Raw genomic sequence first — 274,317 nt, forward strand, 5'->3', positions numbered from 1 at the left:
TATTTATACATAATTTCATGGATTTCTTAATACAAACACAAGATGTAACACCTTGTTGAGAACTAGATAGCATTGTTCTTCATTTAATATGGTTGATTGTACCTTCTTGATGAAAAATATATTTCTGTGGAAAAAGGTGAGGTTTTTGTAATAGAAAAGAGAAATATCAAAAACACATCTAAATTTTTATTTTATTTTTAGTTTCATACCTAAACTATTACTTATTAGTTTGAGAAATAGGATAGTTTAGATATGAAATTCAAAAAATAAATAGTTTAGATATGAAATTCAAAAAATAAATAGTTTAAATGTGTTTTCGACCCTCATATCAATAGAAAATGAGTTTGTCATAAAGCTAAATACAAAATGGTTGGAATAAATGATAGATAATGTGTTTTCTAGTTAGTCCTAGTCATTGCCTTGTCACACTGTCAATTCATTTATATCTTATTGTCCTTGTTTACAATTTACAAATTGTCATATTCTTGATATCAGAAAATTGAGGCTTCACTTTCTTCAACAATATCTTTTATCGAGATTTTGAGATTATTGTGTGATCGTAGAATTAAAAAACTATAAATAAAGTTGATGGATTACCATTTATTGAAGAAAAAAAAAGGGACTATGATCTTTATCTTTATATTCCTTTTTCTTTTTTTTATACTCACTCCGTCTGTCTTTATTAACTATTGTGTGATCATAGAATTCAAAAGACTATAAATGAATCATCACTTATTTATGTTTCTGTAGAATTGTGTCAAATGAAACAATCGACAAATAAAATAGATGGAAAAGGGAATTTTCAATGTCCTTAATTACGTTATTGATTCACGTACGTGTTTTGGTTGTATTCAATATTTTAATTTCCATCCGTATTTGAAAAACACTATTAGACTGCCCTAAATCATGGATTTCTTAATTAAATTGTTGCTTGAATAATAATATTACTAATTAATAAAGGGGCAGCTGGATGTAAAATTAATTTAATAGCCTATTTTATACTCTTGACTCTTGTTTGAGAAGCAACCAACCCCCCCCCCCCCCCCCCCAAAGCGTGTATTATTTTATAAGAATGAGATCTATTTCTTTTTAATTTTTTTAATTTTTATTTTATGTGTGTATGGGGAAGGGGGGAAGGGGGGAAGGGGGGTTGCATATTAAAATTGTTGCTCGAATAATACTCACTCCCATCCTTTTTTTTAATGGTTACGTTTCGCTTATTGAAAATTATATTAAGTCGACTAATTTTTAAAATTAAATTAAATTAGATCAATTCAACATTTTAAAATTATTTAGTTGTTTGAAAACTATACAAAATTCTTCTCACACTAATATGATGAAAATATATATCTTAAAATATTGATTAAAGTCTATATAGTTTGACATTTGAAAAGTAAAATATGACAAATAAAAATAAACGAAATAATATTAACAACTTTGACACAAGCGGAACGTCATTAATTTAGTAGTCACATCACACATGCATTCAATATTCCTTGTCACTCATTAACAAAAAAAATCAGGTGCTTAACCCAAACCACGCGTAACGATAGATACATAAATAAATAAAAACATTCAATCAAAATAATTTAAATTTTTAAATAAGACGATAGCAGATTTCTAACACGTAAAACAAAAGATGATGTGTGACCAACTTTATTTTATTTCTGAAACTATAAACATACCATGTGTGGCCAACTGTTTTTTTTTTTTTTTTCTGTTGTTTGGGTGTTGGAATTAGGATTAGGTTTGGATATTGGAATTAGGATTAGGTATTTTTTTTTCTCCTCTTCAATTTGTTTATCTCATTTAAACATGTTTATGAAAATAAAGAAAATTTTACGTGATATGTCGGTCGGATATATCACTTTACGCGACATATAAGTTAGATAAATCACCTTACGTGATGTATCGGGACGTTGGATGATGTATACGAAATCGAGACGCGAAGTATCAGGATATTGAGTGATGTATCCGAAATCGGGATGCGATGTATCATAACGTTTTGGAATGTGTCCGAATTCCACCAAATTTAAGGATTTTTTGTAATTTTAAAAAGAGAAGAAATATGACGTAATTAACTTTTAACACCATGAAATTTGTGTAAAATTCTCAAAAAATATCGTCTTTCTGTAATTAAAAAATAATTTAATTTAAAAAATGTCTTTAATCTTATTGAAATGATTTATAACTATACAAATAATTAAAAAAATATTTTATAAATCACAAATTTAAAAGTCTTCATTACTTAGATAGTGTCACGTAAAGTAGCACGAAGATTGAGGGTCAATTAGTGGTATTGTGACATTTGATTTGTAATGTGTCCCCATCGTTGCTTAGTCAATTAGCTCCATGAAATAGACTCCTCCTATAGTATACTATATATAAAACACCTTCCTTCCTTCCTCCTCTCAAATCAATTCTCAAAAAAACTAAATTTATCATCAACAAAATCACACACACAAAAATACAAGAGAAACACAAGCACTAAGAAGAAAAAAAATGGATGCCAACTCAGAGTGCAAGGTAAGAACTCTCCCTCTTAAAGAGTTATAAACATTTCTTCATTCTGCAAAATTTCTCTTTTCATTTTGCTCTCATCAGTTTTGCTGATAATTTTCAAATTTAATCGTGGTGTTCGAATCAACTGTTTTGTAATTTTCCTCAATTTTTGTGTAGAATGTTGAAGATTTTCCTCAATTTGTGTGTAGTATGTTGAAGTCTGTAACCATCTCATAGGGCCAAGTACGTTAATTTGGGTAGCAGTGAGATTTGATCCTAGCGTGACTATTTTATCTAATAAAAATGTGTTTTCTCTAACATCTCAGTTGGTCCATTATAATTTGTATATTCCATGTGTATATTTTAAAATTTGCTAAAGGATAAGATTTGTTTGGATATTTACTCAATGAGTCACATTATATTGTACTAGCATTGTGCATTTTTTTGTATTTTATTTTTCTCTGTGTATAGTAGTAGTATAAAAATAGGGACAACACAACACGTGTCCACTTTCTAGAACTGTTTTTGTGAGACACGTGATTCTCGTTTGTCTGAACCTTTAATATTTGGGCCTCAAAATATCCAAATAGCCCAATCACATCCCTTAAAATAATGGGCTGAATTATCCATAAAATTCCTTGGGCCACCTCCGCCACAGTTTATGTGATATAGTTTAGTGAAAATTACAAAAGTATATTACTTAAGACTTTAATTAACAATATATACACGTACTTATTTTTAATTACAAATGAAGTTTCTAAATTACAAACATAGCATATTTAATTAATTTTCGTTTTTAATTATTTATTTATTTTCAATTTTAGTATATCATTTTTTGGGGATTCTGTGCCTATTTTTGGGGGATGATTATCATGTACTAAATTTATCTCACCAATTAATGGTTATTACTTAGTTTTTCAAATATTTTTTTTATCTTTCCACCTCTTCAGTTTTCCAAGAAATTGTTACTTCCTATGCAGTTTTATTTTCTTGAAAAATTTAAAACTTCTCGCTTTTCTATGTTCTTCTTCATTCTACTTTGTTCTTCTTCTCTCTCTGAATTTTGTTCATCTGAATTTCACCATTGTTATCTTTTACCTTTAAAATTTTTAAACGTGAAAGTTGCTCAATAGATGTTGGAACAGTGCTAGATATAATATAGACTAAGAATCAAAAGGTTCACGTAAAAAAGATCAAGATACTTCAATGAATACAAATTGTAAATAAATTAAAATCTTTGATCTAGTTTCTTTCAATAGTATTGTAAGGATAGGAATACACATGGAGATTTAGATTCCGCAATTTTGATAGTATTGTAAGGATAGGATTACACACCAACCTTACAACGATAATCAAACCAATATCATATTATAGATAATATCTTTTGAATAATACACCAATATTAGAGAAATCATAGTTTATTATTATTAAAATTTACAATTATTTCATAACCATTTACACAAATAGATTTGTGCATAAAAAAGACAAGTTAATATCAAACTCACAAACATGAATGTTTATATCATTCAGTACACCAATAATATGATTCATCCTACCAACATAAAACTAAAAGTTTCAACTACATAATGTTTTAAGTAAAAATAAAATAAAAACAACACACTACTGTTAAGCTTGATCCGCAAATTTGGAGCAAGTCTTCTTGTTATACCTTGGTGTACCACATTTACTACAAGTAACTTTACTTTTCTTGCATTGTCCTTCATTGAATCCCTTCTTACGATCATTATTTGATGGTCTGCCTGGTTGCTTTCTTGCAATTGGTGGTAACACTACCGCTTCCTTCATTGGTTGCTTTCTTGCAATTGGTGTTTCCATCATACATCACTCCTTCAATATTGTAATCCACGTAATTTTCTGTAAAATTGCAAATTATTAATTAATTTCCAAAATTAGCAGAATGGTGTTCCTAAAGTAATTAAATTACACCAAATCATCTACACCATCTCAACTAACAACTACACATAATAATTTACCATCACAAATCAATAAGCTTTATAAACAATTTAATAATTCTTCAATTTTGTTAGCTATACCAAATCAGGCAACTTATGACACCAATAAATGTACCAAAATATTTACTGCTAATAATGCTGGTATTCAAAACGGCTGAAGAGACATAAATTAGTGGTCTAGACAAACATTTTCACCAAATCAACTACCAAAATATATATCATAATTTCGTTGTATAAACTTCAATGTAACATTTCTTCAATTTGTTATCTATACCAAGTCAGACAATAAAATATACCAATAGATGTACCAAAATAATAACTTGCAGTTGGTGTTTCTAAGAGGTCTACAAGATACTAATTACACCAAATCACATACCATAAGTAATTTTAGAATTATGGTATAAAATTTGTTATCTACAAATAATTTGAGAATTATGGTATAAAATTTGTTATCTATACCAACTCAGACAATTAAATACACCAATAGATGTACCGAAATTCTAACTTGAAGTTGTTCTTTGTATAATGTCTAAAAAAATACCAATAACAATATATCACACACCAAAATAAATTATTGATTTATGGTGTTTATATAAGAAATGCAACATACCAATAACATTTTGACAAAATCAGTTACCAAAAAACATACCATAATTTCTTGTATTTAAGCAACACAAAACAAATTTCATAATACAACAAAGTTGTGACCTATGGTGTTTATAAAAACACAATAAATAATATCTCTTACACCAAACTATCTACACTATCTACACTATCAATATCACATAATAATCTATCATCACTTGCACGGAAAAAAAGAAGATGATAATGGTGTTTCTAAAAACATACTACATAATACCAATAAACCACATCATATCCACCATGTTCACTATTAATTAAACATAATAACATACTAAAAAGGATTAATAATTGTTATTGTTTATTAAAGAAATAAATCCAGCCAATCGTTGCACCAGACTATTACCCAAAGCATATCAATTTTATACTAAACCAAAATAACATACAATTGAAACCAACGATTAAATACAGATTATGAGAAAAAAAAACAAATCAATCGTTAGTTGTTCAAATACCTGATGCGTCCCATCTCCCGTTGTGTTGTATTCGAGTTGAAAATTTATTGGTATCCATGTTTGAATAGTAAATCAGCGTAGAAAGTGAGTTTTATATTTGTTAAAGACCTTATTTCATGGGAGAAAATATATAACAAATTTGAGTAAATCAGGAAAGGTAAAATAATTGGAGAAAATCAAAATATGTGACAAGCGTGGCTGACTATTTCTACGTTTTAAAAAAATATATAAATTCTAGTTTTGAAAAAAAAACTATTGCTATATAAGTGGAAAAAGAAATTATTGCTATATAGTAGTAATTAAGGTACTTAAGTTGTATACTTAAGTTTTTTGCCTGTTTGTTTAACTGGATATGAAGTTTGAGAAATATATGATAATTTTGCTATGTTCTTAAATTATCCTTAAAATAAGTGAATTCTTAAATGAAAAGGTTATAGTGTCATTACCTTTCGAAGTTTGTATCAACTAGAGTTAGTTGGTTTAGTTAGAGTGCAATAAGGCTATTGCATTGAGGTCTTGTAATGGAGTTGTTACGAGAGGGAAGAGATTTAGAGGTTAATTCCTAGGATTACAAGAGTTTGTAATCAAATCATTGCTCGTGTTTTAGTAAAGTTGTTGGTGAATCCTCCTACTCTGGTAGGTTGTGATTTTACTCTTTTGAGCAAGGAGGTTTCCATGTAAACATCGTGTGTTCTTAACTTACTGGTTTTGTAGTTGTTAACCTTCCGTTCTAGTACTAGTACTAAATCAAGAACCTGGTCTCTTGGCTCGTGGTGGACTCACAGAAGTCATCACAATTAATCATGTGAAAAAACTATAACATGAAAACTACAATACAAGAAGAAAAAATGATGCATTTCAACCATGCCATTTCAATAGGAGCAAGGGCGAATTTAAGGGTAAAATATGGGGCACGTGAACCCGTGATATGTATATATTTACTTAGAAGGTAGGGAGTAGGGATCATTTCCCACGTTCTACAAATCGTAGAATCGCCTCTGAGTAGGAGTTAATCATATAGTCAACCTAATTGTGCTACTCACCATATCACCTTGAATTGATGTTAGTGTCATTATTTGTTAGGACAAGAAGAAAAGTGTAACACAATCAATGCTGCTCTGCTGCAAGCTGTACATATCCGAATCACGCAACAGAGAAGCACTTGAACCTATTGAGCGTGCTGCCAAACTTGATCCGGAAACAGTCATCATTAACAAATTTCCGGATCGGGATTACAACCGCGTAAACTATACTCTTGTATCATATGTTATTCATGACAGCACAGGCTGTCCCATTTATAGCCCCTTGCATCAAACTGTCGTAGCCATGGTTGCTGCAGCCTATGACGCGATAAACCTTGAGCAGCACTCTGGCACACATCCTCGCCTTGGCGTTGTGGATGACATTCTCATTCATCCATTGGCGCGAGCTTCACTGGATGAAGCTTCTTGGCTTGCTAAAAAGGTTGCAGCTGATATTGGAAACCGGTTTCAAGGTTAGTAAAAAGTTTGTAACTTTAAATGACTTCTTCTTTTCTATCATGTGATATGCTGTACTGACTTGAAAATGCAAAACGAACCGGTTTTAGAGCTCAAAGTAAGTGTATACATGAAATTGCACGCGTTCTTGACCCTCTGACTTTAAATTCTTGATTCGCCTTCTGAATACAGTACCTGTTTATTTATATGCTGCTGCTCACCCAATGGGGAAAGCACTGGACACCATAAGGAGGGAGCTAGGCTATTACCGGCCTAACTTCAGAGGCATCCAATGGGCAGGATGGGCTCAACCAGAGCAGGTACCAGTCAAACCTGATGAAGGTCCAGAGGTGGTGTCTCGTGCTAGAGGTATCGTGATGATTGGAGCTCATAAATGGGTAGCAATGTACAACATCCCAATTATGTCCACGGATCTCTCAGTTGCTAGACGTATTGCTCAGAGAGTGAGTGCTCGAGGTGGAGGCTTACCAACTGTGCAAACTCTAGGCCTGTTTCATGGTGAGGACTCAACTGAGATAGCTTGCATTCTTCTGGAACCGAATCAAATTGGAGCTGATCGCGTCCAGAACCATGTTGAGACACTGGCATCTCAAGAAAGCTTGGATGTAGAGAAAGGTTATTTTACTGATTTATCACCTGAAATGATAATTGAAAGATATATGAAACTAATTTCCAGTTCAAGCTGATTCACCAGTGTAACCTGTGTGTAAAGCTACTCAACTCTGCCTTTAAGCTTCTGTCAATAAGAGAATTCAACTCATCTGTATTTTCCATTCATGTCAAATGATGTTTGAATGGATCTGAAAATGCATTGACATTCCATTCTTTTTTAATGTAATAGAATGGTTACTTTCTAGTGGTTAATTTTCATATTTTATGATTGTATGGTTGTTTGTGATATTTGCATTTCATTTAAGCCTAGGGTTTATTAGAAATAGTCTATTTATCTCTGTAATGTCAGCATACACTCTACCCTTTTCTGACCAACTTGTGGGATTACACTAGGTATACCGAGTATGATGGTGTTGTTTGTGAGATTTGCACTACAAAGCAAGAGTCGTACATGTTTTTGGTGAACCGGTCTTTCATGTTATGTTAGGTTATATTATATATTCTCTATAATCATATTCCGTTGTGGCATTCAAAAAATATTGAGACAAACGATGATGCTATAGAGAAGTTTGACGGTAGATAATTCATATGGTGAACAGCTAATTTACATTGAGGCTTAATTGATTAATATAAATTCCCATGTCATGTTGACAATGGAGTAATAAGTACTAAAAATTATCCAATGATTCACACACTTATCCACAAGGAGAAATCAACAAAACCATTGCAATTCTTTTACATGCCCAGAATTACATTCCAAAAGTTTTTATATTGTTAATAAATATGCATGTGATAAGAGTAGGGATTAGTACTGAACTTGAAAGACCATTGCCAACTGAGAAAAGAAAAGAGCAAAATTTTACATTTGAAACTGTGATCTATCCATACAAATCATGTACAATTTGGGGTCATCTGAACTCTCACCTATGAGACAAAACTACATATCAAAAGGCTCAATCACTTGTGATTTTCTTTGATTAGTTATATAAAGAACATAATGAACATTGAGAAAACAACGTTAGTAATCTTTAACTCTTAGTTGAGCATTGTTTACTACGAAAATCTTCAGATAGCAGTTTGTTCATTAACTCTTGCAACCTGTTGGCGCCAGGACCAGGCCTAAACACCGAGTCGTCTCCTATCACAGAGCAGGGATCAGCTCCATCAGCTGAGGTTCCATTACACCATGCTCCTGGTGCAAAACGATGTGTACGACCAAGTAATTCTTTGTCAATCTTGTCTAAGACAGGATCATCCTTGCGGAATTTTCGAGCAAATGGTGCACTGCTATTAACCATTTTGTTGAAGTCCTTCACTGTCAGTGAAACAGGATGCTGCTTGGGAGGGGTGTCCCAAGCAATGTAGTGCAAATCATGGCCTATTGCAGTGCTACGGAACTCTTCCGTGTTGCAAATTACTGTGTGAAAGTAACCTTCTGGTGAAGAAACAAAATTTGCATAGTACATGAGCAGAGTTCTTGGAAAGTTATCCCATCCCCATATACAGTACTCCACAAAAGAGCGTGTCAAAACCACCCAAGCTGAGCCTAACCATCAAAAAGAAGAACTCTAGATATAAGAATGAGATGAATAAAAGTTTCAAAGTGCATCCTTCTCTAATAATTTCAAAAGGAGAGAAAAACACTGTGGCTAGAAGTCAAATCCTCTTAATATATCATCACTAGCAGGGCAGATCATGAACATGTAAGAGAAAAATATATGTACTAAATTTGGTCCGTGAGTCTCTGGTTATTAGTTTCTTGTATTTCAAAACTCAAGAAAAAAGCACAAACTGAACATAACAGGTAAAGACATAATCCATGTGCCATTAGTTGGGTCCACTTCCAACTGTTAAATAAACTTTACCTGTAAACAATGTAAAAGCTGTAGGTAGTGATCGCCGTTGAGAAGTTGTGGCCAGGTCAGATTTCTTGGACAAATAAAGACCAGGATCAATTATAATAGGTTTAGCTCTCTGGTTCCTATAACACAACAACAGCACCCAAATTAACATTTCAAGTATTTTATGTACAAATAGAAAAAATATCATGCTTGGGCACTTTAAAATTGAAAATTTTAACTCACTTACAGTTTCCACCCATGAAGCAGCATATTTTCAATAAAATTCAGGTTTCTGGACATATTAGAGAAGACATGGAGCAAATCTGCAACATTTAACAGACAAATGAACTTCATTTTCTGTGAAAGAAAGGAGTGATTGAAGGAGCGAAAAGTTAATAAATTACACAATGCCCTAGATTCTAGAACCTAACATGTTAAAAAGATTTATTATGAAAAAATAATAATTAAACAACAGATTTTTGGTTTCTTTCATATGCATTCGTGATAAAGTACCTTCTAACCAGTAACCAACTAGAAAAGTCCAATCAAAAGACATAAGCCGACAATTGGATCCCAGTATATGGAACAACCATTTGCATCACTTGCCAATGTATCATTTCTTCCTATCTCTTTCAATTTTATGCAGAAGGTTATAATGTCCACATGAGACAATCAATCCTCTTTTTAGCGAGTGCTATCTTATGGTAGGTGAAGCGCATCAGCTCCTCGCAAATTTGCATATACTCCACCATCTCATTCCCCCTTGGCATCCCAAACACCACCTAATGCCCGCAAGTTTCCATCTTTAAAAGCAAATGTAAGCGCCATAATGCTGATGATGCAGGCGTAACAGATTTGGTGAACTTACTAATGGGACAAAGGAATTGTGGACAGCAAGGACAAAAGGTTTTCAGGAATTTGTTGTTTCGAGTGGTAGAGGATGAAGGTTGTGGGATGATATATTGACGTTGAGGATAGGGAGGAACTTCAAAGCAAGACTCTAAGAAGGTTTCTCGTAATACTTAAACTACACAAGATAGGTGATTAATTTGGAGTGTAAAGTCTAGGAAGGTCTTGTTAGTTAACTCTAAATATACGTAGTTTCACGCTAGGATCCCCCTATATCTGCAAAGTTTCCATGCCTTCATATCCACAAGAATACTATTTATGGCACATGTTCCCTCTTCTACAGTTTAAACTTCTAAAACATGTTTGATTCGGTATTATCTCCACAACATTTGACATTTTAACTCTCTAAAACTGAACATTAAGATGGAGATAATCTCAATTCATGCTAAATGATCTGGAAGATTGGCGGAGAAACTTTCCCGTCCGTGGCAGCGAGCCGGCAAACTCCAGAATGCAGCATTTTCTTACATATTTTTTTAAACCAAAATGAAACAGGTTCCCTTATTTCCTGCTACTTACACCTTTCCTCCCTTATTACAAAGGCACTTTTTCTTCCTTGGCCCTATGTCTCTATTATCAGAGTGTCATATGAAGAAGTCTTTCCCTACTATTTTCTAAAGATGTCACCCAATAATAAAGTTTTCCTCACACTTCTCAGTATTTATTGTTTTCTCCACCAAATTGAAGGGCAGAATTGTTATGGTTACTGTTTCAATATGTGTGCCTTGCATAACTTGAACAGGATTGTTCTATGTTCTTGCGAGAAGAAAAAATGTAGGGGTCAGGAAATCACAGGGACAAAAACATTGATCCAAAAGGATTTAAGTGCTACTATTTATTTAGCTTTAGATGTTGTTATCAACTTCCAAATACTCTTCTTTTTCCAACTTCAATCATATATAGTCCAAACGCCTATGTCACACATTGGCCGGGAATTATTTTTTTATCTCCTTATATGGTATTGGGCAATCTTGAAATCATGGTTGAAGGAATGAGTTGCCGATGATCCCACACAAGTCGAGAAAATGAGTTCCCAAATGTCCACTTTTTAACATATGAGAGCTAAGCCATACTCATTCTTAGTTTTACCTAATACGGGTGCTCATGTTATTGTTCATGCTCCAAATATCCAATTCTGGGCATGTGGATGTAAAAATGTCCCACATTAATTGGGGTAACAGGTTGTCTCCTCAAATGGCCGTGGCAATCCTCATTTCATGAGCTAATTCTTTGAGTTACTTGGGGCCAATATACATTTTCTTAACAGGTACAATCAAAATATCTAATAATGTTTAATTGGTTAAGTGGGATGTTGAGGAGGATCTGCATTTGTTGGAATAGAGAAAATTCACCAGTAAGATCTATTGTGTGATCACTAAAAATGATATAGAAGAGAGAAATTGGTAATCAAATAGTAAATGAGAGATAGGAGAAGTAAATTACTTATTGCTATTTAATTGTTTTGGTAAACCAAATGCATATGCAAGACAGTGCTCCTGTAAGCACAAGCACCTCTTGACAACAGTTTTATGCATAGCCTCAAAAGTTCATGAGAGATGAATTGCACCTAAAGTTGTATTGCCCATCAGAAATATGATTACTTTTAACCATTTATATGTCTAAGAGTCCTTTTTTTTTTAATTCTGTAAGTAATTCCTTGAATTTGTCTCTTTACTTATTTTTACCACCTCCAACTTTGTTATTCCAGCCCAATTCTCTTTGTTCTTGATATTTTGATAACCTTCGGTATGTGCTTGATACCTCAATCAATTTCATTGAGAACGCAAAAGATTTGTAGGTCTTAACTAGTAAAAAGTCAAACTTGAATGGAGAATTCTACTTCCCTATTTTTTTGTTTTAATACGCATTTTGTTTTAATGCACATTCCTACCACCTCCCCCAAACATCAGCATAAGTTATCTTTCATATTTTGAGCCATGAGATCCAAGATTTTAATGCCCCAAACCCCTGCATTGAGATGAAGCCGTCATAATGATCTATTTGGTTCAACAAGCGGAAGACCTTTGCAATTGTCCTACATGACAAAACTATAACTAATTTCCATAAGAACAGTTCTTAAGCATGATAAGGAATGGACAACCAAACCAACCTTGTCATGCAAAGTTGATACTCACCAGCTATTTTCAGCATCATAGACAATAACAACATATAAGTCTTATATGATGTTATTGTCTATGATGCTGAAAATAGCTAGTGAGTATCAACCTTGCATGTCATGTCAATTTATAGTTTCGTTTACCAATCTAAGCGCAAAGCGGATTATAAGACTCTTATAGATCACCATGGATTGCCATAATAATCCGCTTTGCGCTTAGATTGGTAAACGAAACTATAAATTGAAATGACATGTTTTTTTTACCCACATTAAATGGCGCTTGACATATGTAATTGGATTTCAATTTCCATTATGTTCAGAAGTGGAACCAAGTGCATCCTTGTGGTCATAGGCTTGCAAACTAGAAACCACATTAGATCTTCACCCATTGTTGTTAATTATACTTTATTACTACCTCCCTCCAATATAAATGAACCTTCTTGACTAAAGCACAATGTGAGAGAAGAAAGTCTAAATGTGATTATTGCATTTGCTTTGTTGGAAATATTTTGAGTGATTGTTGAAATATTTGGGAAGAATGTAAAGATGGCATTCAAAACCCGTATCATAGGGTTGTAAGGTGCCTTGACAATTGGAGTATCACTAAATTTGGCATCAAGGAAGAACGATCTTTTTTTGGATTAAGCTAATCTGAAAAGTGGATCAACCATCAAAAAGCTATCTGATTTGTCAAACAAATAAATTTTATACATTGACTTAATCACCACTTCATCAACACAATTTGACTCTTCCCTGCTATCCTACCGAATATTACTAACCAAGTTCCTAAGAATGTCAACCACAGAAGGTAGGCACACCGCTTACCAGCAGGGACTATAAACTAGAAATAGAACCTATTGAACTACTTCTCAGCAAAAGGAACCTAATCAACAAAGCTCATTCATTCAATTTTCTTTTACACGTTTTTAGGCATTTTCCAAAAGAGAGCTTCAGCAATAGATAAAAAGCTTACTTGAAGGGACCCTAGAGAATAGGTACTTGCTCTGTAAGCTGGTTAAAAACCTGTAACTACATTTTCGTGTCTCGATCACTGTAACAATAATTCTACCGAATATGTCATGCTAAATCATCCTAAGCATGAAGTCTAAACATTGCAATAATTAGGATGTCTTAATCATGTAAATTAGCAGTGAATTTACCTAATGCGCTAATTGCACTAACGACTATCTACCAGTAGTAGACAAAATGTTCTGCAAGGGTGAATACTTTTTTTATTTTAGCTGTAACCTGCAAACTGTATTGAGAGGGAATATTTTAAGGGTGATATTGATAGTCAAGAGGAGGAAATAGTTTGCACACTAGGTTCTGGAATGATAGGTGGTTGAACAACACTATCCTGATAAATGATTACCCAGCCTCTATCAATTATCATATGAACCAAACTCCAGAACAGGGAGAATAACACATGGAGTCTTCTTTTGAGAAGGAACCTATAAGGCTATAATCTGTTATATAGGCTAGAAGGTTACAAAACAATATGTAGGCACCAGACAGGCTAAGATGTGGCAATGATAAGGAAGGAATATATTCAATGAAAGCTGCCAATAGAATATGTGCAATGTGACCTGATTGATAACTAGCCATGGAAGTTGATATGGAAGATCAAGCTGCCAACACTCAGCTAGAGTGTTGGACAGCCCTTTATGAAGCATGTTCAAACCAGGACAATCTCAGTAAAAGGAGCATTCACATTGTCAACAGATGTTATATGACCCAGCAGAATTTTGAGTCAAACAGCCACTTATTCCTTCACTGAATGTGGCTGCAGACATATGGAATGAGCTCTTCTCTGTCTTTGGGCTGAGCTAGGGAATACCAAAGAGTACTAAGGAGCATTTGAAGGATTGGTAAGGAGCATTTGAAGGATTGGTAAGTCCATCAAACAAGTATGAAAGATGATCGCTACAAGTATTTTTTGGTGTGTCTGGACAGAGAAGATGTTTTGATGGTTTATCAACTCCAATCCATTTCCTTAAGGCTTGACATTTAGTATATTTATAAGCTGGCATAATGCATCACCTTATAGCTTTTTGCCCACTGTTAGCTCTCTAGTCCTGACATAGTCTCTGATGTAAAGCAGCTAACAGAGTTTTTTTTTGCTTATTTAACTTTTGTATATGATGCATCTACTCTGATGCCAGTAATGAAATTTGTCATTACTCCACCAAAAAAATAATGTTGCAACTGGACCTTCAAAAGTTCTTACCAAGTAAAAAGAAGCTAATAAAGAGTATATAAAGAAATATATGATCACAACCTATAGCACATGGAAGTAGCACACTTACCATCTTGAGTCATCAGTGGATAATCTGAAGCACTAAGATTGATAAACCAGTCCCACTTTGCACTTTCCTTCAGCAGAATAGATATAGCTTGAAGGGTACAAGCAAACATCGTCGGGCCCTTATAAGTCACTAAATTTGATTGTGCCATTACTCGAACATTCTCTACTTTGCGGAACGTGGGATCATTCTTCACCGATATTGTTAAGTTCAACCTTTCTCTAGGTGGAGCCTCAAGATCCATATGTAAAATATACTGATTCCTTGGGTGATAAACCGCTTGCAAAGTCCTCATCATTCTGTGACTGTCACCTTTTGTGCCTGATATGAGATAAGCAAACCTAGGTGGTTCATTTTTGGCAAATCCATTTGATTGAAATGACTGGAAATCAGATTCCACAAAATATACATCCGACTCAGCAGGCCTAGCAAGAGAAACCATATCCAACTGCACTTGATCTCTTCCATAGGATGATGAATATAACCCAAAAATCGTTGTTGTGAACAGCGTAATCGACACAAGCAAGCTCACAAAGAATGGTATTTTCCAGTGTCTATCGCCATATACCCTTCCCGAGTAAGAATTACCATTTTTTTCACTAAACACTCTTCCTGAATAAGAATTGGCATATTTCCTCATGCTCAACAACCAGTAAACAAAAGAACCCAAATTTTACAAATGAATTGCAAGCAAAAAGCTTCCAAGACTCAAGCTTTTCACCTTGATCTCCTCGAAAGAACGAAAAGGATGGAACTTTACCATCAAAATGAAAAAAAGGATGATATGGGCTATCAGCAGAAATGGTTGTTTCTGTAGAAACAGCACTAAAAGCTCAAAAGCTTCCAAATTTCCACCGACGAAAAAGTAAAATTATTGTTGTTGGGTTTTTACTATGCAAAGCAACTAACCATTACAAGTAAACTAACCTATAAAGGCAATGCTGAAAATTTAAAATAAAATAAAATGTACGACTAAACTGTGGTGGAGTACAGAAAAGAGGAAAAAACATATGAAAATATCTAAACAAATTCAAACAAAGTAATCAGATTTCACACAAACAACAAATAGATTCCTCTGCTTAACCCCACTTTCCTAAACCTCAGATCTAATGACCCATTCAAACAATTTAGTTCAAGAAATTAACTTTAAGCCTATGGGTTTCAGGACCTCACAGAACTTATATCAAATAGTTGGTGATCTAAACAATAAAAGAAACTCAAAACCCATATGGGTTTTGATTCAAGAACTGGTCTTTTAGCATAAAAGTCCAAAAAAATTGCAGAAAAATGAATTGGGTAGGGGAAAAAAAGGCAGCAAAAGTTTAAAGAACCCCTTTTAGCTGAATTAATCAGAAAAAAAAACTGATTCTGCTGTGTTGCAAGATTAGAGAGAGCTGGGGTTTGAAAGCAGGAGAGGGAGAGGTGACCGTACAGATTGCTTAAAGTGTAGGTAATGACCTAATTTGTGTATGATTATACGCTTGATTAGTACAGTATTATATATATAATGGAACTGTTAATTTGGAGTTAAGAACAAGAAAGATAATGTTAATAGTACTAGTAAAATAAGCAAAAGGGATTAGTAATAAACTACTTGTTGGAGGTAACAAGAAAGTATAGAGGGGTCTTATAGGTTTCTTCACTTGTAAGTTCAATTGAATATATGCTCCGTCGAAAAATATGTTGTAGTGAATGAAACTGCACATTGTTTACATAATTTTTTTGATAGAAAATGTTTTCCCTCCAAAAAAAAAATTTATACAGTGCAAATTTAGATTAATCAAACTCCAATGCGATCTGCAGATTTTGAAAGCAAGATAAAAACCAACTTTATTTTTTGGATATATGCAGAAATTTGATGTTTTTCATTTTGAACGTTAGTTTTAACTTTTTACCTGGTGAGTTATGAAGTGTTGAACTCTTTCTTTCTTCTTTTTAGAAGTTAAAGTTTTTTTAATTTATACATTTAATTGTGGTGAGTTGTAGCGTGTTGAACTCTATCTTTTTAGAAGTCAAATATTTCTTTTAATTAAATATATGTAGTAACTTAATGTTTTTAATTTTGAATGTTTAAATAGTTTTTATTTTATAAGTTGTGGCGTGTTGAACTCTATTTCCCTAGAGGTTTGAAGGTTTCTTTACTTGTATATTCAATTAAACATATGCAGAAATTTAGAGTTTTTGGTTATGAATCTTAGTTTTTATATTGTGAGTTATGATATATTAAATACTTTCTTTGATTTTAACCCAAGTGATGGACTCTAATTTTAACATGATTGATAGTGTCAAAATTAAACATATGTTGAGGAGATGATTGTGGCTTTGTGAGTATCACTTACTATAAGGTAACCTAATTCCGTTGGAAGGATTGTTGCGCATTGTTTTATAATGTGTGATATTATATTGTATTGTGTTGAATTAATAATATCACACATTAATAATTTGAAAGATAAATTTACCGAAAAAGTAGAATATGTGATAGATATAGGATAAAATATAAAATGAGATTGTTAATAACAAATAAAGACAAAGTAGGGAGGAAAAATAAGATAACAACATAATCACACTGAATCAATTGCTACACAAAAAATAGGACTTTTTGTTGTTTCCTATAACATACCATACAATAAAATTAACTATTAAAATAAATAATATATTTAAACTAACAACACAATATCATAGTATCCACCATTCAAAGAAGTTACTAAACTACCGGTGTAACAAGAAAGTAGAGGTCCTAGATTTCTTCACTTGTACATTTAAAATAGGATATATGCAGGAATTTGGAGATTTTAGTTTTGAATGTTTGTTTTTTATATTTTTGACGTGTTGAACTCTATTTTTTCTTGATTTTAACCTAATAGATATGTTCAAAATTAAGCATATGTGAGTGAGAAGATGATTATAGTTTTTAACTTTATAATTTATGAGTGTCATTGAAATATGTGTCATTGTCAAATAAAAATGGTTTCGTATTCATGGAGATTTGAACCCGAAACCTTTAAATTAAAGATGAAATACTATTCAATCTACCACAATCTTTATTAGACCGTCCTCGAATACGAATCAAGTGATTTTAAAACAAATGCTTTTTTGAGGTAATGCGGCAAATTCAAAATTTATGTACTTTCATAGTAATGACAAAGAACTTTCACCTAACAAAATTTGATAATTCTTTGGGTCTAAAATAATTATTTTCTTTGTACAGAGAAGTTCACCAAACTACAATTTGACCAGATTATAAAATAGGCTTTGGGCATAATTATGTCGATAATTTTAACTATGGTGTAGACTAAAGTAAATATTTTAAAAAGTTATACACATGAAAGATTCACCTAACTCAACTCTTTTTTTGAAAAAAAAATCAAGTCTAGCTCAATTTATTTTATTTTTTATGACAAGGGAAACCCGCAGCCGCTATTCTTTGGGTGCGTACAGGGTAAAACCCCCGCTCCTATGCAATAGCTCGCAAACCAATTTTTTGATCTCATGACTTATAAATTATTTAAAATCATATAAGAAAACAAAAAAAAAATATCATCTCAATTGATATGATATTATATATATTGGAAGAAATTGTGTCATTCTTGGCTCGCTAATCAAGTTCTAGCGAGTACTTTAAAATTATTTATTGTTTAGTCCTTTTTTAGGGGTTTGAGTTTTATAAATTGTTCATGGAACAAAAAATCACACTTTGATAATGAAAGTTCGAATAATATGAATCATTCTTGAAGTTTTATCTCATAAAGGTTTGAACTCTATGAATCTTTCATCGAGCTTAAAACTCATACAAATTTTCACACTTAATTAATTGTGAAAGGTAAACTCTATAAATCGTTCATGGAATTTAAACTGATAAAGATTTAAACTCCGTAAATCGTTCATGAACTTTAAAACTCCAACAAATTATCACACACTTGGATGAAAGTTTAAATCCAACATTTTTTTGAACTTCATCACATTGCGTAGAAATTTGACTTACCAAAAGTTCGAACTTGAACATCATGTGACTAAGTTGTTTCACGTTTTAGCTGCGAATATTATCGTCCAAATATTATTTCCATCACAAAAGCAATTATTTTTCAACTACTTTTCAAATTATTATAACTAAATATATGTAATTGTTTTTCAACTACTTTTCAAATTATTAATCATACTACTATGGAATATATGTTACTGTTTCTGTTTTAATTTATGTGGTACATATGAAATTTGAAGTTAATCAATTTTTTAGTATGTTTTTATATATTTTAAGTTGCTAATTATTTTTATTTAGAGTATGTTTTACGTAAATATATTATAAAACACAATAATTAACAAGTTAATATAAAAAAAAACTTATAAAAATTCATTGACTTTTGAAATTTCATTTGTATCACATAAATCAGGACAAAGCGAATAATATATATGAAAATTACATAAAACGTACTATAACTCACAATAATTAGCAACTTAAAATATCTATATATCTATATTTCTCCCAAATTATGCGGTATAGATGAAATTTTGAAAGTTAACAAAAACTTTTTATATGTTTTGAAATATTTTAAGCTATTAATTATTATGATTTATAATACTTTTTACATAAAAAAAATTATTTATATAAAGTATAAAAGAAAAAATTTAGAAAAAAGGAAACATAAATGTCAGCAGGAGTCCAATCTATGTTAATATCTATGTTTTAATTATTGTAATACCGATTGAATTTGGAGAGCCAACTAAATTTTTTTAAAGGATTTTTTTTATAAATTTTAAGTTGCTAATTATTATAATTTATAATATTATTATTAATTTTAAACCAATATATGTTTTTCTCTGTCTCAATTACATGAGACATATGGAATTCGGAGAGTCAACTAAAATTTTAAAATATGTTAAGTTGTTAATTATTATACCTTATAGTACTATTACGTGATTTTCAAATAAAATATGTAATTTTTTTATTTCAATTTATATGTCATTGATATAATTACATATATTAAGTAATGAAGAATTAATGTGTAAATTATGTGACACCTATGAATTTTGGAGTGTAAATCAAATTAGTTATATGAGTTAAAAAAAATAAAGCAGTTAATTATTACAATTTATAATACTTTTTAAATGATATATATATATATATATATATATCTTTATGATATTGATATTAGTATTATAATAAATTAAATTTTACTATTTTAAATTTATGATCTCAATTGTCAGCCTATGTTACATTATAAAATGTTCCAAAGTAGATATCAGATTTACAAAAATGTCGATGCCAGCTAAAGTAATAAAATAACATCTAAGGGTATGAACCTATATATGTATATATAAAGCTGAACATTGACAATTTGATGTGGCATCTCTCTATGACCAGTATTTCTATTCATCTTTTTTTTCCTTTTTTTGACATTTTATCTTTGTTTTGTATTTTTTATTTGTATTTTAAAAAAAAAGTATTTATGTCATACCTGATTAATTATACCCTTTATAACATCCATTACACTAATATAGATTTAACTAAATGAAAATGGAAGATGAAAAGATAAAAACTATTAATTTTTTATAACTGTTTATAATTATTTAGCCTATAAAATAAAATAAAAAAATAGTTGAGCATTTGTAACAAATAAGAACAAATTTCTTCACTTTGGCTCTTCTTCTTCTGACGATAATGATCAATATATGGTATCAACTTCTGTCGCTAAGATGTCCATCAAATTTCTAGGTCATGTGACTTTTTTAACAAAAGAGAAAAAGAGAATATCTCATGATTCTTGTGAATACATTGATGTAAAGAAATAGATTATGTAACAAAAAATTCTTTTCAAAATAAAAAACTTTTTGAAAAAATGTTTATTCCTCCTACAAGGAGAGAAAATTCATTGTGGTTGAGAAATTTATAAGAAGGCTGATTAGTGTTTCAAAGGGTAAGAAAAATTATTTGGAGAAAAAATCATTCTATTTATGAAATTCGTATCAAATTAGGAGGAGAACAAGCAAAAATTTATTTTGTGATTTGAAAAGAGAGAAAATTAGATATTATTTCTTTCAACCTCATTATTCTTCTAATTTCTTTCTTCTTTTATTTTGTCTTGATTTTTTGTATCTTTAATTAAAGTTTTTTTTTCTTATTTATCTTTAATTAAAGTTTATATATATTTTCTTAAAAAATAATTTAAAAGGATGATCATATTTAGTTCCTTTCCTCACCAATGCTATTAATCTCATAATTAGTGTTATTTATATTATTTTCTTAATTACTATTTTTTCTTTCATTTAATTATTTATTTGAAGAAATTAGTTATTAAAACTTTATAAGAATTACATATGTATTTTTACATAATTGATTTGTTATTTTTAAAATTTTTGGATCATTCTTCATCTTAAAGTTTCTATCTATATTTAATAATAAAGCTAAAATAGAAAATGTGGGGTGACACCTTCTAAGCAATAGATACTTATTTATTCTTATCAATGTTTCTGATATTTTTTGTTATTTTTTCCTTAAAATAATTGTTGCCTCGATTTTTAGTTTTAGTTTTATTGTTTTAGCATTTTCTAATTTTAAAAGACTGAAAATTTTATATTGAAAATTTACAAAATATAAAAAATGATTTATTTAACTCCTATCATCATCACTATTATTATTAATTTGTTTTACTTCTTTTCTTAATCTTCATTTCATCATTAATGTAATTTATATCATTTTCTTAGATATATATGTGTGTGTGTGTGTGTGTGTGTGTGTGTGTGACATTTCTTAGAAGTTAGGATTACTATTTATTTAATTTTTAAAATTTTTTAATTCTTTTGTCATACTAAATACAACATGTTTTATTATAATTACATTTAATATATTAATCAATATGTTGTACGAATGAAAAGAAAATTATCATTTCACAAAAACAAAGGTTAAAATATAATTTATTATGATTAAGGAAAGATAAAATTATTATTCCAATATCCATAACCATATATAATACATTAAAAATTAATTGAAAAGCTATAAATGGAAAAGGAATCACCATTTAAGGAATCATTATTTTTAAATTTTTGGATCATTTCTTCTTCTAAAAGTTTCTATCCATACGTAACAATAAAGTTAAAATAGAAAATGTAGTGACACCATTCTTACTAATAGATAGTTATTTATTTTTATCAATTTTTTTTGACAATTTTGGTTATATTTTTCTTTAAAATAATTATTGCCTCGATTTTTTTTTAACATTTATTTTTAATTTTAAAAGATTGGAAATTTTATGTTAAAAATTTTAATAATAGAAAAAATGATTTATTTAACTTTTATCATCATCAATACTACTAATTTTTTGACCTTTTTTCTTAATCTTCATCTCATCATTAATGTTATTTATATAATTTTCTTAAATCACTTATTTTTTCTTTTTTAACTCTTTTATATATATAAAGTTGGATATGTAAATGATGATGTGACATTTCTTAGAAGCTAAGATTACTATTTATCTAATTTCTCCAATTTTTGAGTTCTTTTGTCATACTAAATACAATATGTTTTATTATAATTACATTCAATATAGTAAACAATATGTTCTAGGAATTAAAACAAAATTATCATTTCAGAAAAATAAATGTTAAATTATAATTTTATTATGATTAAGGAAAGATAAACATATTATTTCAATATCCCATAACCACATTCAATACATTAGAAATTAATTGGATATAACTGTAAATGGAAAATGAATCACGATTTAAGGAAAATAAATGTTTGCAATACCATAATAATTAAGGAGAGAGTAAGATATTATTTTAATATCCTAATTCGGAACTTTTAATCTACTACTCAATTAAAAATAAAATGCATTTAATAACATTAAAAAGTTATTAGTTTAATATTTTTTCTCATTGTACTAATTCAATTCAATGAAACTTAATTTTAAAGATAAAATAACAGCTTTATTTTCATTGTTCTCAATATATTTCAAAAAATTATCGTGAAAAGGCTTTTCTTGCACCTTATTTTAATTTTCATATACTATTATTATTTTTTCTGTCATTTTTCAATGATTTTTTATTTCGATTTAAAATTTAATGTTTATTCTTAAATCTCTGATGGTACAAATTAAGGTGGAGTAGAATGCAATAAATGATGATTCTACTAAATAAGAAGATATAACGAAATTGAAAGGGTTCAAGGTTTTTTTTTTTAAATGGATAGGAAATTCTATTAAGGTATCATTACGTCATTATTCAATATATTTTTATTATAAATTTCATTTGGTGATGCATTTGTTTAGTACTCCCTCTGTCCCTAATTACTTGTTCACTTTTCCTTTTATAGTTGTCTCTAATTACTTGTCCATTTTGACAAATCAAGAAAGAATATTTTTTTACCTATTATACCCTCAATTAAATGACTAATTACTTTGAAAATTGCAGAACTTTTCATCTACTTCATAATTAATAGGGGTAAAATGATAAACTCACTATGTCATTAATTGATTTCTTAATAAATGTGTCAATTTAAAAGTGGACAAGTAATTAGGGACAGAGGGAGTATTACAGTGTTATTTGACATTATGAGATATTTCATTTAAGGAGAATGGTAGACCGAAATATATATTATATATTAAAGGATGAACTTCATGCAATGGAAGAATTTGTTATTAGCAAATATATTTTAACTTATTTGATAAAAAATATATTCTTCCTCATTTAATAGATGTAAAATTTGTGAAGCTTTATTTTTTTTCACAATCTTCATATTATTAAAACAAATAATAATATTACGATTAAACAACATAGTAAATATAAAATTAATCAAAAATATTTAATTTAAATGATCGCGCGAAGTGCGTCCAAGTTCTCTAATTTAAAACAAAAAAGTAAAATTTAAATGGGTCTACTATAGAATTCCTAGAAATCCAACTTGAAAAATTATGTTAAAAATGGAAAATAAAAAGTGAAATAAATTTAATTGAGAGTTATCCTCTGTCTGTCCCATTTTATGTGAGACTTTTTATTTCTCGAGAATCAAATAGTTTAAGTTTGACCATAAATTTGCGTATGATATCTTCAATTTTTTTTTAAAATTTGGAGAAATTAGATAAATAGTAATCTTAGCTTCTAAGAAATGTCGCATCATCATTTACATATCCAACTTTTATATATATAAAAGAGTTAAAAAAGAAAAAATAAGTGATTTAAGAAAATTATATAAATAACATTAATGATGAGATGAAGATTAAGAAAAAACGTCAAATAAATTAGTAGTATTGATGATGATAAAAGTTAAATAAATCATTTTTTCTATTATTTAAATTTTTAACATAAAATTTTCAATCTTTTAAAATTAAAAATAAAAATAAAAATGGAGGCAATAATTATTTTATTAAAGAAAAATATGTGTAGAAAAAGTAGAAGTAGATGAAGTTACTTTAGTTCATCTTTTTGGTGGGCCTCAATGTACAATTTCTATAGCTTTTAGTCCAACTCTTTAGTGCAATGTTGGTCCTCCAAACTCTCATTTCTAAATAAGAGTAAAGTAATAATTATTATTAATGGATCTTGTCTGTTGGGCTTTTGAATATTGTACACTTTTTGTTTGATGGAGACCCTGCACATTGCAGACAAAAATGCAAATTTTTTTAAACTTGTACAGTTGTACTATCAATCTTTGTCCTAATTATTTTAGTAGTTTTTTTAATTTACTATTACTTCTTCCGTTTCAAAATAAATATTATCTCAATTTTAAGAAATTCAAAATACAGTGGTATCAAGAATTTTTAAACAATTTTATACTTCATCTTTTTAGTAGTGTTCAATTTTTACTAGACATTTATTAGATAGAAATAGTTTAGTAATTAGTTGCATTGATTTCTTAATAAACGTAATATTTGCTAAGATAACACTTATTTGGAGATAGACGAAGTATCTCTTTTATCTTTGGCAAAGTATCATTTTATATCTCGTCTTTAAGAAAAGAACTTGTAATAGTGTTTTGTATGGATGTGATTGTTTTCCGACCGAAGTGCATGAATATTCGATTTTGATATTGTCATTTAATTTGTTTTCGCTTATTGAAGTAAGTTTTGTACATATTCCCATTTCAAACAATGTTTGAAATTTAATATGAGTCAAGTTCAAACACACGTGATTGAAGTTCAGTCATTTTGCTTCCCTCAACCATATTTTACTTAAAACTTCAGTTATATATGTCTAAAGGTTAACCATTTTTGCCTTAACTTAGAGTAAAAATACATGAACTTTACTATTAAGCCTAATTTTAGACACCACATATTCAAATAGATATATACACAAAAATTTAAAAGATAAATTCATATAAAATAGCAGTGTCAAAAAAGGTGTCCAAAAAATGGATAACTCTTGTTATCCAATGAGTTGGGCTTCAACAAGGTATAGTAAGTTCCATGGTGGGCTTGGCCTATTATAATGGATAGATGAAAGAATACTTGGGTCTAAATTCCAATTGACAATAACCACTTTCATTTAGGAAAAACTATTTTATTAGACATATATTCATACCTAGATACATACAATTTTGCTATCAGATACATCAAAATAGAGAGGGACGAGTGAGATGGGTGAAATAATCATGTATTCCAGATACATAGGAGAGTGGCGAGCGAGATGAGAGAGAGACGAGCTAGATTTGTAATGTATCCTAGATACATGCGAATTCACTTGAATACAGTGTATCTAAAAATAATTACACTTGATTTTGGCCCTATGTATCTCAAGATACATGTATCTGGATATACTTTGAGCACACCAAAATATGATAAGATTCGTAATATAAAAAATCCATTTGTAGAAGTTTGAATTTAGTACATCATATTAAAATTCTATGATAGTGAATTTCGAATATCAACACATTATACATATATTTTTCGTGTTTTGACTAAGGATATTTTAATCTAAACTTTAATTTCACATTATATTATAAGCAAATATAAGTATGAATAGACAAATGGAAACGGCTCTATTTTAGTTTTTACTCCATATCGGTCAATAATTGTGACTGGAATTGGTAGGTATATATCCATTTACTTTTTTTGTTTGATTGAAAAAATATTTCCCATTTAATTGAAACTTTACAGATCATTTATTTGGCCTATTATCGTTATTATTCTAACTACATAAATTTTAGACTTTCTGAATAAGTAATATCACGATCACTCAACTAATAGTTATTATCTTAGAAATTCATCTTTTTCGTTGAAGAAAATTGAAATCAAGTAAAAAAAAATGACATTTATGAGATAATAATCGTTAGTTGTGTGATTATTGAGAAATTCAACCTATAAAATTATAAAATTATTTTGAAGTGACTCATTTTCGCTAGATGAATGAATCAAAATATCATCAATGAATACAATCACAAACGAATCTAAATAGGGTCAAAGCATCTCATTTATCAACTCAATAAATACCATCGGGACATTAGGCAACCCAAAGGACATTAAATAATTCAATTCAATTCTTAATTAAATTAAAGAAAGTAGGCTAAACTACTTGGCTAGGTAGAGTGAATATTTTCATGTGAAATCACATAGTAGGTAGCCGCTAAATTAATAAAAACGAATTTAATATACTAATTATTTCAAATTTTCATTCTAATCTGTAATTCTGACTAAAAACATTTAACCTTCCACTAATTGAAATTTGCACTTTTTAATCTCTCTACTTGTGAATCTTTACAAATTTACTAAATTATTATCTTCATACCATTATTTTACCTATCGTTATGTTAAATTAGTGATGTTACTCCGTATTAAAGAGTAATATCTTTTCTTAAGTAATCTAAGTACAATATTTTTCCTACATTAAAAAGATAAAATAAACATTTTTAAAATTTATTTCAAGTTAAAAGCTGCTTGAATCACATTTCACAACGATCAAAATCGGAAATTAGTAACAATTGAGGGATCGAAGAAACAGCTATATATATAAAACAAAATTTAACGAATATCTAAAGAGTGTTACACATTACCCTTATAATTCTTAAATACTCATGTTAAAAAACAAATCACTCTTTTTCATAAAATTGACTTGATGCCTCCTTATAAATCGAGTCCGGAATCTAAATAATGAATGAAAATATGTGTCAGAATAAAATCAACAAAAACTGTATACAACACACTAAATTAATACTTTGATTATTTTCTTATTTTGATCCATCATTTAGATTTTGAACTCTCATGATTCATGTAATATACTTTATGCAGTTAATTCTGAGTATAAAATTTATAACATTCTACACAATGTTGATATGCTACTAATAATTAATTATGTAGACACGCATTACAACAGACATCATATTATTAGCCAATTGACATTTATATCAATTCAACAAACATGTTTAGAGACTTGTCACTATCATTGGTCTATATATATAATAAAAAAATATTGGAGTTGTAAATTAAACATTACAAGCTGGCATCAACAAAATCAATAATATATACAGTTTATATATCAATGAAACAAACCTTAAATCCATTGAATTCTAAATTTCTAATTAAAGGAAAAAAGGTACTAGTAATAGTTAAGCTACTATATATTTTTTACTATAAGTTAGGGGACACATTATAAATATACGCAGTAAATTAGTGGTTTACATAATTTAAAAAGATTAAAAAGACTTTGTATTATATTAGAAGATTAGTGGTCATTTGTTCAAGTTTTTGAGAAGTTAAAAATATTTACTGTAAAAAAAAATGATTGACGTTTGACCAACTTTTTAGAAGAAAATAAGTATAAAGTGTAGTAAAAGTGATTTATCAGAAGCTAAAAGAAAATAATTTTTACCCAAAAACACTTATAAAAAACTATTTTTGAAAAAAATATTCTTATAATATAAGCACTTTTAAAAGTCCGACGGATTGTCTAGGAAATATAATTCCCAGAATAACTTTTAAAATTTATTGATCAACACAATTTTTACTTTTATTTTATTTTTAAAAGTTTGGTTAAATAGGGGATAGTCATTCAAATCCCCAAAAATATAAAAAAAGTAGGCCAACTATATCCAAGCTTGACTTTTTGGGTATTTATTCAATGTAATTATACTTTCATTTCAAACATTTAAAAGGAGGAATTAAAATTCTACCAACTGATAATTGAATTTTTTTACAATGGTACACTTGAATAGTGAATTCATTTTTTTTTTAACTTTTTTACTATTCTTCTTCCACTCACTCTTCTTTTCTTTCATTTTTTTAAATTCTTTTTACGCATGAGTCCTAATAAATATCTAACTCCCAACTATATAAGTAAACAATTGATATAATTAATAAAAATACTAATAAATATTTTTTGTCAAATGAAAACGTTCTCATGACTGAATATTAAAAATAATCTTAATTATTCAATATTGTTAATAGTGTAAAATTAACTAAAAAAAAATTCAGTTTCTTAATTATTAGTAGAATTTTTCAAAAATTATATTTATTCAAATTTATTATTTGATAGCTCTTTTTGTTTTGTCTCATATATGTGCAGTCATTATCTTAACATAGATTATCAGTTAATTTTTTAAAATTTTTTTAGTTACAATCTTTTAAAATACTTAATGGAAAAACGCTAAAGAAATAAATTTGTAAGTGAATGTGAAGACCTCTTGATATATAGAAAACGTATAATAATAATAATAATAATAATAATAATAATAATAATATATAATGAGTAGTTAATTTAAATGTTGTTGAAACCAATTGATTCTTGAAGAATGAATTAAGTATTTAAAGTTTTAATTCAAAAGACTTAACTTTCACTATGTAATTTGCTTTACCCTGCATAATTTTTTTAAATCGTTTATAAATTCAGTTTGATTGTTATTAAAAAATATTGAACAGTAAGTTTATTTTTAAAATTAATAGTTCTAAAAGTTTTTAAATAATTTAACAGAAAATATGTTCATCTATATTTTTTTATCAGATGTGATAATTATTTAATTATGCATTTAAAAAATAGATATTTATTAGGAGTAAAAAAAAGAAAAGTAAAGAAGAGAGGAGTGAGTGGAAGAGAAGTGGTGGATAACATGTAAAAAGTAAGAAAAGGGCCCACTATATATCCAAGTGTCGCAAGAAGAATGGAGCCTCACACAACTATTGTTGGTTGGACCTCTACCATTGTAAAAAATTTCTTAATAATTACACTTTCATCATAATTAGAAGTTTTAGGTTTAAGTTACTTTATTTTTCGACGCGAATTTAAATTTAATTGATATGAGCACAAATATTTTATTATTAATTCCATTAAACAAAATATTGCCTTCCATTAATCGTCAAGATAGTAATAATTGTGTGTGCATGTGGAAGACGTTGATATATCTAAGTCAACCCTTGGATTAGGTTATTGACTTTCAAGAAGTTACTAATATAAATAGTTAATTAAGTTGCAGAAATGTTGCTATTAGGTAGGTGGCTTTTTTTCTTTCTTACTCCGTATTCAATATCCACATTGAACTTCGATAAAATCTTGATTAACGTCAAAAAATATACTAAACATTTCCTATCAAAGGCGACTGCATATCCATAAACTCAAATTTGATATCTTTGATTAAGAAAAACCGAACGAACCCATCATCTCCGAGTTTCGAAGCTGTGGTTGAACCCAAAGGTTTTAAAACATTGAAGTTTAAGTTTTAGAAAATAGAATCTTGAAAATATATACGTAACTCCAAGCTGCAGCAAAGCTGTAAGAGATGGCCTGAAACTGGCTAAGAAAAGACAGGCCACAGAGTCATAAATTAAAACAAGAGTATCTTTTGAGAGTAGTACTATACAGTACTTCTACTGTTCAAATTTATATCGCATAGTATTATAAGCTATAATAATTATTAATTTAAAATATTTTACTCATATAATAATAATTGTTCATTATATTATTTTGAGATGTTTGACAATATGTGTTTACTTTATGAAATCAATGAATAATTTTACACTTAGTATCAAATTTACCTTTATCATTAATTATAATCATTTTCTTATTATATTTTTCAAGACATAGTTTATTACTCCTTCCGTTCACTTTTACTTGTCACATTTTGACTTGACACACCATTAATTTTTATTTTTATGATAACCAAGAAATCCGCATGTGACCCGCCTTTTGGACCAATCATAGCCTTATAAACTCAGTGGATAATGGGCCCGCCCCTCTACCTTCTCCACTTAAATACCAGACTTTGCTATATTAAAAAATAATTATTGGTATAAGTATTTTACCAAACTATCCCTATTAAATGATGTTTAATATTAAGTCGTGAAAAATGATTTGAAGAAAGAATATTTAATGAAATATAATTGTCTTTTCTTGATATACCCCTTAACTTTGTCATTTAGAGCTGATATACCCCTCGTTATAAAAGTGACACATATATACCCCTAATGTTATACAAATGGCTCACATATACCCTTTTCCTCTAACGGAAGTGAAAAAATTAATTTTAGTTTAATTTTATTAATTATTTTTTAAAAAATATAATCCCATATGGGTATATTTAATCCTCCTCAAACATATATTATTATTTTTTAATTTTTTTTTTGTTTCAATGACTAATTTAGATTTATTATTTTGATAGTCAAATTTATTTAAGTTTTGCTAATATTCTTGTAAAATTTCTTATAGATGACCCAATTTTTTTCTTCAAATACAAAAATTAAATTACAATATATCCGAAAAAATAGTTTTAAATTATAATATAGCCAAAAAAAAAATAGTTTTAAATTTTTTTCTTTACACTAAGGAATGAAAGAAAAAATAAAATAGGAAAAAGAAACTCAAATAATGATAATCAAAAAGTCAAAAAATAATTTATGTCCAAAAAAAAATGAAAATATACCTTGAAATTTTCTAGAAAAATCATATATACCCCTAAATTTTTTTTTAAAGAAATCAAAAGTAAAAAATATAAATTTAAAACTAATTTTTTCAAATTTCCATTAAATGAAGGGTATATGTAAGCTCATTTTGTAACGGTAGGGTATATGTGGGCTGTTTATATAACGGTAAGGGTATATATGAGCCACTTTCGTAACGAGGGACATATCAACTCCAAATGACAAAATTGAGGGGTATATCAAACCCCTTTCCCTTAATAATATACTAAGTTTAAAAATTATATGTTCAAACAAATTTTAACTTCAAATCAATCTGATTTTATATCGTATGTCCAAATGATCCGTAGTTGATGTGTTATACATATACTAGATGAGCACATTAAGGATAACAATTATTCAATTTTTTAGAATTAATTTTTCATTGTGTTTGAAAATGACAATTTCAAACCCGGTATGAAATTGTAAGTTATTTTTTTTTCAACTCTATTTTTCATTTTTTGAAATTGTAATTAAGTATATGTAAATATAGACGCTACTTCAAATACTCTTTATAAAAAAAATGTTATCAAACATAACTGCATTTTCGACTAGAACGTATAAATTTTAAATATTCTAAACACCTACTAAGCATCTCTAGTAAACATGAAGCATGATTCATCAAGTGGGGATTGGAATGGAATATATATATTTGCAGGGAAGAAATATTACCCCCCTGCCCCGGCCTTTTTGTCTTTAAAGTGAACTACGATATCGTGTTCAATTGAATTTAATAACTTTTGAAAAATTGAATTTAAAGGATATAAATTTTAAATTTTGACTTCGCCTCTGCTTTTAAGGATACTAGATGTACTAGACAATTTCCAACATGACAACTTGAGTCTCTAGAAGTTGTTATGATAGATTTTAAATACTCATTTTGTCTTGACTTACTTTCATTTTTAGTAAGTCTAAAAAAGAATGACACATTTATATATTAAGTAACAATTTAACTATAAAATATATATTTTACCGTTAATGAAATGATTACAGCCACACAAATTTTTATCATTAATTTTTGACCACAAGTTTTAAAAACCTTCATTTCTTTCTTAAACTCCGTACCTAGTCAAACTACCTCACATAAAAAGGGGACGAAGGGAGTACTATATGTGCAAGTGGGCTAATAGAGTTGTATGTTAGCTGCTAGGTAGTGTTAATGTTGGTAGTTCAAACACAGAAAGGATGCCCCTATAATGAAGAGTAGTAAGTTTCTGGTGAAAAGGAACATTCAATAAAGGGGAAATTAATAATCATTGTATAGTTCATTAACAAGTGTCTTGTCAAAGCTAAGTGGAGTCAGAGTTTAATATTTTTGGATTATGAATTTGAAAATATATTTTCTAATCAGTTTGTAAAATTGAGAGATGATAATTTTTTTAATTGTTAAGTAGTATAATTAGTTTTAATTTATTTCTCAACATATAATAATTAGGGGTGATATGATAAAGTTTATAATTTTATTTATTATTTTTAAGACATGTGTCAAGTTAAATATGAACAAATAAATATACATGAATGAAGACTGAAGAGCGTATTCTTATTATGATATTATAGCTAGACATATTTAATTCTTATTTCACCCTTATTATCTTGTTTACACTTTAGTTGACACACTTAGACGTGCGAGAGTGTTACATTGTCCCATATATTGATGTGTGGAACGATGACAATTTATTTATTTTATATGATCTTATGCAAGACTCTTCACTTTTTGAGTTTTTCATTTAATTAGTAGGAGGTTGTTATACGCCTTGTGGTACTTATACCACTCATCTATCGGAAGTTTGACTCTCATCACTCTGGCATATTATCCAAAGGCGAGTTGAGCCCTAACGAGCGCAAAATACACACTATAAATTATGCGCGATGGAAGTCCTAGCCTAAATTGAGCTCTCAAGTTAAGCTCGTCTTTATCTAAACACAAATTTGATAAACAATATCAATATTCACATATAAAAAATTTAACTTCGCATAAAATTCACATTAAATAAACTCAAAATAACTCATATTATATAACCATCAAGCCCCTTGCACAACTTTTTAGAATATGATTCCATGTAAGACAAGATCAAAGTCAATGAAGTGTATGTGTTTTAATGGTTTAAATTATGTAATGGTGCATTTTTCTTATCATTTTCTATTGCGTTGAAAATATGGTGTTTTATCTTTGGGTTATATTTTATAAAAGAAGGATGAAAATATTGTTTTATTTAATAATATGATAAAAAGTGGAAGAGAAATCACATAAAAACAAGAATATGAAATGATTCTCCAAAAATGAGAAGTTAATAGCACCTACTAGAAAAGGGCACCAATACACCAAAAGCCCTTTAAGAGCCAATGGATGATATATACCATCCACCTACTTGCCTATTTTGAATATTTTATTCGTTTCAAAATAAGTATTATCTTAATTTAATTGATGTGTAATAAAAAATACATATTACTCGTGTTTACCAAAAGTAGATTGATTGTTTTATTGTGCACTTTTCTTTAATGTATCTATGGTTATTTTATGTGTTTTTTCTTATTAAGAGAGCACTTATTTTAGGACGAATTAAATATTATTTTTTTCATTTTATATTACTTGTTCATTTTTTATTTACACATTTCATAAGAAATCATTAATAAAAATGATAATTTTATTAATTCACCCTTTTAACTCTTCCTAATACTCTCTATTTACGTGTCTTATTATCAATACCAAAATTAATAATGGAAGAACTTTCATGAAATTCTATACTAACATTTATACTTTTAAAAAAGAGAATTAATTTTAAGAATTAAATAATTTTTTAAAATTAATTTTATCTTAATTTTATAAATTAACATATAATTTGTGACAAATATTTTTTTAATAAATATGGATACGTCATAGACGGAGCCAACCTTGGACGAAGGATGGTTCAATACATATTTTTTAAATATTACTTATAACGTATATTTAATTTTGCTTAATTTTTTTACTTTGCGACTAAGACGTAATATGAGAGAGAGGGAGTAATATACACAGTTAGCGATGACTAGTAAATAAGTGAATTAAGTAATATGCAAATAGGCTAATCACTTTACCAATAAGAATTTGGTGGAGTGGTAATACTCCTTTATTCTTAATAAAAAATTTCGAATTCGAGTCTTTTTTAGTATAAAGTCATCTTTATTAGTAATCACTTTACCCCAATATGAAACTTTTTGATATGAATCTGAATTTAGTTGAACTTAAATATAGGTACCGAATAGAAAAAATAAAATAAAATAAAATAGGCTAACCACTTTACCTATGCAAATAAATGTATAATAGTTTGCTTCATTTCCGTTGGAAAAAGGGAAAAACAGAGTCACATGGGTCATTGAGGACCTTTTCCTATGCAATAATTAAAAACTTTTTTCATCTCTCATTTTTATCCAATTATATATATACACCCTCATTTGTGCTTCCACAAAAATTCTCTTTATAGCAACTTTACTACGTAAAGTAAATTAACAATCCAAATAAACTAGTAGTAGTAAAAATATGTATTCTATTAGGATATACTAGTATATAGTGTACATGTACTTTGCGTTTCAATAAAGCTAACAATTCTACCTTATGGACAATGCAATTAACAAATTTTCAAATGAACTCAGCAAACGATACAAATCACACGTAATAATATACATGTTAAATTCACTGTTAAGTAATAAAAGCGATGACTTAAAAACTTAAAAAGAGTCGTGAAGGAATCTCTTTTTTCCTTTGAAAAGAAACAAAACTAAAACTAAATTGGAGTTTGGTTTATATATAAACTCTTCAATTTTCGTCGTGAATGATAATTCCAAATAAACATACCCATAAGTCACTCCCACTACTAAGCATGCACCAAAAATATTCACACTACAATAATTAAACCTTTGATTAAAAACATCAACATACATTGCAAGTCGCTGTAGCAACCATCCATACTAGTAACAGAGACAGATTCAGAATACAAACTTATTGTTAATCCCCTCGATGAGAACAGTGCCTAGTAGTTAAAATATTGGCAAGAAGTATGATTATCGATTTTCAACCATCTGAAAATTCGCAATCGCTATTCTTCGAGTGTCCGAAGTTTAAGTTTGGCCAACTCAGCTATCTACCTTCTCACCCACCTAGTAAAGAGACTCATCTCTCTATAAAAAGCCCTAAAGCTCCTCCTTTTCAACGCTTTTTACACCAGATCTCTTGGACTGACTCCTTGGAGATGCGTGCTTGCTGAGGGAGGTCATTTTTACCATCTACTCTTTTCTGGGTCATTCTCTCTCTTACTTTCTCTCTCTATATCTGCAAATGCATTTGCAGTCATAATCTGTATATATATATATATGTATATATCTGTGCATCGACACATACAAAAGCAGACACGCATATATATGGCAAGTGGGTGATTTGATTCTTTTTTTGATTTGATTTTGATTTACGGTTTTTGTTTTGGTTTTGCGATAACAGAGAGAGAGTTAGAGAAGAAGAGATTTCATCATCAATGGAGAATGGTAGTAACGGCGTGGTGACGTTGTTGTTCACGGAAGAGGAGTTGCGTGAGATAAGTGGGGTCAAGAGATGCGATGATTACGTGGAGGTGATGTGTGGGTGTACAAGCCACCGATATGGTGATGCTGTTGCTAGACTTAGGATTTTCTCATCTGGTGAACTTGAAATCACCTGTGAATGTACTCCTGGATGCACTGAAGGTTCTTATTTTTTTAAAAACTTTAGATCAAAAGGGGGTTTGCGTCAAATGCATGTTGTTCGTGGGTTTTATTCTATCGTCCACTCTGTGTTCTTAGCCGGTTTGATTTATGTATAACATTTTATGTGTATGTAAATTTGTCTCAGAGAGCATAGTTTCTGCCTCTGTGGTAGTGTGTGTTGAAGGGTTTTGATGTTTATTTGACATTTTTGTGTGTCTAATAAGCATGTCAACCTTACATTCTATCCACTTGTGAGATTATACGGGATATGTTGTTGATAAGCATGTCCGCAAAGGTAGAAATACATTGTATGTTCGTTATGTGATAATGGTTGTTTAAGGGTCTGACCTTTGATGCAGAGTTAGAGTTCTGTTTGATTTTTCTTCAAAGCATTGTTCTTTCTGGTTGATGATAGTTTTCATTTTTGATGGTATCAACTTATGCTAAACAACTCATTGGTTCTACCATTTCTACAACTTGGCCATGACAACTTTCTGAAAACTATCAACTCTTAATTTATTAATGCTTATCGTGGGGCTTGTGCAGTGTTTTGGTTGAATATTTAGCTGTGATATCAAAAGAAATCTTATACTATCACTCACCAGATTCTCTCGACAGCATTTGTTGTCAGAGCATATTTCTCTTTTTAATCATTCACTATATGTATCTTCTTGGTTTCCTCCTTTCTTTATTTTTTACAATCATAAGCCACAAAGAATCGATTATGTACTTGATAAAATAACACCCCACAGAAGAATTATCTGATAAAGTAAATTAAGTCCTACCACTTGTACTTGTGCTACTTAACAAGAGTCTCTTTTTTCTCTGTCTGGAATGTAGATAGTCAGCTTCTTAGTTGTTAATACTTCTTGTATATGCTGTAAAAATGAGTGGAGAGTTAATTGAACGTGTTAAGTAGAACTTTATGCTATATTGTTCTCTCTTTTACATTATTTCATAGTCTTGTTGTGCATTGTGCTCCTATATATTAAGAGTTTTGTGTTTTGTGAACAGACAAGCTTACTCCGGCTGCATTTGAGAAGCATTCTGGGAGAGAAACTGCTAGGAAATGGAAAAATAATGTATGGATCATTGTCAATGGTGATAAAGTTCCTGTGGTAAAGACCCCATTGCTAAAATATTATAACAAGTCTTTAAAGCATGCTATTTCTCAAAATGGAAAAGCTTGTCATCGTGATGAGTTCCTAAGATGCACCGAGTGCAACAAAGACCGCAGGTTCCGTCTCCGTTCAAAGGAAGAGTGCAGAACTTACCATGATGCTTTGGCGAATGTGCATTGGAACTGCTCTTGTATTCCTTATGACAAGTATGTTCCTCTTATTCAAGTTTGTTATTTTGTTCTTCATTTTCTGGATTCACCACCCTCTTATACATACATGCTGCGGTTGATTTTTTCCTAAAAGAATATTTTATTTAATTGATCAAAGTAACAAAATTTGTATCTTGTTCACAGAATGGGTATTGTCAATGGTTGCAGTAGTCATGGAATGGGAAAATAGTTGCATCTTGTTAGTTTGTCTTGGAAGTCTTTAGTTAATTCATGAGTGCTCTTACCTTTGTAAAATCTCTATATGCTTTGTTTTCCCACTTCAATCATTAGATGTCTTTCAGTCCAGCATGAACGACCAGGCAATTTGTGTTTTATCGGTGGATCTTGTCCATTCTAATTTCTAGTTCTGCTCCACCTACTTCTGCCCCAAATAAAAAAAATAAAACTTTCATATGATAATGGTGAAATCCCGGCAAAAGGAGGAAAGTCATGAAAGATGAAACAGAAGTACAGGCAGGCAATTTTTGCATGCTGTGCAACTTGCATGTTTGGGAGAAGGATTCAAAGAAATATTTGATCTTCATCCTAGTGAACTGTCATTAGCAAAGTACTTTATGATCTGACTGAATTTGAACTATGACTAAGCATTCATGTATGACCGATAGCATACTAATACCGTGTAGGTAAAAGGTGAAAGAACCTTATTTTAGAAAGTACAGTTCAGAATTTGAGAGGAAAGCTCTTTGATCAGTTTATTTACCTTTATATGATGCTCTATTTTATTTTTCTCCATGTATGCTATAGAGATGGAAAGATATTTTAGGATATGTGGTTACATATTAGTTTTGAAGCAGATATTCACGTAATATCTTACACTCACACTCCCCCAAGCACAAACTGAAAAAGGAAAAAAAAAGTGCTTATTCTGGGGTGGGAAGGGAACTCATATGCCTTTTGCTCCCACATCCAAGTTAAATGGCACTTCAGATTTGATGATTTATGAAGAGTTAACAGATAAAGGGTGACTGGAAGTAAAGCTTAATTACAGCTATTACTGCATTGAAATAGCTACCAATTTCATTTCCAGAAGTAGTGTCTCTCAAAGAATTTTGTTTTCCGATCAAATGCTCATGGGATCTCTGCTTATGGTCAGAACTTACTTCTCTAGTTGAGAACACTTTTTTGCTTTGTTATATTTTGGAAGTCGACCACTTGTTCTTGAGATAAATAATTGTTTATTGTGAGCATTGGAATTTAAAATGCCATCCCTTGTAATTGCATCCACTCCCCTGCACATGCCATCTGCTTTCTTGGTTTGTATTAGTGAGTACCCTTTCACTCTGTTGGATCTGAAATATTGTAGTTTCAAGTGATGTAAGACAGCTTGTTGATGCATGTCCCACCGTATTAGTTGGTAGAATGCCAAGTGATATAAAGGAATTTGCTGATGCATGTCCATCTTATTAGGGGGTAAAAAGCTTTCTTTAACGATCTATCCTTTTGCAGTTGTTGACCTCACTTCTCAAAATTTGGGAATTTGTTTGTTAGAGTGTCAGCTTACTTTGTTCTTTCTCTTCTCTTGGAGGTGTCAAATATGAAGTGATGCTGACCTCCAAGATATCTTAGTCTTGTTGTTAATTTATGGACTTACTCGATTGCTGGCTTGTATGTAACAGATTTTCATGTGATGATGATGAAGAACGAGCAAGCCGTAGGGTGTACAGGGGATGTTCTCGTTCTCCGACATGTAAAGGTTGCACCACCTGTGTTTGTTTTGGATGCCAAATATGCCGATTTTCGGACTGCAGTTGCCAGACGTGCAGTGACTTCACTGAGAATGCAAAAGGCTGAATTATTCTATAATTTGTTTCCAAATTTGTATGGGGTATGTTTTCCCCATATCATTAATTCATCTGAATCCATGCTACTCATGTTTTTGCTGACTGACATATATTAAGACCCATTAATCCCAAAATTGCCGTTTTACATTCACAATCAAAGGTTTCTTCTGTCTATAATATATTGATGCATCATGCTCAAGTGCTTGACTACTGTTTCCCTTTTCATTTATTATTTTGATGCGGAATATAAATTTATGAGTAAAACTTCATGAAACGTCATGTCTGAACCCATTATATTTAATATAAAGTTCAAATTTTTGGTCCACCAATAAATGTACATGTGATCTTTACAGCATATTTTGACAAAGAATAAACCAGCTAAAAGTTATTAAAGTATTTCATATTTCCAAAAAGATGCCTCCACTATTCTGGTTTTCCTTTTTCGAAAGGGCACCCAAATAATTTTGTCATGCAAAATCAAATGTAGGATATATATATATATAACATCAATATGTACACTTTTTCGTGATGGGAAGAAAGAAAAATCATTTGTTGTAAACCTCTTTTATTAATGGAGGATGAATTTGCAAGACTGAATCAATCATTTTCATAGGTCTAACCCATCGGTAGCCCCCTAAAGTTGGTACCAATTTTTACTTAGACACTTTAGCTAAACTTTGTTCATTTTAGACACCTCATGTCATACTGCATTGTGTCATTTTAACACTTTTTTAACAATCAGTCAAATATATAAGATGTGTGTAACACACTCGTTGTGTCAAAGTGACAAATTAAATAAAAACATGTGGCATATTTATTAAAAATAATTTTTAAATAATAATATTTTAGTAGAATGAAGAAGTACCCAATGACTAAATGACATGTGGAATTTTTTACACACAAAATTAAAAAAAAAATAACCCAACCACACCAAGGTCATCTTCTCCGCCCCACCCACCCACCCACCTAGATCATCTTCTCCACCTCTGCCCACCCTAACCCCAATCCCTTCCCCACCCACATCATCTTTTTCAAGATTTTTCGCTGTCCTTCTTTGCAACAACATGAATCGTTGGCCCTCCTAATGGGTTGAAATTTGTTTTATTGTGAAATATCTTTGTGTTGAAATTCGTTTTTTTTGTCAGTAGCATCATCAAAACTATTTCTCCATGGAAGGGGTTCAAGTTTTGAGAGATGGTGGCTGAAAAATAAGGAAGAAAATGAAAAAAATAAAATAAAAATGATTAAATGAGCCTTTCACACACTGGTATTGAGTGTATTACACTCACTATGCCATGTCAGTAAAAAGTGTCAAAATGACACAACGAAACATGACATGAGATGTCTAAAATGAACAAAGCTTAGTTTAGGTGTTTAAGTGAAAATTTGTGCCAACGGACACCGATGGATTAGACCTTTCCCATAAAAGCACAAAGTCTTAATCTAGTCACTAAAAAAGCAAAAGGTTAAGGAGTCATTTAGTAAAAGGTATAATAATTCTAAGAAAAAATAAAGGACCATTTTATTCTGCGTTTAATTGGATATTATATAGTGTTGGAACTGTTTATCCATCATTTTGTCTTAGGGATGAGATAAGTTATTTCACCATGTATATGCGATAACTTATCCCAAAATAACTTAATTTGGATAATTGATCAAAAAGTTTGGCAAAAGAAGAACGTAGTACTTTAGTGAATAAGAAGCAAATATACATGTCGAAAGCCATGAGAGAGGTAAAGGACGTAAATAAATTGATCAATAAATTCTTAAATATATTTTTACTACTTCACCATATGTTTTCTTTATTTAGTTTGTCTTAAAGGATCAACTTATTTAATTTGGTGCAACCACCATATATGAATAGGAATATTATCCAACAAGTATTTAAGGGTGTGGCCTAGTGGCTGATTACGTGGGGTGAGCATCATGAAGTTTCAGGTTCAATTTCTAGCAAAGAAAAATATTAGGTAATTTCTTTTTAGTATTGGTGGACATAATTACGTGATACTTGTTGAGTACAAAAGATTAGTATGTAGTATGTACTATAAGTTTTAAACATTTTACATAAAAATAACCTCAATATACAGTCGCCTAGTCAGTTTTTGATTATTCTAGGAGCACTCCCTTCGTCTTAAATTAATAGTTATGTTTTGCTTCTCAAGAGTTAATGTGACTAATTTTCTAAGCTAAATCACCTCAATATTTCATAAATAAAATATAGATATTTAAAAACTATACGAAAAGTACGATTAGTTCCATATGAACCTCCCTTCACAATTGATTAAACATTAAAGTTCATATTAGTCAAAATATTATACGAAATTAGAAATAAACCATAATATCATCGAGAGAATAGTCGGTTTATTAAGTCTTATCACTTTAAACTCCTCCTTCATTAAACTTCGGACTTTTCATGAAATGATTTATAACGCCACAAATATCAATGACCTGTCATCTAAATAAAGAGGTCAACAATATTTGGACACGAAGAAAACCTAGAGAAGGTAAAAAAAAAAAAATGAAGAAAGAATCCAGGAAAACAAGTGGTTTGTTTCACAAGGAATCAGTACAAAGTCTGTTTATCACCAAAGGTTGTGGTGGGCGAGTGGGAAAATACCCCTCCGCCCTAATTAGAGGACTCCAATTCAAGTCTTGGAAATGAAGTCGCCTTTGGTAGAAAGTGTAACAGATTACTCACGGCTCAAGGAGTCAATATACATCATCAGCTATTTATATATGGTACAACTACACAAAGAGACATGATATTAGTACTGGACTAGGGAGTCCTAATAGAAAGTACTTTACTCTCCAAAGTGGGACCTCCTAGTACAAATCTGAATTAATCGAGCTCCAAAAAGAAAGTTACCAAATGCTTGGTGGAAAACCGAAAATGGAAGAATCCAAAGTCTGGTTCTTTGCATATGAGTACCTGATCCCATCACACTCTAAGATCATTCAAGGCAAAAACTGAGAGCAGATGTGTAAGGCCAATGCTTTTGTGTATCGTTGTGCATTTTCGAGCAAGGAGAGGACTGGTGGAAAACAAACATTTCGAATTTGGGACAAAATTCATTACATAAGGTGGATAGTCCTACACACACTTGACCCCCTAAAGGAGAAGGGAAAAGTAAAACAATAAAACTACTATACTACCTTTCTAATGGAAGTTACAAAGTAAAGGCTTCCACAACTTCAGTTACGTTGTGACCTACCTCTCCTACCACCAAAACGGCCACCACCCCTGTGATTTCCTCTCCGACCACCACCAGAATGAGCGCCTCGATTGAAGTTTGGAGAGACATTAATATTGTTCTGTCCTGATTTTGGACCATTCTCTGGTACCTGACCTCCCAAATTCATGGGTGAAGGAGTAAATTGGCCTGGTAAGCCCATTGGCGAAGGTGATTGTCCTTGATTGAAGTTTGGAGAGCCATTAAGATACCCAGGAACCACAGCATTTGGTTGTGAATTATTGTTCTGTCCTGATTGTGGTCCATTCGCTGGTACCTGACCTCCCAAATTCATGGTTGCAGGAGTAAATTGGCCTGGTAAGCCCATCGCCATAGGTGATTGATTAAAAACATTTTGTCCAAAGGCAGGCCAAGGTCCAAATGATGGCCCTGCACCAAAATTTGGTAGTCCACCTGGGAACATAAAGCTAGGCGGAAGAGTTGGATTTATTTGCTGCTCAAAAGGTAATGCATTTGGCAAAGGCATTTGAAACATTTGCTGTGGATGACCTTGTTGGGGCCACGACATACCCATATTCGGCAGTGTGTTAGGAAAGCCCATATTCTGGGGCTGTTGATATGGGAATCCATTAGGCCAAACTCCAGTTGACGGTGATGCTAAGCCAGGGGAATTTTGCATATGAGGGAATGGAGGAACTGATGGAGGCCTGATACTCTGTCCATGTCCTTGACGAGCGGCGCTTTGATGAATGCCTTGATCCACAGGAGCAGCAGCAGCTGGGATAAAGCGTGGACTTTGGTCAACTGATGGCTTACCATTTTCACGTTGCACATCTGTAGCCACACCTTGATCATGTTTCCAGTTCTGTGATCGATTTTTAAGATTCCTTTTGTCCTTCTTCTTGTTTCCTGGTTTCTGGTCATTTGTGATGCCCCTCTTTTTCAGTTTTAGTATTCTCCTGTGTTCAGCTTCCTTCTCATCATCTGAAAATTCATCCTCAGACGCCTCTTCATCATTTTCACCAGATGCATCATACCCTTTCTTGTAAAGACTGTTGTCATTTAAGATATGACTTGAAAATTCAGGGACGAAAGAGATCAAGGTGCCTGGGTGGATTCCAGGGGGAACTTCGTTGTCAGAATTGTATCTTACAATGTAGTACGGGTTCTTGACAGGCCCAAAAATCTCATCTACTATACCGAGTGGAGATCTGTTTTCTGTTATCCAGAGAATAGAACCATCACAAAGAGGAGTATGCTTCTCCACTCCTTCTACTACAACTTGGGCCCCAATAGTCTGTCACGCCATACATAGATGAAATAAGCCATTTAGATAACAAAGTTGAATTAAATATAATCAAGCACCATTTACATAATCTTTAACTTTTTTGTTTTCAGCGTTTTAGTCTTACCGATGTCACAACTCCTACAGGCTGCATCTGGTGATGTGGTTGCAAGGTTGCAGTCACTTCCGGAACTGGGGGTAGAACCTGCATTCAACAAGGATGATTGAATTTTTGCACGTTGACATAAAACATGAAAAGCAAATTCAAAACATCACTTTCACGTGCTAATCATCCATGCAGGGTGAACAAAACAAATACATGTTTCCAAAATCTTACTGTACTTCATTTCACTTAACACAAGTCAACCCTTTTAAGTTCTTCAGGTCAGCACCATAAAATTTCTGAAAAATGTACATCTGCTGGCTCCTACTCGTAAGACAAATAACTATGAGACCGAGAAAGTCACTATTTTCATGTCAAGAATATATTTAGTGCAGAAGTGCTTAGAATACAATACAAGCAAATGATTGTTATGGTGATACCAACTGTTGAAATTAAACTAAAACCATATGAGAAGAAGTGTGAAATCCAGATTACCTAATCCACCAAAAGATGCAATGTTCAGCAATGGACTAAAATGAACAGGAATAGCTGGTTGTCTGGTTCCAACTGATTTTGGAGTGACGCATAATTTCTTGATGGATTTATAGATAGTTCTTTGGTTAAAGTGCTTCTTAGAGATATAGAACACTCTACTCTTAGGTGTTAGTCTTAATATCATCACTATATAAATTTATTAGCAAATTACATATGAAATTAGCACTCTCCCCCCATAGATTAATACCAACTGACAATGATTGATCAAGATGTCCTTCAAAAGATAAGCAGACAGATATAAAATAGAGACAACACAATCTTTTTCTTCTTCAAAATTATGTTCTTCCATTCTCTGTTTAGTATGCATTCGCAAAGTCTACCAAAAGTGACATGATGCCCGTGAAGATAGAAGGTGAGGTAAAAACAGAAAAATCTAACATCACTCTTTATGTTTAGGTATGGCCAATAACTGGGACTTTGGATGCATAATCAGGGAGACAGATGAACTCCACTTCGCAAATACACACAGAATTCACTAAATACACAGAGAATTTCAAGCTGTCAATCGAATGCTAACAGATTTGCAAAGTTTTGTGTTTCAGAGTTGACTATACGTAGGCCAGTCATTCTTTACTCGAAAATTCTGTTCATGATTTACAGGGATCTATTAGAGTATCATCTCTTATAGAAGCCCTAAAAAGGGTGTCTTTTCTTGCTATTTAGCTGAAATTTAGACATTTTTCCATTGCATTCCATAAGGTGCAGAAGAATCAAGCACTTAGACTGAGTATATACTATATACAATTACCTACCAAATTATTTTGCACTTAACCTACTTCCTCAAGATAACAGTAACATCAGTAGTATTAGCATTCAGTGGCAGTATACAATGAGAATATATACTCACTCCATATACGCATCTAAAATGAATTAGTATATTTACCGTGGCACTATAATAATGTTCTCCAATTTAGCGAAGATATATTCATAATTCATAATTCAATTAGTATTATTGATTATTATGTTCATGCAGATACCTATTCATGAAATGTGAAGTAGTGCTCATGTTCTGTAATAAGACAACAATCTCCTAAATGTGTATAGGACACCAGTTCTTTCTTGCACTTTAATTTGACTCCGGGTTCCATTGGAAGATGCCTAATAAACTAGGTACAAATAAATTTTGTTACTTTATACATATGGTTGATTTCGAGCACCCATCCTATTCCTCAACCAGTTTCCATGATTGAAAACAAATGCAGATTCATAACTCGAAGCAGCACTGCCTCAAGTAAATGTCTTCTGTAATGGACCAAAATTTGATTAAGCAATAACTGAGGGATAATTAGCTTAAGTGGTATAATGACCGTGGACGCCTGATATTTCACTTTCATTAAAAGCTCAAACATAGCAATAATTAGTAATTCAAATGCACTACCATTTACATATAAAGTGATAGTAATTATTACCTGAACCTCATTCTTAGACCTGATAGGTCCCTTAACACCAGTGTCCTCGTCGTCGTCATCCCAACCAACCATCTCATCGACATCAGATGCTACAATCTCGCCTTCTTCCATATCCACCTCCTCTTCTACTTCATCATTTGAACTACTCTCGTCTTCATCGCTGTCACTACTAGAGGCCGAGGAAGAGGCTTCACTTTCACTTTCAGACTCCGTATCACTATTACTCACTGTACTTCCATTTCCATTAACACCCGTATCATTCACAATTCTTTCCTCAGCCTTACTACTGATGACAACTTTATTATCATTCTCCTCATTCTTGCTAATCACCGCCGCCGCCGCCACCACACTGCCACTAACATCAGCTTGATCAACCACTCTTTCATCCTCTGTCCCACTTATGCTAACTCTACCCATCTTCTCCTCAACTATACAATCAAAGTCCTCAACTTTCATCCCATTCTCAGAAACCCCAATTTGACTCTGTTCTTGATTCAAACAACTCAAAGGGTCCTCAGTTTGAATATCACATTTCTCAGAAACACACTTTTCTTGATTCAAACAACTCAAAGGGTCCTCAGTTTGAATATCACATTTCTCAGAAACACCAATTTGACTCTCTTCTTGATTCAAACAACTCAAAGGGTCCTCCATTTGAATTTCACTTTTCTCAGAAACTCCATCATTACTCCTGAACTCAACTTCTACAGAATCAAGCTCAAGGGATTCTTGATTTCTATCAGCCATAGGACTATCCGACATCAAATCACTGAGGGAATCAAAATCAAGAAGAGAATCAGCAAAAGACAAAGACAATTCGTCAAAATCAGGGATAGATAGTAGGCTTAAAGGGTCTGAAAAAGGTTGATTTTTTTTATCATCTTCAACCTCTTCAGCGGTTGAATTGTACAGAAAATCCACCATTATCAAGTGATAAAAATTGGGGTTTCAAGAAGTTTATCATAGTAACTTCAAAAATAGGAGAATACCTGACTTTATAAACGTATGAGAGAGTTTTGGTAAGCGATTTTTTTGGGGCGCTTAACTTCAGCAATCAATCTTCTTAAACCCTACTAGGGTTTAACAGAACAATTTACAGGGACAAAAATCCCCAGCAACTTTGGAAATAGAACAAAATGGTCCTTATTTTGTATTTTTGGTCTTCAAATGCACTTTAATTTATATTTATACAAAAATTATTTGATATTTGTTACGGTGGAAGAAGTATCACAATTTGGTTAAAAATCAAACCAACAATTGATTTTAATTTGATTTGCCTTACATTTTTAAAAGTGTAATTATTTGGAATAATTGCATAAATACATAACGTAAGGTGCCATCTCTAAAATATCCTATCATTTAAAAAAAATTATAAAATAAATAAATTATTTCTCTCTCTCCTAATATCGGATATATCCCTCTTATTATGAATCATGTGTATTTTAGTACCCGATACATACACCCACTGTTATTTATCTGAAAGGCTATGTATCTGAAGACTAATGTATCCGACAATAGAATAGAGACCAACGAATCCATAAAAAAAATCTTAATTAATGTGTTGTTTGCAATGTATCCAACAATAAAAGAATGTATTCATGAGTTATGAAAAATAAAAGATTATTGTAATTGGGGAAAACTTCTGAAAATATGGTATAATAAATTAGCACCCAAGTATATGGAATTTCTGTACTTTCCCCTAATTATGTAGAATGCAACTCATAAACTTTACTTACCATCTATTTAACCTGATTTATACGAATTAGGGAAAATGACCATTTGGCCAAATTATTTACCGAGAAAATGGCCAAATGCGACCTTTCTCCTCTTCTTCCTCTTGCTACTTCCTTCTTCTTTGTTGTTTCTTTTTTTTTTAAAAAAAAGTCGACCTATCGCAAACGTAAATAGTTTTGAGTGAATTATATATAAAAATACTCAAAATATTGAGAGAACTTCATATTTAAAATTTAGAACTGTTTAGAGGAGATTTCGAGTTTGTCGAAATTGAATAGTCAATGTATGCTTCATGTGTAGTCACTAAGTGTATACTTCATGTGTAGTTAAGCTATATTCAACTTTTTGGGTATATCATAATGTATAATTAGTGTATAACACATGCATAGGTAAGTTATATTCAATTTTTGAGTGTATCATAATGTATAGTTTATATATATTTTCCAACTTAAAAATCAGGAAAATAATTTTCCTAGTAAAAGTAGAAAAAACAAAGTTTTAAACCGGAATGAAATGGACTTTTTGTGCACTTCCTCGGCCCATTGTAATCTATGGAGCAGGCCCATTCGACAAGGAGATACAAGAACAGCCCAACTAGCCCAATACAATGTGTATACACCAGACATGATTGTAGGGAATTTTGCAATTTACTTTTTAAAATTCATATAATTATATGGTTGTTGAAAAGCATATGAAAATAATTTACATATGCTTTTTGAAAACAAAAAAAAATTGAAAAACATTTATCTTCTGAAAAATATTTAATTGGAGTATAGACTTAGAATGTTTATGTACATTGGTTTAATTATTTTTCAATTTTCATGCTTTCTAAAAGCCTTAGGAACATACAATTTGTGGCATATACAGTATTATAAACTATAAGGTAACAAATTTCTCAAACTAGAACATATATATTTCATCAATGTATATGTTAATCAATATGTACAATATGTTAGAAGGATCCAAAATCATACTAGCTATAACCTTTAGACACTAAACTTGTTTAGAATTAAAGACCATTTGAAATAAAGTACTCCCTTTGTCCCAATTTATGTGACACATTTCGGATTACGAGATTCAAGCAAGTGTATTTTTTACCGTAATTTTTTCCTATATCTTTTAAATATTTTGAATTATCAATTATTGAGACTTATAGTACTTTTTATGTAGTTTACAAATATATAAATTTCATTTTAAAAAATTTGAAAATTTCATGAGCAAATTCTCGGTCAAACTTAAACTGTTTGACTCTCGAAAAGTGAAATGTGTCACATAAATTGAGACAGAGGGAGTAAATGATATTGATGGTAAAGTCGACCACAGTGGTCTGAGAGTTTCGTATGAAATAGGACTTTTGCTCAACGAATTAAAGGTATATCCAGGAATAACAAGATGATTATAGTATTGAGAAGATTGATTTTATTATTATTTAAAAAAAAAGAAGAGTATTTTAGTAGTCCTTAATGGATACGTAACTAATACCAATGGCCTCATTAGATGTATCCCAACAATGCCATGTTCATGAGCATTTTCTAAATGTTAAAATTTGATATTGAAATGTCACCATTTTATAGACACATATTCCTATAGAAAAATATATCAAGATTGTATAAATTAATAATTTGAAAAGGACTTTTGTGATCAACTATAATGCACTAGTTATTATAGACTTATAAATGGAAAATATCTTAATTCGTTGAGCAAATACTCCCCACTTAAATTGTTTTTTTATTTTTTATTTTTAGAAGGATGAGATGTATTTAGACCCCATATGAGATAGTGATCTTAACTCTTAAATAATGAAGTCCATAAAATAGAATATAATCAACACCAAAAGGTAACTTCATGCATATTCTTTATCGAAAAATTATAGAATATACAGAAGTTAAATATATATTTAATTTGCACTCTCTTAATATAATTAAAGAAAAAAAATTGCATTCATCGCCAAATTTCTGATTCCACAACTGATCAACACTAGAACTTAGCTAGAGTCGTTGCGTGTTAGAATTGTCAAGTGTGATTTTTGTATAATCATATAGCCAATAGGTCTAAAAAGTCAAGTAATTAGAAGAGAGTTTGGCAACAATATAGGCTCAATCATATTGTCAACATATTCAGTTAGTTGGGGGTTGGGTTTTATCACTAGTGAATTTGGAAATATAGTTTTTTTTTGAAAAAAAAAAAGTATTTGGATGGAAAAGTACCTTGAAGTTGAGGCGATTTAATTTGAATCATATGATTTAATATCAACTTGGATTGAACAATAACTATCTAAATATTGATGTTCTATAGCTTCCGGCCTTTCAATTTAAATATCTTAGTTTGATCAGAAGAAATGATCTCTTATGATTACTTATAAGTTAAACAGAAAAACATAACATTTTCATATAGTAAAAAAGACATAGAACTAAAAACAAGTTTGATTATAATAAAGATAATTGAGGTTGAAGAAAGAATTTTGTAATTTAATACGAGGTAACGAGTAAAGCTAGATAAAGGTGAGCATACAATGACATGTTAGAAAGAAGCCAATTCATCACATAAAAAAACATTTTCAAACCAATACCATAATTTTTACTATAACTATTTACTCGCATGTTATCGCCATAACGTATAAAACTTTATTATTAATATATTATTGTTGTTGGGGATTGATTTGAGAGCGAATTTGTTGACTAAAAGCTTATTATTTTTAATCTCTTCTGGTCCACTAATTATGATATGAAACCTTTAAAGAGCCACCGTTATTTTATTTCATGTATTTATTACTCTAATATTCTTTGTTGACATTATACAATATCCATCATATTATATAGTCGACACATCAAATATATATATATTTTATTTATATAGTGACAAAGTCAAAACACTCTACACGTAATTGGTTGCATGTAATAATTAATATGGCAACCCATCACTCCATGATCACTCACAGGACTACACGTCTGCCCAAAAATAAAAATTAACTATAAAAAGAAAAAAATGCTTTTCAATTTTTTTAAAAATCAAATAATTTTTTTTTCTTTTTGATATATTTCAGGAATAAGACAATTTCAAATTAAATGAAGGAACTAGTCTGAAAAGAAAAAAGTTCTCCGTTCACATTGTTTTCAAAGTTAGAGGAGAAAATATAGGCAAAAGATATTACGAGCCCTCTGTCTTCCATATCTATCTAGAAGATGAATATCTGTAAACTTTTATATACTCTTTTAAAAAGAATTATTATAAGGATAAAATGCAACAATTAATTAATTATAATTTGACTTTATAAATTAATAAATAATTTAAAATAATTTGGACAATTAATATGTGACTAAGAAAGGAATTAATTAGGATTGCCCACTTATCTTTTTGAACGATAAGGTGTAATTTGTCCCCCACGTGAAAGTGATCTGAAATAATGGACTTCTTGATATAGAAAGTTTTCAACATTAATAATAATATTATTGTGTTAGTTTAGCAAGAGACTATATATCATTATTTATTATATTAAGTGAATTATTGGGCGGCACACCCGTTAAAAAAAATTAAGGACATAAATTATAGATTATTTTTACTATTAATTTTTTGATTATTTTTAAATTAATCTCTTAGAAAATGTAAAGTATAATTTAGAATCTTATTCCATGAAAGGGTAAATATGAAAAAGACTCAATAATTTTCTTGAAATTCAAGAGACATTTATTAAATAATAGTATTTCCATTGTCCATCTTTACTTGTCCTGCTAAAAATGATTGTTCAATAATACTTATCTAGTTTGAAAAATTAAAATATAATTTACCTTTATATATATATATCTATTTTGTCCTTGCTATTAAATATTATGCAATATTAATATATTTTTCAAAAACATTAATATATTTGAAGAATACCTAGTAATATTATTTTTATTTATTTCTTAAGATATATGTCAAATCAATACTGAACGATTATTGTTAGCCATGCGAAAGAGTAGCATTTTAGCGGTGACGGCAATTTGAACCAATCCTAGATTTAATTTAATTTAGTCATAGTCCATAGATTGAGGGAATACTTACAAATGCTCCTACTTTTTTTTAATTATATATATTTATTTTTATGAGGTCCAATTATGATGAAGTCATTAAATAGAAACCGTGTATCTTATTTTTCATAGTATAACTTTGTTCTGTGTTTTGACTTTTATTATATAATTTATATATATAACAAAGTCAAAATACTGTAACATGTAATATTGCAGAAATATGGCAACCCGTCACTCCATTTTAACAAAGTCAAAATACTGTCTTATCTAGATATGATGACATGCTAAAAAAAATTCGTTTTTCATTTAAGTAGTAAAGCCAACGTAGTTCAAAAACAATTTAAAGATATAGGTCTTTAATTGCTAAAATTTCTGATTCCGTCAAACGTTAGAGGCAAATGTATAGGTAGCGTCAGGAGCTTAGCTACGACATCCTTCGTCAGAAAATTACGTTATAACTTATATATATGTGTCAAATTCTACATTTAAATGATATATATTTAAAGTTAAACACCTTAACAAAAGTTATGTCTTTGGCGCAATGATAATGAATGTGAATTTAAATGAATGAATTTTGGATTTGAACCCCAAATAACACAATATTTTTTTATTTTGTTTTGACAGCCACACAGCTCCTCCACTGGACAAAGGCGTGTACAGATAAAACCATTATCTTCTAATAAAACTATATACTTATATTAATACACACACAAAGTGTGTACTTATTATTGCCTTAATGATCAATAATCCAACTATAGTATTTATGAAGCTAGCTATTTGCAAAATATTAGTATTTAATTTGAAACGACCAACAACAAGAATATTAATGAAAAATGCTTTGCTGGCAGTAATTATCTCTATCGTATGATGTTGCTATATGTTCAGTATTTTCATATTCTCAAATCTATTGTCTATGACCCATGGACTGGAGGCAAAATACAATTAAAAATAAACAAGTTGGATTTTTATGGGTATTTACCAACATATGCAAGTTCAAATTTAAAAATATTTGGTACTTTCATTTTCTATTGGTCTGAAACTCAAATCATGGTGAACAGAATTATCTGATGCTTATCCTAATTTATAATAGCGAATAATAAATATCACATGAAATAAATTGAGATGTATAAAATTAGCTCGTAATTCTTGAATACCATGATTATAAAATAAAATAATATATGGATGTTCAAATGTAAAAGTATTAGGTTAATTCTTTTTATTTTTTCAAGTCTCATATTTTGTTGGGATTTAAATATGAACTTCAAAATAAGGTATTTAATTGAAAAATGTGGAAAATAAAAAATGAAGGGAAATGAAATTCGAATAAAGTTCATTTCTCCCTCATTAGTTAGCAAGAGGAAATCTTGTGTCATATCTTTGGTAAGTCGAAGATATGTTATATCAAATAATTCAAAATATAAAAATATTTTTACTTTTCTATTTGGATGTAAAATTAATAATATTAGCTGATGAAAATACGAAAATTTTACATTTCAAAAAAGTTAACAAAACATCCTTCAAATAAAAGTATATACAACTTTATCTAAAAAAAATAAAGACCGAAAGCCTCTCATCAAAATTTGACTTTGCGCCATCGACTTTGTCAAGTAGGCTTTGATTCTACATAAATTTCATAATTACAATTTAAAGAAAATAGAATATAAGCAAACGTTACTCTCACCATCAAAACAACGAAAACAAAAAAACAGGAAAGAAAGAAAGGGATGTATGTATATACTAAAGTGCATTTATTATGATCACCAACAAAATACAGCTATATTTTCTTAAGTTGTAAGGCACTTGACATGTGATCTACCTGACTAATTAAACTAACATTTACCATATTCATTCTACTATTCTGACCTTATCTTTTTCTTCTTTATTATCACTACTACTATTTTTAGTTACACAGTACTGCCAATTTACCTGTCTTTATTTTTTTTTGGAGTTACTTTTTCCTATGTTGAACATTAAAAAAAACTTGGTTATGTTGGTTGTTGGATATTAAATTGTTGATTTAATTCATATACTTATTTTGGATTTTAGTACTCTGTAGTTTGTACCTTTTAATTTTATAGCAGTAAATTACCTAGCTGGAACTAGCTAACCAAAATATGTAAACTCACAGCTCATACTTGGCAGTTGAAAGTATTTATATCTTATTCAACAACAAAAAAAATAGTCTTGCTTTTCCATGAGTACTAAATGTTAATATTTATTCGCACCACAATATTTATATCAAATAAATGTAACCTATCGTGAAAATTTATATACAAACACCTGATAATAAGAATAAGTTTTTAATGATATAAGATTGAAACTTGAAAATCTGAAGTTGTGTTTAGACATGTATTTTACTCGAAAAAAAATTAAATGTTTTGAGTGGAAGTCCCAAAAATCCAAGCCAGTTAATCAAATGTTATGTTTAAACAAATACTTAAATATAAATTTAATCAAAATATATGATCAAACGCCAGCATATATCAATAATCATTTATTCATTCATCTATTTTCTTAAGAGAGATAAATTCAAGCATAGAATTACATCAAATAAAAGAGGGGAAAAATACATAGAATAAGAAACAATTATGTAAGGTAAACAGAGATCCAAATTCCAATATTAATTCTCAAATATATTTACTATAGCAGCTGTTAGTACATTAATAAAATAAAAATAGTCTAAATCATCATCTAAAATTTAATCAATCTCCCAAAAAAAAAAAAAAATCGATTAAAAAACGGAACACTAACTCAACCTCAAAAGATATACTAATAACTTATTTAATAAAATCATAATTAGAAGATTACGTTACGTCTCATTTCTTCGACCAATGTGAAATTCTAACGACGTATTTCATCGATAAGAGCGAAGAATTGCACCGCAAAATGTACACATAATAGCTCTCCAATTTTTCCAATAAAAGGGAACATAGCAAAACCGTGTAGCAGTCTTCATGTCTGCTACACTAGCTCCGCCGCCGCAACGCGAACATGTTCCGGCGGCGGGTTTGCTCTTGCACACCTGTTTTGTTTGATCTACTAAGAAACAAAAACAGACCATTTTTTTGTTTTTGTTGTTTTTTGCTTATAATGTTTGAAACAGAGAGAGAGAAAAAGTGGTACTTTGATAAAGTGGTGAGGTTTGATTTGATGAGTTATTAAAGGGTATTTATAGGCATGAAATTGGGAAAAAGGAAAAGTAAAAGTTGAAGCAGAGACAGTTGAGACATTACTGTGGCATGGGATGGCACATTGCTGACTTATAATTTGAATTTAAGGATAAATATTTTTTTAATCTATGGTCAACATCTATCTAATTAAATATATTTTTCTAATTAAATATATTTTTTCTGGTTTACTTTTCATATTCTAAAGTAATAGAATGAATAAAAAATAGAGAATTGATTTTGTAGGTTATTTATTGAATTTATAAGAGATTTGAAAAGACTGTTTTCATTAGTGGTCAAGAGATCTTAATTTCTTGTTAAGAAACAAAGGGGCAAAAATGCACTTAATGGATGGGATTTAGTTTATGATTGTTATCTGTTTAGCTCTCGTTTGGTTATGGATTTTAAGAGTAGATTTTTTCAAAAATATATTGAAAGATTGTTTGTTAATGAAATTCGGAACCAGTAAGTACTCTTTCATCTTAAACCAAGAGGTATCGGGTTCGAGTCTCCTTAAGTATGAAGTCGCCTTTATTAGGGAGCATTTTACCTTCGTGGGATTTGTTGACGTGAATTCAAATTTGGTCAGACTTCAATGTGGGTACCGGACACCGGGTGAAAAACAAAAACAAAAATTGGAGTTTTTAGATAAATTAAATCAAGTTTCAAAAACTAGTATCGCCCCGTTTTTGAGTGAAATTTCACTTTCATTCAAAAAAAAATTAAATCAAAAGGCATGTTCAAGCTCAAACTTCAAATTCCAAAAACTAATTTTAACACAATATAAAAAAAATAATCATTTTTTTCAAGTTTTAACTAGAACTATGGAGAAATCTTAATTTATTAGCTACTTTAAACCCTTAATAGCTTTCTTTTGACTTAAGAATTAAGATTGCCCCTAAAATTAATGATGTAGGCTTTAGGTAGCCAATTGATTGATGGAGACAATCATATTATAAAACAAATTCGATTAATTGATGGAGACAATCTCCATTAGTATTGTTTACTATATTACTTTGTTGCTCCAATTCTTAATTGCAATTTGGATTCAATGAGTATTATATATATATTAGTATTGTGTTGAGAAATTTTAGTTGTTACACTTAAACTTTCATCTTATTAGTTATGATTCGATTTTTTCCAACTCTTAATCCACAATCATAAACAAATTCGATATTTTAGGGGCACACATGTATTGTTCTTTTCCGTAGAATGAAGACCTTCTTCATTTTTCTCCTACTTTTGTTATTACTCGATCAATACAATTCTTTTTTTTCTTTTTTTTTATCATAATCACAATTCAATGCACTAAGTTTTCTCGCTATATGGTATATAATTTCTACAAGAATTTATTGTTACCATTTAAATTAGTGACATTAATCACACGACAATAAATTTTACTATAAAAACATAACTATTAACATTTACCTATATTCACCCACCCTGCCCAAATCCAACCCAACATATTTCACAGGGTCACTTTTCATATATACTGAAAAGTAACTAGGCAATTAATATATCATTTATAAAGTAGGTATGCTAATTTTTAATTCAGGCAAGTATTTTTCAATAATGCAAATTATCCAAACACCTACATTATTATAGACTAAGTATAGCATTTGTTCTTTTTATAGACTAATGTCATGACCCGCTACTTTGTCCTCCCACTTAGACATAAAATTAAAGCTACCGCACAAAGCGTTAATTGAAGTCTAAGTCCGTGACACTAAGCACCCTTCTTTACCATTCCAAAGAAGGAACAATAAAAAACATATTAAATCCCAATATATTTGACCAAGAATTTGTAAGTGAAAGTAATACAAGTTGATAATTGCATTTATGTTGGGGCCAATATGATAGTATATTGAACTGGATTTGGGTTGGCAATTTAGTGGATGAGGGTCCAATTTTTTGGAGTCTGTATCAACCAATTAATATACCCATGTTGAGTTTTCAATTTTTTCATGACATCCATAAGCACAATTCAATTTTTTTGTCTTCAAATAGTTCTATGGCCATACTTAACTAAGAGCATGAAAAGAAACATTCTGTCAAGTTGGGTTTTTTATATATCACATATTTTTAGTTTTTATATAGATTATGATTGATTCAACCGATCAGAAGTTTCAGGTTCAAGTGTTGAGTATGGAAAATATCTTGTTAGCAGAGGCGAATTGAGGATTTAAAGCTGACGGGGTGCTACTGATGACAGATGTGGGTTAGTCGAAGCACCGACACTTAATCGGAAAATATTATTAAACAAGTATAAAATCGAAGGTATATATAAATATAAATTAAACTAAATGTAACACAGTTCACTCTATGGTCTTGACTCTCCGTGTACAGTTTGAGGTTGCTAGTTCGAATCTTGCTTGAGGTTTTTAATGTTTTTTTTTAAAAAAAATGACAAAAAGAAAAACACAACAACCAGAATTGAATTCAAGACATTCTACTTGCAAGGAAGCACAATGAACAGTGTGGAACCAATGCACCAACTCAGCTTATGTATTTTAAGGTGCACATTTAATTATTTATTCCTTATTTAGATATATACATATATATACACGTAAATTTTTCTAAAATTAACGGATACACGTGCACCAACTCTGTCAAGAGTAGGTCCGCTCTGCTTGTTAGTCTTAGGGGCACGAATCCAGATTAATCGAAATTTCAATGCAAGTACCGAACATCAAGTGGAAAAAAGGAAAAGATATGAGGAATTTCACTAGTTTTTTTTTAACATTGTATAGATGATATATTCTTCATATTTTTGTAACAAATTATTATTAATTTCATTTTGACAGCTAGTGGCAAATGTGATAGAAAGGGGCAAACCATATGCCTTGACATTAAAGCAATGTTTCAACACCACCAAATAGTTAGGTAGGTGTCTAAGGGACCATGTTCCTCTTTTTGGTTATACAAGTACCACATTCTTTGGGTTAATTCAAATACAATACAAAAAATATAATTCGAATTTATTAGTCGAACATAAAAACACTCTAGGAAAACTATTAATTTTTTTTTCCGAAAATTACTTCTAACAACAAAAGTTTGGCCAAACATGCTATAAGACGGATGGGATACTTCTATTTCAAACTTATAGTTGTATTTTCGATCTCATGGAGCACAAAAGGGGAAGGTTATCCAGTTCCTTAATTTCTCAATTGAATGCATAGATTCAACATGATCCAGACAACATGAATCTTATCTTAGACCAGAACTAACAAAACTGCATGACCCTATCAAAATGTCGTCATAGTGTTACCATCATAGTCGATCTTGTAGCCTCTCTCTTCATCTCCGCAGCCTTTCCACTTCCCCGGAAATACATGTAGACTAGCTGCACAAGGTGGAGCAAATTTGAAAAAAATGTACACAACTTCTCAAGTAATATGACAAAGGAAAAAGAAGTTTTAAGATGTGAAGCGAATTTACAAGCAAAATGTCTGATGTGATGGGAAATGAATTACTCATCGAATTCTACTATGAGTGACAAGTCAAGAATTGATATACTCAAATGGCATGAATACGAACTCATATGAAATATACGACTCAGTAGTGCTTTCAAAGGTAAACTTTGAGACAAAAATATAAAAGCGTACACCAACCAAATCATGTTAGCCGAAAAGATCAATCACTGCTAAACAAGGAAATGAAACAAGAATGAATCATTTTTGTTAAACAAGGATAGATCAAATTATCAATGAAAACGTAAATTAGCTAAGAGAACTGATATAACTCTAGCTAAAACATGGTCCTCTTGAGCAAGAAGGTAATGCAATTGGTTGCATATCCAAGAAATGTCTTGTACCAACAACCATTTCCCATTCTAACATAAAAAATAAAACAACTTACGTCAAGAGTTTCCCCTTGAAGAAAATTGGAGGTGCCGCAGCAGCAACAGTGCAGAATCCAATGTGAAACTACAAGATGAAAAGTACACATAGTGCTCAATAAACAACTCAACAGTATAAAGAAAAGGTTTAAAAAGGAAATGTAGTGTTTAAACAACATAATATAAGTGGGAGACTACAGAACCATTATTTACCAAGGGTATAATAGTGGGGGACACATATCAAACTGGAGGCACTGCACGCCTGAAAACAAACTAAATTGCCTTAATTATCAAAAGATGCAAATGGATAACTCTTTTGACAAAATTAAACACAATATGATTACATGCGGTCAAAAACATAGACTAACCTCCGTCAATACTATCCACCAAGGACAATTGGCTCCATAAATTCCAATTTGAGCACCCTGTTACACATTCAAATATTATTGTACTTGATACACATGACATTCTTAAGAAGCTAAAACTGACAAAAATACTAAGTGCGCCTATTGCTTACATGTTCAATACCGAGAGCCCCTAATGCAGAACCAGTCTGCAAAATCTCTTCATAAGCTTCTTTGTAGGTTTTCCAGTTATAAGGACTCCACTATTTTAAAAAGGAAGATGGTGAGTAAATACAGAGAAATATTTTATACTCCACTAACACTAACGATGACAGAAATCCAGATAAGTAGACAACATTGTACTTCACCTTTCCACCCTTAAAATTACACCATCCCAACATTCTATTCCCTGGATATTTTTCAACAGCTGTTCGGTGGATCAAAAAAACAATTTTTTACCTTTTTCCTATCAATCCGCGTAAGGCGTAACTAAATTGAAAGCAAGGATAAACAACTATGCTTTACTAACATTGGATACAACAATATGGAGAAAGCAAACAAGAAAATCTAACAGAACTTGTCTTTTGTCCCTTTCTTTGTTGAAGACATGATTAAGTAAATAAAAGCATGTTCGACTCCGCAACAGCTTAAGCTTTAGAGGTCTATGGATTCAAGTTACACCACCATCCATCATAAAAAAATATAAAGAAGAATTTTCACCTTCTCATATGTTCACGCAATTCAACAGTTTTTATTACTTCTACTAATCCTAAAACACATTACCATCAGTTCAAAAGGTTGCTGAAGCTGAAGGGAATGGGGAATGTTACCTAAGGAGTCGCCAAGCTGTACACAAATCAGGATAAGCTGGAGTAAAACCAATTTTAGCTATTGGATGTTGATAAACAAGACCAATAGATGGCTGTCCATTTTTGCCTTCTTTTCTTTCTTCCACCTTCACACCAAACATGGTCATGCTCATTTTTCCAGTTCTTCTGACTCAACCCAAAAGGCTCAACTCGAATTATATAACAAACAAGGCTCATATAAGGGCACAAAATAGAAGCTAGTCAATTCAAATTACATAAGATATGTCAAGAATGCTACTGAGCACAAGGCCACACTTAGCCTTGATGGGCTTATCAACCTTCCGAATCTTCTCCTTTGCCACCTTCAGAAACTTCATCCACAACACCTTCAGATTCAGAGTCTGTAAGCTTCTTCACATCTAAATCGAGTTCCATTTCCTGACTAACCAAATCAGCAAGGTCATATCTGCCTGCATCACTATAGGCATCTATGATTGCGTTGTATAATGACTCATTGGGCTCGATGTGTCCATATTTTAACTGGCCATATATCCGCTTTATACCTTCAACCATGCCAGCTTTCCCATAGCAACCTACAAGATTAATAAATGTGACAATATCTGGTTCCAGTCCTTCATCTTGAATTCGCATAAATATTTTTAGTGCCTCATCAATTTGGGATGAAGCTCCATGCACATATATTGCAACATTGTAAGCAAAGAGATGGAGTCCCAGTCCTGGTTGTGTGATAACGCTGCAGGATTCAATTGCAAATGTGTGCAAGCCTACTGCAGAGTAAACAGCACTTATCACTGCCTGTCTGGCATAAGGTTTACCTTCTCGGTAAGACAACTCGAGCTGTCTAACTGCCTCTACCGAAAAACCTCCCTTTTTCAATATTGTGAATAAAACCTTAAATGTGCCCCCATCTGGCAGAAGTTTCCGGTTAATCATTTCATGCAGCAATTCCCCACATTCAACAAGCTGCCCATTTGTGGCATAACATGCCATTACCTTATTGAATGTCATACAATCTCTTAAAAGTCCAGACTGCTTCATCTCCTCTGCTATCTCAATGGCTTCATCAAGCATACCCATATTCTTGTATGCATAAATCAAGGTTGCAAAGGTAACACCATCAGCCTGACCTTTCTCCCTCAAATGATTAAATATCATTTTTGCTTCCGAGACCATTCCAAAGTCTGCATACAGATTGAGCATACTATTGGATGCAATGATATCAGGACCTCCATGCAAGTTTTTAATCTGCTCATACAGTTTTTTCGCTCCCTCTACTGATCCAAGCTTACTATAAGCCTTAATCATTGAAGTCAAGATTATCTGATTAGCTTGAATCCCAGAGTCATTCATGACATGGAAATAATGCATAGCTTCTTCAAATTTACCAGCTTCAGCAAACCCATCAATTAAAGTACCATAGACAACCTCATTTGGTTTTACACCTGCTCTGGACATTTCATCAAAGACATCAACAGCATCAGAAAGCCTATTCATGCGCACATAACTAGCAATTAGTGCAGAGAAGGTAGAACATGAAGGTTTAAATCTCAATCCTTGCATTTCGGCTAAGAGCTCTTTGGCTTGGTCAACTAAATCACCCCCAGAGAACATTTGGATTAGAGAGTTATAAGTGCACTCATCTGGCCATGTCCCTTGGCTTTTCATTCCCTTGAAGAGCGAGAAAGCTTTATCATATAGCTTTGCGATTCCATATGCCTTGATCATGACATTATATTCTGCAATTGCTTTCTTCTGAATAACCTTGTCTGTTCTACCAAAGAACACATCCTCTGCTTCTGCCCAAAGTCCCTTATTAGCATACGCATCGATGATGGCAGCATAAGCTGGCGATGAGAACCCACCGTTCAGTTGACACTTCTCAAAAATTGCCTTTGCACGATCAATCAACCCTGCATTGATGTACATTCTCATAATAACAGGAAGAGAGTGTTCATCTATATACATACCTAAACTTTCAATTTCACTAATCACATTTTCAACCTCCTGGACCATATTTTGCTTGCATAGTGTTCGAATAATAGCCCTACAAGTCACAGCATCAGGGAAAAGTCCCGTCCTCCTTATCTTTCTGTACCACTGAAGAGCCCTATCAATCTTACCTGCATTAGCATAAAGAGACAGGAAGATGTTGTACGTTTTAGTATCAGGAGATATTCCTCTTTCCTCCATCTTATTCAGCAATGCTTCCGCCTCTTCCAAGTAGCCATGACTTCCACAAATAAAGATCATAGTGTTAAATGTTACAGCGTCCAAAGCCACACCGGATTTCAACATCTCATTAAACACATTTGCAGCGTCCTTCAAGCGACCAGCCTTTCCATACAAATCAATCAGAGTATTGTAGGTGGCAGTCATTTGAGGTTTCCTACAAGTTTTCTCAATTTCTAAAACTCTAGACGGGTTCCTCCCTCCGGTCCTGAAAAGCTCAGTCAACAAAAACTGCTTCAAACTAAAAGGTTCAGAATCATCTATAGAATCCAAATCAAAATCATCCAATTCAATCTTCCCAGTACACCAATCCTTATAAAACCTATCTGCTCTATCATATTCCCCTGCATCCTTTAAAACTTTAACAACTGTATTCATCGTAACCTCATCCGGGAAAATTCCCCTCAACTTCATATGTTTAATCCATAAAAGAGCCTCCTTCACCAACCCTGCTTTCCCATACACATCAACAAGCATTCCATAAGTATTATTCGTCGGAAAAACACCATTCTTCGCCATTTCAATCCAACAAAGTCTCAACTCATCCCATTTCTTAGCTCTACCTAGTGCTCTAAGTATAACATTATAGTGAATTACATTCGGAACATAATCTTTCTGCGATTTCATCCACTCGAATACCCGAAGAGCCTTTTCCCAATTACTCTGCTCTTTAAGAATCACAGTTTGCTCTTTAGGACTAAGCTTCCCATAATACAAATTAAGGGTTTTCTCAACATCACTTTCTGTGCGTAAAGAACGCAAAATTGAAGGTAAAATACCTCCATATCCCTTCTTTTTACCATTAATAACCGTTCTTGAAGGTAAAGCTTCAGCCTTTGAATGACACTGTAGCTTAAACCCTATAAAAACCCTATCTTTATCATCTCCTTGAAGTTTTAGCTTGTGGGGTTGCAGATTCCTGATGTTTCTGTGTAATGGGTGGTCAGTTTTGGATGAAAGTTGAGATTTACAGATTTGTTTTTGGGTAAAACTGTGTAAGTTAAACCCTAGAAAAACCCTAAAATTGAAATGAGAATTAAGGTTTTGAGATGAAGTAATAGGTTGAGATTGAAGTGGAGCTTCATAAGCTGTTCCAATCACCATGGAAGTGTATGTTTGAAGCACCATTTTCGGCTTGTTTACAGATGAACAAGAAAATAAGCAAATTTTATTAACTCATTAACAATTGTAACAGCTGAAAAAAGGAAATAAGCTGCCGGCCAGAAATAAAGAGAGGGAAAGATATTCCTGGAGGAAAATAAGTGTTTAAATTAAGTTTATTTTTTGAAGATTTTTTTTTGTTGTTGAAAAAGAAAACAATTTGAAATAAAGAAGTTGCTACCTTGAAGATTTGTTATATTTCCCCTTTTATATTTGGAATAGTTGTATATGAGTCGAGGATTTTTTGAAAATAATAGTCGTTTTTCTATCTCTACGAGATAATAATAAAATCTACATATATTTTATTCTTCCTAAATTTTAGTTATGAGATTTTACTAGTATTTTATTGTTGTTGAAGATTTTTTTGAGTAAAGAGGGACTTATTGAAGAAAAAATCTTCTTCCACTGAAATAGACTCACAAATTTATTTATTTTTAAGAAAAGACAAAACTACGACATGTTTTAACGTGTTTTGCACCAAATTTTTTTCTCCAAAAAGGTTATTACTACAAAAACCTTTTCCAAATCTTTGTGCTATTTACCATTATTCATTTATCTTTTGGAAAAATACAGCAAGACAACTTTTAACCAACACATTTATGGGATAAGATGGAATATTCGATAATTAAGTATTTATATTTTATTTGATTGAATGTATAACTAATTCGAAGGTGAATTTATACCTAAAATTTGGTGTTAGTTTATCCCACTTTTTACTCTCAAGATAATTTTGTTTGCGAACTAAATGATTCTTAAAACATGACAGAGTTTTGTTAAGAATTTGGATGGACCAATTGGAGGATATATTTATATAGAGAATGAGAGATTGTGGAAAAGAAAATTTCCAACAATATTTGATTTATGAGAATTTATGCAATTTTAATTAAAAAAATAATTCTGTGGCTTGTAAATTGTAATAAGAAAAAAAAAAATGTATTGTTAGTTTTATAGTGATCAGATTATACAATGAACAAATAAGAAAACCAAATTGTCTCTTCTGCATTCTACTCTTCCTCTGCCTAATTATTCCACTTCTTGCAGAGGAAGAATTAACAGGATAAACATAAATTACTTGAAAATTATATGCAACTTATTTGCATAACATCTTGTATAGCCACAAATCTGTCAAGTAGCTAGTTTGACTCTCGAAATCCGAATACTGCCACATAAATTGAGAAAAATAGCACAATGAGCATCAGATTACTATGAATATCCACATAACAACAGACTGTCCAAAAGAAAGGGCAAGTGTTACTCATTGCTATCACTATGTACTCCAGAATTACATTTGCATCATTCAGGTATATCCAGTTAAGTTGTACTAATGGAAAGCAATCAAAGAATTTAACAAACCCGAAGACCAAAACTGCATATGCTCGAATGACCCTACAATAATGTCGTCATAGTGCAGCCATCATAGTCGATCTTGCAGCCTCTTTCTTCATCTCTGCAGCCTTTCCACTTCCCCGGAAATACATGTAGACTTGCTGCACAAGGCGGAGCAAAATTGAAAGATGCTTGGGGTGAGACAGAACCAACCAAAGTAGTATCACAAAGAGAGGCAGATGACTAAACCTGTATAACCCATATGCTCATCAGTGTTTCAAGACAGAAGAATCCAGCTCCAATGAAGTAGAATATCTGCAAATGAAAACCATGTTTAAGAAATGAAGCAAATTTACAAGCAAAATGTACTATTTCACGGGAAAAGAATTACTCATCAGATTCTTTTAAGACAAAGAAAAGCTAAGATTTGTTGATATAGCAAATAGCATGAATACGAACTCAGATGAAATATACGACTCAGTAGTGCTTTTAAAGGTAAACTTTGAGACAAAAATATAAAAGCTTACCCCAACCAAAACATGCCAGCCTAAAAGATCAATTGCAGGCAAGATACCACTGTTAAACAAGGAAATGAAAAAAGAATGAGCCATTATTATTTTAAGAAAGCATCATATTATCAACGAAAACATAGATTAGCTAAAGAACTCAATAGCCAAACATGGTCTGCATATCCAAGAAACATTCTTGTACCAGCAACCATTGCCCATTTTAACATAAAAAGGTAACTTACGTCAAAGATTTCCCCTTGAAGAAAATTGGAGGTGCCACAGCAGCAATGATGCAGAATCCAATGTGAAACTACAAGGTGGAAAAAGGTACTCAGAGTCCTCAATAAACAACTCAGCAGTTTAAAGAAAAACTAAAAAGGAAATGTAGTATTTACCACGTAACTTAAGAAAAACCACCCAAACTTCAGCGCACTATCAGTCCTGCAAACAAAATGGATATCAGAATATACTCTTTTGGAAGGGACAATCACGCTACAGAAACAAAAAGAAAAATAATATAATCAACGGAAAAGGGTCAAAATTGCCCCTAAACTATGCAAAATAGACCACTTATACCCTCCATTACATTTTGGGATTAAAAATACCCCGCAGTTATCCCAGGAGACCACAAATACCCTCAAGAGTTAACACCCCAATTTTTTAGTGACGTGGTAAATCACATGGGACTAATCCCTCCACCTAAGCATTGCCAACTAAGATTCACTACAAAAGAACTTGACTTTTTGTGGCGACAAAGTCGCCACAAAATCCCAAAATATTGCCACTAAAGGTTATGAGTGATTTTTAGTGGCGACTAAGGTTCCAACAACCATTCGCTAGTAAAACCTATTTTTTCAACAAAAAAATATGATAATTAATTTTTGATTGCGACCTAATTTTCTAAAATAAATAACTTGCAATATCCATATTAAAAACATCTAATATTATTACGAAAAATAATCAAAATTACTTCTCGATTCAAATCTCCTACTATATATATATAATGCATCATTGTACATTTTATACATTTACATATGACATAAAAATAAAACATATAGTGTCTTCAAACTCCTACTTAATCGATATCTTATTTGGTTTTTTAAAAACAATGAAGAAAAAAACACAAAATTAGAATTTAATGTTAAAAACTTTTAGTGACGATTTTCTGGGCTTTTGTGGCGACTGTTGTTGCCGCTAAAGGTCTAATTCTTTTGTAGTGAATCCTAGTTGGCAACGCTTAGGTGGAAGGATTAGTCCCACGTGGTTTGCCACGTCAACAAAAATTTGGGGTGTTAACTCTTGAGGGTATTTGTGGTCTCTTAGGATAACAACAAGCGCATTTTTGATCCCAAAATGTAACGAAGGATATAAATGATCTATTTCATATAGTTCGGGGGCAATTTTGACCCTTTTCCGTATAATCAATTCCCTCCCATAGGTGAGCACACAACTATTTCTCCACACTAAGGAAGCACAATATGTACCTCATTGCACGATAGAGAGGCCGATACCACAATACATAGGCTCCTGGGACACCTGATATTAAGTAGATAACAGCAAGCAACCAGATAGTTGGACCTACAACAACAAAATGTAAACCTTAGATGGTTAATTTTCACAAAAGATTAAGAGAGGTCAGTAAATGAAGTTCCAGCGCAACCAACCTTCTCCTCTGATCCAAGCTAAGGTGACAGCAACAAGGTTCCATACAAGACAGGCTGCCAGACCTGCAATTTACCATGTCCAATGTCACTCAACCATATGAGCATTAACTAAAGAAATCAGCTCCAAGAAAGTAGTCTGATTGAACAATAGAAGAAAGAAAATAACTGTCATGAATCATTCTAACAAAAACCATCTAGAAAATTTCCTTCATTCTCTTTTATCTCCATTTGAACTGGTAGTTTTGAGATGTACAGCTACAAGTGATATGAACTAGTATGACTTTCAAATCTTTGCCCCAAATTCCAAAGACAATAGCAGGCACTTAGAGGAAATCGTAGACCCTCTTAATCCATGTGTCACTAAAACCATTTGCACAAAAAGCTTGTCTAAAAGATTGAGTTTATGTTTTAAAGTCTTTGGGAGCATAAATGCTACTATTATGCAAATAGGTAGCTTGGAATACCATACAGAACACTTTTTTTTTGGAACATAGTCGACCAAGAAAGTAGTGAATAAGAATAATATGCATCCAAATCTTTTTTTTTTTGGAACATTGGTAAAGTAATACAACAACAACAACAACATACCCAGTGAAATCCCACTAGGTGGGGTATGGGGAGGGTAGAGTGTACGCAGACCTTGCCACTACCTCGTGGAGGTAGAGAGGCTGTTTCCGAGAGACCCTCAGCTCAAGAACATCAAATCCAAGAACAAGGAGAGGAAAACAAAGTATAAAACATAACATCCAATAAGAAAGAAAGTATATAATCAACAAAGGAGACAATAACATCAATAAAGAATGTGAGAAGTGAAACGCAGTAAACAACATAAGGCGATAGGTATCACAGACAAGAACTGCAAGTGCAAGGCTAGGACTACTACAAACGCTAACAACCCATACCCTCGCAAGGAAAGACAACACGCTAACCCTACTAACCTTCAACCTTAATACGCGACCTCCACTCCTTCCTATCTAGAGTCATGTCCTCGGTAATGTGAAGCTGAGCCAAGTCTTGTCTAATCACCTCTCCCCAATACTTCTTAGGCCTACCTCTACCCCTCCGCGTACCCTCTACAACCAGCCCCTCACACCTCCTCACTGGGGCGTCTGCGCACTGTCTCTTCACATGTCCAAACCATCTCAGTCTCTTCACATGTCCAAACATTGGTAAAGTAATATGCATCCAAATCTTTCAGGTCAGTTTAACCAATAAGGTTGAAGATTACTTATTGGAAAGGTCAAGATAGAGGCACTAATAGCATCCATAGAGAAGATATTTATAGGGAAGACATGCAGACATACCCAACAATGTAGTGAATGCAACATATTGCAACTTCTGTAGATGAATTGGAATTTCATTTGCGATATCGTGATGAATGATGGGGAAGAAAGGTGGCCAATTCTTGTCTTCAATCACTACACCAGCTGAAAAAGGAAAAAGAAAGATTGGAAATAAAGTCAATTAGCAGAGGAAAAAAAAGAAGCAAAAGCCCTGAATTAGTTCAAAAACTGTAAAGACAAGCGTGTATACAGTAGAAAACTACCTCTTGCTATTGCATCCTCCTTCCTTTTAAGTTCCTATATTAAACCAATAAAACTGACAATTAATAATGTACAAAATGCCTAAAAGGAAAAGACAGCCCGCAGCACCTTGAGCCAAATAAGAGATAATATCATCTAGAGCAAGACAACAATAATTATTTGGTAGTAGATAATCTTACACGTCTTCCATAATTAACAAGCAATAGAATAGAAAGAACTTGTGTTTTCTATTGTGGAAGATACGCAAGACATAAATGTAGAGTAACAACCCACCTGTTCTCTTTTCTTTAATTCAGCCTCTTTAGCTTGGAGTTCTTTCTCTTTCTTCTTCATGTCCTGATTAGTTATATGAGTAAAATACATGATCACTCAAACCTATACTCCAAATGAACACAGGTATAGTAGTCACAGGGAAGAAAAAAGTGCAAATTCAATTTATCAAATCATTCTTTTACCTTTGAACCATCAAGAGGAATATCAACGGTTGCGCCACGATCATAGCCGGCAGGTTCATGAGGAAGAGGATAAGGCCTCGAGTTTGTAGCAGCAGGAACACTTCCATTATTCTGCAGAATTTAGTAAGTACTAAGTGCCATAATATGCGCAAGTAAGGTACCCGTGTACCATTACTAGGACTAAAAAGAAGAACATGCAAATGGATATTCTCACTATTCAAGAATGAAGATGAAGTCTTGCATAATATGCACACAAGAAACAATTCATCAGCTTTTACGAGATTGAAAATTTCCCGCTCCAATTATTTTAGAATACAAATCAAACTAGATAGATAATCCCAATGTCAATGAAGTCCGCAAGTTACATTGTGGACAGAGGACAAGGTGTTAAATAAAACACAAATGCATAAACATCAGCCCTTAGTTGTACATTTCGCTAGTTGGGTGTGTAGACAAAATTGATTTTGAAATAGCTAAGGAGACAAACTACTTCCCCTCATTTTGCTGACCACACTAGTTGCAAATGCACTACCATTTTGTTAAATACATTGACAGGTTATCAGAATGCCTTAGAAGCTAGTAATAAGATACTTGGTTGGGGACCCTAGTATCAATAATAAAATCAAATCCTTCTCAAAAAAATAAAATAATAAAATCAAATCCCAATATCTCTATGGCAGTAAACTGCTACACTGGATAACTAGGATGATCCACACTCTGGTAGGAATTGCTTCCTTTATCCGAGAGATGAGGCTTGATTTTTATGAGAAAACTTTAGTGTATGATCCACCTTTTTCAGCAGCATTTGGGCCTTTCATGGGGTAAGAAGAATTTTGCACGTTTATTACATAAGATTATTTAGAATTCAAGAAAATGTAATAATATCTTTTTCCATATCTTCAGCAACTCGGTATTCAAATGAGAAAACTCCCAAGAATTTTGGAAGAAAATCTTATCGTGTTCATATAAAATGGACCACTTCTATTGAACCTTATGTAGAGGTCCTCGGTCCTAAAACAAGAAAAATATGAAGCACATAAAAAACTAAAAAACAAGAAAAGAAAAGGAAGCTCGATTCAAGTAATAATTTGTGGGAAAGAGCAAAATACAAATGGAAAAATGTAAGTTCTATCTGCCAAAGTTAAATCAGCACTGAGCACAATATCCATAAATACCAAGCAACAACCAATCATCCCAAAGATGTCATACTGAATACTATTATCCCAAAAAAAAAAATCTGAGACTGCAGTCACATTGTATTATTCTGACACTTGTGAAGCACAAAGGCAACAAAATTCCCACCCTTCTCCTCCTGCTCAAAAAAACTGATATTTTTTCTTCCAGGGTGTGTTCGGTATGAGGGAAAACATCCGATTTTCTCATGTTCGGTTGGTCAAAACTTTTGGAAAACTTTTTCTCTAGGAAAACAAGTTCCTTAAGAATGACTTCCCTAATGGAAGTAGGGAAAACAAGTAGCATTCCACATTGAGTGCCCTCTCCACCCTCCATCACACCTCATCTTCACCCCAAACCGCGTAGCCCCCATCCCCACCACACCACCTCTCATATTATTTGTCTAGATTATACACAAATGTTTTTAGAATAATTCTTTTTGCTTGTGTACCGGACACAAGAAAATAAGTAGAAATCCATTTATTTTCCTAGAAAACATTTCCCTTCATACTGAACACACCCTTAATCTTCCATCACTCTATAGAAAAAAAATCCCATTCTATTGCAGAAACTACTTTATTCACCTAATCTAACAATCCCACCCCAGACATTGTCATCTTGCATGATTCTCATAAGAAAATCAAGCCACAACTCAATTCTCCAATAGCTCAATTACTACAAGCTCGTTCACTGAAATTCAAATAGCTCCCAAATCCTACAGAAGCAGAAATATTTTAACCCATACTAAACATTTCAATTACATTCTCCCAAAAAAGAAGTTGAATAGGAAAACACGATCCACAATCTTAGTAACAGATCTGAAAATATGTACCAACAAAACAAAACTCCACACCCAGTATTCACTTTCTGCAAAAAAAACAAATCTTTAACACAAGAAATTTACCCCCACAAAACCCCATTTCGTTAAAACCCACAATTTTCAAAATGTCACACAAGATAGTACAAGTACCAAGTAGATAGTAAAGAAGAGTAGAAATGAATTTATGGGTATATACCGAAAATGGGTTCACTTCATCTTCTTCAGCAAAAGGATTGTCATTGTAACGCCCAGCCATCACCTATTCCACAGATCTGGATATGTGCAAACAAGCTCAAATCTGAATCTTGAACAACTTGGGTTTTAGATTTCCAATATGTATTCACTTTTTTTATGAAATACAGTGATATTTTACTACTTTTTCTTCCCTGAATTTGCTTCCGCTTAAATATTCTTCTTCTTTTTACCAGTAGAAATTGCACTGCACGTTACAATGTAGCTATTCATTCACGGGATGACAGCAGAGACAAAGGCTTTATACAGCTTATCACTCACTCTATTTATATGGAGATAACAATCTTAGTATATATCGCGAAATTATTTTATCCTGTATTTGATTAGGAATATTTATTTGATTTTATGGGATATTCTTATCTAATTATTTCGCGATAGGCGAATTATTGAGTCTTCATTAAATTTCTTTTTAACTTCGGCTAAATGAGTGAATTTTACCTTAATAAATATATATTTCTTTCGATTTCAAAATAATCAATGTTTAAGAAAGCAAAATATTCTTTATTACTAGTAAGTTTTTTTTCTTTCAAATTTATCATTTATTAATTAAGTGAGACGTTAAGAAAACATTTTTTTTTTTCTAAAAGGATGACAAAAACCTTAGAAATAAGTAATATGGATTGAAAATAATATTGCACATTCAATTCTCCACGGTGCAACCCTCCGCCTCATTTTTTCTAAAAGAAGAAGAAGAGAAAAGATAAAGACACCATTCAGCCACAAGGTGAGGAAAAGGTAAAAAGAGATGCGCCAAACAATGCCCAATTTTAGCTCACAATTTAAGGAAAAATATTCTAACTTTAATTACGGAAAAACAGTTTTTTCATAAAGAATTGGAAAAAACTTTACCCGTATACACCAAACTAATGTAATTTTCATTATTATGTAATTTAATGAAATAAAACATATGTTAATTAATTAAGGTTAATGAACTATAAATTTAAACACATGACATGCATGTATTGGATTGGTGTATACACCCGATACGGGTAAGTTTTACCCTAAAGAATTCTATACTCAATCTGGCCACTAATTGGTACTCTCATGTGCTTTTGGTAGTTTTAACCAACTAGAAAAAGTATATAAGAAAAATAAACATAATGTTTGGAGGAATTATAAAATTACAACCTTCAAGTGATTATTCAATATATCCATGATGATACTGAAGGCTGAAAAATGTGCTACAGAAAGTCCATGTTGAAAGTGTGAAGAATATTCTTGTACAAACAATTGAAAATGTACAGCAGAACAAATAAAGATTTACAACTTCAGATATACCAATTAACAACCATAAATAAGCTCTCAAAACAATGGGGTTAGTGCATTTTATGCATTGTGGTTTCTGTTTGGACTATAAATGAACATTAGAATGATTGCAAAAAATTGTACTAAGAATCAGGATAACCCGAGCTGTGTTGGTTGAAATCACGCAGTTTCTAGCCAGCCCTTTGTCTTGGAGGTATGAAGCTTTGCTGGCAGGGCACTGCATCTACAGCCTCAAAATCTTTGGTTCCAAGTATCTCAGTTCGAGTTAAGTTCTTTGCAAAAGTAAAAAAATCTTGGAAGTCTTGGTTACTCCATGCCTGAATCTGCTATAGCATGCATGTCTGGTTCAAATCATTCTTCATCGGATCTACTGGGAGATTCTCTTCTTATCATTTGTATGAGGTCTTGAACCACTTCTGACATTTGTGGCCTGTATTCAGGCTCAGGCTGCAAGGAAATATTAAAGATAGTTACAACAAAATGCGAAGGCAAATCCTATACAACAGCTAAATCTTAGTCATGCTAGGAAGAGATATGAGATGGGCTTCAGAAAACAGCCACACGAAAACTACTTCACTCTTCCTTGATTAACAGTAATATAGTACTCTGTACTAGTTGTCCTGCACACAATTGTGAGTGCGATCAATCTATAAGATAGCGGGAATAGGATATGGAAGGTGGAGCCAAATGGAAATAGTCCCTAAGAAATCATATGATGCATTTAATCTCTTCTCTGTCATTGCTAGAAGGGTAACTGAAAGATGATAATGGGGAGGACACTGTGAACAGGCTTCACATTGGAGTTACACCAACTACTTGGTTCCTTTTAACTTATCAGTATCAATTTCTGTTCATTGAAACATTGAAAATTTGACCATTATATAAATACAATGGATATATCAGTTGCAATCAAATATCCAATCAATAGAGTGTGCCTCATTCTTCTTCTCCCCCACATACACAAGCATTTGGTTGTACAAAAAATTGCATATTACCTAGTGAAAAATCCAACACCCACCGAATAAACAAAAAGACAGGAGAACAATAAGCAGAAGAAGGAAAGCAAATATAATATATCTGTTGCTTCTACAGCTTTGTGTCTGGATTCTGGCAGATCCGAATTGTGTATTTAAAAGGGTTGTAATAAGGGATCTCTTGGTACTGTTTTCTTATCTTTTATAGTGGAAAATTCTCTCCGCTTCTTCCCCGAGGAAATGGGTTTTGACAAACCTAGTAAATTCCTTGTGTTATTTTTATTATTTATTTGTTTGGTGTGTGATTGTGTGCTAGTTAACCACGCGTATTCTGCCACAAGATTTAATTTGGTGAATAGGGTATTATTGGTAAATTGTTCGTTGATCCAGACTTTCCTAGTGTTGTTTGCTTCAACTACAACATACACACACTCTTCAACGAGTCATGAAAAGGCATTCAGACACCTGAGCAGAAAACGATATCGGAACATCGACATGGGATGTTTCCGCTCCCTGTAACTTTTAACTATGCCTATAAACCTGGTACATCTCATACTACAGATTCACAGATGTCCTTAAACTGGTAAATAATTCATAATCTAGTGGCTATGAAAAACAAAAGACACCATGTGTAGAGTTCCTATTTTGACACAGTACAGCTCCTTCCTTTTACTTACTTTTTATTTTAATTTCTGTGACAAGAAATAAATCATTTTCCATGTTACCTTTTTCCTCATTTGTACCCAAAGTTTGATGAAGGATTGAAGAAAATGGAGATTTGGACAAATTACTCGCTTGTAATAAAAGAAAGGATTAAAAAACTCACCAAAACGCAGCGGGAAATTATGTCAGCAAAATGTGATAATGACTTAAGTGGGTACTTTCCTTTGAGAGAAGGATCAACCATTCTTGTCAAGGCATCAATGTCATGTAGCTGAGGGATTGCCCATCTGACCAAGAATTGCTCTCCTCGACTTCGAGTTCTGAATATGATATATAGGTAATGATAAAGCTGGGAGAAAACATGACAACAAAATTTAATCAATGAGATGCAAATGGCTTTACCGGTCATATGACATTCTGCCCGTTAAGAGTTCCAGCATCACCACGCCAAAACTGTAAACATCACTCTGAGAAGTGTAAATCCCTGACTCAAATTCTGGGGCACCATAGCCATAGGTTGTAAGAAGTTGTCCTGACAACTGAAAATCGAGTACAACTTCACTTATTCAATTTCAAATTCTTCAGCACAGTGCATAAGAAAAACAAAAAAGGTAAGGTTTCAGCAAAGATTGATGATCCACATGCTCCTAGAGTAGCAGATCTATAATCATACAAAGTACAAGTGAAAAAAACAGTCATATCCGCGATGTCTTGTTTAGTTCAATCTTGTGTTTTACTGTTTCTTATTAATGAGAGGAGACAATGTGGATAGAATTTAAGTTTCTGAAACCCATCTAACAAAAGCACCTGTAGAGTGTGTTTATGTATGACTAGGTCAAACTAACATAGTGAAACTGTTCTTCCCACATCTTTAGAAGTCAAAATTCTCCAACAGGGAAAAAAATACAGGAGCTTGTCACCATCATACTAAATGTGCAGCGGCAAAACTACTTCTGAAGAATGTTGGGAACAGTTTCAAGGATCACTAAATTTCATCTCTTTGTCAAGGGGTGAAGATGAGAAAGCAAGTCCAGCATATGTTGGAAAGGATCTACTCTCCTGCTTACAAATTCCACTAGTGTCTATTAGATCTCGTGAAGCATTGAAATGTTATAAAAGCCTAAAACATGACAAATACTTCAGACTAGCTGGGCAACCAGGTAGTCTCAGACTAGCTAGATTTGTTTCCTGATTTCCAGATTTACAGGGAAAAAGACTTAACCCTTCTGAAATTGACCGTATAACTTCTGGCACTACTACAAAATCAACTATTTCTAAACAATAAGTTATCCATTTACGAGAAACTGCATTTGTAGTTAATTACTGCTCTACTCCGGTGTGTTACTTGGAAGCATTTTGATCATCATTACACTCCTTTCTTAACAACTACTACTTAGTTCACATTTTCACTTCCATTATAAACCTGGAACTTGCTTTTCTTTCAACTGGAAATGCAAGCAGAAAATGACCATCCCACCCCAAGAGGTAAATGTTAGCTTGTTCCACACTTCTAATCCAGAATATTTGGATGGTAAGTTACCTGGCTCACGGCACCTGATGATATCAGTGGAGCTAAACCACAGTCAGAGATATGCACAGCCAACTCTTCATCAAGGAGAAGATTGACAGATTTGAAGTTTCTGTGGATAATAGGTGGCTCGCAGACCTCATGGAGATACCTTCATTGCATAAAAGAACAAATAATTAATACATGAGATTTAAAATTTGCTTTAACTCGCTTGTCATGCAAATCTAAGAATTAGATCACCTAGCAATCCCACTAATAATAATTCACGGGTGGGATGACTATGAGGATATTTTCTTTCAACAATCGTGTTCAGCATCCCTTGTATGAACTCATGTGGAGGAGGAATGGAAAGTAGTATAAACCGAAATACAGCACCAAATATAATGTTAACATATACTTATAAAGACCATCTCCCAACAGTATTTTATCATTTTATGTCATGTAGTATGTACATAGCATGAAAGTTCAGGACTAGTTTGTGATTTGAGTTTGTTGCTACCTTCCAGTATTAAATTATTATTAGTACTGCTTACAGAAATTTCTTATAGATCACTGCCAAATAACTCTTCAACATCAGATTTTCCATAGCTCATATGTATATACTCGTATATTTGCAAGTGGTTTCTATGTATATGTGACTGGTTATTTTACTTACTCCAAGCCTCTTGCAGCTCCAAGAGCCATCCGGATCCGTGTATCCCATGAAAGTTGTTGCTTGAATTCATCATCAGAGTGCAGCGCATCTTGTAGTGTCCCACTACTGCAATACTCATAAACCAGAAGCCTTTGACCATGCTCTGCACAATAGCCCATCAACTCAACAACGTTGGCATGACGAATTCTGTCAATATTGTTTACTAGGTCAAGAAACTCATCATCCTTCTGTTGATTGGAAACTCTTCTGTCCAGCTTCTTGACAGCAAGTAACTGCATAAGCATTCAAAGGGTCAAGTGTCAGAAGTAACACAATGTGACCACCAAATGATTCAAATAATGTTAGCAATGGGATGAGAGTTAAGATTGCATGCCAGATAAATAAATGTACACTGAAAATAAAACAGGGACATTGTATATTCTGATTATAAAATAGTTTCTCATTAGAAAAGATGCATCAGTATTTGGCAGATCCTGCTATACAGCAAATGACAAAACTAAGGTACAAATCAGAATGATAAGCTCATGCAACTTGAATGTTGATTGTTCTATGACAACAGTTGATCAATGGTGTTGGCTATTTGGAAGAAAATGCCACTTAAAGATTATATAGGATAAGAACCAAAAAACATCCTAAAGAAAATTTAAGTTGCAAGAAATATCTTATGAAGCAATTGGAAGTCATTTTGCTTTTATCTGTATTTATGAAATACAGTGTACCCTAATATATATGACTTTGGATTTCCACCAACAAAACCATATTTACATACGATTCGATCAGTCCGTGAATCATTCTTAAGCAATTAAGCATAGAAATGCAAGAGTAAGATACGTAATGCAACAACAGATAAGAGGCATCTTTAGTGCTCACAGAACACCGTAAAGACCCCAAAAAAGGAAATTATAAGAAGAGAAAAGCTGACAATCTAGGTTCAAGAGAATACAGCAGGGTAGGAAAACACAGTTGGTAATTTCGAGTATCAAATTACAGTACATTATTTATCATTCATAACTTATACCTTCCCTTTTGGAAGCTCTGCCCTGTACACAGTTCCCAGCATTCCTGATCCTATCAGATTATCTTGAGAAAAGCTGTTGGTGTATTGCTGAAGAGATGCGATTGTGTAAGATTTCACAGAAGTTAGTGGAAGTGGCCTGTGGGGAAACTTCATTGAAGTATTGTCGGCAGGTGGAATTGGCTTCACAATAACTCTCTCTTGAGAAAAGGGTGGTGGCGGTGGCGGAGGTGGTGGTGGGGGTGGAGGTGGTGGCAACATCGAATCAATATCAATTCTGCTTAGGTTTATCTCACTAGTATCCTTCTTTGGTACAGCCCTCAGGTTTTGCACATTTAACTCCTGCTCCTGCTGTGGCATGGGAGTGCGGGCCGGTCTCCTTGGTTGTTGCTCTTCCTTTGGCCTCACCAGAGGAGGAGCTGTTCAAAACATATGAAGTCCACTTATCATCAAAGAGTAGAAGAGGTTAAGAGTCATAGCTTTTTAGTTCTGAATGTTGCAAAAACAGATATCAAATTCACGAATCTTTTGTAGGGCATTTATGATTGTAATAGAGAATTTGACAATACTGTAGCGGCCATTGTCATTAAGGGGTGTCAATGGTTGTAGTCATTAAGCAATGTCTTAACCACTAGACTGAACCTTTAACTTGTGTCAAGAGGTGTCAATACTTGTATATATTTTATTAAATCAAAATTTGACCTCTATATACCATGTAATTTTCTGACGAAGGCCTTGGGTAAGGGTGGGTCCGCCCCTGGGCACATGGATAACCACTATATATTTAGCTGCATACTTAGATGTCAAGACTGCAGATTCAAATAGAGCCTAAATTAAAGAGTACTAGTTTTCCCTGTAAGAACTAAGGAAAAAAGCCAGACTAACAAATACTAGCAACAATACACACGATATAAAAGTTGAGAGGTTTAATAATTTGCAGTACCTTTCTCTACATCATGTCCAGGTAGGACCAATAAACCATTATCCCTACGATTCTCCCTGGAGCCCACATCAGGAGCTATTTCGTGCCGTCTGGACCAATTAGTCTCTTGCCTTTCCCTAAAGCATCTTGGCAGAAAGAGCAGGATTGCTATTACCAATATTATAAATGACAAAACTGATGCAATGGATATCCAGACTACCCTCTTAACAGACTTTTTGCTTCCTTTTGAACTAGATTCTGCAGTTGCTGATGGTCCATCAGCTTTTTGTCCAGGTTTTCTGTCTGAAGTCGGCGGTGTCTGTGTTGAAGTTGGAGGCTTAAAAAAGGGTGGTCCTGGTGGTGCTGGAGGGGGTCTCGTAAATGAAGTAGGTGGAGACAAAGGGGCGATACTACTGTTGGGTGGAGACAAAGGAGAGACACTGTTGAAAGGATTTCCAGTGTTTCTGCACGTCAAGAACAAAATTAGTAAGTACATGAAAGCATTAGCCATCAATTCTCATAATTAAAGTCAATCAAGAGTCAAAACCTATATAAGACACTTGAAAAAAGTAATGAAACAACTGATGCATCTTCCTAGCATGGATCAATATGTACCCTCACCAATATTGTTCAATAAATCAAACTTCCCGGCAAACAAATCTTATAGAACAATATGATATGAAAATCACGCCTGTGTTCAAAACTTAAATAAATGTTAGCCCGCTAGTGAACTTAAATATGACCAAAATGCAGTCCATGATCCAGCTTGGCAGTCCATGGTCCAGCGTGACATATACATCATATATCGGTGTCATATGGTTTTTGTGCTACTATAATCCTTTAGCTGGTATACGTCACATTTTTTCCAATTTATTGTGTAGGCTAGATGTTTTTTTATCCAATTGTTAAATTGAGCAGCATAGTGTTAGGATTATTCTTTTTTTAGGTAATTGTGCTGATGATATCAAAATTTGGCTACTTTACCTAATGTAATTTGAAATTATTCTAACATTTAGGACTCAAACTGTTGATATGCAGTGTGCCCACTAGCAATTCTAATCTAAGTCAGTGCCATAAACCTGTAAGCATAATCTGGTTTTGCAACATAAATATACTCCTCAACATATCAGATCTCCGATAGTATAAAAAAGACTTTGGGCCTAACTCAACCCCAAAAGTTAGCTCAAGAGATGAAGATTGCCCAAGACCATATAAAGGAGTCAACTTCCTCATGCTACACGATGTGGGACTCAACAATTTTCTAAAATACTATTGTTAAAGATGGTGCAGCTAACATACAGACTAGCACGACACACATTTCATAATATTTTTCCTGCTTATGACAAAGAGTAATGTAGTTCAGATCAAGGTTTTTTCTAGCTTATAGGAATTTAACGAGGTCTTGCATTCACAAACTTACATAAAGACAGACACACACACACACACTCACACACAAATTTCTACGCACATAAAATGTTTAAACATATAGGTTCAGAAAATTGAGAAGTTTGCCAATAGCAATTGCATTTTTTTGCCAACCAACAAACTTGGGTGTAATAAAGAAGCCACTCTGAACTCTTCCGCTGATCTATACTTAATGAGATGATGAAGCCTATTCAAGTCTTGTCATTTTGCACAGAAACTCTCCCCTTTAGTGAAGTTTGATATTCACCAGTATGTTAACTAAAAGTTTAGTATGGTCTGAAGTGGGTAGGGAATATGAAGCTGAGTACAGATGATACATGTGCTGCAGCTTTAGGAGTGTGGAGTACAATTGTTGTTTATGTTAACGATTGTAGCCCTTCAGATCTTATCTGCCTTAATTGTCCATGAATAACAAGCTGATCAAGGTTGTCACTCAGATTTAAGAAAGAGGGTATTAAGTATTAACAAAAAGTACAGAGCAGTTTGGCATGTAATAATCGAACTTCAACAAGGAATCTGTCTCCATAGTTTCTGAATATCTGTCTAGCAGATTGTGTCGAACAAAGAGGCACAACTGCACAAGAATGTAATAGGCAGCCAAGAATATATTGTAGATTACATGCTGGAAGATAAACAACAATATTAGAAGCAGAAAGTGAAATGTACTTACTTGAAATTGGGAATAGATAACAACTTCTGAGGTATGGGCCCAGAAAACAGGTTATTTTCCACATTCCTGGAGGGACACGAAAGATGGGAGATATTAGTACGATATTATATCATTCTATGGACCTGGAATTAATATTTGAGTTAAAAATGGTGATGAAGAGTACAAATCTGCGAGGGGAAGATCTTGTAAAACATCAAGAGTTCCAGAAAGCTGGTTATTCTGCACATGTCTGGAGATAAAGAAATAAGCTGCTTTTCTATTGGTCATAAATTACAAACCAATTCAACAATATGTAGAATCACTCACAGAGTGGTCAGGGAGGACAAGTTTCCTACTGATGACGGCAAAGCTCCGCTGAAACTGTTACTTGACAAATCACTGCAAGAATACAAATAATCCACCAGTTATGGACAATTAAAAACCTCTATGGAAATATTGAAATGCTTTTGTTTTGGTGTCATACAGATTAACCAATGCTGTAAGGCCTTGAAAGGAATCAGGAAGTTCTCCAGTCAGTTGGTTTCCATTGAGAGACCTGAAACAAAAGAGAAGTATAGCTGACTGGAACCATGATTACGGTAACGGGAAATCTCCAATCTAAAATATAAGCTGAAACTCACATTGCTGACAGTTGACTTAGGGAAGATAAAGAACTGGGGATACTTCCGGCTAAATCATTATCTGAAAGAAAACTGCCAAAAGGTAAAGACTATCAAATGGTTTGCTCAAAAGGTAAGCTGTGATAGTTCAAGCTTCATTCTCTGTTTCCCCTTCTAGGATAATGATAATACATACATATTCTGCAATGTAACTGGCAGACTGGATGGGAAGGTTCCGCCGATGTGATTGTTACTCAGATCTCTGCCACAAGAAGTTTCCACAATTATTGTTCACATGTCACACAATAAAAGAAACCTCTAGAAAAGGAAGCATCCACATAATATATGCAGCACATGCACAGAAAACACAACCAAATATATGTCAAAGGAGATATATCTGTGGGGTACACGTACATCGTTTTGAGAGAAGAAAATGATGCTAAGTTATCCCCTAGTTCACCTGCCAAGTTAGCAGCATTTAATTGACTGCAAAGAAGATGATTAGAAGGATTAACATTACGACTTCCAAATATCCATGAAATGCTGCAACGAATAAGATGTAGTTACATGGATATTATATTTGTCTCCTGGCATACGACCCCTTGCCATTGTCCATCACATGGGTCTGCACTGACACCCCAGCCAGGAAGGGGAGGTGATCCCAGGGAAGCATGTAAGGCATTAATTGCAGCAACTAGACCAGCAGAAAGGAAAATGCCAGAGTTAGAAATTTCAAACCATATAAGAATATTGTTGATATTGATCATGAATGAACTAGAAAATTTGATTCCAAACATTTAAAGCATGCTAACTTCAAACCAAGCAAAGTTTATACGATCAAGATGGCAATTTAGTAGATATTTAGGACAATAATATGTGTTGAATTCACACATCACTTGACGAGGCCATAGCCCCCTACACTTGACTAGCAACCTAGGAGTCAGTACTTCATTTCCTCTTCTCCCCCCTTCAATTTCCTGGGACTGTCTCTTTTTCTTTTTTTTTTCTGAAATAATGACAGCTTGTCCACTGTTAGTAGAATTGGTAACTACGGCATGCAAGTTTTTTGAGAATGTAATTGAAACGATTAGGTTATTTTTAAGGTTTTTTGTTTGTGTATGATGGAGTTGTTTGTAAATTACTTCAAACAACAATAACATACTCAATGTAATCCCACAAGTGGGGTCTGGGGAGGGTAGAGTACGCAGACCTTACCCCTAGCATAAGAGGTAGAGAGGTTGTTTCTAATAGACCCTCAGCTCAAGAAAAGGCATATCGAAAAAAGAAATAACAGAAGTGAAGAAATAGTGGCGAAATACTGTAGAAAGCATGACAAAGCATTCTGAGAAGAAAAAAACAAGCAACGGTAACCGCAACAAAACAGTGCAATAATAGTAACACAAATCCAAGGACAAGAAACTACCAAGGGAAATACTACGACTACCAGCATCAAAGGATAAGCAAGACAACACTCCATTACCTACTAATCTTCTACCTAATCCATTTCCTACGCAACCTCATATCTAACGTCATGCCCTAACTTAATTCCGGAAATGGATAAAGACTGTTCATTTAACCGACCAATTTCGATAACTCCAGCTCCCCCCCGACTTGAAAACGTTTACCCAAAATAAAGTTCAAGTTAACAACTACCTCAGCTCATAATTCAGTCCCTCATAACCAGCATTGCCCAAAACATGAAAATTAGCATTCCTCTCCTTCAACGCAAAACAACTCGAAAGATAATACTAATATTTGTTGTTCCTTACCATCTCCGGGGTCAGTTTCATCTGAAAGCTGAACAGCAAAAATTAACAAAATCGCCACCAAGATCTCCAAATTCGAGCACCCTAACACAGATCTCTTCCAACCCATTGATCCAAACTGTAACCCTTTTCTTCAATCTACTCTTTCTTTGGAAACACACTCTGCATAACCAATACATAAACCTCCAATCTGAAAGAGCCCAAAAATAAAAATCAGTACTTCAATCAAACCCAAAATTCATCATAACACAACCAAAAAGAAGCAAATCAATGACACCCAACTGATAACAAAATGGGTATTCAAAATTGAGAAAAGGATAGAACAAATCTAGAAACCAAAAAAAAAAAAAACTAACTCTGGACAGTTGAAGAAGGAGAAGTAAAAAATTGAAGTACAGTAACAAGAAGGAAAAACCCACCAAATATGAAGTGAATTATGAAGAAATAATGAGGAAGAAGCTGAGAAAAAACATCATGATTTCATATAATTGAGCTGAAAAACAAAAGAACAAAAACTAAAAATGCAAGCAAAGCATTGTTTTAACAGAGTAATAATAGTTGTAAATCTGGAGAGAGAGGGAGAGAGGGGGGGCTTTACTTTTGGAAAGAGCTGGAAAAAAATGGAAAATCTTAACGTGGAAAGTTGCAGAAATTAACAACACTATGAAGAAGACTTCTTCGTCTTTCTTTTTCTTTTTTTTTCTCTATCTACTTTCTCTCTCTAAAATAAATAAACATAATATATACACTAATTATGTTTTTTTTAAAACTTATATTTCACATGATATTTATCATCTTCAATTTTGAATATGCATAAATAACACTTAAATTGGAAGATATAAATTAAAAATCAAGCTAAACGGCACATTTATGTCTAAATAGTATTTTTCTCTGTCTCAATTTATGTGACACATTTCAGATTTCGAGATTCAAATAAATTTATTTTTGATTATAAATTTTTCATATATCTTTTAAATATTTTGATTTATCAATCATCATGACATATGATACCTTTTATATAATTTATAAATATATAAATTTCATTTTTAAAAACTAAAAAAGATCATGAGAAAATTTTTATCACACTAATGAAATGTGTCGAATAAATTGTAATGTGGGCGACTCAAACATGCATGTGTTTTTAGTCCACTTAGAGGAAGTGAATTTCTAATCCCACTCGCGAATGCTACGCGTGGTTTTCTTCGCTTCTTAATACTGACAGGTGGAGTGAAATCATTGGTTTATTATCCATTAACGGTCAATTAAACCTTTGTGTCGTTTAATGGCGCGTGTGATAATATGGGTTGTTCTTTTTCTGTTTTTTTAATTAAGTGTTAATTAAAACTAAAAATTGGATTATTATTTTTTACTACGAATTAAGAGTAATAAATTATAGCCGCCATATTTGGAAAGTGGACACAGAAAAACAAAATGGAAATTGTTATAGGCTGTAGCCTATATTATTTTCTGTGCTTGCAGACTTCCTTATTTTTTTAAATTGGGAAAATAAATTGCTTTTTTTCTCTGTTTTATTTAGACCAGAAATATAGGACCCAAACTTTCATGCTTTCATTATTTAACAATTGATCAAGAGTATAATTATTTATCATATTTTTTCATTTAGAAGGGAATAGTAATGATAGAATGATTCTCTTATAAGTTCATACATATAAGTAGAGCTCTCAAAAAGGATCGGCTCAGCTCCATCCGATTCAAGCTTTGTGGATCGAAAAAATTGAAAGGCTAAAACGGAACGACCCTTCATAAAGGCCTGAAAATGTTCAATCCAACCCAACCCTTGAAGGGTCGAGGGTTGGGGTGCTAGTCTTTTTTTTTTCTTTGTTTATTTTTTTCTTTTCAAACTTATAATTCTATAACATCAAAAAAATAAAAAGATTTTCAAATCAAATATCGCAAACAATGGTGTTGTTTCAATAACACTAGCAAAATATCTAGTGTAATTAACATGTATCTCACATACCAGATACACGAGCGAGATAAGAGAGTGACAAGCAAGATGGGAGGGAAGTGAGGACGCGAGATTTGTCTATGTATCCTAGATACATGTGAATCTACTTGGATAGAGTGTATATAGAACAAATTAACCTAATTTTGAGTCTATATATTCTGAGAAACATGTATTTGAACGTACCAAAATCTAGTAAGATTCATAATATTACAACATAGTGTGTATTTAAGTAATTAGACTATATATTAGTGAGATTATTGTAAGTTATCCTTAAATAAAAAGTTTTGACCCATGAGCCGATTCCAGCCCGGCCCAGATCAAGCATCAAGGGTCAAGGGCTTATATGTGTCAGGCTTGTAAGCCATTGACACATATAAGCCCTAGTTTTAAATGGGTTTAAAAAATTCTATCCCAACCTTGTCTCAATAAAAAGGTCGGGTCAGGTCGGCTCCATGGGCAAAGCCCGTTTTGACAGCTCTACCATATAAGGAGTAGAATATGCAAATATCTCAATGAGAAGGTGCGAGAGATTAGCAATGATATATTTAAAAAGATATATATATACACTTTATTTTTTTTTAGATTTCACTTACGAAATTACGTTGATTTGATATCGTAAACTTTGTTTGGTAGGTGCAAGTGGTGATAACTTAGTGCAATATGTTAAATGTATCATTTGTACTATGTTTTATTTAGTTTAGATATAAGTAGGAATATGTTGAATGTTAAAAAGGTATGTCGGTAGAACGTTAAAAACATCACATGGCTGCCAGTGCCTGCCACCATATATAGTTTAGGCAACTATATTTTGACATTTTACAATTTGAAATAATGACTACTCCAAAAAAAAAAATAGAATTATTATATTTATAAGAGATACCATTAATAGAGTTCTTAATTATCTTATTAGTTAATTAAAGGTCTTCATTCTCTCTCTAATATATATGGCCTATAGTATGTTACTTATGTTTAGAGTATCTTGTTAACTAAAAAATATATATCATTTAATTATGATTAATTAGTGAATAGTGATAAAGAAATGAAATAAGAATCCACTTCACTTTATATTAATTAACTTTTAGACCCAAGAATAATCCTTTTTTCCATCTAAGCTCGCTAGCTAATTCAACTGTGAATTGAAAATATCAATTTATATATAGCGTAATTATTATCTTTTATTTTCCAAACAAACATTATTTTTCTTGTCTTTGTTGAGATTTTAATCTAGATTTTCGATAAATTTCTATATCCCCGTATAAGGAATATAATTCCCTTCACTAGTGTCCAAACACAAACAAAAATATGGTTTATTACAATATAATTAATCTCCTCAAACTTGTTTATTTTAAGTTTATTTAATTAATATTTACAGGATAATCTCAAAATGACAAGGTTTGGCATCATAACGTAAAGACTCTGTATTACTTGTGGCACTTGAATTCTTTGACTCATGCAATTAGATATTTTTGTTGAATACTCTAGATTATTAGAAAGACTGAATAAACAAATTAAAGTTAAAGATAAGTCTTTTATTTATTTATTTAAAAAATAAAAAATAATGAAGTACTGAAATTTGCTGACTAAACTACAGTACCAACAATATTAAACAAAATTTGAGTAATTAAAAATAAACTCGCCACTACCCTTTCTCTAATCGAGCTCAATACACGGATTTATCTAGTATGATTCATAATTTTTATATAATTTGCGAAATTTATCAGAATGTATTCAAAGAACAGCGACTACGAATTTTATTGTTAGAACTTGTTATAGTCTTTCTATATAATTTCTTTTTTTCAATCTACTTAGTGATCAATCTTTTTTGACTAAAAGGAATATAATTAATGATACTAAGTTAGTTAAGTATATCTATGTCTGAACAGAATTAAATTAATCAACCACCTTCCCTCATTTTTCCTTTTTCCCTTTTATTTGTGGAATTAAAGTAAGTGTAGTAAAGAGATTCTTTTTCTCCTAAAAGTATGCAAAAAAAATAATATTAAGTTAAAAAGGATCTTAGCCTTTAAGTTATTAGTCAACATGACTCACATTCTAACGAAAAATGAAAAGGTTAAAGGAGAAGAAAAAAAAGAGATATGAAGGGTGTGTTCGGTAATAAAGGGAGAAAATATTTTTCTAACAAAAAGTAAATTTTAAAATCTATTTATAATTATTAAGTAAAAAATATATTATTTTAAATATATTTATATATAATTTAGATAAACACTATATTAGTGGAGAGGAAAGTCTAAGTGGGTGGTAGCAGGGGCATAGCTACCCTATAATGAGGGTGTCCAATTGGAGCAGGGATGTAGCTATCCTATAGTGAGACCCTTCTTCAGAAAATAGTATCGTATATATAAGTAAAATGATACACAAAGTGATTAATAACATATTTGGGACACTCTTGACAAAATAGGATGTTGTAGTCTAGTAGTTTTAGATGTCTTGAAAGACCCTAAGTGCTCATGTGTTCAAATCTCACTAATAAAATTTTTTTTTATTATTTTTCTAGACACCCTTTGTGAAATTTCTGGCTCCATCACTGGTGGATAGGTCATGATTGAGTTAGAATTCGATTAAAAAATATCAAAATTTAGAAGTAGAATGACTTAGAAACCATCAACTTTATACATACAAAAATTTACTTACTATATAGTTTTTTTTTTCGACGAATTACCTACGGAGATGGGGAAAAGTAGGCGGGTAGGACAGGATTGAACTTATTTTTTTCTACTTCTATTAGAAAAGTCGTTCTTCTGATTTTAAAAAATTATTTTTGGGGACAATGGGCATATTCTACAATTTCTAATTGAACCTATTTTATATATTTTTGTAAAAGGTGAAAGAAAAAATGTCTTTTTACACTTTTTTTCGAAAAGCATCTTAGAATTTGATTTCCTAATTAGACACACGAATATAATCCTTTAGCGGATTACATTGACAAAAAATTAAATTTATCAATAAATTTTATTATGATATATGATAAATTGTTTCAGTTAAGATACTTACGATTTCAAAAAAAATAAAAAATTATGCATATTTTCAAACACATATTAGATACCTAAGTTAAATACATAAAATATGTTATCTTTGTGAAATATGCATATCAATCTTAATTGAAATATGCTTGAGGACTTGCAACTTATTGAGATTAATGCATAAAATTAATAAAGGTAATTAATATGCATACTTTAATTAAGTGATTAGCTTATTTATATAATGAGAACTTTATAACACACGATTTTTTTTAAAGCATTTAATATAGAAATTTTATCATATAACTGCATGTGTTCAATGGAAACAAATCACAATTCATACTATACTATCTAATATAAAATTTACTAATTAACTACACTGGAAGTGAATAAACAATTGGGACACTCAATTTATTCCCCAAGCACATATTAGTAGGGACATGGCATAAACAATTACTTTAGGCTATTTAAGTCATGATTTTAAATGGAAAATTAATTATCTTGTACCTTTTTGTCAAATTAATTACTTATTAGCGAATTCAACATTTCTATTCAAATACGTAACAACTTAGATATTAAGCAATTAACTTGGGTACCTAAAAGTGTTTTTAAACACTTGATGCTTGATTATCACTTATCAGTTACTTTTAAATAGCGCGCTACCACAAATAAGTTTTAGTTCAAAAGAAAAGAGTGTATATACCAATCAGAAAATAGATAATTAAACAAATTAAATAAAATTAAATAATGCCACTGAAAATAAGTGAACATATATTTAATGATAATGATGCTAGTAACTAAAGTCACAATCAATCCAAATGAAGCATGGTTAATGGTTTAAGTATTATTTTTTTCCAACCAATAAGGAAATCTTAAAATACTTTATATGCTTTGCATTAAATTTGTATCTTTTTTTTTTCATTCAATATCACATCATCTCAATGAAATACATTAAATCTGAATTAACGTCTGAAAATCTCACATTAAAAAAAATAAAACGCTTTTTGATAAAAATAATTTCTTATTCAGTATATGACTCAAACTCGATAATTCTTATCAAAAGATAAAGGAAGGTTTTTTTCATTGTTGTGATCATATAGAAAAGTTTTTTTTTCTTTTTTCTTTTGCCACTTGTTAGATAAGACCATTGGCAGTTCAAATAAAAAGGCTTGTCAATTTCGTTTAGTTTTCTTTTTTCCCTATTTGGTTTTTGTCATTTAATAAAATATCATCATTTCATTCCAATTTGTTTCAAACTTTTAGTCCAATTATAGTCATTTTGATTACGAAATCTACCAATATCTACTACTCCATCCTAGAGACGGAGCTAGGTGGGGATTCATGGGTTCGGACGAACCCATTAGCTTTTTCGTAGATTCTATATATGTATTAGAAAATTAAATAAATATATGTATTAACATGTGAACCCGCAAACAAAATTGATTTAGAACCTCAAAACTCTTAACCTTGGCTCCGCCTCTGCTCCCTCCATTTCAAATTAATTGAATTGTTAGATACATTTTTCATTTTTCAAATTAGATTAATTGTTCAGTTTTCAAGACTACTTTTAAAGTATTCTTCCAATTTTATCCTTCATTAGTTAGTATTGAAATTAGTGATTAATTAATATTTAGTTATTTTAATTATAAATTTTATAATAATTAATGAGGGTAAAAATGGAAAGTTATGCCTAATTTATGTCTTAATCTTCTTTTTTTAAAAGGTATAAAACACCCAAACAATTCAATTAATTTGAAATGAAGTGAATACTACAGAAACAAAGCTAAATCCAATTAATGTGCCAAAATATTTATATACACATTATTCTCATTTATTTTTTCTTATAATATAGGAGCAATAGGGATAACTCTTCTTGGAAGAGGGGGGCGGGGGACGTGGCACCTTTTCATTTTGTTTTGACTCAACGCAATGAATAAATTATATATTATTTTTCGTTGCTATATATTGGACAACGCAATGAATAATAGTATGATCACACTAAATTAATCGTCACAACATGAAAAAAATCTTTTATTAATTAGGTAATTAAAAAAATATTTATTTCATATTATTAAGAAAATAATAAATATAAAATACAATTTATTAAATTATTTTGTTTACTAAATATCTTTTTGAGAACTGAACAATATTATAAATAATTACTTTTTTTATATTAAAAAATAATTATTAATTTTAATCTTGAATTTCTGACGTGACAATTAGTTCATTATACTTTTGAATTTCTTAATATTATTATTATGAGTAGGTGACAGTGACTAGATATGAAAGAAGACAAATGAAGAGGTCAAATGAGAACTGAATCATATCATTCTACGATTTTTAGTTTTTTTAATCTATATCAATGTATGACATTAAAAAAAAGGTTTCATATATGTAGTGTGAATTTTTATATGGATGAAAATATACATTAAGTTTTTTAGGAAGAGAAATTATTGATTGGATCATTTTCTCCCTTTTGAGTATATATTGATTGGGAATTTTTCAATCACATAGTTTGAATTGTCGATTTCTAGAGCAAAAATCAAATATCGAATGAAAATAAAAAATAAAAATAATAGAGTATACTTATGAGTTCGGAAATATTGTTTTACTATTTTAGTGCTTCTTTTATCTAGATCTTGATATCAATGTATTGTTTTTAATTGTTGATTGAAAAAAAAAATTTAGTCATCTCCTAAAAAAAGTTAATTTTCTATTTGATCTCATTTAACTAAACATGTCATCACAAAAATATACCTTTTTAGTTAAATTTATTTGATATTCAAAATTCACGAATTAAATTAAATTATTGTCTTTATATTTATTTGATATTCAAAATTCACGGATTTAATTAAATTAAATTGGTGTTGATAAGCTCGATAAGAAGGATAAACCTCCCTATTAAAAGATTCATTGTGATGATCTTATCTTACTAGAAGAGAGACATTTTATCTTACTAAACATGATAATAAGAGTTATAATTATATAAAGTACAACTTATTAAGTTATATAGTACAAATTGTGCAACTAATTATTACTTTAATTACTATATAGAAGTGATAATAAGAGTTATATATAATTAATATACAGTACACTAGTTAAGTTAGTTATTACAAATTGTGCAACTAAATATTACTTTAATACTATATAAAAGTGATAATAAGTGTTATAATTATATACAGTACAACTAATTATTAAGTTAGATATTACAAATTAATTGTGCAACTAATTATTACTTTACTGCTATATATAAAAGTGACGATAAGAGCTATAATTACATACATCACAACTAAGTTAGATATTACAAGTTGTGCAATTAATTATTACTCCATTATTATATGAAAAAGTCGAGGAAGCAGGTCTTCGTCAACATGTTTGCTTTCTAGAAAAGGGTACTTTGATCATTTATAGAAGCGGCTAGTAATTTTGTGTTTTTTTTTGGTTCTAAGTTCTTTATCTTACTTTTTTTTAGTCTTGTTATCTATTTGAAAATTACATAAACAATATTATAAATTATAATAATTATCAATTTAAGTTATTTAAAAGACATAAAAGATTTGGTTGAGTTTTGAGTTCTATCGATGACACATAAAATGAGACAAAAGAAGTACCATATATTGTTTGAAAATGACGTAAAAAGTACTACAGGTCACAATAATTAACAATTGAAAGTATTTAAATTAAAAAAATTCATTGAGTCTTGAAATTCTACAAGTGCCACATAAATTACAATAATTAACAACTTAAAAATATCTTTAAAATATATATTAAAAAATTGTTTCATTTTTTAAATTCTATTTATGTGTCACATAAATTGGAACAGATGAAGTAATATTTATTATTTAAAAAATACGTAAAAATATAGATTACAACAATCAACAATTTAATTATTTAAAAATGGGAAAATTGTATATAATAACAAACTATTAATTCAAATTAAATGTCATAACCAAAGTTTGATTTAATTGTACCCCCATAGCAAACTGTTGTTATTTCGCCTCTTTCCCTGGTGAATCTCGCTCGCCACTCTCGGCAGTCTCTCCCTCGCCTCTCTCGCTTTTATACAAACGCAAATGTATAAAATGTGTTTGTGTTTGTATAAAGCGAGAGAAAATTGTATATATACATATATTTTCGTTCTCCTCTCCCAAATCTCACTCGCGCTCCCAAATCTCACTCGCGCTCCCAAATCTCACTCGTGCTCCCAAATCTCACTCGTGCTCCCAAATCTCGCTCACCAGTCTCTCCCTCGCTTTATACAAACAAAAATGTATAAATTGCGTTTCTGTTTGTATAAAGCGAGAGAAAATTGTATATACACATGCAAATACATACATCTTCGTCCTATACACTTATAATTATACAATACAAATATTCTCCTGCCCAATTCTCTTTTGCCTTTCTCACTTTCTCGCTTTATACAAACACATATTATACAATACCAAAACAGATTATACAATTGCTTCTTTTGTATATATGTAAAGCGAAATAGTCAGCTTCTTTTGTATATATGTATAGCGAAAAAGCCATAGCAACCATAAAGTGGAGCACAATTATACAAACTATATAGCTATAACATACAAATATGATTTTTGTGTTTGCTATATGTGAAAATTACTCTTTAAAAATCATATAAATTTAAATGACCCTCCAAATTAAATCTATGTACATAAATTGAGATAAAGAGAGTAACGGGTCCTTGGGTCCGTGCTCACACAGACTCTTATATCTAGTCTCTCTAATAATAATAAGAGGAACTTTCACAAATAGCCACTATAATAAACTTAATTATGCTCCATAGCTATAGTTTGCATATTTATGGGCTGTAGCTACAATTTAAGCTATCTCGTTTGTATAATTCGTAGATTTGTATAAATTCGCAGGTTTGTATATTTCGTGGGTACATTTGTATAATTCAATTATTTTTGTATAAACTCAAAATAAAGAATTTATACAATTACAAACATCAAAAGTGTAAACAGTTATACAAAATATATTATACAAATTATGAATTATACAAAAGTTATACAAATTATATTATACAAAATCCGAATTATACAAACGTGCGAATTATACAAAACTAAAAAGCTGAGCTGCGTAATTATAACTAAAAGTAGGCTGCGAATTGTAATTAAGGCAAACTATAGCTAAGTTAAGTAATTAACTATTATATGTTTGCTTATATACGTAATTTTTCCTAATAATAATAATCTCTCCCAACTTATTTGGGCTTCTCTAAGCGGACCATCAGTTCAACCCATATGATAATAGAAGGCAAATTATTTGGGCTTCTTGCTTCAGCCTCCCTCTATTGAACCTAATATCTCTTTGAATTATATAAGGAAAGTTATGTATATATAGTTTGGCCAACGAGTTTATCGACATGACTGAAATATATGTTATATAAATATTCTATCAATGTATGTTGTGTATGTATCTGTGTATTATATGAATAATATATGTATGCTATTTTGTATATCTAGTATAAATATACACATTCTATACATTTTGCAAATTAATTGGCCAAAGACCGAAGAGTTTAAAATCGTAATTTTCCATGTTACTATATATTGTTGAATCTATAAGTCGTGCGCTCTTATTAAGATGGATTATTTGGATGAGTACATAAGTTGGTTAAAATAACTTTTAAGCATTATTTAATTTATATTGATATTTGGCAATTTTAAAAAAAGTGCTTTTATAAAATTGTAGAAACTTTGGTTTTTGTAATTCATGTTTTCATATTTGAAAGGGTTGAAATCACATTTTAATTTCAAATTTTAGGATGTTGTACCGTATAGTTTAATTGTTATATTTCTAACTCCAAGTTACAAAAAAAGATGAATAATAAAAGAAGTAGCCACAATGACCAAATTGATGTAATTTTCTCTGTGATTTGGTGACCAAAATGAATCAATGTTCTTAAAATTGTGTCTTTAATAGGGTACCGAACACTTAATGTGAAATAAAATAAAAATAAAAATTAAATATCAGGATACAATATTTTAAAGGCTCATTTGATCAAAGAACATGTTATTTCAAAATTATGTTGAGAATAGTTATATTAAGATTGTTATCACACCTTCAACGTGGTATAAAATAATAACATTACTATTTTGAGATAACTAATCTTTCTTAGAATAAGTTATCCCCTAATTTTCTCCTAATTAAACATGAGTTAAACTCATCCAAAAATTATTCTCGAAATTAGTTATTCCTTAATCCTCACTTAGAGTGGGATAAACATAATACTACAATCTTGAAATAATTAATCAAGATATATATTATCGTAATTTTATTTCAACCAAATATGAATAACGCATCTGAAAATTAATCTCGAAATTAGTTATCCCTTCCGCCTCCTACCAAATTAGTTAGCCCCACCCATCCTTGGCCCCACACCTTTTTCAACCACCCAATGTCAACCAGCCAAACTGGAAACTGAGTAAAGAGGGGAAAAGTGAGCCAATTTTCCTTCTCCCTCCGGCGTCGATAGAGCATCCAAATCCGCCGGAAAAATGAATTCCCGTTTCACATCTCTCGTTTCCCGATCACTCAAATCCAATCGCCACCACTATCTCTTACCTCAATTATTCTCTTCTTCCACCGCCACACCAGCATCTCCACCACAATACCCTCAAACCCTAGAGGGATTACGCCACCGGTTAGCGGCGGAGTCACTGACGCTATCCGATTTCACTAGACTCCAATCGGATAAAGAGTATTCAGTTGAGGTAGGGACGAAGAAGAAGCCGCTTCCTAAACCGAAATGGATGAAGGAAGCTATACCTGGAGGAGAGAAATACACACAGATCAAGAAGAAATTGAGGGAATTGAAGCTTCATACTGTTTGTGAAGAGGCGAAATGCCCTAATTTGGGAGAGTGCTGGTCCGGTGGTGAAACTGGTACAGCTACCGCTACCATCATGATTCTAGGTGATACTTGTACCAGAGGTTGCAGGTGATGCAATTTCTTGAATTCTGTCTATACATTATGATTTATTGCTGATTCAAATTAGTTTGGGATTGAGTTTTAGTTGATTGATTGATGTTAAATTGAAATTTTGTTGTACATGAGTTTCTAAGGAGAAAGATTGTATTTTTCCTTATTGTAGAAAAGAAAGATTCTTTTTTCCTTTTCTGGCAGTTGATAGTTAGAGCTAAGGGAAGTTTTTTTTTTGTTTGGGGGAGATGAGGTGAGGGGAAAGGAAGGAAATGTTAAATGACGATGTGTAAGCACAATTGCGTTTATCTCTTTGTTATGTTTCTGTGTGAGAAAGGAACTGAACTGGATATATTTGTTCAACAAAATAGATAACATGGTGACACTTTCCTACTATCCTAGACACTTCTGTCAATATGACGGATGCAAAATAAGCTGAATGATGGAAATGAATTGACATGCCAAAAGTATTATGGTAGTAGATTGTAGTTAGGAACTGAAGGTATAACAATAATAACAGTGAAAGTTAATTTGGATTTTCATGGTCATAGTGGATTCTGTTAGATAGGGATGAGAAACAAGAATTTTAATTTCTTGGCTCATCTCTTTTTCTCTCTCTCAGCCAACCTGTTTTTAGTGTATGTGCACTGTGGTTATTGAGGAAGGGTAGAAGAGATCTTTTAAAGTAGATTGAATTTAGATTTGCTTCAGGCATGGATAAACAAGACTTATGATCCATGTGATAATCATTTACTAAATCTGGCCTTTGAAATTTCAGATTCTGCAATGTGAAGACTTCACGCACTCCACCTCCTCCTGACCCAAATGAACCTGCCAATGTGGCTGAGGCCATTGCTTCATGGGGATTAGATTACATTGTGATCACTAGTGTTGACCGTGATGATTTACCTGATCAAGGAAGTGGTCATTTCACTGAGACAGTGCAGAAGTTGAAGGCATTGAAGCCACATATACTCATAGAAGCACTGAGTAAGCGCTCCTTTTTTAAATACCTTGTTAACTTTCTTCCTAGACCAGAACCCCAAAAAGCTGTGAACATTTATATGGCTTCAGACTTTGTTTACTCTATTACCTTTGTGCTTGATCTGATATATAAGATAGTCTACAAAAGTTCAATAAAGTTACTGCAATTAGACTGATAAATGGCAACAGTCTGCCTTGTGCAAATAAGTGGTGTTCCTTATTTTATTGTTACATCACTGAACAATCATTGCACATCTAGCGTCATAATAAGAAGTCCAACTTCTTGTCATCCATACACATGCTTCTGTTTTTGTACTTCATCCTCTTTGGCTCTTTCTCCTTCTCCCCCTGCGCCATCAGTTTGATGTGCTGTAATTTGATTTGATTATCTTCGGGTTGTTAGTGGACCTTGGCTGTATGAGTGCCTGAATCTCATCCAGTAACGTCTATCCTTTTCTCGTAGCCATGACAAATTAATGCCAACAGAGCTCATGACATAACGACACTTTCTGGAGTATGAAATTCACATATTTATTTTGGTCTGATTCTTTTGAGAATCTAGATATTCTGTTTGTAAGACATATGATTAAAGGTATTACTTCCTAGTTTTTGACCTTTAAATACAGTTACAAAAGTAGTCTATACCTTGTTTTAGCTTTCTGGATATTAAGCGATCTAACGTTCATTTGGGTATCGCAGAAGTTATTATAAAATGAGTTTACTGGGAAAATGTCATTTAAGTTGAATTTTTTTTTTTCTTTTTTGAAATGAGAGGAGCAGGAGCTGGTCACAAGATTTTGTCAAAGTCCTATAGACAAAGGATCTTGTTTATAGATACCATTTATGCTTTTCCTTCCATTATATAACTAATTAAACACATACAAATTATAGAAGTTTAACTTTTGTCCCTTTATTTTCCTTTTATCCATCAGTTAAGAATACGTAAATAGGTGGTTTGGAGCCTTTGTTTAGTTGGCACTCTAGTTGCTCAAACAGGGATTTTGGCAAGTGTAATGGTTCCCTTTGTCCAAGTGCTATTCTCAGTCATATTTACCTTCTTTTTAAAAGTTTAATCAAAGAAAAGAAATAGTGAATGACATATTGACATTGGAATTTGTATAACGCCAGCCTATTTGTGTATCTGTTTGTCCGATCACATAGTCAAAGTCAAACAAAAAGGTTGTGATATTATCTGATTTCATGCTGCAGCTCCAGATTTTCGAGGTGATCCTGGGTGTGTAGAGAAAGTTGCGAAATCTGGATTAGATGTTTTTGCTCATAACATTGAAACTGTTGAAGAGCTTCAGAGTGTAGTACGAGATCATCGTGCTAACTTCAAGCAGTCCATGGACGTTCTGAAGATGGCCAAGGAGTATGCCCCTGCTGGGACATTGACAAAGACTTCAATAATGTTGGGCTGTGGGGAAACCCCCGAACAAGTTGTTAGAACAATGGAAAAAGTGCGTGCAGCGGGTGTTGATGTAATGACATTTGGCCAGTACATGAGACCATCAAAGCGTCACATGCCTGTTACTGAATACATAACCCCCGACGCCTTTGAGAATTATCAAGTTCTCGGCACACAAATGGTTTGTTACCTCCTCCTCCCTTTTTATTTTTTAATATGTCTTCCTGCATATCATGTTCCTGAGTGGGTATTGGGTAATATAGTATGTAGCTTGTGATGGAGATACTATATCACGTCTAAAGAAAATATATATCTCAATGTCTAATCTGTTTTAAGGTTTGGAGATTGTAAGTTTGCTACAATGGAGAAGGTTGAAATTAATTAGGTGAAGGCCAAAGGTGCATCATTGTATTAATTTGTCAGTCCATTGCCCATTTGGCACAATATTGAGTAGTGGCAAATCCTTGGAGTCCTTGCTTTTTTTCTTTACATCTGTTTTTTTCAATGTTTGAGATTACGCAAAGGGAGCAATCTGGAGTTATTGTGGTTTTCTTTCATGAAGGGCAGGGTTTTGTAGTTAATCATAGAAAGTAAAGAAACGAAGGGGGGTGCTATAAGCAAATAGATTTACTTTTGAGAACCTCTTTCAATCTAGAGCCCTCATACTGGTTGAAGCAACAATGACGCCTTTTCTTCAAACAGCTTCACATGAGATGTTTCTGTACTTCTCCCTTTAATTCTCCAATATCCATAAAGAAGTTGAGCATATTTGTTCTTTTTACCTTTAGATGTTCAGATCCAAGCCCCCAATTATGCTTAGTTGTCATCTTCCAAGTTACGGAAAGGGATATTCTGGTTTTCTTGATTATTAAATTATCAGAAGGGAAGGGGTGTATTTGAAAGTTCTCTTTATGTTAAAATATTTGATGGATTAGTTGGTCTTCTACAAGTGTGCATGTAAGGCAAAACCACATGTCTGCTGATAGACATCATAGTTTCCGTGGAGCTGGGATGCAAAGGAAGGAAGAATGAGCAGTTTATGCCTTTTAAGACTAGACAATTGGGATTGGGTGGACTAATATGAGTTGTGAAAAATCTGGGGATCATGCTGTGATTTCGCCCTCCTCTTAAGAGGTACATTATGGTAACTCACTACTTGCACCAGTGAGGGGTCAATGGCTTTGTTGTGAATGGAATTCTCTATTCATTGAGTGAGGAATTAAGTTTGCCTCCGACATTGGAAAATTTTTATTAGTCAAAAGGTCTGATCTTGCCAGATTATTTCCCATTTTTTAATGTGTGAAGTCCTAATTGTTTTAGCTAGTAGGATGAGACAAAACCAATGTGATTATATTAACTCAAGTAGAGCCCACGGATCAGACCCCACTTGTGGGATTACATTGGTACGCTGTTGCTGAATAGCGCCCATGGTGAACTGTATGGTTATGTTAGGTTCTTCTTTTGTTTTCTAGTTTTATTTTTCTGATAAACATTGTAACTCTTTGTGTTTCTATGAGAACATTATCCCACTAAAACCCCCTGGCAATCAGGGTTGAAGGAAAATTTCTAGGGATTTGTTTAGAAGATAATTTTAATTTTGGGTAGATCCTATGTTATTTTGCGATTCTACGGTGGCTGCTTTGGTGTAGTTCTGCTTTCTGGAAAGATTCTTCATTTTTCATGTTTTTGGAGGATAGTTACTTATTTGTATGGACTTGGTGCAAATGTATGTTGGTAAGTGTTTGTTCCTCACAAGGACGAATGGTGGATGTAGTAGTGCTTGTGAGGAACAGGGAACCTTGATATTCAGGACAAGGTAGGAGTGGCCTCCGTGGTGGACAAGATGGTTCGGGTATGTGAGGAGGAGATGCACTGATGCCCCAGTGACCTGCAATCTGGAACAACTCAAAATTATGTTGACTTTACATTCTGTTGCAGTTCATCTTTTGTTTTGGTGCAAGTACGAATTTTAATATCTCGTTTTGATTTTTTAAAATTATGACTGTATGTATTTTCGAAGAAAAATTAGAAAGAACTTTGAGTGTTCAAATCTCTGATTTATAACAAGTCAATTCCGAGTTTCAAGTATTTAAACTAGTCGTACAGGTAATGGATAAATCTGAGAATTACGTCTCTGGCCTTCTTGCTCAAAATATAGCATGGATTGGTTATTTTTCTTATTTCTGCATTTTATTTTGCCTAACTTCACTCAGCATCATCTAGCAATGTTTAATTGGAACTACTTTATTGTTGCATCGACATGGTTGAACTCGAAGCTTGAAATGTTGCTTCATTACTATATTTTGATATCAAATGCCACCTAGTTATTTGGGTACTGTTAATAAACTACTTGGTTTTTCTGCAGGGATTTCGATATGTGGCTTCTGGCCCCATGGTTAGGTCGTCATACAAGGCAGGGGAATTCTATATTAAATCCATGATAGAATCTGATCGTGCAGCATCCTCGTCTTAGCTTCTGGCTTTGAGATGATACATTGCATTTTGTACCACAAACATGATGTCCACACAACATTTTTTGAGATTGAAAAGCTTAGTTAGCCATCTGACTCTTGTTTTCTGTTGGCCATGTTTCCTCTAAGAGAAAAGAGCTCCAAAAAAAAGGTGTAGATATTCAAAAGTCTGATGGGCTATAATATTTGCCTTATGTAAGCTGTTGCTATATCTAATAATCTCATGCAGTTGTACATTAACTTAATGTAATTATCCTTTCAATATTGATTTTACTTTGCCATACATAAGCATCAGAAAGCTTGATTTTGTGCAATTTTATAGTTCAACTTGGTTGAAATTTGTCGATGTTGCCCAATTTTTTCATGCAAGGGGATTTCTAAGGCCTTGTATGGTGTATGGATGTCATTTGGTATCTTGTGTCTACATTACTGTCTTGTCATTCCGTAAGGAACTTTATTTCCGTGTTATGGGCGTTTTAGCAACAAGGCTACCGTCAGCATCCGGTTTGTTTATTTGGTTTCTCACTCGGTGTATTATCCTCTTATAGGGGTTTGACGATGGACTGAATCTGAATTCGTCCATTACACAACCCATTTTTGGGGGAAATAGTTGATGTGAAAATTTGTAATTGCTAGTAACATGTAAGTTTGGGCATTCCACACTCTTCTTTCTTTTCTTAATTTGGCCAATTCAACCTTTCTTGGCGTTTCTATGAAACAGTTTTACATTATCATTTTTGTGGTTGTCAATTTGTCAATGGAAATCCATTTAAATCGAGGAGTTGTCAAATGGAATGTTGGAATGGTCATTTAAAAAAAACAAAATTGTAACAATGTCTCTTGGTCATTTCTACAAAAGCATTCTACAAAAGGATTTAAAGGGACATATTATTTAAGTAGAAAAGATAAAGCTCCAACACAAAAGCTTATAAAATGACACTGTTTATAAAATGCATTTCATGATCATAAATACAAATTATGTATGTCAAATTCCTGACTAGTGCAGTGGAAGTAATCTCCACTTCACATGTGCACTCGTTGAAGAAACGAAAGTCAAGGATTCAACTTCATACATTTCTGGAATGATGAGAAATGACTTACTGAAGGTGAAGGAACAAGTTACCTTGTAGAGCTTGTTTTCCGTAGAAAAGTCATTTTAAAGTAACTTGTTTTCCGCTTTCTAAAATATTTTGACCAATCTAACATGAGAAAATTGAAAAATGTTTTCCTTCCTAGCAAAGACATTTAACTTCTTCTCTTGTAAGGCCATCAAAAGGTATCTTATATCTAACTTGTAAGTAAATATACAACCGTTTAGCTTGGTAACGAAAAGTATTCAATTGATACTTGAGGAACTATTTTAAACCATCAACCAAAAAGAAGTTTTTTCTCATTTTCTCCCAAATGTACACAAACAGTAACTTCATCAGTTTTTCTCAATAGAGGATCATGCAAAGTAACTCCAAAAAAAACTAGTTAGTTGCACAAAAAGAAACCGAACAAATTCAAAATGACTTGTACAAAAGCATTCTTTCAAAAAAGTGGTCCAACAACATAGAGAGTGACCAAATCATGGAACAATTGTTTGGCTGCACAACTTCTCCAATCTCTTTTCTGATAATATGGAGTTCAAAATAACTTCTTATTTCTAAGAATGGATACTCTCTTATAAGGTTTTGGATTGTGCACTACTTCTGTTGAGAGCAAATAATCCTCTGTACGAATTAAGAACGTATACTTCTGCTATGAGCTCACCATCCTCTGTACGAAACTTGATAAGTGCTAACGCTTCTAGATGTTTTGATGATCTCCTCACAAGTGCAGGGACCAGGTCCTCTGCAGAGTATGCTCGTCCAGTGTCAATATGCTGTACAACTGTAAAAGCTGTCTGCGTCAGGAAGTTGGTGGAGTTGCAGAGTACTCCACCAATCAGAAGCGACGAGGGTGTTTGTACATTGGATAATAATTCTTCTTGTCCAATATATTCAACTTACAAACAACAAAAAAGATAATTCATTCAAACAGAGACATTTCAAGCTTCAAAAAACAGCAGGGACCTGATAGAGTGCTTCATTTGCTTTCTGTACCAGCTGTTACTTTGTTTGCTTGTAATCGTGCTTATATTGTAGGATTCGTTTCACTTATGAAAGAAACATTTCAATCTTGTGTGAATCATTGTAAGAACTAGGTTAAGGGTAACTTAATTTCTTACTCTAAAGTCTATATTAATCGGTTAGGATTAGTATAATGGGCAGTGTTGTATCTGCTCTGGCTTAGCTAAGTGATAGGAGGTATTGCTTAGTGTGGAGATTAGCAGACTAATCTCATTTTGTAAACGGACTTTTACTTTTGCTTGGAGAAGATTAGTGGAAGGAGCTTGAAAAGTCATGTTGAGAACATGTCGTGGCTTTACTCCCTTGAGCAAGAAGGTTTCCACGTAAAGTTGATTGTCAATCTTTACTTTCAGTATTTGTTCTTTACTGCTTATTACTGTAACTGTATTGAGGACCTGGTCCCATCTAAAATCCAGAGGTAAGGAGTTATTGATTGTGCAGGTATATGTAGATGACATCATACTTGAAGCCACCTCAGACTCACTTTGCAAAAAGTTTGCTGAGTTGATGAGTAGTGAATTTTTAATGAGCATGATAGGGGAGCTTACTTTCTTTCTAGGTTTGCAAATCAGACAGTCGTCTTAAGGCACCTCAATATGTCAAGAGAAGTATATCAAAGAATTGCTCAAGAAATTGAATTTACTTGAGGCAAAGGTTCTGGACACTCCTAAGAGCACAAGTGTGAAACTTGACTAAGATGAAGATGGTGTAGAGGTAAATCAGACCATGTACAGGGGAATTATCGGGTCACTCTTATACCTCACTGCAAGCAACCAGACATAGTCTTCAGTTTAGGGATGTGTGCAAGGTTTCAAGCAGCACCAAATGAGTCACATCTGAAGGCAGCCAAACGAATTCTGAGATATCTGAAGGGAATGCAGGACCTGGTCCTTACCTTCCCAACAGGTGATTCATTTGATCTAATTGGCTATGATGATGCTGACTATGAGGACTTCTTGTGGATCGAAAGAGTACATCAGGCATGACACACTTTCTAGGATCATCACTGATCTCTTTGGGGACAAAGAAGCAGAATTAAGTTGTACTGTCTACAACATAAACAAAATATATGGCTGCTGGATCTTGTTGTGCTCAACTTTTGTGGATCAAGCAACAACTGGAGGATTTTGATGTTCTCACAAACACAATTCCTCTAATATGTGACAACACCAGTGCAAAGAATATGGCCAAAAATTTTGTGCAACACAAGAGGACAAAACACATAGATGTGAGACACCATTTCCTGTGGGACATTGTTGAGAAGCAAAATGTGGTGATGAAATTCTGCAAGACTGAAGATCAATTGGTTGTCATCTTTACAAAGCCCTTGAGTAAAAAATGTTTCATTAAAAACATGATGAGGCTGGGGATGCACAAAATCACCTGATCTCCTGACAATTTGCATAAAGCTCCTTCTTGCTGACTATGTTAAGAAGAGCATATATCTATACTTGTTTTAATGTTGGTCATAAAAGAATTCACTTTTGGTACCTTAATGCAGGTATACATTCATGGTGTGTCTAGCTGAAGGGACGATTTAATCACACTAGGCTGGGTTGCAGATTGAAACGAGGACATGGTCCTCATAAAGTTAGTAGCACTTATATCACACTGTCTGCCTATCAACATCACTGCCACGCGTCCATCGCCCATTCATCGCGTCAATTTCAAGTGTCTTTTCACTTTAAAACCAAAGGTCGCTACTATTGGGGACCCGATACCCTTTCAACTCTATCTAAAACTAAGTATTTAAAGAATCAAATTCTTCAAATCTCTTCAGTTATTTCCTTCTGATTCTCTAATTGTTTTTCAAGTATCTTTTTTCCTCTCCCAAAATGTCTAACTCTGTCTCTTCTTCCCAGACTCTTATCTCCTAAGAAGTTGAAAACCCTAGTTCCTTCAACTTTTCCATACCCCCTTCAGATGAAACTCCTTCGACTCCAGTTTGTGGAGTTGGTGAAACGAGTGCCATAACAGCAAGCCAAGTTCAAACGGAAAGGGTCAGGAAAAGGAGGAGGGAATGTATTGAACCTGAAAAGCCTACCTCTACACCTCTCCCTATCAGATCTAGTGATACTAAGTCAGAGGATGTTGCTGCTTATATGACTAACAAAAGAAAAGAAAGTGAGAAAGAAAGAGTTAAATCAAAAGGAAGTCAGAAGAGTGCAAAGAAATCCCCAGTGAAAAGGGAGAAAGTTAGAAAATAGGTGACTGAAAAATCAAAACCCATAAAGGGATCAGGTCCTAGGGTGCAAAAACAAAGTGAAGAAAAGGAAATGACAAGGGAGGAACGGATAACGACAATGGAGAACTAAAAGATTTTAAATGGCAGAGTCTTTGACCCTGACATTTTAACCAAATTTGGCATGTCAAATCTTTTGATGTTGTCTCCATTCAAGGATGGAACCATTTCTTTGGAACACCAGTTCTGTACTTGCACGAACCTGAGGTGCGAGAATTTTTCTACAAAATGGAACTTCTGAAAGGTGGTGGAATCACGACTACTGTTAGGGATGTCGAAATGTGTCTGGATGAAGAAATTTTAAGGATCATTTTAGGGGTTCTTGTGAAAGGAATTCAAACAATTGAAGGTTGTAAACCATCCAGTGACTTCATAAAACTTTCCACAAAATGTGGAGATGTCAAGAATGCAGGGTTACCGAAAAAGTTTCTCAAAAGGGAATATCAGTTGCTTTATGAGTTCATCAACAAGGTGTTAGTGCCCATAACTGAAAAAAGAACAGTGGCATATGTTGGTGATCTTTTTCTTATGGAGAAACTTGATGAACTTGAAGAGACAAACCTTCCTATCATTATGCTAGAACACATGCACATGGTAATGACTTGGAAAAAGGCAAACCATGGGATTCCATATGGTTACTTGCTGAATTTTGTATTCATCCACTTCGAAGTGCCTTTAGGAAGAGGGGTACCTGGTACCACCAAGCAGATGTTTACTGCTGCTACCCTGCTGAAATGTGAGTGTGTTGAAGGAAAAGCTAGGGGCATATCTCAAGTGGCAGATGTTCTAGAGCAGTAGGTTGCTCTTAAACGGGAAGTGACTGATCTCACTGGGATTTTGAATGACAAGGAGGTTGAAATCGCTAAACTAAGTCTGAATTATAGAAGGTGGTTTCGAGGGGACCTGGTACCAGTGATGGAAATGAGCAGGCGTTGCAAAAGTTGAGGGATGAGAATACAATGTTGCTGAAGACAAATGCCTTACTCAGTGAGGAAGTTAAGGCTCTCAACAAGCAATTTATCAAGGCTCATGAAAATGCAAATGAGTGTTTGTCTATGCTTATGCGCACCCTCAATCCCCTTCCCCCTCCGTTCTAAACGTGTCATGTTTCCCTAGTTTTTCTTTTCTCTTTAACCCATGATTCAAAACTCTTGTGGCTTTGTGTTGTTTTGACTGACTACAATGGTCAATATTTGTGATCTAATGCTATTTATATTTCTGCCCTGTTCATGTATGGTTTAATATTCTCTTTATGCTTACATACACATGTTCTGTGTGGCCCAAGGCCCTGAATTCTTTATTGCCATGCATTTAGCTTGAATATGTTTACTGCTTCACCTTTTCAATGATGTCAAAAGGGGGAAGTTTGTTGTAAAGGTCGGCTGTGGAATTAGGGTCATTGAACTAAGGGGGAACATTGCTGCACTGAACAATGGTGGAATTTGTTGTGTATTTGAATGAATGTTTTTACACTCACGTGAGGCTCTGTATAAGTTGTTTGTCATTATCAAAAAGGGAAAAAATGATAAGTGCAAATGCTCCTAGATGTTTTGATGATCTCCACACAAGTGCAGGGACCTGGTCCTCTGCATAGTATGCTCGTCCAATGTCAATATGTTGTACAACTGTAAAAGTTGTCTGCATCAGAAAGTTGGTGGAGTTGCAGAGTACTCCACCAATCAGAAGTGGCGAGGGTGTTTATACATTGGATAATAATTCTTCTTGTCTTATATATCATTCATTCAAAGAGAGATATTTCAAGCTTCAAAAAACAGCAGGGACCTGATAGAGTGCTTCATTTACTTCTTGTACCAGTTGTTACTTTGTTTGCTTGTAATCGTGCTTATATTGTAGGATTCGTTTCACTTGTGAAAGAAATGTTTCAATCTTGTGTGAATCATTGTAAGAACTAGGTTAATGGTAACTTAGTTTTCTTACTCTAAAGTCTATATTAATAGGTTATGATTAGTATAGTGGGCAGTGTTGTATCTGCTCTGGCTCAGCTAAGTGATAGGAGGTATTGCTTAGTGTAGAGATTACCAAGCTAATCTCATTTTGTAAACTGACTTTTACTTTTGCTTGAAGAAGATTAGTGGAAGCAGTTTGAAGAGTCCTGTTGAGAACATGTCGTGGTTTTACTCCCTTGAGCAAGGAGGTTTCCACGTAAAGTTGATTGTCAATCTTTACTTTCAGTATTTGTTCTTTGCTGTTTATTACTGTAACTGTGTTGAGGACATGGTCCCATCTACATAGGTGGATGCATACATTCCAACAAATTTGCATTTGCAATAATAAAATATGATGTTTGTCAAGCACAATCACATAAACAGAGAAATAAAAACACACGAAAAGTACTTCTAACCTAACAAGACTAAAACAGTTGAATCCGTGAATCCTCACTCATATCCTAAATTTTTATCCTTAGCCAATCTGTAATCTCTCCTTAGTGAGTCGTGTAGTGCAATTCGTTTGGAAAGTCTCCAAATCTGGAAGAATCAAAATGAAGTCTTCTAAAAACTCTTTAGTACTAGAATGACATGACATAATTTCTAACTCCGGATGCTTGATATTATTTACTGGCAATATATCAGTTCCCACCTCAAGAAAGATGATAACCTGACAACCATCAAAAGAAACTCAGAATGCAACATTATATTCCTATCAAAAGAAACTCAGAATGTAACGCTATGTTCCTATTACACTTCTCAAATCAAAGATTTCACCATTTTTCATCCAATCAACCTATTTTTGATGTGCTACCAATAATAAAATTTGCACGCACTTTCTTTGTGTTTGATTCAATAAATATACTCTAGCAATGATTAGAAATTTGGAGATGTGCATCAAGACAAAGTTTTGTCATGCAATAAAGGAACATTAAAGATGATTAGCACATATGTATTCTATGAGCTTTAAGTGGTTAACTTGTACAAACACGCAAATCAAATTCAAATGCTTGGGATAAGCAAACGACTCCAACATTTCTTACCCAAACGTAGTGTTATGGCTTCCATATCTGTTTTATTTATGAATCCAGGTCTCTTCTGGCCTTTTAACCCAAAAAAAGCCATCAAACAGTAGATTTTTTCTAATAAGGCCATCCAAAGGTTAGCTTATAAGTAAGCTAATATGCAACACTTTCTTCCTATTACCCTTATCAACTTCAAAGGTCTCATAATTTTCATATAGCAAAACTATGTTGATATGTAAGCAATAATTTCATTTGCAAGGGTTCAAGAGTTGGGCGTGGGCATCAAGAAAATGCAGTATGGCATACAATTAAAGAACATCGTAAGCATATGGAGGAAAGAAAAAGGGTTACCTCTTTAGTATCACAAATCAAACTTAAATGTTTGGAACAAGCACACAACTCCAAAATATCTCTAAACCAACTGGTACCATCACTAAGACTTACATGATCTACATATAACAGAACGAATTCTAATTCTTGCAAAGCTTTTGGCAATGTCAACTCTCTTATGGTTTTCGTGGAAGTAATCTCTACTTCACACAAGTCCATGATGAATGAAATGAATTCAATCGAATCAAGATTTGCAGACTCTATACATATTTTACCATCAGAATAAAGAGAAAAAAGTTTGAAACCTCACCCTATGACTTGTTTTCATTGTTCTACAACCCTTTCTTCTCCATTTCATGTTTTTGTCTATCTATATTTGCTCTGTGCAGGATTCTTCTTTCACATTTAGGAATCAGATCATCCCCATCAAAGTTGTTTTCTTGGGATTCCTCCCACTTTATCAACTAGTAAATTGCAAGGCCAACAGAACAGACCATTGTACCAGCCGCTAGATTGCTAAATTTTTCAGCCATTTTATCTGTATCTACATCGAATCTCTTCTGCATTGGTTGATTATGAATTCAAGAAGAACAAAAAATAAAAGGAAAAAGAAAGCTTTTCATCTCATTCATTCTACATAAGAGCTTCTTCAATGGTGGAGTTATCACCTTCTCAATGCATTTCCATTGCGCGAATTTGGCCATCATGTTGAATGAATGTAATTGAAATTTCTAGAGCCCTTTTTTTTTTCAGTTTTCTATGTACTTATCTGTGCTCTGTACAATATTGTCACACGTTTTGGAATCAAAATCCCATCAACTGTGTTTTCTTGGCTTCCTTCCATTCTACCCACTTATAAAGCGCAAGACCAGTTGAACAAACAACAATTTCAGCCATAAGATTGCTGCATTTTTCGCCATATCATCAATATCAAGATTGAATTGCTTCTTCATCGGTAATGGGATACTCTCGTCAGTCTTGTACACCCTACAGGCTTCTTCTGTTCATATTAAAAAAAAGGTATTAGATTATTAATTCATAACACTTGAACAAAAATTGAAAGAAGAAAAAGTATTTACCAATGGAATACTATCTAGGAGAATCTTGCAACCATATTGAATGAAGTATAAGGAACTATATATATATATATATATAAGGAACCCGCTCCGCCCCATAGACCCACCCCTCATAAATTTTTTAAATGTTATTCTTTTCTAGTTAAGTTTGATACTAAAAAATTAAATTCGTAAAAGTAAATTCATTTTTTCACTAAGTTGTGTTAATTTTATAGATAATGACTTAAAAATTTATTTTTTATTGATCAAACTGGAAGCATGTAAGAAATCTTATTAGTTTTGATTGAATTATTTTCATTTATTATCTTGAATATCTTAATAGATAATGTTATATTACTCTTATAAGATGTTAGTCATTTATTTCCAATACAACTAGTTGGATGATTTTGTATAAATTTTATTTACTAATAAAAAGATGTGAGTAGTTTTATTCAAAATTCCAAAATATTATCTAATATACAGAGTAGCAAGTTTTTTCCTATGGTTTTATTTAAACCTAAATTGAAATTCACAACTGAATAAATAATTTTATTGTTACATCAGTGAACAATTATTGCACATCTAGAGTCATCCATACATGTTACTGAATACATAACCCCCGAAGCCTTTGAGAATTATCAAGTTCTGGGCACACAAATGGTTTGTTTACTCCTCCTGATCCCTTTTTATTACTACTATTTAATATGTCTTCCTTTATATTGCTTGTGATGGAGATACTATATCTAATATCACGTCTAAAGAAAATATATATCTCAATGAAAACTTGATGTTCACACAACATTTTTTGAGATTGAAAAGCTTAGGTAGCCATCTGACTCTTGCTTCCTCCAAGAGAAGAGAGGTGAAAAAAGAAGAAGATGTAAGTATTCAAAAGTCTGATGGGCTATTTGCCTTGTGTAAGCTGTTGTTATAGCTAATAATCTCATGCAGTTGTACATTAACTTAATGTAATTATTCTTTCAATATTGATTTTACTTTGCCATACATAAGCATCACAACTTGATTCTACTTGGTTGAAATTTGTTGATGTTGCCCATTTTTTTCATGCAAGGAGGATTTCTTAGGTTACTTTTTGCATTCAGTTTGTTTTTTTGGTTTCTCGCTCGGTATATATGATACTCATTTAGGGGTCTGTCAACTGATTAAATTTAAATTTGTGCATTTCACGACCCATTTTTGGGGGAAGTTTTGGTATTCCACACTCTTGTTTCTTTTCTTAATTTGGCCAATTCAATCTCTTGGCGCTTCTATGAAACGGTTTTACAATATCATTTTTGTGGTTGTCAATTTGTCAATGGAAATCCATTTGAATTGAGTAGTAGTTGTCAAATGGAATGTTGGAATTGTCATTTAAAAAAGTAAAGTTGCTTTTGGGGGTAAACTAGTGGAGGATTGTGGACCCTTGTAATAGTAGTAAATACATCCCAAAAGAGGAACAAAAAATCCTCCTGAAATAATGCTTGGAAAATAACTTTTTAGTTTAATTGTTTCAATTTATGCGATTCATTTTTTCATGTAGTCAATTTCAAAAAATAATAACATATATAATTTAGTTTTGAAATTCTCATTTTATCAATGAAATAATTTATAGTCATAGAAATATCTACCATTCATTTTAAATTAGAAATTTTTTTGTATTAAGTCAAACTACGTCGGGACTCGGGAGTAATGGTTTTGAAGTCATGAAATTGTATGTTTACAGTATCTGTGAACCACCGCTATATTTGGCTCTAAATTAGCATCATTAAAAAAAAGTTATACTATATACAATTAGGGGACCCCTCAAAATCTAGCAATCAATTCAAATCAGTCCAAAAGTTTAATTATTTAATTGTCTTAAAAAACAATGTTTCTCTTAATACGCCTTAATGGAACTTTGTTTCTCATATTTCCCTACAATGATTACCTACTTTTCCATCTTTTTAATTAAACCACCTTTTTAATTAAGCCTTAATAGACTTTTTAACCTTTGTTGCTTTATCTAGCATTTAATGAATGAAAGCTGGAAAACATAGGGTAGGTAGTAGGTAAATAGCTTCACGAATATCACAAGAGATCTTTTACTAGACAAGAATCCAATGGTGATAACTTTTTAATTTTAAGTTTAGACGCTGTCAAACTGATTTGTATCGTTTGATTAAAATCGAACTTCTTATATACTTTTTGTGTTGTAGACTTTTATCGTAGCAATCACTAAAAGATAATCCTTACTAAATATAATTTAGTGTGTTCAAACACTTTTTGAGGCTAAATTTACTAAAACATATAGACTATTATGCAACAAAATCTTTTGTCCCCATTTAGAACAATGTCAGAGCCAACATTTTTATTAAAGAGATTCAAAATATGAAGAAGTAAAAACAGAAAAAAATTGAATACATAAAATATCATTTAAATCATGTAAGAACAAAATAATTTTCTATCGAAGGGATTCAATGAACACCTCGATCGTACCTGAATCCGCCATCTGATTTAGAACACAACAAACATCTCCTGCCCATTCAAAAAGTCTTTCATTCAAACCAAGCCCCACATACATAACATCAAAATAAAGAACAAAGCATGAGCCAAAAGTATAACCAGGCCCCTGCCTGCCTCCACAAAATTGAAGGGGTCAAAAGTATAATATTTTTCTTTATAATTCAATTATTTTTAATTTTTAATTTTTAATCATAAGATAAAAGTGAAGTGTTATTTCATTTAGCAATATTAAGACACTTAAATCAGGACATAGGGATCATTAATCAACCTTCTAATATGAATGAAGTCCCTCTAAAAAAATGTCACTTCATTAAAAAAGGATTTAAAAGCATTTTTTACATTATCTTTTTATTTGTTTAATAAATATTCAACGTGCTTATAAATTAAATCAGTCAAAAATTATAAATTGGTCACCTCTAATATATAATTTTTAAGTTTATAAACATTTTTAGTTTAACAAAAGTTTTTACTATTTTATCATTAATATTTTTAAAATATATTTCCCAAAATAAAACATCTTTTTCATTCCATATCTGTTGTTTCTCCTTCTCTTTACAAAAGATACTACTCCATTAAATTTGTTTGTTTTTTTGGTAAAATTTTAAAGAATATTTTAAATAAGAAGTACCTTATCATAACTTTTTACCAAACAATTTTATTACTTATTATCAATTTCAACATTCTATTCAAACTATTAACTGTTTATTTATTAAAAAATCTATTTCCACACTTGAAACTTATAACTTATAGCTATTTACAATCAACTAATCTAAACCGGTTCTTAGTCAACTTCTTTTTGTCCTAAACTATTTTCATTTAATTTAATAATAATAATAATAATAATAATAATATACTGCTACACAACTTTTGCTAATTTCAACAATTTATTAAAAAAAATAAAAAAGTTAAAAACTGAAAAAAGTAAAGTAATAGGACCATTTTTTTTTTGCCTCTATATTTGGCCTTTCTTGTCTACTGTCGACTATACCTTCATTCAATTTCTTTCGCAAAAGTTTCCATTTTTCCAAAATGGGCTGCTGTTTCAGCTCCACCAGAAAACGCCACCGCTTGTCGCCGCCGTGTTCCGCCGTGAAAGGCCGAGATCCACCGCCATTGGAGGAAGAAACTGTCAAAGAAGTTCTTTCTGAAACACCCATTCCCAAACCCCCCCACCCCTCACCACCAAAAGTCCTAATCGACGACAAAGTAGCTGACTTTCCTCCAGTCAAAATTGAATCAACGGCTGTCGTTAAACCCAGAGAAGAAATCAAGTTTGAATCAGCGGTTGTTGTTAAACCCAGAGATGAAATGAAGTTTGAATCGACGGCTGTGATGAAACCTGAAGTGTCTGAAGAGCCTTCGGAGATGTGTAGCTTTACTGAAAGCTATTCCACGACGGCGACGGTGACGGAGAAGAGAGAGGAAGATGGGGAAGTAACTCAGAGGTCACCGATTAGAGTACATAGGAAGAGGCAAAACACTGGAGATCTCAACGGAGTTAGAGAGAGAAGCTTTCGGTCTCAGACGGGAAGATCGGCGCCATCTCCGGAGAAAAGAAGGTCGCCGGCTACGTCAAGGGGAGTACAGGGGAGGGGAATGCCGCAACAGAGGCGAAATGTGGGACCCCCAAATGGGACCCGACGAGCTCCCACCGACAATGGGGTTCGACGGTCGAATTCTCCGGCGACACGTGGAACGGTGGATGCACGTCGGAATGTGAGAAACAGAAGTCCGGCGGCGCGTGAAACAGAAAAACCTGGTAATCTATCGCCGGCGAGAAACGCCGAGAACGAGGTAAGTAGTAGTAAAACTGAAAAATCCAAAGAAGAAGTTCCGCCGGAAACCGGCGAGTCACTTGAAAATCCTCTGGTTTCTATGGAATGCTTCATTTTTCTGTAGGCGAAAGGAAGAAGAAAACAAAAACGTCGTCGTTTAAGCTGTTAAATCTTGAAGGAGGAGTATGTCACTATTTTGGTAAACTATGGGGTGAAAAATTCACATTTTGTAAATATAAGGTAGTATAATGTAATAGTACTAACTTGATTTTACTCTCAAATGTGACATATTTAATTTTGTTCAAATCATTATTTGTCATGATTTTTACTTGTTTCATAAGTCTTTCATGTCATGATAATTGATATAACTTGAAGACAAAATAAGGACAAAAAATTTATGTTAATTTGGGATGTTATAATATGTTGTTCAATTGAACTTATTTAAAATAAATATTTATAAAACTTTTACTTATTTTTTTCATCATATATCTATGAAAATATTGAGTTTGATGGAATTTGTATATGCGCTAATACTACCAAATAGTCGTTTGGTACATGAGCTAAGATGGGATATTCAAGAATTAAACTTGAGATTAATGTTGTATTTGGTTGACGGTCAATACAAATTTAATCCTAACTCATCCAATTCCATTGAATTTGAAATTATATATTTTATTTCAAGTTCTAGGTGGGTTAAATAACCCAAGAAGAGTTATGATCACATAATAATTTAATCTACATATCAAACGATCCTTAAAATAGCAACAAAGTTAGAAGGATAAGTATGGATTCAGCAAAACCTAGCAAGTTTAATTTAAACTATGCTTGTATTAAGAAATTTACTATGTATATATAAATATTAAATTTAAAATTCAATTACGAAATATGATATAGCTATGGCCTATGTTAAAATTTAAAATCTATAAAATTAACATTTTAGCTCCGCCCCTTACCAGGCTAAAGGCATGTGGATGTGAAAAAGCAAAAAAAAGTGATTTTTGGTGTTAGTGAAAGGTTATTGAGATTGTCATCCAAATGGAGATTTGTGAATGTGCAGCTTCTGTTCCCTCCTTGGGATGAATTTTTTTCTTTTTTTCTATGAACATGCCTGTTGTATTTTATTGTTGTATATTGTTAATTAAATTGCATTTCTAATTTATAGGGTTTTAATATAAATGTTTTAAAGATTGCAATTTTGCATGCTCATGCACAAATCTTGTGAGATATGTCATTGGGAAGATAACTTTAACTTGTGTTGCAAAAATGACAAGAAAATGATAGGTCAACACTCAACACTAGATTGTCCTCATTTGATCCAATTATTTTGTTTTGTCATCCTGGCTAGGGTATCGTAATAGGGTCCGACTAATTCAAATTCAAATCGTGTCAAGTCCATTACAGAAGAAAACACTCTTTATATATTCAAAAGTTCAAACTCGAAATTTTTGATTTAAACCTAATGAACCCTATTCATTTCATCATAGTTTTTAGACATAATACACAAATATGTCATTTAACTTGACGTCATTTTATATTTATACCTTTAACTTTAAAAGTGTAAACAAGTAGATACTTAAATTTGTAAAAAGTTGAACAAATAGACACATAGAATCTATGTGACATTATACATGTAGGACACCATGCAAGTCAAAAAATTCCATCTAAAATGCCACATATAATGTGTTTGTCTATTTATTCAATTTTATACAAATTTAGCTGTCTATTTATGCATATCTAAAATTGGAGAACATATATATAAGCTGAAGCCAAATTAAAAGATAAATTTATATATTATGCCTTATTTTTTTAGGTCTCATTTGATCCAATTGTTGTTTAGTGGAAAAAGGACATAGTTATTGTTTACTGTCTTTGTCCACATGAATGAAGTTGTAGGCCACTTCAATAAATGGGGCTTCCCATTGGGTCCTCTTAGATTCTTGCTTTAGAAAATAAAATTTATAAATTTAAAATTTTAATTCCGTCTCTCATATTCTACGGAAAAAAATGAATAAATTTCGTCATATGAAAAGTATCAAAGACTTCTCTAGATCGAAATAAAAAAAAACATACTATAGTACTCCACACTCATAAAAAAATGATAGAATTAAAGGGAACAGTTCCTTCCACTTACTAGAAATCCACACGCTTCACAAAACCCAATGAAATAGTACTCCTCCATGAAATTTGAAATGGACAAGAGGGAAGAAAAAGAAATAAATTCCGCCGTTTACTTTTACTTGTCAACACACCTAAATTAAATGTACATTTTATCATAACATTCATATTAATTCATGTGTAATATTTAATAATAGGAATAAAACATGAAAAATAAATTATATTCTCTTGATACACTAAAGTAGACAAGTAGAAACAATTTTTTCAAGTATAATAGACGAGTAAAAATAAACGATAAAGAGTGTATGATGTAAGCATTGTTGGTAGAGGGTATTCTCTGATATTTATAATTCAACACGAAGGTCCTTTTACAGATACATTGACGAACATCAAATGAAAGAGACTAATATCATCAACATGAATAAATGTCTTCACCTTTCTACTCACAAGGGATAAGCTATTATTGTTCATTGTTTTAAAATAAGTATCATTCGAATAAAATTCATATTCATGTATACAAAAAAATTAATAAATATAATGGTTAGTTTATTAAAGTATCTATATTTAATAAATTTCTCTTAAAAATTGAACACTTTTAAGAAAATAAAGTATAAGTATATACTTGGAAAAAACATACTACTAATTTTTACCCCTAAGGTGATACTTTATTTTGGAATAATGACATATGTCGACATGCTTTCATCTGCTTACTAAGATTATCACAAATTATTAATGCGTGCATTTTATTATTGTGAAGATATTCCCCCACGGCACATCTAAAATATGGGGCCAAAAATTGTGGAGGAGCAAGATTTGAAGCGGTGATTGCTAAAAGAATAGAATATTCCCAACTTTCGCTTCTGAAAGATTTTGAAATAATTGTGCCACAATTGAGCGTTTCTACTTATACAAATATTACTTTAGGAAAAATTAAATTGATTATTCAAACGTATACTCGTTTTTTGTTTTATACTTATATTTTATTCATACAGTCCTGACATTTTGTCCACTAACAAAATTCGATCGATGATCCACTATACGTATTGCGATTCATTAATTTTACAGACATAAACAATATATATCAAGATCTACAATCAAATTTATCGAAACAATATATATATATACCAATCGTTAATTTCTTTATATTTGACTCGAATAAGTTCTTATTCTATTTATATGTAACTATATTTTCTTCAAATTCTCCTCCAAAAAAAGTGAATTAATCAATTCTAAGAACACAGCAATGAGTACAAAGTTCCTTCTCTCCTTCTTCCTCTATTGGTTCAAAAGCTCTCCAACCATTACCAATTGCTGATGTGTTGAACACGTGGACTTCAGTCCTCGTCATCGATATCTCGCCAGCTGGCATCCTGTATCCAGCTAAGAAGTATAGCTGAGTCCCTATAGGTGCCATTGTACAAAATATTCTTTGCATAGGTGGCGGCTTTGCCACCGTGGCATCTGACGTGGATATTGGTGAATTTGAACCATCCACTACATTCCATATATTTAAATTTTCATCATAGGCTTCAATATGTCCTTTCCATGCCTTTAAACAATCACCTGAACTGAATAATTTTCCATCAACATTTACTATTTGATTAGGTGGAACATCTAGGTCCCACATTCTTGCCACGTACTCCCAATTTTGCTGATGTGGATCGTACAGCTCAGCAGAACTTCTTTCCATGATATATGGTCCTTGGCTGTCACTATTTCCTCTTTTAGCGAATCCTCCCACCACATAAATTTTACCTAATAAGAAAAATAGAAAGACAGTGAGTCGTGGTTTATCGGAAATTGTCTTCCTATCTCACACAAAGTAAGAATAACTAAGATATGTATATATATACTCCATTTTTTCAAACCCCATCTATGAGATCACACTAGTATATTTGATTGTGTAAATATTTCTTGGTATAATACATAAATATGCCCCCTTAACTTGGTTTCAGCTAACACCTACGCCCTCCAATTTTAGGAAGTAGCCACTTAAACTTGTATAAAATTGAACAAGTAAATACATGCGTCATACGTGGAATAATACATGTAAGATGACACATAGGACACAAAATTGTCATATAGGACGCCATGTTGGACGAATATGTCTATTTATTCAATTTTATACGAGTTTAAAAATTTATTTGCATGCATAAATGTCAATAACGGCCAAGTTAAATGATACGTTTATGTATTATGTCATATTTCTTATATCGTAAGTTTGTATAAGTAAGTCCTGGGTATGAAGAATTCTGCGGTGCGCGATCTAGATATAGTCTAGACTCCAATGCGGGTTTCGAACACTGGATAAATAATAAAAAAAAGACTTGCGTTAGAAAACTAGTCAACATTACCTTGCCATGCCACAGCAACAGACTTGTACCTCAAAGTACTCATATTTGGTAATGATTCCCATTCATCTTTTACAGGATCATAAATCTCAGCAGAAGAGGTACCTTCAGCACTATCCAACGTTGTTTGTCCACCTGCAACATAAATTTTACCATCTTTACAAGTACACGCAAAATTATACCTAGGCATAATTAAACGTGCACAAGTTGACCAAGTATCCACACGCGTATCATATTTAAGCACCGAAGAACGTACACCTCCTAGCCTCATTTCTTGAATATAATTATCGTCAGGTCCATCACCAAAAGCTTTATAATAATGTCGTCCTCCTATTACATAAATTGTTTCGCCAATTGAAACCATGGCGAAACTTTTTATCACTTGGTTCTCTAGAAGGCCTGGAATTGTAGTGAGTCGATGCCAGGAATTTGTTGAAGGGCGGTAACATGATATCCAATTCGACATGTTTATGTTAGGTGTATAGTCTTTTCCACAAAAAGAAGCGTAAATTCGATAATATTGATCATTATTTTCTTGAGATAATCGAGTAGGGTTTCGTGAAGGAGATGAAATCGAACCCATGTTAATTAATAATAAATGTATATTTGCTTATTTTTCTTGGAAGAAAGGGAGCCTTTTTAAGTGTGACATTGGGTGAAATATATAAGAAAAATTATTGCCTTGTTGGAGTTTATTCCTATGGACTTCTTGTTGCTATGGATGGTAATTAACGTATTATATATATATATATATATATATATATATATATATATATATATATATATGCATTGCAATTCATCTCCATTGGAAAGTTAAAAGCCTTAGATTAGTTCAAGGTTTTTTAGTTTGTGCTAGACCTTGATATTTTCACTTGCACAAGGAGCGTTTATACTAATTTTATTTATGTTTTTATATCCTCGAGAGTTGGTACATGAAATATGGATAATAATCTCAGGGATACATTTTGGAATTAACTTTTATTTCATGTTTGCTTTGGATATTAGTTAATTTTGGGATAAACTTTTATACTAAAACGGTGCAATTAGCTATATGTTCCATTTAGAAAATGGGATATATATATCTAATCCAATAAAATACCTATCATTGTAATTTGTACCAAACGATGAGTTAATAGATTAGGTAAATCTTCTTGTTTATTTAATTATACATTAGTTTTCTTTACTTTTTAAGTCTTTGGTTTAGGGAATTGTCATTTGCTCAAACAAATGAAGTGAGACCTCAAGGAATATGATTTATGGTGACACAATAAATCTATAACTTATTATTTACAAATTTTAAAAGCTCTCATTTTAAACATCTTTACATAAATTAGAATGAACGAACTAGCAAGGCACAAAACTACTCTCTAGAAACAAATTAAAATTACAAAACTACACTCGGCTTGTCTCTCTCTGTGAAATAACATTACCGCAAGATAATTTATACGAAACCCAAAAATATGTATATTAGTTAAATCATTTTGGAAATAAGAAGTTGCAAGATTAATTTCTGACCTTTTCATGGGGTATAATGTAATTAGTTAGTGGAGTATGAATGTAAATATGTATATGTTTATAATTATTTTGTTTTTATGGGGTATTTGCTTAGTTTCCTCTTTTTTATTTGGCCCGTGGCCCGGCCCAACTCACATCGCTCAAGCCCTACATGCTACTGGGCTTTCCCGGGCTTGGCTAACAATCTCTATTTTTAAATGGGCCTTAAAAATCTTAGACCAACTCTATCAAATCACAGGTTAGGTCAGGCTGGCCCAACAACTTAATCCCTATTGACGACTCTACATTTTACTTGTTCAATTTAGAAAGCATGAACATTATATTATTATTCCCCCCTTTCTATCCTTAGTATCATTATTGTTATTATTATTTAATTAAACATATTACGCGGTTAAGCAAACTTATACTACTTAATTACTTATCATAGTTATAGTTTGCTATAATTGTCACTCCCAATTAACATTAACCATTAATTACGTGGGCTGACTTCGAGGTTGTATAATTAGGCACGTTTGTATATGTATAATTCACCACATTGTATAATTCGCAATTAACAATTCTTTGTTTGATTTGTATTTGTATACAATGGTTTGTATTTATATATAACGATGATTTTCTTTGGTTTTTTCAGTTTTGTCATCATATACATTCAATCTTTTTGTGTATAACTTTTTAAAGTTTGTATAAATGTGTAGTTTTTGGATTTTGTATAATATAATTTATATAATGTAATTTGTATAATATATTTTGTATAATTATTTAAAGTTCATATGTTTGTGTTTGTATCAATTCGTTATTTCGAGTTTTATTATATTTGTATAATTTCAGACTTTATATTACTCAATTATACAAAAACATGCGAATTATACAAATGTACCTGCGAATTATACAAATTATTGTCCTCTCTCGGTCGCCTCTCTCCTCCCTCCCCCAATCTGGCTAGCTTCTCTCCTCCCTTCTCCGAATCTCTCTCGCCAGAATATACAAATACAGATGTATAATAAACAATTATCTAACCGATATACATATACAATTCACCTCTCTCCCCTCTTTGCCCTCTCTCGCTCGTCTCTCTCCTCCCTCTCCAGTCTCGCTCGCCACTCTCCTCCCTATAACATGTAGCTACGAATTATAATTAACAAATTATAGCTATAGAGCATAATTAGGCTATTTTTGAATAACTATATGCAAAATTTCCAAAAAAGTAAAATCTGTACACAAATAGGTTCAGCGCATACAATCAAGACCCAAATTAAACAAAACAAAACAAAACAACACAAGAAATCAAATTAGAAAAGTTGAAAATGACGGACAATCCTAGAGAGAGGAAACCAAAGAGGTAACTGAAGCATCTGTCGAAGTTCATGTACAGAGGTTCCTCTTCATCGATGATGGTGAAATTCAATATCAGATGAACTCAGAGCTATGAATCCACAGTTGAATACCTCATCGCCATCGATTTAAAGCTTTTCATCCTAAAAGCTCTATTAGGTGACTTTTGACATCTTAAATTAGTTTTCTTTTCTTAGATCTATCATTCAATGGGTTAGATCCTACAACTGAGATTGATATCACCATCAAATTTTAAATCCTTAAAAGATTAACTAATTTTTTTGCGGTTTCTACATAAAATAGGAATTACGTAAGCTTCCTGTACAGTTAGTCTAACTGATTGTCGATGCATCGAGCCTTTCTTCTTCAGTAGCCAAAAGAGGTAACTTTGAAACCTTTACTTAGTAGTATTAAATAACTATGTTAAATAGTATTAGTCAAATTTAAAATTTTAAAGTATCATAAATGGCGATTTAGGGCAATTTTCAGCCTTTATTAATCAAGAATCTTTAGTAAAGATAAGTAAATTACTCCCTAACTTGGTATTTTGATTTTTAGGCCTTAGGGGGAAAAATCTGGGTTAATAAGGATTTCTGGATGTAAGACCTTGTGCTATTCTTCAGAATGATTAGTTTTGATTTATTTACCATAATTCACTAGGTAACTATGAGATTGGTAGTTCTAAGTGAATTAAAGGTGGAAAATTCCTTGATTAATTAGGTGAGAAAATCACGACTTTGACATGTGCTTTGGTATTATGATATAATCTGGGAATATATAAGCCATTTGTGATTATATTGTTTTGTATTTTGTTATTATTTCAGATCGAGAACAAGATAAACTTCACAATAGGAGGCGAAGTTCGCGATCAGACTTGGGGCCCAGGTAAGCTAGGCTAAACTGAGTAGTTAGAATTTTCTTCTATTTCATAATATTTTTGTAGATTGACGGTAGGTTTCATGCCTGGACCTTTGGGCACAGAGTCTAGATGGTTGGAAACGTGTTAGTTATTGCTGTTTTTAGGACAAAAAATATATTGGGTAGGTAATGATTATTCTCAGAAATAAAGAAGGAATTCTCAGAAATGAATGTGTACTCATAATGGGGTCCAACATCGACCTTTTGTTGTAATGATTGATGTATAGTGTAATCTTAAGTATTAAGAAATAATTTGGGGGAATTAGTAAACTATTGTTAAGGCTAAAACATGAAAAATATAAATTTTTCTCTTTGATATACTAAAAAAATGACAATTAAAAATAAAAAAATAAAAGTGGATGAAGGAAGTAATTAATTTATTTTATCTTTTTTATTTTTTAATTTATTACGAAACCCAAATCAATTATATGAGCCATATACTCCCTCCGTCCATAATTGTTTGTCAGGATAAGGTCATGCACACCTCTCAAGGAAAATTTAATAGAAGATGTAATTTGACTAATATAACCCTACTATACCAAGAATACCAAAGGTCTACATAACTTTTCAATTGAACTACACTATCATTAAGGGCAGAATTGGAAAAAGGTGATTAATTGTTCTTGATTGTTTAAATTGACAATTAATCTTGGACATCTATTTTTAGTATACCTGTCAAATAATTGTGGACGGAGGGAGTATTAAGTAATTTTAATGGAAAGGGGCCTAAAGTGTCGTTAAACTATGGGAGGTGGTATATATTTACCAGCCATCAATCTTATGAGTGTGGATCGTTAGAAATAAAAGTATTTTTGAGCCAAAAGGTTGACACCATGAATATTTGGACGCCGAAAGATGGATGAAGAATGAATTTATTCTAATTCAGATAGTTAGGGGGCATTTTAGGCCCTTCTCCGTTAATAAAAAGGGATAATCTTTCTTGGTAAATGGGTTATTTCCTCAAAATTCTATTTTGTTGTACTCTCCAAGAAATGGCCACCATTTGCATCTTCAATTTCTTATTCAAATTGAAAGAAGACAAGATGCTGTTGAAGTTTTTAATCGTTAAAGAGTAGTAAAGTAAAGATTAAAGCCTATAATCAATTTAAGCAAATAGATTACTCATATTATAATCAAATCAATGCTAGAAAACTATATGTGCATTGAAAGCCAATTAGTCTCTAAATTTTTTTCTTTTCTTTTTTGAAAAAGAAAGAAATACAGGAAAAAACAATTTTTTTGAGCCGAGAGTCTATCGAAAACAATTTCTCAATCCCAAAATCAATTGAGACTTTACCATGGATATATATGATATGTTATGTTGTTGTTTTTGGGTATTGAACATCCAACTAGCTAGGCCACTTAATACAATAGGTTGAGAATCTTCGTTTGGATTAACTTACAAAAAGTAGCTTTTAAGTAAAAAAAATAAAAAAAATCAAATTTAAATGACTTTTAAGTCAAAAAATAAAAAGTAAGGGGAGACATACTTTTGATTTTTAACTTTTTAAAGTCATTTTAAACTTAAAATAAGTTATTTTTAACCTTGTAAAACCCTTTAAAAAACTAAAAATGACTTCAAAGTATGTTTGATTAACTTTTACACCAATCCAAACATACTCTAAAAAGCAATAAAATCGGATCCTTTAGGAATGAATATTACTAAGAGTTTGTTTGGACTGATCAACTTAAAAGTTAGTCAAATATATTTTTTAGTCATTTTTAACTTTTGACAGTGTTTGACAAAGTTAAAAGTAACTTTAAAAAAGTTGAAAGTTAAAAGTAGGTATACTCTCCTATTTTTAATTTTTTAACTTAAAAGTTACTAAAGTTTGACTTTTTAAAAACTATTTTTAAAAAACTATTTTTTTAAAGTTAACCAAACGGGCTCTAATCATAAATGTGTAATATTTTACTAGGGTTATTAAACAAAGGAAAAAACATGAAGAGATATATTAAAGTCTTTATATACATAAATTCATTATTTGAAAGAACCATATTAAAATTAAAATATTATCCTGAATCTAATTAATATGTTATATATATAACAATACATAGGTGCTGTAGGATGACTTTATAGCCACTTAATTACTTTGGATATGCTAGAAAAATTGTTTTGTTTAAACCAAATTGGACACCTAAATTTAGAAGGAAAGTGAATAAAAAAAATACTACATTTAGCTCCTAGTGATGTAACAGTTGTGTTAACATTATAAGCTTTAACATGCTTAATCTATAAAATTATATCTAATCACGTACAATTTTATATAGCAATGTAGTAAAAGAAATACTATATTTAACTCGTTTCTACTATGTCTCGTGGATATCCAACGTTAATGTGAATCACGTGATACATAAATATTGAAAGTGTCTAAATGATCATTTTGTAAGTTTGTTAGAGTGTTCAATTGAAACAATAGAAATGAGTAAAAGTTAGAGTGTTTAGTTGTCAATTGAAACCAAGATGTTGACGGCGACTAATAAGGTTAATTATTCAATATTTTAAAGTTTAAGTTATTTTTGAATGAACTAAAAATAAAAATATATCACATAAATTAAGATGTCACGAATCGTGAATACATATCAACTGAATAATCACCACATTATTCTAATTTATCACCCATAAGCTGTGCTATAAAACCTCTTAATGGTACAAACATTAAGGATTTTTAGTAACGCTTTGTTGCTAGTGCATCTAGGAGTTTTGAACTGACTCAATGCAGCCCCATTTCCTATGTAATATTCCAATATTTTCTTGAAAGTGCCTTTCTCTACAATGCATAGCTCTAATGGACCAATTGATTTTGTTCTTCTTGACACAACATAACCATGATCTACAAACGAAGCATCCATATCTCTACAACACTCATCGAGTACCTTTTCATCGATTTCCCCTTTGATTTCCCAATAAATCACATAGTGACCGGGTTGCTTTGTCACATTTGCATGGCTCGTGAAATCTACTAGCTCGGCTCGGCTTGTGCCCTTGCTTAGTATCTGTGAGCCTCTCTCCACTACTAACTGGAGGTCTTTTTCAGTGTTCTTATCGATGTTTACTGTTAATATCAGGTTTCTCCTGCATATGAAGTTGAGTTTAGGGGTTTTATTGTAAAAACCATCCACTTCTACCACATCCCCTAATCTATATCTATAAAGACCTGCAAGTAGCGGTTCAAATAGTTAAAAGAGAATTCAATGAAGTATACAAAGTAGAAATGATGATAATATAAAATAGGAATTAGTTATTTATAAAACTAGTTGTTAATATGTCGTTGAATAGAATTAGTCTCAATTTTGTGTTGTTCAACGACATAAGTGGAAGGCGGACTCATGATTTGAAAGAGTAATTGAAGCACCAGTACTGGTCTATGGCTAAAAATAAAGTCGTGTTTAATATTTGTGCACACTAAAGGACCATTTGTGCACCATATGCCAACATAACCAATTATTCAATCTTTGTGAATGAGGGTGTTGGTCAAAATATATACCTCATATTTAATATATATTATTATTATGTTTTTTTTGACGGGGCACGTGAGTCATGCGACCCCTTACCCTAAGGGTAGGTCCGCTTCTGTATGTAATTAAGTACTAAAATTTCATAAATATTTAATTTTGAACTATAATTTCATAAGTACACAAAAATCTTAAATGTTGGACTCATAAATTTTAATTATGAATCTGATATGTGATATTTATATGCATGTAGTAACAAAGTTGACAAAATAAATAGAGTATATTTTACGTACCTGTAAAAGTTGTTAGGACGATTTCATATTGCTGTCCACTCTTGACTTGACACAAGGGCATAGGATTACCTTCTATGTAATCATCATTTGTTGAAGTAATATTTCCATTTTGGTAATTATAATTTAACTTGTGCCTAAAAAGGGGTATAAACTCAAAGTAAGAAAAAGTTGGTACAACTGCAAAAGTAACTTTTTCTGGTGGATTAGATGGATCCACATTAACTCCAATCCAACTTTCAGTGGATCCATAATCAGCACTCACTAGAGGTAATTCCCCTGCATAATGTCTTAATTTTGTTAAATATGGCAGCATTGATCCTGTCATTATCGAGTAAACATACTTAGCATTTGGCCATAATTTTGGGATTATGCTAAACCAATCTGCCCTTTCTAGCTCCACACAAATTGATTCAATTCTTGAAGCCAACTCTGGATTAGGCTGAGTGATATCTGTTGAACACATAATGAAATAATTAAAAATGTATTATTTTTGTAATAGTTTAAACTTTTAAAATGAGATAATAACATACTTCAGTATTCATATAGCATAACTGTTTAAGTTTCAAAGTCGCTCATTATTAAAAAAAAATAATTCACTTGCTAGACCAAAGAAGAAAGAGTGAGACACGTAAGGGGCGAGTTGAAGACATAATGAAGTAATTAAAAATGTATTTTTTTTCATAACAATTTAAGCTTAGTAACATGTATACTTCAACGTTGATATCAGAGTAGACTAATAGTTTTCTGTTCAAGTCTCACTGCCACTCATTATTAAAAAGAATGTTTACGTACTAAGCCAAAGAAGAAAGAGTGCGGCACGTGAAGAGGTGTGTTGAAGACATATATAATGAAGTAATTAAAAATGTACTTTCTTCAACAAGTTCAAGCTTTTAGATAAGATGTCAAACATACTATAACATTGCAAACTAATTAATGATCTTATGTTCAACTCTCAATGTCACTCATTATATTTTAAAAAGAATTTTTATGTGTTAGGCCAAAGAAGAAAGAGTGGGGCATGTGAGGGTCGGGGGTGTACATGTACAACACATAACAAAGTAATTAAAAATGCACCCTCTTTAACTGTTTAAACTTTTAGATGAGATAATAACGATACCTGACACGGATTTTCGGACTTTATCTATGTTGATTCTTGAGCTAAGACTACCTTCCCTTATGTCATGGCACAATTCCTTCCACATTTCTTCAAATGATCTAAATGCTTCAACTATGCTATAAGCAAAAGTTGATGTAACAAATTCAACTTCATGTGAAAAATATAAGCCAAGAAGGAGGTGACAATATGTTGATTGTTTATAATCTCCACATGAAATAACTTCTTCAGGGCTACAAGTAAATGACTTTGTTTGTTGTTGTTTAATCTTGAATTCATCACTAGCATAATAGTGTGTTGTGGCTGTTCCTGCTGTTATTCCTCCTTTTGTTTTACATTGTTTGCTACTGTATATAAATTCAAGAATTCTTCCTCCTCTTCTTATTGGATATATCCTGTGACACCCCACCATGCAAAAATAAGACAAAAATCAGTAAAATTTAAGAATAATTAACTCATGATCGAAAAGATTTTGTTTGGTCAAAATTTCAAAATCTGCTTTGCAGAAAAAAAATAATACTATATTAGGGAATAATATTTTAAATATAGCAATTATTTTGAAAAACACATCTGCGATATGATTAATAACAATTTATGTCTGACCAAGATATCAAAAGTGTTATGGAAATAAGCTATTATTTTTGCGCTCCGAAAAGCAGTGTCTGCTATTACTTAAAAAAATTATGTTTTAAACTAAAAGCTTGATCAAATAATTCAACAATAATCCAAGATATCAAAAGTGTTTATGGAGATAAGCTATTATTTTCACGCTATGAAAAACAGTATCGCTATTACTCAAATTTTTTATGTTTTTACGTAAAAGCTTGCTCAAATAATTCAACAACAATTTATGTCTGACCATGATATCAAAAGTGTAATGGAGATAAGCTATTATTTTCACGATCTAAAAAATAGCGTCTGCTATTACTCAAAATAGTTATGTTTTTACTTTAAAGCTTGATCAAATAATTCAACAACAATTTATGTCTTGATCAAGATATCAAAAGTGTTTTCGGAGAAAAGTTATTCTTTTCACGCTCTGAAAAATAGTTTATGCTATTACTCAAAAAACTTATGTTTTGCCTAAAAGCTTAATCAAATAATTCAACAACCATTTATGTCTGACCATGATATCAAAAGTGTAATGGAGATAAGCTATTATTTTCACGATCTAAAAAATAGCGTCTGCTATTACTCAAAATAGTTATGTTTTTACTTTAAAGCTTGATCAAATAATTCAACAACAATTTATGTCTTGATCAAGATATCAAAAGTGTTTTCGGAGAAAAGTTATTCTTTTCACGCTCTGAAAAATAGTTTATGCTATTACTCAAAAAACTTATGTTTTGCCTAAAAGCTTAATCAAATAATTCAACAACCATTTATGTCTGACCATGATATCAAAAGTGTAATGGAGATAAGCTATTATTTTCACGATCTAAAAAATAGCGTCTGCTATTACTCAAAATACTTATGTTTTTACTTTAAAGGTTGATCAAATAATTCAACAACAATTTATGTCTTGATCAAGATATCAAAAGTGTTTTCGGAGAAAAGTTATTCTTTTCACGCTCTGAAAAATAGTTTATGCTATTACTCAAAAAACTTATGTTTTGCCTAAAAGCTTAATCAAATAATTCAACAACCATTTATGTCTGACCAAGATATCATAAGTGTTTTCCGAGAAAAGTTATTCTTTTCATGCTTTGAAAAATAGTTTCTGCTATTACTCAAAATACTTATGTTTTTCCTAAAAGCTTGACCAAACAACTTAATTCTCTAAAACAAACACTTATACCAATATTAGAACAACAATTTATGCTTAACCAAAGTTCCAAAAATATTTCTTTTTCAGCTTCCAAAAACACTTATTTTTAATTTCACTAAAAACTAATTGATCAAACACTTAAAAATCTCCAAAACTTGTATATTCATCATACCTTGATCTATATGCTGCAGCCAACTTGAAAATCTGAAGAGTAGTTTGAGAGCTATGTTGTGTAAAGGGCACAAATTTTTGTCTTCCCTCTGTGGTTCCAGAACTAAACATAGTTTCCACAACCAATAAAATATCATTAAAGGCATATAGGTTAAAACAAACTTCAACTTTTATTTAGAAAAAATAATAATTGCTGGGGTCTCTCATTTTATTGCATTATTACTTAGTCCCTATTACTTAATTATTAGTGAAAGAAACAAAGTAATTTGATTGCCAAATTAAGGCCCAAAAGTATGCTCCACAATTAAAGTAAACATGTATAAACTAAGGAGAACAAAAATACTATAAAATAAATAAATTTATTAGCTACATTGCTCTTTGCCTAACAGTTTTGTCATGATAATCCGTCGTTGAATAAGATTAGTGACGATTTTTGTTGTTTAGCTACAAAGATTTCCGTCGCTAATTCATGTTACTTCTTTTTTCTTTTGAGGGGTAGAGGGGGATTTGGTGTTATTGGAAGCTCCACCAATAAGGTGAAGGTGTGGACAACTCTTCAACTGAGCTACGTAAACGCTCCATTATAGAAAGAAGGTGTGGATAACTCTCCAACTGAGCTACACGCCCCACTATAGAAAGCGTGATTTCAAAGGAAAGGTGGACAAATTAAAAAAAACCTCACCTTAAGGATAGATTAGTAATGGGTTGTTGAGTGAGTAGAGGAGTTGTATCTCCATCAGCAATTCTCTTTGTAAAAGGCTCAATATCTGCATGGGAAGCAAGAGGGACTAAAGAAGCATAAATTGACTCCAATACATTTTCATCAATTTCTTCAATTTTAATATCTCCAATCCATTTCTTGAGATACTCCACCCCATGGTTTAGTTCGAGAATTCGCCGAAGCGTCCGCCGTTGTACAGCGGCGGAATCCTCAGCGACTTCATCGAACCATCCTATGATGTCTGTTTCTATTTTATTCTTACAATTAATATTCATCATATTTTGTTAGGCCAAGGGGGCATGCAGCCAGCAGGAAGGAATAATATGTAATGTTGTTGAAAAAATAATAAAACTATATAGTATAATATAATGTTGTTGTTGGGAAAGGATTTGCATTATTTGTTTGCTTTTAAAAAAAAATTGACTACACATGACTAGACAACTGTTTATATTGGAATTATTTAGAAGCTAGCTAGCTAGCTGTCAACACAAAAAAATTAAAGTCTCACTTATATTGGAATTAATTACTTCATCTATAAAAATGATATTCCTTAGGTTTCACTTTTTTTAAGTTATAGTTTTGATTGGACACTAAATTCAAAAAAAGTTGAAGATTTGTTTTATAGTAATGAAATATATCATAAGAATATGTTATTCCTTTCTAAATGAACTAATAACAAAATGGGGGGAGGGAGGAAGGATGTTTCTTTCTAACGAGATTAGGGCATGACAGAGCTCCTCATTATGAAAAGTATTTCAAAGTATATATAGTTGATATTGAATTTTCTTGACTATAACTTATGTTTACTTTTTTATTCTAAATCATCTTAGTTGAAAATCTTGATTCTGCTTCTGACATATGCCTACAAGTTTGTCAGTCAGCACCCAATAACTTTGATTCTAATCTTATTTATGTATGTATTAATAAATAATTAATTCAAACTCCAATAATCTACCTTTTCTAAAATTCAAAATTACTCATAGTTAGTCGTCAATCAATAAGTAGAGCAAATCGAGTCAATATTTTGAGTTAATGAACTCTCAATTATTTATACACATTAAAAAAAATAGAATACAAACATATAGATTTAGCTCCCCTCCATTACACTTTCTCTCCATTTCGTCAAGTACACTTTTAGATGAGAGACATGTGTCCTATTCAATTTTTAAAGGTCAAGATTATAGTATATTAATTAGCATTATAACCATAGTTAAGTTAACAAATTTTGGTAAACTATTCTCCAAATTTGGTAAGAACAAAATATTCCACATAAATTTTTATATCCATTAATATCATTATTTTCATCTTATATCTTTTTTATTTAAATATTAAACTATGCGATATTTAAGATGAGAATCGACCAAAAAAAAATTTGTGCCAATAAAATTTATTTTTGAAATATTATGTTGAGAAACAAAAAAGAAGGTGAAAAATTATCAATGTTGACAAAAATTATAAAATAAAAGAACGGGAAATAAAAATAATAATAAAAAAGTTGAGATGTATCAAGATTATAAATGTGAAATATCAAAATTCTAAAGTTTAGGAGAAAGTGTTGCTGCTGTGTTTGAAGAAGAAAAAAAAAGAAATATATATGTTTTTAAAAAATATTCTTTTATCTTCTTCGTTATTTTTTGGGAATTTTGAAAACATATTTAAAGCCAAAATATTTTTGAATATTGTTATTTATCACGCTAAATAAAAATATTGTTAGATTCATGTTCTACTTTTTAATTTTTGAATATAAAAATATAAGATGAAATTAATGATATTAATAAATATTAAATTTGCGGGGAATATTTTTTTTTATCAAATTTGGAGAATAATTTTCCAAAAGAATTGTTGACTTAACAATGTTTATGATACTTATTAATATACTATAATCTTAAACTTTAAAAATTAAATCAAACACATGTCTTTCAAGTCTCATCTAGAAGTGTACTTGACGAAATGGAGGAAAAGTGTAATAGGGTATCAAGTTTCTAGATTATGCAGCCACATGCATTATGAAATATCACTGTCTCCAAAAATAGAGCAACCCCCCAAATCTCTTAAAAAAGAAATGTGTACGAATTCTTTATGAACGTAGAATTTTTCTTTCATCAGATTTCTTTTAGGAATTGGATGGAGATAAGAGTATCTATAGTATAGATATGGACCAAGAACCATAAATTTGACAGTTGTATATGTTATTTTTCTCGTTTCAATTTGTTCATCCTACTTTTTCTTTTAATCTATTTTTTAAAAAAAATGCCTCTTTCCCTTTTTAGGAACTCTTTCATTCTAACTTTACACATGATGACATGTTTGATTAAGATTACAAGATTCAAAAATCTTCTTTATTTCTTATACTTCGTATCAATGCAAGTCAAAATAGGACATATATATATATATGGGTAACCCTTATTTAGCAAGTCTTCCAATCTTTGGTATAATTGAAAACTTCCTATTTTTGTCTACCAATAATCGTAAAATGGTGAACTTAAAGAAAATTAAAGAAGTGGCCAAAACCTCCCCTTGTATGAGAGCTAGGATTAGCTGTGCCATGTTTGTAGGTATCAAATTTACAAGATTGTAGGGGATAAGCCCATACCATCGGTCCGTGGAGGCGAATTCATGATTTAAATTTTATAAGCTCAATATTTTACGAATTTGTGACACCCATGTAATTGACAGGAGGACAAGCTTTTGAAGAAGAGATACACATTACACCTTAGGCAAAATCTCATATTGAAATGGGAAAAATCCAAGAGTAAAATCTTCCTGTAGGTCTAGTTCCAGAGTAAACGACACCTTAACAATTGGACAAATTTTTAGTATTCAACCTGTCTGTTGTATTTTTTTAAATAAATAGATTTTTATACATAAATTTATTTTCCTCGTAAAAAAAAAATCAAATGAACCTGGTACACATGCATATTATCTTTGTATGAGTAGGCTCGTGATTTAGCATAGTCGATAACGTTTAAGGTAAAGACTAAAACGTGGTTGTCCATAGAGGGGACCAATTATTATTTATTATTTTACTCCTAATAAGTAAAATGGATATTTTTCAAAGTAGTGATGGACAAATATTGAAATTCATTTACCAGGTTGGTCCTACCTAGCTTTTAACCATCATCAATAAGGGTTGTGGAGGAGTGACGGGTAAATATTCATTCATTTTTAATAAGAGATTTCTGGTTTGAGTCTTTTTGAATATGGAGTCCTCTTTATTAGGGAGTGCTTTAATCCTAATATGAAACTTCCTAGTGCGAATTTGAACTTAATAAGGCTCCAACATAATACCCAACAGTGAATAAAAAAAAATAAAAAATAACAGGAAGGCCATATTCATTTATTTCTTCAAGAAATTAAAGTTGCATTAACATCTTGATTATGTGTACTACCAAAGACTTTGAGGGCCCAAAATTAATGCACTCGCTCATAATTAACATAACTATTTTACTACAGTACCAATGATTTGAGAAATAAGAAATAGTGCTACAAATAAAATACGGAAAAAAATAATATATTTATTTATATGTTAAAAAGTGAAGAGTAAATATAAAAATCTGCATTTGAAATATTACACGACTAAAAGTGAAAGAGAGAGTAATTGAGAACTTCTAAAGAAGTAGTTCCTCCGTTCCTATTTATGTGTCGTCCTTACTAAAAATAGATGTTTCTTAATACTTGTCATTTCTCAAAATTAATGCATAAATGACACTATTTATTTTTACCTTTGAGAGTTATTAGCCTTGAAATTATGCATTTAACCAATATATATAGGAAAACAAAATAATTAATTCATGTTCATTGGTCAAATTAATTAATCAAAATAAATTAATTCATATTTATTTATCAAAAAATTTGATTTCAAGAGAACACTAAATAAAACTACGATTATAATCTTGCCTAATTTCTTAAAGAACATAAAACCTAAGACTATGACAACTAAATAGAAACGAGGGAGTATACTCTTCTAGCACATATTCAGTCTTCATGTAAACTTGGTTTTCCTTGGCAAGATATTTTTCAAAATATTTTGACAATATGATTTATTTATTTATTTTTAAAAAAAAAGTCATGAAAGAGAAAAAGAAAATGCAGAAGCTACTACAACTTCGAGGGAAGAATTGTGTAAAAACTTGAACCAAGTTAACGTATAGACAGTAGAATTTGTTATTGCTAAAGGATGTCAAAGAAAATAGAATTAACGTTCAAAAACACGTTAAATTATTGTTTTTTTTGCTATAGGCATACCTCAATTATCAAATGTTAAATTTATCTATCTAAACTAACATTTTCTTTTTATTAAAACACACATCTATATTGAGTTAGCCAAATATTTGTTCCCAATCGACAACAATGTCAACTCACCATCGAAATGTATTTTAATACAAAAGAGAGTGATAGTTAAAATAAAAAATTCACAAAAAGATCACAGTTTAAATAGATAAAGTAAAATAAAAGATAGTTAAGGAGTATAAAATTTGCGAAAAAATTATAATTCTTTTTCCGTTTACTCTTAAAAAGAAATATGACTAAGAACATATGGTCTAATTAAATAGCATCATCAATAATTTTTTTTGTTTTATATATATATAAAGGTTTAGAAATGCTATGAAAAGTACTACATATATTCAACCTTTAATTAATGAAGGAAAAAGGTGGCAACAATTGAAGATAAAAAGATGTTATTTCCAATAGATAAAAACAAAACTCAAAAGTTTTGAAAACGATACGATGGAACATCGGGAAGCATGATAGGATAGGGTGATGGAGATCCAAATTTGACTTTATAACTAGTTATGGACGGAGCTAGAGATTAAGGCTCGAATTAGACTGAACACAATAATTTTAGTACATACATATACGTTTTGAGAATTTTTTTGATATACATAAATTATTATGTTAGAAGTCAATAACTTAATTAGAATTTTTAATCCATAAACTTCAATTTTTGGTCTGCTTTCGATTTTTTTTTGTTACAGAGATGATGGATATTTATGATGAACAGAAGAAATCCCCACATGGTATTTATTAACGTAGAAAATTATATGAAAGCGTACCAAGAGAAGTCACGATTCAATAAATGATTCAAAGGAAATGAATTTACAGCTATCATCAAATATATAAATCTCATGAAAAGTGTTGGTGAAAAATTACAAAATAACAGAAATAAATTGAAAATAAAAATGAAGAAATAAATCTCTTCAGGCTGAGGCGCGGATATCTCGCTCTCTTTAAGGAGATTCAAGCCCACTGCAGCAAATGTTTTCACTGGTCCAGCAGTAGTCCTTCTTGACTTGTCCCCTCCAGGATACAACAACCTAATCACAATATATAACTCAACAACTCTAGACAAGAGTTGAGTCCAAAGCTCCACAAAAAGAACACCTCCCTTCAACTAATAAGAACTCTCTTTTTTGACTAACTTTTATGCACTCTATATTTTCTTGTGTGTTGTGTGTTCCAAACCAAATGAAGACCACCACTATTTATACTAGAAGAATTCTTCCTAGCAATGAATAGGACGATAATAGGATAGTAAATAGTGAAAATAATGATCTTAAAAGTTACATAGGTTAAAGGTATAATGGAGGAATAAAGAATGAAAATAAAGAGAGTGTAACAAATGCCTCCAACGACAAATGAACATGTTGCCCAATTCCAATGTTCACTGGAACGTTTCTGCCAGCATTTTATGACCACTAAGTCAATGACCCAATTCATGAGCAATTAGGCAATATTAAGACACCAAAATAATGAGCAAATTTAATAAGAAAAATAATATTAAAATGCTCAATCACTAACAAAAAGTATAAAAGAAGACAGAGAAAAGTTTTTCAATAATTAGGTTTCATTTGGTAACCGGTTAAAGTTACGTAAGTATTAGTAATTTTGCAATTAGTTAGAGTGAATTTATATATTATTTTATGTAAGTAATAGCTGTGCAGGGACTAATCATTCATGTATTAGTTATTTTTTTTATTTTTTTTCGTTCAAAGCTATTTCACAATAATACATATATAGATTCCCTTATAACCTATACATGTATTAGTTATGAGGACTTTTAAATTATCAATCAAACGATATATTAGTTTTATACATGAATAACATATTTCATATCTACCTATCAAACATCATATAAGATACAAAAATTAATACATAAATTAGTTATTTCTTATTGAGCTACCAACGAGGTGTACACCAAGGAACTTCCTTTGAGTTCGTACTAATCATTTACTCAATTTATGGATCAATTGGACTTGTTATTTTACAAAGAGTAAATATTGTGTTGATTGACAAAATTAAGGTGTGAGTCAACAAAATTATAGAACTATATTATAATATTATAGCATTCATGACAGCAGGACCAAGGATTTGATTGACAATTTTTGAAGGGACCAAAACTTTAAATCATAACCTGAATTTACTGTTGTATTTAATATACAAGTTGTGCATTTTATTTGGAGATTTGGCCTAGCTATTATGTTGCAGAAAACAGATCATATCTAGCAGAAAACAGATCATATCTAGCCTCATAGCAAATAAAAAACAACATCTAGCATTGATAATGAAATGTATCCACAACAACAACGTATTCGGTATTGATTCACAAATAAAGTATGGTACGAAATGAAATGGCCAATAGAGCTCCTCTAGAGTTCACATACATAGCATTCAAAATGTCTAACGTGTAAGAACCATTGGATCATGTGAGATATCTAGATTTGTACGGAAGGACAAACACTCACACAGAACCTTGCAATCTTCAGACCTTATGAAAGATATTCCGAACATTCTAGGGAATTCAGGATTTGAAGTTTTGAGACTCAATCGAAAAAATACAAAAAGAAACAACACTAATAACAACAATATATTTAGTATAATCACACGTGTGGGGTATGCAGAGGATAAGGTATACAAAGACCTTTTGTGTCTATGTTTGATGAGAAGTTGTTTTTGATAGACGTTCGGCTCAAAAGAAAAGTTATTCAAAGTAGGGTTGTAAGAGAAATCTGACGAGAAAATATCAAAATACAAAGCAAATAAAACAACATATATGTGGTAAAACACATTGAATTAATTAAAAAATTAAGTGATTACTGAATATTATATACTACAAATAAGAAGGAGAGGAGATGGGGTTAGCCCTTGCCTTTTGCAATAAGTCATAACACTCGATTACCTACGTACTAACTTTATAATTCTCGACCTATATATCTAAGGTTACAATGTAAATACAAGGAGTAACAACACAACACTAGAATTGGATACCTGACAACCACGTTGTACTATGTCAGAATCTTTATATACAGAGTAAAATTGCATCATTATCACAGAAGGCCAGCAAAAGAACAGAAAAGTGGTTACAAAATAACAGGTTCTGCACTGACAGAAATTCTATCTACATGATATTTGCTATCTCCGAATCCAGAATTTTTATAAAAGAGTGTCAATAATTATAGTAAAAAAAAGTAATTATAATATGAGCTCATAAATGGTGTCAATGGTTATAGTAAAAAAAAGTAATTATAATATGAAAATTTTTGCAATCCCTTACCCACTAGACTAAACCTTTTACTTATATTAAGAGGTGTCAATACTTATATATATATTTATTAAACCAAAATTTGACCTCTAGATACAATATAATAATTTTCCGGCGTGGAGGTGGGTCCGCCCCTGCTCCCATCAACGCATGTACCAAGTAAGTATATCCACCAAAACATAGATAAATAATAAGAAATCATAAGCTCTACTGAAATAAATTTCGTTAAAACCAGCTATATCCAAGCTTGATTGGCCTTTCACCCCAAGCTACGTTTTCCACATACTTGGTTTCAGTCCTTTAAGGCTGCTAGCGCTCTCCTCAACCTGCTCACGGAGGCATCGATCGGTTTCGATTAACAAACTTTTGTGTTTAAAATCCTCAAAGACATGCCTAACTCTTTACAATTGACAAAATGAAGAGCATGAGTAGCATTGGATTAATCAGTATATATCCAATTTGGTGCTCAATTGGGGTAATTTTGTTAATTCTGAGAACTTGGGGACCGATACCGAAGTTTGAAAACTTCGGGGTACGTATTTTTAATATATAAATATAATGACAGAGAAATTATAACACAGAGGTTCTATGGTCTAGCGGTTAGGACATTGGACTCTGAATCCAATAGCCCGAGTTCAATTCTCGGTAGAACCTTTTTTTAATTCTTTTTATAATTTTCGATTCGGTTATACCAAATCTTCCTCCTTTTCTTATAGCAAATTTCACATTTTAATAAATCAAAACGATAATTAGTATATACGAATCATAATAGTTATATCAGGTTTGATAATATATGTACATTTAACAGTTTATAGAATATATTTTGTTAGTAAGTTTAAAACTTCTATCTCTACTTGATCACGTTTAATACATACAAAAATCAGCAGCATAAGAAATTTAAACAATATCGTTTTCATAATCAAGATAAATTGTGTCAGGCTTGTGCTACAATCATACCGGTCAATAGCTTGTCCAAATTCCATCTTAGATTGTGAGCAAAAAACTTTATCCTTATAAACTAAAATCTACTATATAAGTAAATGGATACATAACTCTTTGTTTGGATGGTTATTACCTATTGTATTGTATTATTTTTTTTAAGTACAATCAATGCTTGTTTTGATAGTTACTTAATTTTTATTGTATCGTCTAAATCCATTGTTAGGTAAGAACGAAAAATATCAATTTTATGCAACGCCCGATTTGATATGATCGTGTTGTAACCTTAATATTTTATTCACATTTTATCTTTACTTATTATTTAATAACCCTATCTTATCATTTACCTTACCTTTTCATAGTAATTGTACCCCATACCCTAGGTTTCTTATTGGTTTATCTTTCAAATTATAAATATGTGATATTATGTAATGATTCAGAACGATTCAATCTATCCAACTATTATAGTTATTTAAACAATAGAATACAGAACATACAATAATAATATATTATGAATTAATATGTCACAACCATTCAAACAAAATGTTGTATTTTAAAAAAAATTAAAATTGAATAAATAATTATTCTACTCCTCTATCTGTTTAGATGGGCCGTTAAAGTTGGGCCGTTGGGGAAGCCCACAAACCGTATTTGTTGCGGTAGATTTAACAAAGTTAGAAGAAAAAGCTCCTTTGTTCTACGGTGTAAGTTTACTCGAATCAAATTCAAAATTTGAAAGTTTTAATTAGTCACTTGTTAGTTATAGTTACTAATTTTTGCGAGAAATACTCTGATTGTTATATGGAATCAAAATTTAAAATTTGATCATAAAGTGTGAAGGTAGAGGTCGCAACTTTGCGTCTTAGTTACACAGGCTTTTTGTTATTCTTGGCTACTGTTTTTTCCAAACTACTTTTGCTCAAACTTCTACTTCAACTCAAATCATCTCCTCTCAATCTTCTTTAGGTCTTTCAAATCCTCCAACTATTTCAAACATTAAAGGTTTTGTACTCGTTGAGCTGACATACTTAATTATCTTGGAAGAAAGTTTTTCTATGTCCCTAATTTACTACCAAAAATATTTGCCTATTTGGAGGTGTTACAACCATTGGTATGATTGAAAATACTCCCTTTGTCCAACAATAGTTATCCACTATTGACTTGGTACACCCCTTAAGAAAATATAAATGGAAGGGTAATTTTACTATATCATCCTTTGGATATAATAAATATAATGTCTTGAAAAATGTAATAGGGAAATGACTACAATTAATGATAAGGGTAAATTAGAACCAAGTGTAAAATTATTCATGAATTTCATAAAGTGGACAAATATCGTTGGACATCTTTTTTTAGCATAATGAACAATAATTGTTTCATTTAGTTAATTGAATTTGATTTTTTTTGTTAATGACAAGAAGACCAAGCAAATAATAATTTCAATAATCGTCTTACCTTCCTATCAAACACAACCTTAATGTAATTGAGTTGTACAGAAATAGGCAGACTATACAGAATACAGTTTTACAGACAAACCCAAAAGACTTGCCTTCTTGACTTACTTGATGAAGTTGTTAGAAATCCGTGAGAGGCCCTCTGAATACAATTGTGATGTTGACGAACTCTTTCTTCGAATGACAGTTAAAGATTCTCCAACAAAAAAGCTGGTAACCAAATGGGTTTCTTTTGCCTTGGTTTAAAGACGATTTATCATAATCATTACTACCTGCATGGTATTGCATTTTGCGCTACCACATTAGTTTATTTGACTATATCGGATTGTGAGATAACTAATTGTTCATTTGAGCTTCCTGCTCTTAAGTTTCTCTTTCTATTCGTTGTTCACATTGAAGATGATGATTTCAAGGATCTGATTGCTGGTTGTCCTCAAATTCAAAAGTTGCACAATATTGTAGTTTCAAATCATGAACTGAATTTTTTTGGAGTGAATCTTGATTGTTTTGATGGTAAAATACGTATAGAGTCTGCAAATCTTGAATCACTTGAATTTATTTCATTCAACATGGACTTTTGTGAAGTAGAGACTACTTCCACGACAACCGTAAGAGAGTTGACATTGCGAAAAACTTATGGCCAAGAGACATTGATGAATTTTATAGACAAATTCCCTCTACTTGAAAAACTCATCATAGATGATTGCGGTAAGTTGCAAAACCTTCATCACTTATGAATTCATAATCTAATTTAAAAAAAAAAAATAAGAACAGAAGCCTGCATGGGTGTACAAGACTGACGAGAGTACAAAGTTTATCTCCCATTACCGTTACGAACCAATGAAGGCAGTATATATTTATACCAAAAATCTTTTAATCTTGTGGTGTTAAACATGTAATGTGGAAAACTATATTAAAAATTGATAAAAAAGAAAGAAACATTCTTTAATGTTCCACATAATAAACATTCACTATAACACAAATATGTTTATAATATTTTTCTTTATTTCGTAATCGAAAATTCATTCTATTGATGATAATTATATTAGAAAGTCATTTTTCTTTGTTATATTTCATGGATATTTAAAAATGTTGATTGTGTTTTTTCAATAAAGAAAATATCACGTTGATTTTAGATCCTATTTTAAACATATCAGTACATTGAATGTGTAAGTATGTAAATAAAATTGAATAAATAAATAACTGAACTGATAAGGCTGAAAGAATACTCACCTCAACTCAACTCAATACAAAGCGGATGCATATAAAAATACAACAAAGCTTTAGGACCAACTTTTTATTTGGTGTAGACATATTCTAGTCAAGTCAACCCTCTATAAATGAAAGTAAACATACATGACGATTATGGAGACATTATATTGATCGAATCTTTTTATTGATTTTTCTAAATTTTAAAATGATGACTTTAAGTTTAGTAATTGGTTCTAAATTTAATATTTGTATATATTTAGTAAATTTCTTATTATAAATACACTATTTGACCAACGGAAAATGTTAATTATTCATCAAGAAAATGACTTTAGTCTTTAGCTAAAAGGAAATCAATTAAATCAACTTATAATTTATAAGTTGATTTAACATAATAATTAATGAAACATGAAAATTAATTGAGATTTTGAATACAATATGTGCTTTGTTTTCTCTTTCAGAAATTTTCCGAGCCAAATGAAAATTAATTGAGATTTTGAATAAAATATGTACTTTGTTTTCTCTTTCAGATAATTTCCGAGCCAAACATCCTCTTTAGCTGTCTTAGAGGCAGCTACATATTCTGCCTCCATGGTAGAATCATCAACACATGATTGCTTGATGTGCTTAGTTTGATCTCATTCGATGACGAATATTCCCAAGGAGGAGATATTGTAACACCTCGGTTTTCGAAAAGAGCTAAAGAGAGATTAGTACAAGTCATCAGTCAGTTTTAAGTTTTGGGCCAACTTCAAAGGATCATATCTCTTAGCTCATAAAGAATTGGGTGGCTCATGACCTATCAAATTAAAGGTCTTTGAGTCCTCTTTCCAACGCTTCCAAGTTTGCGTAATTTCGAGCTTGGAGTAAAAGGTTTTCTTTCAAACTTCTTTTTTAAATGGTTTTCTTAATTTTCCTAAAATTAAGTGGCGACTCCTAAATTATTATTTTTTCTAAAATTAATAAGCAGGCTAAGTTATGAAAAGGTTTTGAAACTTAGTTTTCGAAATCAGGTCGTAACAAGTGACTAACGTAAAGCTGTGAAAATTTCCCTCGAAGTTGCGCACACATAAATAAAGTAGACACTTAAACTTGTATAAAGTTGAACAAGTAGACACATGAGTCATATGTGACATAATACACGTAGGCCAACACATTGGATGCAAATTGTCATGTCTCTTGCATTGTATACCGCCTTTGGATCATGATATTTGTATTGTATTTCTCATCCAAGTATAGTTGAGGTATTATGTTAATAATATGATATGATGTCTTCGCTTTCAAGCTTCGATACCTTATTCATTTTAGGCAGACGTTTCTATCTTTGGAGTTCACTTAATTAATATTACTCGTCTTCCTATGATTAATTTTACCTCACCTTATGAAAAGTTATATTGTAAATCATCTGATTATAATTTGATTAAGGTTTTTGAGTGTTTATGTTATCCTTATGTTGCACATTTTTTTGCTCACAAGTCTATTACACAATCTAAACCTTGCTTATTTCTTGGTGTATCTCTCCAACAATACAAAGGATTCAAATGTTTGGATCCATCCACTAATCGAAAAATATTTTTTAGAAAATATATTATTTATTTTCTCATGTTTGATAAGTTTAAATGTTTTGAGAAGTGTTTATTAGAATGAACTTATTTTAGAGTTAGTATCTTAAAAGGTCATTAAACTATGTGAATTTATCTTGTGAAGTCATTAAATTTTATTTTGTTTCAATAAAATCACTCAACTTAAGATATTTATCTTCAAAAATCAGATACATTTGAGAATAAAACAAATTTTGACATGATAGAATACATTACTTTTTTTAATTTCATATATACATACTTCACAAATAAACAAAATTTTGAATAAACTCGTGCCATATAAAATAATTTGTATATTAAAAGGCATAATACATAAATATGCCCTTTAACTTGGCATCAAATCATATTTATGCCCTTAAACTTTGGATGTGTACAAGTAGACACTTAAACTTGTATAAAATTGAACAAATAGACACACATGTCCTACATGGCATCCTATATGTCATTTTTTGTCCTACATGGTGTCCTACGTGTATTGTGTCATGTAGGACTCATGTGTTTACTTGTTCAATTTTATACAAATTTAAGTGTCTACTTGTGCATATCCAAAGTTGGAAGACATAAACGTAAAATGAAGCCAAGTTAAATGACACATTTATGTATTATGCCTTTGCATAACAAGTGCTCAACTTTGATAGTGCTGTTTTTTAACTTGGTAGTTGGTAGTAGTAGTGTTATTTTTTTATCTTTCTGAAAAAAAAGGGAATTTTTTTTTTATCTGACGATAGAAAATATAGAGAAACTAAGGCTTACAAGCTCGACCCATATAAGACCTTGACCCTTGAGGCTTGATTGGGATCGGGCTGGGATCAGCTCATGGGCCAAAACTATTTATTTAAGGGTAACTTATAGTAATCTCACTAGTGTATGAGCTAATTACTTAAATGCATGTTATGTTGTAATATTACGAATCTTATCAGATTTTGGTATGTTTGATATATGTATCTCAGATACATGGACTCAAAATTAGGTTAATTTATTCTAAACAGTGGCGAACGCATGATTTTCATTAAGGGGGGTGCCAATGGTTAAAGTAAAAAAATAAAATATAATAAGGTTAGTAATACATGACCTCATGGAGTTTTCGCAACCCCTTAACAAATAGACTAAACCTTCAACTTGTTTCAAGAGGTGCCAATTTATGTATTTATATTTATTAAATTAAAACATGACCTTTATATACAACATAATTTTCCGACGAAGGGGTGTCGTTCGACACCCCTAGACCAAGGGTAGGTCTTCCCTTGGTTCTAGATACACTCTATTCAAATGGATTCACATGTATATAGGATACATAGACAAATCTAGAGCCCTCGCCTCCCTCCCGTCTCGCTCGCCACTCTCTTATCTAGCGTATCTGGGATCCATCACACCAGATACATGTATCTCGCGTATCTCATATACTAGATACATGCTAATCACATTAGATTTTTTTCTAGTGTTATTGAAACAACACCATTGTTTGTCATATTTGCTTGTTTACAAAAACACCCTCCATCTTTTTTTTTTGGTTACATTTTCTTTGCAAGCTTTAGTTATTCATTCTTAAAAATAATTTTTTCATCTTATTTTGTTTAAATCTTTTTGTGTGTGCATTTCTATGATTGTGCCGTGTGTTTTTAAAATTAAACTTGGCACTTTCATCTTATTTAACTTAAAAATAAAACTTTCATCTTTTGATTTTTTTGGTGAAATATATAGATTTGGTACTAATATGATGGAAATGGTAGTACATGGTTTCATAATGCTCTTCATTGAAGAAGAAACTATTGAATGACATGTATAATTTTATTCGAAATCAGACATGACATTTGATGTAGCAGTGAAATGACATTGATTGGTTCAAGTGCGACACACCTTCCATTGTGGGAGTTGTATTGTACGTCTCATAGGGTAAATAAATTCACTTTTTATTATTTCCCCATATTATATCTAAATAATCTCGAGCCAATAGTTTCTTCTTACTCACCAATCATTAGATCAAACACAACCTTAATGTAAATAGAGAATGTAATTGAGTTGTATAGAAATAGTTATCATTACTTTGCTATTTAGTCCCTTTCTATTTTCTGTTTTGCATTTTAATCCTTCTTCTTTGATACTCAAAATATATCTCTCTGTAACAAAATGAACTCATTAGTTTCCTATTTTCTCACTGTAATCAGTAGCCAAGAACACTTTTCATCTTCCTAAACCTAGAAGTGTAGTATTTTACCTCTAATCTGTTTCACATCCGTCTCGAAATGTGGAAGCAATGAAGGTTTCAGGGAGATAGAGACAAAATTTCCAATTTGCCAGTCGAAATCATCCGTGACATTCACTTTTGCCTTCCATTGAAAGATGCAGCCAAAACTAGTATTTTGTCCAAAATATGGCGAAGCATTTGGGCTTCTCATCCTAGAACTATTTTGGACGAAATGGATTTTGGGGCAGACTATACAAAATACAGTGTTACAGACAAACCCAAAAGAGTTGCCTTCTTGACTTACTTGAATATTTTTTTAGAAAGCCATGAGAGGCCCTCTGAATACGATTGTGATGTTGACGAACTCTTTCTTCGAATGACACTTGAAGACTCTCCTACTAAAAAGCTGGTAAAGAAGTGGATTTGTTTTGCCTTCGAAAAAAAGGTTAAACGTTATCTCTTGGTTTAATGACGATTTATCGTGATCATTACTACCTGCATGGTATTGCATTTTGCGCTACTTCATTAGTTGATTTAACTATATCGGATTGTCAATAACGAATTGTTCATTTCAGCTTCCTCTTCTTAAGTTTCTCTCTCTATTCAATATTTGCATTGAGGATGTTGATTTCAAGGATCTGGTTGTTGGTTGTCCTCGAATTGAAAAGTTACGTATTCTGGATACTCAAAATTTGCATACTATTGTAGTTTCAAATCCTAGACTGAAATTTTTTGCAATGCATCTTCCTTATTCTGATGCTAAAATGCGTATAGAGTCTGCAAATCTTGATTCAATTGAATTGATTTCATTCATTGAGGACTTGTGTGAAGTAGAGATTACTTCCACGACAACTGTAAAAGAGTTGACATTGCGAAGAGCTTATGACCGAAAGATACTGATACATTTTACAAACAAATTCCCTCTACTTGAGAAACTCAAGATAGATGATTGCAATATCTTAAGTGAAGCTGAGATTAATACCAAGCCAACAATACGGAATTTGATATCGTGTAATATCTATGAAGAAGATACGACATGGATGAATTTTATAGACAAATTACCTCTACTTGAGAAACTCAACCGAAATTGGCTAGCTTGATGCTGAAGGATTGCAGGGTAGAAGACGAGGTACGAATAGATTCAACCAAGTTAAAATCGTTGGAGTTTATGGGTGACCGCACAATATTTGAGGGCATAAAAGATTTGAAAAAATTGGAATTTGTTCAGTTATATTTAGATCCTATAGTGATGACTGGTACAATTGGTTTAGAGGTATTTTGGAGTCGTGTGCTCGTTCCAAGCATTTGAGTTTGATTTGCGATACTGAAGAGGTAACCCTTTTACTTTCCTTCATATGATTACGATGTTCTTTAATTGTATGCCATACTGCATTTTCTTGATGCCCACGCCCAACTCTCGAACCCTTGCAAATGAAATTATTGCTTACATATCAACGTAGTTTTGCTGGATGAAAATTATGAAACCTTTGAAGTTGATAAGGGTAATAGGAAGAAAGTGTTGCATATTAGCTTACTTATAAGCTAACCTTTGGATGGCCTTATTAGAAAAAATCTACAGTTTGATAGCTTTTTTTGGGTTAAAAGGCCTGAAGAGGCCTAGATTCATAAATAAAATAGATACGGAAGCCATAACACTTGCTTGTACGTTTGGGTAAGAAATGTTGGAGTCGTTTGCTCATCCCAAGCATTTGAATTTGATTTGCGTGTTTGTACATGTTAACCACTTAAAGCTCATAGAATACATATGTGCCAATCATCTTTAATGTTCCTTTATTGCATGACAAAACTTTGTCTTGATGCACATCTCCAACTTCCTAATCATTACTAGAGTATATATCGAGTCAAACACGAAGAAAGTGCCTGCAAATTTTATCATTGGTAGCACATCAAAATAGGTTGATTGGATGAAATATGGCGAAAGCTTTGATTTGAGAAGTGTAAAATAGGAACATAGCGTTGCATACTAGATTACTTTTCTTTTGCTAATTTTTATTTGTTTCAACTATTTGGTTTCCAAGACATATATAAGCTGCTTTTTGGTTATTGTTATTTGTAACTGTGACTTGATAGGCTCATACACTATTTACAAATGTTAATATATTGCAAATTAATGTTTGTTTACAATTTTGTTGATTATTCGACTTCAACTTGAAATAGAGAATTTGAAAGTTGAACAACTTGTTTGTGGAGCATCTCAAGGGCAATAACGATTTTGTCTCTTTAAACTTCTGGCATTTATTTTCTAGTGAAATTCATATCCAATTACGATCTTTCAAGTACTCTTTTTCAACTTCAACGTCATATAGTATTGTGGCAACATAAACTAAATGTGTCCAAATGGGACACCAGAACGAGTTGCTTTCGACCATACAATTGTTTGGTTGCCAATCATTCTGAGTTGCTTTTGATGGTTGTCAGGTTATCATATTTCATGATGTGGGAACTGATATATTGCCAGTAAATAATATCAAGCATCCAGAGTTAGAAATTTTGTCACGTCATTCTAGTACTAAAGAGTTTTTAGAAGACTTCCTTTGGATTCTTCCAGATTTGGAGACTTTGTCATTGACTTTGGGTTCCACCATAGAATTCATTAAGGTAATCTACAACTCCAATTGGCTTTTTCACAACTCAAATTTGTATCATTGTGGTTATATTTGTTTGGTCATTTTATGCACATTAAACTTTCAAAATGAATTGCACTGGATGACTCACTAAGGAGAGATTATAGATTGGCTAAGGATAAAACTTTAGGATATGAGTGAGGATTCAGGGATTCGACTGTTTTAGTCTTGTTAGGTTGGAAGTACTTTTCGTGTGTTTTTATTTCTCTGTTTATGTGATTGTGCTTGACAAACATCATATTCTGTTATTGCAAATGCAGTTTCATACAGAGGATGGTGAGCTTTTTTTTTTTTTTTTTTTTCCGCAAATTTACCACTAGATAGTGTCTAGTGGCCTTTTATTAAACATAAAAAATATCAATAGGGATAAGTGCAAGCAAGGGGGGCTAGGCCTTACCTTACTAATCCTAATGAAGTGTCTACTACCTAACAAGCATGAAAAAAATAAGAGCTAGAGAGAACTAAGTATTTTCTGATCACCATAGAGTTTGTAATACACTCCATGATGATATTACAAATGAGGATGCTTAAATAATGTAAAAATATGCCAATCAAGAAGAAAGTTGAGTTATCAGCCTCAAACTTTCTATTGCAAACGCATGAATTAAAAAAGATTGATTGCCCATCAAAAGTAACTTGAAGTATTTTCTCCTGTCTTCTTCTTCAAACCTATCCAACAATACTTGATAATTCATACTTTCTTTATGGATTTATTGGACCTTGTTGAACCTATTGATACTGTCAAATGGTTCTGCTTTGCCTGTCGCATCGGTAGGTGCCTTGGAACAAACTCCTCAGTCATTTTACCGTCCCAACTATGTTGCCTTCCATGTGTCTTCTTTTTGCTTTTGTTGCTTCTACTTCTTTGTTGCCTAGGTGATACATCTCCTTTCCTAGCCACTCTATCAAAGCACATGTCCAGCATATCTTCCTCATCTTCATCAAGAGAATCCTCGCCAAAATCAAGCATATTGTCTTTCTCATTTTCATCAAGAAAATCCTCGCCCAAATCAATTGTATTTGACACTAAGACCCTTGACTCATTTTTCTTTGCAATCACACATTTAGACACAAATACGGGAGCTTCTGGACTTAATTTGCTATTCAAAGTAGGTGGTGAGACCTGCTTTTCTTTGATCAAATCGTTGTCATTCTCTGTTAACTTTACTTGTTGTCCAGTAGTCTTCGATAAAGCATCAAAGCTATTCGAACATAATAGGTCTCTTGAGGCATTACTAATATCTTGCCTCTTCTCACTATCATAAAAATTTCCAGTCGCACCCTTTTCACTACATGGAGAATTATTTTGACTAGTCGGGGAGGCTCCGATTACTAGTTGAATTTTTGTGTGCAACCAGTGTCCAATTTTTAGTTGCATTCTTGGTTTCAACTTGCAAAACATGCTGCCCAGAATTTTCAGCATCTTCAACATCAGATGTATCCATTAGTTTGTGTCCTGAATCCATTATTTTTTTGCCTGAACCAACTCGCGGCGCATCAACCCCAACTCTTGGCGTTCCCCTTTTGTTTTCAGTCGTTGTTTGAACACCAATATTACTTGTAACAACATCCATTGAGTGTGCACGATTTTGCTCAGAAGGGACATCAACCAACTGCCGATCTAACAAAGTAGCTTTACTTTGATTGATATCTACAACCTTTCTTTTTTCATTTAGTATTTCTCTCGCATCACCTTGATACTTTTCACTAGCAATAGTACCTTTTGTAGCAACTTCAATGGTATCATCAATTTGTTTGTTATTTTGATTTCTTTTTTAGATCAAACGACAACTATCTTCATCATGACCTTGGTGCTTACAATAATTGCAATACAAAGGTAGATTATCATATACAATCTCCTGAAAAACCTCGATCAACTTACCAGATTTTCCATCCACAAACTGCAACCTTATACGATTTGGAAGCTTTTCCATTAGATCAAGTATAACCTTGACCCTAGCTGTGCTAGGTCTTGACTTGATTTGAGTAGCTTTATCTATAGCTATTGGTTTCCCAACTGCCGATGCTATAGACAACAAAAACTTCTTTGCAAACAAATCTGGAGATAAGTTTGGTAAAGAAATCCAAACCACAGCTAACGTCGTTTCCTCCTTAGGATTATATCCAATGGACCATGGAAAAACCCTACATTGGTGCTCCTCTCCATTGTAGAGAAGATAATTAACTGAGCGAGATAATGCTAGTACATAATCTTCATATTGATCAAATCTCAACAAAATTTGTCTTGGAGCAAGTAAGCCAATTAAACAGTTGCCCTTGGTACCAAGATGTTTCGGTAAAATTGACCTTAATACCTTCAAATCTGGCGCACCATGGGATAATTTAAACACCACTGCTTGATGCAATCCCTCTTCAATCATAAAGTCTTGCCTTTCCTCCATTGAAAACGTGATAGTAGGTTCTCTATGAATTATTTCGATTGGTTTTGCGATTGTTTTTGAGTTAATTAGGGCAGATTGTTTAGGATTTATAGTATTGGAATTGAAAAGAGTGGCGTATGTGGTGGTTTTGGGTGGTGGGGCGGGCTGGACAGCCTCGAAAGGAGGCCGTCCAGTGGTCGTAGCAGCCATGAGAGCTGCGCAGCTGCTGGCTTAAAACCCTAGGTCAGCCGTCCCATACAAAGATGAGCCAAAACCCTCTCAAGTGATATTTCTTATGAACGATTTCTTTTACCCTCTGAGGATGGTGAGCTCATAGCTGAAGTATACGTTTTTAATTCGTACAAAGGATACTTTGTTCTCAGCAGAAGTAGAGCACAATCCAAAACCTGATAAGAGAGTATCCATTCTTAGAAATAAGAAGTTATTTTGAACTCCATATTATCAACAAAGAGATTGGAGAAGTTGTGCAACTGTCATCGCCAAACAATTGTTCCATGAAAGAATGCTTTTGTACAAGCCATTTGGATGAAAAGTTAATGTGACGGAAAGTTCTGTTTCTTTTTGTGCAACTAGTTTTATTGCATGATCCTCTATTGAGAAAAACTGATGAAGTTACTGTTTGTGTATATTTGGTAGAAAATGAGAAAAATGATCCTTTTTTGTTGATGGTTTAAAGTAGTTCCTCAAGTTTCAATTGAATACTTTTGGTTACCAAGCTAAACGGTTGCATATTTACTTACAAGTTAGATACTCCATAAGATACATTTTGATGGCCTTACAAGAAAAGAAGTTAAATGTCTTTGCTAGGAAGGAAAACATTCTTCAATTTTCTCATGTTAGATTGGTCAAAATGTTTTGGAAAGCTGAAAACTAGTTACTTTAAAATAAAAAAATTATTACTTTGTTTGAAATTTTTGAAGTTGGAGTTGTATTTGGCTATACTTTTTACAGAGTATATTTTGTCTGAATATGATTTAAACCCTCAATTTATAAAAAATAGAAAAATCACCCAACTTGATTAGCTTAACCATGTGTACATATATATTCATTCAAGTTGACATATTTTTTTGTTGGCGGCGTGAGTTTCTTAAAAATATAGACAGAAGATGAATCTTGCAACTATTTGGATAGTGCAAGGATGATTTTAGTTCACTTATATAACTCAAGGATTTACTTTAGATTTGAGTCATACTTTAGGGATGATTTTAGCCAAAAACTCTATCAACCACACCCTTATGTAAATAGAGAATATAAACATTTTTTCATCTTCCTAAACCTAATAGTTTTATCATTTTACCATTGCTTACCTCCGTCTGAAAATGCCGAAGAGAAGAAGGTATAACGGACGTAGAAAACAACAAAAAAATTCGATGGACAAAATTTCCAATTTGCCAATCGAAATCATCCATCAAATTCACTCATGCCTTCCACGAATCGATGCAGTCAAAACTAGTATTTTGTCCAAAAAATGGCAAAGCATTTGGGCTTCTCACCTTAGAATTTTGTTGGATGAAATTGATTTTGGTGCCGACTATTCACGATACACTGTTACAGATAAACCCAAAAGAGATGCCTTCTTAACTTACTTGATCAAGTCCTTAGAAAGCCGTGAGAGGCCCTCTGAATACAATTGTGATGTCGACAAACTCTTTCTTCGAATGACGGTTGAAAATTCTTCTGTTGAACTGCTGGTAAACAAGTGGATTTCTTTTGCCTTGGAAAATAACATTAAAAGGTTATGTCTCAGTTTAAAAACGATTTATCGTGATCATTACTATCTGCGGGTGTTGCATTTTGCGCTGATGCATTAGTGTATTTAATTATATCGAATTGTGAGATTACGAATTGTTCGTTTAAGCTTCATGGTCTTAAGTTACTCTTTCACTTGTTGTTTGTATTGAGGATCATGATTTCAAGAATGTCATTGCTGGATGCCCTCAAATTGAACAGTTACACATTCAGGAGACTGAAAAGTTGTGTACTATTGTAGTTTCAAATCCTAATATGGACTTTTTCGGAGTGCAACTTCTTTGTTCTGATGGTAAAATATGTATAGAGTCTACTAATCTTCATTCACTTGAATTTATTTCACTCAGCATGAACTTGTGTGAAGTAGAGATTACTTCCACGACAATTGTAAGAGAGTTGACATTGCGAAAAGCTTATGACCAAGAGACGTTGATGCATTTTATAAATAAATTTCCTCTACTTGAGAAACTTGTGATAGATAGTTACAGTAACTTATGTGAAGTTGAGATTACTTCCAAGCCAACAGTGCGGAGTTTGACATTGTGTAATATTAATGACAAAGATTCGACATTGTTCGATATGGATGACAAAGATATATCAATGACATGGATGAATTTCATAGATAAATTACCTCTACTTGAGGAACTCATCATAGATGATTGCAGTAGGTTGTAAAAACTTCATATTTCTCAACCAAATTTGGTTACCTTGGTGCTGAAGGATAGCATTGTGCGATGAGAGGTAAGAATAGATTCACCTAAGTTAAAATCGTCGGAGTATAAGGGTGGCCTCACATATTTTAAGGGCATATAAGATTTACAGGAATTGGAATTCTTTCTGTTATATTTAGATCCCTTTAAGCTTTGTGATTACTGGTACAGTTGGTTTAGAGATATTTTGGAGTCGTGTGCTCTCTCCAAGCGTTTAAGTTTGATCTGTGATATTGAAGAGGTAACCCTTTTTTCCCTTTTTTTGGGACTCTCCAGTCCTCCATATGCTTACGAAGTTTCTTAATTGCATGTCATACTGCATTTTCTTGATGCCCAACTCTCGAACCCTTGCCAGAGGATCATATATTGACTGCACTAGAACTTAACTGCAAATGAAATTATTGATCACACATCAACATAGGTCAGTTGGATGAAAATTATGAAACCATTGAAGTTGATAAAGGTAATAGGAAGAAATGGTTGCATATTAGCTTACTTTTCCTTTTACTTATAAGCTATCTTTGGATGGCCTTATAGGAAAAAACCTATTGTTTGATGGTTTTTTTTTGTTTTTGTTACTATAATATGGTGGCCTAAGTCTTTTCCTAGAATAAAAGCTTCTCATGAGTTGGAATTTGTTCAATTTTATCTATCACCAGAAAGCCATAAGGTTTGTTTTGTTTGAATGGCCGGAAGAGGCCTGGATTCATAAATAAAAATAGGTATGAAAGCCATAATGCTTGCTTGTACATTTGGTTAAGAAATATTTGAGTCTTTTGCTCATCCCAAGCATTTGAATTTGATTTGCGTGTTTGTATAGGTTAACCATGTAAATCTCATTGAATACTTCTATGTCAATCATCTTTAATGTTCCTTTATTGCATGATAGAACTTTTTCTTAATGCACATCTCCAACTTCTAAATCCATACTAGAGGATATATTGAGACAAACACGAAGAAAGTGCTTGCAAATTATATTATTGGTAACACATCCAAAATAGGTTAATTGGAAGAAATGTGACGAACGCTTTGATTTGAAAAGTATAATAGGAACATAGAGTTGCATATTAGCTTACTTTGCCTTTGCCAACTTTTTTTTTTTTGATAAAGGTGAAGTTGTATGTGCTAGCTACCTCCAAAAAGTTACAAGCTATATCCATAATTACATAGATCCTTGGAAATCTACCAACTGTTCTCCTTCTTCTATACCATCTTTACACAAAAAAAACATGTGAATGCAATTTTCTTTAACTTTCTGAGTAGTGTTAGTAATATTCTCAAGACACCTGAGGTTTCTTTCTCTCCAAATACCCCACCAGACACAAATAGGTACTATAGACCACCATCTTTTTTGGGTCTTGCTCCCTCCCCCCTCCTCATCCAACAACTCAAAAGATCAGCAGTGTGTTTTGGCATCACCTAGGGCTCTTGAGAAATGCTCAGAACCAAGTGCCACACCTGAATAAGTGGTTGTTAGTTTCTTCCTTCTCATGACAAAAAAACATCTGGAAGCCTCTTTTCTTGAGTTTTTCCTGTGTGAGCTCAATATTCCCTTCTGGAGACCAACCAGGTGAAACATTTTACCTTGGTTGGGGTGTTTCCCTTCCATATTTGTTTCCATGGACCAAGAATTCCCCCTGAGTGAGTGATAATCTCTCTCTTATATAGTCTACTCACAGATAACTTGTCATCAGAGTCGTGTTTCCATCTTGTACCATTTGCTTCTGTAGTAAGGCCTGTGAATTCACCCAATCTGAGTAGAAGTTCAGCAATTCTATCCACGTCCTAATCATTTAGATTTCTCCTGAAGGTGAAGGTAAGGTTCCATTCCTGAGGGGACCAAATCTTAACAATTTCAGCATCATGATTGGTACAAAATGTAAAGAGATCTGGGAAGACCGAGTTTAGACACTCTTGTCCAATCCACTTGTCCTTCCAAAAAAATATGTTGTTACCCTCTCCCACTTTGAACACCAAATTCTCCTTCAGACTAGACCGTAAATTTCTGATTGATCTCCAAACTGATACCCCATACATGCTATCTATTACATTAGACACCCACTCCTCATTCTGCCCACACTAGTTGAGAATTACTCTTTTCCATAATGCTTGATCTTCAACCACAAATCTCCAAAGCCATTTAGAAAGTAGACTTTTGTTCTGGACCCTCAATTTTTTTATACCAAGACCTCCTGTCTTCTAAGGCTGTCTGCCATTTAACAAAGTGTATTTTCTTCCCTTCTTTATTCCCCGACCATAGAAAATCACGTCTCAAATTATCTAACCTCTCTTCTACCTTTGTTGGTAAAGGGAAAAGTGACATAACATATGTAAGCAACGTTTTCAGGACCAAATTGATCAGAGTGACTTTGTTTCTAGTATTTGGTTTCCAAGACTTATGTAAGCTGCTTTTCTGTTATTGTTATTTGTAATTGTGACTTGATAGGCATCTTGACATACACTATTTACAAATGTTAATGTATTGCAAATTAATGTTTGTTTACAATTTTGTCGATCATTTCGGTTTCAACTTGAAATAGAGAATTTGAAGTTAAACAACTTGTTGGAGTAGCATCTCAAGGGATATAATGGTTTTCACTCTCTTAACTTCTGCCATTCTTTTTCTGGTGAAATTTGTTTCCAGTCACAATCTTCCGAGTACTCTTTTTTATCTTCAACGTCATATAGTCTTTTTGTCAACATCAACTAAATGTTTTCCAAATGGGACACCAGAACGAGTTGCTTTTGACTATACGATTGTTTGGTTACTAATCATTCTGAGTTGCTTTTGATGGTTGTCAGGTTGTCCTCATTCCTGTTGAGGTAACATATATATTACCAGTAAATGATATCAAGAATCTGGAGTTAGAAATTATTTCACGTCATGGTACTTTTCAAGAGGTTATAGATTACTTCACTTGGATTCTTCCAGATTTGAAGACTTTGTCATTGACTTTGGGTTCCACCACAAAGTTCTTTGAGGTAATCTACAACTCCAATTAGCTTTTTCACAGTTCTAAATTCTATCATTGTGGTTAATTTTTGTCTTGTCATTTTATGCACATTCTATCATTAGGTTGGAAGTGTTTTTCCTATGTTTTTTATAACTGTCTCTGTGATTGTACTTGACGAACTTCATATTTATTATATTGCAAATGCAGTTTTAGTAGAGAGGAATGATGTTAAGGTGCTCTTAGCAGAAGTAATACACAATCCAAAATCTGATCAAAGAGTATGCTTTCTTAGAATTAAGAACTTTTTTTGAACTCCATATTATCGGAGGTTGAAGCTTAGAGATTGGCAATTGTTATTGCCGAACAATTGTTCTATGACTTGGTCAGTCACTATGGTGTTGTACCACTTTTTTTAAAGAATGCTTTTGTTGAAGTCATTTAGAAGAAAAGTTAATATGTAAGGATATGTGTAATTTGTTCTGTTTTTTTTTTTTTTGAGAAGTGCCTCTCTAACTCTTCTGTGGATGTGCATGCTCTCTTGAGAACTCTGTTAGTATCAATATTACTACGCTTATTAAGGGCAGATACAGTTCAGAATTTACATGTTCATTCGAATATAGTATCTTTAGCCAAGGTATACATTAAAAGTTTCGCGTCCCCACATAGGATCCTTTCAATGCTGGTTCTTCTTTTCCAACAAATAAAACCAAGTAGTCTCAAAATACTGATTGAAGCTACCTATTGTTTTCACCTCTGCCGAATCATTTGTCATTGTTCCAATTCCAAATATGCCAAGAAAAAGAAAAAGCAGCCAAAGGAGGAGAACTCCAAAAATTGAAATGGCATAGACCACATGAGGAGGAGGAGGAGGAGTAGGAAGAAGAGGAGGAGGAGGCATATATATTATTGATTGTGTTGATCGAATGTCCAATTTACCCTATCGACATTATCCGTTGAATTCACTTCTGCCTTGCTCGAAGAGATGCAATCAGAACCAGCAACATTGAAAGGATCCTATGTGCAGAACTTTATTTCAATTGCATTTAATTTATTCCCGTGCAAAAAAGACAGCTATAATGGTAGGTTTCATAAATTTTTATTTCTTCACTTTCGAAACGACTTGGGCTGATGATGGATTGTCTAGAATAAAACTTTAGGATATGAGTAATGATTACGTATTTGACTGTAGTGCAAACATGTTGGTCTTTGCTAGCTTGTGAGCAGTGGCGGAGCCAGGATTTTCGTGGAGAGGGTTCAACATATAAAGAAGTAAATAAAAAAAATGGAGCAAAACGGATCGGGGAAGAAAAAAATTATCCTTAATCCGTTAAATTTAACTTGCCTTATCATGCCACGTAGAATGCTTTCATAGAAGTCATTTTGGTTAAAAGTAGTTCCTCAAGTTTCAATTGAATACTTTTGGTTACCAAGATAAACGGTTGCATATTTACTTATAAGTTGGATATTAGATACCTTTTGATGGCCTTACTTGAAAAAAAGTTACTCTCTCAATTCCTATTTACTTGTCGTCCTTATTAAAAATAGATGTTTCTTAATATCTGTCATTTTACAAAATCAATGCATAAATGAAATTACTTTTTATTTTACCCTATGAAAATTATTAGCCTTGAAAGTATACATATGATCAACATAGAAAAACCAAGTAAATAATTCATGTTCATTGGTCAAATTAGTTAATCAGTATAAATTAATTCATGTTCATTTATTTAAAATTTGATTTCAAGTGAACAGTAAATAAGATACAATGGTAAACATACCTATTTTTTAAGGGGGATGAAACCTAAAATAGTGATAACTAAATCAGAACGGAGAGAGTCAATGTCTTCACTAGGAAGGAAAACATTTTACAATTTTCTCCTGTTAGATTGGTCAAAATGTTTTGGAAAGCGGAAAACTAGTTACTTTAAAATGAAGAAATGTGACTTTTCTACGGAAAACAAGCTCTATAAGTTACATTGCAAGTTAATTGCCTCCTCCTCCTACCCCCAATATTTTGTTCCTTCACCTTCAGTAAGTCATTTCTCATCATTCCAGAAATTGATGAACTTGGAATGATAGCAGGGGAAGGACAAGATAGAATTTCCAATTTGCCTATCGAAATTATCCGCCAAATCCCCTGAATATGATTTTTGAAGTTGACACACTCGTTCTTCGCGTAACAATTGATGATTCTTTTGCTGAATCCATGGTCGAAAAATGAATTGATTTTGCCTTGAACAATAAGGTTAAAAAAGCCACATCTTAGGGTGTGTTTGGTATGAAGGAAAACATATGTTTTCCAATTTTCTCATGTTTGGTTGGGGTAAATGTTTTGGAAAATGTTTTCCATTCAACTCATTTTTCTCAAATTTAAGGAAAATAACTTCCATTCAAAATTTAAGGAAAACATTTTCCAAAACTCTCTTCCAAAAAAATTTAAAGCTTATTTTTAAAAAATGTTTTTAACTTCAATTTTTTTTTATCCCACCCTCACCCCTACCCCCAGCCTCCTACCACCCCCCAAAAAAATATTAAAAGTTGTTTTTAAAAGATATTTCTAATTTCATTTTTTTTATTCTTTTATCGCCCCCCCCCTACCAACCCCCCCTTCAAAAAGAAATTTAAGTTTGTTTTTAAAAAATATTTTCAATTTCAAATTTTTTATTTTTTCACCCCTCGAACCCACCCACCCCCCACCCCGCGCCAGCCCCGCTACCTGCCCCCCCAAAAAAAATTAAGTTTGTTCTTTTTAAAAATATTTTCTACTCTAGTAAAAATAAAAGATATTTCTCAAAAAAAAATTTATTCATAAATCAAACACTAAAAATCTTTTCCTGAACATATTTTCTACTCATCAACCAAACATGAGAAAATAAGTCAAAAATCTACTTGTTTTCCAAGAAAACATTTGCTAGGAAAATATTTTCCTTCATACCAAACACACCCTTAGTTTAAAAATGACTCATGAGCGTTTTGACTTGCGCGATATTGCTTTTGTAGTTGCTTCATTTGTTGATTTAAAGATTTGGTGTTGTGAGATTTCAAATTGTTCTTTTTATGCTCCCTACTTGAAGATGCTGCATGGAGGAAAATGATTTTAGGGATCACATTGCTGGGTGCCCGCGAATGGAAGAGCTAAGCATTGAGGATACTGCATTTTCCTTGGTTTTTATTTTCTCGTGTTAGATTGGTCAAAATGTTTTGGAAACTATTTTTCAAAAGAACTTATTTTCCTCTAATTTTTTTTAAAAAAATGACTTATGTACATAAAATACTCTTTCAATCTCACGAACCCAAACTTGGGATCTGACTAGAGACCGATGGCGACTCAGGTCGTAACCCCGACTCTAATCTTGAATTGAGATCAGAGACCTAACCTTGAGCCTGAATCTGATCTTGAGGGGTCAGATTTCAATCTTTAGGTCAGGTCTCTTGGGTTGAGGATCAAGTTAATGTTAGGGTCAGGGATCATGTCTCAAATCGGGGTGGTGGACAAGGTTAGGGTCGTGTCTCGAGTCGAGGTGGGGGACAAGGTTAGGGTCGTGTCTTGGGGTCGTTGGTAGGGTCATGTCGGTCTGAAGTTTGAATTTGTGTTAAATAGAGGGATTCACGGTTCGGTATCATAGTATTTCCCTAGAATATATCTAAATTATCTTTTTATTAACCAATCATAAGAAAATAAGTAAGAAAATTATTTATTTACATACGAGACACACCCTAAGGGCCTGTTTGGAAAACCACTATAATAATTGGATTTTGTGTAATTACTAGGCAGCTTCAATTAACTGGATTTCCAAACAGACCCTAATAGAGAATTCTCATGTATGTAACCCAAAACATTTTTCATCTTCCTAAACCTAATAGTTTAGCATTTTATCACCGCTTACTATGTGGAGCAGCTTCTTCTGGTTCATTAAATTTGAATCTCCTCCGTCTGAAAATGCCGAAGAGAAGAAGGTATCACGGGCGTAAAAAACCCCCAAAACAACCTAAAAATTCGGTGGACAGAATTTCCAACTTGCCAATCGAAATCATCCGTGAAATTCACTCTCGCCTTCCATGGAAATATGCAGTCAAAACTAGTATTTTGTCCAAAAAATGGCAAAGCATTTGGACTTCTCACCCTAGAATTTTGTTGGACGAAATTGATTTCGGTGCCGACTATTCAGAATACAGTGTTACAGACAAAGCCAAAAGAGATGCCTTCTTAACTTACTTGATCAAGTCCTTAGAAATCCGTGAGAGGCCCTCTGAATACAATTGTGCAGTTGAAAATCTCCTTCTTCGAATGACAGTTGAAAATTCTTCTGCTGAACTGCTGGTAAACAAGTGGATTTCTGTTAAATATAGCATTCTTGGTCTCTGTTAAATATTTACAAAACTCTGCTTGTTATCTTTAATTGAAATTGTGATGTTTTTCTAACTGGAAACACACAAAAAAATTGTCAAAAATCACAAAACCAAAAGCTACATTAAAGACGAGAAATAACAAAAATTGCATCAGACTCTGAAATATTCCAAAAATAACACCAACTACAAAATCTGTACTTCATCAACTCTGAAACATTCATGGTAATGGAAAAAATTACTTACTGATAATTCACATATTATTTCCAATTTAGGAGATGTCCGAAGGAACCCCATCAACTCCTTCCTTATCTTCAAGCATCGTCTTTCATCAACATTCTCAGAAGGGAAAGTATTTGACTTTCCTCCTCGAAATTAAAAAAAAAAACGGAATGAGAACCTTCAAGTTGTTAAGGCATGTGCAGAGCCTCTCTGCTTCAGTACCGAAAGCAAAAGACGTTTGGTAGTAACTATCCAGAATAAGATGACTAACTTTAGGCCAGCTATTGAGTAGATAGGTCAAGTTCATCACTTCATCTTGTTGGTGTTGTTTTCAGTTTGGGACAGTTTATGAAATGTAACAACTTAAAGAGCTGCAATGTCGTCTAATTCTAAGGGTAATTCAAGTAGTATAGGCCTTTTGAGCTAGTGGAAACCCCTGAAACTGCTCGGTAACCTGATAATGCATCTACAGACAATGGCGGAGCCACCTTATTGTCAAGGGTTCATCCAAATCCCTCGGCGGAAAATTATACTATTTATACATGATTAAAATATTTTTTTAGGTATATATATATAGAGTAGATGCCAAACCCCTTCAGCTACTTCGTGTATTTATTTCTTTAGATTTTGAACCCCTTATTGAAAATCGTGACTCCATCACCGTCTATAGGAAGACAATTTATAAAGATAATTGGAGATGCCCTTAGAAGGGGCAAAGTATTTGATTGTTTATGAATTGATCCAACTTAAAAGTCGTATACCCATTCATAAGGTTTGACATCACAACTAAAAAGGTGCAATGTCGTCTAAAGATTTAGAAGGCAGGGTGGCCTAATAATGCAATTGGACAGATATCATGAGACCCTGAAGCATGGCTTTAGGTCCCAGAAAAATAATTATCTACTTATAACTAGTTAGTATTCATTGAAATTTTCTTAATAGTGGTATTATATAAATATAAAATAGTTATGTATTTATCATTAGTATTAATTGAAATTTTCTTAAGAGTTTGTTGTCCATCTTTTATCAATTATTTATGTACATATTTTCAAAGTTTTATCACTTTTTAAAATACGATTGATGTAATTATAATTAAAAATTATAGGCAATTAAATATGCTGAATCAATCGTGTTTTACATTGGCTTTGTAAGATATTTCCAGCTCAAATTAATTAGATTATCAAATAATTAAACTTTAAAAAGTCATTATCTTAACTTTGAACATCTCCTAATTAAGCATAACAATCCCTATAATATCTTAATTCTATTTTAAAACACTTTTAAATAATTTTGATAGTTTGTGTAACAATTGACTTAATTGAATTTTTTTTGAAACATTAATCAATAAGTATTTATCCAAAATATAAACATGTGTAATGTTATGTAACGTACAATAATTTATATATACATATTTGTCTCTTACCACAAGAAATACTCCTATTATATTGCCAATTGAAAAAAAATAATTTATTTTTAAATTATTATTAACTATCATATATTTTAAGAATTTCCAAGAATAAAATATATATATAAAAACTTATTACGTAAACATAAGATATCTTTTTTTAAATTTGGCTTAGGACTCTCATTCTATTGAGTGTTATTGTCAGCGATGTTATTTGTGTGGTTATCTATTTTGCAAGTGCAATTATTTCAAGCTATAGACATTTCGGCACTCTCATTCTCATTCTATGTGTTGTTATCTATTTTGTAAGTTCAATTATTTCCATCACCAGACAATTCAGATTGAATGTTGTTATATGTTTACAAATTCAATTATTTCTAACTTCATAGAGTTTATAAACTGGCCCAACTCAAACATAGATAAGATTTCTTTCAAACAGTTTATGAACTAATCCAACTCAAACATAGATAAATTTTGAAGAAAAAGTTTTCTTCTCTACCAAACACACCAATCTCTTGTTTCAATTGAATAACTCATTTTTATATGTTACCACACTTTTATTTTTGTGTGTGTGTTCCGATTCGTCCACTAAATAGTTAAATGAATCATATAAAAATATGTCTTTTTATTTATTTATACACATTAATCTCAATAAGCCATAAAACTCTAAAATATTTGTTTAACTATATGATAAACAAATAAAAACATAACATAAGTTTTTTCTTCTTCAAAATTTGAATAAAAAATACGTATTCAATTGACACATAAGTTAATTCAAATATTTAAAATGAAATATGTTGATAAGTTCAAAGATCACTAAATAAAAGATGCTAAATATTACTTCCTTTGTCCCAATATTATGTGACACTTTTCGTTTTTCAAGAGTCAAATAGTTTAAGTTTGATCGAAAATTTGTGCATGAAATCTTTAATTTTTTTGAAATAAAATTTATATATTTGTAAATTACGTAAAAAGTACTATAAGTCACGATAATTAATAATTCAGAATATTTAAAGATCTATGAAAAACTTACGATCAAAGATAGACTTGTTTAAATCTCAAAATTCAAAAAGTATCACATAAAATGAGATGGAGAGAATAATATTAGTAACAATAACAATTAAGAAATAGTCCACGCTGATTGCGGGCCAATCTGACCCGGAATGCATACTGGGCCTTCACCTTAAAGAGTCACAAATTAAGCTATGCGGGCTAATCTGACCCGGAATGCGTACTGGGCCTTCACCTCACAGAGGCACAAATTAGGGTTTCAGAGGCGCTCCTTTCCCTATAAAACTCAAAAAACTCCAGGCTTTATCATCAGTTATTCTTAACCCAGCATTTTCTTTGCTTCAATGGTGTTCCCCGTTTCTCTGTTCACATTGGAGTAATTGTTTTACTTTCTGTTCTTTTCTGTTTTATTTGCACGTAGCCTCCCGGGCTCATCTGAGTTTATATAGTGAAGTTAGAAGCCCCAAAGCTCGTGCTAAATTTAATCGCCGCTAGTGTTGCAGTTTAGCCCTTTGTACCTTCTATTCATGGCTAATTTGTGTCAAATCAACGGCAACATCCCCAATTTTGTAAGAAATTTCTGTAATTTCTTAGAATTTGGCGATGATTAAAACGGATTTATCCGCGCTTCTGAGAGAAATCGATGAAGCATAACATAAATTGGTTGAATTTCTTGATATGAGCCAGATTTATCTTCTGTTGTCACAAATTATTTTGGCAGTGATGATTTTCTAATACAGCTTTAATGCCAGTTCTGCTTCTGATTTTCTGTGATTGATAGAGCTGTTTATATTACTGAGCCTCATAATCTTATACTACTTAATCCTTTTTATTTGCTTATAATTAAATCTATGACGAGATCTGAAATTGCTGGATAGTATTTGAGATTGCAATTAGCATTCATCATGAAATTATTTAATTTCTCTGAGATTCAGAAATTTTTATTCCCAATTTTTTATTTATTTATTAGCAGCCGATGATGATCCAATCCAACGGTGAGGTGTAGTGGATCTAAGGTCCCTGCTTTTGCAGGGGGAACCTCCTTATTTTCACTGCATCAATCATGATCACACCGGATTTTACTGAGGCTATTCATAGTTTTGTTCTTAATTTTTTTTTCTTAAGTATGTGTTTAACTTTGAGTTTTAACTATACTCTTGCTCTAGAATATATTAGTGGGGTTAGGGTCTGAAAAAACTCAGAAAGTTAGTGCTGTTTATCAGCTTCTTCTCTTGAATAATTCAACGAGATGGAGTTAAATCATGGCACTAAATCAGTTTATAAATTTTGTATGTTGCATTGAGTTTTACTCAAATTGTATTATGCTCACTTTGTGGTGAGTGTAAATGAGAACTCATAAATTGTGTGCAGTCCATCACCTCCTATCTTGCATTTTTTTCACTAAGATTGGAGTTAAATATCAGCACTACATGTTTGTAAAATATTACTCTTATATTTTTCTATGGTGTTAATTTTTTTGTAAAATTGTTGAGACTATTAAATGTTGAACAAATTTATTTTTATATTTTTTAACTTGGTCCACAGCATTGTATAAATGTGGGTGGCAAAAGAGAATTATAACTTATGAAATAGAATTATAAATTATGTTATATATGATAATGACTGTCCAAGCAAAGCCCAAAATCACAAACTTTAAGTTTGCATTTTGCATTTGTTTCTTAAGAATGTGTTAATACCAGAAAGTATATTGAGAGTATCAGAATGAGTTTTAGGCGTATTTGTTTTGAAACTCTACCCGGTGGCTGTTAACGAGGATGATTGAAATTCTAAAGAATGAGTTTTATGAGACCATATTTCAAGGATGATTCATATTCTAAAGAATGAGTTCCATGTTATCTTTTTTTTTTATAACAAATTTATCCATTGATCAACAAATATAGTTGTGAAAATGAGAGGTATTAACGAAATATTCAGGTGAGATGTCTTAATGCCTTTTGTGTATTTGTTTTGCAGAGAATTGTCTTGTTCTAGCAAAATTGCTTTAATTTCTAACAATTTTGCTAGAGCAAGCCAAATATTAATGTAATTCTGTTGCAAGATGAATACAAGAAGATGAGACATTAAAATATTTCACTTTAATATTTCATTAATACTTTTATTTTCATAACTATGTTGTTGATCGATGAATAATATTGTTGTCGAGAAATGGTTTCATGGAACCCATTCTATAGAATATGAACAATCATACTTATAAATGGCCTTCCTTCCTACATGTGCTGTGTAGGATTACAAAAGTTATACCGGTCTCACCGACTAGTTTCAGGGGTTTCTTCAAGCTCAAAAGACTAATGGCCCGTTTGGCCATGCAATATGGTATTATGATATAGTATTATGATATGAAATCATGAGATGAAATTGAAATTTTGTTTAGACATGCGATACGAATTTTTTGTGTTGTATATTTTCTCATAAACATAAAAATCTCATAAGTTGTAAAATTATTAAAATAGCCCAATTGATTATTTAATCTTATCAAATAAACAAAAATTTATAAAATCGTATAATAAATTATTATAAAGTTATTTGTTCTCCACTTAAGTAGTTGTTTTATCTAACTTTAATTTAATAAAAAAAATTAAACATAAATTGTATTGTACTAATCTTTAATATAATCCTTCCACATAATACGAATAATTTCTTCACGTTGAACTTGCATTTCTCTATCATGTGACTGAGAAGATGAACTAACATTGTTATTTTTGAGCCATTTGTTGATCAATATTATTTGCAATTAGATTTTTATGCTCATAGGCCATAAATATTTCATCACTTTAACAATCGGTTGGTGTGAGTTAAAGTGATTATATGTTGGTGAGAATAATAATTTTTAAAAAGTAATGTTGTGATTATAAATTTTATTTACATATGAAATAAATGGTCAGTAGATATAAATGTGAGGTTGTTTTAATAAAATATAAATTTGTGGATCAATTTTTGTATTAAAATATCTCAAATCATGATATGGAATTCCCATATAATTTTATATCATGGTTTTTGGAGAATATGAAATCACATCTCATGATATGGAATCATGAGATGGAATCAGCGTAAAATCGCATGTCCAAATGATGATTCCATCTCATGATACGCATGGCCAAACGCCTACTAAAATCCTCTCCATTTCACAAATGTCAAATGTACAAAATTGCATTTAATCTTGTGGCCTTAAATATGTCACATGGAAAATTGAAATTAAAATATTACCAAAAAAAGAAAGAGATCATTCTTTTTTAAACAAATTAAAAAAGGAAAGAAGGTTATTCTTTTTGAAACGGAGGGAATATTAATAAGTGGCTAAAAGCAATACTTTCGAAATTTCCCTAAACCCGAAACACTAAACCCTAAACAATCAGAAATAAAAGATGAAAGAAAAGAAAAGAACTATTTGAGGCCACAACACCGATTGTGTGCCCTTAAGGAATTTAAGAAGTAGCAGTACCTCAAACTTCGAGAACTTCAACAAATGCAAAACACAACAACGAATCACACAAACTATTTTGTTTTGTAAGAAAATATATGCAAAAGAATGAAAAATTGGAGGTAAAATGTCACAACTCTTCGGAAAAGGCACAATTGAAAGCAAATTAGTTTGGCAACGTATGAAAACTCCTATACACTCTGCAGTGGCAACTGGAGGTATGATTAATCCAAATAATGCACAAGAGAGAAGTAAAAACAATGTACTTCATTTAAATCAAAGTAAATATATGGAGATTGCAAATGAATTTGGATCAGTATCTTCAAGTAAAACCAATTGCAAGATCGGCTAGTTTGTTCTCCAACCAAATATTGTAAGCTTGAAAATTTATCTGCATCATATTGAGATCTAATTTGATAAATGCAGATACAAGGAAATCGTTCACAAGCCAGCAACATGAGAAATCTGTAGGGCGTGGAATGTATGATCATCGCGAAAAAGCACAACAGAAGTACGAAACTATATTTTGGTGAGCCTTTGTACCTATACATTAAATTGAATGTGTCATTTTTTTTCTTCTTTAAATTGCTTTGTATCTCAATATATTCATACTCATGCATTCTAATCTTGCATTCTTCTTGATGCATACTTCACAACTCGTCATAATCTGCAGAATTTACCAGTTGAGTTTGTCCGAAAGTATATGCCAAAGACTTCAGAACTAATTGAACTTCAAGATACTGATGGAAATAAGTGGAATGTCTGTTGTATTAGGAGGAAACATCGGGTGCTTTTAAGCAAATGATGGTTGAACTTTGTTACGGATAGCAGTTTACTGGTAGGAGATGTTTGCGTCTTTGAGTTGATCAAAGACGTTCATGCTGATGAACTAATGCTGAAAGTGCACATGTTTCGCAATAGGGTGGAAGAAATTTTGAAAAATTTACACACTGAACGACCCACCCTTTGATCTATGTCGTGTTTAACCAGGTCTGATTAGAAGTTCCAAAATGAGATAACGCACTAGAGACTCAGAGAGAGATCAGAAGCAAAACTCGACAAGGCAAAGGCGGAACCCAGATGCTACACTAAACTAGGCGTTACCTAGGGCCGCACGACGTAGCCTATCTGTACCAACCCTGTCTACCGGTAAAAATTGTATACTTTAGTTCGAGGAAAGTAAGCATACATAGAGTTCAGATGCATTCGAACCATTATCTTCAGATAGAACCAATCACAAGACTGGTTAGTTTGTGAAAGAGTTGGTTTGTTTTTTTGTGGAATCAAATTCAATGGAAGATGAATTAATATGAAGATTTGATAGGAATATAATTCTTTATTAGTACAAAATAAAAGTCAAGATAGTATTTTGGTAGGTGAAATTTATGTAAATCATAAAATGGTTTCACATGTTTAACCTTGACATTTTGACACATAGTGATGTCATGGACGACATCAATAGGAAGAATTCATTTCTATAAATAGGTAGCTCTTAGTTCATTTTCAAGACATCCTCACTTGCCTTCTCACCTTCTAAGACATTTGATCTTCTCTCTCTTGTAGTATTTCATTTGTACTATTTTGGAGTGAAATAAATATTGGTGCAATTGTTCTCTAGTGGACGTAAGATCATTATGATCCAACCACGTTAAATATTGTTGTTCTTCCTTGTTCTTTAATTTTACGTTTTCACTAACAATTGATATCAGAGCCAAGGTTTTGTCTGAGTATGCTCTGTGGTTGCAACATAGTCTGAACTTCACATCAGAAAAGAATTACTTCGATTTTCTGTATTTCCAAATACATTGTAGTATAAGAGGAAGAACAAGTAAAGATGAGTTCCATGAAGTTTGAAATTGATAGATTTAGTGGGCGCAACAACTTCAATATCTGGAAGATACATATGATGGCGTTATTGTGGAGGGAAGGTTCAATCCATGTTATTGACGAAAAGTACCCCGATTTCTGACAAGGAGAAGATTGAAAGAGATGCATTGAGTGTAATCCAACTGTCCCTTGCACCTAACGTACTCTGTGAAGTGAGTTATGAAAAATGCTGGAATGGCTTTACAAGGACCGGTCAGTGACAACAATGTTGTTGTTACAACGTCGTCTTCATACATTTAAGATGGATTTAGGTACTTTGTTGCAGGACCATCTAGATACGTTCAATAAACTTGTGATGGACTTAGAGACTGCTGGAATTAAAAAGGATGATGAGACACTTGCATGTGCTTTGCTATTTTCATTGACTTCAAAATATCATGATATTGAGAATTCAATGATGTATAGCAAGAAGTCTATCACTCTTGAGCAAGTGTGGCAAACACTTAACTCTTGTGATGTGCGGATGCATTTTGAAGGAGACAAAGGTGATGAAACTAGTGGGCTCTTTGTGAGAGGTCGTACTAGCCAACATGGAAGGAGTAAAATCGAAGTACAGATCAAAGTCTCGTGTGAACAAGAAGAATGAGGAGTGTTGGAGCTTTCACAAGAAGAGGCACTTTGAACGAGATTGCCCTATGTTGAAGTCCAATAAAAAGGCGAGTGCATCCATTGTTGAGCAAGTACATGATTCTGATGATGATTATGTACTAATAACATCATGCAATAGTGGAGTTTATGACAACAAATGGGTCTTAGACTCTGGTTGTACTCTGTATATGACATTCCGAAGAGATTGGTTCAGTAGCTATGAAACAAGTGGAGGAACCATATTAATGGGCAATAATGCAACTTGTAAAATAGTTGGCATTGGTTCTGTTCGTGTTCGCTGCCATGATGGAATCGTGAGGACTATTACAGAAGTCCATCATGTTCTTGATCTAAAGAAAAATTTGATCTCCCTGGGTACTTTGGATAAACAAGGCTACAAGTACATGAGTGAAGGAGGAACTATGAAAGTGACTAAAAGGTCTTTAGTCATGTTGATGGCCAAGCTGGAGGATGGCCTCTACACACTTGCGAGAAACACCTTTATTGGCTCCGTAAATGAATCTATAGTGCAGTTATCTAATGATGACAAGACAAAATTATGGCACATGAGACTAGGTCATATAAGCGTATGAGGATTGGATATGTTGAGCAACCACAACTTTTTGAATGGTGAGAAGATTAGCACACTTGAATTTTGTGAGCACTGCGTCTTAGGGAAGCAGAAAAAGGTCAGCTTCAACATTGGCAAGCACAATATGAGAGGGGTGCTAGACTACATCCATTCAGATTTATGGGGTCCCTCTAAGCTTCCATCGAAGGGAGGAAAGATGTATCTCCTCACATTCATTGATGATTTTTCACGAAAGGTTTGGGTGCGTTTCTTGAAGGCAAAAGGTGATGATTTTGAAACATTTAAAGAGTGTTAGATTTTGGTTGAAAATCAAATGGAGAGAAAAATAAAGTATCTTCGCACAGACAATGGCTTGGAGAAAAATCATTTGTACTCTTTTGGAGTGAAATAAATATTGGTGCAGTTGTTCTCTAGTGGACGTAGGATCATTCTGATCCGAACCACATTAAATATTGTTGTTCTTCCTTGTTCTTTAATTTTACATTTCCACTAACAGTTTGTTTAACCAACAGAAAATCTGAAGCTCGAAAAACTTATCTGCATCATACTGAGAGCTAATTTGATGAATTGCAGATACAGAGAATTCATCCGGACAGCAACAGGAGAAATCCGTAGTGCATGGAAGCTCTGGTAATTGTCGTAAAAGAGGACGACCAAGGGATGCAGAAGCAAACAGGGCAACTACTGCTGCCAAAATGTTTACTCCAGAAAATCCTTACGATAACTCTTGAAGAATATAACGTGGTGCGGAACTATATTCTGGTGAACCTTTCTACCTATACAATAAACTAAAGGTGTCTGATTTTTTTAAATTTTTATTTTTTGGCTGAAACTGCTTTGTATCTTAATATGTTCTTTACTCATGTAAACTAATTTAACATTCTTATTGAATCTTGACACATACTTCGCAATTTGTCCTAATCTGCAGAATATACCACCTAAATTTGTCCGAGGTTATATGCCAAAGACTTCAGAACCAATTAAACTTCAAAATTCTGATGGCAATAAGGGGACTGCACATTGCCTTAGGAGGAAAACGTGTATGTTTCTAAGCAAAGGATGGGTACATTTTGTTAGGGATAATAATTCAGGCTGACGAACTTATGCTGAAGGTGCATATATTCCGCAATAAGGTGGAACAAAATTCCATAATTTGACGCACTTGTAGTGATCTGAATAAATATTGTCTATCGGTAAATGAGGGAGGTGATATTTTTTGGATGATCTTCTTTGCCTTTTTTTTTCTTTCCAATTGGAGCCTTGTAAGTTGTAACTCTAGCTGTTGATATGTCCATATTAGCAATGCAGAGGCTATTTTCTTGATATTCCTTTGCCCTTTTTTGTTTGTGCATTTTTTTCTCACATGCTTTCCATTGGTCAACAATCAGCCAAAGTTCTCTAACAGAGACTTGATGGAGTTAAGCTGAATTGAGGGGGAGTCATTTTGTCACAATTGTGATTTCTTCATAAAATTCTGAATAAATGCAAAGTACTTTCTTTAATTCATTGATGGACGTTAAGGGGGTGTCAAATGAGGGTTGAATTAATAAGTAGTTGGGGTCATTATTTTGTTGTTTTATCGACGATAATGACTTCATTATTATTTTTACTTCTTTATTTCTTTTACGAGAGTGTTTCCTTAACAACCGCGGCTACTAACAACACACTATTACTACTTACTAGCATCAACTTTTGCATGGTACTCCGAATTTTTTTAAGTAGAATGCCAAAATTGCTATTTTTAAGTAGTTGAACTTTTGTTCAAGTGTGTTATGCAGCAAAGATTGGATCACTTCATATGGAGTGGTGCTTTATTTTTCCTCACAAGTTTTATAGACAAGAGCATATTAATGAGTGAGACTTTGGTGGATAATGGCCAAAGAAGAATATTGACTGAATTATTGAAGTATATAAATAGAGAAAAATGGTTAATTTTACTACATGAGAAAAGGAAAAGGGCAAATGCCCTATGAGGATCTTAAGATTTTTGTAATTTATTTTCCTTTTACATTTTCCCCTTCAACATAAAGAAGCACATAGGGTTAAGGATGCGCCGCGAGTTCATCTATTCTCTTAAAATTTGGCAGCAAAAGAGGTTATGGAAAAGGGCTTTTTCAAGGTTTTTATCCCTCAAATAGTGCAAATCGACTGGTAAATACACTTCCCTCTCGTGGTATTTGATTTCTCGAGACTTTTTTTTCTTGAATTTATTTATTCTTTAGGAGATGCGACAATGGATTAAAGAAAGTACTTAGCATTTATTCACGTTTGGAATTCAGAATTTTATGAAGAAATCACAATTGTGACAAAATGACTTCCCCCTCAATTCAGCTTAACTCCATCAAGTCTCTGTTAGAGAACTTTAGCTGATTATTGACCAACGGAAAGCATGGGAGAAAAAAATGCACAAACGAAAAAAGGCAAAAGAATATCAAGAAAATAGCCTCTGCATTTCTAATATGGACATGTCAACAGCTAGAGTTACAAGGCTCCAATTGGAAAGAAAAAAAAAGGCGAAGAAGACCATCCAAAAATATCACCTCCCTCATTTACCGATAGACAATATTTATTCAGATCACTACAAGTGCGTCAAATTATTGAATTTTGTTCCACCTTATTGCGGAATATATGCACCTTCAGCATAAGTTCATCAGCCTGAATGCCCTTGATCAACTCAAAGACACAAGCATCTCCTAACACTAAACTATTATCCCTAACAAAATGTACCCATCCTTTGCTTAAAAACATATAAGTTTTCCTCCTAAGGCAATGTGCAGTCCACTTATTGCCATCAGAATTTTGAAGTTTAATTGGTTCTGAAGTCTTTGGCATATAATCTCGGACAAATTCAGGTGGTATATTCTGCAGATTAGGACAAATTGCGAAGTATGTGTCAAGATTCAATAAGAATGTTAAATTAGTTTACATGAGTAAAGAACATATTAAGATACAAAGCAGTTTCAGCCAAAAAAAAATTAAAAAAATCAGACACCTTTAGTTTATTGTATAGGTAGAAAGGCTCACCAGAATATAGTTCCGAACCACGTGATATTCTCCAAGAGTTATCATGAAGTAAGGATTTTCTGGCGTAAACATTTTGGCAGCAGTAGTTGCCCTGTTTGCTTCTGCATCCCTTGGTCGTCCTCTTTTACGACGATTACCAGAGCTTCCATACACTACGGATTTCTCCTGTTGCTGTCCGGATGAATTCTCTGTATCTGCAATTCGTCAAATTAGCTCTCAGTAATGCAGATAAGTTTTTCGAGATTCAGATTTTCTGTTGGTTAAACAAACTAACCAGTGTTTGCTTCTGCATCCCTTGGTCGTCCTCTTTTACGACGATTACCAGAGCTTCCATGCACTACGGATTTCTCCTGTTGCTGTCCGGATGAATTCTCTGTATCTGCAATTCATCAAATTAGCTCTCAGTGATGCAGATAAGTTTTTCAAGCTTCGGATTTTCTGTTGGTTAAACAAACTAACCAGTCTTGTGATTGGTTCTATCTGAAGATAATGGTTCGAATGCATCTGAACTCTCTGTATGCTTACTTTCATCGAACTGAAGTATACAGTTTTTACCGGTAGACAGGGTTGGTTCAGATAGGCTACCAGTGTGTAAATTTTTCGAATTTTCTTCCACCCTATTGCAAAACATGTGCACCTTCAGCATTAGTTCATCAGCCTGAGCGTCCTTGATCAACTCAAAGACGCAAACATCTCCTACCAGTAAACTGTTATCTGTAACAAAGTTCAACCATCCTTTGCTTAAAAGCACCCGATGTTTCCTCCTAATGCAACGGACATTCCACTTATTTCCATCAGTATCTTGAAGTTCAATTAGTTCTGAAGTCTTTGGCATATACTTTCGGACAAACTCAACTGGTAAATTCTGCAGATTATGACGAGTTGTGAAGTATGCATCAAGAAGAATGTAAGATTAATATGCATGAGTATGAATTTATTGAGATACAAAGCAGTTTAAAGAAGAAAAAAATGACACATTCAGTTTAATGTATAGGTACAAAGGCTCACCAGAATATAGTTCCGTACTATGTTGTATTTTTCAAGAATCTGCAAGAAGTAAGGATTTTCTGGAATGAACATTTTGGCAGTTTGAATGGCCCTGCTCATTTCTGATGCTTTCTGTTGTGCTCTTTCGCGACGATCATACCTTCCAAGCCCTACAGATTTCTCCCGTTGCTTACTCGTGAACGATTTCCTTGTATCTGCATTTATCAAATTAGATCTCAATATGATGCAGATAAATTTTCAAGCTTACAATATTTGGTTGGAAAACAAACTAGCTGGTCTTGCAATTGGTTTTATTTGAAGATACTGATACAAATTCATCTGGAATCTCCATATATTTACTTTCATTGAAATGAAGTACATTGTTTTTACTTCTCTCTTGTTCATTATTTGGATTAGTCATACCTCCAGTTGCCACTGCAGAGTGTATAGGAGTTTTCATACTTCGCCGAACTAATTTTCCACCTACTGGCTTAGTTAAACTGCCATTGCCCGATATGTTCAAATTCTTTGCATTTAATAGCTGTCCGTTATCATGTAATTTGTTTGTTCTGCTTCTTGTTTCATAGCAGCGCGAAATCTTAATCTTTCCAGATGCAATTTTACGTCTTTTGGCTCTATGTGAAAGTTCAGATGACTTAGCTGAACTCTCTGGTCCCTGCTCAGTTTCCAAAAGATCCACAATTTCAACGGAGCTCGTGACACCCTTATCACCAACAATTTTATCCTTTCCGTGAGAAAGATCCTGAGCAACGTCACGTGATTTAGCATTACCATGACTCCTAAGTTGATAATCAATCTCAGTTGCGGCTAGGTCAAATATGTGGACATTGAAACATGAGGTCTGTCCATATTTGAACAGTAAAAAGTACCAACAGTTGACAGAATGATGTTCCATAAACTCTTGCCAACCATCATGAAGCCAAATCATTTTACCAGCCTTCTTCACGCCCACAGACCAGAAATCATCAGTGGGAACAATAATCTTGACGGTATCAAGGAGTTCATCTCCATGTTCCTGGACAAATTTGTCTGGCAACCGCTGCACACAGAAACAACAAACATAGATTTTTAAAATTAAGATCAGACATAAATTATAACCATTTAAGACAAAATTGTAGTGCAGAATTATGAAACTAATTAGAACGATGCAACACAAAAGTTTTACCAACTTCAAATGGAGCGCTCATGTACCAGCAAGCAGAAAAACAATCTTAACAAATAAACAGGGGCCACGAGACTAGAAGAATATGGCTGACAATCTCAAGAATTCGACCAGTACCAACAGTGTAATTTAAAGCCAAAAAATAGCCAATTTGCCATAGATTATGAGGAATCAATATCTGAAATTACACTACAAGTATTAACTACCCTAATTTCTTTTTTGTTATCAACCATAGATTATTCATTCTTTGCTTTGTTATAAAAAGAGAAGTAGACAATTCTACGTAACTTAAGGAAGGGTTACACAACTCCTTGAAGAAGCTGGGACATTGGACAATGTCACTTGCTGCATTGAATTCTGTTTCTCACTAGAATGACATTGAGTACATCAAGGAACATCTCTATCATGGGGAGGCAACTAAAATCTTAAAACTTCAGACATAAAACCTCCATCCGCACCTGATCTTTTACCTTCATTTGCACTATTGAATCGAGCAAAAAGGGATGACCAACTGAACATCATCAGTTTCCACTTAGGTTCAGAGCATCAATACAAGAACCAGGAGATGCAAGTAATTTATGTACAAATTAAGCTCTCTTATATAACATTCTTGAAGAAAATGCCACCTTAGTCCTCCTAGTACTCCATATCACGTTATTGAGTTCAAAAGGTACACTATAATAGCTATGAAACACTAAGATAAGCAGCAGTACAAATATCACGCAGCGATGAATTTCCTTACGGAATCATTGTTTAACTTATGTGCCCAAATTGAAAATGTTCTGCTACTTCTAATTATGTAGAATTACAGGTTCAGCAAAAACCAGTAACTTTAGCTCAAACTCTACATTCATCCAATATGGATAAATATTCTATCAAAAACCCAGTAAGAGAAAATATGGTGGTGGAGTACAGTAGTTTCAAACCACCTAAAAATTGTACTGAACCTTCATATGAGAAAACCTAAACTAGACATCAAAATTCTAAGCTAACTATATTTTCTGGTTCATATATTACAGTTTATGAGTTCTAAATTCTACATATACTACTAGGTCACCTAAAAGATAATTAGGTAAACTGTTCAAAATAAGTCTGAAAGTACCAACCCGTAAAATAAAGGTAATAGTAAATAAATGATACTCCTCGAACTTAGCCTCACCTAACAATTACACACTCCAACTTTGAGAGAGTACATAACTTGCAACTAAACATTCTAACTCGTCCCCATGATGCTAATACCTCTAGATGATCGTTTTGTAAATTGGAGTGTTGATGAGTTGGTCCTCTAGATTTGCATACTCAAAATTGGAGCTTTATCAAGTTTGAATATTTCTATTATGCATAAAACAAAGCATTCAATCAAATTGATACAACCAATTAAATTAGTAGAATGTGCATATAAGTTATAACCTAAATCATCTGTACTATTTTAGTAATAACAACTTACAAGTTGACGATCGTCCACTACAGAGGGCTCAACAATGACGTAGAAACTTCCGGCCGAGTAGGAGTTGGAGCACGATTCCATCATCACGCCGCATGCACTGAGCGATTTCCCGGTTGGCCAGTTTTTTTTTACTCTTTTGGCTAAAATCAAGGGTACAATATGTTCTTACCCGTTTATTATGTAATAAGTGGATCATCGACTAGCTTACCACTCGGCCCTTTACGTGTGGTAGCAGATTTTTCGGCTTTGTAAAATTGAAGGATATATATTCCCATAAATAACAAAATATATTATTAATTATAGGTAATTTAAAATAAATTTCTTTGCCTAAATATTTTATTTTCTCTGTTTTAATGTAGGGATAATTGTACAGAATGACAAACTTATAATCTAAAATAAATGGAGTAGCTACTGTTTGATTTAATTGCGTCCCGTAACAAACGTTTGTCAGTCGCCTCTCTCCCTCCAAATTCTCGCTCACCACTCTCCCTTTCTCGCTCGCCTCTCTCACTTTATACAACATAATTGTATAAATTGCATTTTTGTTTGTATAAAGCGAGAGAAAATTGTATATACACATGCAAATACATATATATTCGTCCTATACACTTATAATTATACAATAAAAATATTCTCCTGCTCAGTTCTCTTTTGCCTTTCTCTCTTTCTCGTTTTATACAAACACATATTATACAATATAATGTAAAATTTATGTTTGTATAATGTATAATTTATGTTTGTATAAAGCGAAAGAAAATTGTATATACACATGCAAATACATATATATTCGTCTTATACACTTATAATTATACAATACAAATATTCCCCTGCCCAGTTCTCTTTTGCCTTTCTCTCTTTCTCGTTTTATACAAATACAGATTATACAAATATAATGTATAATTTATGTTTGTATAATGTATAATTTATGTTTGTATAAAACGAAAGAGAGAGCGATTTTTTATATACAAATATTTTTGCCAACGATTTATACAAACGAGAGGCTAACAACAATTTATACAAATGGCCTGCCAGCGAAATTATACAAATCTGAAGAGGAGCCAACAAATTATACAATTGCTTCTTTTTGTATATATGTATAGCGAAATAGACATATATAGCTTTCAATTGTATATGTATAACGAATAATACATATATATGTTTGCTATGGAGCGCAATTAGGCAAACTTTGTTATAGCATACAAATATGATTTTTTTGTTTGCTATATGTGAAAGTTACTCTTTAATATATTAGTGTGGGTCTGATTTGATATGTAGCTTTAAAAGAAAAAAAATTGTTATCTTATAATTTTAAATTAATGATATGTATATAAAATGTATCGCATTTTAATCTTATAATCTTAAACATAAAGTTAAAATTAAAAAGTTATATAAAAAAATATTTCTAGATCAAACTATTTAACAGTTGTGATTTATAATACTCCTATGTATATTCTATATCAATTAAGGAATTGATATGTATACTAGCACCAAAAATGAAATTGATGATGATCATTTATAACTTCTTTCTCAACTTTGAACTATAGAGGTTCTTCTTCGTCAGATTTCAAACATTGCAACAAGTGTATTGAAATATTAAAAAATAATTTAATTATTATGTGATCAACAATAGCAAGAAACTTTTTTTTCAACCTAAAGCCAATCAATTATGATTTCAAGTTGATTATGGAGTAATTTTTACAGGATACGCAACATACTTCCATCAGAATCTTTAGTAAGATATAGTTAATATTTAATATTAACACTACATTTATAAACCATTTTGAATTAAAATAGTTAGCACTCAGCTTGACCTGATCATATATAAAAATATCTTGGTTACAGACTACGTACCACTATTTAATTAAACTTTTAGAGAGATTAAGTCATACGTAGTTCTTTTACATATCAAATAAAACACATATTCACGGAATAAGAATAAAATCTTTAAGTTACACCAAATGCATATAGTAAAAAACTGAAACGAAAAATAATTTTTTTGAAAAGATTACGTAGATTCAAAAATGGTCAAACACACCACGTGACAAAGAGCAAATTAGGAGAACTCAATGCCTTAATTTGTGGGTCTATTTTTGAAACAACAATATAATCTTTCAAATATGCAAAATTGGTAAATAATAATAATAATAATTACTCTTAATTATGAGAAAACTCTTTAAAATGTATTTAATGATTGCTATTGAACTCTTTAAAAGGTATTTTAAATTTCAATTATTAAATTTTTTATCCTAATTTTTAACCGTTTTCCACCATGTCATTTTAAAATTTTCGATGAGATGGATGCCAAGTACCAATTTTCCCCTTTAAGTTATACAGCATATATTCACTATAATCACTGAATAAAATCTTTACGTTACATATAAATGTATATAGTATGGTTACAAATCAAAACATCCAAAGAATACAAAAAAAATTTAAACCCAAAAAACTGAAAAGGAAAATTCTTTTGTCAATGGGGTGAAATATTCTTAAAAGTAAAATTTGTATAGATTCAAAAATGGTCAAAGAGCAAATTAGGAGAACTCAATCCCTTAATTTATGGGTTGGGTATTTTTTTTTAAAAAAACAACAATATAATCTTCCAAATATAACATTCCTTTGAAGCCCTATATAAGAGTTGTACATGAGTAGCAATTATCATAAACAATTCATACTTTGAAATATTATACAAAAAGTGAAGAGTTAAAAAATGATGAAGAGTTACATTGTGTTTTCTTTCCTCTCCTTCGCAATATTTCTCACCTTTTTTCAACCTGCCTTAGGTAAGTACTGATTTTATAATGTATATGCAAGTTACATTGGCATTTTTAATTTACTTTCATAATTTTGATTAATGTGTATGTATATATTTTTTTTCATGTTTCAGTGTCAGGTGAAATTCAATTTTGTCCGGGAACATTCAAAGCTGATGAGACCTGTGATAAAATAAGATGCGGATATCTAGCTTTATTTAAATGGCCAGCGAGTAAGATGCCTCAGAATTGCAAATGTGCTCCTGCTGGAAAAAATCATAGCACTTGCACATGTATGATAGTTTGTGATGCAAAATTATAATAGCAAGGAATAACAATGCATATTGTATGGTTTTGATGTGGATGACATTAAATATGTGTTGTCTGATTATGAATAAACGTTAATAAAAGTTCTCTTTTTTATGTTCAATCTTAATATTTTTGTATTTAATCGAGCTTATATTTTCATCTTCTTATACTGTAGTTTATGCATAAGGATTTGAAAAATAAAAATCTAATGCTTGAGATTTGAATTTCAATTTGAAACTTCAAGATAAGTTTTGATCTCCCTCAGTCATTACGTCAATATCTAATCTTATGTTCAAGAGATTCAAGATCTATATATATACATAAAAAAATAATCTTAAATGTACAATGTAATTATTTTTTATCAAAAGGATTTGGGTGAACCTCTCTTGGTCGAGGTCACAATATTACAGTAGTGTAACGTTTGTCTTAACAATGAGTCGAAGGATAATACACAGTTTCTCATATATTGGGACAATTAGGGAGAATTTATCTTATGGTCATCCTCCAACGATTTATAACGTAAACGTTCCATTTTTTTATGTCATGTAATAGTCATCTAATTAAGATTTAGTAACTAAAATATAATGTAAACAAATTAACACATTTTTGACAAAAATATTCTTACACTTATGACAAGAAACACTTCTAAAGTAAAGATAAAAATTGATTATTAGGTAACAAGCAAAAACAAAAGGTAAAGAAATGAGCACACTAAATTTGTTACACAAAATGAAATTTTTCGTTATAACAAAATAATACATTAGGTAACAACCAGGGGCGGAGCCATCTTATAGTCAAGGGTTCAACCCCTTTGGTGGAAATTATATTATTTATATATGGTTAAATAATGTTTTTATATATATATACAGTAGATGTCGAACTCCCTTGTACTACTTCATGCCTCTATTTCTTCAAATTTTGAACCTCTTATTGAAAATACTGGCTTCGCCACCGGTAACAACCATCCAAACAAGGGTGGCCGTTTTCAATATTATTCCCCTTCAAAATTACTCTTTTATTGATCAAAAAATAAAATGTTGAATTAATGAATTATTGATTATTAATTTTTGTGTTTGGAGAGGAGAAGTTACAAGTGTCATTAAACTTAATTAACGCTTTTAAGATCTGTAGACTCGGGTTAGAAGCTGCCACGTTCAACAATTTACGCTCTCTTTCTATGTCAAATCAATTCACTTTCTTCCATATACTAAACTAATTAAGCAGATTATGTAACACAATTACAAAAAAAAGTGTTAATTTTTTGAACATTTTGAGAAGAAGATGAGGGGTTTCTCATATTTGAAAAAAGCTCTTCATATCCGTTCTTCTTGTTCCAGGCTTTTGGTTGTTTCTTGTATCAGGTATATGTTCTGTTTGATCTCTTAAAATGTTTGCAGATTTATATAGTTTCTCATTTTCTTCTGTAGTTCTGTTTAATGTGTTCGTTTCATCTAAAAACTTAAATTGTTAGAGAGACATATATTTTTTTTATTTAGTAAATTATGTTTTCAACACGTCCTCTCATGTACGAGCTCGAATTTCATCGATTATCATTTACCTCCTTTATTTGCTATGAAGTTTTTGCACGGATTGCCTCTGTTGCGGGTGGTCTTTAGTTTTTCCCCACAAATATGATGCTCTTTAATTTTTGGTCGGGTCCTCATTAAAGAAAATTTGTAGGCTATAGTATCCTTATTTATGACAAAGTTTCGCAAACATAAAGTTTAGAGGACTTTTTGCTTTGTCAAGCATAAATTTTGTAGGAGTTATCGGGTATAAATTGTGTTGTAGATGATTGCTCGCATAAGTTTAGAGAACTTATTAAGAATTACACAGATGGTGAGAACTCAACCATGGCTGAAACCATGGAAGCCATAACTGGCAACTGAGAGAAGACAATAACAGAGAAGAAAAATGTGATTTGGTAAAATGAGAACTCACACCATTCATTGATCACCAATGAAATACTCATATACATGTGTGAATATGCATCAACTAATCTGGAGAAAGAGAAAATATCTAACTAAGTAATTAGCTCTCTAACCGACCATGACATCACTAACTAACTGAAAAATGGAATCTAACTAACTGAATGTCATAATTAATACACACTTTAATCATGATCGTTAATACCCCTCCTCAAGTTGGAGGTGATGATTTCACGGCCAACTTGTGTAAAATGGCTGAATGTTTGACACCAGTGAGAGCCTTGGTAAGAATGTCAGCAAGTTGGTCAGAGGTGGACACATGGTGCAGAGAAATGAGCCCCTCCTGAAGCTTATTGCGCACAAAGTGACAATTCACTTCAATGTGTTTAGTTCTCTCATGGAACACATGATTACGAGCAATGTATATAGCAGATTGACTGTCACAGTAAACAACAATAAGAGAAGAGATAGGAAAAGTCAATTCAGTAAGCAACCTGTGAAGCCAAGTCAACTCTCCTACAACCTTTCTGAGTGATCTATACTCTGCTTCAGCTAACGATAAGGAGACAGTCTCTTGTTTCTTGGACTTCCAGCTGATGGGGCTGTTCCTAAGTAGTACTAAATAGCCACTGACTGATCTCCTTGAGCCTGGACAGCATGCCCAATCTGAGTCACAAAATGCTTGAATTGTGCAGTCGGGGTCCTTAGATAAGTGTACTCCCAAAGTAGGATCCTTTTTTAGGTATCTAAGAAGGTGATAAGTTGCTTGTAGATGGGGAGCTCTAGGATCTTGCATGAACTGACTCAGTTGTTTAACACTGAAGGCTATGTCTAGTATGGTATTAGTGAGGAAGTTCAACTTGTCTATCAACTTCCTATAGAAAGTGGGATCAGGTATAGGAGTACCTTCCTTGGCTCTTAGTTTGACAGTAGGGTCTAGTGGTGAAGACAGAGGTGCATAATTAAAGCAATCATATTCTCTGAGCAAGTCCAAAACAAACTTTCTTTGTGAAATAAGAACCCCTTCTATTGTGTCAAGTATCTCTAAGCCCAGAAAGTAATGGAGTCTGCCAAGATCCTTGATCTTGAAAGTGTTGTCCAGATACACTTTTAGTTGTGCAATCGCAGTTGTGTCTGTGCCTGTCAAAATAACATCATCTACATATACTGCAACAAACACTACCAAGGGTCCTGCTTTCCTGTAAAACAATGAGTGATCATAATGTGAGTGTGTGTAACCCCTGAGTGATAATGCCTCAGTCAGCTTGGCATACCACTGCCTACTTGCCTGTTTGAGACCATAGAGTGACTTATTTAGCTTACAAACCAGCCCTGGATTAGGTATCTCAAGACCTGGAGGCACTTTCATATACACCTCTTCATGGAGATCTCCATAAAGGAATACATTATTAACATGCCCCAGCCTTTCTTCACAGCATATGCTACTAAGGTTCTTACCGTAGTCATTTTAACCACAGGTGAGTAGGTCTCAGTATAGTCTATTCCAGCCTGTTGTGTATATCCTTTAACTACTAGTCTTGCCTTGAACCTTTCTATGCTTCCATCTGCTCTATGTTTAACTTTGTACACCCATCTACATCCAATTGCCTGCTTGTCTGCTGGTAGGCTTACAAGATCCCAAGTGTTGTTGGCATACAATGCCTCAAATTCTTGTGTCATGGCTTTCTGCCATGCAGGGCTCAGTGATGCTTCCTCATATGATGATGGCTCACTATCATGACAAACATTCTCAACAAGAGCTTGACTGTTAGATGCAATGACATCAGGAGACACATGGTGGTGTTTGGTAAATAAGGCAGTAAGAGAAAGGTTGTTGGGATAATGTTGTGTGTTTTGTGTGTTGATGTTAACAGGTTTTAGGTTAGGAATGTTGAAAATGTAATCTTTCAAATGTTGTGGAATTTTATTTTCTCTTTGGGATTTTCTTTGCATTACTGTGGAAGGAACATGTTGTGGTAGTGTTGGAGATGTAATGGCAAGGGCAGGAGGTGGTTGTGCAATGGGATCCTTAATGGTGTGGTCAGGTAAATGAATGGGAATTGTATCAGTTACATTGTTATAGTCAATTACACATTATCACATGAGTCTAATTCAGTATAATCAGGAGAAGGAATAGACCTCAAAACAGAAGGAAAAGAATTTCTTTCAGCTGACAGAGTAAAAGGAAAGACATGTTCATGAAAGATCACATCCCTGGAGACATGTATCTTCTTTGTAGCCAGATTCATTACCTTGTAACCTTTTGTTCCAAAAAGATATCCCAGGAAAATATGTGGGGTGGTTCTTGGTTCAAGTTTATCTCTAAGTACTTTTGGCACAGTGGGGTAACAAAGGCAACCAAAGGATCTAAGTTAGCTATAGTTTGGTTTTCTTTTATATAGCAGTTCATAGGGGCACTTATTTTTGAGATGGCTTGAGGGAAGCCTATTGATGAGATGGGTAGCTGTCAGAACACATTCTCCCCAATACCTTATAGGTAGTTTAGATTGAAACAAAAGGGCTCTGGCTGTTTCCAACAAATATTTATGTTTTCTTTCCACCACACTGTTTTGTTGTGGTGTGTACGGGCAAGTTTTCTGATGAATGATCCCTTTGGATAAAAGAAATTGGTGTGCTTCATTGCTGGTAAATTCCAGCCCATTGTCTGTCCTAATGTTTTTGACTGTGGTGTTAAATTGGTTTTCCACCATACTTATGAAATTTTTCAGAACTTGTAAGGCATTGCTTTTGGTACTTAAAAGATGTGTCCAAGTTGACCTGATGTAGTCATCTACTAATGTAATGAAATACTTGTAGTTATCATATGTGGACACATGATATGGTCCCCATAAGTCAATGTGGAGTAGTTCAAAAATGGATTTGGTTTGGCTGGTACTGTGACTAAAAGGTAATCTCTCTTGTCTTGCCATTGGACAAATGTTGCAGGAAAAAGGTTGTTTGGGAGAAAAAGTGGCTGGTAATGCAGTGATACTTTTTATTTTAACAAAAGGTACATGGCCAAGTCTATTGTGCCACAACAAGTCTACATTATCTCCAGAATTGTTACAAGAATTATGATCAAACAAGACAACAATATTATTGGAAGTAGAAGTACACACACGAGGAACAGAGTTGTGAACACTATGAGATTTATCTGCATTAGAAGTAGATATTTTACATTGATTTGTAAGACAAGGTTTGACAGAAGAAGAATTGCATGTTTTGTTTTTACTAGAACCAGAAAAAAGACTATTATTAGGAAAACAACAACATATTTGACTTGTATTGACTCTATTAGAAGTCTTCAGGCATCTTGAGCACAAGAAGTAGAGTCCATCTCTGCTATTACCAATCACTTGAGGCCTCTTCACTGAAGGGGCCTGCAACAGACACAGTGCATTAGTGAACAAGACTGTGCATTTCATAGAAGTTGTTAAGGAATGGACTGAAACTAGATTATACTTAAAAGAAGGCACATATAATACTTGATGTAAAGTGATATTAGATGTGACTGGTACATCCCCAAATTCTGTTACCTTAACTTTGTTTCCATTTGGAAGTGAAACTAGTATAGGAAAAGGCAGGGTTCTAATGTTGATTAGGGAAGTTCTGTTAAAGGTTATATGATTTGATGCCCCTGAGTCTATGATCCACAAATTAACACTTGATTCAAAACATTTGCATGAAGGATTGTCAAAATCAGTATAGGAAGAACATACCACAATACCTGCAAAGTTCATGGATCCAGCAACAACACTGGAGGTATTATTAGCACCAGTATCTTCTCCCACATTCTCATTCTAGAAATGTTGCAGCAGCAGGTTCATAATCTGTCCATATTGTTCTTTTGTGAAGCTAACATTTAGATGATTGTTACCTTGTGGTTGTTCCTCTCCATGAGTATTCATCATGTCATTTGCAGCACCATATACATTTATCACCACTCTTTTCCCTTTGAAGTTTGGGCTTTGTTGTTTGAAACTTTGACCACTATTGTAACTCCCTGACCTGTAGTTTTGATTATTGTTGCCTTGGGGATACCCATGCAACTTGTAACACTTGTCCCTAGTGTGTCCAATCCTCTTACTATAGTCACACACTATAGCATTTCTACCACTGCTACTGCCTGAGTAATAGTTTCCTCCTGAACTGCTACTACCACCTACATAATTGTTCCCTCCTAAACTATAGTTACCACCATCATAATTGCTATTACCACCTGCATAACTGTTTCCTTGATAATTTGTCCTGAAAGTCCTTCCTCCATGACTCTTGTTATCAAGAGAATTTGCATTCAAAGAGATTGAATCTGTGGGCATTCGACCAATAGGCTTAAACTCTCTTTGTTAACAGTGAGAAAGCCTGTCCCAAGGAAGGGAGTGGATTCATCATGAGGATATTTCCCCTCACTACTGTGTACACTTCATTTAGTCCCATAAGGAACTGAATCAAACGTCTATCTTGTTCTGCCTTGTGCATACCATCATTTGCACCACACACACATACACAACTACATTGATTTTTCACACTCAAAGTGTTCAACTCCTCCCACAATTTCTTTATCCTCGTATAGTAGACAGTGATGTCTAAGATTTCTTGAGTGAGATCATTGATTTCCTTTTGTATCTGGTATAGTTTTGCCCCATTGGTTTGGTCGTATCTATCCTCTAATTCCTTCCAAAGTTCAGCAGAATTATTCACATACTCCACACTATCTGAGATTTCCTTGATCAATGAATTCAAAACCCAAGATGTTACCATATCATCACACCTCTGCTATTGGCGCAATTGAGGTGAATTGACATTTGGTTTCTCACAACTTCCATCAATAAAACCCAATTTGTTTTTCACTGACAGAGCTCGCATAACTCCTCTTCTCCAGGATCGATATCCTGTTCCATCAAATTGAGCAGGGACAAGCATCATCCCTGGGCTATCTGAGGGATGCACATACAAAGCACTACTAGTGTCGTTTCCAGATGTGTTAGTTCCCTCAGATGTGGATACATTGTCGTCGACAACCATGTATATACACAACAAAACTTATCGTGAATTACTTGACAAGAGAAAGAAAAGAAAACTGTGATCGAAACTCAGAAAAGAAAGTTGTGATCGAACTCAGATCTGAACCAACACAGAAACTTCGAAAATTTGTATCAATTGAAGATAACAATTCAAACAGCAATACAACTAATCAGAAGACGAAGAACAGATCGATTGACCTTGCTCTGATACCATATTAAGAATTACACAGATGGTGAGAACTCAACCATGGCTAAAACCATGGAAGCCATAACTGGCAACTGAGAGAAGACAATAACAAAGAAGAAAAATGTGATTTGGTAAAATGAGAACTCACACCATTCATTGATCACCAATGAAGTACTTATATACATGTGTTAATATGCATCAACTAATCTGGAGAAAGAGAAAATATCTAACTAATTAGCTCTCTAACCGACTATGACATCACTAACTAACTGCACTAACTAACTGAAAAATGGAATCTAACTAACTGAATGTCATAATTAATACACACTTTAATCATGATCGTTAATAGAACTTGTATTGTTCAATGTAAGTTCTGTAGGAATAAGTTATGTTTCTTACGACATAACTTTGTGGGTTCTGAAACTGAACTTTGTTATGCCTCTATTGACATAAATTCTGTAGGAAGTAAGTTATGCCAACTTATGGGTTCTGAACTGAATATATGCCTCTAACAGCATAAGTTCTTAGACAATGGGATTTTCTCTTATTTTGATTCACCATGGATTTGTGACTTGTTTTTTTTTTTTGGTGTTATAGTAGCGGGGGTCTCTTGGTATATGCAGAAAATGTGGACAACAATGAAAAAGCTGTTGAAAGGAGTCGATTAGATTCAAAAAAGAGGAAGAAAATAGTGGTACTTGGAACAGGATGGGCTGGCACCAGCTTCCTAAAGGATATGGATATTTCTTCCTATGATGTCGAAGTGGTGTCTCCGCGTAACTACTTTGCATTTACTCCTTTGTTACCTAGTGTCACTTGTGGAACTGTTGAGGCACGAAGCGTTGTAGAGCCAGTCAGAAACATAATAAAGAAGGTAAGATGAGTTCTTGTTACAACTTGTTTCAGGTGTTCATAAGTTACTCACATCGAATGTTTGCAATAAGCAAATAAATACATAACTATCTTTAACATATAGTTTCATCAGTTAATCTTGGTTAATAATAATCTAGTGTTGTCTAGTTTCCCTATCATTATTAGTATTACTCTCCTAATAACCCTTTTTTAATTATTATTATTACCCGTTGTCTACTTTGTTTCAGTTATCATATTACTTCTTGTTGATACTGTTCTTGTCTCCACCATTTTGGGCAATCTGACATTCATTACTGTATTTCCTTTTCAAGCCTGCTTTTTTGTTATGCTTTACTTGAGCTGAGGTCTATCGGAAACAATCTCTCTACCTTCACAAGGTAGGGGTAAGGTCTGCGTACATACCTCCCTCTCAAGACTCCACTTGTGGGATTACACTGGGTATGTTGTTGTTGTTATTGTTGCAAATCAATTTATCACTGAATTATGGTAAATCAATGTAGTTTGGTGTAAATACGCGTATATAACTGGACCATCCAGTTTTCTTCTCACGGGATTTCTAATCGTGTTGCTCTTGATTGATTTTTTTTTGGTACATGTTGCTCTTGATTGATACCTATGTATTTTTCTGAATTCTTGTTTATTTCCTACAGAGAAATGGAGAAATTCAATTTTGGGAAGCAGAATGTCTCAAGATTGATCCTGAAAACCATCAAGTTATTTGCCGTTCTACTATCGAAAATTTGGTTGGCGAGAACGATTTTTCGCTAGAATATGACCATTTGGTTGTAGCAGTAGGAGCTCAAGTGAACACTTTTAACACTCCCGGTGTTGTGGAACATTGTCACTTTCTGAAGGTTAACTTCTCTGTCTCTATATATGCTCTTTCGTGATTAATTCAGATAGCGGATTCATTACACATTTTCTATACACTATGCAACTACATGTATTTTTAGACGTCATAAATAAAATAGTTTTTGATTCATTAGTCAGATTGATGGTTTCTTTTATTGATGAGTGGTTTTGTGTGTGAAATGGCAAAAACAGAATTTTTGATTTCTCAAAAGAGTGAATCATGTGTTATACAGGAAGTTGAAGACGCTCAGAAGATACGGAGGACTGTAATAGATTGTTTTGAAAAAGCTGTCCTCCCGGGCTTAAGTGATGAAGAGCGAAGGACCAATCTCCATTTCGTTATAGTTGGAGGGGGTCCAACCGGAGTGGAATTTGCAGCTGAGCTACATGACTTTGTTCATGAAGATTTGGTAAAATTATACCCTTCAGTTAAGGATCTAGTGAAGATAACCGTCATCCAATCTGGAGATCATATCCTGAACACGTAATAATTCACGAACTTACGTGTCACCTTAAAAAAATGAGATTCCAATATTGGACAACTTATTAGAGATCATAATGTATTGGCTATGTGCAGGTTTGATGAAAGAATTAGCTGTTTTGCTGAAACTAAGTTTCAAAGAGATGGAATTGAGGTTTTGACAGGTTGCCGTGTTGTTAGGGTTTCTGAACATTCAGTTAACATGAAAGTAAAATCTACCGGAGAATATGTCGTTGTACCACATGGGATGGTTGTGTGGTCGACTGGAGTCGGTACTCGCCCATTTGTGAAGGATTTCATGGAAGAAATTGGCCAGGTATGTTGGCACTATGATCCCCCTTTGTGTTTGTCTATTGTGTTATTAATTACCAATAATGCCCCTGATGAGTTGTGGCTGCCTCGTGTGGGCTCTGTGTGTTCAACTGAACTCATTGCTTTCGACTTAAACTATACATACATATGCACCACAAATTAGGAACATCTAATAAGGACAAACTCATTCGTCTCTGGTGGTAGTCCTTTCCTTTATGCTATATTCAGTTATCATGACAATGTGATTTTTTATTTGGCAGGGGAAGAGATGGATCCTAGCAACTGATGAATGGTTACAAGTAAAGGGTTGTCCCGATGTGTATGCTATTGGTGATTGTACCACTGTCGATCAACGTAAAATTATGGTATGCAAGCCTTTGGCCAAGTAGCTACATTACAGGATATCTATTCCCAACTCTGTTTATTCTTCTTTTTATGATAAATAACTTTCATGAATAAGCAAACAAAATACAGTCCTAAATTTCAATGTAGTTTAGTCCCCCAACAAATCGTAATCAGTGAAGTACAACGCCAGCATGCACTAGATTCAAAATATTGACACACTTTCATATTTTTCACCTTCAATTTGCATTTTCGTGTGTCGCTTCAGGAAGATATTTCAACCATTTTTGAAGCTGCGGATACGGATCGTTCTGGAACCTTAACTATCGAAGAATTCCAAGATGTTCTGGAAGACATAATCATCCGATATCCTCAAGTGGAGTTGTACCTGAAGAGCAACCATTTGTTTCAAGTAACAGAGTTATTCAAGGATTCACAAGGAAATGAGAGAGAGGAGGTAGATATTGAAGGATTTAAGTTAGCCCTTTCTCATGTCGATTCCCAAATGAAGAGTCTACCTGCTACTGCTCAGGTATATATATTCCCTTGTGACTGTACTGATGATATCTTAGTGTACATAATCCCATAGTCAAAGGGATCGCACACGACCTATTGTTTTACTTCATTTTTTATAGCAGTTTCTTTTCTTTTCACATTGGTAGGTTGCTGCTCAACAAGGTTCATATCTTGCTGGCTGCTTTAACCGTTGGGAACAGTGCAACGCTAACCCTGAAGGTCCTCGCCTATTTGGAAGTGCCGGGCGTCATGCATTTCGACCCTTCACGTATGGCTTCCTCTTATAGAGTGAATTATTTTCTTATTTTACTGTTGCATGTATGAGAATACATGAAAAACTTGATTGTGCTATTTGTTTCTACATTTCCTCAGTCACACAGAATGTTATATATGTATGATGGTGTCATCTGTTTCTGCTTCCCCAAATGAAAGTACATCTTGTCCTCCGTTATACACACGCGATAGCTAACAATAGTAAATTTGAGATTCCAGATTTTCTGTATGGGTGGAGCTAGGGGAGCACAAGGGTGTTTATTTGAATCCTCTTTGCTGGAAATTAACTGTGTATGTAGAGTCAATATTTTCAAAAAGTATGTATAGTAGATGTTGAATTTCCTTACTTCTCCGTGTATTTACTTCCTTATATTTATCACATATGTAGACCATAAGTTTCATGAGAAGTTTTTAAAGCCACACAAATGTTATGATATGTTTAAGACATAGGTTTCAAGATATTGTTCGTGCAATGATTCTCTGCACTTGCTTAAAATTTTAGATCCGTCTCTCCTTAATTCTCGAATGTTGTGATGCAGGTATCGGCATTTAGGGCAATTTGCACCATTAGGTGGGAGCAAAGCAGCAGCAGAGCTTCCTGGAGACTGGGTATCAATGGGTCGTAGCACACAATGGCTTTGGTATTCTGTGTATGCAAGGTGATTAATTAAATGTATTAATTCATCAATAATCACATAATTATGTATGTTTTTTTTTAAGAAGATTTAGTCTAATTAATATATAATATTTATCATTATTTCAGCAAGCAAGTTAGCTGGCGTACAAGGATCTTAGTTGTATGGGATTGGACAAGAAGATACATTTTTGGAAGAGATTCAAGTCGAATATGATGCTTAATTTTGACATTGTCTCTTTGCTACTTTTTGGTGACCAAATGCAATAATTTTATATTTGTATAAACTTTTAATGTACATCGATTAGTAATTAATAATTGCAAAGTGTTCAAATTTATCTCTGAACTATGTAGAATGGTTTATTTTTATCCTCTGTTAATAGTTGAGGTTAAAAAAAAAAAATTCTATTTTGATTCAAGTTGGGGAATTAATATTTAAAGGGTTTGATTGCGCAGATAGTCACTCAATTTTTTAAATATTGCCATTAAAATCATTTTTTTTTATGAGCAAAAGACACCTAAATGAAGGAGAAGTCCATGAAAATTTAAAGTAATTATATATATACGTACATGGAACTAAATAAACTAATAACAAATACATAAATATAGAAGGTAGTTACCACTTACCATTTACTTCTCAAATTTCACATAAAAAACATTCATTTAGTGCTAATCAAAACAACATTCAAACATACGAAATGTTGTAAACCAATGAATGAAATGTGAAGACGATAGTGAGCAAAAATACGAGTGCTTAGGCATTTTTTTTAGGAATAAAAAGGGATGAGGTGAGTCAGGTGTTGAGTTGATCTTGGGTTGGGTTGGTTTTAAATTGATTCAGATTCGAAATAGTGTGGTAACTGCACATCACAACTATCACCATCATCATTACGAGTCACTAGCACCAATCATCACCAGTCAATTACCCTTATTATAAATTGTAGTCATTTCCCAATATACATCTCAAAACATTTAATTTTTTATATTCTATAATAAATTATTTTATTTATTTTTTATTAAAGAATGTGTCAAGTCAATTTTGAACAAGTAAAAACAGTCGGAGGAGGAAGTAAATATAATAAAATTAGGTGATAAGCTTTTTCCTTCACTTTGTACCAAAGTTGTTGAATCACACAACATTGGTATGAAAAACTTTCTGCATGTACCAAAGTTGTTGAATCACACAAAACTATCCCCAATTAGACCAGAAAAAGTAATATTACACCTATAAAACGAAACTGTCCACATGACTCGATGCACTCCATTTTCTTTTTACTACTTACTTGTCTCTAGCTAGTTTTCAAAGGAAAGAAAAACGATGAAATTATTTGTTGTAGCATTCTTATTGTTACTGCAACTTCATCAAACCACAACCAAACATGATCACCAGACCAAAAGTAATGGTTTAATGATAAAAAATGATTCACCGTGACTCAAGGAAATCTCCGTTCTACAACCCAAAACTTACACTGGAAGATCGTGTGAGAAGAATGAATATGCATGAGATCAGTATCTCGCATTTCACAGCTTTTGATTGACAATAATCTAGAAAAAAATGTTGATGCGTTTCAAATTATCCCATTTGATGGGTACGAGTTTCTTGTTCCATTAAAGATTGGCACACCTCCTGTGTGCCACAAATTCTTGTCATGGACACTGGTAGTTATTACTTTGGGTTCATTGTGATTGTGGCTACACCGATCGAGGGTGGTGAACGCTCACCATATCCACTATACGTCTATTCACAATCTTCATCATATATTGAAGATGTGTTTTGTGAAACACCTATGTGTGAGTTGACAATGCTTAAAGGAAAATGTGGACGTGGCTCGAAGAGATCTATGTGAGTATACATATATATAGATATATAACAGGTATGACTCGGGGAAATCTTGCTTCTGAAGTTTTTACATTTCAGTCACCAAATGGAACTGATGTGACTATGAGCAAGCGTCTTATGTTTGGATGTTCCTCAATACGTTCTAAAGGTGTAGATCGTGTTAGTGGAGTTCTTGGACTTGGGCAACGAGCTATTTCTTTGATTTCTCAACTAAATCATACTGGATTTTCCTATTGTATCGGTAATATAAATGATGAACACTATGATTCAAACACATTGGTTTTAGGAGGAGAGCCTATAATTATGGAAGAGTACTCCACTCCCATGTTTATGGTTAGAGGTGTCAAATGGGCGGATTGGGTTGAAATTAGAGACATCAAAATGGTGAAATAGAAATCGGGTTGGATCTTGACCCGCCCAAGTTTACTTTGGGCTCAAATGGGCTAAAAATGGGTTGGGTCTTGACCTGTCCAATTTGACCAGATTAATCTCAATAATTTTAACATAGTGATATTTAACTTTTATAATCACAATTCGAATTTCAGCTCAATTTTTTTTTTTAAAAGTAACAAATGGATAGATAAATCCTAAAAGATGTTAAATAAATAATAATTCATACATTTAATATAGGAACATATCTTAGTAAACAGTTTTAAAACGGAGATTGAATTGGGCTCAATTGAGGATTCTCTTAAAATGGGTTAAGCTTGAATGAGTTGAGATTTTTTTTTTTTTTTCCAGAAATGACAAAATAAAATTTAATATAAGACCATGAGTTTGTTACATAAAAATATTTCAATCAATACATAACTAAATATTAAAAAAGTGATTTTGGAGAGATTAAACTCTCCGTGAAAGTAGTTAATTCATAAAAAAATGAATGAAACCAATCAAACCATAATTGAATTGGTCCTTTGGATGTCCTGAGTGACCTACAAACCCCTCCTTCATCTGAAGTGTAGACATCAAATAGTACATCACCATCCGGAAACCTATAAATCGATTTGGCTGAATCAAGTCCGGTAAAGTTAATTTTAAATAATTGAATCCAAGATTCTTTGATGCCATAATCTTTCATTGCCCACAACATAAAAGTAGTATCCACCCCACCAATCCTTCTCCAAGAGGAAGAAACACAAAGCATTCCTTCCAATACTGAAAGGCTACATTGTTTGATGCCAAGGTTGGGAGGCCGCCGATTGCACATTTGATCTGGAAATGGTATCTCTATAAGTGTCTGATTTGAAATACTTAATGAAACCACAAGAAAATCGCAAGGAAGCCAATGAAATGCTCCATGTACAAATACCATACATGTACCAAAGCTATCCCTACACGGGCAAAACAACTCAGGTGTTTTGATACAGACTTTTCTCCAAGAAGCACTTTTTAGGGCAAGAATTCCACAGTGTGGGTCTACAGGGGTTAGTTTCATGTCATCGTGAATTGTAAGTACCACGTAGTCATTAGTAGTTTGATCGTATCCCAATGCAAAATAAGAATTTAATATTCCAAATTCGGGAGGGGGAAGTAGTATTGATTCTCTTGTAGAGGGGTTCCACAATAGAAGCTGACTAGCAACCCTGATAAGAAACAAGCCGTGACAAGAACCAAAAAGTATGTGACTCTTTGGAGGGAGATCATCAAGTTTTTGTACATCATCAGGGGAGGATAAAGAAGAAGTAGAATAGAAGTTATCATCCCTATTGAGGTTGCAATGGACAAGAAGAAATTTTGTGGAATTGGCATGATGGCGTTGATGCTTCATCTGAAAGTAAGGATCCGATGTTATATCCCAAGATTTTGCAACACATTTGAATCGCAAAAGAGATCGCACAGGTAACCGACTGAGGATCTCCCACATCAAGTCTTGTTGAGAAAAAATTGAACCCTGAGAATGAGAAACAATATCCATCTCTGCAACGCCCTTCTCTTGGCAAGTATGAACTGATTTCTTGTTCTTCTTCTTCTGTTGTTGGCATCTGGAAACATCGAACTTTTTGATATCGCTAATCCGAGTGGTATTTGCAATGGATTTCTTCTTTTTCTTTTGTTGGCATCTGGAAAGATTGAACTTTTTGCTATCGCTAATCTGATTCCCCTTTGTAGTATTTGAATTGGATATCTTCATCATCGCTGCCTTTGGTGTAGCAGCTTGTCGATTTGCTAATGTCCCTCTCACCGACTTCATCTTCTTTTGTGTCATCTTGGAATACTGGGGTTTCTCTATGGAAATGAAAAGATCCCTCTTTTTGGATCTGGAAATGCTAGAGTCTTGGCTGGTGAGACGAACAGAAAGAAAGACCTACAGGGAAGGCTCAAGACGAAAACAACGGCGGCGGCGGAGTAGGGTTTTCAGAGAGTGAGGGTGAGAGTGGAAGTTTGAATGGGTTGAGATTGAACCCAATTCAAATTATTTTGAATCCAACCCTTAAAATTCTGGACGGGTTATTTATGTTTGGATTCATTTTTGACACCCCTATTTATGGTTATAGGCAAATACTATATAACCTTAGAAAAAATCAGTGTGGGAGACAAGTTTCTTGACAAGGTGGAATGCTTGTTGATAGCGGAACCACTTCAACTTATTTGCCTGATATTACATTCAATAAATTGAAGGAGAAATAAGATATAGCGGAACCACTTCAACTTATTTGCCTGATATTACATTCAATAAATTGAAGGAGAAATAAGATATGTGATTGGTACAACATTAAAAGAGCATATAAGCTCAAGACAAGGTGAACTATGTTACCGTGGAACTATCAGTCAAGATCTTAAAAATTTTCCGACCATAGCATTTCATTTTGTTGAAGAAAATGCTATACTGAAGTTTGATGCTCAAAATTTATTTCGACAAGATGAAACTGACTATTTCTGCTTGTCCGTAGTACAAAGTACGGATAGTGACCGGCTCTCTCAGAAACATATTAGGTATTTGGACACAACAATTTTATTATATCGCCTTTGATATTTATTAATATGATGAGGATGTCCTTCACTAAGATAGATTGTGACATCCTGTATGATTGATCATTATGCTAATTCAATGATAATAATCTTTCAATGTAATATTATGAAATCAGTTGTTAATTTAAGGAAAGAAGCAAGAACAACAATAAGGATGAAGACAAATCCAAAATCTGCTAAACATCATGACTAACAAATTAATGTTGATTAACTATAAGCGAATATATATAAATAAATAAATACATGGTTAAGAAGTGCAATAAGGACAATATTGATGGATAATCATAGTTGGATCTAAAGCTAAGCATAATTCTCCTAGCGTCTCTTCAGGTGGAAATAATCTAAAAAGCCTTCTGATATGGGAAACACTGTCCTCAACTTTGTTTGGAAAAGCTAAATAACAAATATGTTGTGTTAGCGCTGTTTCATTATTCTTGAAAAACGCAACTTGCTTTAAGGCCTCATAGAATTCTAATATTGGCCATCTACCTGTGCATTCATAATTATCATCAATTGTTATATGGAAATCATGGCTACATTTTTTAATAATCCAATAACGTTCTTCAAACTTTTCCTTCGACCATGGAGTAAACGAAAGGTCTACGCAATTTTCCATGTTTATAGTGAAACTTTTGTCTGGTTTTGGATCATCAATATCTTCGTTCCATCTATTTCCATATCTAATGTTGTTGCATTGAATAGTGGGTGAGATGAATATACCTAGAAGAATTATGAAGGTGATAAGACTCCATCTTTGAGATACCATGGCTATGAAATTGGACAATGATTTAATATTTTGGTTTTCATCAATTTTATACATACAAAACATAGCAATTCAAATTTATGTTGGACTACAATTCGTATTATTACTTCAACGTGAAAACGTGGTATGAATTATATTAGGAAAAGGATAACTTTTTTTAATAAGGCAAATCAGTTCTTCCAAGCTTATTAAAAAAATATTTTGTTCTCAGAAAATAAATTATTCTAAATCAAATTTATAATCAAATACTACTGTTGTCCACTTTTAATTGTCACGTTGCGCTTTTCGAAAGTCAATTTAATTAATTTTTAAAGCTAAATTAGATTACATTAATTTGATATTTTAAACAAAAAATTTAGATATTCAAAAAACTATACGAAAAGTACTATAAACTGCATATCAATATGAAAAGAAAAAAACATTATAAAAAATGTTAGTCAAAATTTTTATAGTTCGACTCTAAAAAGAAACTATGACAATTAAAAGTAGACGAAGGGAATAAATGTCTAAGACGAATCTTATTAATTACTTGTCTACTTTTACATTTTTAGTTGTCCCTAATTACTTGTCCATTTTAACAAATCAAGGACATTTTTTTTTACCTATTATACCCTCAATTAATTACTTTGAAAAAGGTAGAACTTTTTGAAAATCTGAAATTTTTAATTCATCTACTTCATAATTAATAAGGGTAAAATGATAAACTCACTATGTCAATAATTATTTTCTTAATAGGTGTGTCATTTCAAAAGTAGACAAGTAATTTGGGACAGAGGAAATATATCACAAATGTCGAGTGTTTTAAATCGGTTCATACTATAGCCTGACAGGTACAATTATACTTGCCGAGTCCTAATAAGATGGACATTAAAAAAAATGACTTGTTCGCTAGTTTTTAGGTATTTGACAAGTCAAACAGCGTTAAAATTGGCTATTACTTGTATTTACTTCCTTATATTTTGAATTCCCTTTTGTGAAATGGTGACTCTACACTATTTCACCTTAGGCAAGCATAGTTTAAGCCAGATCGTAGTGTTACTTATTCATCTCAACTCGACAAGCACGTCCCTTTGTTTCTTAATCCTAATTTTTCAATTTTTATTGTACCTACAATATAAACTTCTTTGTTTTCTTATTCTTCTAAAGAACATCATTCTTTTGTGTTTCAAGTTGCATATAATAGCATGGATAGCACAAGTAGGATTAGAGTTCCTCTTAGTTTGATTAACTCCTTCAACCTAGAATATGTATTTTATACTCCCTGAGTTTCGATACTATTTCCTTATTATTCCGTTAAAAAAAAAAAGACATAATTTTATATCTAGAAACATATATAGCCATGAACTTCTCATCTTCATTAATGAGAAGTTTTAATAGCCTCGCAAATGATATGACATATGTAGATCATAAGTTTCCGAAGTCTTATATATATAATTAAATACATGATTAAGAAGTGCAATAAGGACAATATTGATGGATAATCATAGTTGGATCTAAAGCTAAGCATAATTCTACTAGTGTCTCTCCAGGTGGAAATAATCTAAAAAACCTTCTGATATGGGAAACACCGTCCTTAACTTTGCTTGGAAAAGCTAAATAACAAATATATTGTGTTAACGAAGTATCATTATTCTTGAAAATCTCAACTTGCTTTAAGGCCTCATAGAATTCTAATATTGGCCATCTACCTGTGTATTCATAATTATCATAAATTTTTTCATAGAAATAATCGCCACATTGTTTAATATTCCAATAACGTTCTTCTACCTCTTCCTTAGACCATGGAGTAAACGAAAGGTCTACGCAATTTTCCATGTTTATAGTGAAACTTTTGTCTGGTTTTGGATCATCAATATCTTCCTTCCATATGTAGGTGGTGGATTGAATAGTGGGTGAGATGAATATACTTAGAAGAATTATAATGGTGATAACACTCCATCTTTGAGATACCATGGCTAAGAAATTGGACAATGATTTAATATTTTGGTCTTCACCAATTTTATATATACAAAACATAGCAATTCAAATTTAAGTTGGACTAGAATTCTTATTAACAGATTACTTCAATGTAAAAACATGGTAATATAATGTTGAGTTATATTAGGAAAAGGATAATTTTTTTAATAAGGCAAATCACTTCTTCCAAGCTTATTAAAAATATATTTTGTAATTAAAAAATAAATAAGCTTATTAAAAAATATTTGTATTTAAAAAATAAATTATTCTAAATCAAATTTATAATCAAATACTACTCCTGTCCACTTTTCGAAAGTCAATTTGACTATTTTTTAAAGTTAAATTAGATTACATTAAATCGATATTCTAACTAAAAAAATTAGATATTCAAAAACTATACGAAAAGTATTATAAATTGCATACCAATATGATGAAAAAAAATCGTAAAATCTTAGTCAAATTTTTTATAGTTCGACTCTAAAAGGAATCTATAAGTCTATGACAATTAAAAATGAACGGAGGGAAGAAATGTCAGAGATGGGTCTTATATATATCACAAGTACAAAGTTTTTTAAATCGATTTAATTTTTTTAACCATAACCATGAACCGCCAGGTATGATTGTACTTGCAGAGTCCTAATAAGATGGAGATCAAACAATGACACGTTCCCTAGTTTTTAGGTATTTGACAAGTCAAATAGCGTTAAAATTGGCTATTACTTGACAGTTACTCCACTAGTAGTCCCTTAAAAAAGCAAAACAGACAAACAAACAATAAAAAGTGGCTATGCTGTAACTACGTTCATGTATGGAAAGTTTGAAAATTTTGACAAATTTCTCCCTAGTTTCCTTCTTTATCATATAAATTGAAAGAGTGAATTCATTAGGGTTGCAACATAATAATAATGAGTGGGTATAGTTTTTTTCAAAGGGCCTCTAGGGCTTTCAATGACTACCCTCATCTTCCTAAACTTCTTGTGCTTTTCACTGTTAGGTATGTCAACTATATTTCCAATTTTGTGTGTTTGTTTAGTGTCATAATCTATAGTTTCTTTCTCATTTTAGCATTTGCTTGTTTAACATTTTTATTTGTCTTGTTTGTTGTGGGATTCGAAAAATAAATGTAATAGCACTATAGTACATGAGATTCAAAACTTGGATCTATAACAGTTTTTGAACCGGTGACTTACTTTCTCGTGTACGAAGGAGATTCAACATCTTATATATAAAACAAAGCATAAAAACATTTTTGGCACCATTTTTGGGTACAAGTCCGGAATTGTACAACAATAGTGTTAATTTATTGGGTTCGAAAACTGTTACTATTTTGGAATGATTGGTCTGAGCATTTTGCCATAATATAAAAATATGAAAAAATAATAATTATCATTTCGATTTGTTATTGAATTGTGTGCGCAATGTTGAAACCATAAAAAGAGTTCCGTTTTAAAGATATGTTGAAAGTGACAAATGGACAAGTAAAAGTGAACGGAGAGAGAGTAAGATAGCTTGAAATTGAATGTGCATTTTTATACTTGCTCATCATATTCACTAGTGCCATTTTAAAGTCAACAATTTGGGTAGGTAACAGTAACACTCTGCATCTTTGGATGTGAAAACTAAATTCTGAATTCAAATTTTGTTTTTCTAAAGAAAAACTTACATTCATAATAGACACAAAGATGATGAATTTGAATCTCTGCAAATGAAACTTACACTGTTTATACATTGTTAAAATTATATATATATATATTGAGTAGATGTTGAACCTACTTTGGCTTCCACCACGTCGGTTACTTTTTCATATTTTGAACCCCTTAGTGAAAATTCTTGCTCCCGCCACTGATTTCAGCAAATCCAGACACTTGTGGTTATTTGCTTCTTCAATTACCTGTCATATTTTGCAAATAATTGTTTGAAGGTGTGACCGCAGTTCTCATTTCTGTTTAATCTTTGTGCTGAATATAAATTTGCCTGGAATTTTCTCTAATGGAAACCTGAATATAGTGGAATACATAGATGATTCATATCGCAGGCACTAATTTATTTATGATCGACTGATTTGCTTTGGAATTTGCAGTGGCGGAGGGCTAGCTACTGTATGTCACACTGCATTTGCTGATGCAGGTCAAGATGATATTATTAAGAAGAAGAAAATTGTAGTGCTTGGAACAGGCTGGGCAGGAACAAGTTTTCTTAAGAATTTGAAAGACCCTTCTTATTCTGTCCAGGTCGTGTCTCCTCGCAACTATTTTGCCTTTACTCCTCTGTTACCTAGTGTTACTTGTGGCACAGTTGAAGCAAGGAGCATCGTAGAACCAATTCGTAATATTGTCAAAAAGGTTATACACATCACTGATCTAATGTTTGTTGTTTTTCATCTTCACCCTTACTGATGCCTTGTCGCGTATTTATGTGTAACAGAAAAACTTTGATGCTGATTTCAAGGAAGCTGAGTGTTTCAAGATTGACACAGTAAACAAGAAAGTTCACTGTAAAACAACCCAACCAAATCATTTGGGTGGTGGAATAGAAGAGTTTACCGTAGATTATGACTACTTGGTGATTGCTATGGGCGCTCGAGCAAATACTTTCAACACCCCTGGTGTTGTGGAGAATGCACACTTTCTAAAGGTAACTATATTGAATTGAAGTATAGTCTCTGAAGGTACATTTGAGTCTTGTGACTCGATCTTGCATAAACTAAAATTCGTAGGACTGTGGTAGATTGTTTCGAGAAGGCAAGCCTTCCAAGCATAAACTAAACCAATACTTATATAGTTTCTATAAATATAGATACACCTTATATAGTTTTTTGAAGAGCAAGCAATGATATTTCAATGCAGGAAGTCGAAGATGCACAGAAAATTCGTAGGACTGTGATAGATTGTTTCGAGAAGGCAAGCCTTCCAAGCATAAGTGAAGCCGAGAGGAAGAGAATTCTTCACTTTGTGGTTGTTGGAGGTGGTCCAGCAGGTGTGGAGTTTGCTGCAGAACTTCACGATTTTGTGAAAGAGGATCTCGCCAAGTTGTATCCTGCACTTAAAGAATACGTCAGTATAACACTACTTGAGGCCGGAGATAATATACTGAACATGTAAGTAACATTCTCTCCACATACTACATTATAGCTTTTGGATTTTGAACCTATGTTGCTCGGATTTGGATCAGACAGTCCAAGCACATAGTTTTTGACAGCAAGATTGAAATATGCTTTTCGATCAATTGGTGCAATTCATACAATATTAAAGCTCGTAACTTGTTTGCTTGCTCATCTATTTGTGAGGATCTGCAATAAGCTGTTCAAAATTTCACCATTTCAGGTTTGACAAAAGAATTACTGCTTTTGCTGAGGAAAAATTTGCTAGGGACGGTATTGAGCTGAAAACTGGATCAATGGTGGTGAAAGTAAGTGATCGTGAAATATCAACCAAAGAGAGAAGCACTGGCCAAACTGTTACCATACCATATGGAATGTGTGTCTGGGCTACTGGCATTGGATCTCGCCCTGTCGTTATGGATTTCATGAAGCAAATTGGTCAGGTATGTTCAATTTTAGTATCACTGCATTTCTTGTTAACCTTTACTTGTTTCAGCACCAACTCACGTTCGTACCAATCTGTTTTCGTTGATGGTTTGCAGACAAACAGACGAATCTTAGCAACGGATGAATGGCTCAGAGTTGAAGGGTGCAAAGAGATTTATGCTCTAGGTGATTGCGCCACAGTAAACCAACGCAGTGTCATGGTAAAGTTATACTCGATCCTTAGCTTTTGATTTCTTATACTGAATTTCAACAATTTAGCAGCATTTCTTGGAACCTGAAGAAGTCTCAACTTGTAACAACTCTCATTTCCTAATCCTAAATGTACTAAAGGGAACTTAACTTCACTTACCTGTTCCACCCTCACTCTCCCTCATATTGGTACGACGTTTTAAATCAAGATCAGGAATTGATACTATTATGCTCACACTTGTGGTATTTTGATTCGTTTGTTTCTGTTCTGAGCTTTTCCGTTCATTTATATAGTGTTGAAATATACATTTCAGGAAGATATTTCAATCATATTTAGCAAGGCAGACAAGAACAATTCAGGTACTCTAAGAGTGGAAGATTTTAAAGAAGTGATCCAAGACATATGTGAGAGGTACCCTCAAGTGGAGCTTTATCTGAAGAAAAAGCAGTTGAAAAACTTTAATGCTTTACTAAAGAATTCAGAAGAAGTTGCTGAAATTAACATCGAAAAGTTTAAGAAATTACTTGCTGAAGTAGACTCACAGATGAAAAATCTTCCTGCTACAGCACAGGTGAATGAATATATATAGAGATTGTTTTTCTCTTGTTTATATGCTTCTATTCCTTATCTTATGCTTCTGTCATTACTGTTTAACACTCTAGGTTGCGGCTCAACAAGGTAGCTACCTCGCTGACTGTTTCAATCGCTTGCAAATATGTGAAGCAAATCCAGAAGGTCCACTAAGATTTAGAGGAACAGGGCGCCATCGCTTCCATCCTTTTAGGTAGACCACCTCTCAATTATGAAGAAAATTGACATTCATATTTGAATAGGAAATCTTATGAACTCTTGCTTAGAGTTGACATTAAGTGTTTAACTCTGACCTTTTCTGATCTTATGCTTCGTGTTTGTTCGTTCTCCCTCTCTAACAGGTATAGGCATTTGGGGCAATTTGCACCTTTGGGTGGGGAACAGACTGCAGCTCAACTCCCTGGAGACTGGGTTTCAATAGGTCACAGCACTCAGTGGCTCTGGTACTCAGTATATGCAAGGTAAGTCTTGTCAAATTACTGTACCCAGTGTTTACATCAAACCAGGCAATATATAAGTTTGTGTATATGACATCTGTCTTGCTCTATCTGTTTGGTTTGAACACCAAGTGCGAGTACGTTTTTCCAGTAATCACATTAATGTGTTTGGTTTCATATTTCAGCAAGCTAGTCAGTTGGCGTACAAGGGTGTTGGTGGTATCTGATTGGATAAGGCGCTCCACATTTGGGAGGGATTCTAGCAGAATCTGAAACAACATCACAAATCTGGATTTATTGCTTTTTAAATACTGTAATTGAGCTCTTCTTATTAGTGTAGTTGAGAAATCTTGTTCGGATTGTATTTCCGTAACCAACTTCCTGGTTCCAAGTAATATTTCATCAGTATTCTTTAGAATTCTACCAGCCTTTCTGGCACTTGCAAAGGGTATAGTTCGACTTGTTTCTTATGGTAATAGCATTTCACTGCTTGCAAGTAGGGGCCGAAAGCAGAAATGAAAACAAAGAGATTCAAAAATAGTGCAAAAATGTCACAGTTTGGAGTCGGATAACTGATATATTTAGCCTCTTTCTCACTGCACTTCAAGCTTCTCTTGTGTTTCTGGGATTCAACAAACAATACAGTGTAAAAAGAACTTCACTGTACAATTTTCTACAGAAAGGGATCAATTGAACGTGGCTCTGCCATTACTTGCAAGTATTCTATAGATTGATCATTGATTACTAGAAAGCACATCAATGAGGTACAAGAAAAATGGATTATTTTTTTCATGTAAAGGTGGATGAAACACATCATACAATTGTAATATCTCTCTGTTTATTCTGCTAAAAAAAAGGAGCTCAGATAGTAGAGAAACCCTTTTACACCACTTACATGATGCACCAAACTATAAATGAGGTTACAATATCCACAAAATAATTTGATATTTACACCATTAAACATCAACTAGATGCATCACTTCTCCCTTTTCATGCAGGATAAGAGCATATTAAGGAGAACCCCACAAGGAATAATACTTTGAAAAATTCAGGTGTGTAGTCATTTCAGAGATCCAACCATCGAATGTGGGGAAGTCAGCCTATGATTGGACCAGATGGCTGGTTATGGTTCTTCAACTTTACTGGCCTGTAACCAAAAGAAGATCTTTTTAAACTTCGTTATGCACGGCAATAATTCCAAACAAGAAGTTGTCCCTTTAATAATAGAATCATATACTATGAACATACACCAGTCTGCAGATCCATTTTAAGTTGGAGAGAACATATATTCTATGAAAATACATACCACAGCATATCCCTTCTTGTTGAAGATAGCAGCAGCAGCCGGCAACAGCATGCAGCAAACTGATGCTCTTTGTAAACATTACTCAACCGGAGTCCATGATCAATTTTGCACTGCTATACTATCTGTTTTTCTGTCGATTATAGTTTGACCCATGGTGATTTGAGATTGATTCCTTCATCTCATTTGAAAAGGCAATAGCCAACTCAAACTTACCCATCTTCTTTAAATTACTAATCAGTAATTTGTAAACATGAATTGATGGGCAGATACCCTTGTGCTTCATCTCATTAAAAAGTCTCAGAGATTCTTCAATATTACCAGATTTTCCGAAGCTGTCAATCAAAGCACTATAAGTTCGCAAATCTGGTTCAATTTCTCTCTCACACATCTCCCTGAAAAATACTAAGCACGACTCAAGCCTGCCAACCTTTCGCAATCCAGTAATTAAGGTATTATAAGAAACAATATCAGGAATTAGCCCATCCTCTTTCATTGCCAAAAACTCATTAAGCATTTCATCTATTCTACCACACTTCCCTAAGATTCCCAAAATGGTGTTATATGTGATCACATCGGGTTTGGATTTCAAACTCTTCATCTGATCAAAAATCAGCAAGGCCCTGTCAATCTGTCCACATTCAGCGAAGGCAAAGATGATCCTATTCATAACTGTAGTACTACTTGGAAATATCAACTCCGAAATCTCCCGGATAAATCTTAGTAAGCAGGGAACATCATTTTCTTTGATAAATGCCTGAGCAAAGATAAGATATGTAGATGAATTCAGAGATTTGCAAGATACTAACAGATCCTTGAAACACTGACATCGGAGGCCAATATCGTTTTCCTCGATTGCAGCTTTCAGAAGGCGATTGTGTGCACTAGGGCGGAGGGGGATATTTTTATCATGCAAGGTCCTCACTAGCCTAATGGCTCCTGATAGATTTCTGTCATTGCAAAACTTATCAATATATGTAGCACAGAGTTCCTCTCCTGAACTTTGAGAATTGGCCATAACCAAGAGAACTTCTGCCAACACATCATCCACAATTTCAGCGGGGGATGCCTGGGTTGAGAATGATTGGCAGCAGCCAAAAATACTAGGGGCAAAAGTTGGCCAATTGAGGAGGACTCCAACTGGGATGGATTTAATACAATTCTGTATTAGAAATTAGCAGTAAATCACAACATTAAACGACCAAAGAAAAGATTGTACTTCCCTAATAGAAATAGATAAAGCAAGTGACCCAAGATTGTCAACAGGACTAGAGTCAAAAGAAATATAATCTCTTAATTAAGTGTTGCAAAAAAAGTTTCCCAATCTCAAAGTTGAGTTCTCTGAGTTAATTGTGAAATGAGACTTAACTACCAACCCATATACTCAAACAGGCCTCTGTAGTACAAAATACAGTTCATAGCTTCCTAGTTCAAACTTTGCATGAGATGATTTGAAATCTATTTCCATGAACTAGATCATACAGATAAACTTCAAGGCTTATAACTCAATCACTTTAACCAACTCCCATTTGACATGCAAACACCAACCCTAACCCATTCCCTACCCAAAAAAAAATGAAGGAGAAGATTAAAGCTGCATACAAGCATTACCAAATGAAAAAAAGAAAAGATAACAACTGCAAACAACCATTACCAAATGACATTCTCATATATCATGTCTCTTACTAAAGATCAAAAACCTGGATTATTGGACCTGGGCCAGCTTGAGTCAAAGTTCATTTCTTTTGGCTGGTTACTAATAATAACAATAACGCTTAGCACACTTGCACAAAAAAGAACATCCCCTATCTAACTGTGCTCTTTCATAAATAAGAAAAAATACACTAAATTTGTCAAGCTTCAACCACTCCAAAATATAAAGGGCAAAGGACCTTTACACATCATGTATGTTCCCTTTCGCCTCTTTGTTTATTCCCCCAACAATCAATAAAATAAGCATTTAGTACTCCCTCTATTTCAATTTGTTTGACTTAGTTTTGTCAAAAAAAAAACAATTTGTTTGACTTACTCTTCCTTATCGGCAACTCTTCAACACATGACATGCTTACGACCATAAGATTAAAGGATAGTTTGGTAAATTCAACATATATTTAGCTCAAGACCAAAGGATTCAAAAAAAAGTGTTCTTTCCTTTCTTAAACTCTGTATTAAGTCAAAAAGACAAACAAACTGAAACGGAGGGGTATGCATTTTCAGGTAAAGAAACTAAATAACCCAAAAGAATAATACTCACATCAAGAATGAAATTTCCACAGTGATGCAATGTGTTGAATGCCCGAAATCCTTTAGCAGAAGAGTGTAACCCAACAGCAACACTACAGTTCAATCGATTAAAACAAGAACGGCATAATAGGAAAGTTAAAGTGGTCAGTTTTGCTCTGCCATTTAAAGCAGCTGCTACCATCTTTTCTGCAGAGATTTTAGGGGTTTTATGAAACCCAAATTAGGGTTTTAAGCATTAAGTGTCGAAATTGTAGATTGAATGAATTGGGGGAAGACCCTAAAATCCCTAATTTTCATGGTGTCTCAAGAGCTTAAAGAGAAACCCTCGCTCGCATTTTCGGCTGTAGAAGGACTGGAGACGACGTGTATTATTGCCTATATCTAATGGTTAAAAAAATTAAAATTATGTTTTTATGATTAAATGTGTAGAGTTTTACATATGTAATATGTAGGCGTTTCAATATTTATTTGGTTGAACCTGAAAAAAAATAATTAGAATTGAAATTTTATTTAAATAAGATTACTTGAAAAAGTTGAAATTTTGCTAGGGGAAATTATTATTTATGAAAAATATTTTTTTTACCCATGTTTGATATGTGTATTGGGGCATGACTAAATTTGAATTTATATAAAAAATTTCCACTTTAAAGGTAAAAGTTCCCTAACAAAGGCGAGTTTGTATCCAAGGAGACTCGTTTGATTAAAAATAAAAGAGTGAATACTTACTAGTACTTTGCAACAATCTGTTATGAACCAAGTCCAACCCAATATCGATATCAAGGTCACACAAGTAGTTATTGGGCTGACAAGAGCTATTGGGCCGAAAGCAAGCAATAGGTCCAGTTTTATTTGGGATCCAGGCCCATTTACACTTTGTTAAAAAGGACTAGGAGTTAGAAGAATGGTTATGAAAAACTATTATGTGAAGCTTTGCTTTCTGATCCTCTCATCTTCTTTCTTGTATCTCATCCCTTTCTGGTTACTTCTTTCTCGATTTATCTCTCCTTAGTTAGTGTATTATTACTTTGTTGTGCGTATTCTACATTATAACTTGTATTCAGTGATTAATATATATAAGAGTGCTTCTGCTGGAATTGAGTTTGTTACATTGGTGCTTTCATCGACGTACTCTAATGGAAGTGGTGGTGTTAGATCGATTTAGTGGCAACACTGATCCAGAGGACTGGATCTATAGGGCGGAGCGGTACTTTACTTTTCTAGGCTTCTGCGAGGAACAGTGGTTGCCTCTTCCTTCCTTCTATCTTGATGGTGAGACCCTTGAGTGGTTTCGTTGGATGTTTCGCAACAAACAATTTTTTGATTGGAATCATTTTAAGAAGAAGTTAGCCTTGCGTTTTTGGAAACGAACCGATGCAAAGTCTTTTGTGGTGGACACTCAAATTACCAGAATTCTTGCTTTGCTACAGAAGCTGGAGGACAAATGTTCGTTTATATCTCCACAGGTGCTAGTAGAAGATGCCGGGATTAGTGCTGCTACAGTTGTTAGCAGAGAGATTTCTTCTCCTTTGGCCGAAGAAAACTCAAACTGTGTTGATAATGTTGAGAGTCATCCAGAGTTGTTTGGCACTTTTATTGTTGAACATTCAAGTCATGTGGACATTCTATTCGACGAAATGCCTACCAGAGTTTTCACTAAAGAAGTACAGGAAACTTCTTCCGATTTGGAAGATATTCAGCCACTTAAGTCTCTCAACGAATTTTTTCATAGTTGCTGCCCCATGGTAGTCACAGAGGTGCAAACCGAAACTCCAATCAAAATGCTTTATGAAGAATCTCCAAGTCCTGAACACAGCAAAGTCCAAGTGTTCGATGAATGTTCCCGAAGAGATATGTCAAAGAGGTACAATACTACTGCTACTTCACTGGATCTTAGCTCTAGTAAACATAAAATTGCATTTGAGACATTTGGTGACAGATATCTTCCGAAGTTTTCCTTGGAGCCTGAGACTATTAATGATCTATATCTCGATAGTTTTTTTCTAAAGATTGAGGATAACATTCCACCAAGTACCATGCCTTCAAATGAAATGATGCTTGTTGTGGAGCGTGGAATATCTACAGATGGATTCAATGCTCACAATATCTTGTGTCAATTTTCATTTAATCCTAATGTGAATTCCTCTTTTGTCTTTGTTCATGGAACTGCGACGAATGTTTGTGTATGGGATCTAGGAATAAGTTTTAACTCCATGGATCCAACGAGTTGTACAGATACAATGAACGTGGATCTATTACAGTCCTTGGGATATACTAACATGTTTTGTTTCATTGCTTATGCTAATTCTCCAACTCAAGTGTGGGATCCCGGACAACAAAGTTTTGGTCAGTGGGCTGTTGCAGATGAGATGGTAATGATGGAATCGGAAGTACATGATACATACTCTGAGGTGAATCGTGTGTTTGATGATAGTTTCGTAAGAGTTGCATTACGGGAGATCCAACCAATTGCACCTTTGGATATTATACGTCTTCCCAAGTTATTTCGATTCCTACAACGACTATTAGCGCAACTCACAGGAGGGCTACAAGGCTGTATCAAGTCCACGATGAGCTTGATTGAGCATGAGTTACATAATTTCTCTATGTTTGAGGAGATCATGATTTTTTTTTGGCGCTGAGGGTGTACTAGCTAGTTATGCTACAGGTCCCGACCTTGAATTTGAGCATATTCTTGTTGGATATGGTGCTGATGGATTCATTATTTTGATAATGCGTGACGCTTTGGATTTGGGTGATAAAATTATTGACTTCCCTCCTAATTTTTCACTGTATGAATTTACAGCATTCCAAGCTTGTGAAAATAATCATTGGAGTTTGTCTATGAGTTATAGTGAGGTTGAGTTGGTTAAAGATGCTTCAATTGTTGATGATTATATTGTTCACAAGTCGATGCTCGTTGAGAGTAAAAACACTTCTATCTTGGTTAGTTGTGGAAAGTTTAAACCTATAATGAGGCTTATGTGCTATCTTGCCTATTTCAGTGGTCATAGACGTGTTGAAGAATGCACTGTAGCAAAACATATTCAGCTTGCAAAGCTTGGAAAAGCATCTGGTGCAGCCATGAGAACCCTCTATCCTTGCAAGATCTCAAACTTTCCTTGTTATAATTCTTGAACAGAACCATCAATGTTTCTCCTTTCTATGTGAAACACCTATGGAGGTAAACAAGAAGTGTAGATTGAGGGATCCCGAATCATCTTTCTATCTTAAACAGTCTTATTGCTATGAAATAGCAAGTATTATGAATGCTCATGACTATATTAATATAAAGAATGTATTGGGAATTATTAGGCTTAGCAAGAAAGAGCAGATGGCAATTCTTAGAATTATGGCTTCTGTGATGGTACTTGGTAATATGGAATGCTTTAAAGGCAATGAAATTGTTTCCTCTATTCTGGAAGTTGACAGTATTTGGTTTCAACTTCACACCACTATTGCAGCGCTTTACACACACTCAAGTCTTGAAAGATTCCACATTATATTATCCGTGTGGCTTTACTCAAACCTTGAGGACAAGGTTCTTATTGAGGACGAGAGTATTGCTATGAACCAAGTCCAACCCAATATCGATATCAAGGTCACACAAGTAGTTATTGGGCTGACAAGAGCTATTGGGCCGAAATCAAGCAATAGGTCCAGTTTTATTTGGGATTCAGGCCCATTTACACTTTGTTAAAAAGGACTAGGAGTTAGAAGAATGGTTATGAAAAACTATTATGTGAAGCTTTGGCTTTCTGATCCTCTCATCTCCTTTCTATGGTCTTGTATCTCATCCCTTTCTGGTTACTTCTTTCTCGATTTATCTCTCCTTAGTTAGTGTATTATTACTTTGTTGTGCGTATTCTACATTATAACTTGTATTCAGTGATTAATATATATAAGAGTGCTTCTGCTGGAATTGAGTTTGTTACACAATCCTTATTGGTCTCAAATAAAAATGCTAACATCACAATTCACATTCGCTATTTCAAATTAATTATGGACAAAATGGCCAACCTTAAATGTGCAAATAATATTAGTTTCGACTTAAATGTGCAAATAATATTAGTTTCGACTTAAATGTGCAAATAATATTTGTTTTGACTTAAATGTGCAAATAATATTAGTTTCGTATTTTCAGCGTTGACTCAAACCATGTTACCTCTCTCAGTCCATTTCATATGATAGATAGTACTACTGATTAAAGACTGAGTTTATAATTTTATTAGTGATATTCCCTATTGAGATTAACTAATATCCCGTCGGTGGATAACTATTTTACACCTATAAATATACACTAAACTAAATACAAAGTATTGCTTACATGTACTTTCTAACTCTCACAAGTCTGTATTCAAGATGTGCTAATCTCAAGGGAAAGCTTTACGTATAAGAGTTTGTGGAGTTCCCCTATCTGTTTGAGATTGAGGCGTAGTTACTGTTGTTGTAAGAGTTTGTTGAGTTATATAATGTGTCGAGCGATTAAATTACATGTATTAGAGGGTGTTGAGCTACATAACTTCAAATACATATTTCATTGACAAAATGTAGGATTAAAAGCTCTTACTTGGTCATGGATTTCAAATGACTTGTTCTTTGTGACATCTAGTTTCTGCAGAAAAATTATTTACCTATGGCAACATGGGATTCCTACTGTCCTACACTTGATGAATCTCCAGAAATATTTCATAGAATTGCTTCCTCATGGACAAAATATAGGGACAAAAGCTCTTTGCTTGTTCATGGATCTTAGCAAATGACCAACTCTTTGGGAAATCCAGTTTCTGGAGATGACTCATTTGCCTATAGCATATGGAAATATGGAATTCATATAACATAAAGAGAAGCTAGTTACTGCATTTTGGTGAATCCGACATAGGTGCGCAGCAATGTTGGAGAGTCCGAGCAACATAGCTTGATACTTCTTTGACAACAAGAGAAGCATCTTAAAAGGTATGCAACAGTTGACATCAACTGCAAACTGAAAATGACTTATCCTAAGTTAAGGAACTCAAAAGGATGAAGATGAGAAAGCTAGTGCTTGGTTGAGTATAAGAATTAAGAAGATAAGTAGTTCTGAAGTAATGTACAGAAGAACTTTTAAAGTCCAATGATGCAGCCCTGAGTTTAGTAAGTTTAAAGTATAAATGAAAAAAGAAGAAATTAGACAGATATGGAAGTGAAATAAACTGAATTATATGACTGTCATCCTTAAGTTAGAGAGCTGTAGAAGTTTGTCCCTTGAAAGAGAAATTGCATTTCACAACAGAAATGTAGCGATGATTAATCACAAGATGTCTATGCAGACCGGGCAACATGAAGAAGCTAGGGAGTAAAACTAGACCTGTTGTCCAAACTCGAAAAAATGAAATAAGCAAACACCAAAGAACATAAGAGAAAAAATCTGTTATGAATGAAACCACCACCAATGACAATACCAACACACAAAAGATAAACAAAAGTCCTTTATCAATTAAGCCACCACCAATAATGTAGGGAAGTCTCCAAGGGGAAGGGTACACAAATCTAGGCTGGAGAAACACTAATATCAGAGTTAAATTGACTTCAACTGCCAAAATGCTTCTGCCGCTTATACCTTAAGAAGCTGCTCGGGGTGAGGGTGGGGGTAAGTATGAAGATGATATTAGTTACAAGATTTAGGAGATGGCTAAAAAAATAAAGTAGCATAAGAACCTCAAGGGAAGACTAAGTCACTGAGATGCAACAACTTCCATCATGAGACACTGTAAGGACAACAACAACAAAACCAGTGAAATCCTATAGGTGGGGCGAAAACGAGGAACCTAACCAACAAGCCAACATTGTCCTTTTGACCCTGAAGGACATAAGGTCCATCATACAGACTTTTCCAAATAGAGGAGTGCAGCATGTAATTGAAATCTTAAGTCATTAATTTGCCTCAAGCATGAGCTCTTATATTATCATCAAAGTGAATTATGAAGCACAGAAGTAAGTTTCTTCCCTTGCAAAATTCTAAAACAGCTGAAACAACAACCTATATATAACAAGGAGGAAGCAATAGTAATGTCCAACATTTTCCTTAGTAAAAGTAACTAGGCCACATACTGCAACACAAAGCCTTATTCATATTGTACCAAACAAGCTAGAATACTAGTATGCCTCAGATAAGAATGAACAAAAATTAAAAGGCAGGACTGAAAATATAAAGATCATAATGAAAAGGGTGAGCTCCCCTTATTTCACATTATTCCTCTTCAGCATCTTCGTCGGCAAAACTGAGAACTTGACAGACTGATGGCTCCTTATCTTCTTCATTGCTGAAAAATGATTTCTTGCCTATCAGCTCTACCACTCTTTTGGCAGGTCCAGAATCCCGGGGAGTCTCATTGACGGTGCACCGAGCAATCCTAATTCTAGGAAGCAAATCAGGCTTCACAGTAATGCTCAGTGGAGATTTTTCACTTTCTGTACTAGCATGGACTACTATCTCACTAGGAATTTCCCATCTCTTTTTCACCCTGCTTTCAGTAGCCAAATTCTTGTTTTCTGTTTGTGATACACGCGTTTTCCCTACCGATAAAGATCGTTTCTTTTCATTTCTCTTAGTCTCATCCTTATCATTCTCAGGTAAAGACCTCTTTCTCACTACTGATGACTGATTTGTGCTCTGATTGTACCTACTAGCCACAACCCTCCCTGGCCTCTGAGGCTTCTTGCTAGCAGGAACAGACTTTTCGCCATCTTTGAATAACTTCTTTGGCTGAACTGAACTCAGAAATGCATCATCCTTCTTCAGATTCTTCTTTGATGCAATTGTAGTAACTGCCTGCCTTGAAGCCATAGTTCTTGCTGCAGCTTTTCTTGATTTGGGACTAAGGCTTAAACTTTTTCCCCTTTCTTCTTCGATCTCTTGAAGCTTCCAAAAACAAGACTTTCGCCTGTTTTGTATTGGCTGAACAGGTGTAATCATTTCCTGCTTTCCCAATTTCCCTGCCTTTGTCCCTGCAAAAATCTCTGATGGCCCCATACTCAACCCTCGACTACGCGTTCCAGCGAAAATCTCAGATGGTCCTAAACTAAGACCCCTTCTTGTCTGCACCTTTGTTTTTGCACTCATTGATGAACTCTCATCAATCTTTTTCTTCTCCTCTCCAATCTTAACACTCATTTTTGGCTCCATAAACTTTGCTGGCACAACCCTCCCTCTCTTTTCAACAATCTTGAAACTTTTTTCCGCCTTTTCAATTCTCAATACCTCTAATTTCGAATTCAATCTACTAATCTCCTTTTCAATTTCTTCAATTTCCTCATCAATCCTCTTTTCATCGCGGAAATCGCTATCCTTTCCACTCTTTCTACTTGCCATACTCATCTCATCAACACTCTGTTTAGAAATGGACTTGTTTAGATTGAGTCTTGAATTCTCCAGAGCCCCATTTGGGTTTAAGGGCATCGAAATTGACAGATTAACAGATGAAGAATTCTCAAAAGGAGGAGTCTGATTCTCCTTGCTTGAGACATCAGATTCAAAGGAATCCGTTAACCAAGAACGTTTCAGTGAAGAAAAATCTGCAGAATCGCCATTATCAAAAGCAGCATTGTTCCATATCTGAACATCTGCTGGATTAATCCCTTCTGGGTATTGTAAAACACTCATTTTTCACAAATGGGTTTCAAAAAATTTCACAAAAGAAGTAACAAAAAAGATGAATCTTGAAAATTTCTTGATGTAGATGGAGAGAAAAGTTGATTCTGAATTGGGGAAAATTGTTTGAGCCTTTTTGTATTTTCAAGTTTTTGACCGTTGGGGACAGAGAAATCAAACGTTGGATTGTCCGCTCCATCGTGGCCGTTGGATATTAAACGGCTCGAATTGACGCTCCGATTTTGATTTAAAGGCTAAAAATTGGGTCATAAACGGTGGTTAAATCCTGATTTAACACCGTGCTCACGCTCCTCCTCCCTTCAAGAGGGATAATATGTACTCCTCCGTTTATTTTTACTATATATTACCTCTATTAATTATAAATTATTTAATAATTAAAAAATAATTATTTAATAGTAAAGATAAAATAGAAAAAATATTTTTTAATTTTTTAAATAAGTAAAGTTGGACAATTATTTTTAATATGTTTGACAAATAAAGTTAGATAGAGGAAATACAATGTAATCACATGGTTGATTTACCTATTTAGTATATTATTAAGATTTTATTTCTATTTTTAAAATTTGTGCAAATATAATTTTTGAAAAATTATCCTTTTGACAATATTAAATTTGGGTTTGATACTTACTCAGATCATATAAAGTTCAACCTTAAAAACAAAATATTACCTATTACCTTATATTTGTAATAAGTTATAAGATTTTAGATTGTGATATAATGTTTAAAATAACTTACAAAATTCTATATTGTAATCTAAAGTTTTTTTAAAAATAATTTTTCAATTTAAAAAAAAAATTAAGATTATGATCTTAAAGGTATATATATATATATATATATATATATATATATATATATTACTGTTGGGTTCGAAAGTGATTAGGACATCATTAGGAAGCTTACAACTGCATATCATATGGTTGATAGATCAGATGACAAAAGCTTATACTAAAAATCAAAATATTATTATATGATTTGGCCAATTGGCATACATATTTAAAAACTAATAAAAAGACATTAAAACTGGAGAGAGTAAAATCTTCCCATAAACAAGACTCTCTAAACGACTACATTGTGGATTCTTATTATATTTTCCTCTCGGAAAAAGTTCAAGCATTTATAGTAATACTTTGACTTTTCTTTTAAGGAAAAAAAAATAAAGGGAAAATTGTATAAAATAGCAAACTATTAATTCAAATTAAATGATATAACCACGGTTTCATTTAATTGTAACCTGTAGCAAAGAGTTGCCATTCGCCTCTCTCCCCAGCGAATCTCGCTGCCACTCTCCTGATCTCGCTCGGTAGTCTCTCTTGCCTCTCTCACTTTATACAAACACAAATATATAAATTATGTTTGTGTTTGAATAAAACGAGAGAAAACTGTATATATACATATCTTTTTGTTCGACTCTCTCCCCAGAGAATCTCGCTCGCCACTCTCACTTTATACAAACATAATTGTATAAATTGCGTTTGTATATGTATAAAGCGAGAAAAAATTGCATATATAAATACATATATTTTCGTCCTATACACTTATAATTATACAAATACAGAGCTTCCCCTGCCCAGTTTTCTTTTGTCTTTCTCTCTTTCTTGTTTTATACAAACACAGATTATACAATTGATTTTTTTGTATATGTATACCGAAATATACATATTAATAGCGCAATTATACAAACTATAGCTATAGCATAAAAATATGATTTTTATGTTTGCTAAACCTAAATTTTACTCAAAAATAAACTTCAAATAAGATTAAAAAAATCAGGGCAAAACCATAACAATTACTGCATAACTATCCCAAAAAGAGATTAAAGACGAAAATTTTTAATAATCATATTTCACGAATTGAGGCCTAGTTAAATTTTAATGGGAAATTTTCCTAAATAACGCTATTAACACTCGTTTTTGCAAAATATAATCCTAATTGAATAGCAAGGCTACACTAATTGATTATAACTGAATGTGTATATATGTGTAATCAACGGTATATATATGTATGTATGCGTTCTCATAATAGAAGATGAATATACTACATAACTATCCTAAAAAGAGATTAAAGACAAAAAAATTCAATAATCACACTTTACGAATTGAGCTCTAGTTAAATTTCCATAAATAACGCTATTATCACTCACTTCTGTAAAATCTAATCCTACTTGAGATCTCAAGGATACAATATTTGATTGCAACTGTAAGTGTATATATGTGTGACCAATTGTGTATATATGTATGTATTCTCAAAGCACAAGTTGGATGTATGTACGATCAATTGTACGTATATGTTCTCAAAGTTCAAACTATAATGTTGGTCAACTATATGTGAAATATACGTAAAGTGTATGTTGTGCCTCTTTCAAATTTCCCTTTTCTAGAATATTTCTCTAAGATACGAACGTGATGTTCGTATCAACTTTTGCGCACCTTACAAATGAGAAGAACATAACCATTTTTAATTATTTTACCTATTTCAACCTAAGTAATTTTTAAGCATATATATCAATAATCTACTTATTTATTGACTCGATCAATTTTAATCGACCTAAATTCAATCTCGCTTGCATCACACCCCGTAGCCACCACCTACCACTTCCTAAAGAAAAGAAGGTTTGATGATGCGTCATAACGCAACATAACCCTCGAGGCACAACCATTCAGCAAAGACGATCTTGTCATATCCAAAATCAGATTTGTTTCAAGTGCAGTATCTAGCTGTCCATTAATAATCAGATTATTGTATCCAAATAAATGCTAAAATTTGTTCACACTAAATCCAAATTTAAGTTTGATACTTCTTTTTGCTCATTATTATGTGAGTAATATATTATGTCACACACTCCCCATTTTAATTTGTTAAAAAATTATTTATTTTAATTTTTTGTCTTAATTTATAAGAAGGTATTTGACTGTGTAAAATTTTAGGAGGAAAGAAATACTTTTGAAATTTGTATTTTAAATAGGGCTGTGTATCAGTCAGTTCGATTTGACTTTGAAGTTTATCGGTTTAGCTTATTAGTGATCGGTTTGTATATATGCTAAACCGTTATAGAACTATTAAGATATTGACTTATCGGTTATTTATCGTTATCGGTTTAACCATTAAGATTTGACATAAAAAGAAAACATTGAAAAACACTTAGAAACAAGGTGACAAACCAAATGAATCATGCACATGACTTCACAAATTACATCTTGCTCAAAAGCAAACACTTTTACATTGTAGAATAACCAAGAGTTTGAGACAACCAAAAGTAGGTAACCAAACTCTAAATCAGGGACTTTATACAAAAATGACATAAATATAATTATTTAATTTACTATCAAGTTATTGGTTCCCGTTAAGAAAAAACCTCAAACCGTTAAGAACCAATAACAAAAAAAATCAAAATTGTTATCAAAATCACTGAACTAGTAACTCATTATTGATAAACCAATCTTTTTTTTCGGTTCGAGTTATCGATTTCAGTTCGATTTTGAATAGCCCTAATTTCAAAATAAGTCATAAATATGTGTGATTATAAATTATCTCATTAAGATTTGATCATAGATTTTAGATAAGATTTTTTAAAAAAAATTATTTATTTGACCATAAAATTTGATCAAATTTTCAAACTTTGATTATCAATATTTGAAAGGAATTTCACTCACTCACAAAACTTATTTTTTTCCCAAATAAATACATATGTCCAAATAAATCTTCAAATTTCAAAATTTACAACTTCAAAAACTTAATTGCTTGAGTTTCAATTCCGAAACTATGATCAAATAAAATTTAAATATAAAAATGTATCATTTTAAAATGAACTAAAAAGGGAAATAATATCATATCAATTCAGATAAGTAAAATATTTTATTTTATTGTTAAATGACATGATTCCTTGAACTTTGCTAAGATAAACTTTACTTTTTATAGAAAACAAATAGTTTAAAGACAAATAAAACTCCCCCCAGCCCCCAACCCCCAACCCCACTCACTAAAAGTATATATTTGATACTTATAATTGTCTTATTCATGGACAAAAACTTTTTCCATAAAATAGAAAGGATGTACTAGTATTAAATTCCACAGATTCACCGCTCCAGTAAGTTTGACAACTTTGACGCCAGTGGCCTAGTGATTTTAGATGTACTTGAAAGAGCCCTAAGCTTATATCTTTGAATTTCACTAGCAGTAATTTTTTCTCTATTTTATAGACACTTTTCGTTTTTTCCCTTTTTTTGGGATAGCCTTCGTGAAATTCCTATCAAATCTCACTAGTAGCAATTTTCTCCCCCTTTTTTGGACACCCTTTGTTTTTCTTTTTTTTTGACACCCTTCGTTTTTTTCCTCCTTTTTTAAACACCCTTCGTAAAATTCCTATGAATCTCACTAGCAGCAATCTTTTTCCCTTTTTTTGGACACCCTTTGTTTTTCTTCTTTTTTTGGACACCCTTCAATTTTTTCCCCTTTATTTGTATATCCTTCGTTTAATTCTTGGCTACACCAGTGCTTGACACTATATAAACAACATCAAGGAGGTCTCACTAAACCTTCAAATCAACCAAGAAAAAGAAGTTAGACAATTCTCAAAAAATCTCTACTTTTTAACCATGTCTATCACTAAGAAAAAATCCAATCTCATATTTGCCTTGATGCTTTTGCTTACTCTGTCTGCCAATCTTTCAAACAGTGAAAGGCTAACATTCAAAGTTGTATCACAACAAGGAATTAGCAGTACTGGAGATGGATCTTCATATATTCTTCCAATGTTACCAAGAGGCCCATCACCACCATCTGGGGCAAGTCCATCGCCACCATATGCATCTTCACAAGGATCAGTATACTTCACCCCCTAAAAATTAATGTTATTCCATGAAATTACCTATATTAATGTCCTTTAATTATATATTTTGATCAATAAACTTACTTTCTTGGTTGGATGGATGGATTTGTCATTTGTCTATGTGTTTTATTTATGTACTGTGATCTCTTTACAACGACGTTGTTTGTTCTGATATTCTTTTAGTTTTTATAAGATAACTATAGAGAAGTTGAGTTGAAAATTGCTTTACACATAATTCAACATAGAAGCACCATTGATCCATCAATTTATTGAGATCAACAAATAACTAATACAAGTTTAGTTATTTGGTTTCTTGTTCATTTACAAACTCCATGAGTTATGAGGAAATAGAGCCATCGAGGCACAACCATTGACCAATGAACAATTTTTCACAATCAAGATTTGGATTTACTGAACTGAATTCACCAATTGTCAATTGAAATTTTTTAATAACGCTAACACATGTATCACCGCTTTGAACATCATAGATTTTATCGCAAATTGTAATAGAATTTCCCATGGATCCATCTATAAATCACCCACGCCAAAAAAGAAGAAGAGAGAAATGGAGATAGCAATTGTTAGAAAGGGAAGTGTAATCATTGGCTACGTATATGTCTAGATTCATTCTCTGAATATTCATGTGGGAAAAAATGTCTATATTCAACCATCAATGTATAATTATTAATAAAGAGTCTTTATTTTTAATCGTTACTAGCCATTATCACAATCATGTCAATATTTCTTCACCCATGATTAATAGAGTATTATCAGATAGCCTTGAATATAATTAAAAAGCCTTTATCACGTCTTTATTCCCATTAATTTCATATAGACGTTGGAGACAAAAATTTCAGTCATTTGAAATTAGATGATTACTTCATAATATATATATATACTATAAGAAATTTATCTTTCCCATATTCTATAGTGTTTGGTTTTTTTCTTATTGAAACATTGTTAGTTCCTAGCTCCTATAATTTGTTGAATTCTGGGTAATACACCTATACTAGGGAAATATCCTCAAGGACAATGTCTTTGACATACTTTAAACTATAAAAAACTTTACAAGCTCGAGATCAAGTATTTTCTATAAAATTTACAACACAGTGTTTCAGTAGTCATTCAAATAATAAAAGCAAAAAGGAAATGTATACTTCCTCCTATACGAAATATTAGTTGTCTTAGTAAACAGAATTCGTTTGAATAAATATAACGTGTTGGGTTTTAAAGGTCTGAACAAGAAATGAAGGATTGTGATTCTCCTGAAGAGTTGTGACTCTCCTGAAGGGTTGTGACTTTGTCGAAGGAATGTGACATTTATGAAAGGTTGTGTCTTTTCTAATGGGTTGTGACCGTTTGAAAGGTTGTGCCTTTTCCAAAGAGTTGTGACCTTTCTGAAAGGTTGTTCTTTTTCCAAAGAATTGTGACATTTACCCTTTGTTGGCTATAAATACAGAGACTTTCTCTCATTTTTCTGCATTGAATTCTTCCCTTCTTCTTCATACATTTCTTTCAAAACAAAATCTATCGATCGTGTCTGTATGTGTGATTCGTTGCTGTCATTTTGAGTTCGTTGAAATTATTGAAGTTTGAGGTACCACTACTTCTTTAATAGTTAATCCGTTTTATCTTGGGAGGAATTAATCTGCAACCTCAAGTACTTGAAGGTAGGAGTGTACATGGCCGCGTTGATTCGGGTTTTTCAAATATCAATCCAAACCATTTGTGTCGGATTTTTAAATTTATAAACCAAACCAAACCAATAAAACTCGGGTTTTCCAACCTCGGGTTTTTTCGGGTTTTTCGGATTTTTCCGGTAAAGTATTCATACAAACATATAATTTACTTGTACTTCAAATATTTCTTTAGTCCTATCAAAATACAAATATCTAAGGTATTTCTTTAAAAAAAAAATAACACAATATGATATGATTAATGACACTAAAATATCCAACAAAAAAAATAATAATAATAATGAAATTGCGTAAAACAAATATTGCAAATTAACAAGTCATAATGAAAATGATCATAATTTAAAAGTACTAAATCATGCTAAAATAAGTTTAATAAGTATAAGTTACATAACTAAATATTAAAAGAAATTCAAATTAGATTATGTATTTTAATTGTCTAAACCAATGTAAAACTAAAGAACAAATATTCAATATTATTGTCATTCTTAGTGTTGAATTGATTTTCTTTTTGCATTAGTATTAATTTGATTTTGATTTAAGCTTTATTATAATTACCAACATCTGTGGACTATAACCTTTATTGGACCATTCATAATTCTAAGTTTCAAACTTGAAATGATATATTAAAAGATAAAAACTATGAAAAAGTATAAGAAATATTTTAAAATTATATCGAAGTAAATATTTTTATGTATAAAATAAAATTTTAAAATTATATATATAATGTCGGGTTGGTTTGGTCTCGGGTTGTTTTTTTTTAGTTAAGACCAAATCAATCCAAATATAGTCGGGTTTTTTTTTCCAATACCAAACCAAGTCAAACCAAACCACTAGTCGGGTTTTTTTTCCGGGTTGACTCAGTTTGCGATTTGGTTTGATTTTCGGTTCGGTTTTGTACACCCCTACTTGAAGGGATTAAATTTCGCCAGTATCTACATTATATACTGTCTTACAAGTTGGAATGGCCTAAGGCGTCGCGTTAGTAGATGCTGGAAAAAACAAAAAAACACATGAAAAATAATTGGAATGTGAGTTTAGAGATGAAGGAAATGACATTTATGTAACAAGTAAAATTTATGCAATGAATTAAATGTACATACTAAGAACTCGTCCAAGGGATGGAGTACTCAGAATGAAAATAAAAGTAAGGACTAAGACTTTGTTGAAGGAATTGTTGCTAGCCTTGACCATGATTAATTGAAAAAACTTAATTCAAAGTAATTGTTTTTAATTAACTTTGTTGAGAGTAGTGTATAATACTTTGTTGATAACATGTGTATTTATAGGACATCCAAATAAGAATAAGAATAATTTTTTTGAGAAAAAAGTGGAATTTTCCTTCTCAACATTTACCAAATCAAGGGAATGTTGCTGATTGTGTTAACTTAATTGGTCAAAGCAGAATGCTTATAACTAGAAACAATAAAGCTCATAATTTGATTCTTTCTAAAATTATGAAAAACTTTTGAATAGATTTTAATTAGAATGTGGTGTCCTTTTCTAAAATGAAATTCCTTGAGCATCTGAAAAACATTTTTAAGTGTTAAATTATGAAAAATGTAGTATTAATGAAGGAGAGTTAACTTAAATAGTCGTTCACCCAACTGATTAAATTAAAAATAGCCGAGAGATGTATAATATATGTATAATCATGTATAATAAGTGTATAATTTATGTATATTAGCTAGGAAAAATAAACAGTAAATATGTTCGGTTATTTGCGTAAAAATCCCATTGATTTATTTGGTACATATGTATTACCATAATATGGTAACCTTATACTTAAAAAAATAAAATCAAAAGCACTTATTGTTTGGAGAAACTATCTTTTTTTTTTTCTTCCTATCTAGAGTTGTAAAATGACTTTAGCAGAGAATTTTAGTAGCTCGATTGATTGGCTACTTAAACTTTTATTTTATTAGGTAAAGGTGTAATTCTACCTCATGTAATAGGTTTCTTAATTTTTATCTTTGGTATTATATTTTACTTGCGATAGGAATTAAAAGTTTGTGAGTGGTGAGGAAAGAATGTTTTATGGACTTTTACTTGTTGCATTGATTTTTTACCACGATAATCAAGTATATCCGATGAATTTTCCATAGAGTCTGAAGTATATAGAACCATATTTAGAAGTAAAAAATCACAAAATGATTTTGAAATAGGCGATTTTGATTGGTCTCAGTTTTGTTAAAATTAGACTCGGTCTACAATTCATTTACAATAGGAAAAACTACATAAATGGGCCATAAAATCCAAAATAATTACAAGTTCATACTCAAACCCAAAGTAATTCCTGAAATACTCATTCTCTCATAAATAATTACAGTCCATACTCCTAATTCATTAAGGGTAATAATTTTTGCTTAACTGATATTAAATCAATATCATATATCGTATTGATGTCATTAAGGCTGATAATTTCGCTTAACTGATACTAAGTTAGTAAATATATATTGTATTTGTAACATTAAGGTTTCTTATTCAGAAATTACTCATCAGTCAATGATATTATAAGAGTATATGTATATTGTGTTGATATCATTAAGATTTCTTGTTCAGAAATTACTCATTAGTTAATGATACTATAAGAGTATTTGTCTAATTATCATTTATATCAATTTCTTTTGAAGTTGTGTTAAAAGTTAAAACTATTTGTTGAAGTGATTGATTGATTTTGGATGAACATGAAATTTTACTTTTATAAGGACACTCATTTAACATGATATATATACAACATTTTACTTGACCTTCTCTCATCAGTCTATCATCCATCAAGAGCATCACAATTTATTATGTATGTACACTTAGAGATTCAAAGCCCAAATTATTCTACGTATTGTAATGAGACTCGATCAAGACAGATTTTTAATTGTATTTGAGTACAAATAAGAGTTTGAGAAAAAGAAAATATTTATCATAAAAAGTGAAGTAAAAAATGTCATATAAAGTTTAAGTTATTAATCATGTGATACCTCATAACCCTGAGTAGCATACGACTATTTTTTTTCCGTATGAACCTAAGAGCCTGTATATATAAAGCGCGAAGAGCTAAGTCATTAATATCGTGGTAAAAGTTAGACCTCATAAAGTCAGCTAGTATATAACGAAGTTGAGCAAAAAAATAAAAAAGTTAAGACGGAAAGAAATAACAAAACAAAGGATCAAGTTTTCATTATATTTATGGAAACATCACACTGCTACAACATAAACCTTGGCTAAACCATGCGTAAATAAGATTTTAAAAACACCAAACATTGCTTAATTAGATAATAGTAACTCGAATTTGCTTGTTGTATCTTAATTTAGAGATGCATATAATACCTAATAAGCATATTCATGAATGAGATTCAATTAGGTAGATATGGTGCCGTTGGTGCATAGCCATTCACCAACAAAAATCTTGTCACAATTAAGATTTGGATTAATATCACTGAAGTCTTGAGCTTTCAAATTGAAAAACTTTATAAGACTCTCACAAGTATCACCAGCTTGTGCTGCATAAATCCTTTTACAATCTGGATTTTCAATATTTGTTCCCTTGAAAAACACTGAAAAAAATATAATGTAAGCTATAAAGATAAGAAAAATAATTTATAAAAAAATGGAAATTAAACGAAAATTATATATACCTGCAAGTCCTTGGTATGAAGTTAGAATGAGAAGAAAAGAGAGGACTAAAATTAAGTAATTGATGGGATAATTGTTTGCCTTAACCATGATTGAATAAACAAAATTTTACTTGTGATTAATTCTAATTTACTTATAAATTAAAGTTCTTGAGTGAATAATGTTGTGTTTGATTGTGTATTTATAGTCCATATATGATGATATAAGGTAGAATAAGAATCTCATTTGTTAGAAAAATAATTGTGTATTTTATGTTTATACATTAATGTATTTTATGTTTGTACTTTCATTATCAGCATTTATGAAGCATGCTAATTTTGCCGAATGTACCTGTTCAAATTTAAGTTTTTATGCTTGGAAGTTAAAAATAATTGTTGATGAAGAGTAAGCTTAAGCTAAGAGTGACTTAATTATTTTTGGTATGGACAAAAGGATATAAACATTAGACTCTTTCTCCTATTGAATGCCGTTTATGGGGAATCTTTTAATCAATTTGTGAAAAAAGTTTTTCATCTTACAACATCTACTTAATTTTGATATCACTTAATTTTATCTACTTCAATCATTTCATTTCATTTTTATGTGTAGAAAAGAATTTTTAAAAAGTACTCCTAATAAAGATTTGCGCTTATTAAACTCAGAAAATAACGACAATAAACCCCTAAAGTATGTTAGAAAAATGTAAATACATTTTCAAAAGAAAAGACATTATTTTAAACGAATTAATATCAAAACAAAGTGTTTAGTGGTATTTTATTAATAATATGAAAAGGGGGCTAAAAACATCTTCAACCTATTTGATTTGGTTCATCACTATTGCCCTCAGTTAACTTATTGATGAATCCGTTAATGTCTCTATCATTATTTCTTGGCTCATATTTACCTACCTTTAAATAGGAAGCATGTTTTGTAATATTGTTATTCTTTGTCCTAAAATTTAGAATCCTCAAACTTATAATCTCGACTCCGCTTTATTTATGGACACTCTCCTATAACCACCCAGTTGACCCACCCATACTGACTCGAATCTGTAAACAAAGGACCTGGTCCTCTTATTCTTCCTTGCCCAAAAACTTAATTTTTCAAGAAATTGTTTTAAAGTTTTTGAAAATTTGAGTGTGAATTTTTTTACCAAGTGTAATACTACCTACAACTTCTCTGGTATAAAATGACTACACAAAATCTGAGAAAAATAACTATTTTTAAAATTGATGGTCCTTGTACATATTACTATGACTTTAAAAGCTTTTCGTTAAGAATAAAATAAAGGAATTTAAAAATAATTATTTTGAAATATAATAACTTATCATTATCTTTTAAATAATAATAATGAATAGGGTCAAACAAAGAATAAAAAGGATAATTTTTATTTCTCGCGTAAACTATTTTTACAAAAATCAATCTTTGGATTTGAAAGAAGCACAAGAGTTGAGAAGATAATCTCCTTTCACACCGTTATCTTCACTCAACTGCGGATTTGAATTTTGATTTCTTTCATTTTCTAATATTATTACCGGGAAAAATTAATTTAAAATTCACTTGAACAGTCATACTCGTCACAAAACTCATAGAATTTTTTTTTATCTTCTTCTGCATATTTTTTTCAAATAAAAACTCGAGTTTCTGTGTGATAACTGATAGATACCTTTTCAGTACTCGTTAAATTTTTGGATCTTCTTTCGCATATTTCTTACACAAATAAATTGACGAATTCGTAGGTGTTTGAGGTACTACTAATTCTGTGACGGGTGAATCGGCTGTATAATCTAATACCTTGGATACTATAACGTATTAAATTTTTTTAAGGACACATAGTAAATTTTGTAGTTAAATATTTTTCGACTTTTCAAGGAGTATTATTTTTCAGTTTGAACTGATCAGATGTACTTACAGACAACACCTAGTTTTTTTTCTTGACTTAGCAACGTGAGACGCAATAAATAAATTATTTTGGGTAGTGATCAATAAACACAATATAAGTCATATAACATCAATAAAAGACAAACAATATCACTTGATATTTGATAGTACAACATAACCAAGTAAGTTTCTTGGTTTCACCATGGATAAGTAAAATATATAGTAGAGATTTAATTTGCATCTAAGAGATGCATACACTTAATTATAATCTAGTACAATATATTGATTCATGTCCATATCCTCAAGTAGATAAGGTGCCATTGAGACATACATATTCACCCACAAAAAGATTGTCACAGTTAAGGTTCGGATTCAAAGAACTGAATTTCTCTGCTTCGAAAGACTTGATAATACTGTCACAAGTATCGCCAGTATCTACATTATAAATGACCGTACAACTTGGAATGGCTTGAGACGTCGCGTTATTAGATCCTGGAGCAAACAAAAAAACAAACGAAAAAAAAAATGGAATGTGAGTTTAGAGATGAAGAAAATGGCATTTATGTAACAAGTAGTAAAATTTTATGCAATGAAATAAATGTTCATACTGAGAATTCGTCGTCCCAGAGATGGAGTACTCAAAATGAGTAGAAAAGTAAGGACTAAGGCTAAGTTCAAGGAATTATTGCTAGCCTTGGCCATGATTAATTGAACTAAATGTAATTGATTTTAATTAAGCTTATTAAGTAGTGTCTAATACTTTGTTGAGATCATGTATATTTATAGGACATACAAGAAACAATAATTTAATTTGTTTGTGAAAAAAGTGGATTTTGTGTTGTTATTTCCTTCTCAACATTTACTAATCAGGGGAATGTTGCCGGACTGTGTGTGTACTTGGTCAAAGTGAGATAGAAACTACAAAGCTAATTATTGGGGTCATGATAAAAAGGGATGAGTTTATTGATAAGACTTACTTAAATCACACTAGTTTAGGAGTTAATTACTAAGATACATTTTAGTTTACAATATTACGAATTTTATCAGATTTTGGATATATCCAGATGTACGGATATATCTAGGGATGCATAGAATCGAAATTTGGTGTAATTTATTCTAGATACAATGTATCCAAGTGAATTCACATGTATCTTGGGTACATAACAAATCTCAATCATCGATCCCTCCCATCTCGCTCGCCACTCTCCTATGTATCTAGTCCTAGATAAATGCAAATCACACTAGATACATACATACACATGTATCTAGTGTGATTCGCATGTATTTAAAATACATGACTATCTCTCTCGCCACCTTCCCATGACCCCATCTCGCTCGCCTCTCTCCCTATTTTTATTGTATTTGGTAGCAAAAATACATTATCTAGGTGTATCTTAATATATGATAGAAAACTCTTAATTAGTAGTAAGATACGTAATTATTTGAAATATAGGTAGAATTAGTATATATGCTAGGGATGTATATCTTTTTCCTATAAAGTAAGGGGGGAATTTTGAAAATACTTACGTCATGTTGCCTAATATACAGTATTCTACAAGGTTATAATATTAATATAACAATAATATTATTGGGTATAATTAATATAAATCTCGAGTGTTAAGAGCTAATTACATTATTTTCATAGTCTTTTCAAATTACAAAAATCTCTTAAAATTTATGAATTTTGGATACATTATTGGACTTCCGGATACATCAGACATCCGGATACATAGGGGAGGAATGTATATGAGAGAGAAGGGATGTACCCGAGAGGGGATAGAAATGTATCAGAAATGGAATAGGACATCCAGTTACATAGGAAAGGAATGTATCCAAGAAGAGATTTTTTTAAAAAATAAAAATTAAATAATAATTTATTTTTTAAATCATGGTAAAATAAAATATCTATTTAGGTAATTTTTCTTATAATTAACCCAACTCTGAAACGATCCAAGTGTAATTTCCAGTGAACAAAAGTATAATTCTCAATTTGCCGACTATGCGGAATATTTTGGTGATTAATGAATCATAACTCGGTCTAATTTTCTAGTTTCATCTCTTCAATAATTCGTACACATTTTAATTAATCTATCGACATTGACACAAACGTATCGTACATATTTTTACATCATCATCAGGTTAATGTAAAGCTAGAAATATTTACGATTTGATTAAAAACCAATATAAATAAAAAAAATAAAAATCAAACAGTTAAATAAATTGATAATATTTGAATTGGGTTGATTTTATTTTTAATAATGATTAAAAAGCAAACTGATATGTTATATATGCAATATGTTAGTTTTTTTAAAAATAATTTCAACTACTTTGTTTTTTTTTTATTTATGAAAAATGATTTATTTCTAATAGATTGTTGACTTTAGACTTAAACTCATTTATTGAAAAAATTATGAATTCAAACTCATTAATTGAAAAAACAAGTACTATTGAAAAAGTCTTTGTTCTTTCGTGCAAGTTTTGTAGTTCATGGTAGAAATGGATACGGCTAATATAAAGGACCGGCGGCTTCAAACTATAAAGTGGAATATCTAGTTGCAATTAGATTTAAAAAATGTATCTAAATCGCATTAGACAAGTCTTGGGATGTAAGCTTGACCAAGAAAATATGTAGGAGAATTTTGAAAATGGAATCCTTCATTCGGAAGATCACCTGCTCAATTAAGTTGGTCATTGCGGGTGTATTTTAAATGATTTTGAATGGCTTTTTTATTTTTTTTTAAAATTAGACTCAGTCCACAATTCACATACAAATTAATTTCACACTGACCTAATCTCTTTGACGATATGCATATATATCTTACAACCATATTTATAAGCAATTGAATTTTTTGGCTTCTACAATTGTCCATTATTGACCTACTATTTATTTTGTCCACAATATTTTTTTGAAAAAAAAAGAAAATACATAGATTTGCTTGCTATAAGTACTCCCTAAGTCTAAGACAAAACATACATCCTCCAAGAAGATCAGAAAATAAAAGCAAACAATCAAGCATGGGTAGTAACAAAGTTGGTGTCCTCACTCTCCTCCTCCTATGTGGTATGATTAATTTTACCTAACATTCATCTTCCTTTTTTCTCTCAATAAAATAGTTACTACTTCATAAATTTTTGCCATTAATTTATTAGAATTTAAAAGGTCAAAAACACATGAAGTATGCGAGTTTTTCATTATGAGGCGTTCACTTTTCCTACTTGAATTATTATCAATTATCAACTATCAGTTGTTCACTTTTCATACCTAAAATACCATCATTGTTCAGATAGCTAGGAAAAGGGAATAACTTATAGTTGAAGTGTGATATAATAAATAGTTAATGATAGTTCAAGTACGATAAACCCCTGATGATTTATTTAAGGAAACTCACAAAAGAATGATACTTCATATGTGTTTTTTTATCATTATCTCATGTACTATTTATGTACATTTTAAATGGATTTTTTTTTTTTGTGTTTGGAACAGTTTTTCTAGTGGGAAGCAATTATGTGGAAGCTCAGATTTGTCCTCAATTTTGTGAGCCAAATGTGGATTACATGACTTGTTCCTCTTCAGGAAGCACAATACTTCGTCCAACATGCATCAACTGTTGCCAAGCAAGAGGAAGGGGATGCCAACTTTTCCGTAGAGATGGCTCTGCAATATGTAACTAATAAATCACCTTTGAGATTTATCAAAGGGGATAAATTAATAGTTTCTAATAAATTATGATCACATATAAGTGTTTAAAATAAATTCTGAGTTTATGATTTACTCAGATGACCAATATTATATATAAGTAATGGATTTTTAGTGTTTGTCTAAACATTTGTTTTTAAAGTTGTTTAGTATGGTATCAAAGTCAGATTAATCCCAATTTATGATTTCTCAATATTAAATTGTTCATGCACTAGGTTTCTAGTTTCAGACGTAAGCCGTGAGTCCCACATCAATATAAGGAGGAGAATTTAGACTATTTAAATGATCTTCACAATCCCCCCCTCCACCCCCCACACACACACTCATAAGCTAACTTTTGAAGTTGAATTAGGTCAAGAATTCTACTTTTAACCGTCTATCTATTGGTGGTGTGGTGTCTGATCCACCGATGATATCCCATAATTCTTGGCCGAGAAAGTAATGTTGCATTCTCATGCTCCATGATCAGTAGTTTCTTGCGTTCAGCTTCTCAACGCAATTGAGAGTGCTTGAGAAATTCGCCATTGATAAGTGCCTCACGACTTGTAGCCTCTAACAATAGCTTGTAGGATCTTCTTTGAGTTCTTGTCTCGCTCTTATCCACCAGGCTCTGATACCACTTGTTGAATATTTTTGGTGGGAGATAACGGGCACAATCGATTTCTCATAACTTGAATTTTATTATATCAAAGTAAGGACTCACTTCGGTCTTTCAATCTTGATCACACTTGTTGCTTGCTTCAGCAACACTCTCTACTTGAGCACACACTTGTTTGCTCTCTTGCTTTCTTACTTACTTGCTTTGTTACTTGGTTTATTGCTTAGTTGCTTACAACTCAAATGGACCACCACTATTTATAGGAGGTGATGGAACAATCTAACTAAGCATATTTTTCTACTCTATTCTAGAATATTCCTCCAACTACTTAATTTTAGAACTACCCTATCTAGAACATTTCTAGACTAGTCTTTCTAGAATACTCATTCTAGAGATCTTCCTTCAATTCTCTGTAACTCAGGAATATTCTAGATTTTTCTTGACTTATCTTAAGTAAATAATTAAGTTGGTGATGAATTATTAACAATGTGTAATAGATATCGAACCCCCTTCCATTGGTTCGTATATTTACTTTTCAGATTTTGAACCCTCTTATTAAAAATTCTGGCTCTCCGCCATTGCTTAAGGTTCAGATCTTGATCATGTTGTGATACACCACCAAAATATGCTTTACTTTTAAAAGTTTAATTTTTGATTATATAATATGTAAACTGAAGTTTGATCAGTTGATATTTCGATGAATTTTTATAATATCTTTGATATGTATTAATTTGTACACGTGTGAACTATGATCTTATTTAGCTCAGTGAGTAATATCTAGGAAATTACAATTCTAATGAGGATGTTATAGTCACACACATAGGATAGGCCTCTCCTCTCGGCTTCCTTAATTTGAGGGTTTGGGTTTGAATCTTGAACATGAAAAAGTTTTAGTGGGGAGTGTTACCTCTCAAATGGGCCTTATCAACAACATAATCAACGTAAATCTGAATTAATTGGACTTCAATACAAATATTGAACAATGATTGGAAAAGTATTGAGAAATGACTAAAGCTAGTTAATAATAAGAATAAATTAAGAATTAGATGACATTATTTTTTTTCTCTTCTTAAATAGATAAGTAAAAACGAATATCTATTTCGATGCAAATTTTATAGTGATACAAGTTACATATATACTGGAAAATAATGCTAAAAAAGGATATTATTTCTTTTATTTTAAAAAGTTCTATTTTGGTTATATAATATGTAAACTGAAGTCTGATCAGTTGATATTTCGATAGCTTTTTATAATAGGGAAATCAATTTTCTGAATATTTTAAAATAATTGACGTCCTAACTGAAGCCAGAAAAAGCTTAATTGTTTTTCAATATCAACTTCCGGAGATGGGTATTTACCTTTTCTCAAAGATAAATTTGGACATTTTCTCAACAAAAGAACCTTGTATGGATTGGTTTGTAAAGTTATCTAAAGTAATTTGAAAACAATTACTAGAAATAAAATTACTCTATTCATATATTTTTATTTGATTAATTTGGACTTTGCATATTTTTTTAAAAAAATAACGATAAGACATGAGTATTATACTTTTATATGGATATTAATTGATGTTTAATTTTAGATTTGAGAAAATAATTTGGAGAATAAGTAATTAATATTAAGATTAAATATGGGAAAAACAATCCCTTAATATACTAAAATGACAAGTAATTATAAAAATATAAATTTTTAATATGATGGCCGAATAGAAATTAACAGACGGGGTAAACACTAGACCATAAAAATCAAGTGATTCCCTCCGTTTTTTTAAGTTATCACAATTTCCTCTTTCAGAGTTAAGCGATATGAATTTTGACTAATATTTTAAGATATATTTTTTAATCATATTGCTATGAAAAAATTGTAATTTATAGCACTTTTCATATAATTTTTGAATATAAAAAAAATTATTTTAAAATATTGAATTAATGTAATAAAATTTAAGTGTGAAACTAGTCAAATTGACTCTAAAAATTGCAACATGACAACTAAAAGGAAACGAAGATAGTTAATGTACGTAATCTCCTAGATGGTCTGAAAACTAGTCAAATTGACTCTCAAAATTTTTTATTTTAAAATTTCAAATTAATGTAATGTAATTTAAGTTTGAAAACTAGTTAAATTGACTCTAAAAAATTGCAATATGACAACTAAAAAGAAACGGAGGGAGTTAATGTACGTAATCTCCTAGATGGCTTGAAAATTAATCAAATTGACTCTCAAATTTTTTATTTTAAAATATCGAATTAATGTAATCTAATTAAGTTTGAAAACTAGTCAAATTGACTCTCAAAATTTTTTATTTTAAAACATTAAATTAATATAATCTCACTGTACTACTTGATCTTTGGCATTTAATTCTTTTCCTATAAATACTCCCAGAAATAACATACTCAAAGCAGATTAAAAAAACAGAGAAAAAGAATTAAATAAATATGGTTAGTAGCAAAGTCAGTGTCCTCACTCTCCTCCTCCTGTGTGGTACGCCTTCTTTTTTTCTTTTTTCATTCAATACAAAGTTACACTGTTATAAAAATGTCAAAAATTGCTCTAGAAAAAGTGATGTCAAACCGGAGGTCGTTAATTTTTTTTAAAAAAAAACGACCTCCGAAAGTCAGCATCGCTTCTTTTGTTTTATATATAAAAGAACGATTCTTTTTTACCCCAAATCAATTTTTAAATTACAAAATTAAAAAATACATCATCGGGGGATGAAAATCCTCATCTTTACTATGGAAGAATACCTTTTTTGTCACTAGATAATTTTTGTCAGTCTAACTTAAAGATTAAATGTATATTTTAAAATTAAATTATTAATACTAAATATAGAAATATATCATTCTATTTAAAATTGTCTAAAAAAGTAAAACATATAAATTGAGACAAAAAGATAGTGTTATTTTATTATTTTATGCCAATAATTACTAGTATTATGTTTGTGTTTGCAACAGTTTTGGTGGTGGAAATAAATTATGTTGAGTGTGAGTGTACAATGGAATGTGCACCTTGGGTGATGTACATGGCTTGCCCATCAACAGGATATAAGATGGTTCCAGAAAATTGCATGACCTGTTGTAGAGCACCAAAGGGATGCAGACTTTATAGTGATATTACAACATATGTATGTACTGGCGATGGCCATTTTTAATAATTATGTAACCCTTTTTTGGCAATTGTCAAAAGGGATATTATTACTTTTATTGAAAAAATAATAATCAATTATATTTCATTGACTTTTTATAGTATCTATAAAACTTGTACATTATATCTAGGACTAGGACAAGTACAATTCTAATGAGAATGGTATAGTCACACACATAGATATCTAAGCACGCAAGCACACATAGAAAGAACATTTCGGCTTCAGGTTTGGGTTTGAGTTCTGAGCATGAAAAAGTCTTTAGTGGGAAGTGTTATTTTCGAATGGGCTTTACCTAGCGGCTAGCATGAATCTAGATTAGTCAGACTCTAATGTGAATATTGGATACTGAATGGAAAAGCATTGAGAAATGACTATAACTAGTTAATAATAAATTCAATGATTTGGAAAATCCGTTAAGAAATGACTATAGCTAGTTAATATTTTATCCATTTTTGTCAATTATTTTGGATGGTCACCAACTTGGGATAAAAAAAAAATTGTACATTGTAATTTCATCCAATTGATCACAGGGTTGCCAATTTCTTTGTGGAGATTACAGAGTCTATAACTCTGTTCTCTTCTCCATCTATCCTTTTTTTGGTTGTTCTTTTTCATTGAGATGTCCGTCCCACAACTGGTCGATGTAATGTTTGAAATTCAATGTCACAACTAAAGTCTATAGCATGTATAATGTGGGGTGTATTGGATGTAGGTTCGCACGGATTTGTTTTTTGGGCTATGTCATATCAAGCCTTAAAGTGTGTATATAATGTAAATCTGAGTCATATCTTATAAAATTCTTCACTTTCCTCTCATGTTTAAGATGTCATGTGCATCTCATCTTCAAAAGCTTGTTAGCCTAGAAATCTGTCAATCATGCTTGATTTGTCCTGATCAACCCAGCCTCCACCATGGGCGTCACATACACCGCCTTAGGAACTCAACATACTCATTGAGGTTCGCCCCACTATCATAGTAATGGAGTACAAGCTTGGCTCTAAGCCTAGGCCCGCACGAATTTGTCTTTTAGGCAAGTCCATATTGAGCCCAAAAAACACATATACATCGTGAACTTGAGATTTGACTTACAGAGCTCTTTACTTTCCTCTCCCATTTTAATATGGGATTCACCTAATATATTATGCGCACCTTAGTTACATGATTTTTCTTAGTCTGAAAGTCTCTCATCAATCCTACTTGACATGGCCTCATCAACGCCCCATCCTATGTCACAAACGTTACACGATACACCAAACAAAATAGTATTGCAGTTCGTGTAAGCCAAGGGTCTCCAAGTTTATTGACCCCTTTCTTGCTAGTTATTGTTGAGAGGTGAACACCATGTTGGATTAAGTGAAGACAAGCTAAGTTATATAAAGATTAATGATGAAACACACTAAGAGATCAACTAGCAACATGATTTCATTATATATGAATTTTAAGGAAAAGAGAACCAAGACACATCACAAAAGCAACATTATTGCTTTTAATTTTATTCATACAATATTATTAGCTTTAAATTTAAAGATGTCTTCTCTTTCCCAACAAAAATACCAAGTAATTTAAGTTGTTTATGCTTAATATTCCCTTGTCGATATTCTTAGAAGAAGGAACCATCAAGGCATATCCATTCACCAACGAACATTTTTTCACAATTGAGATTGGGATTGAAAGTTGTAAAGTCCTTAGCGGTCACACTAAATAATTGCATAATGCTGAAGCATGTATCTCCAATATTTGCACCATAAATCTTACTACATATCAGACCAGAATTCGTCCCAATTCCAGCTGCACCATCAAGAAAATAATTATTGATAAATAAATTAATAGACAATTTAACTAAAATACTAAAAATTATGCTAGATATTAGTAGGTTAAAATTTAGGCATAATACATAAATGTGTCATTTAACTTGGTCTTATTTCACTTTTATGCCTTCCAACTTTGTAAGCACTTAAACTTGTATAAAGTTGAATAAGTAGACACATGAATCATATGTGGCATAATATTCAAAGACATATAGGATGTCACGTAGGACGTGTGTGTCTATTTATTCAACTTTATATAAGTTCAAATATCTACTTGTGCATACCCAAGTCGGAGGGAATAAACGTGAGTTGAGGCCAAGTTAAAAATATATTTATGTATTATGCCAATTATGTCATACTTACAGGAAACAATTCTACTTTCTGCTATGTTAATGGAGAGAAGGAACAATAGAACAAAGCTGAAAAACATGGTTAATTTGTAGTTTGATCTGGCCATTTCTGCTATTTAATTGGGGAAAAAAAAATTGATTTTTCTGTTCTTTCGTAGTTTTCTTGTCCTTTGGATGGATTACTTTGATAATAATGTCATTGCTTTTATAGTGAAGTTACTTTGGATGGTCATCAACTTGAGATTAAAAAAAATGTACATTGTAATTTCATCCAACTGATCACAAGGTTGCCAACTTCTTTGTGGAGATTACAGAGTCTATAACTCTGTTTTCTTCTCCATTGCCCTTTTTTTTTGTTGTTCTTTTTCATTGAGATCTCCGTCCAGCAGGTGGTCGATGTAATCTTTAAAATTCATTGTCACGACCATAGTCCATGGCATGTATTATATGGGGTGTATTGGATCTAAGTTTGCACGGATTTGTTTTTTGGGCTATGATATCTAAAGCCTCAAAAGTGTGTATGTATCATATAAACTTAAGTTGTGTTTTATAAAAGTAAAAGTTGCGTGCATTTCATAGTGTTAAAAGCTAATTAAATTTTATCCTACTCATTTTCAAATTATAAAAATTCCTTTAAATTAAAGGATTTCGGATATATAGATACATTGTCATTCAGGAAAACATAGCTCACAGATGTATCTAAGAAGGGATAGGAATATATCTAAGAGGGGATAGAGATGTATCCGAGAGAGGATATGGGTGTATCTTTGGAATTTTTGTAATTTTTTTAAATGACAGAGAATTTTGTAGATTGTAGTAAAATAAGATATGTATTTAGATAATTTTTCCTTTATAAAACCATTCGATTTTACTCTCTCCTTTTGATGTGGGAGGAAAAGCTATGACCAATCTGTCATTCATCTCTTCCCTCGATCTGCAAAATTGAAACTACAAAATCACAAATATGGAAGCTCCATATATGAATACTTCAACTCTCGTCTTGGAGTTTCATCAAGTCTACACTCCAACAAGTCTTGAAGTAGAGACATTTGTACGTATCAAAAAAATTTATTGGATCCTACAAGACATGTTTAAATTTAATTGGAACTCTACCAGAAGTATTCATTTTCAGTTAAGGTTGTTGGTAAGGGTGTGCATCGATCGATACGGTTTCCGATTTTTAAATAAGTCAAACCAATAACCAAACCAATAAGAGATTTTGTATCGATTTTAGTCCTTAACGGTTCGGTTTTCGGTTTAACCAATAAGAAAATACTTATAAAATAAATATATAACTTCTCTAATAAATTTGATGCAACAACACAATAATGTAATTAAAAAAACTATACAAGTGTAACACAAAGAGAAATTAAGAGGAATAAGGTTCTTACTTTAGATTTTAACATTTTGTATAATGTGAAGTTGTGAACTAAAAGTCACTTTGAAGTGTGAATTGAAGGCTAAAGGATAAAGAAAGTAACTAGTAAGGTATTGAGATTTAATATATAATAAGTATGTACAAGTAAATGTAGTAAATTACTATGCTTAATGGGTTATCGAATTACCCAATAACCCAATATTAAAAATCAATACCGAATTGATAACCCGATAATTTTTTTATAAAACCGTTAGTCTAGTAACCCAATAACAATAAACCAATAACACTTTTTTAGGTTCGATTTATAAGTCGATTCGGTTTTTGCACACCCTAATTGGGGATAGTCCATCCTAAATAGTAGTTTATGCCTACATAAAGGGTATTATATTTTTTTAAAAGGCATATCAAATATCCCATAAACTTCTAAGATATTTATAAAGAGATTAAGAAGATGGTTATTTGAAATCTAACATATCTAACTATTTTCAAACAAAATATCGGTGTCATGCAGATTCATACAAAAGAAAAAGCTTATTTCTCAAAAAAATTTATCAAATTCCTAAAACAAATCAAAATACAAATAGATACATATTCCAAAAAATTAGACTCCTGATTAAAAATATAAAGTAAAAAATGACATCAACAATCCAAAAATACGAATGCTTGTTTCTAAATTAAAAAAAAAAACAAGTTTCAGATTTTAAAAAAAATCATAAACGAGATCAACCCACTAAAGAAATAAGAATCATGTGTCTACCCCAGAAATATCAGATTAAAAAAAAATCTTAATTTCTTTATGGCATCCTCTTTTACTAATTGGCAATATATTGCCTTCTTTTATTTTTTTTAACAAAAAAAGATTTTAAAAAATTAAATTTTGCAATTAATTACCTGAGAAAAACTTTTTTAATTAAATTAAATAATTTTTAGGAGGTAGCATCTAAGTGTCCTTTTTTATAGGGAAGTTGGCTTTTTATCCTTTTTTTTTTGGGCAAATCACATAAATCCCACTAGTTTAGGTCTTAATTATTAAGATTCCCAATAGTTTCAAATATTACTTCCTCTACCATATTTTATGATTAGGATACATGAGTCTGAATCCATGAGATACATATATCTGTCGAACTTTAAAATTGAGATACAAAATTTATTTATTTAAATTAATTGGTTGTAACTTATTTCCTTAATTAGAGGAGTAATTGAGGATTTTCAAAATACATAGATAATTAATTTCATTTATTATTCTTTGAAATAGTAAATTCATTAATATTATTAATATAAGATAAAAACATGTATATCTTGGTAATGTAATTTGATTAATTTCAAATTATTACTCTTAAAATAATAAATTCATTAATTTGATGTATCTATTATCAATATATGATGTATCCAACAAACTAAACATTTAGATACAGGAGTGCCATACAAGTACATTCATATGTATCATAGAAGTATCTAGCATTAATTTCATGTATTTGTTATACGTATCTAGTATTAATTTTATGTATATATATATATATATTAATTTCATGTATCTTTTATATGTATCTAGTATGAATTTGATGTATCAAGTATCAATTGCATATGTTATATCCAAAAACATGTATCTCGAATACATAGTAAACATATACATCTAATTATGTGTATCTAAATATGGAATATACAAAAAGAAGAAGCATATACATCTAATTATGTGTATCTAAATTTCATACGTTATATCCAAAAGCATGTATCTCGAATACATAATAAGCATATACATTTAATTATATGTATCTAAATATGAAATGTAGTTGACACACATGAATCTATGAACAAATCACGACTGTAGAGTATCTGTCGTATCATTAATATCATTGTGTTGTTAAAAATCATGTATCCGAAATTTAATATATAGTGGATACATATACATGTTCAGATACCTCATTACTAAAAATACAACTCGAATCTTAATTAAGATTACTACTTATTGGATACACATGTTTCAAGGGCTATATCAAAGTAATATTGGTACTACCACATCCATATCACAGTAACCAAAGAAAGTCTTAGAAGAACACCAACAAACAAAAACTCTCTACAATATTCCCTTTGATCCTTTTGCACTGTGGCATAACATAATCAAAACTAAGATCCATTTCTTTCTGAGACAAACAATCAAGACCCACTATGAATTGAAAGTTTTCCTGTAGCAGTTACTGTGATTGGAACTCGTGATAAATGAACAATACAAAATGATATTTTGGTTCATGATATCTTGAGAAGAAGAGAGTAGATTAACTATTGTTGAAATGAAATTGTAAGGTGAAATTCTTGAATCAGAAAGGAGGAGACATAATTGAGTGATAAACATGGAAGGGGAGAATTAAGAGATAGTGGTTGATTTGGAGTGAAAGAGTTATTTAAGCAGATAATTAATCAATAATAGTTTTAAGGGATGTGGGTATCTAATAGTATTTTCAAATAATATATTAATATATGGTATAAAATACTAAAAATGGTAATATATGTAATTGTTTAAAAGTAAAGATAATATTAGTATATATAGTAGTGATGTATGTCTAATAAGGTAGTTTATCCTTTTTTTTCTCTTCTTTCCCATACGCACACCAATTTCTTTTGATTGATGTCTTTTTATTGATTATGTAAATATTTATTTAATTAATTTCTTCATTATTTTAAATAAAAAAATAATTTACTGTTTATTAGAGTTCTATATAAAAAAAAAGCATTCATCCATAGTCTGTTTTTTGTGTTTAACTTTTAAATTCGTCTATGTTTAATTCCCTTTTATATTGTGGTTCAATTTTTGGGGGGTTTTAATTTATGAAATGGGAGGTTATGTTTGTTTTAGGCGAAAATTTAGGTAAAAGTAATTGATTATGAATATCAATGTCATGGTTAAGAAAGTTATCCTAGGATTATTCATAAGAAGGGGATTATGATGATTCATCCCATAACTTTATATTTTAGTCATGTAAGTTCTTGTTTTATTACTGTTGAACATTTTAAATTTCATGTGCATTCTTCATTTACACACTAAAGAAATATGAAATGTAAACAAATTTTGAGTGAATGAATATATAGATAGTTATACATGAATTGCAAAGTATACCTGTTGTTCAAGAGATAAAAAAGAACATTCAATGCAGTGTATTCATTGTAGTGTATATATATTATAATCGAATGAATACATAAATTGTTCAATTTTTCAATATATATATTTATTACCGGACATAATATAAATATAAATGTATACTAATAATTAGTGAATGAATACAATATTTGTCTATCCATAAACAATCATAAATTTTTTTTATCTTATACAGATAATTAAATCATAGAATAGAAATTTGGAGATACGATCCTAATCTTCTTTTATCTTATTGTCCTAATATTCAATATGTTTACACAACCTTCAAAGAGTTCATGTGAATTTTAATGCTTAGAGTTGCCATTGGAGCCTATCTATGCGGTCATTTGTTGCAATACAATATCTTAATATTTGTTATCAAAATTCTTATTAATAGACAATAAAGTTTAAGTAATTTAATTTAAATTTCTAAAATATTAGACAAAATTCTACTGTCATTTAACCAAAAACTTATAAACTAAAAAGAAAATTTAATACATTTCTAATGGAGTCATAAGTACTATATAAGAAAATAACTAACTTATGTTAATAATAGTTTTAGATTTATAACACATACGTATATTAGTAATTTTCAGTGTGGTTATATGAAGGCTTGAAGTAGAAAAAGTTTTCGACTTTGGGCTTATATTCAACATTACTAAAACATTCTGTCTTTCAAATCAATTAAAGATGTGTATACTACAAGAAAAAAAATTGAAGGTCCGTTGGGCCTTTAAATGAAATAAAGTGTAGACGTTAAAGAAAAAAGGTACAAAGAAAGAAAAAAATATATACATACAAGACTAATAATTTAGTTAAGTCTTTGCTAATACTAATGGGATAATTACAGAAATATATAATTATCTAATTTACATTGCAAAATATTTTGTGAGGCATAATTGCTTGTTTCGTCTTGTATAGTGGCTGTGAAAGTATAGCAACTCATTGTCTTGTTCTATTTGCATTGATGATTTATTCCTAGAATGAATAGTGAGGTTCTAGTAAGTCAAATCATATTAATTTGTTAACTCTCATTGCATCATCATACCTATTCATGCATGTAAGTGATAATTACACGAGCTTTATTGAATCCTTATTATTTACACTTTTGTTTGAGTGGTTGTTACGTATTGTTTCATAATATATTATATTGTAGTGTATTGGATTGGATTGTGTTGTATTGTATCGTATCATATTGTTTTAATGAATATAATATTTGGATAGATTATATCGTTTCCCGTCGTTATATAATGTCACACATCTATAATTTGAATGATAAACCTACATGAAAAGTAGGGTACGGGGTAGAGCTACTTTGAAAAGGTGGGATAAATGATGAAAAATGATTATTAGATAATAAATAAAGATAAAATGAGAATAAAATATTAAGGTAACAACGCGATCACACCAAATCGACCGTTATATCAAATGGGTCTTTCCGTCGTTACCTAATGATGAATTTAAACTATACGATACAATAGAATTAACTAAAATCAAAACAAATATTGTATTTAAACTAACACTACAATACAATACAACATGTAACAACATTCCAAACTATACAACATGATGGATTTAGTTTTTTCTTATAAAAGTAGAGAGTAACAATTGGGATATTGAGAATTAATATGTTTGTTTACCATGAATCTTTGATGTTTGATATTAATTTAAGTTTTTGTTCCTTCTATGTGTGAAGTGCTCGAGTGAGTCCATCGAACCCCGTTTCTCTTTGTGCTTGCTTTGGCACATAGGTTTGACGTGAAGTTGAAATTGAAGCAGATAATGATGAAAGGGAAGCAAATATATAGGTGGAAGATATGATATACATCTGATATACACCATGTATATATAATCAGTATACCTGATATACAACAAGATGGGTCAAAAGCCCCAAAACTCAGCAACAAAAGGGCCCAACTGTTAGTCCAGGCGGACAGAAACTAGACAATTTCTTTTTCTCTTTGCTTATTTAGCTACCTGATTGTATTTTATATTAGCTTTAGTTTTTAACTTTGCGTTTAATTAACTTAATCAAATTTCCTAAAAGGGTTTCTTTGTGTTGGATCTATATATATATATATATATATATATATATATATATATATATATATATATATATATATATTTAAATTCCGCAAATTATATATTGTCGCAATTCATGGCATACAACTCCGTCACATGGCAAATTAAATGCATAAGGAAAAGAGCGATTATATGACTATTCGCATTCATTTCTTCAGAACAATATCCTACTTTTTGGAGTAGTAAACGGGTAGTTGGTTCATGATCGTCCAATACCGTTTATTATCTTCATTCCGCAGTTTGTCCAACTTGGGTGACCAGTTTATTTTCAATAAAACTCACTCTTAGTCAATAAGCGTAGAGCAAAGTCAAAATCATGATTTGGGGCATCGATCTAACATGACCTAATACCCAAGATGTATTGGGTTCAATAGAAAGACCGCATTTAGTGTAAAACGACCCCCGACCTAAATGAGCATTCATGCTTATATGTTTAAAATTTATAGGATGTATGTGGCAAATCATTGTCCTTCGAGACTAGAAGTTTATTTTAATTAAAAGAAAATAATCTTCACGAGCCGCTACTTCATCCAAAAGGCATTGGGAGTCCAAAAAGGAAGGAACTGATTATTTATATCCCATTTTTTTTCTATTATGTATCCCTATTCAATTTATTTCAATAAAGTTTGTATAGATATTATTCATGGTGCCACAAGCCTTGAAATGATACGAAAAAACACTTATAATCAGTGTGCCCCGCAAATAGTAAAATAGAATGGCTTTATAGGAAGTTGGAAAAAAATAAAATTGGCTTTACAGGATCATGTAAAGCTCCTTATAAATGGACTTTTCTTTTGTCCAAGAGGTGCACAATATTGGTACGATGATATTGAGTGCAAAACTTGATATGTGAACGTTACTTTTTTAAAAGAACTCTAATTGGGAGTCTCATATTAGAAAGTATAAATTATAGGAACCACATATTATAAGTACTAAATAAGATCCTATCCCTTCTAGTTTTCTATTTATCAAAAATCTCTTAAAAATGATGTTTGCGGGATACATAGCGTTGTGCATGGATACATTAGGTTTGATACATTCCACATAGCGGGATACATAGTGTTGTGCACAGGATGCATTAGGTTTGATACATTCCACATAGCGGGATATATAGAGTTGTGCACGGGATACATTAGGTTTGATACATTCCACATAGCGGGATACATAACGTTGTGCACAGGATACATAGCGTTTGATACATTCCACATAGCGGGATACATAGCGTTGTGCACGGGATACATAGGTAAAATAAGGGATTTTTGAAATTTTTGAAATAAGTAGGGATAAATGGATATTAGGTAAGTAAAGGAGTGTAGTTAAGTAATTTGTCCTATTAGAAATTATATTACTTTCTTGGACGAAAATTTAAGAGAAGGAAGACACCAAAAATAAAAAGACAGAGAAGGAAAGTAAGAGGAATGCTGCATTAACAGTGACATATTTATGAATTATTATTGTCGATTGATATTGATATACTACTAACTTGCTAGGCTCCACATATTAAAGCAGTGGTTTTAAATTACTAGAATAATAATGTGATTCTCCGTCAAAATGGACTTTTCTTGTATACTAGATGTAGACATATGTTACAAGGAAATTAAGGTCCAAGATTTAATCAGTTACTGAAGTCTATTGTAAGAAAAATAAAAAAAATGAGAGATGTGTCGAAAATATTTCTGAATTTGACGTAAATTATTAGTTTCGTCTGACAGTTTTAAAATTACTCATCTACTTGACTAACTAAACTTAGATGCACCCTCGATCTGCCACACGACATAGCAAGTGGTCTCAAACTCTTTTATGATATGCAAGTCTTGATAAAAAAAATAGAGAGAAGTGTTAAACACCCCTAAACTTGACGAGAATTTAGGGGTGTATTTCGCTCATATTGCAAGATTGGAGGTGTATTCAAATTTAGTTACTCAAGTAAAGAATTGATTTTAATGTTAATAGTTCGAGGATGAAACTAATAATTTACGCTTGATTAGGTGTATTCAAACACTCTCTCTCTCTCTTAAAAAAAGTAACTCTTTTGATAACTTATAACTAAATCTCAAACAAATTATTTACATAAATTAAGTGATCCATAGACGAACTTGTAGCTCTGTCTAGGGAGGTATTGTACTAATATCTTAGAAGAGAATTGAGAAAAAGACACAATTTGTCTTCATAGAAATGTATTTCCCCTTAGAAAGACACAATGAAAAGGTTCAATTTCTCAATGTGCACACTCTCTTGAATTGAGGCTGGGATGCATGTTGACACCTTTTCTCATAGCACAAGCTATAGGCTTGCTAGTTGCCTCACTCCAGTAACACCAAGGTGATATACTGCCATAATCATCAAAACACGAGTCAAATAAGAATAATATAAGTGCAGAAATTGATATATTCTATGATATGGGTTGATCCACTTTTAATCATCATTGGATAACCAACTCCGGGTTGAGGCCCCTCAATGGGTTCTAATTCTAAGAAAGGGGGGCAGCGCCCTGAATCAATCAAAAAAGGATAACCATAAATTTTACCCAAGGGGAATGGCAAAAGCAAGAGGTTTGTTCACTCCCCTATAGAGAGTCTATGGAGCATAAATCACAAACACATTGGAGGATATGTGCCAGTGATATAACTAATGTTAAATTTGGACAACCCTTGACAGAATTGGTGCGCACAGGTAAAAGTCCCCTTTAAAGCAATAGCTCGCAAACTACACAAGAGAGGTAATCCACACTAGGCAAGCCTGTGAGACGAGCTCGGCCCAAGAGACAAATTTCTTGCTTTAGCTGACAAGGAGTTTCAAACTTGAGACCTACAACGTCTCAAGCCCAAACCACTAGGTCACCGAAGGGTAATTTCTTTTCACCAATCTATATTTGGTGCTAGGTTTAACGGCAGTATCATAGAAGTAAAAAATGGATAAAATTGTACTAGTTCGTAATCAGCAACATCACATCATAAGTAATTAAAGAATAAACTTTACAAACATAAAAAAAAAAACTTACTTATTTCAAACAGCGGCATGCTGTTGGATTTTCGCATAACTTGGAATTGAGGGATACACACATCACAATCCAAACAGGTTTGCGTAACAATTATCCCTAATTCATGTGTTATTTGTAAATCTATCTAATTAACATAATTCAAAACTGCAAAATTCATATAGAAAGAAAAAAAAAAAAAGAGACTTCACCGGTTTGAGGTTTGTTCCTAATCGGACTGCCTGACTTACGGAGAAAAGTTGTTGGGCTAAACAAAATCACTAGCCCGGTTATATCGGATGAAGAGTTATTGGGCTGAATAAAATTACTGACCCGGACTTTGTACCTTTCGGAATAAATATGTAATAGTGTTATAAATATACTAGATAGGTATGGCCCGTGCTAACACGGACCAATGTCATTTGAATGTGGTTACTTTTGACACTATGAAAAGTCATTCCAAAATATATCAGCACTACAATTGCAGAAAATACAATTGAATGCAAACACTTATTTTTGGATTTTAAGCTTTGAAATTACAAATGATTAAATCCTATTATTAGGAGAGCTAAGAGTATATCAATTCTCGCGCTATCAAACTCCAGTAGTGATTAAGAATTGGAGTGATTGAGCAGAGGAAAAGGGAAGACGGAAGGAGGAGGAGAGCAAAAGGACCTGCAATGTGTGGGAACAACAAACCAAATTTAAATTTAAAGCATGCAGCATACAGAGATTCACAATTTTATAATGAAAAATTAAGAATATAAAAAAGAGTAAAAACTCGTCTTTATTGAAAAATCAAAGAAAAGCCCTTTTCGTTAGAATATTAATAATATATACCCATTAAATTTAGGATAACCATTTACATGAATGTAATCACATAAATCTTTATCTTGTTGAGATTTAGAATCTGTGGTAACTCAAATTTTTTAAAAAATAATAGTAAATACCCAAATGTCCCAAGGTAATTGAAGATACTAAAAAATGGAGAAAAACAAATGCTAACTCCAAAAGAAAACAGAGGCTTAAAATTAGTATACAACAAATTCCCAAAATTAGCAGTATGAGACCAAATATTTTCAACGAAAGCTCGATCACTTCAACTTTGCTGATCTACCTTCATTTCGACAGCTTTACCTAATCAATTTCCACATTAAAGACTTACAATAGTCAAATAGTCATATATACATGCATGTGCAAATCAATACACAAAGTTAAAATGAACACACGGTTTAATTTTAAAATTCTTCCTAATTTCACTGTCCACTTTTTTTTCCTTTTTGTACAACAATCTTATGAAGCAGCAAAATTGAAACAAAAGTCAAGCCAATTGAATAAAAATCGACGAAAAGAGAGCTAAAACCAAAAAGGAGAAAAAGCAAATCGAATATTAAGTGTACAGAGAAAAAACTTTAGCATGAATAAATGGAAGAAGGAGAAGAAGGTGGAATTGTACAGAACTATTCCTTGGAGATTTAATTGAGCGAGTTTTCCAAGGGATGGAGAATATGAAGAGATTCTAGGGTTTGTAGAAAAAGTGAACAAGGATATTGGAGGGAAACATGTGTTTTGCATATACAATATACACGTTATTTAGGGAAGAATGTAAAATTACCAATTTAGCCATGTCTGTACAACTTTTTGGTACAGTCCACATTACTTTTGGTACACCACTTTACTGCGGTGTTCGTCCTTAATATGAAGACAGGTGGTTTGATAAAGTAAAAATGAAGTACACGTGTTAATCCTCAATGAGATACACTCCACTTCTAAATAATAAAAAATCAATAAAGCACATAACACAATAGTTGGTGCATGTATTCGTTCTCTAAAGTGTCACTTCTAATAAGGAGTAACCACATAATACAATAGTTGGTGCATGTGTTTGTCCTCTAAAGTGTCACTTTTAATAAGGAGTAATATAATATATATTTGTATTTGTGTTTGAAATTTCTCCACGTGGAGAGAAATTTGTGAATAAGTATCATTAAATTAAATATTGTACCAATTGACAATTATACCCTTAAAAAATTATTCTAGATCTGAGTATCCCTTAACAACGTCTTTAATTTATTTTTAACTCTTACACTTCTCATCCTCTATATCAATTTTGCAATTACGTAGTATTTATTACTATTGATGAACATTTTCATCAAATGCACAGACTCCATTGATATTTGGTAACAAACTATTTTTTAAAAAAGTAAAAAGAAAAAACATTGATCCAAAAGAAATGAAAATTAAAAATCTAGGTACAAAGAAAATTGGGTAATTTTTATGGATATTCGTTTATAATACAGTGCGAAACAGAAATCTTTTTGTTTTTATTTTTTATAAATGTAGAAGAGGAAATTGAAGACTTGCATGCTGATAAACCAGAGAAAATTCACCAAATATAGACTATGTTGTAAGATTTTAAGGAAAACAAACATATAGATATTTGAAAGAAAAACATACCTCCAATTTGCTGAAGGGTAATGGAGGATTTTGATGAAAGAGGCCCTTATATAAGATTTGACTGGTGCAGGTGAGATTTTTATATGAAACAAGTCTACTCACCTTCCCTGGAACTCGAAATAATCCCTCTGCTCTAACTACATTTTACCTCCAAGATTATGAAAATGTGTGTTCATTTATTATTTCACAAAATATTTTCATCAAATTCACACCCTTCATTATATTTGAGAATAAAACTACAAAGTATTTAGCAAATTGATGTAGGCATTTTTATGGATATTGGTTACTATTACAGTGTGAATCTAGAAAAACTAGAAGAAAAAAAAATGAATTTGAAGAGGAACATGTTCATACGGTCTTGAAGAACAACTTTAACATGAAGAAGACAACTTTAAGAATTTTTGAAAGAAAAATCATACCTTGGATTACTGCTAAAAATAAAACTTGAAATGAAGATTATTTGTTTTTGGGTAAAGAAAAAAGACTTTTGCTAGTGTCTCATTAGGAATGGAAAATGAAACGTCCACATCGATGCAACTATTATTTTACCCTTGAATATAGACATATTTTCAAAACTACCATGATCGTCCCACCCTTCATGCTTCTAAAAAATTTATAGTAGTGAAGTGATCGTACTTTTTTTTTATTATTATTGTTGGCAAAGAATAAAAGATCACAAACTTACCATGTGTAGTACTTGAGTCCAAGAACAGAAAATGGATCAATTCTTTGACCCTCATTTCGAACTTCCAGTTAACCAGAAAATTTATTCAAGTCCTGCTCCGATCGATCGCCATAGATCTAGACGGTCTATTTTAATAGCTTTAATAAGAAATCAACCAATTATTAATAAAATTTTGCCATAAATTTAATTATTCTGGTATTAACTTGATAATTTATGAACCATCTATTATCATTCCGTACCAATCTTCCAAGCAAAAGAAGAAAATATTGTTTGGTAAACATTTTTATTTCCCTTCTCCATTATGATGCGAGACAAAAGGCTCAAAAGTAGTTAACTTTACAATAGTTAAACTAGGATATACACAAAATTTACTATTAGAGGTCGTAGTTCTGAGTCTTAAAACTGCAATTAGTGCCAAACGGGATCGGCCGAGTTAACTTCAGTTCATTCGCCCTCCGATACGAGTCAACTCGGTCAACTCACTCCCCGTTACGGTCGCCGGCGACTTCTAGCCACCTAAAATGGAACGGGAGACTTCCGATCTACCACCATACCTTAGCTTGGTCCCCAGCAGCTTAGGTACATAACTTGCCGGAGTGACTCATCAGTTTGTTTCCTCTTCTCCTCGCCTTTTCCACCTCCGATGAACCCTCCGACGTCAGATCCTAACATACCGGACATCGGCCGGAGACCGGCAACGTCGGCGCCGGAAGCGACAGAAGAAGAGAATCGTTTTTTGCCGTGGTTTAGAGATTGGATGCCGGATTTCAATTTCTGGCCGTGATCGGCGTGGCTGTTTACGACGGCGACAGTTGTGGCTACCCAAACGCGACTAAGGTAACTCATGATTAATTAATTTTGAATTTTAAGTGAAAAATAAAAATTTAGTTATCCTGATGATGATTCAAGGAAGCTTCAAAGTGATTGTGAGCAATGAAAAATGAAAGAAGAGAAGGCTCTTTTTATAGGCAAAAATAGGAAGAGTGGCTTTAGAAACCAGAAACAGAAAACTTGTGAAGAAATAGTGGCTTTATGATATTACTGGTGATTGATGGGCTAAGTTATCGAGGTTTGGACATATTCGCTTTACGATATGTCTTTTTTTCTCGCGAGATGAAAACCATCTCGTTTATTTATAATTATTACTTACTCCCTCCGTCCCTTTTTAGTTGTCCACTTTAGAAATGGCACACAGATTAAGACAACAATGATTAGCACAATGAAGTTACAATTTTACCCTTATGACAACTTTTCAATTCAAAATTACAATCACTTATTTGAATTAAAGTGAAATAAATTGGAGGGAAACAACATACACTTTTACAATTTTCAAGAAGTGTAAATAAGGGTATAATAGGAAAAAATTTGTTGTCCTTTCTTGATTTGTCAAAATGAACAACTAAATAGGGACAACTAAAAAAAGAAATAGGGACAAGTAAATAGGGACGGAGGGAGTATTACTTATACTTATTTTGGCAAAATAAAAGAAGATAAGATAGTACTGATGTGTAAAAATTAACTTGTCCCCTTCAAGAAAGCTACTTGACTATTGTACGATTAGAATGCTCAATCTTATCTCCATATAAATTGGACCTGGTTTATAGCTTCCAAAAATAATTTATTTTCCTGAAAAAAGATATCGAATGATAAATTTTAAATTAAATATAATTAATTTAGATAAAAAAGGTGAATTTTGAAGTGTGTAATTAAAATTTCATCCGTTGGAATTTGATGCACCAACATAACGATAATTTATGATTATTGTTGGTACAAAATTATACCTTTTTCTTTATAATGGATAATATAATAAATATCATTACTTTTTTTTTATGTTACTGGACTTGAAATCTTAACTTAGTGATTAGGAGCAGTTAATCACTATGGCCAAGAAGGCCGGTCATAGTGTCAAGATACTTTATCCAATGCATAATGATTAGGAGCAGTTAACTGCTCCTAATCACAATGTGCCTCCAACTATTTTTCGATAAAAATAAGGATAAAAATGGGTTTCTTTATATAATGTACATTGATAAAAAATATCTTTAGATTTCTCTTGGGAATTAATAATTGAAGCTAACTATTGAATTGTACATTAGTTGTTACTTTGATTTATCTATAAATGATTTAATTGTTAGTTGACTTTTCATATTTAGTTAAGAGAATGTAATTATTATTTTTTCAATTTTTATTTTTTTTATAAAAGATCAATTCTTCGGTGCACCGAAATTTTGAGACCCTTACAAGTTGCACCGAACCGAAGAATCGAACTTTTGAAAAAAATAACATCAATACCAAATTGAAAAATCAAAAAATCGAAGAACCAAATTAGTTTAGTTTGATTTTTTTATTTTTCGATATTTATGCCACTCCTATATCCGTTAGACATTAATGCCCAATAAGTTCAATAGACTATTAATCAAACATTTACTACCCTATCAACCCACCTAATCCTTTGCTAAAAAAAACACTCAATATATAGGCTTAAATCAAAGATTCAAAATAATCAACTCAAAATTGACTTAATCAATAATTTAATCTAAACTTATTTAATATAGATTGGATTAAAAAATATTGAATTCAAATACTGAAACTTCACATCAATTTTTTATTTTTTTTCATGTTAGATGTTCATACTTTTAATATTTGAATCACATTCGGACACATTTACTATATATATATATATATATATGATACTAATATTTTTAAACAAGCTATAACTAGCTTGCTTAATTTATTAAAGTGTAAACATGAAAAATCTTTTAAGATTTAATTTTAAGTCTAATACAAAAGTGGGACTAAATTCTTATCGAATCCGTATTGTCACATGTCCACCTTTAGTTCTAATATTCTTTGTAGTCTAAATTAATCACCAAACTTTTCAATTTCAAAGAAATGACCTACTTCCTTTTTAAGGATCAGCCATAAGTATCATGATCGAAATTTTAAAAACGCTTCTTAATTAAATTAAAATTTTATTATTTCATGAATTTACTTTTTTAGAATTTTATACATCTTTTGATTTATATGACACACTTCATGACTCCACTTTAAATAAAATACGTAAGAAATATTTGGAGGTCACCCAAGCCAATAAGACGTATAAAATTACACTCCGTGAATTGAGAATTTCGAAATGATAGAACGTACAAAGTATGACGAGATAACAAAATCTCGGCTCTTATTAGTAGGAAGTGAAGGGGACAGATGTCGACCTTATCCAGAAGTTTGATAAATGACTCATCTTAACTCCACCAATGAATAGTGCACAAGATTCATTCTGCTACACAACAATAGTGGGTCCCATCCATTTATGGGAAATTTCCATCTTTGCTGTCGTTATCCAATGATACAAAGCATTTGGGTAAAAGAGCTATTTGTGGGACCCAAAATTAGATAATGGACAAAATAGTATGGACACGTGGGGACCATCCGTGGGCCTCCACTATCACTAATTTTGGCTTGGTGGTCCACCTATGGACCATCACGTGATGGACCTCGACTCGCCTTTTGTTTTTATGCTTTGTATATATTTACGTAAATTAATACTTTAAATTTATATAAAATTAAATATATACATTTTATATATATATATATTATGTGGTTATGTCATATAAAATAAATGTGTATGTTTATTTAATTTTATACATATTTAAATATTTATGGATGAAATACTAAAATTGAAAAATATTAATATAAGGGCATCTCCAACTCAATCCTCTATTTTATTCTTCAAATATAGAGTTATCTATTTTTTCAAATAACCAACTCAAACCCAGTTCTCTATTTTACTCTCTAAAAAAAGAATTTTTTTTTCTCTCTCCTCAATATTATATTATTATTTCTATCTCATTCTTATTTTCTTATTTCATAATATAAATCATTTATTTCTTTTTTCCCAAATAATTATTTTATATCATTTTTAATGTGATATGAAATTATATTTTATTCTAAATTTTTAAATAACATAAATTGCAAGAAAATATAATATAATACATAAAATTAGGGGACAAATTCAAATAAAAGTGACATACAATTAAATAATATTTTAAAAAATATTATATTACATTTAAAAAAGAATTATGAATATTAGATATTTAATTAATGAAATTATATGTAAAATAATATGTTAATTAGAAAGTAAATAGAAATAATAATAAAATAATGAAAAAGTGAAATAGAGAGTGTGAATAGTAGTTCTCCAAATTTGGAGAACTACTATTCACCTCTCTAAATTTGAAGAATAGAGGGTGATTTGGAGTGCTCATTCTCTATTTTACTCTCCAAATATAGAGAATGGAGAGTAAAATAGAGGTGGGTTGGAGATGGTCTAAGTAGCTAAGTTAAAGGGCACCATCCTTGTACTTAATTTTTATACGGAAAAGGATAAAAAATATCCCTAAAGTATGTGAAATAGACCACTTATACCCTTCATTACATTTTGGGATCAAAAATATCCCCGATGTTATCCGAAGAGACCAGAAATATCCTCAAGAGTTAACTACCTAAATTTTTAGTGATATGGCAAGCCACATGGGACTAATTCCTCCACCTAAGCATTGTCAACTAAAATTCACTACAAAAGAACTTTATCTTTAGCGGCGACAAAGTCGCCACGAAATCTCGAAATATTGCCACTAAAGGTTATGAGTGATTTTTAGTGGCGACCAATGTTGCAAGAATCATTCGCTAGTAAAACCTATTTTTTTAACAAAAAATATGATAATTAATTTTCGGTTGCAACCTAATTTTCTAAAATAAATAACTTGCACTATCAATATTAAAAACATCCAAATTACTTCTCGATTCAAATCTCCTACTACACAATGCATCATTGTACATTTTATACATTTACATATGACATAAAAATAAAACATATAGTGTCTTCAAACTCCTCCTTAATCGATTTTATTTTTGGTTTTTTAAAAACAATGAAGAAAAAAACACAAAATCAGAATTTAATGTTAAAAAATCTTTAGTGATGATATTCTGGGCTTTTGTGGCGAGTGTTATCGTCGCTAAAGATCTAGTTCTTTTGCAGTGAATCCTAGTTGGCAACGCTTAGGTGGAAGGATTAGTCACACATGGCTTGCCACGTCAATAAAAATTTGGGGTGTTAACTCTTGAGGGCATTTGTGGTCTCTTAGGATAACGGCAGGGGCATTTTTTATCCCAAAATATAAGGAGGGATATAAGTGGTCTATTTCACATAGTTCAGGAGCAAATTTGACCATTTTTCAATTTTTATATAACAAATGTGCATAATTAATGGAGTACACGGTCCACAGCTTGAATTTTAATCAAATTGGTAAGAGAAATGCAAAATGTACGAGAAAGCCTATTACACATAAAATGTCAAATATATATAGATGATTATAATCTGTTGCCTGTTAGTCAAGTTTTTAGGAAGTCAAGGGTATATTTTTTTTATTTTTTTTTAAAAAACAAATTCAGAGAATTGATGTACTTGATTATGTTTTTAGGGTGATAATTTTTCTTTGAGTTATAGCATAAATCGAAGAAAAAACCCTCTTTTTTTTTTGAAATTTTTTTGATAAACGCAAAATTAATGCTCTAATATTGATTTTTAAAAAAAGGCTAAATTGGGTGTTGTTAATTTAGTAATTTTCTTCTTTGATCGAAATAAACGTATTCGCACGTGGTGAGTCATGGTTAATGATCTAATACGTACTTCTTCAACCATAATCATAGTGGTCCACAATTAACTTGACACCTCTTAAAAAATAATAAATTATAAGAATAAATTTAATATATTATACTATACTTTGAATATGTTAAATTTAATATTTTGAGAAATATATTAGATACTCATTGAATAACATTTAATATCAAAGGGGAAATAAATACAAAAAGATAAATTATCTCTTGATTTTTCAAACTGAATTATTATTGTTGGATAATTATTTTTAATATAATGGACAAGTAAAAATAAACATAGAAAATATTTTGTTGCTACCAACATTTCTTTTCCTTTTATCTTTTTTTTCAAGTTAAGTTGGACTGCGTGCGAATAACGGTTTGACTTGGATAGCTACAAAGATCACTTATCTAATTCAGCAGGTGCGCTAATTCACTTATATACATGTCTAAAAATAAGAAAGGAACAAAAAAAAAGAAGGAATATTTCTATTTTTGGTTTTTAATAAGCTGCTCATAATTCTCGTGTTTCATTTTTTCCAACAAAAATAGAATTGTATATATGTGTAATCTAGGAAAAAAATTATGCTATATAAATTGTCAAATATTTTAATGATTATGGTATGTTGGATAAGTTTTTAGGGAGTTAAAAATATATTTTAAAAGAAATTGTTTTAGAGAACTGATGTGTTTGATCATGTCTTTTAAGATGCCAAATTTTTTTGAGTTGTAATATATATAATAAATCCAAAAAGTATTTTTGAAACTTTAATTTGGTCAAACACAAATTGATGCTTTAATATTGATAGAAATATTTTAAAGTTAATTAGCTCAAAACAAATTTAAAATAGAAACTCAAGGTTAGCCGGTTTGGCCAAACGTTTGAGAGTTTAAAGTGCTTATTATAGAATAGTAAGGTGTTTCGTTTAGTTTTTGAGAGAAAATAAGTGTTTTTGGGAAGCAATAAAAATTATTTTTTAGAAGTTTAAAATAAAACGCAAAAACAATTTTTTGAAGTACACTATTGAAAAAATACACTTAGAAACACTTTGAAAAGAACTTGATAAAATTTAATTATTGTTCAACAGTATTTTTAAATTGATTGCTCAAACACAAATTAATTATCACTAAAAGTACTTCAAAATTATTTTTCAAAATAAACTGATTTTAGAACTCGACTAAACAAGATATAAATTCAGTATTTGGAGTTTAGTAATTTTTATTTTTTTTAAGATCCGTTTCATCTAAAAAGTAGCATGCAAAAATGATTTGCTAAATGGATAATGAATAGACTCGAATGCAGAATCTGAAAAATAATATGTTACTAATAGTTAATGAAGAGAATCAAATATAGAATTTCTTTATGTTCTAATATAAATTAAATTATGTGAATGACCTTATTTAAAAATAAAGTTATCAGAAAAATGAAATCATTGTTATTTGTTTTAGCCTTTTGATCTTCAAATCAAAATGAAGTGTTATTGCTTTTGTGAACCTTCTTGTGTTTTTCCTAATCCTCTTTGCCTTTTGCACTTTTAAATTTTAATCTCACTGTCCTTTTCATGAACATTAATTAAAGAACTAAGTACTACTTAACTTTGAAAAAAGAAAGAACTAAAAATCCCCTAATATCATATAATATGAACTTAATGCTATAAGGTTCACCTGTCTACTTCAACTAGTCCTTAGAAAATACCTGAGACAAAATAGAATCACTCATACTATATACAACAATAAATTTCAAGCAAAATCTGAAAAGAATAAAGTGTACGCAGATCTTATCTCTATTTTTATTAGATAAAAAATTATTTCGAATAGATTCTTAATTTTCAAAACATGATTTAAGAAGTACAAAAGAGAAAAAGAAAAAAAAATTATGATTAAAATATTAGATATAATCAAAGTAGATTAATCACTTATACTATGTGGAGGAGTAACTAATTAAAAAGATAAGATTTCTCTTTCTTTTGTTGTTCATAATATTATAATACTTAGTTGTGATAGAGAAATTTGAATTTAATAGAGTAAAAAAGATTTGAGGAATTATAATACTGGTTTAAAGTATTCCACCATATCTTCACCTAAACCTAAACTCCATTATTGCCAATTCATTAATCATTTAATATAAGCAACTTGCACTTGTTATGTTGTTTTTATGCGTATAAAATTAGTTAACTACCATTTCCAGCTGTCTAGATCAATAATCTGATGAACAGAATAATGTCAAATAATTAAGGGAAACTTTTGCATAGCTCAAAAATAATTTAATTATGCTCCATAGCTATAATTTGCTACTTACAACTCATAGGTATATGTTAGAGGAAGAGAGAGGCGGGTGATATTGGGAGAGGGAGGAGAGAGGGGAACTGTACATGTATATATGTCGAATTGTATATGTATACCTGTCAAATAATTGTATATATGTAACTGGTATGCATATATATTTGTATATCTGGTGAATGAGATTGGGAGAGGGAGGAGAGGCAATCGAGATTAGGAGAGAGAGGAGAGAGGCGAGAGAGAGTGGAGAGAGGCGAATAGTACATGTATATCTGTCAAATAATTATATATATGTAACTGGTATACATATGTATTTGTATATCTGGCGAGCGGGATTTGGAGAGGGAGGAGAGGCGAACTGTATATGTATATTTGTCAGATAATTGTATATATGTATTTGTATATCTGGCGAGCGAGATTGGGAGAGGGAGGAGAGAGGCGAGCGAAAGAGGACAAAGAATGGAGAGGGACTAGTTGTATTTGTATATTTGTCATATATATATATATATATATATATATATATGTATAATTTATATTTGTATATGTATAAAAGAGGAGAGAGGCTACGTAATTACAATTAAAATTAAGCTGCGAGCCGCAATTAGTTTAAACTGTAGCTATGTTAGCTAATTAATTAGTAGTATATGTTTACTTATCCGCATAATTTCCCTAATAATTAATCACCAAAGAGTCCCAAATTATCTCCTTTTTTCAAAAATAGAAAAATAAAAAATTGCGAAGCTGGACACCCTAAAAAGGCACGCACTTTATCCTAAAAGGCATCTTCAAAGTAATTTTTCTATCATTACCTTCACTTCAACTTTAATAAATTTAAGAGAACAATAATTGATGAGAGTTACATATCACTTAGAAATGTGGTGGGATGCACCTCGAGTTCGAGTCTTGAATTAAAATAGTCATAGTAAGAAGTATTTTATCTTTTAATAGGCCCTACTCAATAAAATCTTAATTAGTTGGATTAGTTGGGATGATTATACCCTTCAATTTTGTCATTTAAATCTGATAAACCCTTCGTTATGAAAGCGGTTCACATATACCCCTAATATTATACAAATGGCTCACATATACCCTTTCCTCCAACGAAAGTGAAAAAAATAATTTTAATTTAATTTTTTAATTATTCTTTTGAAAAAAATAATCTACATGAGTATATGGATTATACCCCACACATATTTTTTTTGACTTTTTTGTTTCAACAACTAATTTAAATTTATTATTTTGATGGTCAAATTTATTTATGTTTCACTAATTTTCTTGTAAAATTTATTATAGATGCCCCATTTTTTTTTTTACAAATATAAAAACTAAATTACAATATAGCCGCAAAAAAGAAGAAGTTAGTTTTAATTTTTTTTTTACACTAAAGAATGAAAGAAAAAAAGAAGAATAAACTCGAATAATGATAATCAAAGAAGTCTAAAATAATTTTGTGAAAAAGATTAAAGTATATCTTGAACTTTGCTAGAAGGATCATATATATATATCCCTACATGATTTATTTTTTAAAATTTAAAGTCAAAAAAATAAATTTAAAACTATTCTTTTCAGTTCCGTTAGATGAAGGGTATATGTGAGCTCCTTTTATAATGATAAGGGTATATGTGAGTCATTTGTATAACGGTAAAAATATATATGAGCCACTTTCATAATGAAAAATATATCAGTTCTAAATGACAAAGTTAAGGAATATATCATGCTCCTTTCCCAAAAAAGAAAAATAAACTCCAGTGGAAGTTAAATTTTGATGTACCATGTACAAGAGTAAATTATGTTAGTACAACTGTAAGAGCATCCTGCAGAGGAGAATTGAAACATACAACTGTAAGAGCATCCTGCAGAGGAGAATTGTGATTGATCATAGCAACCTTATATTTACGATACAATACATTATGAAACTATATGTAATACTAATATTTTTGTTTTATTTTGTTTTGTAATCCTCGTTATATACCATCATCATAATTCATAACTACGGAAATTACTTTAACCTCTCACACACAAAATAAGAGGAAATGATTTCTTATGACCACTTCCAAATTTAATAGAAGAAAATTCCATTTTCAAATCTTTTGTATAAAAATGCCGATCTGTAAAAATAAAAATCTCTCATAAAAAGTACATAAAACTAAATAACAAGTTTGTAAAGTGCAACAAAACCAAATCTCCGGAAACCAAAGAATCAATCAAGAAAGCAACATAATGTATGTGATTGTTCATCAATTAAGGAAGGGACTTCACAATTTTCTCTTATATACATACAAGCAAGAGTTGAAAGACAAGGATCCAGGAATAGAGAGGATTGAAAAATTACATGAAAAAATTAATTTCACATTTTGAGAAGAAAAATAGCCTAAGTATATCTGTTAATCTGCAGGCAATAGTATTGAAAATTCAATAGCTTTATCATAGAATTTCTTCTCAACCATCCACAGAAAAGAGAGCTTCTATTATACTGAATCAACTCCATCAACCTGTTGCCTCGCGAGATACCTTTCCCTTCTTTCTTTCTGAAACAGTACAAACAGAAGTCATGTTTGGCAATTGATTTTGATACTTTTACATGATTCAAAGCGCGAAACTGAATAGTTTTACTAAAGTTCCTGGTTTATGTTACTATAGTGTTTTCTTTTTTCATTATGGTAATGCAATGCAAGAGGTTAGAGATCAAGTTGTTTCTGATGATGAAAAGAGCATCTTCTAGCCTTGTATTACTACAAACAACTAATACTATGACAATGCCTTGACCACCATATTCTTGCCTTGTATTGCAATAGAAAATTTATTAATTTAGGCTCCACTTGTAGCTATTTCATCATTTCCTTGGTGGTTTGGAATGAGGCGCGTTATATAATTTTATTAATCGAGTTGTAGTAAATCGAAATAGCATTTTAAGAGGTCAAAAGGCAACAAGAGAAGTTTCTAGTATGCATTTGATTTGGAACATAATGTCGTCTGAGCATTGAACATAAGAACTTAGTGTACTGGCAAGGCAACTTACCCATTCGTCTATAACAAGACCTTCCCCGACAATCTTTGGACCTGTATCTTCTGGAGGCCTTTTGCGTGCCTCGACCTCAGCCTCAGCTTCAGCTAGCTGGCGGTTAAGTTTCTCGAGTGCCTAAGAAAAATGAGCCATGAAATCCTTAGAGCCATTTTCACATAAACCTTAGACAATTACATTAATTGAAACAGACTGCGGAAAAAAACTGATTCAACTAATGAGCAAACTTGGTAGAGAAAACCTACTTACAGGGCAAGGGCGTTCAGCATCAAGGAAAACAACACCTAGTACTTGTTCAACTGCCACTTCATCCCTCCTTTCGTCAAACTGATCCAAATCATCGTTAGCACGAATGCAAGCATTAGGAGGTTCGAAGGTCTAATTCTTTAACGAGTTAAAGGAGAGGGGTGCACAAAAGGATGTAGAAATAAATTGCATTAAAAAATGAAAAAAAAGTATAAAAGTACAGGCAACCGGGGTTGATTTCCCTTCAAGGATAGGCTATTTTTCATGTGGAACGGTTAACGTATTAACCTTTTTTTTTTTTTTTTTTTTGGTAATTAACATATTAACCAATGAATATAGGTGCTCTCATCTCTATCTATACACTGAAGCAAACATGACATGTTTTAAATCCGTACCAAACTTCCATTGATATAGATCATAAAATCCAGTTATTAAACTAATTGGTACGCTGGTGAGTTGATTTGAAGAACTGATCCAAAGAGGACACACAATACGTGCACATGAACAGAGTCTTGAGGTGACCACGGCAAATCCTCTCAACCTCTCAGTGACATTTTTAAAGAGCATAAACAGCATTCAACTACAAGGAGACAGTGGCAACAACAACATTTCAGGGCCTTTTCTATATTTATATATATATATATATATCTTATATTTTCAAAAATAAGATGAAAGTAATATACTCTTTTAGGAATCAGAAGTTCATCTCATCATGGGAGGTCACTACTCTTTATTAGTGGACGGTTTACTTTCTAGTTTCTTCTATATACTGGATAGTCCTGGCAGGCATGAAAACTGTAGCTATAGCATGTTTTCATTAACATCAAAAGAAAAAGGAAAAGAAATGAGAAAAGACGCGTGTTAAATGGAAGTACCTTAAAAGGAGAAGAGTTGTTAAGTAAGAAGTACTGATAGGAGATAAAGAAGATCAATGATTTGATGTTATTCTAAGTAAGCTTTAGAGGAAACTAATCACAGTGTAAACAAGAAATATGTCACTTCCAGTATGACCCTGAACAGGTTTTTATCGAAGGACTTAAGGATTGGATGGCTCAAGGCACAATCTGTTTGTTATTCAAAATTTTGTTCTAAGTGATGCTACATTTCCATCACACATATGATTGATTCTCTTTTTATTATTTTCCTTCTTTTTTGGACTTCTACATATTAGATCAAATATATAGGATACTCAGTTTCCTGTCCAGCTAAAAAATAAAAGAAGAATAATGAAAATTGCAGTTATCTACTCCAAAAAAGCTATATGAATCACTGCGATGAATAAAAATAAAGTTCCTAAAAGTCAAGATTGGATTTGAGCAGGTTATTCACATTCATGAGAGAATACATCTGTTCCCTCATAGAGGGGCAAACCATTATTTAGCACTTACCAGCTCCGGCACATAATCCACATCGTCTTTTACTTTTAAGCTCATGACTTTGAACTTAACCCTGCTTTTCTTGCCAACTTGTTTCTCGTTATTATCAGGTGGCTCGACGAATTTGAAAACTGTTAATTAAGCATGGAATTAGCACAGTAAAATAGCAATAAGCAACTATTTTCATTAAACATCACAATTCACACAGGAGGACATGAAAGGCCAAGTGGAGATGTTACCAGTTGCAATGAGGCTTTCATCAGGAGCAAGAATACCTCCTGGCGGCCGCATGTAACAACTTTTTGGCCCAGTTGTTTGAAACTGAGATAGCACAATCAAGTAAAATTAGAGAACATGTCTGAATACCAACAGTATACAGATAAATATTACAAATAGAACTTGAAACAAACATAGAAAGGGCAACTACACTGTCAAATCTTCTTATGCTGGTCATGAACAAGTTAATCTATGGCCTTGGAAACAAATATGGAAAGTAAAGTTTCTAACAAGGTGCTTATCACTAAAGAAGCCGAATGACCAGAGATCATTTGAAGAGCAAGGGGACTCGGCTATGCTCAAGACGTTATTCATGTGGGAAGGAGACGGAAAACAATAGTCATCTTATTTTGCATTGTGAAGTGATGGATCATCTTTTGAATATGAAGGAATTAAATGGAATTCTGGAATAGCTCGGGCAGAATTGTCAGACAGAAGAATAGGTGGAAAACTATTACTGCATATATAAGGTAGATTATTTAGAAGGAAAGAAATACGAGATGCTTTGAGGATAGATTTAGCTCTATTCAGAAGATTAAGATGAACTGTTTACTGTTACTTCACTTATGGTGTAAACAGGAATTCTCGATTATTCAGAATCAATCTTAGATATTATAGAATAAGAAGAACAAGGCCACTGTTTTTTGTGTTCTGAATTGTAAATGTGGCGTTCCACACTGCCTTTGTGTTGATGATATTATTTGTGTGATTTGCATGGGGGACACGAGAAGTGGACACAAGCTATGCATGTAGTGTTTCTGTGAGCTGTTGATTCTGTGCAGATTTAAGTTTGCCATATACAAAAGTTGTTACCTTTATCCAATTTTTTTTTTTTCAAATATGAGTCTTCTCAGGAAAAGAAGAAATGCAATTGAAGTAAGAGTTATTAGTCTAACAAAAACAAGGAGAAAATCTCTGTAATAAAGCAACTACCAACAACAACAACAAACCCAGTGTAATCCCACAGGTTGGGTTGGGTTTGGGTAGGGTGGTGACTGGTGAGAACGCACAACCTTACCCCTACCTTGACCTTGTGAAGGTAGAGAGGTTGTTTACGATAGACCCTTGGCTTAAAGCAACTATCTTATATTAATTAAGAAATGGTTGATCTTGTTTCAATACAATATATTATAAATAGACAAATCAGCTGTGGGAGATCCAATTTCACTATCCATAGATCTCATAATAATGGTGTTGCCCACTAACCACAATTCATCATCATTTCAATCATCAACATGCAGAGTTACTCTTAAATTAACAAAAAAAAAATGGCCCAACTTTAAACAGATTGTCTTTAAAGCATTAGTACTATCAACCAACTCAGAAAAAGTTGGCCTAGTGAGGAATTAAAGTGACTTGTTGCACTAATCATGGAGATTATGAAATTGACATAATGAGTATTAAGTACTAAGCACATTTCACATCAGCAAAAAATAAAATATCAACTATTAGGACCACCAAAACAAGAAAATTGAGGCTAGAGTAATTATGTACCTTGAAGGCCACATGATTCTTGGTAATGTTCTTGATTCTAATAGCACTCTTGACTTGTTTACCAGGCTCATCTACAAAAGGGAAAAAAAAGAATAAGCATAATCCAATAATAAGTAAATATAGATATGAAAAGAAACAAATATTGAAAGATAAACCTTAAGACATAAGAATTATTACTACTACTAAAAATAGTCAAGTTTCATTCAATATAATAGAACAGAACAAAATTACAACAATTTAGTTAATACTAGGCCATTACATTTCATAAACTTATACTCCTGGTGAAGTAGCTATGAAATAAATAAATCCATTACAGTAAACATAAAAGTAATGCATGAAACTTTCTTTCTATTAAATCCAAATTAAGACAAAAATTTGCAATAGAAAAAGTACTCCCTTAGTTTCAATTTCAGTGTCTTTAGTTTGACTAGTTACTTAACTTAGAAGGCATTTGGTCGTCAAATTTTTTCACTTATTTTCCGAAGTTGAACCACGTTCGAACATAAGGTGTTTTCACTTTTTTCACTCCAAATTACTCACAAAAAGTCGAAAACAATTCCTATTTGTACCAGTCAAACACAACTCCAATTTTCAAAAATCACTTTTCATTTTGAAATCAATTTTTTTTTTTTCAAATTTCACAATCAAACATGGTCAAACGTCCGCTTAAGAAAATAAGTGGAGAACCTTTGAATCTCATGATCATAAACTAAAAATATCTGTGTAACTACCAAAAATGCCCTTTGAATCTTGTCATCTTAAACATTAGAGAGTTACTAAAGATAGAAAAAGACATCCTTTTTTAATAATAATAAGAAAAACACATAAATTGAAACGGTGAGAGTAACAAAATTACTCAATTATCTACGTTATAAGAAATCAACAAATTATGCCATATGAAAATGTGTAGCATGATCTAATTTCATAACAAACAATTAGATGGGTATATCCAAAAAAAAAGTAAAAAAATCAGCAAAAAGTGATGAACATACATGGAAAGTAAAGCTTGTTTTGTGGATCAAGGCTGAGCTTGCGACGAGTTGGAAGAAGTGATTTCGCTACAGAAGAAACCTTAAGAGGAGCATGAATATTAGAGTGATGATCCACAGAAATGCCATTATGGTGTTGCCTAAAAGATGAAGAAGAAGAAGCAATAGAAGAGGAAGAAGCAGCCACAGAGCTACTAGTTGAATGCCAAAATGGTAGTTTACAAAGACCCCAAATTTTGCCATCAGATACAGATTTTTCATTAGCAAGTGCCATTGCTGTGCTTTCTCTGTTGGGCACTTTTTGGTTTTCTGGTAGTAGTAGTAGTACTAGGCAATTTTTAGTAGGAGCAATTTAGGGAGTGGTGGGTATTGTGTGTGAGGGGTGGGGTGAGGTGGGGAGGCATAGGATGCGAGTTACATAGCGTGGGAATGATGGGTTGTTGTCATAATGTGTGTATGGGGGGTGTGACACAGTTATTGCTGCTGTTGGTTTGGCTCTGTTCAAATAAAAAGTTGTATCGTAAATTCTCGTGTTTCAAAATAAATAACATTTTAATTATTTTTTTTTCAATTTGCTGTTGATATTTTACATGATCCAAAAGATAATAATAATAATAATAATAATAATAATAATAATAACAATAATAATAATAATAATAACAATAATAATAATAATAATAATAATAATAATAAAGAGAAATTAAGGAAACTACGAAAGAGCTATAGTTAGTAAAAATATATCCTAGTTTTTAAGAATGAATGATGCGTCCAAACAAAAAAATACTACTCACTGTGTTTCATTTTTTAGGATTGTTTTAGTCCGTCGAAAAAAAATAATATATTTTTATATTATGTAATAATGTAACTTTAAAATACTTATTTTAATCTCAATGAAATGATTTTTAGCAATATATATATATATATATATAAAACTTATTTTATCCTCATAAGTTTCAAAAGTCTTTCTTTCTTAAATTTCATGTTAAGTTAAACTAACTCATATAAATTTGAACGGAAGGAATACTTATTTTTATAATAAAGGGAGTATTTTAACTTCTTCTCATTCGTCCATTTTCATTAGTGATTGCTTGTTTTCTTTTGCCTCTCTCTTGAGTTTCCCCACTTTCTGTTTTTCTTTTTGTTTCTTTTCCCTTTCACATTATAGAGTGATTTGCGTGAGTTTTTTTTTGTTTATTTGATGTTTAGTATTTATATTGGAGTTTGACTAATTCAGATTTATGTCAGGTAAGGCTTCATTTGGAGGATACTGCTTCCTACCAAAAATTGTTCCATACTAGTTCAAACTTGAGACCTCTAATTAAAAGAGAAGCAGTCTCATCCACTGTAACATATCATTGGTGGCGTAATATGCATGAGTTACTTGTACGTTTAACTTATATGTTAATGTATTCTCTTTACTAGTGCGTTTTATAGATTTGATTTCATTCGATCTTCTTTTTCTCCAGATACAATGAAAAGTACTTCGACAAAATCCTTGCAAGTGTTTCTTTAAGTCACGTGACATAAATCTGCTAAGATAAAATATTCAATATTATTTTCTTTTTAAAAAATAGCAATAAGTTTGATGGTCATATTATTAATTTTCAACAAATATCTGCAATTTACAACATTGATAAGCTCTTGACGATCAGGTTTGTTTGATCTGAGTGCACCCATCACCCATGTCATTGATGTTACGCAAGTCATTAAATTATGTTGACAACTAAGAATAACATAAAGATAAATGTTTACTGCTAACATATTAAATTAACCAACATTAGTAAATTGTCTGCTTTTATCTTAAATTAAAAACCAACCAAAATAATAATTTGTGTTTGTGCTTCACAATGAATAATAATGAAATTAAGAAGGGTTAAATAATAAAGAAAGACCTCAAGAATTATATTCTAACACATCTTGTATTCACATCGAGTATTTGCTTCAAACCAATTAATGTACTAAATTGCGCTAAAAAGGGGAAAAAATGTAAAGTTTTCAAATTAAAGTTGAGCATGCATTGAAAGGCATAATTTGGTGTGATGCACTTTATGCTAGACGCCAGAATATATTCTAGGATCTAATGAAGAGAACAACATAGGCAATTTGTTATTTGATGATACTCCCATGTGGCCCTCTAGTACTGGATTGTTTGGTATGTGGATTAAATTATTTCGGGATTATAATTTTTAGAACTAAATTATTTTATTTAGAAGGTAGAATAAAATAATCTCAAGTTAATATGATGGATAAGATGAGATATTCAAAATTAAGTTTACGATTAAATTTATATTGTGTTTGATTGACGGTATAATTTTATGCTGATCTTTTTCTTTTTCCTACCATTTGTCGAATAGTTGGGCGATATCAACCAATCGCCCCCACTAGCATAATCTAATTATTCGAACTAATCCTTCTATTGAAGCAATTATAGATTTTACTCGTATTTGTAATCATTTTGTTTTTTTTAATTACTTGGTTGAAGGTTTGAACACTATGGCCCTAGTTTCAATGATTATTGCCTTCTTTGTAATTGACCCTACTCTTTGACCAATCTCAAATTACACTATTCTAAATTTCTTATAAAAAAATTTTGTGGACCTATAAAAATTTAAAGATTTAAGGAAGAGTCCTCCCTTGATGTTCATCCAAATAGACCGTTTTGGTAGCTAAAATGAGTAATGATTGTATTCTAACGTGTTAATTCATTAAAAGTGTCGTCGTTTAAATTTTAACCGTTTCACCGAAATCTAGATAAAAATATTGGTAGGTTCATGATTTCTTATTAGATATTGGGAAAGACTAAGAGGCATATCCAAGATGGGTCACCGAGCTCACATGCTCCCTCCTGAAATCAAATATAATAATGTTATATTTTTCTAAAAATATTTAAATATAGATATGTGAACCCACACTTGAAGTATCATACCGTGCGATAACACCCTCTCTAAGTGATTTGGATAGGTAAAAATAATTTTGGACCTATAATTTTAAATTTTTAATTATTTTTAGTGATAAAAACCTAAAAATGTTAAACCGATCAAATTTATATCTTAGATCCATCTTTTCGTAATAATGCACCCATCATTTCAAACTCCTGGATATGCCTCTGATTATTTAAAGACTTGCCTTACTAATAAGTTACGGTGATAGCCAAAAATTCTAATCAGGAATTGCTAGGATTTTAGTCATAAATACTAAAACGATCGTGGCAATTTTTCAAACTTATTGCTAAAATGAGTTTATTGTAAGAAGAAGATGATAAAATCTAAATTTGTTTTGTTAGCGGGGCCAAGAATTAAATGAGTGTCCTCACGGAGTAAATCACAAAAGTATAATATGTTTAGAGGCCCAATTTCAACATTTACACAACTGGTAGATTTGTGAATGAGCAACCTTCACATATAGCAGACACAAAAATCATATTTATATGTTATAGCTATAATTTGCATAATTGTGCTTCATAATAAACATAAATATGTATATTTCGCTATACATATACAAAGAAAGCAGTTGTATATAATCTGTTTTTGTTTTGGTATACATATACAAAAGATCAATTGTATAATTTGTGTTTGTATAAAGCGAAAAAGAGAGAAAGGCAAAAGAGAACTGGGCAGAGAAATATTTATATTGTATAATTATAAGTGTATAGGATGAAGATATATGTATTTGCATGTGTATATACAATTTTCTCTCGTTTTATACAAACAGAAACACAATTTATACATTTTTGTTTGTATAAGCGAGAGAGGCGAGGGAGAGATTGGCGAGCAAGATCTGGGAGAGTGACGAGCGAGATCCGGAAGAGGGGAGAGAGGAGAACAAAAATATATGTATATATACAATTTTCTCCCGCTTTATACAAACACAACACTCATTTTATACATTGCGTTTGTATAAAAGAGAGAGAGGCGAGGGAGAGAACGAGATTGGCGAGTGAGATTCACCAGGAGAGAGGCGAAATAGCAACAGTTTGCTATGGGGTACAATTAAATCAAACTATGTTTATATCATTTAATTTGAATTAATAGTTTGCTATTATATACAATTTTTCCTTTGTGAATTGCATGTCTATAATTTAATTGATTTAATTCTAGGGAAAATTACGTGGTTAAGCAAATTTATACTACTTAATTACTCATTATAGCTATAGTTTGCTATAATTACCACTCGCGACTAACATTATACATTAATTACGTTTGCTGACTTCGAATTTGTATAATTAGTCACGTTTGTATATGTATAATTCACAAGAATATACAAATACATATGTATAATATTCAATTATCTAACCGATATACATATACAATTCACCTCTCTCCCACTCTCTCGCTCGCCTCTCTCCTCCCCCTCCCAATCTCGCTTGCCATATATACAAATGCATATGTATAATATACAATTATCTAACCAATATGCATATACAATTCACCTCTCTCCCACTCTATGCCCTCTCTCCATCCTCTCTCAATCTCGCTTGCCTCTCTCCTCCCTCTCCCAATCTCGTTCGCTTCTCTCCTCCATCTTCCAATCTTGCTTTCCATATATACAAATACATATGTATAATAAATAATTATCTAACCAATATACATATACAATTCACCTCTCTCCCACTCTTTGCCGTCTCTCGCTCGCCTCTCTCCTCTCTCTCCCAGTCTCGCTCGCCTCTCTCCTCTCTATGATATATACCTACGAATTGTAATTATCAAACTATAGCTATGCATGGAGAGTAATTATGCTATTTTTGAGTGGCTATATGTGAAAGTTCTTCTTAATTCTATTAGTCTGATTTTTGAAAGGGCAATTAACCATTTTTTCTTCTAAAAATTACAACTTTTCATATGCATTGCCGCACATACCAACAAATATTTGCATCAAAGTCCAAAGAAAAACACACTACAATCAAATCTATTGTAGTGTTGGTCTGAAAACTTCTTAATGGTTATAGTGAAGTGTTGTTATATGACGCTTTGATCTTATTTAACAATTATAAATAAAAGTATACAAAATTAATTAATAATTAATTAATTGTGTATAAAAAAAAATCATGTATGATATATGTATCTGCTAACTAATTTAACCAAATAGAAAGAGTATGAATGTAAAAAAGCATATACATTTTTTTTCTCGTGAAATTATGATTATAATTGATGGGTACCAGTTAAATACATTTTTTCTTGTTAGATATTCGTACTTAAAATTTACTACTGTGCATCACATTAATATAATGATATCATAAATATTTTAAAATTTTATTTTTATATATAATATATTTCTTGGAAAATATTATTGCACGATATTTGAATATGGTTGCTATAGAATGGTATTTTTACAATGAGTGTATCACTATGTTGTTATAGGTTGAATGTTGTCATAGAGAAGTAAAATATAATATGAAAAATCAGGTCTGGAGAAAATCAGGCTATATTTTAGTGAAATGTTATTGTAACGAACTATACTACAAAGATGAACTCCCTTCGTCTATTTTCTGACTTGTCCAGTATTCACTTGACACGCTTTTTAAAAAATAAAAAATAGAAGGGTTAGGAATAATCATTTTACTATATCATCTTTTAATATGACCAAATAGATATTCAAAAATAATTTTTCAAAATCTGATCCAATATCTATGATAAGACGCTAGCTTAGCGAAATGAATGCAAAGCAACATGTCTCTTAGTAACAAAATTATCACAGAGATTCATCAAAGAACTGATTCAAGATATCTAGATTGCTCAAATATTTCTTTCCATTAATAATATATGTACTGAGCAATTGGGCCTCAAACTAGAATTACAAAAAACAACACTATTATTAGGATTCAATATGGACCCCAACAGCTCAAGTACATAACTTTCCTAAGTGACTCTTCAGACTGCTTTGCTTTACTGTTTGAAGAAACCATAGAAGAAGATTGAGAAGAGATTTTTTTGGCCTGTGAATATGACTTTATATTGTTCTTTGCATGCTGATTTATTGTTTTGATGGTGCAATTCCACCTACTCACTCCTTGATCTTTCACTGCCTCAACCCATGCCTTGCTTGTTGAACTCATTTTCTAAATTTAATTTTTGATTTCTTGAAAATCTTTGCTAATTGGATATTGTGTTGGTTGTTTGGTTGAATTCTCATGGATTTGATGCTTCTCAATATATAGGTAAGTGCGGCGGCTCAATAAAACTAGTGGCTTTTAGCTCTCAATTCTTGCGGCTTTGGAGCATTGTTTTTCTAGAATTTCAGTTACAGTTATATTTATGGCTGTGAATGTACTTTTTTGCCCTTGTGCATAATTTTTCATTCCCGTGGCTTTGGAGCATGGTTTTTCTAAAAATTCAGTTACTATTGTGGTTTTGGATGTAGTGGTAGACCCACAGAGGGGTATTGACGGATACCCTTCGTCAGAAAATTATATTATATAGCTATGTAAACTTTGAATATATATATAGTGTATATTGACACTTCTTAGCTTTGACGTAATTTTATTTCTTTATATTTTGACATTCCTTAGTCGAAACTTGGCTCCACCACTATGTGAATGTACATTTCTACCCTTGTGCATATCTTGTGGCTTTGGAGCACGATTTTCTATAATTTCAGTTACTATTGTGGCTGTAGATGTACATTTTTGCTCCTCCGCCTAATTTTTCATTTTGGTGGCTTCGGAGCATGGTTTTCTAAATGTCAGTTACGATTGTGACTGTGAATGTACATTTCTACCCTTACGCGTAATTTTTTATGATGATAATTTTGAGGGTATAGTGGGTATTTCAAGAATTACTAGCTATTTGAGGGTGGATGGTTCATTGAAGTAGCAAATTGAATTTGCAATCTTGTTTTGGATTATTATGAGAGGAGCAGAATGATGTAACGCCGTAATAAATACAGTAAGATGACGGCGGACCCACAAACTACGTGCTTTAAAGTAGGGGTATTCATCGTACTATATGGTACACTGAGAAAAATTCAGAGAATTTTGAGTTTTAATTCTTAAAAATATTATTTACTATTATGATATTGCATTTATTCGATATATATGTAATCTGGTAGCTTTCATTTTGATTTATACAGTATTGTAAGTTAGTTATTATGATTTATTTATATATAATAATGTAAAATTATGGCCTCGAAATACTATATTATCATACTGAATTAATCAACTATGATTCAATATTTTTTTCATTTGGTTTCGATTTATATGGTATGATAGTCACTCACTAGTGTTTGCTCGACTCCAACTTACATGAAATGTAAAATTATGAATTCGATAATGACAGAAACTCAGCTCCAAAAAAGAAAATTTAGGCCTTCATCTTGTTAAAACTGTAAACTCGCAAACTCTTTAACTAGCTTGTCATAATTAATAGCTAAATGATTTGTGAATAGAGTATGGTTAATATAAGGTATTTGGAATTCAGATGAGATTAATGCAACCTTTGAAATGTGTATATTCTGAAATCTGATCACCTTCAGTTAGTTTAATTTTTTTTTTAAAATTCTAACCAAAGATAATTCAAAATAAATTTATTTTTCAGTAATCAAAAGCAGGTCAGTGGCCGGTCAAAAGGTCAACTATCACACCCCTAATACCTAAGTTTGAAAATTATGTGGACATTAGGATCTAGGACCGACTTAAAAGTGTACAAAACAATGAAAATAATAGTATAATATGTTTTTGGATTCACAAAAAAATTAGGCCCGCACATCCCTTATTTACTTTGGATAGGAACAAATTTATTAGGAAGAGTCCTTAATTCAGTACTCATCCCATTTTAGGTGAGGTAAGTGACTCAGTATAAAGTCCCATGGTAGAATTTGTGTGATTATAAATCATTTCATTAAAAATAAAATAGATATTTTAAAGTTAAATTATTACTTAATAAAGAAATGTATCATTCTTTTTTAGTCTGACTAAAAAGAAAAATAAGTCATATAAATTGAGATAAATAGTAGTAATTTGTACACTAGAAATCCTAATTACCTACCCTATGGTACAAAATTGAACATGTTCAATTTTCTTTAGGGAATGGGAGGCATGGCATAACTCTTCTCAAATGTATATATTTTTGGATGATCAATATCAGATTCTCCGTAATATTCGAACCAAAACATATTAATCTATGTGATTGAATTGGTTTAATATAAAAATTATATATCTACAAAATTGAAAAATATAAAAAAGAATTACACAAGTCAAATAACACGAAACCAAATGAAAACCACTAGAATTGAGTATAATTTCCAGATATTTGGGATTGCAGAAAAAAAAAATTCCATTGATTGAGCAATTTAGGCCAAGCTCTCAAAATCATTTACAATATTGTCAAAAACTATGTACATGACAGCAATAATTAGATATAACTGCTATTATGATTGATCAATATGGACCCCAACAGCTCAAATACATGACTTTCCTCAGAGACTCTTCAGATTGCTTTACTTTACTGTTAGCAGAAACCAAAGAAGAAGAAGAGGATTGAGAAGACATTTTTTTGGCCTGTAAATATGAGCGTAGATTGTTCTTTGCGTGCTGATTTATGACTCTGATTGTGTAATTCCACCTACACACTCCTTGATCTTTCAGTGCCTCTACCACTCCCACGCTTACTGCTGCAACCCATGCCCTGATTGTTGAACTCATTTTTCTAATATAAGTTTGTGAAAGGTTTAATTTGCTTTCGATATTGTGTTGGTTGAATTCTCAGCGATTTGATGCTTTTGAATTTATAGATAAGTGCGTCTCAATAAAATTATTGGCTTTTATCTCAATTCACGTGGTTTTGGAGCATGGTTTTCCAAAATTTCAGTTATAGAGAGTGGATAAGAATGTACATTTCTGCAGTTAGCAGAATGATGTGCATAATGCCAAAATGCATACATAAAACAATGAGTACTTGAGATGGATGCACACGGATTGGGTAGATAAATGAAAACCCACTGGCTGACTGGGCAGTCTGGCCCAGGGGAGGACCCACATGGAGTCCGCCGGGAGCTTGAGTACCCATTAACCTCGTCTCCGAATATATATATCTATGTTGAAATTAAGAGATATTTGTATAAAATTAACATAGAGCACCCAATGAACAAATGATTTGGCTGGTCCATTTGCTCTTGGGTGGGTGTTTAAGGTTCTTTTAGTGTTGTTGAGTTTGAGTTCGAATTTCACTGTTAACATGTCTTTTTATATTTTTGACTCCACCATTTTCAGATCACCCACAACCTTAAAATCTTAGATCTGCCACTTGGCCACTAGAGCCTAAACCATGGGAAGGATATTTAAAAAGTATCATGTGATACTCACTAGGTAAACAAATAATCTAACGTTGTAGTGTGTACAAATATAACTTTTTTAACTTATTTAGGTTCGACTTGACTTGGATTCGATTATATTTTAACTCGATCAGCTTAACTCTGGTCAAAATCAAAGATTATTTCAGCTTAACTCGATCAGCGTATATGATGGAATATGGATAATAATAAACAAAATTATCCTTAAAATTTACGTAATATTTTAATAAGAAATATAATTAAATAAATTAAATAATACTAAAATTTGAGTTACCAAATTAAGGTATGTTAAGATTTCTGATACAGCTCAAGGATAATTAATAAACTATCTACAAATATATGACGTAGAATAAATTTGATATATTGGCCATATACATATGGCAACGATAATAGTACTGCCCCGTTATTCTGTACGGTCAATGGTCATGTTAAGAATTGATACAGAATAACAGATTTGTGGATCTACCAAAAGAAACAAAGTCTTTTTTCAGACGTAATGTTTTGAGAGAAGGCCCAAAATAGTCCTCATTTTTGGATTAAGACTGAAAATCATTCTTGAATTTTTATATGGAGCACTAATAGTCTCTTATGTTTGCAATATTGGTGTACTTTTGATCCTTCTCTAAATTTTTGCCTATTTTTTAACATTAATTTTGTTCATAATTTTATGTAAAGAATGTCCCATCGTCTTATTATATATTTAGTAGAAATATAAACTCTATGTGAGAGAAGGTGAAAAGAAAAACACTTTATTTTGCTCAGTATAAATATTACTGCAGTTAAACTAAAAACATTTTAATGTATAACATTGCAAGAAAAGAAAAAATTGTACTATTGCACGTGAAATCATCGTGATGAACCTCTCGATTTTACCTGCAATACGATTTTTACTAAACAAATCAATGCATTTTTCTTCTCACAATCCCTCACATGAAGTTATTATTTCTACTAAATATATAAAATGACGATTAAACATACCATACATAAATTATGAATAAAATCAATGTTAAAAAACATTAGGCAAAATTTTGAAGGAGGACCAAAAGTGCACCAATATTGCAAACATGAGAGACTATTAATACTCCATATGAAAATTCAATGATAACTTTGAATCTTAACACAAAGATGAGGGACTATTTTAAGCCTTTTCTCTAATATTTTAACTCAATAGTAAGGAATTAAAGGAAAGCATGCTTTGTTATATTTTTATCTTCTATTCTAAAATTTAGGATCTCAAATTTCTAACCTGGATTTTACTTTTTCTTCCAACTCTCTAATTTATTTGAAATATTATTATAATAGATAAAGAAAAAAACTTTATTGATTTGTCAAAATTGAGAAAGAAAAAGAAAAATTGAACAAATAATTAGAGATACAAGAGAGTGCTTGATTTGCTTAATGATTGTTTAAGAATTTCAAATTTCAAAACCATATGCATATTCATTAGTATTACAGCATTACTTATAATTAAGCATGCTAGCTGGAAGTGATATAATTAGTTGATCCGTTAATGCCTGAATTCACCGAAAGATCAACTCTATTCATAGAGTTTTTTCACATACAATTGTCGGAAGATTTCAAGATACATGCTTATCTTTGAAATGGCATGACCTTAACTAATACAGTATGTCCTATTTACAATCATAGCCTAATTTTACATTTTATACTGTCTCCTATCATCACTATTAAAATCTTCAATTTGGACCCCAACAGCTCAAATACATAACTTTTCTCAGAGATTCTTCAGATTGCTCTGTCTTTTCACTCTTTGCAATCAGAGAAGAAGAAAGTTTCTTAGCTTGAGAGTAAGATCTCATGTTATTCTTTGTGTGTTGTGCCAAACACTTCAATGGATAATCCCATCTACACAATCCAACTTGATCTTTTAAAGCCTCCACTGCTCCAACACTGGCTGCTGCAATCCACGCTCTCCTGCTTGAACTCATTTTGATTAAATTTCTTACAAAATTAATCACTTTTTTTTTCCTGCTTTGTTTTTGATATACTATATGAATTGATTCAATGATGTTTTGATTGCTTGTACATTTGAATGTTTTTGAGTTGTATGATGTAGAGAAATTGGGGCTAAATATATAGGCACAATACTGATGTAAAGGAGCAAAGGGGGAAGAATCTAGAAAGTGATAAACCAGTGGTTTTACGGCGACTGTGGGCTCTAAAGCCAGTGTTTTTATTTTTTATATTTTTTATGTTTTATTTTTCTCAACTCTACCCCTGAAAAAAAGGACAGAATTCAAATTTTACTGAGAAAAAGACAAAGAGTCAATTTTTTATTTATCACAGATGTCATTTAAATAATTCACGATAAAAAATTAACATATTTTTTAATTATATTTTTATATTTTAATAATATTGGATTTTAAAGAAATACTTATTACATAAGAATAATTTAATTAATTACACATTATATATATATATATATATATATATATATATATATATATATATATATATATATATAAATCTAGTAAAACCTTTATGAATATCAAGATGCTCTAAATATCTTAAAAAATTATAGAATATTTACTGCTTAAAAACAGTATTTACATATTTATCCGCTACCCTGTTTAAAATAAACAGCAAGAAAATAATGGTATCAGAGCCAAGTTGCTAAAAGAAAATATGATACTAGATAGAAATCTAGTAAAAACCTTTATGGTATATAGAATACGAAACTTTAGTAACAATACTAAAAATAATGAAAAATTTAGATGAAGATCTAAAAAGAAAAATAGTCTCTATAATTGCTCTTAGAATTAGAAAAGAGGAAGACAGACAAGAATTAATATACAATTCATATAGTTTTTCATAATGAAACTAATATGATGGATACTTTTGATTATTACTATTCAGAATAAAATGAGTTTAAAAGAAGTCTCTGAACTTCTAAAAGACTTAATAGAAAGTCAAAAACAATTAACCTTACGGTTAAAAATGATAGAAATAGAAATTAATTATATAAAAGAAAATCTTTCAGGAAAAATAACAAACATGATAGAAAAAACTGATAAGTTTGACAAAAAGGTTAGTCAAAAATATATAGAAGACTTACTAAACAAAAGGCATGCAAGTGCAAGTACCTATCAAAAAGGAAGCATGGATGAAATATTAATCCAAAATTTCCTTGAAAAACAAAAAAAGAAAGAAAAAGATTTATATGATCTAAAAACAAATGTAGAAGATAATTCGGAAGAACTTAATTCTGAAGAAAAAGAATCACAAAATAATGAATGAACTAGATGAATTAGTCTATTCAATGGAAGATCTAAGTCTTTCAGACGAACTAAAAATATTCATGAACAAAGGGGAAACAGGAGGACCCCAAGGAAAGTTTGAAGCATCTACTTCAATGAAACAAGAATGGCAAGAGCCAGAACAAGATAATAGAAATTTTGCTAATAAGGCAAAGAAAAACAATGAATTTTCAAAACATTTTCATGATAATAACAAATCAAAATTCATGCCAAATAGGCTTCCAACTGGAGACATTGGAGCTCAATTTCTTGATCTTGAATGCAAAAAGAGATCCAGAAAATAGCTTAGACTTATGGTCTCAAAATATGCTCCTATATTTCCTTTTGGGAAAAGGAAACTACACAGATGAAGAAAAATATACCATCATGATAAACACTTTCATGGGAAAAGTAAATGATTGGTTTTCTGGATTAACAGAAGATGCAGAAAATATAGTTAAAAATGATACCTTAAAGGGATTAAAAAACTCTGTACAAGAAGGTATAACAAATTTAAAACAATACATAGCAAATGAGTTCTTGGTGGACAAGGAAATATAAAAGAGAACAAAGAAACTATAAGAACCATTGCTAAAGAACAATTAGAAAAATTACAAATTTTGTAAAATGAGTTATATTCAAGAATACACTTGTGAATTCGAAGAATATTATTAATAAAGTATTTGATAGTGGGAAAGAAATGTTACCATACCTAGAAAAATACTATCAAAAACTACTAGGCTTCTGGGCAAAATACTTCAGAGAAGAATATGAAAAAGAAAATAAAAAGGGAGATACTCTTTGGTCAAAGAATTAATTTTCTAAAGAATCGACTTAGTCAACTTTGTATGTCTCATAACATTCAAAGAAAAGCTAAAAGAATAAATACACAAATTTATTGTAATGATACAAAAGCATCTACTCAATGGGGATGTGATGATAGACCATACAAAAAAAGAAAACAATTCAAAAAAGGTTTGAAAAGGAGAAAAATCTTCTCAAAACAGAAGTATATACCTAGAAAAAAATATTATAAAAAGAAAAGAGATTTTCTAAAAACAAAACCTGCTGATAAATGCAAGTGTTATAATTGTGGCGAAGAAGGCCATAAAAGTTATGAATGTAGCAAAAAACGAGTCAAAATCTCTAAAATAGACAGAATAGATATTGATTCAGATCTAGAATCAATAAAATCTATAGAAAGTGATGATTTCTTCAATGAAATATATGAAGAATATTCTAGTAGTTCAGAAGAATCTGACTAAAAATGAATAAAGAAATAAAAGAAAGAAATGATTCTGTTCAAATTCTAGAAACAGAAGAGGATCATCGAGGATATGCTTTAAAAGCAACCTTTGATGGAGAAACATTTAGGAAAATCCAAGGATTAAAACTAAATCTCAAAGTAGGAAGATAACCTACTGAGTAGAATGCAAAGAATGTTTGCAAGAGATAAAATTTCTTATCATGAATATCAAGAAATAGAAAAGGTAATAGAAATTACC

The 274,317-nt window shown here is 32.0% G+C and overlaps 23 protein-coding genes, 1 long non-coding RNA gene, 7 other non-coding genes and 3 pseudogenes across 34 annotated transcripts; 16 read left to right on the forward strand and 18 right to left on the reverse strand.

Annotated features, from left to right (window-relative positions):
• The first annotated feature begins 2,442 nt into the window (after window positions 1–2,442).
• LOC125817578 (uncharacterized) lies at window positions 2,443–7,932 on the forward strand. Its single transcript, XM_049497122.1, has 3 exons — window positions 2,443–2,526; window positions 6,653–7,064; window positions 7,240–7,932. The coding sequence occupies exons 1-3, from the start codon at window positions 2,503–2,505 to the stop codon at window positions 7,752–7,754; spliced, it is 951 nt and encodes a 316-aa protein (XP_049353079.1). The 5' UTR covers window positions 2,443–2,502; the 3' UTR covers window positions 7,755–7,932.
• Window positions 7,933–8,516: 584 nt separating this feature from the next.
• Window positions 8,517–16,389, reverse strand: LOC125817438 (beta-glucuronosyltransferase GlcAT14B). The gene is made up of 4 exons (XM_049496972.1): window positions 14,853–16,389; window positions 9,769–9,844; window positions 9,546–9,661; window positions 8,517–9,226 (listed from the first exon to the last, which is right to left on the reverse strand). Exons 1-4 carry the CDS (start codon window positions 15,487–15,489, stop codon window positions 8,709–8,711), a joined length of 1,347 nt encoding a protein of 448 aa, XP_049352929.1. The 5' UTR covers window positions 15,490–16,389; the 3' UTR covers window positions 8,517–8,708.
• Window positions 16,390–34,860: 18,471 nt separating this feature from the next.
• LOC125817613 (protein ULTRAPETALA 1-like) lies at window positions 34,861–38,711 on the forward strand. Its single transcript, XM_049497162.1, has 3 exons — window positions 34,861–35,428; window positions 36,443–36,755; window positions 38,396–38,711. The coding sequence occupies exons 1-3, from the start codon at window positions 35,221–35,223 to the stop codon at window positions 38,568–38,570; spliced, it is 696 nt and encodes a 231-aa protein (XP_049353119.1). The 5' UTR covers window positions 34,861–35,220; the 3' UTR covers window positions 38,571–38,711.
• Window positions 38,712–41,598: 2,887 nt separating this feature from the next.
• LOC125817562 (uncharacterized) lies at window positions 41,599–46,235 on the reverse strand. The gene is made up of 3 exons (XM_049497108.1): window positions 45,104–46,235; window positions 43,164–43,241; window positions 41,599–43,048 (listed from the first exon to the last, which is right to left on the reverse strand). The coding sequence occupies exons 1-3, from the start codon at window positions 46,025–46,027 to the stop codon at window positions 41,753–41,755; spliced, it is 2,298 nt and encodes a 765-aa protein (XP_049353065.1). The 5' UTR covers window positions 46,028–46,235; the 3' UTR covers window positions 41,599–41,752.
• A 7,443-nt stretch (window positions 46,236–53,678) lies between these two features.
• On the reverse strand, window positions 53,679–54,074 carry LOC125817752 (uncharacterized; annotated as a pseudogene).
• A 4,163-nt stretch (window positions 54,075–58,237) lies between these two features.
• LOC125817754 (pentatricopeptide repeat-containing protein At1g73710) lies at window positions 58,238–62,380 on the reverse strand. Of its 2 annotated transcripts, XM_049497300.1 has the most exons (3): window positions 59,024–62,380; window positions 58,367–58,456; window positions 58,258–58,274 (listed from the first exon to the last, which is right to left on the reverse strand). In XM_049497300.1, exon 1 carries the CDS (start codon window positions 62,378–62,380, stop codon window positions 59,336–59,338), a length of 3,045 nt encoding a protein of 1,014 aa, XP_049353257.1. In that variant the 3' UTR covers window positions 58,258–58,274; window positions 58,367–58,456; window positions 59,024–59,335. The 2 variants fall into 2 exon arrangements, with proteins under 2 accessions (XP_049353258.1, XP_049353257.1); XM_049497301.1 differs by lacking the exon at window positions 58,367–58,456 and having other exon boundaries at window positions 58,238–58,274.
• A 1,216-nt stretch (window positions 62,381–63,596) lies between these two features.
• LOC125817756 (secretory carrier-associated membrane protein 1-like) lies at window positions 63,597–70,394 on the reverse strand. The gene is made up of 12 exons (XM_049497304.1): window positions 70,101–70,394; window positions 67,912–68,022; window positions 67,730–67,792; window positions 67,459–67,492; window positions 67,217–67,339; window positions 65,913–65,975; window positions 65,733–65,826; window positions 64,644–64,689; window positions 64,491–64,558; window positions 64,267–64,315; window positions 63,989–64,054; window positions 63,597–63,900 (listed from the first exon to the last, which is right to left on the reverse strand). The coding sequence occupies exons 1-12, from the start codon at window positions 70,158–70,160 to the stop codon at window positions 63,814–63,816; spliced, it is 864 nt and encodes a 287-aa protein (XP_049353261.1). The 5' UTR covers window positions 70,161–70,394; the 3' UTR covers window positions 63,597–63,813.
• A 963-nt stretch (window positions 70,395–71,357) lies between these two features.
• LOC125817755 (protein STRUBBELIG-RECEPTOR FAMILY 3-like) lies at window positions 71,358–82,276 on the reverse strand. The gene is made up of 17 exons (XM_049497302.1): window positions 82,059–82,276; window positions 81,643–81,829; window positions 80,441–80,567; window positions 80,288–80,359; window positions 80,070–80,135; window positions 79,895–79,966; window positions 79,738–79,809; window positions 79,581–79,652; window positions 79,438–79,503; window positions 79,275–79,340; window positions 77,201–77,643; window positions 76,261–76,676; window positions 75,243–75,514; window positions 74,600–74,738; window positions 73,462–73,598; window positions 73,223–73,379; window positions 71,358–71,869 (listed from the first exon to the last, which is right to left on the reverse strand). Exons 2-17 carry the CDS (start codon window positions 81,746–81,748, stop codon window positions 71,774–71,776), a joined length of 2,379 nt encoding a protein of 792 aa, XP_049353259.1. The 5' UTR covers window positions 81,749–81,829; window positions 82,059–82,276; the 3' UTR covers window positions 71,358–71,773.
• A 10,681-nt stretch (window positions 82,277–92,957) lies between these two features.
• On the forward strand, window positions 92,958–98,518 carry LOC125817424 (lipoyl synthase, mitochondrial). Its single transcript, XM_049496958.1, has 4 exons — window positions 92,958–93,547; window positions 94,308–94,519; window positions 95,723–96,102; window positions 98,287–98,518. Exons 1-4 carry the CDS (start codon window positions 93,105–93,107, stop codon window positions 98,392–98,394), a joined length of 1,143 nt encoding a protein of 380 aa, XP_049352915.1. The 5' UTR covers window positions 92,958–93,104; the 3' UTR covers window positions 98,395–98,518.
• LOC125817426 (uncharacterized) lies at window positions 95,808–107,777 on the reverse strand. The gene is made up of 2 exons (XR_007442296.1): window positions 107,703–107,777; window positions 95,808–96,040 (listed from the first exon to the last, which is right to left on the reverse strand). It is a non-coding gene; the product is annotated as an uncharacterized LOC125817426 (long non-coding RNA).
• A 2,833-nt stretch (window positions 107,778–110,610) lies between these two features.
• On the forward strand, window positions 110,611–111,537 carry LOC125817432 (uncharacterized). Its single transcript, XM_049496968.1, has one exon. The coding sequence runs from the start codon at window positions 110,636–110,638 to the stop codon at window positions 111,503–111,505; it is 870 nt and encodes a 289-aa protein (XP_049352925.1). The 5' UTR covers window positions 110,611–110,635; the 3' UTR covers window positions 111,506–111,537.
• Window positions 111,538–114,715: 3,178 nt separating this feature from the next.
• On the reverse strand, window positions 114,716–116,313 carry LOC125817688 (F-box/kelch-repeat protein At1g16250-like). The gene is made up of 2 exons (XM_049497241.1): window positions 115,851–116,313; window positions 114,716–115,251 (listed from the first exon to the last, which is right to left on the reverse strand). The coding sequence occupies exons 1-2, from the start codon at window positions 116,311–116,313 to the stop codon at window positions 114,716–114,718; spliced, it is 999 nt and encodes a 332-aa protein (XP_049353198.1).
• A 5,890-nt stretch (window positions 116,314–122,203) lies between these two features.
• Window positions 122,204–127,515, reverse strand: LOC125817568 (indole-3-acetic acid-amido synthetase GH3.10-like). Its single transcript, XM_049497113.1, has 5 exons — window positions 127,097–127,515; window positions 126,416–126,517; window positions 124,479–124,870; window positions 123,362–123,811; window positions 122,204–122,770 (listed from the first exon to the last, which is right to left on the reverse strand). Exons 1-5 carry the CDS (start codon window positions 127,411–127,413, stop codon window positions 122,229–122,231), a joined length of 1,803 nt encoding a protein of 600 aa, XP_049353070.1. The 5' UTR covers window positions 127,414–127,515; the 3' UTR covers window positions 122,204–122,228.
• Window positions 127,516–135,257: 7,742 nt separating this feature from the next.
• TRNAQ-CUG (transfer RNA glutamine (anticodon CUG)) lies at window positions 135,258–135,329 on the forward strand. The gene has a single exon. It is a non-coding gene; the product is annotated as a tRNA-Gln (tRNA).
• Window positions 135,330–137,289: 1,960 nt separating this feature from the next.
• On the forward strand, window positions 137,290–147,652 carry LOC125817689 (F-box/LRR-repeat protein At3g03360-like; annotated as a pseudogene).
• A 777-nt stretch (window positions 147,653–148,429) lies between these two features.
• Window positions 148,430–156,892, forward strand: LOC125817690 (uncharacterized; annotated as a pseudogene).
• Window positions 156,893–159,919: 3,027 nt separating this feature from the next.
• On the forward strand, window positions 159,920–160,069 carry LOC125817785 (small nucleolar RNA snoR134). Its single transcript, XR_007442320.1, has one exon. It is a non-coding gene; the product is annotated as a small nucleolar RNA snoR134 (small nucleolar RNA).
• A 37-nt stretch (window positions 160,070–160,106) lies between these two features.
• LOC125817780 (small nucleolar RNA U36a) lies at window positions 160,107–160,194 on the forward strand. The gene has a single exon (XR_007442315.1). It is a non-coding gene; the product is annotated as a small nucleolar RNA U36a (small nucleolar RNA).
• Window positions 160,195–160,220: 26 nt separating this feature from the next.
• Window positions 160,221–160,314, forward strand: LOC125817788 (small nucleolar RNA Z223). The gene has a single exon (XR_007442323.1). It is a non-coding gene; the product is annotated as a small nucleolar RNA Z223 (small nucleolar RNA).
• Window positions 160,315–160,480: 166 nt separating this feature from the next.
• On the forward strand, window positions 160,481–160,597 carry LOC125817789 (small nucleolar RNA Z278). The gene has a single exon (XR_007442324.1). It is a non-coding gene; the product is annotated as a small nucleolar RNA Z278 (small nucleolar RNA).
• A 78-nt stretch (window positions 160,598–160,675) lies between these two features.
• Window positions 160,676–160,784, forward strand: LOC125817774 (small nucleolar RNA snoR97). Its single transcript, XR_007442310.1, has one exon. It is a non-coding gene; the product is annotated as a small nucleolar RNA snoR97 (small nucleolar RNA).
• Window positions 160,785–160,836: 52 nt separating this feature from the next.
• LOC125817775 (small nucleolar RNA snoR97) lies at window positions 160,837–160,942 on the forward strand. Its single transcript, XR_007442311.1, has one exon. It is a non-coding gene; the product is annotated as a small nucleolar RNA snoR97 (small nucleolar RNA).
• A 7,610-nt stretch (window positions 160,943–168,552) lies between these two features.
• On the reverse strand, window positions 168,553–172,786 carry LOC125817419 (B3 domain-containing transcription factor VRN1-like). Of its 2 annotated transcripts, none has more exons than XM_049496952.1 (7): window positions 172,656–172,786; window positions 170,449–171,085; window positions 170,047–170,240; window positions 169,564–169,903; window positions 169,313–169,417; window positions 169,039–169,232; window positions 168,553–168,876 (listed from the first exon to the last, which is right to left on the reverse strand). In XM_049496952.1, the coding sequence occupies exons 1-7, from the start codon at window positions 172,737–172,739 to the stop codon at window positions 168,604–168,606; spliced, it is 1,827 nt and encodes a 608-aa protein (XP_049352909.1). In that variant the 5' UTR covers window positions 172,740–172,786; the 3' UTR covers window positions 168,553–168,603. The 2 variants fall into 2 exon arrangements, with proteins under 2 accessions (XP_049352909.1, XP_049352907.1); XM_049496950.1 differs by having other exon boundaries at window positions 169,498–169,903.
• A 4,176-nt stretch (window positions 172,787–176,962) lies between these two features.
• On the forward strand, window positions 176,963–187,394 carry LOC125817348 (external alternative NAD(P)H-ubiquinone oxidoreductase B1, mitochondrial-like). The gene is made up of 10 exons (XM_049496879.1): window positions 176,963–177,075; window positions 183,451–183,727; window positions 184,377–184,580; window positions 184,812–185,062; window positions 185,156–185,375; window positions 185,632–185,736; window positions 185,982–186,245; window positions 186,376–186,497; window positions 187,042–187,161; window positions 187,266–187,394. Exons 1-10 carry the CDS (start codon window positions 176,996–176,998, stop codon window positions 187,351–187,353), a joined length of 1,731 nt encoding a protein of 576 aa, XP_049352836.1. The 5' UTR covers window positions 176,963–176,995; the 3' UTR covers window positions 187,354–187,394.
• A 2,399-nt stretch (window positions 187,395–189,793) lies between these two features.
• LOC125817691 (F-box protein CPR1-like) lies at window positions 189,794–191,182 on the reverse strand. Its single transcript, XM_049497243.1, has one exon. The coding sequence runs from the start codon at window positions 191,180–191,182 to the stop codon at window positions 189,794–189,796; it is 1,389 nt and encodes a 462-aa protein (XP_049353200.1).
• A 4,257-nt stretch (window positions 191,183–195,439) lies between these two features.
• On the forward strand, window positions 195,440–199,853 carry LOC125817349 (external alternative NAD(P)H-ubiquinone oxidoreductase B3, mitochondrial-like). The gene is made up of 10 exons (XM_049496880.1): window positions 195,440–195,659; window positions 196,746–197,007; window positions 197,090–197,299; window positions 197,512–197,762; window positions 197,989–198,208; window positions 198,308–198,412; window positions 198,716–198,973; window positions 199,065–199,186; window positions 199,335–199,454; window positions 199,616–199,853. The coding sequence occupies exons 1-10, from the start codon at window positions 195,571–195,573 to the stop codon at window positions 199,701–199,703; spliced, it is 1,725 nt and encodes a 574-aa protein (XP_049352837.1). The 5' UTR covers window positions 195,440–195,570; the 3' UTR covers window positions 199,704–199,853.
• A 597-nt stretch (window positions 199,854–200,450) lies between these two features.
• Window positions 200,451–203,356, reverse strand: LOC125817351 (pentatricopeptide repeat-containing protein At1g11900). The gene is made up of 3 exons (XM_049496882.1): window positions 202,988–203,356; window positions 200,737–201,895; window positions 200,451–200,577 (listed from the first exon to the last, which is right to left on the reverse strand). Exons 1-2 carry the CDS (start codon window positions 203,156–203,158, stop codon window positions 200,855–200,857), a joined length of 1,212 nt encoding a protein of 403 aa, XP_049352839.1. The 5' UTR covers window positions 203,159–203,356; the 3' UTR covers window positions 200,451–200,577; window positions 200,737–200,854.
• A 5,663-nt stretch (window positions 203,357–209,019) lies between these two features.
• Window positions 209,020–210,729, reverse strand: LOC125817350 (uncharacterized). Its single transcript, XM_049496881.1, has one exon. The coding sequence runs from the start codon at window positions 210,614–210,616 to the stop codon at window positions 209,204–209,206; it is 1,413 nt and encodes a 470-aa protein (XP_049352838.1). The 5' UTR covers window positions 210,617–210,729; the 3' UTR covers window positions 209,020–209,203.
• Window positions 210,730–225,612: 14,883 nt separating this feature from the next.
• LOC125817466 (proteinase inhibitor PSI-1.2-like) lies at window positions 225,613–226,458 on the forward strand. The gene is made up of 2 exons (XM_049497001.1): window positions 225,613–225,695; window positions 226,119–226,458. Exons 1-2 carry the CDS (start codon window positions 225,650–225,652, stop codon window positions 226,304–226,306), a joined length of 234 nt encoding a protein of 77 aa, XP_049352958.1. The 5' UTR covers window positions 225,613–225,649; the 3' UTR covers window positions 226,307–226,458.
• An 18,746-nt stretch (window positions 226,459–245,204) lies between these two features.
• Window positions 245,205–245,799, reverse strand: LOC125817604 (uncharacterized). Its single transcript, XM_049497152.1, has one exon. It carries the CDS (start codon window positions 245,782–245,784, stop codon window positions 245,494–245,496), a length of 291 nt encoding a protein of 96 aa, XP_049353109.1. The 5' UTR covers window positions 245,785–245,799; the 3' UTR covers window positions 245,205–245,493.
• A 9,248-nt stretch (window positions 245,800–255,047) lies between these two features.
• On the reverse strand, window positions 255,048–260,741 carry LOC125817352 (vesicle-associated protein 4-2-like). 2 transcript variants are annotated; one of them, XR_007442290.1, is made up of 7 exons: window positions 260,280–260,741; window positions 259,288–259,358; window positions 257,757–257,838; window positions 257,530–257,648; window positions 256,141–256,222; window positions 255,893–256,012; window positions 255,048–255,401 (listed from the first exon to the last, which is right to left on the reverse strand). XR_007442290.1 is itself a non-coding variant. In XM_049496883.1 (7 exons), the coding sequence occupies exons 1-7, from the start codon at window positions 260,548–260,550 to the stop codon at window positions 255,342–255,344; spliced, it is 801 nt and encodes a 266-aa protein (XP_049352840.1). In that variant the 5' UTR covers window positions 260,551–260,741; the 3' UTR covers window positions 255,048–255,341. The 2 variants fall into 2 exon arrangements, 1 of the variants encoding a protein (XP_049352840.1); XM_049496883.1 differs by having other exon boundaries at window positions 256,145–256,222.
• A 5,353-nt stretch (window positions 260,742–266,094) lies between these two features.
• Window positions 266,095–266,328, reverse strand: LOC125817401 (uncharacterized). Its single transcript, XM_049496936.1, has one exon. The coding sequence runs from the start codon at window positions 266,326–266,328 to the stop codon at window positions 266,095–266,097; it is 234 nt and encodes a 77-aa protein (XP_049352893.1).
• A 2,319-nt stretch (window positions 266,329–268,647) lies between these two features.
• On the reverse strand, window positions 268,648–268,911 carry LOC125817399 (uncharacterized). The gene has a single exon (XM_049496934.1). The coding sequence runs from the start codon at window positions 268,909–268,911 to the stop codon at window positions 268,648–268,650; it is 264 nt and encodes an 87-aa protein (XP_049352891.1).
• A 2,333-nt stretch (window positions 268,912–271,244) lies between these two features.
• On the reverse strand, window positions 271,245–271,540 carry LOC125817400 (uncharacterized). Its single transcript, XM_049496935.1, has one exon. It carries the CDS (start codon window positions 271,502–271,504, stop codon window positions 271,253–271,255), a length of 252 nt encoding a protein of 83 aa, XP_049352892.1. The 5' UTR covers window positions 271,505–271,540; the 3' UTR covers window positions 271,245–271,252.
• Between the last annotated feature and the right edge of the window lie 2,777 nt (window positions 271,541–274,317).

The sequence above is a fragment of the Solanum verrucosum genome, unplaced genomic scaffold (genome assembly GCF_900185275.1).
Source record: "Solanum verrucosum unplaced genomic scaffold, falcon-dt-bn FXZP01000280.1, whole genome shotgun sequence".
NCBI classification, from domain to species: Eukaryota; Viridiplantae; Streptophyta; class Magnoliopsida; order Solanales; family Solanaceae; genus Solanum; species Solanum verrucosum.

Coding starts and splice junctions, on each gene's coding strand:
- LOC125817578 (XM_049497122.1), top strand. CDS start 2,503: ATGGATGCCAACTCAGAGTGCAAG. Junction 2,527..6,652: donor ATGCCAACTCAGAGTGCAAG/GTAAGAACTCTC, acceptor ATTATTTGTTAG/GACAAGAAGAAAAGTGTAAC. Junction 7,065..7,239: donor TATTGGAAACCGGTTTCAAG/GTTAGTAAAAAG, acceptor TTCTGAATACAG/TACCTGTTTATTTATATGCT.
- LOC125817438 (XM_049496972.1), bottom strand. CDS start 15,489: ATGAGGAAATATGCCAATTCTTATTCAGGAAGAGTGTTTAGTGAAAAA. Junction 9,845..14,852: donor TCCACTGATGACTCAAGATG/GTAAGTGTGCTA, acceptor TAAATGTTGCAG/ATTTGCTCCATGTCTTCTCT. Junction 9,227..9,545: donor AGCTTTTACATTGTTTACAG/GTAAAGTTTATT, acceptor TTTGATGGTTAG/GCTCAGCTTGGGTGGTTTTG.
- LOC125817613 (XM_049497162.1), top strand. CDS start 35,221: ATGGAGAATGGTAGTAACGGCGTGGTGACGTTGTTGTTCACGGAAGAG. Junction 35,429..36,442: donor TACTCCTGGATGCACTGAAG/GTTCTTATTTTT, acceptor TTTTGTGAACAG/ACAAGCTTACTCCGGCTGCA. Junction 36,756..38,395: donor TCTTGTATTCCTTATGACAA/GTATGTTCCTCT, acceptor TGTATGTAACAG/ATTTTCATGTGATGATGATG.
- LOC125817562 (XM_049497108.1), bottom strand. CDS start 46,027: ATGGTGGATTTTCTGTACAATTCAACCGCTGAAGAGGTTGAAGATGAT. Junction 43,242..45,103: donor GGTCTAAGAATGAGGTTCAG/GTAATAATTACT, acceptor TGTTGAATGCAG/GTTCTACCCCCAGTTCCGGA. Junction 43,049..43,163: donor CTGTAGGAGTTGTGACATCG/GTAAGACTAAAA, acceptor ATGGCGTGACAG/ACTATTGGGGCCCAAGTTGT.
- LOC125817754 (XM_049497301.1), bottom strand. CDS start 62,380: ATGGTGCTTCAAACATACACTTCCATGGTGATTGGAACAGCTTATGAA.
- LOC125817756 (XM_049497304.1), bottom strand. CDS start 70,160: ATGGCTGGGCGTTACAATGACAATCCTTTTGCTGAAGAAGATGAAGTG. Junction 64,690..65,732: donor CCTCTCTATCGTGCAATGAG/GTACATATTGTG, acceptor TTTTGTTTGCAG/GACTGATAGTGCGCTGAAGT. Junction 63,901..63,988: donor TGAGCATATGGGTTATACAG/GTTTAGTCATCT, acceptor CGCCTTGTGCAG/CAAGTCTACATGTATTTCCG.
- LOC125817755 (XM_049497302.1), bottom strand. CDS start 81,748: ATGGGTTGGAAGAGATCTGTGTTAGGGTGCTCGAATTTGGAGATCTTG. Junction 80,136..80,287: donor TTTTCTTCTCTCAAAACGAT/GTACGTGTACCC, acceptor TTCTTGTGGCAG/AGATCTGAGTAACAATCACA. Junction 75,515..76,260: donor CAGAGCTTCCAAAAGGGAAG/GTATAAGTTATG, acceptor ATGCTTATGCAG/TTACTTGCTGTCAAGAAGCT.
- LOC125817424 (XM_049496958.1), top strand. CDS start 93,105: ATGAATTCCCGTTTCACATCTCTCGTTTCCCGATCACTCAAATCCAAT. Junction 94,520..95,722: donor TATACTCATAGAAGCACTGA/GTAAGCGCTCCT, acceptor TTCATGCTGCAG/CTCCAGATTTTCGAGGTGAT. Junction 96,103..98,286: donor AAGTTCTCGGCACACAAATG/GTTTGTTACCTC, acceptor GTTTTTCTGCAG/GGATTTCGATATGTGGCTTC.
- LOC125817432 (XM_049496968.1), top strand. CDS start 110,636: ATGGGCTGCTGTTTCAGCTCCACCAGAAAACGCCACCGCTTGTCGCCG.
- LOC125817688 (XM_049497241.1), bottom strand. CDS start 116,313: ATGTCGAATTGGATATCATGTTACCGCCCTTCAACAAATTCCTGGCAT. Junction 115,252..115,850: donor TGTTGCTGTGGCATGGCAAG/GTAATGTTGACT, acceptor TTTTCTTATTAG/GTAAAATTTATGTGGTGGGA.
- LOC125817568 (XM_049497113.1), bottom strand. CDS start 127,413: ATGATGAATATTAATTGTAAGAATAAAATAGAAACAGACATCATAGGA. Junction 126,518..127,096: donor ATTACTAATCTATCCTTAAG/GTGAGGTTTTTT, acceptor AACTATGTTTAG/TTCTGGAACCACAGAGGGAA. Junction 123,812..124,478: donor AGTCCGAAAATCCGTGTCAG/GTATCGTTATTA, acceptor TGTGTTCAACAG/ATATCACTCAGCCTAATCCA.
- LOC125817419 (XM_049496950.1), bottom strand. CDS start 172,739: ATGATGGAATCGTGCTCCAACTCCTACTCGGCCGGAAGTTTCTACGTC. Junction 169,418..169,497: donor TAGAACCAATCACAAGACTG/GTTAGTTTGTTT, acceptor GATGAATTGCAG/ATACAGAGAATTCATCCGGA. Junction 169,233..169,312: donor GGATGCAGAAGCAAACACTG/GTTAGTTTGTTT, acceptor GACGAATTGCAG/ATACAGAGAATTCATCCGGA.
- LOC125817348 (XM_049496879.1), top strand. CDS start 176,996: ATGAGGGGTTTCTCATATTTGAAAAAAGCTCTTCATATCCGTTCTTCT. Junction 185,737..185,981: donor TCGATCAACGTAAAATTATG/GTATGCAAGCCT, acceptor GTGTCGCTTCAG/GAAGATATTTCAACCATTTT. Junction 186,498..187,041: donor CATGCATTTCGACCCTTCAC/GTATGGCTTCCT, acceptor GTTGTGATGCAG/GTATCGGCATTTAGGGCAAT.
- LOC125817691 (XM_049497243.1), bottom strand. CDS start 191,182: ATGACACAAAAGAAGATGAAGTCGGTGAGAGGGACATTAGCAAATCGA.
- LOC125817349 (XM_049496880.1), top strand. CDS start 195,571: ATGAGTGGGTATAGTTTTTTTCAAAGGGCCTCTAGGGCTTTCAATGAC. Junction 195,660..196,745: donor CTTGTGCTTTTCACTGTTAG/GTATGTCAACTA, acceptor TGGAATTTGCAG/TGGCGGAGGGCTAGCTACTG. Junction 199,455..199,615: donor TGGTACTCAGTATATGCAAG/GTAAGTCTTGTC, acceptor TTCATATTTCAG/CAAGCTAGTCAGTTGGCGTA.
- LOC125817351 (XM_049496882.1), bottom strand. CDS start 203,158: ATGGTAGCAGCTGCTTTAAATGGCAGAGCAAAACTGACCACTTTAACT. Junction 201,896..202,987: donor GTGGAAATTTCATTCTTGAT/GTGAGTATTATT, acceptor TTTCTAATACAG/AATTGTATTAAATCCATCCC.
- LOC125817350 (XM_049496881.1), bottom strand. CDS start 210,616: ATGAGTGTTTTACAATACCCAGAAGGGATTAATCCAGCAGATGTTCAG.
- LOC125817466 (XM_049497001.1), top strand. CDS start 225,650: ATGGGTAGTAACAAAGTTGGTGTCCTCACTCTCCTCCTCCTATGTG. Junction 225,696..226,118: donor CACTCTCCTCCTCCTATGTG/GTATGATTAATT, acceptor TGTTTGGAACAG/TTTTTCTAGTGGGAAGCAAT.
- LOC125817604 (XM_049497152.1), bottom strand. CDS start 245,784: ATGAGTTACCTTAGTCGCGTTTGGGTAGCCACAACTGTCGCCGTCGTA.
- LOC125817352 (XM_049496883.1), bottom strand. CDS start 260,550: ATGGCACTTGCTAATGAAAAATCTGTATCTGATGGCAAAATTTGGGGT. Junction 257,839..259,287: donor AGAATCATGTGGCCTTCAAG/GTACATAATTAC, acceptor GTGCTATCTCAG/TTTCAAACAACTGGGCCAAA. Junction 256,223..257,529: donor TGGATTATGTGCCGGAGCTG/GTAAGTGCTAAA, acceptor GATTTGGATCAG/TTTGACGAAAGGAGGGATGA.
- LOC125817401 (XM_049496936.1), bottom strand. CDS start 266,328: ATGAGTTCAACAAGCAAGGCATGGGTTGAGGCAGTGAAAGATCAAGGA.
- LOC125817399 (XM_049496934.1), bottom strand. CDS start 268,911: ATGAGTTCAACAATCAGGGCATGGGTTGCAGCAGTAAGCGTGGGAGTG.
- LOC125817400 (XM_049496935.1), bottom strand. CDS start 271,504: ATGAGTTCAAGCAGGAGAGCGTGGATTGCAGCAGCCAGTGTTGGAGCA.